Raw genomic sequence first — 288,358 nt, 5'->3', positions numbered from 1 at the left:
TGAAGAAACCAGTGTTGCAACCCATAACTCAGGGCATCCCAAAAGGCTATTTTTCATATATTGGCGCTGCTTACCCTATCTGTACGTACAATTATCACTCACAGCAGCAATTTCAAATATTACGAACGCATATATGCGGGAGGACATGAATTCAAATCTGGCCTCAGACACTTGACACTTACTCTAGCTGTGTGACCCTGGGCAAGTCACTTAATCCCTATTGCCTCCCCCCCCAAATTCATATATGTACATAATTCAACATATAGTACAAAAGTGTTCCTAAAAAAATTGGCTGCATGGCAAATGTTGGTAGAATATTTTCTCATTAATTTCTGTCAAATTGTTGGAGGATCAGAAAGTAGAAAGAGAACTTCCACTGAGTTGACCTGCAATCCACGGATGAACTGAATCTGATTCAAGTAGTATGCCCCTTCACTCTAGATTGAGGAAGAAAATGGAGCCAAAGAGGATTCCTATATTCCTGTGCTACAGAAAAGCAGCAGAATTCATGTCTCTGCACAATCTTAGAAGAAGTATACAGAAGCTGGTATTGGCAGAGCTCTGATGTCTAAGGCATTAAAACAGCGTATGATTATTGAAATGATTATGAGTGGGGGAACACATATTGAGAAATTATTGTGGTATCTTAAAAGGGCAAATACAAGTCATTAATTGGGAAGAATAAAAAAAGAAATATGTGCAATCACATCAGAAAAAACTCAAAAGCACCATTTTATACAGAATTTTTATAGTATTACACAAAGGTTCCTTAAAATTAGAGCAGGAAAGAGTTTGGGATGTTGATATACCAATTCAGTTAAGAATTGGTATATCAACATCCCAAATCCCAAAATTCCAAAGCCAGTCATCTATTCCAAACTGTATTCAAAGTATTAATACTATTGAATACTACTGATAGCATTTCCAACAGGGGCTATATATTGGTTTATGAATATAAATAAATATATACGTAATATGTACACACATATATGTGTATAGTTATTAGTAGACATATACAATACATATATGTATATAGTTATTTATAGATACATACATATAATACATATATGTATAATACATATATGTATAGTTATAGATGTGTATATATACATATGCATTATATATTATTATTATATTGCATAATAATTATTATATAATGATAATAATTATAATACAATATTAATATATTATCATATATTATGTATGCTAACATATAGGGTCTCCCTAGAGTTCTTCTGAATTTTCACAAATTTAATAATTTTTGGACTATATGATAATATATCTATTTGTGGCAATTAAAGGTATATTTATTGAAATTTAGGACAGTTGTATAATGTTCTAAAGAATACATATTCTTATTCCAAATCCTATGGTAAACAACAGATGCTATCATAGATGAGATGGCAGACCATATCCTGTGACTGTTAGAACGGAAGCCATATCAGATGTCAGAAGAAAAATTGAATGAATCTTTCAATACTATTTATAGATTGTTGCTATCATACTTATAAATTAGTCCAATTTAAAAGGCAAAAGTTTTAAAGTTCAAAAGTGGCACAATAACCAAATGAAGACTTTGTATCAGAACAAGCTTACTAATGTTCATTATACTCTAGTTAAGAATTTGATCTCACAATAAAGGGTAAAAAAAGAGAAAAGATCTGAATATACAAAGAAATTTGTTTGTACAAATAAAATAAACCTTTTAAAAATGAACTTCATAAACCTTGCTATTTGTCAAAGGGAACCAAAAAACAAACATTACGCAATCAAGTTCTTTCCTTACAAAGGTAAGAATTAAGTGGACAGAAGCCATCAAAAAGCACTTGCTTAGCTGGATTATTTGTTATATGTAATTTGTAAATACCCCTGAAACAAAACAATCTTCAAGGGTGACCCATTAGGATATAAAAAGTTTTACTATGCAAAACTCTTCTTTTTATAACAGTATTTATTGTAAGGATTATATGAGTCAATAAATATTTAGGCAGTTACTATATGCAGAGTACTGTGCTATTCACTGAATTTCCACTCCCCATAGAGGTTACCATCTAGCACCATCTGTAGCAGAAACCTCCCCCCAAAATCACATTCCAAAAACAGAATCATCTTCTGTTGTGGTTCCTTAGGTTAGCACCTCATGGCTGGTGCTTTGATTTCCTTGTAACTTGGTTGTGCTTTCATTGCACAGTCATTCCTCAGTATTTACTTTCTGCCACACAATTGTATGTGTGTGTATGTATACATACACAGAATTTTTCTTTTTCCTCTTGCTCTATTTGCTAATTTTTCTAGTTGTATGTCTTATTTCCCCAACTATACTACAAAATCCAAAGGGGCTATTTTCTTATATTTTGTCTAAAGTAAATAATCCTGAATGCATGAGAGGCATTGGCTATTTTTTGAATAATCTTAATTCCACTGCCTTCCCTCTTTTAATTATTTCCTATTAATCCTGCATATAGCTTGCTTTGTATATATTTGTTTGCATGTTGTCTCCTCGATTAGACTGGATACTTAGATTTAGATTAGTTTAGATTAACTAGAATGTCCCTTGAGGGAAGGGGCTGTCTTTTGCCTTTTTTGTATCTCCAATGCTTAGCAGAGTGCTTGGCACATAGTAGGCATTTATTAATGTTTGTTGCTTGATTGAGTGAATATCCAGTTTTCTAGACTATAAACTACCTTTTGCTCAAAATTCCAAAAAGGCACCTAAGCTCATTCTGTGTCTTATGAGCTGAGTACAATAGAGGAGGAATCATACTCCAACCTCAAATATCAGGGTCCACTTGTGTATACTTACATATGTTTGTATTTATGCAACCATGTTATTCCATGTATAAAAAAGAGCACCTTCCATGAATTTAAGAATTTGGTTATCTTCCAATGGGATGGTTTGATCTACTGTTTCACCAAGGTCTTTTCCCTGTCTTGACTTCAAGTACAGAGCAGGCTGAAATACCTAGGTTAGGAGCGATGAAAGGAGGGGCAGTGGAAATAATCAAGGAAATAGTTTAAAAAAAAAAAAAAACCAACCAATTTTCAGCCTCACCCTCCTTGGTAACAGGAAGGTTCATCATGGCCAACCCTGGGATACGAGGCCCCTGGCTCCCTTGACTTTGTCTTAATGATGCCTGGGATCAGGTGGAATTCAAGCAAACAACTTGTTAGTATAGTTGTTTTTGTTTTCCTTGATCTTGATAAACCCCAAATTCAGAATCCCCAGTGGAACCAAAAGCTCTGAGCTCTGTTTGCTTTTCCACCTCTGCATGACCTGGAAGAGGTTTGAGACTAACAAGGAGTTTGGTTCCTCATGTCAAATAAGAAATAGTAAAGGGAGGGGAGGGAAGGGCAGAACATCATCATATCTGAGACCAGGGAAGAAGAGGTTGCTAAATGCAAGCAAAGCAAAGGACATAAGCTGGATAAGAGTGAAAGGAATGTTCTCCTGCTTCTGGTCAACAGGGCTGTTAACACCCTGAAGAGACAGAGATGAAACATTCTATTGCTGCTGGCTGAGAAGAGGGCAACATTTGAAAAATCTGTGCACTGCTCTGGTCTATTTGCTCTTGACTAAGACTATATCCTATTTATCTATTGTAGCCCTCCTAGTGAGTAACATCTTACTCATCTTCAGCTTTGAAGTGGATTCAGAACTCAGATAAAATGTTCTTCAAAAAAGGGATGTGTATTCAGCATTACTTCTTGAAAAAAAAGGAAACTGCTCGTTTCTCCACCTTTGTGCACAACCGCATATTCTCTCTCATACCCACAACAGTTTGGGGACTAAGAAAACTGTGGGGTAGTATAGTTGCACATCAAATAATATACCTTAAAATTTGTACCTAACATGATTCTATCATGGTTGGGAAAAAAGTAAGCCAGCACTCTGAAGAGAGTTAAAATTAAATTAGATAGAATAAACAAAAGTCCTGCAATCTTTAAGTCAAAATTAAAATTTTTACTTGAAATATTCACAAACGCATAATTGTAAGATTCAGTTTTACCTCTCTCAATATCATCCATAGGAGATTCTGGCGACATTTTTTCTTTTGGTGGAGAATGTTTTACACTGTTTGATGTTTTAACTGCATTTCTCATTTGCTGTTGCTGTTGTTCGAGTCGAGACTGAATTTTACTGCTTCCTTCAGCTCTGCAAGTATATGGAAGTTTCCAAAAAGGAAGACATTAACAATTCCAATGTAATATGACTCTTATGATGCTAATATAATTAAACATTATGTTCTTCTCCTAGAGGTTTTGAATATAGCATTCAAATTAAGCATTAAAAGTTATAAATAATTAAAATTATAAAAATAAAAGGTGAAGAATTCTATCAAAATTCTTATTAAAATTAAGCTCCTTGGGTATTTGAGTACCTAGAAGACTAGGGAAGAGAGAAATACTAGATTGGGGGAGGGGGAGAGAACCTACTCCTAAAGGAATAAGCATTTATGAAGCACCTACTACATGCCTGGCACTGCACTAAGTACTTTTCCAAAGTTGGATTTGAACCCAGATCTTCCTGTCCAATGAGATAATATTTGTAAAGCGCTTAGCACATTACCTGGCACATAGGCACTATATAAATGGTTGTTCTCTTCCCCTTCCTTTCTCTGCTTCCTGATCCCAGACCCAGCATCCTATCCACAATATCACCTGGTTGTCAGCATCTTCCTTACTCGAAGAAGACTTGGTGAACTTCAGAGGGTCAAAGGATTTGGACATTCTAATCTAATCTAACCTGATCTAAAGCAGCATCCCTGGTACAGTACTGGTTGATTGCAGTGACTTCACTAGGAGCCAAAGACAAACTACACACACTGAGGAAAGGCAGCTTCAAAACTAAAAGGAGCCTAGCAGACAGCTCCAGCATGCCTAAGGGGAACTTCATATGTGCCTTCCCTAGGATAATTATTTCTAATTTATCCTTCACATGGCTTGGTTGAAAATCATTTTTTTCACATTTTCTCCTCTCTTAGACCATGAGTTCCTGGTGCATAGTAAGAGCTTGACAAATGCTGAGTGACTCCATGAAGAGGAGAAAAAGAATTCTAGTAACCAGAAGCTGTTAACCCTTTACCACATGTTCCCTTTAAGACTGAGGCCACTTTCCTCTAGACTCTATGAATGAATGTTATAAATGTAATGTGCTAGGGCATGACCTCGTGAGCTTAGAAAGACTAGAAGAGTCACTGGAGGTCCAAAAATCGGAGTCCATACCAGAAAACGCCGGCAGCTGAGCCCAGTGCTTCTGAAGAGGTCCTGAGGAGCAACCTGCTTGACCTAACCCAGCAGTGGATCAACCAGGAAGTTTAGGTGCTGTGCCCTACTAGGAATAGAGCAAATCCGCCCATAGCTTTGTTGAATTCCCAGATGACTTTGGTGGGGGCAAATGCTTCATAGTAGCATTCTCTTCAGGGACCAAGGTGGGAAAGGGGAGAATAGCCCTGGTTCAAAAGGATGCTATATCTTCTTAGTAAATATCCCTTCGTAAAGTCTAACTGATGTCAGTCGGTTAAATGATAATGGGACAAAAATCACTGGGGATTGATACTTGGGGGAACACACCACAGAGCTGAGAGCTTTCTTTCTAAAAGAAGACCCTCACAGTGGTACCCATAAGTCTTGCCTCAGGAAAGAGACACAGCCAGCCATGCATTAGAGACCTGACCTACTAATATTAAGTCCAGAGATTATTCTTGCGACACTTAATTATGATGTTTTTCCTGACAGAATGAAAGCTCTTAGATGGCAGAAATTGTTTTATATTTTGTCTTTATATCTGTAACATCTTGCACAGTGCCTGACACATTCTTGTCGACTAAGTAAAAAAAAAATTCAGTTATTTGTTGATCTTCCATCCAGATCTTTAAGTGAATCCATGTCTTTGGTGTATAAACAAAAGTGGTTAACAGAATCTGTTGAAGATTTTTAAGGACTGATGAAAGAGTTAATCTTGACTCTTTCCTTCTCTCAACTTACTAAATCTAGTCAATCACCAATTTCTTCCATTGTAGTACTCTCCCTCACATATTCATTCTTTTTCATTTCCATTGCTAATATTCTAATATAGCCTTTCATCATCTTGAAGCTTAGGTGGTCCAGTAGATAGAGCCCTGGGGTTCAAGCCAGGAAGACCTAAATTCAAATCTAGCCTCAGACACTTACTAGCTGTGTGACCCTAGGCAAATCATTTGACTTCCATTTGCCTCAGTTTTGTCATCTGTAAAATGAGAATAATAATAATAATAGCACCTATATTGTTGTGAGGATCAAATAAGATAATATTTATAAAGCACTTAGTACCTGGCACTGTCAGAGGAACAGGAACAAAGCTCAGCCCAAGTTCTACTTCCTACATGGGGTCTTTCCTATTATGCCCCTAGAGTGTATCCCCTGCAAAAAAGTAACTTTTTATTTACCTGACATTTTTATTCACTTCTGTGTGTACATGTTGTTTCCTGAATTGAGTGTTGCAAGTGCTATGTAAATGTGAACTATTACTCGTTATCATGGCTTGATAAACTGCCCTACCCAGTTTCCCTCCCACAAGCTACCTTACAAGCTATCATCTGATTAATCTTCTAGCATACTGCCTTGAATGTATTAGTCTATTCAGAAAGATTTAATAGTCCTTACTGAAGATGCTAAGACAATAATTTTAGAGCTGGAAAGGAACTCAGATGCCAACTAGTCCGACCTCCTCATTTTATAGATAAGGAAATTGGTCTAGAGAGGTTAAGCGACTTGCCCAAAGCTATCCAGATGGTAAGTGGCAGAGCTGGGATTCAAACCCAGGGCTTCTGAGGTCAAATTCAGAATTCTTTCTACTGCACTGTGCTCCTCACTACCTAAGGGATCAAATCCAAATTCCTTCAAGGTGCATTTAAGGGATTCCATAAAGTGTTCTCTCACTGAATGGAAGAAATATCCCAAGGAGAAAATACAGAAGAAAGATTGGAGAAATCACTCTCCTTCATCCTTCATCTCCCATCAGTTGCCAAGTGTTATCAATTTTATTATGACACCATCCCTTTTTCTCCACTCACATATCCGCCAGCCTAGTTCATGTCCTCATTATCTGTTGCCGGGACTATTTCAAAGCCTCCAAACTGGTCTTCTTGCCTCAAGTCACGCTCCTCTCTGATCTCCTCCACACAGCTAACAAATGGATATTTATAAAGCATAGACCTGATCAATCCACTTCCCTGTTCGATAAATTCCAAAGGATTCTAATTGCCTCCAGGAAAAACTATAAACTCCTTTACAATTTGGCTGTAGCCTATCTTTCCAGACTTATAATTCATTATTCCCCTTCATATACATGTCCATGCTGGACAACATGCTGTCTCTCACATGACCTTCCCTCTTTCATTTCTACGTTTTTTTGTACAGAGTATTCCCCATGCCTGGAACACACTCCCTCCTTAATTTTTTGCCCCTTTATATTCTAGTTTTCATCAAAGCTCGGCTCAAATGATACTTCTTATGTGGGGTCTTTACTATTATGCCCCCAGGTGCTAGTGACTCTCCCCTCCAAAAAAAGTAACTTTTTATTTACCTGTCATTTAATTTACTTCTGTATGTACATGTTTCCCAAATTGAACGTAAGCTGTTTGAGAGCAGAGACTGTTTTTGCTTTCATGTCTCCAAAGCACAGTGGCTGGCACATAGTAGCCATTTAATAAATGCTTGTTGATTGAACCACACTTAATTAATGCTTATTGAATAAATGACTGATTGAATCCAAACTAGTCAAGAGGTTCATTACATCCCAGAATTTGGAGTTCTAATGTAGCTTAGAGAGGATATAGTCCAACACCTGAAACATACAGATTAAGGAAACTAAAGGTTAAGTGAATTGCCGAAGGTTGCAAGGTAAGTGACTATCAGATTTGGGATTCAAACCCTGTTCTTCTGATTCAGAATCACTATTCTTTCTAGTACACTATGAAAGATGCAACACTGAAGAGGAAGAGAAAAAAATGGGCATGAGATCTTTTAAAGTGGAAGTGGTTTCCTATTTTCATAGGAGTCTAAAGGTGTCATTAGTAAATATATTAATTTTGGGATAGATATGAAAGATATAGTGTCATCTTTGACAACTCCTTACTGAAGTGTATGAAAGTGGCGTATGTTAACCTGACATGACCAATTAAGCACTATAGTGTCTTCCTTGGAAAATGTTAAGTCTATTGAGATTTGACAAACCCAGGGACAAGCACTACGCTTCTAGAGTTCATGGAGAAATGATTGATTCTACATGAAAGAACCTGGAAAGCATCTTTAAATACTATGAAATGCTGAGGGAGAAACAGAACCTGGTGTATAAGTAGTGTTTTCATTATTGCTAGTGTTTGAATAATTAGAGGAAAACCAAATGAAAAGTAAAGAGTTGGCTAAGAAGATTATGTCAGCATAGGACTTGGCTTTTTGGAAAATGAATTAATATAATAGACTCTATGCCCAAGTGTCCAATAAGATGCTGATCTAATGAAGAGGGCTTTAAACTAAAAATAGAAAAAACCAAATCAAAACAAAAACAAACAAAAAACTACTGCCCAGATATAACTGTTAAGCTAGATACCATAGAAAAAGAATTCTTAATCTTTTTTTGTGTGTCATAAACCCCTTTGCTGGACTGGTGAAGCCCTTCTCAGAATAACGTTTTTAAATTTATAAAATAAAACATGTAGGATTATAAAAAGAAATCAATTATATTTAAATACAGTTATCAAAGTATCATCAACCCCAAGTTAGGAATCTCTGTCATAGGGTATTGGAGAGAAAAGAAAATAGCAGAAGCCCAGTGACTCACAGGAGTTAATAACTAGGGTGAGGGGCGGAAACTATGTTTCTGGCCTCAGATGTCTCTATGCTAACGCACAGAGTATGAGTAGCCAGGTTGATCACAACTGCTGTGGGACTTATAAGTTTTCACAAAAGAGAAAGACAGGCTAGAAATGCTATAAAAGTTGAAGTCTTTATTCTAAGATATATCCTAATGGACACAAGAAAAGGCATTAGGCCTAACTTGAAACATTCAGTGACTGGGGCATAGGACAGTAGAGACAATTGAAAAGGGGTTCAGAGCCAAGGAGATATCCAGGCCTCAGTAACCCAAGGAAGTAAGAATGTAACTGAGTCTCAGCTGATGTGGAGAAGGATACAATTGAACCCAGGTTGAATATGATGATCTTTAGACTACAGCAGAAGGACAAATGGGGTTAATGATGGTTCTACTAAGTTCTCATTACTCCTAGTTCAATATGGGGATACGTGGGTTCCCTTCTCCATGCCAAGGCAGCTCGCGTGGACAAAGGCCATGGATTTTTAGTGGCAGAAAGATCTATAGTGGGTGTGTCTGATTGGTTTCTCATCTCTAATGCCACAGGCAGAGAGATGCTAAAGTGATGCAGCAGAAGTCATCTCCTGGCCATGGAGTCACAAAGCTTGGAAGCTCTGTGGAACTAGCATGGAACTTCCATTCCTCAGTAATGGAGGATTCCAGAAAAGGTGATAGAGCAGGGGTGCCAGACAAGAAAAGTGATGTGTAAAGCACAGTCGGCCTATCACAGAAGAAACGAGCCTTCCCCCGCCCCATCAAAAAAATATAACTAAGGCATTTTTTTTAGACTACAAAATGCATAAGAAAGTCAACTAGAAATGTTAACGTAAGGAAGTAAATATGGTCTCCTAAGTTGGTGGGATGCAACTCATGACAGGATGGGGTATGCCTTTAAACAGAATAGAATAGAATGATAATAGGAAGATTTACCTTGTTGAAAATAAAGATATTAAGTAAAAGGGACAGAGGAGTAGTGGCATCATATATCAAGAAGACATATACTTGTATGGAAATTCACAAACCTGAGTGGAAAAAGCATACAAGTGCAAAAGGAAGGAGACACTGAAGTGATACTGTGGTAAGAATATACTACAGATGGACCAGCCAAATGGAGGAAATAGATGATAAGATTTTTATAAATCTTATATCTTTATAAATATAATATATATTATTATAATTACATTATATTATTGTATCATATATTATAAATATAAAAAATAAATATTTATAAATACAAAATTTTTATAAAATATTTTACAAATTTTATATCTTAAAAATCTTATAAAATAAATAAATTTTTATTAGTGCTGTGGTTTTAAAAAAAAAAAAACCAACTCAGTTTTCATTCCAATCATGCCCCCTCCCTCCCCCCCCACATACAATAGAACCTTCCCTTATAACAAAGAAATAAAGTATAAAGAAAGATGACTAAACCTTTGGAGCTGTGAAATATGTATAAGGATTTTTCCCACAGAGGGAAAAACAGGTGGAGCCAATCCGCTAACTTTTAAAAAGGCAATTTCTGCTCCAAAGAATGATGAGAATCTACAACAAATTCCACGTGTCAGTGAGTCAGTCAATAAGTGTTTATTGGAGCCCTACTTTGTGTCAAACACTGTCCCAAGCACTGTAGATGCAAAGAAAGGCAAAAGCCAGTCCCTACTCTCAAGGAGGTTACAGTCTAATGTAGAGGTCACCTGATAATAATCAGAGGTCACCTGTATCTATCAGTAACATGACAAAGCACCTATCAAGTCTAACAACTACTACCACTTCTAGTGATTCACATAAGGAAAAAGGATCACCTAGAATGAATCTAGAATGCAATGCTGGGGGGGGGGGTGGTTCACGAAGTTGTAAACAAGAAACTAAAGACATTACTGTCATAGACAGTGGTAGCATCATTACTGTTGAATTAAAGTAAAGGCATCAGAAGAAAAAGAATAGTTTGGGAAAGTAAGCAACAGTTGAGAAGATGGTGTCTAAGAATGCAATTTGGATTTATGTTCCATGGTTTAAGATACTGGAATAATGGGTTCTTTGCCAGTGATGGAGCACATTAGACAAGAGCAGGTAAAAACATTTTTCATGGAAACAACAACAAACCCTGAATGCTCTGCAATCATAATGATTAAATTTGGTCTTAGAGATAAGAAAATGTACCTCCCTCCTTGCTTTTTGGGGGAAAGGAGGTGTGGAAAATACAAGTGTGGAATATTGTATATTGACTGTCAGAATCAGCCTCAGTTGATGGGTTGGTTAGTTTTGTTAAAATGTCTTTTTTTCTTCCTATCCAGGTCATTCTCTATCCTTCTTAAGGAGTTCAGTATCTGGGCTCATAGTCTTCCTCTCCACCACAATCCCAGCCCTTACACTAAAGGTCTTTAATTTATGTGTTACTGCCTCTTTAAATATCCTTGCATCCCAAAGTAAACAACATCAACTCCCATGATCTTATACCTTCACTCCACTTCAAATGCACAGAGGTCACACCCTTAAACCTGTCATCACTCACAAGTGTACTACCCAAGAATTCTGAAGTTTCTCTATCTAACTATAATCCCCTGTCACTCTTATCTCTTCCTATGTACCTCACACCTCCTAAACCCAATTTTTTTTTGTTTTCACCATGACCATGTTCCTCTGTCTCTGAGCGTTCCCTGAGACCATCACTTCTACTGGCTTCACTTTTCTCCCTTGCTAATGTTAACCCATGTCTAACAACAATGCTACTTGCAGCTACTGTGGCTGTGTAAGGCCAATAACACCAGCACAAAGGAGGGCTGCTAGCACAGGTTCTTTGATCTGCTTTTCTAAGGAAAGCAACTTTAGGGGGTTTACAATCTCACTTTAATTAAACATACATATATCATCCACTTAGTTCAGGGGAAAAAGTCAGCACCTTAAACTTCAGAGAAAACACAAACAGAAATTACAAGCAGAAATTATATAAACAGAGCAAATAACACAAGTCAGCAGACAGAGCTTCTTATATACGTAGTTACCGGGGAGAGAAGCACCAACATCTGGCTTTTCAAAGCCAGAGGTCTCCTTAACCCAAAGTCTCATCTGGTCAAATCACATGACACTCTTCCAGTGAGTGAGCCCCAAGCAAAATGCTAACCTCAGAGTATATATACACTTCTTCAGGGCCAGAGGGCATCATAACCATATGACTCAAACCTCTAAGATACCTTCTAACTCTACATCTATTATTTTAGGACCAAAAGCAGTACTATATGGTGCTTAGAATACTGGACTTGGAGTCAGAGGACACAAGTTGAAATCCTGCCTTATACACCAAGGTTAATCTCTTTAGGTCTCAGTTGTCTCATATGTAAAATGAGAAGGCTTGACTTGAATATCACAGAAGCCTTTCAAATCTAAATCTATGATCTATGGTTCCTTGCAATTTGACTTCAACCTCATCACTCAACTAAAATTGCTCTCTAAAGTCATCAAATATTTTTTGATTGCCAAATTGGTTGGATTCTCCTCAATCTTCATCTTTTTTGGCCACTTGCAACATCTGACACTGTTAACCATACTCTCCACCTAGATACTCTCTCTTCTATATTTTTGGACCCCCCTCCCCTTTTTAGTATCCTTTGCTCAATCATTAACAATGCCACATTCTCTGGGTGTTCTTATAAAGCTCTCTCCTAGCCCCCTCTTCTATTTTTAGCTTCTTTCAGCAACCTCAACAGTTACCATAGGCTTAATTATTATCGCTATGAAGATAAATCCAGCCCTGGCCCTTATCCTGAGCTCTCTCCCTGTAACACCAACTGTTTATTTGATATTTTGAACTTGATGATAGTCACCTCAAGCTTAACATGACCAAGACAGGATTCATTATGGTTCCCCTAAAATCCACCCCCTTCCAACTAAATGTGAATATCATTCAAGACTCAGTCCTTAATTTTTTTCACTTTATGCTCACTCCCTATAAACTCAAGTCTTTCTTCTGAATTCCTCTTTTTCTTGATACTTCTGGGCACCCAGGTTTGCTATCTCAGAGTCATACTTTACTCCTCACTCTCCATTATGAAATAAGTTGCCAAATTCTTGTCAATATTACTGTCACACTGTCTTTCATATCTCTCTCCATTAAATGTCTCTGGTTCTAGTTCAGGTCCTAATCACCTCCTAAAACACAAATCTCACCAGGTAACTAACTCCCCTGTTCAAGTTCCAGTGGCTCCCTATTGCCTCTACGAGCAAATAAAAACATCTCCAAAGCCTTTACTTTCTAGCTTCAGCCTATGTTTCCAGACCTATATTGTCATTTCTCTTTACATTTTATGTTCAAAACAAATTAGCTTATTTTCTGTTCTTCGCATGTGACATTTCATCTCTCATCTCTGTACCTTTGCCTGAAATAGACTCCTCACTCGTGTCACTTAGAATGTCTAGCCTCCTTCACCATTCAGCTCAAATGCCACTTTTTATATGAGGCCTTTCCTGATCCCCTGCCTCTCCTCCCTCCCCTGCCCCGCTCAGCAGCTAATCCTTTTTCCCTACCTCCAAGTTACCATTTTGTATCTATCAAGATACATTTTGTATCTACTCCTATGGGTACATGTTATCTCTCTGTATGGTAGGCAAACTCCATGAAGGCAAGGGACATTTTGTTTTTATCTTTGTATCCCTAGAAATAAATAATATTTGATAAATGTTTCTAAATTGATTGATAAAATGTTAATGGATAGGTGGCCATGAGTTAAACTTTAATTAACATTGTGATACATTTCAGTTGACTAATGAGACATTTTCACTGAGGGTGGGAGGTAAGAAGAGGTGAATGAAATTGAAATGAAGTTCTAGATGGATATTCAGGAGAATTGTAAAGGTATAACAGGATTTTCTGGGACCCTATTGGTCTCAAGGAATACAGCAACCCACCTGGTTGATTACACAGCCCTAAGTGTTAAACCACTGAGATTAACAGAAGGAAGCACAAAATTCAGGTGGCATATCCTCAGTTGGACCCCAACCTTCCAGGGAGGGTCTGGAAAGAATTAAAGAAACAGTAAAGAGAGAGACATAAAGGTCCACCACAGAAATATAATCAGACATACAATGGTGAAAAGAACTGAAAAAAAGTGCAGGATATTCCTTCTCCACCACTCTGCCTGCTACTCAACTACTTCAGTAAAAGATTAAGACACATCAAAAATCAACTACTACAGAAATTCAGTCAAATTTTTACTTAATCCAAAGGATTACTCATTTTACCTTTTTAAAATAATTAGAACATTCAATTCCCCTCCCTCCCGCCCCGCCAATATTTTTTACTCTCTCATGAGAGGACATCACAAAACTGAAATGTAATCATTTTAGCTTTACAAATGGTTTGTGACTTATATAATATAAGAAATTACTCCTAGGCCAGACACCAGAATTATATAGAAGAGACCATAAAACTAGAAAGCATGTCAAAACAGAGCTCTTTTGGCTCTAGGCTCATGTATTTAAGGGTTTCTTGCTCTCTCTTTTGGGTTTTTTTTTTTTATCATACTTCAATGTTTTGGTGGATCCAAGGCCAGGTTGGAGCTGTTTTAATTGCTGTGTCTTCTCATCTTTATCTTTTCTTATAATTTGGTGTGTTGATTTTGACTGTTGTTCTAAGTAGCTGATGGTCTGACCAGTCATAGATAACGATAACTAATTTGATACAGATTTTCCTCATCAATTACACATCTTTTCCTGTCTATGTATATAGTCAGTTTCATTTTTGGTGATGTTATTCAATTCTCACTATTACCATCTAATATCTTCTTACTCTCCTCTTAAAGAAAGTGTTTATGATATACATATTGTCTGTCCTTCATTCTTGAAGAGGACCATGACATCAGGGAGGACATACATGTATAATTTTGAGTAATCTACTAGCTCTTATGTTTTTAATACCAAATCATTTTCTTCAACTTTTTTTTGGCCATTCTACTTTGTTCACCTTCACTTTAAAGTCAACAGGTGTTGAGGTAATGTATTAATTTGATTTGGCGAATGTGAAATTTGTCATAGAATTTTTCCCATTTTGTGACACCTATTAGTACGTAAGCTGCAATTATCTTCATGGCAATCTTTATTGTGGCTGCCATAAGCATGAGATGAGATGACCAAACATCCCACAAAAAAATGAATTTAGAAAGAACAAAAGATGAAAACTACATAAAAATTAGAGCCTGGGAATAATTCTTCCATTTCATTGCAACATCCTTATGTGTTCTGGTTTAATTGATAGCAAAAATGTCAGTATTGATATGGTTCCTACTCTCCAGTAATATTTCAACTTGTTTTTTGTTGTTCAGTTGTTTCAATCATGTCTGACTCTTCATGACCCCTTTTGGGGTTTTCTTGGCAAAGATACTGGAGTGGATTGCCATTTCTTTCTCCAACTCATCTTATAGAAGAGGAAACTGAGACAACAGGGCTAAGTGACTTGTCCAGGGGCACGCAGTAAGTGTCTGAATCCAGATTTAAACTCAGATTTTCCTGACTCCAGGCCTGGCATTCTATCCACTGTGCCACCTAGCTGCCCCAATATTTCAACTTACTGTTTATAAACTATATTTGTTAACAAATTGATTACATATTGATAAGAAATAGCTAATCACTTGCGTGTGGAGTCATTTCTGAATCAGCTGAGTATAGTCAGATCACTCACTAGTTAAAGCACAGATTGACATGAACACAAAACTTGAAGAAAAGAGAAATAGGAGAAGGTAAGTTGAAGTTAGGGAAGGCCATGGAGGAAAAAATGAAACAGGATGAAAAATTATGTTTGGCTCACAATCTTCACCATGGGAAAATCACTGATCCACTAGAGTATTGAAAAAATATTCTTGAATTGCAGAACAGAGATAACTCTGGGCCCTGATGGGCAAACTTTGGAAGATCTACCAAGGCGGAAAGATGACTTATTTGTTGTCTAAGCAGCAACTTAGAGAAATTTGGAAGAACTCATCACCATTTTGATCATATGGTGAGATATTAATTGGTAAGGACAATTCTTGAAGCCCATCTTCTAAATTACAGTTGGACTGAGCTCTGCATTAATAGAGGGAATGGTCAATCCAATAAAATTACCAACTCCTGAGGCATCGATTAATCATTATACGTATTATTCCTATGTACTAGATCCATCCTTCACATTAAAGATCTTCTCTTGTACTTTTACCATGACCTATGATAAATCCCGGACTCTTGATGACTATGCCAGTAGAGGATAAGTTTAGAAAGATCCTAGCAAACTAGAAAGTATTTGAATATAAACTGTGTGCTTTTCATTCAATGTCCAGATTATAAATTTAGAAAGTTAAATCACCAGAGGGATGGACTCTAGGTGATGAATTTTCTGGCCCTGTAACTACCAGCCCAGTTGAGTACTTGGTGATGGAATGAATGCAAATTTTGCCCACTTAGCACACCACATTTCCTGCTGGTCCTACATACCCGATCATGCTTCATTTTCACATCACATAACATCTAGCTATCCTTCCAGTCCTGCCCCACTACCATATTTCTCCCTACCTAAACCTCTATAATCCAGGGCCTCAGTACCTGCCCTAGGAGGCAACCTAATTAACCGGTGACTATGAGAGTACAAAGTAGCTCACTAGCTGGCCTTACTCTCTGGAAGAGGATAAGGAATAACACTACTGCTAATCCTATACACCAGGCCATGCTTTGCTTTTACATCCAGCCATATAACCATCCACCCAGGCCCTCTTACTATTTATCTCCCTCCCATCCCAATCTTGTGCTCTGAACACAGTAATAAAACTGATAGCACCATTACTATTACTTCTAGAAAGGGTAGGTTAGTTAACTTGATGCATCAATTTGCCATCTCTGGGACTCATCAGACAAAAACTCCCTTTCCTGGCCACCATTCCCTTATGTGCAAAATCTTTTTTTTTTTACATTTTTATCTCCAACTCTTAGCACAATGGTTGGCACATAATAAGTAATTAATAAATATTTTTCTTATCCATTCATTCATCTATTATGATATCCAAAGAATGTGATTTGTATCAATGCAGGAAACTCACACCAATGAAATCTTGTATCTTGAAATAATAACATGAACTAGATAAATATGTTAGAGATATAAGGAGAACCTTGTATTTAAATTATTGGATGGTAATCATATTTTATAAACTAAAAATAAACACACATGGTCTTACAAAGGAGATTGGGGCTATTCCAGAAAATATGAGACAAATGGTCTCTGTAATTACTGGCTATTCTGCCAAGACATACTAATTACCGTAGTCAAATGATTCTGAGTTCAGAATGTTTCTCGAATATGTGAGAAAAAGTTATTTATGGAAGGAAAACTATTAATAAGATACATGAAAAATACACAAACATCAAGAAACAAACAGAAAAGATATGATAGGGAGATACAAAAAATAAAAACAAAAAAAACCTTTAGGTTCCAAAATTTGGAAATAAAACAAGAAACTTTTTCATAGAACAGATATATTAAAATATAACAATCCCATGATAATAAAAGACATCTATTTCTTTATTAAACCACTTACCTTGTTTTCTTTACAGTGATGTTGCTGCTCAGTTTTTCTAACCGACATTCTCCAGTATCATGGTTAATAATCAAAATACATTCTTTTAGGTAAGGTTTCTTTGAGCCTTTGAAAACAGATACTGGTGGTGTTGAACCCTATTTGAAAATTTTTAACTAGTTAATTAACATTTACTTAGGATTTATCATCTAATTTTAGAATTAGAAGTAATCGTTTCCTATTTATCTTGTATACAGCTTGTTTTGTATATATTTGTTTGCATGTTGTCTCCCCATTAAATTGTAAGCTCCTTGAAGACAAGAACTATCTTTTGCTTCTTTCTGTATCCTCAGCATTTAGCACAGTGCTTGGCACGGTAGGTGCTTAATGTTTATTGATTGATTGATTGATCATATCTAGCTCAATCCCTGAATTTTAGAGATGAAAAAATTCTCAACTCTAATGACTCAGAATCATCACTAAATTTAATTCTTTCATATATATGAACTTTTTATTTTTGCTGTTTTCCTAAAATCTAGAACCCCATGGTAAAAATCTATGATGTTCATATAATTTAAATTGCAGGTAACTCAAAGGATAATGGATAGATTACTGTAGATATTAATAGACTATAACACATTACCAACAATGACACTAAGAAGTTAGGTAAAAGAATCACCAAGGAAAAAGAGTGAAGAATAACATCTTGACAGCCTCAAAGTTCATTGGTACTCAAAGAATATTTAAAAACCTAAAAGGAAGATTTCCAGCGTTTTGGGTAAATCTTTGATGAAGGGTATATGGGAGGTCATGGAGTCTCATAGGATGAGAAAACATAGATAGGTTATGATCAGCACTGACAGAGAGACTACTCATATGGATAAGATCACTGATCCCACCATCCTACCAAGGGAGTTCATCAAATCGTAAAAGATACAGTATTTCACTTGCGTAGATGAATGGAAATGGATATGTCAAAATACACTTGCTACAAAGATAATGATTATTGGCAACTATAATAATACTATTAAAACCCAAGTTGGAGTTCCTTTACTGACAAAAATCAGAGGTCCTTGAAACATAAAACCCAAGTAGGAAAAAGAAACATGTACAAATTATGCTACTATGGGGTTGGGGAAGGAGATATATTAGTACAATGCCAATTATTACCAATAGGAAATAATATATTTATTTTAATTTCCTTTGGATTCTTAAGTAGAATGGAATGATTTAAGAAGACAGCACAAAAGATGCTTAATCTTATTCATAAAGACAAGATGAAGAAGCATTTACAAAACTTTATTTCCCTCTTGCACATTCCATGTGCTTCTTAAGATGAATTTGCTCTCTTCTCTAAATTTAGCACCATCCTAAATCTTGAACATTGGCTGCTGTCCATTTATTCTTTAAAGCAGCTGAATACAAATGAAGAAATTACCCAGAGAACTCCTCTTGAACACATGGAAGTCAGGCCATGACTCATCTCTAACTACAATATGGATTGTAGTCCTAGGACAGTGAGGACACTGCTCTAAAGCTTGTGTCAGGCAATAGTTACAATTTAAAAAAATGCATTGAATTCTCTGCCAAGCTATATCAAAGGGCAGCTGTAGCAAAGTGCTTTAATAAGTGGTGGACTAATGTTGTTTCAGCTGTGTCTGACTTTTTGTGAACCCATGTTTAGGGAAGTTTTCTTGGCAAAGATACTGGAGTGGTTTGAGATTTCCTTCTCTAGTATATGTTACAGATGAGGGAACTGAGGGAAACAGGGTTAAGTGACTCATCCAGGGTCACACAGCTAGTAAATATCTGAGGCCGGACTTGAACTCAGGTCTTCCTTACTCCAGACACTCTATCTAGTGCACCACCTAACTGTCCCAGGTGGACTAAATCTGCCTCCTTTTGAAGCGATAGTTAAAGAGTCAGCTGGCTTTTGCAGGGAGAGGTGGTGATAGTGGCAGGAGGCAGGATTTTCAAGAGCCCTTAATTAAAGGGGCTTTACAAGGCATGATATCTAATATACCAATGGTGCTTTATACCTTCCAACACTTTTATGCCCATTATCCAACTTGATTCTATTACCCTGGTGAGGCAGGCAGGGCAGCTATTACCAATAATAAAGCCAAGAGGTTACAACATGGGCTTATCCAAGATTACACAGCTTGAGTCAGAACTGGAACACCCAAGTTGCCTAATGTTTAATCCAGGGTATTTTCAATTATATCAATCATATGAAAAGGTTAACAATGATCTATTCATATTCTCTCACCTAGTATTCTCATTGTGATGAACAGTATCTATTCTGACTGGGATCAGTAGTCTGCAGCTGGGCCACACAGTGATACTTGCTGGCCCACGTAGGGATCAAACCTGTAGCATTTTTCTCATTAGCACAAAGCTACAACACAACAAACTACTGATGAGGCTGTAAATGTGGCAAAATGAACTATAGGAACATACTTGGAAGCACCAAATAGTATGTAATACTATACTAATGTAAGGTGATAATGTTTAGGATGATTAAGTTAGAAGCTTCTGGATATTGTGAAATTACCAGCTAATGGGGAAATGCTCATTTTTTCAGAAAGAATATCAATTCCTCACATTTTCCATGGTGACTGAGGACTTTGAAGAGAGTTTATTTGAAGAGGTACATTCATGATGGCGGGAAAATGCATAGCCTATTCAAGAATATACCTTCTGTCTTTATTTCTCATGATTGTCCTAGGACTATAAAAACCAAGGTGGATGATTAATAATTTACTAAGATGGCCTAGGCTACATATTCAAGAAGCAGAAACGTGAATAAGTCTCCAATGTCTTGCCTAACCCTCTGACAAGATTTGACTCTATACTGCATTGGCTCCTAGATGTCTACATTAGACCATAGTCTTGGAGCTTATATTAGAGGTTCCTACAGAGAAGTTTAAACAATGTTAATTCGTTTATCAAGTATTACAGTGAAGGTAGAACAGTAGGTGAAAGAAAGATGTATTAAGGGGAAAGGTTTTCCAGAATTATGCTCTTCCATTCTTCTGACTATTTCAACATACATATCATACAATATTATTCAAATGATGATTATTCAGGATTTCTCAAAGGAGCTTACCAAACTATTAGATTCTTGAAGGAAAGGATCATGTCTTAAATAAAGTCTATCTTCCCTAGCACTTAGTACACTGCTTAATAAATTTATGCTATAGCATATTTCTGGAGTTATTTTTTTATTTCCATTAAAAATTGGTATTTTTAAAGTGTGTCTTCATACACACACACACACAGATTTATACAGACACACCAGTCACATTAAACTCCCTATCTGAATATATCCTAGCTCAGGGCTGTCCAAAATGCACAGAAATTTACATAAATGCTTTAGTAAAGGAAGCCGAGCTATCGCGCTCACTAAAACGGCAAATCAAAATATATTGCCTATTGTTTCAATAAAAACCTAAGGTTGGACAGCCCTGTCCTAGCTTACAGAATCAAATACATTCAACAGTTTTAATGCATAGATTTTTTAAAATCCTCTTCTCTACCCTCTCCCATAGCTGACACCTTGTAGATGTAAATGAGAAAAAGAAAAAGGGATGAAGAGACAAAGGAGAGAAATGGAAAGAACTTCAAAAAGTCTAGGACAATAAAATTTTGTGTACATTTAAAGTGTGGTCATTGTTAATTAAGAGTCAGTTTTAACTGTGGAGCCAATGTGGCACAGTGGGAAAAGTGCTCTTTTTGGAGTCAGCCAAGATCTATGTGATTTTTGGCAAGTTACAACTTGTCCGAGACTCAATTTTCTCAACTGTAAACTGGGGATAAGAATATGCTTATAGTACCTCTATGATAGGGCTATTGTGAGGATTAAATGAGAATCATGTAAAGCACTTTGCAAACCTTAAAGCACTATATTAAATTATAAAACACAACAAAAATCATTAATGTCAGCTACTTAAGTAATTAAGTTTCTTCTAGATACTTATTCACATATTTTATTGAAAGTATTAAATTATTTTGGATGGATAAACTAGCATTGCTTATTATCATTAATCAATATGTCATAACCATACTGGAGAATTTAAAGTTATAAGTAAAAGGGAAAACCACCAGTGAGGTTTTTAATTCTTCCTCAGAAGTACAAATGATCTAATCTTTTACAACATGCTATAAAGTTTGTCTGGGCAAGTACGCTGATCTAGCTTTATCCCTCTAAGATGGAGGTTCTCCCAAAATGATAGTACCACTCCCCAGGGTAGTACTGGAAGTCAGGAAGATGTATCATTCTCTGGTGAAGTGGGATTTACCACAGCAATGGGCTGTTTGATGCCCTAGCAACCCTGAATGCTTTCCACTTGCAGGAGGCCTCAGTCCCAGGATGGCATGTTAGGTCTGGAGGACTATATAGATTCCTGAGAATGTAGGACTTAGTGGAGAAGGAGGGAGCTGTTTATAGTACCAGGCACAAATTCATTGTTGCTGCTGTTGTTGTTGAGTCAAATAAAGCATCTTCTGTATTCAATGTTTTATTAGCCTGAGAACCGAAGGTCTTTTACACCTTTCTCTTTTGTCACAGAGATGTAGATAGAGGCTAAATTCTAATGTTCTCAGGGGAAACTTCAGGTGAGTCAAAAAGGTTTATGATTAATAAGAATTCTTTGAAGACTAAATTTAGTCGGTACACAAAAATGTTCAGTTCTGGGCCATGGGTTAAACTGTGCTATAGCCGGGGCTCCTCAATAAATTAATCCATTAATTTTTTAAGTGTATTTCTGAGTAAGCAAGGAAAAAGCCTTTTCAGTATATGGAGAGAAGAGAGACACAAGAGGCTTTTACTGAACATTCTGAATAATAGGAAACGAAATAAATGCCAACTCCACTCTAGTGCTAGTAGCTCTTCTACTCTTCCCGCAGGCAGTGTCTAGAGCCTACTGGGTCAACAAGTGCTCAAAGTCTCATATGAAAAGGGCATAAAACATTCTCAGGGCACTTGGAGGAAAAAGGAAAAAACCTTGGAAACAACCTGTCTGGCTTCTCCTTGATCTTCATGGCTTTGCTAGGGACATTGAGTCTTAAGGAAAGTGAGAATACATCGAGTAGACAATTTACAAATATTTGCTGAATGGAATTTAGAGGAAATATCCTCAATAGAGGAATCCTTGTTCTTCTGGTGAGGACAGTAAGAGGCAATCATTTGATAAAACAATAATTAAATCTATGTCAAATCTCTCTCCCTTTTTCACACACATACACAGAATATGAAAGAATCATCCATTGTCAAGAATACAATTTGAGGCTGGTCTAGCATGGCGGTGGTTGTTACCAACTGGAGGCTTTTCAGTGACTGAAGAACTGGGTTGGTAGGTTCTGGACAATCTTTAACATATGAAATAAGATCACGATCTTTCCTACCTTGCAAAATAAGATCATGATTCCTTGCAAAGTGAACATAGCACTTTGCTTATGTATTTTTTATGTATTAGAGTTATCTGTGTCTCTGCCATGTCCCCTTATTAGGTTATATGCCAAATGAGGGTAGAACTGGGCAATCACAGTGGGCACTTAATAAATATTTGCTGAATTAAACTAAATTGAAATAAGTAGTGTCATGCTAAAATACAAATTTCAGCGTTATGTTTTCAATTTCTCCTTAGGACAACTCAGAAGGAAACACAAAGTATTTAAGACAAATATGAAACAACAACAAAGTCTTATTTTTCTTTTTTTTCCCACTAAGAAGTTGAAGTAGAAAAGGATCTAAGAACAGGGTGTCCCTCTCCCCACCAAAAAAAAAAAGAGAAAGAAGAAGAAAAAAAGGAAAAAGTGTCATTGAAGCAGTTTTTAATGCAAAGAAGAGGAGGCCAAAAGAAATCACAGACAAGCAAGACAGTTTTGAAAGTTACATGTTAAATTTATTATATACTTAAAAAGAAAAGCAAGATGTATATAATACAGAATTTCAAATACAATCCTTTTTTTCTGTTCTACTATGTATACTGATGCACATATTTTAATTGCTGTTAAATTCAGAATTTTGAAAAATAAAAAAAACCCTAAAATATAAGCAAACTACAGCCAATTCTTGGCTTTGCAGAATGGAACATTCTATCAAATAGCTATCAGATATTTTTCAGGAAAAGGTAAACCCGTTTCCAGAAGGATTTGCCTACAGTTCTACCTGGCAATAATTAAATGGATTAAACTTTTAAGGATTATTTTTAGACACAAGGTTATGTAATTTTTTCAGACTAATAGTATGTGCTGTGAAAAACTCAGAATATTAACTATTTCATATCATTAATTAGAAAGAGAACTAAAGTTTTCTGTGTGTTTGAAATTTTTCAACCTCTCAGACTCAAAATTTTAATTTTCTTTAAGCTCTAATTCAGACTATACTTCCCCACTTAGACATTCTTTTATTTTAAATGGATGATAATATTTACCTCTATATTTGGCAGTGTTATTGTCACCTGTTCACCTTTGCCAACTTCAAGATCTCCTTCACAAGAGGTGTCAATAGATGCAGGTTTAAAGTCATCTAAAAATAAACAATAACACTGATTTTGACAACTTATAAAAACAACTTACAATATGAAAAGTTGAACATGTTTCAGAAGTATTGAATAACATTTTAATAACCTCATGAACCCAAAAAACTTCAATCCAGCTTGTTTCTCTATATGTAGTTAAGAAAATATGTATGTGAGACACACTATTTTTAATATTTTAAATCATTTTATCTATTTAAAGTTCAAATTTATGGTTTTGCAGCTTCTAAAAAAACACAGGAAATAATTTTATAATGTTTCCATTGCTTAGAAAACTTGATATATGTAATACTTTATACACATTATAGGAAATCTGTAGCAAAGTTCCTATTTACAAATTGACAGATTAGTTCTTTTTAAACATATAGTACCCTTTTTTGTGCAAGGCCATTTTTCACTATCTGAGAAAATGTATTCTCTCAACTGGATTTTAAGCTCCTCTAAAGCAGAACCTGTATTCTTGACTTGCTTCTGTATTCTCATAGCACTCTACAAATATCAGGCATTGCAAACAATATTGGGACTATATAAAATGTTAAGATTGCTTTATGGGAGGGACTTTGATGTAATGTAAGAATGATTCATTCTAATACATATGGCCAAACAATTTTGGCAGTGCTTCTGAGAAATACACAATAGTAATATTCAGTGTTCCCTGCGAAATTAAAATGTGCTTCAAGAATGATCTTTAATTCCAGAGGCTATTCAACAAATATTTATTATGTAAATACTATAAATAAAATGAGTGAAAAAAATCTCTACTCTTTAGAAGCTCACATTCTAATATGGGAGACATCATGTGTATATATAATAAGTATATAGAGAATATAAAGAAAACAAAAATACAAAATATTTAAAGACAAGCATAGATTTAGTATGGATCTATGATTTCATTTACATAGTGAACTCCTGGAGAGGAAGCTCTACTAAAACAGATCTGAACTTGCCTTGCAACTTAACTTAGTCTTAGAGCCTTAGCCTGGGGCCCTGAGGGGTCATGTGATCTGCCCAGACTAATAGAGACGAGACTTGAACCCTGGTCTTCCTTCAAACCCAGCTTTCCACTGTGCAAAATTGCCTTTCTCTTTAACAATCATCAAATATTTGCTGAATATGCAGCATATATTCAATACTGCCTCTTCATAGCATGGAAGAGGTAGAAGAAGAAGGGACTGTGCTCTGAGATGGAGAATTTAAGTGTTTGGGATTTCATAAGAACAAGTTATGAGTGACGATGAGAGGTTGAAAACATGACTTAACATGTCAAAACATGACATGGAAGTGGAGGTCACTGAAAGGAAAAGGTAGGATTTTTCTTGATGGTAAGGACTGGAGAAAATATTTAGTCCTCTAGCTTGTTGGTCATGTGACCCCAATTTCATGGGAACTGGAAGAATAAGAAGGTGTGGGAATTTCTTAGGCAATGACTGAATCATATGCCCTTGAGAATACCAGGAATTCACAGTTATTTTTCAATTGTAAGGGCACAGGTACTGTTGGGCTCATGACTAAGGCACAGTTCCTGAGGAAGTCCAGGAATTAGAAGAAGCGATAATTAATACTTACTTTGTGACTATGGGTAAATCACTTGAAAGCTTTAGTTTCCCCGTATGTCGTATGGAGGAGACACATTACTTAGCTTATCAATATTCTGTAGAAACCTTAAAGCACCAAATAAGTATAACAGAATGTGGTTCTTCTATCATTCTTGCTTTTCATTTCTACTATAAGTACATCACACTGACGAAGTCACTTGCTCCTGCCCAGGCAGTTTCTCCTCCTAATGTGTGACAGAACAGTCTGCATCTTCACTCCTATTACCTGGTCCTTAAGCATCAAAAACTTTTCATGTTTTAATTTTTTTTTAGTATTACTATTATTTACTATGGAAGGGAAATAGCAAGTATGGAAAGACTGCCAAAATCCACTGCCTTCACTCTTACACAAGTGCTGCTGAATGAAACCATGGGTCCACTACAAAATTAGGTCACCTAACGTAACTGATCCCTCGCTGCTGCCAGGCAATTCTTTTACAACTCTGTAATTAACTCATTATCCCTCTCATCATAGTAGCTCTTCCAAGTTTTTTCATCTTTTCCCAAACATCCCTTGACCACTCCTACCTTCACTTAGCCAAGAGCCTTGCCTCATGTTTTCCTGAAAAAAAAAAAATGAGGCTGTTCACTGAGAACTCCTTTTTCCTCCTCATCTCACATCACCCAAATGATTTCTGCTACCATCTTTACTTTCACACCTGTCTCACATGAAGAAGTGGCTCTTCTCTTTGTTAAGGCAAACCCCTCTACCTGTACAAGCAATGTCATTCCATCCTATCTTCTCCAGCAGACAGTCCCCTTTATCATCCATACTCTCTCACTTACGTCAATCTTTCCATCTACTGGTTCCTTCCCTACTCCCTACAAACAAGCCCGTGTCTCCCCCATCCTCAGAAACCTCTCACTTGATCCATCCATCCCCTCTATCATCCCACATATCTCTTCCCTTTTTTGCCTTAACTCCTTGAAAATGCTGCCTGGTGTCTCTAATTCCTTTCTTCTCACTCTCTTCTTAATTCTCTATGGTCCGACCTCATCATTCTACAGAAACTCCTCTCTCCAAAGTTACTAACAATCTCTTAGCTGCCAAATCTAATGATCTATTCTCAAACCTCATCCTTCTTGACTTCTCTGCAGCCTTTGGCATAGCTGATCACCCTCCTTTCCTTGATACTTTTATCTATCTAAATTTTTAGGACATTACTCTCCTGATTCTCTTCCTACTCAGTTGACCTCTCTTCAGTTTGCTTTGCCAGATCTTCACATCTGTCAACTCTGGGTATTCCCACAGGGCTTTTCCTGGGCCCTCTTCTCTTATCCTTCTCATCTTAACTCAACTCCAGACATTTTCACTGGCTATATCCCATGCATGGAATGCTCTCCCTCCTTATTTCTGCTTCCTGGCTTCCTTCTCCAAGTCCCAGCTAAAATCCCTCCTTCTACAGGAAGTTTTTCCTGATCCCTCTTAATTCCAGTGCCTTCCTGATGTTGATTATTTCCAATTAATCCTGTACATAGCTTGTTTGTACATACTTATTTGCATGTTGTGTCTCCCATTAGATTGGGAACTTGAGAGTAAGGATTGCCTTTTACCTTTCTTTGCATCCCCAACACTTAACACAGTGCCTGGCACACAGTAGGTTCTTAATAAATGTTTATTTACTGACTGACTGATCTTTCTCTACCCTAGCAAGTACCTTCTCTCTTTTTCTTTATAAGTCCTAAGTAAGTAAGTTGCATATAAATGGTAATGTTACATCTTTAAGGAATGTTCATCTACATTTCAGATAAAACCAGAATCTATTCTAAATTATTTTATATACAGATGCCTAGGAAGTTCTGGAGGGAGGAATGCTGGGAGAAGATAAAAGAGAAGGAAACAGATGGGGGCTTAGGAAACAATGTTAGTACTAAGGGTGCCTCCTCCTTCTCTATGCCTAGGCCTAGCCCTGCAGAATCCACCACACAAGAATATTTAACAAGATGGGAAGCTAGGATGGGAGGACAGTAGAGTCAGTCATCTCAGATGGTTCTCTCATACTTCCTGTGACTATATTTATTATCTGAACTACCACAGCATCTAGTATAATTCTATAATCAGTTGATAAAATGTTGTGCAGACCTCATCTCTAATCGTTTCATACACTATTCCTCTAACAAGATTGTAATTTGAGCATAGGAACTACTTCTTCCTCCTTTTGTATCCTTCAAGCTGCTATGCTCACCATACGGACTCAGTAAGCATTTATCAACTAAGATGACAGACTGGAAAGGAACTATGGTTCATCAAGTTCACTACTGTTCTAATAATGGCTATGGGCCAATGTGAGAGAATACAACTGTTTTCCTGTGATGTCAATCTCAAAATGTCAGGGATGTAATAAAACATTGCTTGTCTTCCTTAATGCCCCATTCTAAGGTTATTAGAACCCCCAAAGAGACATGTGGATTCACAGGGATTTAATCAACTTAGAATTTTAAAGATACCTACAGAAGAAGGAAGGGCAGGTTATGTGACAATATTTTTGAGAAGAATGTCAGGAACACCAAAGTTTAGTGATAAATGCTAATGGAAAGCAAAACAATTCTTTTTAAAAAGCCATTTTGGAAGCAAGAGAAAGGTCAAAGTAGTGATAGGATCATTGTTAATGGTAAATGAGAAAACAGATGACAGTAAAGGAAGAAAAATTCTTTAATCTATTAAAGGGATGGTTTATGAGCATTTTGAGGGAAAAAAAGTAGCAACAACCAGGAGCCAGTATGACTTAAGAAAGAACAGGCCATGCCAAACTAATCATTTCCTTTTCTCCTAGGGTTTCTAGGATATCAATGACATAGTGTACCTATCGCATAAGGTGACAGTAGAATTATGTAAATACACAAGTAGTTGAATTACAGAGCCCAGAGAGAAGTCTTAATAAGTTGATATCAACTTGGAGAAGTATCTAGTGGATAGCCCCTTGGATTTGCCTTTGGCCTTGTGCTGTTCAACATTTCCATTAACGACACGGATGAACACATGGAGGTGACATAAGCTGGCAGAAAATAATTCACATGCTGGATAAAAGATTCAGCTCTTGACTGGGTAGAATGATGAGCTGAATCTAATAAGATGGCATTTGCTAGGGATAAATGTAAAGTGCTCTAATTGGGTTCAAAGAAAACGTATTTACAAAGATTACAGAATAGGAGAAGCATGCATGGTTAAACAACAGTTCGTGTGTGGGAAAAAAAAGCTAGGGATTTAGAAGATGGCAGGTCCAATATATGGCAGCCAAAAAAGCTAATGCAATTTTTGCCTGCATTAATAAATGTTGTAGATGATAATCCTGCTATTGCCTATCCTAGACAGGCCATATCTGGAACATTATGTCCATCACTAGCTGCCACATTTGACAGCTAACATTTATACAGTGCTTACTACATGTCAGGCACCCTATCAAGCACTTACAATTATCTCATTTGGTCATATATCTCATTTGATCCTCACAACAACCCTAAGAGGTAGGTGTTATTATCACTCCCATTTTACAGATGAGGAAACTGAGGCAAACAGAGTGACTTGCTCAAGGTCAAATAAGTAGTGTCTGAGGAAAGAGGAAGAACGCTAAAAAGTCGGAGTATACTCAGAGGAAAGCTGGTAGACTAGTGAGGAGACTGGAAACCAAGCCATAAAAAGAATCGATGGAAGAAACCATTGGATGTTTAGCACAGAGAACTTGTTCTCTTCCTATGGTGGAGAACAAGAACACATGACATTTTGAAGGACTGTCACGTCAAAGAGGAATTAGTTTTGTTTTGCTTGAACCTGGAATGCACAACTAGGAACAATAGATGGGTCTCCTTTGGAAAGGCAGATGACAGAAGTTCAGTGTAAGGAAAAAAAACAAACTCCCTAACAATTAGATCTTAGTATTTGTCCAGTAGCAGAATGGGCTGTGACTACCTCTTCATCGGTCTCCAAGGAGAGGCTCAGTAGCAATTGTCAGGGATATTCTAGACTGGATTCCTATTCAAGTATAGTTTGGATTAGGTGATCTTCCTAAAGGTGAGATTCCTTTGCATTCCAGATTCTGTGATTCTGTAACCTATAATAAACTCTTTGAACCCAACTAGCCTGTACTCTTCATCAACAACTTAGTACCTTCTTTCACTCTTGTACAAGGTATACTTTTTATTTGATCTAAAACCACCTGCTCAGGTCTACCCTTCCAACATGTTCATGCTTTTCTGAATCTCAATCACATCTCATGGTGAAACAGATATTTTCAGACTTCTACATTTCCAGGCTAAAATGTTCTTAGTCCTTCACCCTCAAACAGAAGCCCTATCATCCACTTCGTTGGTTTGGTATCTTCTTCGGCTCTATTCAATCTTTTCTTTCATTTTGGCAACCATAACGACACCTCCCTCTTTTTCAAATAAAAGGAAACCGAGCAAGAGGAAGAGAAAAAGAAAAGAAAGAAAAAGAGAAAGGAAAAGAAAACACCCAGTTTCTTGGGGGAGGCAAGAGTGCCACTCTAGTACCCAACAAGCATAAACCTGTTCATTAGTCTTTCCACCGCCTGTGTAGAAAGACTTTCAAAGAGGTTTTTTTTTTTTTCCATAGCAAATACTTTTGAATCAAGTTCCAAAATATGTGGACCTACTCTAGAATAGGTAGTGTTCATAAAAGTGATTTTTTTAAATTCCTGAAATTCAAATTTTTCTGAAAGTCCTCTCAAGAGCCATCTGGTGGGGGTGAGGGTGGGGGTGGGGGTGGCAGATGGAGTGAAAAGAAAACAAGGCATGGGCAAGAGGTCAAGAAATGCGGTTTCTTCCCCCCTCCCCCCCCCCCCCCCCCCCGCCACCAATCATACCAGCATGGCACCAGCTGCCTTGCAAACGGTTCCAGGTTGGCTTAATCTTTGATTTGTTCCCTTCCTTCTACATCAGAAGAACCCGTCTGTCCCTCATGCAAGGAGGCAGTAGCCTCCTTGCCACTAGGACAGCCCGGCGTCTCCGCCTGTCACTCACCTGAGTTCAGTCTGCCTGTCACCGCCTGTCACTCAACCCCTCCCCTCCCCCCCAGCTCCTCTTCTACGCCTCGGGCTTTTCAGCCACTAAACACCTCCGTCCCGCGCCAACCGTGGAGTGGACGCGGCAGAGAAGGCAGGGCTGAGGGTGCCCTTTCTCCATAGGAAAAGGGTGGGGGACATCTGTGAGAAAGATTCCGGGGAGCCTCTTGTGAGGAGAAACCACAACGGGCCGGTAGAGAAGGCGAGGTATAGCCCCTTCTTGCCCCACTCACAACGCACGGTGTGGAAGGCGCTGCGCGGATGCTTCTCGAAACTCTCTCCCAACTTCAGCACCCGCTCCCGGCTGTCAAAGTACGGAGCTCCTGTCGGCCCATTCATCCTCCTCCGCCTCAACCAGGCAGCACGCCACCTGCCACCTGGACCCAGAGCCGCAGCCTGCCGGTCTTTTGCTGCGAGCACCCACTTGCACGCCGGGTCGGAGCGCGGGGCGGAGCCCCGAAAGGGCCAATGGGGAGCCTTGGAGGCGCGGATTGGCTGTTGCTTGACAACCCGAGGGGGTTTGGGCGTGTGTCCGTGGGGGCTTTGAGTGGAGCCGCCGAATAGTTTTCGGTCTGCGAGCGCCCACTTTTGGTTTGCGCAGCCGCCATTTTCCGGTGAACCTGAGAGGGAGAGGTTCGTCATCCGGACGCTAAGTCTGGTGCCCCTAGCTCTGACGTGGGCGACCGCAGCCACAGCTAGGGCGAGGTAACGGTAGCCGCAAGCTCCAAAAGAGATGGGGCCGAGGGGGGGGGGGGGCGAAGGGGGCGTGGTGCGGAGGGATATGGAGAGCTATGTGACTTGACCAATCGGCGGAAGGATTTTCGGCTCCTGTCTGGTGAAGAAGCCGTTTCCGCCTCGTGGCACAGCTGCTGGCCTGAGGGGCCCGAGAGGTCCCTGACGCCAAACCGCGCAGGCGGAGCTTGGAGCCCGGAGAGGGCGAGAAGAGACTTCCTTGATCTTAATTACACAGCTGCTAAACAAGCGGTGGACCCCGGATTAGGACTCAGGTCTGGGCTAGACTTAGAGTGTCCTTTCCCACTCCAGCGCGAAACTCTCCCCCCCCCCCCCCCGTGTAGAGCAGATTCCCTGGGGCTTTTGGAGGAGAGGCGCCTCAGTTACCTGGGCAACGCTGATCCCAGAGCTTTGTGTGCTGAGAGCAAAAGTAAAGGGGGGCGGGAGAAACAAGCCTTTATTAAGCGCCAAATGTATGCCAGGCACTGTACCAAGCGCTGCGGGGTAGGTGCTGTTGTGCCCATTTGACAGTTGAGGAAACTGGTTGAGTTGTTAAATCACACAGGTGGTGTCCGAGGCCGTATTTGAACTCGGGTCTCTTGATTCCTGACCCTAGCGCTGTTTCTACTGTGTTACCATCAGACTAGCGTCCCGTAACTCCCTCTATTTTGTCTCCCCTTCACTCTTCCTTCTTCCTTTCCTCCTCTTTAGAAAACTGACAGGTTGAAACTGGTAAATTAGTTTCTTTGAACTGTGGGCTGTCTTACGCGCTTAAGTGAGGCAGTGATGATAGAATGCTGGACGTGGAGTCAGAAAGCCTTGCCTTCAAACCCAGCTCTAAATACTTAACTAGCTATGTGACTCAATGTCAGCTCTCGCTCAGCCTCAGTTTCCCCCTCTATAAAACAGGGATAATGATAATAGCACTTACCTCTCGTGGTTGTTGTGATAAAATGAAATATTTATAAAACACTCTGCAAACTTTAAAGCGCCACGTAAAGCGAACCGTAATTTTATGGAGGCTTTGTTTCCGTAAAAGATGAAGGTATCCATTTGAACGAATACTGGGTGCCAAGGGATGGTGGTAAAGTTCTTTAATCCTAAACAGATCAAAACTATATCCTTAGAGACAGATTTGCCCCTTTTGAAAACTTTTCCATCTGTGATGCTCAATTGTGCCAATAAGTCCTTTTTTGTTGCTTATAATGATTGGCCTTTTGGAAGCATGTATGATGGAGAGGGCACTAAACATGGAATCAGGAGACTCTAATTCTAGGCCCAGCTGCAGATAACTAGTAAGGTGACTGCCTGGGCAATTTCCTCTTGAGGGAGCTAGGTGGTATAGTGGATAGGGAGCTGGAGTTGTGACCCTGTAGGTTCAAATGTGGACTCGGATACCGAATTCTTTGACCCTAGCCAAATCACTTAACCGCTTTCTGCCTCAGTTTCTTTATCTATAAAATAATAGCATCTTACCTCCCTAGGTGGTTGTGAGGATAATATGAGATAATATTTGTAAAGTTCTTTGTAAACCTTAAAAGCCACATGTAAAGGTTAGCATTTATTGTCTGTTATACCCCCAGTGCCCTTATCAGTAAAATGAAAAGTTTGACTAGATTAGCCCTGTGGTTCCATCCAGCTGTAAATTTTTTTTTATTCTGTCATTTAGAACATATAAGTTCTTAACCTTCAGTGTTAAAATTATATACAAATCATATTTTTAGACCACTGCAGATTAGAAACTGTCAATTAGAGGAGATACTGCTGCTGCAAAATTTTGAGAAGCACCCTGACAGAAGTAAAAACTAACGATGAGGGAAGAAATAGACCACAAAAACTATAGTATTTCATTACAGTATAATACAACTGATGCTTATAATAACACTGAATCATAAATATTAGTTTTAATAATGTTTAGGGTTTTGTAGATGTTAAAATAAGTTTGGGGCACTTAAAAGGTGATCTGGAAAATGCACTTACATTGAATACTTCATTTCCCACTTTTAATGGTAGGAAACGAAGTGTTCCAGTAAATAAGAGTTATACCTGTGGCATAGTGGAGGTGGGGCATGGGGGAAATTGCAGCTATAGTAAGCTACTTAAAACGGGGAAAAGACTTTGTATCATACCCAACATCATATACCTGTAGGTATTAATATTGATGACTAGAAGAAAAATTTTAAATTATTCAAGATGTAGTTTCAGATATTAAATATTAATCATACATTTAACAGTTTCAAAGTTTACTTCGTGAAACAGTCAAATTCTCTTCAGATTTGTTTCAGAAAAAAGTCCTGGGACTTTTTTCACTTCCTGGTAAGTTATGTTACAGGTGATTTGAAGTAATTTGACCTCCTGAAAAGTGTGAATATTACTGTAGTTGGAGAAAAATGGAATCATATGAAACATTTTTATTTTATGTGATTATGTTAACTGTTTGGATTCTTTCAGGACTTTGTTTTTGTAACTGTGTTGCTTCCATGAACATTGGTGTTGTCAGATCCTAATAAAATATGAAGTGCTTAGTCTAATCATTTAGTTGTCTGAACTTTAAATCACAAGATCTGTGGTGGACTAGAACATGGAATCTCGCCTTAAGCTGCTAGTTAGTCCAAATATAGCTAGTTCTTATCTGTGGAAAGAAAAATGAAGTCTATGAAAGCATGACATTTAAATGCTATTTAAAATAACATAGAGAATCAGAAGAAATGGTAGATTTTATTAAATCTGATCAAGTTAAATTATAATTTTTATATCACTAAATTGCCATGAGCATGTTATAAATACTATGATAAATTATACCATATATATTATGTAACTTTATATGAGGAAAGGGAGAAAGGGAACAAGCACGATGGTCCAGACACTGTACTAATAAGTGCTTTACAAATATCTCATTTGATCTTCTCTAAATTCTGGTCAGCAATACTCAGTAATGATTTCCCCCACAAAACATATTGCCATTTGCCCAAACCTTAATATAGATGTTTACATGTGCATATATATATTTTTCACAATTCAGCAATAAATAACTTTGATTTTTGATAATAAAGTATCCAAAAGAATGATATTTTTTCCCTGGATTGATTTTGTAGTTTCATCAGAGAACTCAGTCATCAATTTTATTTGCTAAAGCTAGTTGAAATCAATGTTTGTTGGATCATCGAGAAGTGAAGCATCCCCAATTCAGCAGATTAATATTTGGTGGATATTTTGCTTTCTGAATTAGAACAAATTATCAGCCTCACAAACAACTAATGTTCTATTTGACAAAATTAGCATATATCAAAGTACCATAGACTTAGATCTAAAAGGATATTTAGAGTTAATTTAGTCTATCCTCATTTTTTTTAATAGACAAGGAAAGTGAGCCTCCTCTGAGGTGAAGTGACTTGCTTTTACTCTCCACCTATGCAAGGTAGTAAGTTGATGAGCTGGAATTAGAACCCAGGTCCTCTGGCTCCAAGCACTTTTTCCCTTTATAGGGTTTTTGTTTTTAGCATAAATTCTTTTATTCATTAGAATGTCCTCTCTGGATGAAGGCTTTTCCATTTTCATTACACAAGTTTCTTTCCTGTATGAATTTTCTCATGAAGAGTAAGTGTTTAGTTCTTGTTAAAGGCTTTCCCACGTTTGTTACATTCATAAAGCTTCTTCTCTGTATGAATTCTCTGATGATAAAAGATGTTCTATGTGTGGGGCTCTTCCACATTTCCAGAGATTAAGTGATATAGGCAATATGGGAGATTGGAAGTCTGAAGACTTTATACAGAAAAACAAGGTGAACATGCTGTGTCCCTCTTTTGGTCTTAATTATAGTTGTATCTGCTCTGAACTTGGCCAGTGGAACCATATGCAATACCTACTAAGCCATGTAATGACCACTGCCCAAACCTGGCCAAATGAACTATCTTATTCTTAACAACTAAGATGCTGAACTCTTCACTGGGCAGCTCTGGTTGCCCATCAACCAATTAGGGAGCCCTTGAACAATTACACGTAACCCATATATCACTCTCTAGTGCACATAACTAAGGGTAGGTAAATAAAAAAGAAGTTGACTGTAATGCTGAAAGTTTGACATATGTATGTTTTCTAATTCGCAGGGACTTAATGGGGGAGTCCCCTTACTAATGGAAACTTGAACTCTAGTTAGTTAGTCTTTATCACCTTTAATAAAGCTCTTTTTGCTACTATGTCATGGTTCTTGTCCAGGTACTTAAACAATTTCAAACCTATAGGCAGGTGACACCTTTGGTCATAGAGATAATAGAACTAAAAGGTGACAGAGCTCTGACTCCAGATCTGGTACTTTTTCTATAATGCTAGTCTACATAAGGATTTTTGAATTTTTAACTCTTGATGTTACAAATATGAAATGTTTTTAAACACCTATTATCCCTATTTAAAATGTTTTGATAATATAGTGTGATCTGTCTCTTAACTGACCTATATTATATACCTGTTTTTATTAAAAGATAACCAATGGGAAATGGAATCAATCATTGTGGATCCAAGGATATTGTCTCTAGCTGCTGAGGTTACAGAAAGCCCTGAACAGAATGTTCCTGTTATACTGTTGAAATTAAAAGGTAAGGGAACTTTTTTGTGGTCATTTTACAACATATATTTGAATAGTGAAACCATAGGATCAGCTTCCAAAGTTATTTTAGAAAGTTATATTCTAGTCATCTGATTCTGAATTGTAGATGTATAGCTTATACTGACAGTTGTTCCAGAGCATATTTGCATTTTCTTTCCAGTAAATACAAGGTACCAAACTATATATTTTTCTTTGAACCCTTATAATCTAGTCCTATAAAAACAGAGTTAAATATTGAATATCTTTGAACAAGTCATGATGCTTTCCAGTATATTTAACAGTTATTATTAAAAATTTTTTAAAAGCTATGGTAATTGTGGTGGAAATAACTAAATATAGCTTTGTTTCCTTTTGCCTCAGAAATTTTAAACAGTGCACCTTTGGGAAGCTTAGAATTAAAGAAGATTAAGCAGGACATATATTGCTATGACCTCATTCAATATCCTATTGGTCCTTAGAAAAGATGTCACCAAAATCCAAGGCAGTTGGATGACTATTTCCCAACTTGCACAGATATTAAGGTAAGGATGAAGAAATGAATTGAAAGTTCTTACTCTTCTTATTGCCCTTTTCATTCCAGAAACTCTATTATGTTCTTAAAAGAAAAACTTCATTAGCTGGTGTGTTGCAGAATGGGTTATTTGTACTGTGATTTTCCTTGTTTTCTCCTGGAAACTCATAAATGAATGAAAGAGTAGTGATTTAGACATGTAAATCAATATTGCTTATAAAAATTGTAGGAAATCAGAGATCTAGCTCCCCTCCATCCCAACCAAAATAGGATGAAATGTTGCATAAATAACTTCCTATCCTAACTCCAGCATTCTATTATCTTTCTTACTAAGTGGAAGATTTACGTAATAGGGAGTGTCAGAAATGTCAGTTTCTAGTACTTTCATTTTGGTCAAGTGCCAGCTAGGAGAGGGCTAGATTTTTTTGTTTATTTTATTGGGAGGGTTTGGAAAGCTGTAGCAATAAACCCATTTGTTAAAAGAGGCTGACAATTTATTTGTACAATGTCAAAAGAGGCCTACTGAAGCCCAAGGAGTTTATTGTATTTACTTTTCTTTGTTTTCATGAGCTGACTTATACTAGAAAAGGAATTACATGTCTTAAGTGCATGTAGGTCTTCATTATTTAAATGTAACTCTAAAGTAATGAGACTGATTTTCTCCTCCCCCACTTTTTTTTAAAGTAAACATCATAATTCATATATCCATATCAATGTTGTCCATTAAAGTAGTCACTTTGGAAGGCAATACATTTGTACTAATAGTGTCATTGCTAGCAACATCTTTAGAAATACTCTATAGGAGTTCCCTTTTGGGCGTGGTGGCTTTTTCTTAAAACAAATTTTTTGAGTATCTGCTATATGTAAAGTACAGTGCTAGGCAAGATGGAGCATAAAGTAAAAATAAGCTTTGGTTCAGGACCAGATGGAACATTTTTCATATTATTTAGCTTGAATAGGTACCATATTTTCTAATCTTGTTTTCAAATGGCATTTGGCTGTTTGCAGAAATAAAATCTACCCTTAAAAATAAAAGATTTACTACCATTAAGATTTATTTAGAAGAATGAGATATAGGTATTTGAGCACTGTTAACATCATTAGAGTGAACATATAGCCTAAGAGGACAAGACTCATTTGAATGTTTATGTTTTTTATGTTTGTTTAAAATAAAATCAGACTCATGGGCACACCTTGTATGAGAAACAAGTTCATTTGCATGGAAGAGAGAAGCATTATGTCAGGTAGGAAGGAGACTGGGAGGAGAAATCTGTTGGATTTTTTTTTTTTTTGGTGAGGAGAGGCAAGGGTTGAATATGAAAAAGGAATTGATCTTTCTAAAATAATAAAAAAATAGTATTTTACCAACAGCCTGTGGTCAACCACATCACAACCACCAGAAAACCTATCAGAAAGATATTGGCTTCTTTTTAAAAATATCCTTCCAGAATTAGTTTGGTCTGTGGGGCTTTTTTCCTCCCCCCAATTTTACTCTTTCTGTTATAATGAGGTATAGCTGTTTTATGCGGGGAAATCCCCAGCACTTTTGATGTTCTTGGTTAACAAATACTTTCCCCCTTGCATATGATAAAGCATATTTCTAGAATTCTCTAGACCACCTTTGTTCCAAAAAAAAATACAAGAATTGTGTTTTACCACCCATCACCCATCTTTATTCTAAGCCCTTTAAAATTTGCCTTTTCCAAATTTAGGATGCATGTCATACTATGTCTGACTTTCTTCTCTTCTGTCACAAACTTTATGAGGGAATGCTTGTGACTGTATACATTTAAGACAATAGGTTTTATGGCTGGCACTTTCATTGAATTTTTGTTTATGAACTTTTGTCCTGTGAACATCTGGGTGTCTTAGATGCTATTTCTTTCTTTACTGGAGTTATGGTCTGTTGTATCTAGCTTGGTGGATGTATGTAGGTATATTGTTAATGTATTTTTGCTTAATAGGAAGATCTTTTCCATCCATTAATAGGCCCACGTGTCCTGCTTAAATCACATGGAAGCCTAAGTCACATGGGCCTGGGTCACCAGGGTTGTGATGCTCTCTGACACTGAAGAAGTGTATATATACTGTGAGGTTAGCATTTTGCTTTGGGGCTCACTCATGGAAAGAGTGTTCGTGTGATGTAGCCAGATGAGATTGGCTTTGAAAAACCCAGATGTTGGTGCTTCTCTCCCTGGTAACTATGTATTTATTGCTTTTGGTCAGACAGTTGGAAGCCCTGTCTGTTGGTCTTTGCTGTTTATATTTGCTTTGTTTATATAATTTCTACTTGTAATTTCTGTTTATATTTTCTTTGAAGTTCAGGGTGCTGACTTTTCCCCTGAGCTAAAGGAATTGTGTGTGTGTGTGTGTGTGTATGATTAAAATAAGATTGTTGACACCTTTTAAGTTGCTTTCCTTTAGAAAAGCAGATCAAAGAATGTGCTAGTAGCTCTCCAGTGTGCTGGTGTTATTAGTCTAACATACCTACAGCAGCTGCAGGTAGCATTGTTGTTAACAGTAGGCAGTTGCCATCTTTCTCCATCCTTTTTGGTTTAAAGTCTTCTTGATTAGATCTGTAAGACATCCAGAAAATATATTCTTGCCAGCTTTTGGTAGCTGTATTCAATTTCTAACCTGGAGTTTGTAATTTCTGTATTTTAAGTCATGGTCTAGAAATCCAAACCCCATTCTCAGGTACCACCTTAGCCTAAGCAAATTTCACATCCCAAAGTAATTTTCTCTTCTGCATGGTTCTTGGTCTTCAAAATACAGCACTGAGAATAACAAAACCAGTTGCCCCATCATCTTTGTTTTATTTGTCTAAGACTTCATAATCATTTGGCAATAATACTTCTTAGGTACCTGGAGGGCAGGAGCTCTTTTGTTTTTGTCTTTGGATTTTGAGTGTCCAGAAGAGGACACTGAGACCTACTTCAGAAAATAGTGGGTTATTTTTCATTGGAGGTCTTTTGGCATCTATCTTACCTTCTCCAGCAGATTGCCCTCTCTATTTATCTCCTTCTCTGTCCCTTAAAGTCTCTCCCTGTTTTTTGGCTGCTTGCCTGCTCACTACAAATACTCCCATGTCTTTCCTACCCTCAAAAAATCCTGCCCTGGATCTGTCCATCCCTGCTAGCTATCATGCTATATCTCTTCTCCCTTTTCTGGCTAACCTACTTTTGAAAGCTGTTTACTATATGTGCTTCCACTTACTTTATTCTCACTCCCTTCTTAAACTCTTTGCAGTTTGGCTTCCAACCTCATTATTCAACTGAAACTACTCCTTACAGAGTTGCCAGTGATCTCTTAATTTGCAAATCTAATAACCTTTTTTTCATTCAAATTTCTCAACCTCTCTGCATCCTTTGACACTCTCAGTTGCCCTCTTCTTGATAACTTTTTCTCTTTAGGTTTTTGTGACATTACTCTCTTGATTTTCCTGCTACCTGTCTGACTGCTTCTTCTCAGTTTTCATCTCCGTATCTTCATCTGGGTCTTGTCCACTAACCCTGGGTATTCCCCAGTGCCCTATCCTAGTTCTTCTTCTCCCTCCATACTATTTAACTTGGTGATCTCACCACCTCTTAGGGTTTGAATTATCGTTTCTGTTCTGATGATTCTCAGATTTATTTGTCCAGCATCTTCGACTCTCCATTGGATATTTTGAATTAGATGTCTTGTAGCCATCTTAAACTCAATATATCCAAAATTAAACCCTTACCTTCCCAAAAAACCCTCCGTTTTCCTTACTTCCTTGTTACTGTAGAGGGCATCGCCATCCTTCCATTCACCCAGGCTCACAACGTAGGTGTCTTCCTCAGCTTTTCATTCTTAATGCCCCTTATCCTCTGTTGCCAAGGCTTGTCTATTTTACCTTTGTAACATCTCTCTCATGTACTCTCTTTTCTTTTCTGACACTTCTCCCACCTTGGTGCAGGCCCTCATCACCTCACCTTGGCTGTTACAATAGATAACCTCTGACTGTTCTCCCTGCCTCATGTCTCTCCCTACTCCATTCTATCCTTCACCCGCCTATCATATCGATCTTCCTAAAACTTAAGTCTGATCATGTCCCCACCACCATTCAGTAAGTTCCAGTGGTCCCTGTTACCTCCAGGATCAAATGTAAAATCCACTGTTTGGATTTTAAAGCCATTCATAACTTGGCCCCTTCCAACCTTTTCAGTCTTCTTAACCTTACTCCTCCCCTCCTCTTTCATCCCGCCCCCTACAAAGTATGCTCTGATTTAGTGATGGTGCCTTCCTTGCTGTTTCTTTAATTAGACACCCTTTCTTCAGACTTGGAACATTTTCACTTTCTGTCCTCTGTGCCCAAAACTCTCTCCCTCCTCATCTCTGCCTTCTGGACTTCCTAGCTTCATTCAGGTCTCAGCTAAAGTCTTACCTTCTGCAATTCTTGGTTCTCTTTAATCTTGGTGTCTTCCTTCTATAGATGATTTCTAGTTATCATTTGTGTGTGTGTGTTTGTGAGTGTGAGTGTGTGTGTATCTCTTATACATAATTGTTTGCATGTTGTCTCTCCAATTAAACTGTGAGCTTCTTTAGAGGAAGGACAGTCTTTTGCCTTTCTGTGTATCCCAGTGTTTAGCACAGTGCCTGGCACATAGTAGACACTTAAGAAATGCTTGTTGACTCACTGAAACTAGAAGACTACTGGTTGGGAATGTTCTAGAATGTATTTATGGTCAGATGTGCATTGGACTAAATTCTTCCCTTATCACAAATACAAATATATAAGGAATAATATTTTTAAGTGTATTAACACAGAACTCTTTTATTTTATGTTGTTTCCCCTTCAGACAAATGCAGGAATGAAAGCAGAAATTTTGGAGGTGTAAGCTCTATGGAAACATCAGTAGCCTAGATGGAATTAGAACTCTTATTTTCCTGATTTCCCTTTGAGTTTAACTTCTTTGTATTTTTCAGATACTAATTTTTTTTGAGAAGAATTAATGGACACAGATATCACATATGATGTATTTCCATTTTTGAGTGACTAAATGCTTCTCTTGGGTGTTCCTTCAAGTCAGCTAAACCTCACATAATTGCTAGGTGCTCAGGACACCTAAGTGCTAGATTTAACTATTGGTGTGATCTATAGCTTGTTTATTTTTCTTAAGTTAGTTTACTTTTTCTGAAAGTTACCAATCTAATTTTGGAGGAAGAGCCCTTTGTTTATCAGGCAGTTGTGATAGAAAAAGGATGCTAAGGAATTGTGGCTAAAAAGGTTCAGTATTTATGATAGTTTTAATGTTCAACTAACATTTGTAATAATAAGTGCAAACCAAATTACACACAAAACCATGTTCTTGTTTTAGCCAGTGCTGCGTGGGCTTGGAACCAACAGAAGATGCAGAAGAGTTTTACAACAAATTGCTTCCTTCAGCTGCAGAAAATTTCCTTGTGTTAGGGAGGCGATTGCAAAAATATTACATCAGTGCAGTTGAGGTATGTGCATACTTTCAGCCCTCTGAAGACATTTCTGCTGTCTAAGAAAGAATATTATTTTTTCAGTAGATATTTGATGGAAAATAAGAATAAAAAATAAAGTGGCAATTTGTAACTTTTTTTTTTGATGCAGCCAAAATGAAGAAGATGGGAAAAGATGACCTAAACTTGAAAGTTGCAAAATTATGGTTGGAATGGGATAAAAAGGAAACTATAACTGTATTTTAAGGATGCCTTCTCCCACTCGTCTTGATAACTGTCCAAAGAAATATTTGTTTCCAGTGTCTCCAACTCAGGACATAATCTCTTCTGGAAACATAGGAGGGAAGATTTGGATTTCTAAATCCAGTACTTTTAATAGCCCCCTCTAGGGATAAAGAATAAAAATAAGGTTTTTCTCTGTCTGCTAAATTGCAAGAAGAAAACTGGAAGTCATATAATCTCTCTGTACTTCACTGTCCTCTATGCCTTATAAACTTGTGTTAAAGTCTTAACATTTTCAAAACATAAATGTTTAGTATCTTATTTTCAAGTAAAAATAAATAATTACATTATTCATATTTGTAAAATGATTCTTTTAACAGCATTTTGGTATAAATTATTGCCATATAGACTTAGTCATAAAAGCTTAATGGGTATATAGAACTAGCCAGAGGATCATTGAGACTTCCTTGATCATGTATAAAAGGAATGAAACAGCAACAGCAGAGAAATTGAGCAAGTGAATTCTTGTCTTCTGACTACCAAGAAAGTTTAGAAGTTTCCAAAGTCTTCTTTTTCTTTGGAAATCAGTTAGTGAGAAAAATGCAGAGAGATCTTTTTGTAGACTTAAATAGCAAACTTACACGATGGGATGGCCTCCTCTTGGGAGGTTTTTTTAAATTTTTTAACATTTTTATTTAAAATTTTGAGTTCCAAATTCTATCCCTCTCTTTCCTCTCCTCTCCCTAAGGCAGTAAGCAGGTATGTGTTATATATGTGCGATTATATAAAACATTTCCATATTAGTCATTTTACACAAGAAAACTTGAAGAAAAAAAGTGAAAGAAAGAGTGAAAAATAGCATGCTTCAATCTGTATCCAGTCACTATCAGTTCTTTCTCTGGAGGCACACAGTATGCTTCATCATTAGTTCTTTGGGATTGTCTTGGATCATTGTGTTGCTGAGAATAGCTAAGTCATTCACAGTTCTTCATTGTACAGTGTTGCTATTACTGTGTACAATGTTCTTCTGGTTTTGCTCACTTCACTTTGCATCAGCTCATGGAACTCTTTCCAGGTTTTTCTGGAATCATCTCGCTTGTCATTTGTTATAGCACAGTAATAGATGGGCATCCCTTTGATTTCCAATTCTTAGCCACCACAAAAAGCACTACTTTAAATATTTTTGTATAAATAGGTCCTTTTCTCTTTTTTTGGATTTCTTTGGGATATAGACCTAGCAGTGGTATTTTTGGATCAAAGGTATGCCCAGTTTTATAACCCTTTGGGTGTAGTTCCAAATTGCTCTCCAGGATGGTTGGATTCATTCACAACTCCACCACCTGTGCATTAGTGTCCCAATTTTCCCACATCTCCAGCATTTATCATTTTCCTTTCTGTCATAGTAAATAATCTGATAGGTGTGAGGTGGTACCTCAGAGTTGTTTTAATTTGTGTTTATATGAGCAATAGTGATTTAGAGCATCTTTTTATATGACTATAGATAGCTTTGATTTCTTTGTTTGAAAACTTCCCATTCATATCCTTTGACCATCTATCAATTGGGGAATAACTTATATTTTATAAATTTGACTCAGTTCTCTATATATTTGAGAAATGAGGTCTTTATCAGAGATATTTGTTGCAAAATTTTTCCTCAGTTTTCTGTTTTCCATATAATTTTGGTTGCACTGGTTTTGTTGGTACAAAAACTTTTTAATTTCATGTAATCTAAATTATCTACTTTACATTTTGTAATGCTCTCTATGTCTTCTTGGATACTAAATTCTTCTCTATCCATAAATCTGACAAATAAACTAGTCCATGCTCTCTTAATTTGCTTATGGTATCACCCTTTATGTGTAAATTATCTACCCATTTTGACTTTATCTTGGTATACGGTATGAGATATTGGTCTATACCTAGTTTCTGCCATACTGTTTTCCAGTTTTCCCAGCAGTGTTTGTCAAATAATGAGTTTTTGTTTCAGAAGCTTAGATCTTTGAGTTTATCATATACTAGATTACTGTGTCATTTACTATAATGTAATTTGTAGCTAATCTGTTCATTTGGGAGTTTTTAAGGAACTTAAGGATGAGATAGAGGAAGTGTTACCTAAACTTTGATTATAGATGGCCACTGTACAGACATACTTCATCTTATTGTGCTTTGCTTTATTTTGCTTTGAAGATAATTGCTTTTTTCCCCCACAAATTGAAGGTTTGTGGCAACTCTGCATTGAGCAAGTCCGTTAGTGATATTTTTCCAACAGTATGTGCTCACATCATGTCCCTGTACCACATTTTGGTAATTCTCACAATATTTCAAACATTTTCATTATTATTTTATTTGTTATGATGATCTGCAATCAGTGATCTTTGATGCTACTATTGTAATTGTTTTGGGGTACCACAAACCAAGCCCATATAAGATGGGGAACTTAATAAATGTTGTGGTGTTCTGATTGCTCTGCTGACTTTTCCCCAGTCTCTCTCCCTCTCCTCAGGCCTCCCTATTCCCTGAGACACAACAGTATTGAAGTTTGGCCAATTAATAACTACAGCAAGTGTTCAAGTGAAAGGAAGAATCAATCAGTGGGCCAAACATCATTGTTGTCTTATTGTAAGAAATTGCCATAGCCACCCTAACCTTAAGCAGCCACCACCCTGATCAATCTATAGCCATCGGTATTGAGACAGGACACTCCACTAGCAAAAAGAGTATGACTCGATGAAGACTAAGATGATTTTAAACATTTTTTAGCAAGAAAGTATTATTTTATTAAGGTCTGTACATTTTTTTGACATACTTTTGCACACTAATAGACCACAGTATAGTGTAAACATCACTTTTATATGCACTGGGAAACAAAAAAATGTGTGCGACTTGCTTTATTGTGGTCTGGAACCAAACCTGAAGAATCTCTGAGGTATGCCTGTATTGGAGTTTTGTAGCAACCAGAATTAGTAAAGGGCATTGAGTTTATAACAAGTGATGATTACTTGAAAGAACTAAAGAAGAGAAGTCTAATAAGCCTAAAGAAGAGAACATACTGGGGGGACATAGCTTCAAGTATTATAAGGGCTATCATGTGGAAGAGGAATAAATTAGATTTATTCTGCATATCTCTAGATGTCAGACTTAAGAACAATTGGTAGAAGCAGAGACACAAATTTAAGATTCGATACAAAGAAAAACTTGCAAATACATAGAGAACTATGCAAAAATAGAAAAACCTTTTTCTTGTATAGTGTTGCTTCCCCCTCATTGGAGATCTTCAAGCAAAGTTTAGATGACCATTTATTGAGGATATTGTAAATGGGACTTTTACTGGGGTATGGGTTGGATTGGATAGGCTTATAGGTCTCTTTCAACTCTTATAAGCTCTGATTTCTGTGATCTTCTCAGTTCTCTTGTCTTTAAGGACAACATAATATAAAAAGTGTCATTTCCTTATCTGGTATAGCAGAAAGATCCAGAGATTTGGAGTCACAGAACCTGGGTTCAAATAGCTACTGTTGTCTCTTTGCCTCTGAAATTCTGTGTTTCTTTGAACAGCAGATTTTCAGTATCATCCTTATCTAGAAAAAGAATTCCAGAGGGTACCTTATTAATCAAAAACCAGTGAATCTCACTTACAGGAACATATTTCCAGGCTCTGTTGTAGGGGTTTGGCAAGTGCTGTAAGAGTGGAAAACAGCTACTTTGCAGAGAGTATTGTAGAAGGGGTTCTGGTCTGGATGCAGGTTGGACTAAATAATTAAGAGGTAATGTGGAGCAGTGGAAAGAATACTGACTCGGGTTAGGACTTGAGTCTAAATCTCACTTACTGCCTGTGTGACCTTGGGCAAGTCTCTTAATATCTCTGAGGGGATTGGCCCTTCCAACTTTACAGCTATTAAGATTTATGTTCCTATTTAATACTTTCAAATTTTGAGATTCTGTGATTCTGAAACCTTCTATTTTTCTGGCATTAGGAGGTTTTCACATCATTTTCATGTACATTATCTCTTTATCCTCTTAGCTACTACATGCTGGGTAGGTGGAATTAGCCCTATTTTAGTGAAAGAAGAAGCTAAGGCTCAAAAGTTTGGTTGCTTAAAGTCACATAGCTAGTAAATGGAATAGCTTGGAATAGAACTTACGTTCTCTGATTCCCAGGTAGAGCTATATTAAAGTTGCTATGTTTTCTTTACGTTAAGGATGAAGAAAAAGATGAATTCTTGTTGCATTTCCAGAGTGTGATAGACTCTCTTTGCTGGCTACTAGGAGGGCATATTAACCTCACTAAATATGGTAAGAGAAAATTAGGCAGGTAAGTACAAAGTAAAATAATAATTACATGGTCATTATAGATTTTAATGCCATTATTAGGAATCCAGATATTGTTTTTTTAATATACATATATATATACACACACGTATGTGTATTTTTTTTCTATAACTTAACAGATGCTTAGTAAAACAGCCTTGAAATAACATTACCAAGAGAAATATGTCAGTGTGGATTACTCTAGTGTTAAATTTTTATTTATAGAATGAATATGTTATGTTGGTTGGAGATGGTACCAAAATGAAATTTTCTTGTGTCTACATTTAGTCTGCCACTAAGCATTTATTAAGTGCTTACTGTGTGCCAAGTATTGTCCTAAGCACAAAAACAGCCCCTACCCTCAAGGAGTTAATGTTTAATCATCCAGTATTCTTAGAAATGATTATAGGTGGTTGTCTCAACTTCAGAAATTGGCTTGTCTTTCCTTTATAATTCTTTGATTCTGGCAGGCAAAGCATTGATGTTGGGACTAAGACATAAAAAGAGCTAGTAATAGTTGAATAGTAATATAAAATAGACCAACATAGAAGATCTAAGGTAGGGAGATTTAGACAGAATTTAAAAGTAGAAGTTTGTCTTTGGTGCCCTTATCTCCCTTTCTACTTGCACCAGTCCTTATAAACACAAAGTACCCTCTAGCTGCCCAAAATCTCCAGTGTAGTGTGACTTAGGTTGACCCTCCACATAAAATGTTTTCTGCTTAGAAATTTCCCTTTTCTCCTCTACTTACAATGTAAGTAATCTTGGATAAGTGTTTTGGAGAAATTTATTTGTTTAATTCACAATAAAATATGAATGATAAATAGCTAGTAAGTGCTGATTGGATTGGAATAGCTGCCTTAACCCTCCTATTTGCATTTTAATTTTAAGAGAGGAACTGTTTACTTGGTTCCCTAATTGGTGAAATTTTAGACATTATGGGAGAAAAAACACATAGTCTGAAAAGTTTGAAAAGGAAAAATATAATAACTGACATTTACATAGCACTTTAGTTTTCAACAGAATTTTACATATATTATCTCATTTGAGCTACATAACTACCATATGAGGGTTTTATTATCCCTTTTTTACAGATGAGAAAGCTTAGGGTGGAAACAAGATTATTTGTATATTTCTAGTCCTGTTGCCTACCTAAGGGAAGGGGATAGGGCTACTTGAAAATGACTTCTTCCCAATCAAAATTTCAGTTCCGTTAGTGCCATATTATCTCATTGAAGTGCTAGTAGATAAATAGTTTTCCTACTAGAGGCCAAATAACTGATATTGTCTTTCTATTCCCTTGGTTCCATTCTGTGCCCCCCACCACCAAAAAAAAGGTCTACCAAGTATATTTACATTTTAAAAGAGGCTTATTAAACCAAATGAATCTTTAATCCATGATTTGGGAGAGTTGTTTGGGGTCTGGGATCCTTTCTATTATCTATTAAAATAACTTGCTAAAGTTGCCTTCTAGAGGTAAGTCATGTCCTTGAGGAAGAAATGGAAAGCGTTTTCCTTTGGAAGAAGTAACTGTTTTCTTTGCATCATTGTTACAGCTAACGTCTCCATCCCAACCTTCCACTTTCCTCCTCACAGTGCTCTTCAGACGACCCCAGGTCTTCTGGGCCCATCTTCTAAAGCACCTCTGTTCCCTTTCCAGATTCAGCTCCTACCCTTTTCCTGGGTTATTTTGACTTCAGGTCTCTGCTTTCCAAGATGTAGACTGGGGTCTGGACCTTTGTTGTAAGAAAGGAAATTTGAAAGAGACTTTATGCAGAAATACAGGGTGAACTTAACTGATTGGTAACTGCATTCTGAATTTGGCCAACAACTATCAGCCATCTACCTTGGCAAGTAGCAACTACTTGAACCCAAGTTGACTCCAATTATCTGAGGACTGCTTGGTGGTGAATAGAACTCATTGTTATATACCCACATATAGTCTGGCTATAAAGGATTTACCCAAATGGCACTTGTAAGTCTCTATCCATGTTGAGCTGGTGACACTAGAAAGTTCAGAAAGAAAGGCTGCCATTCCATAGGATCTCTACTGGGGCTTCTCATGCTGTTGCCACCATTTTGGGATTCTTACTGACCTCTTGCTCCCATGATTTGAATCTAGGGTCTCCATGTCCTACAGCCTCCCCTGTGAATGCTTCCCTAGCAGAAGTGTCTTCAATGCCAAGCTTACCTAAGGCGAAGTGAACTCTGACAAAGAAGGGTATATTCCCAGTGTCTAGCAGTGCCTGGCACATGGTAGGCACCTAATAAATACTTTTTGATTGATTAGGAGATGGCGTGTGATCAAAAGATCTGGACTCAGCTTTCATTTTTTATTATTCATATAGTCTAGTAAAAAACAATACTACCCAGATAATATTAGCAATTTGGTGACAGTACCAATCAAATTACTAAAGAGATACTTTATGTGTAATCAGACAAAATAACAAAAATAAAAAGTAAATAATATTAAAGAATATTTTTTTTTGTTAATGTAGAAAGGGGAGCAAGAGGTTTGGTACTGGTTTTGAATAAAAAATAGAAAAGTGGATTGGTGGAACAGGCTAGATAAACTTGACCTAGAAACAAATGTGCACTGAAGTCTGATTAGCATTTTATACATTGTACCACAAAAACAGTGCTCATTAATTATAAAAAAGCATCACATGAAAAATTAGAGAATGGAAGATACCTTTCATAATTACATATAGTTGAAAAATTTATAACCAGACCAGTATAGAAATGAAGATAGATAATTTCATTGAATAAAATGCGGCCAGATTCCGAAGAAAATATAAAGAGATGGGGGGGGATCTTTCATTCAATTTTGAAAGTCTGATATTGAGATTATAGAGAGTTGATACAGTCTGTAAGATTATGAACTATTTCAAAGTAGACTAGTGATGAGAAGATACAAGAAATCCTAATTGTCAATAGTACTTGAAAAAAATGTTTAGAATGTCAACAAGAATATGGGCAGCTTGGTGGCACAGTGGATAAAGTGCCTGACATGAAGTCAGGAAGACTTATCTTCCTGAGTTCAAATCCAACCTCAGACACTGGCTGTGTGACCCTGGGCAAGTCACTAACCCTATTTGTTTCAGTTTCCTCATCTGTAAAATGAGCTGGAGAGGAAATGGCAAACTACTCCAGTATATTTGCCAAGAAAACCCCAAATGGGATCCAAAGAGTCAAACATGACTGAAACAACTAAACAACAACAATAATCAGAGAAATGCTCATTAAAACAATCCTTTGACTCACCTCCTGCCCATCAAAGTAGCAGAGATTCTTAGAGGGGCTATGGGCACACAGATGTACCAGTTAATTATTTGGTTTAGCTGTCAATTGCTTCATCCATTCTGGAAAACAATTTGAAATTATACAAGAAAAACAAATATTTTGGTACCCTTAGACCCAGAGAAGAGTCCCACTCCCATAACTAGAAAAAAATGTCCACAGAACCATGGGAAATGGTGGAACAAATTTTGATATAGGTGTAATACAATATTACTACACTCTATGTAATGGAAAATACAAAGAATTCAGAGAAACATTAGAAGACTCATAATGAAGTGACTTAGAGTGAAAGAAACCAAGCCAAAGAAACAGTATATACATACAATCTCTATAACCCTATAAAGACAACATGGAGAGGCAACAAAACCAATCAATTGCAGTAGTCAGTATCCTCAGTACCATAATGCCATACTATCAAAGTTAAAGGTATTTTGCACCTTTTTCTAACAATAAACTAACTTTTGGAATGAACTTTTTAAGAATTTTGTTTGGTGTTTGTTGGGTAGTCAATAATTCTTCAAAACAAAATATCAAATTTTAAAAAATTAAATATATATACTAAAATAATATTAACAATTGTACCAGCAACAACACAGTAAATTTCCAGATAGAGTAATAGATAATAAACACTCAGGGAATTAATAAAAATTAAATGTGCAAAAATGGCACAAATGGAATTAAAGTAGGGCACAACTAAAGAATTTTGGAATGAAATAATGAAAGTTTGGACATAGCATAGTAAATATAAAAACATCAATAGAAGCTGCTAAAAACAAAATATAATGGAAGATAAAATAAGTGAAGACAATTCAATTCAGGAAAATCTCAGAAGATTTCAACTGCAAAAGGGCTGGATAACAATTTCAGTAAAAGTAATGGAATTGAAAGACTAATTAAGAAGGAACCTCAGATTCATCAGGGTTTCTGGAAAAATAAATAGAATCTGAAGCCAGACATGGTGATCCATGTAGATAGTCTCAGCTGCTGGACAGGCTGAAACTAGTGGGTCACCTAAATTCTGAGTTTCAGGTTTAAAACCAATCAGATATCTACACTTAGTTTAGCATGAATATATTTATATGGACGTTTTCCTTGTTATAAGAGTGGGATGTTTCTGAATGTTAATAACTTCCTTGGGTTATAGTTCTAGTAATGGAATCTCTGGGCCTAAGAAAGAAAGTATTCATACCCCAAGAAGGTGAAAATAAAAATTCAACTTACATTCTATTAACAAGATTTAAAATTGCAACAAAGAAAAAAGCCTTCAAATCCGTCAGAAGAAAAAAAAATACCTCACTTACCAAAAGAGAGCCACTGAATCCCATAATAGTTTTATAATAACAATTAATGACAGAAGCAAAAATAACCTATACATAAAACTTTGAAACAGGCATGCTTCAACCTCAGAATCATTTTCCCAGGAAATCCAAGACTTTTTAAAAAAAAAAATATTATGAACTAGAAAATCAAACACAAATATTTCCATATATGAAGAAGATCAGAAAAAGGATTGCAAATAAAACTCTAAATCTATTACATGTGGCTGTTAAAATGATTTGTATTTATGATTATTGAAACTGTTGGCCTTTAGAAACTTTATCTTAGAACAGGCCCGCGCAACTTGTAAACTTCGGGTGATAAATAAGTTAGACTAGAGACAGAGTGATGATGGTTGGTTGCCACAGGACACATGACAAACAAGAGAGTGTTCTGTGGCAACCCTACATTTTTTGTAACCTACTTGAAATCCCTTTGGTGGGCCATAAGCAGCACGTATGTTGTGCAGGCCTATTATAGAGTATAAAGAGCAGGAAGTACTCTATTTTGACACTGATAAAGTTCTAATGCTGAGGTCTCACCTGAAGTTTGATATTTTCCTTCTCATTATTCACTTCTTTGATTTTTCCTTCTATTTCTACAGTACTACAAAGTGATCATTTTTTACATTTGTTGCTAACTGATAATGTTGAAACAGGATCTGCAGTCATGACTGTACTACAGAACATCTTACAAGTCAAAAGGTGACTTGGTTTGCATAATTTTTTTTTCTGAAGTAAGATGTATTTAATTTATATCAATTCTTGGGAAGCAAACTATTTTATATTCTCTGTGCCTGACACTTGAGAAATAATAACAATATTTGTCATAGAAAAAAATAAAAAGGCAAAATCATAGGGTGCTGAAAACAATATGCAAATGGAGCTCTTTTTTCTTTTAGAGCCCGGAAGTTCCGTAACTTAGTACTTCCCAAAACAGTTCAGAACAGTAGGTGCCCTTTTTCTCTCCCTACTATGTGGAGGATGCTCCGGAGGACTGTGTAAAATCCTGCATTATATGGTCCATTTAGTAAATATTAATTGAGCACGTGAAGTGCTCAACAAAATAGTACTAGTTACTGTGGAAGAATACAGAGGAAAAGAGGGCTCAGTCAGTTTGGTGGGTTGGTTGCAATTTAGTTGGAGACACTGAGCATATAAACATCAAGAAACTAACAAACAATTGCAAAGTGACATTTGAACACACATCGTGGAGTGAAGCCATTTAGACCCTTAGAGGTTATGATGATACCATGTGTATCACTTCTAATGGGGCATCAAGTAAAAGAGAAATCAAATTGTGGTGGAATTAGTCAGTGAAAATATTTTGGGGCAGTAAATTTTCAAACTGGATCATGAATGAAGTTATGAGCTTGAATTGAAGAGGGCCTCCTAATCAGAAAGAGAAAAGCTTTAGAAACTGGAAGACTTGGTGATTGGCCTAATCAGACGATTATCCCATAGTACTAGATTGCAAAAGATTAGGGATGGAGTGGGTGGGAAAAAGTGGTAATGGTTGTTTTAAATAGTCATACCATTGCCATGTCTATCAGGTTTGTTAAAGTTTTATATAGTCATTATCTGTACAGTTCATTTGGCAATTAATTGTGTGCCTTCTCAGGGGCACAATTTTCTCTCCCCCCCACCCTTCACTTTCGCATTCTCTTCTATCTCTTCCCCCAATCCCCTGGTCACTCAGACCCCATAGGGCAGCTGGTCAGGAAGAGACATTGGTCTTGGAAGAGATGAGAAACACCTCTTTAATAGTTTCAGTGAGATGAAGAACCACCAGGGCTTAGCATCAGCCTAGGGCCTTCTGGAGCTTACCATCTGCCATGCCTCTTTGCCCTTTAAACCCCTAAGCACTGTCATGCAACCTACTGATGTACCCTAAGGACTCCTGGGTCTTTCCATCAACGTTGTCACTGAATCCTTAGGACTTTAATCCACTCTATAGCTGAACTTTTATATGTTGTCTCCCCTAATTAGGGTGTGAGTTCTTGAAATTAGGGACTCTTCGTTTTTTTCTATTTGTATACCCTGTGGATTTAGCACAATGATAAATGCTTAATAAATGTTCATTTATTAACAGTGCTCTGTAACATTTTCCTCTATCCAAGACAATGTCACAAGATAATGCACAATTAATTATCTAGATGAACTATATAGATAATAACTGTAGGGCTTAAACATGTTTGATTAACATGGTAACAGTATAACTTGAATTGAGATGTCACAACGCAGTAAATAATTGCCAAATATTGTATCATCATTTAAATTTTTTCTTGTCTCCACCTAAATCAAAATCTCCTTGAAGGGGTAGACCTATATATATAGATATAGATATATTTTATCATTAGCAGTGCCTAACATAGTACTTTGCACATAGCAGTCAAAATACTTGTTGATAGGAGTTGATGTATCTCAGGACTGATAATCTTCATTGAATCAAACCACTGTTTTGTGGTTAGTTATCAGAGAAGTAGAACTTTTGTGAAATTAATTTTAACGTGTGCTTCAGCTGCTAATGTTCTTTGGGTTTCTTTTTGTTTTATTAGTGAAAACTTGCTCACAATAAAAGAAAAAGCCCTTCACTCAATTTTAGACGAACTTATTTTTAAGCTTTCATCTTCAACTAGTCTTGTCATTGGAAGTATTGCTATAAAACTGTTGCTGTTGATGGCCAAATCCCAACCAGAAATTGTGATGCTGCTAAGAAGTCGGTATACAGGTAATGTATACAATACTTTTTTGGTCTTGAGATAGGTAAAATAAAAGCATTTTAGTGATGGCGACTTGAATGGAAGTGCAGCTATTATGAAGAAAGAAAAAATTGAAGTGTATCAGTAAAATACTATTTTTGTCCTAACAGATGGCCTGCCTCTAGTGTTTTGCTGACATTATGGTGACAAATTATCCATATCATTATTTTCTTAAAAATGAGCCTAGAGTAATGTTAGAGGGCTGGCCTTGGAGTCAAGAAGATCCTTTTGGGTTTAAATCCTGCTTCTAATACACTCTAGATTAGTAATCCTGGGTCAGTCACTGAACCACATAGTGTTCCAATCAAATCCTTAAGACTTTAAGTTGCAGAGGAGTTGCAAGTTTGTTTTAGTAGAGGAAGTTTTTATGCCAGGATTTCTCTAGACAAATGAAATCACAAGTTGAGGTGCAGAGGGAAATTTTACTGGTATCTGATTTTGTGCTGTTGATACAACAGATAGATAAGGAGAATAACTGAGGTGTAGTTGAGCTTTTCATAATACTTTTATTCTTTCATCAAGTAGCCTTCATCTTTCTTTGCCAATCTGTTCCCTTCCCTCTCCTTTCCCCCCACCTCGGGGCACTGGGGGTGGGGGTGTAGCCGAGAGGAACAACTCTGAAATAACACACTAGATCAAGAAGCTAAGAGGAAAGGTTGAGAGAGTTTTTCTTTGCTTTTCCCCTTGGCCTTTTGACTTTTTCATTTGCCGCTTGTGACTGGTTATCAGTCCTGTTTCTTCTCCAATTTGCACAAATGAGAATAATATATTTAATCCAGTAAATTCTGTTACTTAATATTCTCAAAAATAGGGAGCTGGGGTTAATTATGCATTCTTAGGTAAAGCATAAATGTTCTTTTTCACTATTTTAAAAAAGAATTTTATTAATGTCTCTTGTTTTTATATCCCAAATCTTATCTCTTCCTTCACTTCTCTCCAGAAAGGCATCCCTTGTTACAAAGAATAAAGGAGAGGAAAAAAACAATTTAGTAAAATTAACCAACACAGTAACCAAAACTGATAATATATACTATTAAACCATAGATTTTGAAGGAATTGGAATACAGCATTTGTATTAGAATCCAAATATACTGAATATAATTTATCTTTAATGTGACTTCTGAGTCACTTAAGGAGCCTGGCACTAGAGTCGTTATTACGAACATCATTTAGCTTTGGATACCACAGAAATGGGGGCAGCTTGGTGGCACAGTAGACAGAGTGGTGCCAAGTCTGAAGTCAGGAAGACCTGAATTTCAAATTTGACCTCAGACACTAGCTGTGTGACCCTGGACAAATTACTTAACCCTGTTTGCCTCAGTTTCCTTATCTGTAAAATGAACCAGAGAAGGAAATGGCAAACCACTCTAATATCTTTGCTAAGAAAACCCCCCAAAAAGGGGGTCACAAAGAGTAGGACACAACTGAAAACTAAACAATTACAACTACAGGTGTGAGGTTTCTATAGGTCAGTGGGGATAGCTAGAATTTTTGGTTATAATGCTGGGGAGAAAATGCTTGTTTACTGTATGATTAAAAGTTCTCAAACTACAAAATGTAAATTGCTTAATGGAACTTATTATACTAGAATCTGACCATAATAATTTTTCTTGCTTTTTCTAACTAGTATCTGAGTAACATTAGTTGTATATCCCACCCAGGATTTTTGGAATAATTATCAATGTTGAGGACTTGTCCAACAAAGAGATTCTGAGGCTTAGGAAAGATTGTCTAGGTCAAAGGAAATGATACCAACATTAGGAAACTTGGCTTTACCAACTCTGCATGCTACAATACTAGAAAGCTACATTATCTTTTTCATCTATGAAAAATACTAACATGCATTGGGAATGTGTACTGAATACCTTATGCCTTATCTCTATTTTACTTCTTAGAGATGGAATTAGAGAATTTACATGGGTACTTTTCTCAGTTGAGAAAACGGAGTTATAGTCAATATTACAGTATCTCTTACCTACAATTTTAGATGTTGTCAAGGATCCTGTGGATTTGCTAAAAACCGCATAGGAGAATAACATCTTGACTTAACTTAGACCCTTCCTTTAGTACTAACTATATGTTAGTCACTCAGTACATTCTTCTTATTTCTGTGTGTCCTCAAGCAGAGAGACATATACCTGTTCGTCTGTAACTTTACCTAGTGGTTTCTCCTGTATTTGAGTTCACTGATAGACTGTATGGTAACCCTCAAGTCATTTATCTTGGCTTTTTATCAGGATAAGGATAGAAAAAATCTGGACACTTTAATTTTGACACTGAGAAAGGGAAAATACATAATGGGTTTTTAAAAAAATTTAAAACTCATAATTTTTATTATAAATGCCTTTCTGACAATTAGCTGAACAATCTGTTTTAATCTCAGAATGCCTTTGAAAATTAATTTCTAGGACTTAAAAGTATGCTAAATAAGCAGTGGTCTGGGAAAGAAATCGACCAAGAACTTAAACAGCTTCTCAGTCTGTTGTCTTCTGAAGTCTACCAGGAAGAAGATCAGGTATTGAATAATTAACACAATATGTTTGTTAATTGACTTGACTTTTTATGTTCTCTATTTCCCTTCTAATACTTTTAGTAGATGTGCTTCTCTTTGAGAAATGTTATCAGATTGGGGAAGTCTTTGTCCCTCAGATTAATACTCCCAGCCTACAAATACATATCATCCTATTTATAATTAACTCCAGACTGTTAGTATTTTGATTTCAAATTACTATAGACTGTTCAACTGTCTGCTGTATGGTCTGTATATGCTACTGTATCAGCTGTCACAATTTATACTAAAATATTATCTTATCAATGCCTTTCCCCCTTTCACTTAGGATAATTTCATTATCCTTTTTGCCTTTCAGTTTAATAGGCATTTTGCAAGTATGAATATTTGTTACATGTGTTTATTATAACTTGCGCTTTTTAAGATATATTTTTTTAAGTATTGAACTTAAGCATTTCCAAAGTTAAAGCAGAACAAATGAAAAGAAGACTGCATATGAAACCATGAATCTCTGTTTCATACCACTTTTTAAAAAAAGAACAATAAATTCCATACATTACTTTCAAAACTGACCTCCATGTCTTTACTTCCTTCTGAATTTCCTTTTGTTCCCTTCTGTTTATTTTTTTTTAAAGTTTCAATGGCCCTCTTTTTGGTGGGGGGATAAGACATCAGTATTGCTAACGCCTCTCCCCTCAAAACCCACAATAGTTTAAAAGATCTAGAGAAAGAAAAAATTCTTGTAACAAATAAGCACAGTCAAGCAAAAAGGATCGATACAGTGGTCTTGTATAGTATGTAGTGATCTTGACTAAGTTCCTTGGTATTTGAATTGCTTCTTTCCAAAAACTTGCAGTATTTTTTCATTGATGAGGAGGCTCTGGATTTTGGCTATGGCACTGTTAAGATTTTACTTTTGGGATTTCTGTCAGTAGGTGATTGAAAGATTCTCTCTATTTTTACTTTGCTTTCTCGTTCTAATGGGTCTGAGCAGTTTTTATTTGTGATTGCTTGAAATAATGTCCAGCTTTTTGAAAATACTCTTAGCTTTTGGGAAACATGGTGATTCTTAAATTATTTCTTCTTGAACTGTTTTCCAGGTCAGTTGTTTTTGATAACAGATATTTTACATTTTATTCTATTTTTTCAATCTTTTGATTTTATACTAGTATTTCTTGCTTTTTCATGGAGTCATTGACTTCTGTTTGGCCTATTCTGATTTTCAAAGAATCCATTTCTTGGGTAAAGCTTACCATTTTCTCTTCTAAGGCACTTATTCTCATTTTGGTTCATAAGAGCTCTTATTTCTTTTTTTAATTTCTTCTTCGTTTCTTCTATATCGTCTCTGGAAAATGCACTTTTTCCCTTTAGGTCTCTGCTTATAACTGTTAGGAAGTTGCTTAAATTCTTTTTGAGAATCTTTAGATTTTCTTTCATTTACTCATCACTCCAGCTTTTAGTGCCAAGTCCATGCTCCTCTCCCTACTAAAAGTTTCCTTGCTTGGCCTTGCATTGAGTTCCTGTGTTGGCCTGTATCTTTGAGGTCTAAGATACTTAATGTTCAGGGCCTTCTCTTGTGTTTCAGGACAGAGTGTTAGGGACCTCACAGTTCTTTTGTCTGAGGGCTGTGGCACTGTGCTGGTTGCTAGTTACTATGGTTCCCTGGGACTTAGAGATTCCCATTTTGAGGCATTCTGCTAGTTCCTGGAAGTCTCTAGACTCCTTGTGAGGCTCTGCTTGTTTGCCTGCACTGGTTTTGCTGATAGAGTGGGGGAAAGATGACTTTCCAATTGCCCATAGGTTTCTGGGTAACTTTTGTGCAGTTCTGGAATAGGAGAAATAACTTACTATGGCTTTTCACTGGATTTCTTTTTTTTGCCTCACTAGATTTCTTAATCATTTGCTGTAACATTGTTGGTTATGTTTTATGATTTCTTTGATGTCAGATTCTTAGAAACTCAGATTTTAGAAACATCAATCAGTAAACATTTATTAAACACTTAGGATGTGCTAGAAACTGTGCTGAGTGCTGGGGATACAAAAAGGATGCTCCTGGAACTTATAATTTGTCAAGATGTGTTAACTCCTTCCTTCTTTTTTTTAATAGCATATTTTTTAAAAAATTATTTTAGTTTTCAACATTCGTTTACACAAAATTTTGAGTTAAAAAATTTTCTCCCCATCTCCTTCCTTCTTTTAACATCAGAAAAGCATTACAAAAAATTCTTATGCTTTCTTAGGTTCCTGACAATGATAGGGTTCTGAAGAGACACATTGATCATCTTCCTATAGAATTGTGGGCAGCTGGGGGCTAGAATCAGGAAGACCTGAATTCATTTCTATATACCGCATTGCCTGTATGTCTTATTTCCCAGTTGCATTTAAAAACAATTTTTTTAACATTTGTTTTTAGAACTTTGAGTTCCAAATTCTCTCCCTTCTTCCCTCCTTATCCACCCTCCTTGAGAAGGCAAGCAATTCAATATAGGTCATACATGTATCGTTATGCAAAACGCTTCCATAATAGTCATGTTGTGAAAGACTAACTATATTTCCCTCCCTCTTATCCTGTCCCCTTTTATTCACTTTTCTCCTTTGACCCTGTCCCTTTTCAAAAGTGTTTGCTTTTGACTACCTCCTCCCCCAATCTGTCCGCCCTTCTATCAACACCCTCCCCAACCCTTTCCCCCGTACTTTCCTGTAGGGTGAGATACCCAGTTGAGTGTATACGTTTATTCACTCCTTAAGCCAAATCTGATGAGAGCACAATTCACTCATTCCCTTTCACCTACCCCCTCTTCCCTTCCATTACAACAGCTTTTTCTTGCCACTTTTATGTGAGACAATTTACCCCATTCTATTTCTCCTTCTCCCAATGTATTCTTCTCTCACCCCTTAATTTTGTTTTTTTAGATGTCATCCCTTCATATTCAACTCACCTGTGCCCTCTGCTTATAGATATATATATATTCCCTTCAACTACCCTAATACTTAGAAAAGGTATCATGAGTTACAAATATCATCTTTCCATGTAGGAATGTAAACGAAACGGTTCAACTTATGATTTTTCTCTTTCCTGCTTATCTTTTCATGCTTCTCTTGATTCTTGTATTTGAAAGTCACATTTTCTATTCAGCTCTCGTCTTTTCATTGAGAATGCTTGAAAACCCTCTGTTTCATTGAAAATCCACATTTTGCCCTGAAGTATTGTACTCAGTTTTGCTGGATAAGTGATTCTTGGTTTTAATCCTAGCTCCTTTGACCTCCAGAATATCATATTCCAAGCCCTTTGATCCCTTAAAGTAGAAGCTGCTGGATCTTGTGTTATCCTTATTATGTTTCCACAATACTCAAATTGTTTCTTTCTGGCTGCTTGCAATATTTTCTCCTTGATCTGGGAGCTCTGGAATTTGGCTACAATATTCCCAGGAGTTTTCTTTTTGGGATCTTTTTCAAGAGGCAACCAGTAGATTCTTTCAATTTCTATTTTACCCCCTGGTTCTAGAGTATCAGGGCAGTTCTCCTTCATAATTTCTTGAAAGATGATGTCTAGGCTCTTTTTTTGATCATGGCTTTCAGGTAGTCCAATAATTTTAAAATTATCTCTCCCGGATCTATTTTCCAGGTCAGTGGTTTTTCCAATGAGATATTTCACATTGTCTTCCATTTTTTCATTCTTTTGGTTCTGTTTTATAATTTCTTGATTTCTCATAAAGTCACTAACTTCCACTTGCTCCATTCTAATTTTTAATGTAGTATTTTCTTCAGTGGTCTTTTGGACCTCCTTTTCCATTTGGCTAATTCTGCCTTCCAAGGCATTCTTCTCCTTATTGGCTTTTTGGAGCTCTTTTGCCATTTGGGTTAGTCTATTTTTAAGGTGTTATTTTCTTCAGTAATTTTTTGGGTCTCCTTTAGCAAGTCATTGACTTGTTTTTCATGATTTTCTTTCATCACTCTCATTTCTCTTCCCAATTTTTCCTCTCCTTCTCTTACTTGCTTTTCCAAATCCTTTTTGAGCTCTTCCGTGGCCTGGGACCAATTTCTGTTTTTCGTGGAGGCTTTTGACGTAGGCTCTTTGACTTTGTTGTCTTCTTCTGGCTGTATGTTTTGATCTTCTTTGTCACCAAAGTAAGATTCTATAGTCTGAGTCCTTTTACACTGTCTGCTGATTTCCCCAACCATTTACTTGACTTTTGAGAGCTTTATCAAGGTATGACTCTGCTTCTAGAGTAGAGAGTGCTATATTCCAAGCGTCAGGGGTTTTGCACTGCTGTTTTCAGAGCTACGTCCATTCTGAGGTGGTATGATACTCTTCTCCTGGACTGTGCTCTGGTCTGTGAATGCAAGCACTCCTTTCTGCCATGTAACTACCAGGAGTACTCCCTCTCCACAGTTAACACAAGCTCTGCCACACCAGCACTCCTCCTCCCCCAAGGACCACCAACCAGGACTGTGACCCAGATCCAAGCAGCAGGGCAAAGGAAGAGAATCCTACCTCAGTGCCCACAAAGAGATCCCTGCAGTCCGCTCTGATCAGCTGCTTGATTCCTCCCACCATCTGTGGGCCTGGAGCTCTGGAAGGAGCTGCCACCGCTGCAGCCACCTCCACCATCCCGGGGCTGGGGCCAGACTGTGCACTTCTCTGACCTAGGTCCAACAGTTTTCCCACTGACCTGATAGGCTGTCTTTGGTGTTGGTGGGTTGAAAAGTCTGGAAACTTCCATAGCTCAGTGATTCAGTGCCCTGAGGCCTGCTATGCCTAGTCTACTCTGGCCTTTTCCAGTGTGGCCCACACTAAACTGCACTGTGCTCCCAGCAGGATGTGATAGACCCTTCCCAGCGACCATCCAGGCTGTCTTGGGATGGAGACTTGTTTCACTCTGTCATTTCACGGATTCTGTAGCTCTAGAATTTTAGAGTCATTTTTTACAGGTGTTTGGAGGGATCAGGAAGACCTGAATTCAAATTTGACCTCATAGACATACTAGCTCTGTGACCCTCCTGAGCAAGTCATGAACCGTTGTTTGCCTGTTTCCTCAGCTGAAAAATGGGAACAATAATAGCACTTTCCTTTAAGGGTTGTTGTGAGAATAAAATGAGGTAATATTTGTAAAAAGTACTTAGCATAGTGCCTGGCACATAGTAGGCACTCTGTAAAATGCTTTTCCCCTTCCCTTTTTCTTTCCCATGTTAGTCTATCAATAAGCATTTATTAAACTCCTACTATGTGCCAAGCACTATAGAATGTGATAAGTCTATCCTTGTTTAGTCACTTATGATTGCTTACTCATATTAACCTTTTTATGTTTCCCTTAATTCCTGTGTTTGAACTTTGCAGTTTTCACAAAGCCCTGATCTTTTCAGCACGAGTACTTGCAAGTTTACTGTTTCATTAAAGGCCCATTTTTTCCCCTGTAGCATTATACTCAATTTTGGTGGGTAGATTATTCTAGTTTGTAAATATTATATTCTTTGTCTTCTGGAATATCATTTTCTGAGCTCTTCCCTGCTTTATAGTATTGACTGCTAAATAATGAATGGTCTTGACTGTGGTTGCTTGATACTTTAATTCTTTCTTTCTGGCTGCTTGAGGTATTTTTTCTTTGATCTTGAAACTCTAGATTTTGACTATAATGTTCCTTAGAGTATTCATTTTGTAGTTTCATTCATGTAGTGACCAGTGAATACTTTCTATTTTTACTTTGCCTTCTGGTTCAAAAGGATCTAGGTAGTTTTCTCATATGATTTCTTTAAACATGATATCTTTTTTGGTTATGGTGTCAGGTAGTCCACGGATTCTTACTTTTTTTCTCCTTGAACAATTTTCTAGGTTAGTTGTTTTTTTATTAGGAAACACCTTACATTTTCTCCTATTTTATTCAGTCTTTTGATTTTGTTTTAATATTTCTTATCTCCTGGAATCATTAACTTCTGTTTGCTCCATTCTAGTTTTTAAGGAGTCTGATTCTTGGGTAAGATTTTATACCTCTAGATTCAAGCTACTAATCCTCTTTCTAATAATTTTTTACATAACTGTCTTTTATTTTCCATTTTTCCCCTCTAATGCACTCATTTAATTTACAAAATCATTTTAGGCTCTTTTTTTTAAGACTTTTTCATCCTTCCCAGAAATTCTAGTTGAACTTGTAGCCAAGCTGTTTTTCTTTGAGGCTTTGCTTATCATTCTCTTGGTTTATATCTTGAATGTCCCTATCACCATAATAGCTCATTATGGTGTAATTCTTTTTTTGTTTGTTTGTTTGCTCATTCTTTCAATGTTACTTTCTGACTTGGAACTTTTTGTTGGGCTCAGCCACAGAACTACTGCTTGCTTCTGTACTTGCAATACATAGCTGAAGGCCTGGAATCATTCCTTGCCCTGGAAAACCAGATTCCTCTCCTCCATCTTGATATGTGACCAATCCCTGAGGAGTAAGTGACAGAAGTCTCAGGGGCCACCTGTCCCTCCTTCTTGCACAAAATCAGGCCTCCTCTGAGCCAGGACTTGGGCCCTCTTTTTGCCCAGGGCATTGCTAGAAGCAAGCCCTTCTTCAGATGTTTCTGATGAGACCCCGCCCCCACTGTAGACAGATCTTTCTCTGTTTCTCTCTGTGATTATCTGGACTGGAAATAGCACTCACTGGAACTATTTTTCTTGGATTTCCTGATTAGAACTCAATCTGGTGTGTTGTCAAATCTTTGTGAAATAGTCGTACTTCATGGAGCGCTTAATTGGACTTCTTGTGCTACTCTGTCACCTTGACTGGTCTTCTGGATATTTTTTAAGACCAATTGTGGAACCTTCTTCTGCCTGTTGTTACTACTTCAGTGATTCCCTCTGTCAATATGAGACATAATACTGCTGCAAAAATTCTCAAATGATTTAAAGGCACAAAGAGTCAATTATTAGACAGCATTGAAATAAGCAGAGTAGTAAAATCCACTAGAGAGGACGATAGTATGTGGATGGTTAATCAAGAAAGACATTTTGGAGATAAATTTTGAAGTTGGCCTTTAGATTGCTGGTCATGCTGAATTAATCTCTTTAGATATTCTCTAGCTACTGTTTGCAGTACTTATTACAGCATAGGTTGAAGAGAGAAGCCTTCCTTTCTATGACTGCTCTGAGTATGAGCAGCAATGCTTAGTATAAAGCAGATGTTACCTCCCATCTTTCCTGTTTAAAATGAACACTTCTTGTTAAGGCTCATTTTTTCAAGAACTAAAATGAAAATAAAATCCTTAAAATTCTTTTTCTGGTATTAAATTTCAGAAGTTTTATCAAGCAGCTTGCAAGATCCAGGCTGCATGGAAAGGTTTCCAGACTAGAAAGAGAATGAAGAAACTTCCATATGCGGTGACTACTTTACAGAGGAATTTCAGGTAAAGGCATGTGAACAAGAATACTAATAATAGTAACAATAATAACTTACATTTATATAGCACCTTAAGGTTTGTAGAGTTCTTTTATATGTCTTTGAAAAGAGAAATGAAGGTCGATCAGTGAGTAGAGACAGCCCTGTCAAAGATATATAGATGAAACTGAAGTTTTGGTGATTTTTGAATCTCTTTGTTTTGTTTAACTGTTCCCATTAATTTCTGAGGTAACTTCTTCAGCTCAAGCGGATTTTCAAGTTGGGGCATAAGATGGCAGGGACTTGATGTTTCCCTGTATGAGACTAATGGAGTGGGCCTATATTTGTAGAGAGAACTGGATGGTGGATAATTCTCTGGCTGGTTCAGTCCTTACATCTATAATTATTTCTTTTTTCTAGTTAATTATGGTAAAAACAAGAGCAAGACTAGCATGCTAAAACTTGGGCAAATTTCTGGTTTTACTGTCTTTCTCCACTCCACCTCACCCCTGCTAGTGTACATACATAAATATATACATACACACATTCTTTGAAGCATTAGAAAAATAGTAAAAATAAGCTTTCCGGACACTTCTGTATTGGTGTTTAGATCTTACTTTATTTGGCATTGGAAACTTGCAGGTGAAACTTCCTCATCTGGAGCAGTTAACAAATTATACATCTGAAACTATTCTGTTTTCGGTAACTTAAATCCACCAGCTGCATTTCTCAGTTATGATAAGATTAAAGCAATAATGCTCCCTGGGGCTAGTCAGCAAGTCATGTCATGTTTAAAGCAAGGGATTGAAATAGTAAGCAAAAATCACCCTGGTGTAAAGCATGTGATTGTCAAATAAAATTATACAGAATCTCAAGGCAAGTTTAAAAACATAAAATATTTTTCCTCAAATCTCAAAGTATACTCTGAGGAAAAGGAGTTATGAAAAAATATGACAAAAAAAGTAAAGGAAAGGGGGAGTGTTAAAATATGGTATAAAGGGTTGGAGTTTATCCTTTGCAGAATATTTAATTGCTCCTACTCTGTTTTCATTACTTATTTTTCTTTCTTATCCATTGTTTTTACTATATAACTCACCTTCTCTTCTATTTCTATAATCTTTTGATTATATCTTTTACATAACATTGCATACACACTTCAGCATTTGTGATATGCCACAGCCCATTTACACCTAGTGCATATTTGGGTGACCCATGGTTTTGATTCCTTGTAGACTGTATTCTATGAATTATAACTATTACCAGAAAAAATATTGATGCCCAAAATTGTGAGACTTTCTTTCAGAGAGAAGCATGGGATCATTGATGGTGCTTCACAATTTCACAAATAAAATACAGCCTTCTCTCTTGCACAGCTTCCACTAGCAGGATGCAGAATGTCACTGATGCAGGCCTTACCAACTTTGTGGAGAGTAGCAAGATTAATGTTGTCCAGCTCCTAGTGGAAGATGGCTTAGCAATGGTAGATGTTTTAGTAGTTCCATTTTTATATATATTCTCCACAAAGTTCTCTGATGCCTTATTGTGTTCCTTTTTCCCTACTCCGTATAATTACCACCATAGTTCAGGTCTTCATCACCTCTCCCGTGGACTATTGCAGTAGCCTCTTAGTTTGTATCTGCTTCTAGCTTCTCACTTGTCCAATTCAGGCTTCAAATATTACCAGATAAATATTCCTGAAGCTCAGTTTTGACCGTGTTATTCCCTGTTCAAGAAGCTATTGCCTCTAAGATCAAATATAAACTCCTCTGTTTGGTATTTCTTTCCAAGCTCATTATACATTGCTCCCCTTATGCCCTCTAACATTCTAGCCAAATTGGCCCACTTGTTGTTCCTCCAATAAAACACTCCATTTTCCATTTCCAAGGCTTTCCCAACATACTTTCTCCCTTGCCTCTCCTTTGCCCTCTTCTGGATCTCTTTCCTCCTTCTGTCTGCTCCTTGGAGTCTCTGGCTCTTTTCAAGGCTCAGTTTAAGTGCCACCTCCTTCAGAAGACCTTTCCTGATTCCCCTAGTTGTTATTCTGTCCTCATTACTCTGTGCGTGTGCGCGTGCGCGTGCACGTGTGTGTGTGTGCGTGCGTGCGCGTGCACATTTAAGGAATAAAAAGGTCAACTTGGAACCAAGAAGACCTGTGTTCAAGTCCCATTTCCAACACATACTATCTTTGTGACCCTGGGCAAGTCACTTAATTAACCTCTCAGTGTTATAGGAATTAAGATGATAAGATGCAGATCTTCATTGGTAGAGGGAGTTTCCCCATCTAGGAGTTCCTTTTAATCAATCAAATCACAGATCAAGTCTTTATCCCTATGTATATTAATTGTCTATATACATGGGTTTTGTTTTTTTTTTTCCTCCCCAGGACCTAACATACTTGCTATTGTGTAATGGGTATTTAATAAATGCTTACTGAGTTATATATAGCATGATTTATAGTCCCCCCTCACCCTTCTGGTTCCTCCCTTTTTATACTCTTTAGCTTACAATGTGCTTCCTAAAATGTACCAAGAATTATACATAATACTCTAGATATAGTCTGACCAAGGCAGAGTATGATGGATACCATCTCTCTCTGAAATGCCCCCTAAAATCACATAAGCGGTTTTTTTTGTGGCTGCCATCTCATATCGTTGAGTAATAATGAGTTTGCAGGCTAGTAAAAAGAAACCCACATGTCTTGCACACAAATGGTTGTCTTATGTTTTTCCCCCATTCTGTTTTTGTGAAGGTAATTGTTAAACCCTATAGTTATCCATATTAAATTTTACCTCATTGGATTCAGCTTGATCCTCTTAGGATCTTTTTGAATCCCAAATCTGTCACTTAGTATTACTTATCCTTCTGAGTTTTGTGTCATTTTCAAATTTGACAACATTCTTCCTATACTTTCACTCAAGTCCTTGATAAAAATATTAAATACACAAGGGTCAAACATGGATCCTTGAAGCATTCCTCTAAGATCTTTCCAAATCAACATTGTGACTATTCATTAGTAATTCAACTGGCTCTCAGTCAGCCTAACTACTCTTTAATAGCCCACATCTTTCTATCTTGTTAACAAGGATAACATGAAGGATTTCATTAAGTGCTTTGCCTGCAACCCAAGGATACCAAAGCTATTAGATTTCTCTGAAGTATTAGTCTAATAACCCTATCAATAAAAGAAAACGAAGTGAGTTTGGTATAACCTGTTTTTTATGAAACTGTACTAGAGCTTAATGACCAGCGCTTTCTTTTATATTTCAATAAATTTTATTGCTTCCTTCTTGCTTTTTCATCATAGTCATTTCTGGATATAATTCCTACCCCTAAAATTAAACTGTCCCTTGTAACACAGAAGATATATATGTAAAAACAACTGATAAGATGACTTTATCTGCTGATGTTTGTAACATTATGTCCTGGTATTCTCCCGCCAGAGAGAAGGGAAATATATTTTATTAGTTGTTCTCTAAGACCAAGAGTTATTAGGATAAAACTGAATTCAGTTTCCTTTTAGTACTATTTTCATTATTGTAGTCACTGAATACACTGTTTTTCTTTCTCTTCTTATTTCATCCTGCATCAGTTAATATAAATATTTCCTTGTTTATTGGAATTATTTACATTTACTTACCATAGTTGGTGGACACCCACTTTGTTTCTTGCTCTTTGCTATCACTATTTCCTTTTCCACTCACCATCGTTTTGGTAGTATGTTCTAGAATTTAGCCAAGAATCAAAATCAAGCTCATGTTAGCCAATCTGATGGGTGAGAGGTGATACCTCAAAGTTGTTTTAATTTACATTTCTCTAATGATTTCTCTAGTGATTTAGAGCATTTTTATATGATTATTGATAGTTTTTATTTCTTCCTCTGAAAACGCCCTATATATCCAAGGATATACCCTTGGATCATTTATCAACTGAGGGATGGCTCTTACTCTTGTAAATTTTAAATTATCTTGATATATGGTGTGAAATGTTGGTCTATGTCTAGTTTCTACGAGATTGTTTTTCCAGGTTTTGTCAAATAGTGAGTTCTTTCCCCAATAGCTGGGATCTTTATTAACAAACACTAGGATTCTGTGCTCATTTTTTTTTTTTTGCATTGTGAACTTGATCTGTTCTGATGATCAACCTCTCCATTTTGCTCAGTATCAAATTGTTTTGCTGGTTACAGCTAGTACAGATCTGGTACCATTAGCCTCCAGCTTCCTTCCCCGTTTTTGTTCCATTGATTCCCTTGATATTCTTAACTTTTATTCTTTCAGAGTTTTTTTTCAGGGTATTTTTTTTCCTCACATAAAGTAAATTCATTGGTATTTTGGTTAGTATTGCACTGAATAAGTAAATTAGGCAATATTGTCATTTTTATTTTATTGGCTCAACCTTGTGAACAGTTAATATTTATTCACTTATTTAGATTTGTCTCTACTTGTGTAGAGTGTTTTGTAATTGTGTATATACAATTCCTGTGTGTGTCTTGGCAGGTAGACTCCAAAGTGTTTTGTACTTTTTGTAATTATTTTAAATGGAATTTCTCTTTCTATCTCTTCCTGCTGGGTTTGTCTGTTAATATAGAGAAATGCTGTTGATTTATGTGGGTTTATTTTATATCCTACAACTTTACTAAAGTTGTTAAATGTATCAATTAATTTTTTATTTTACTCTCTAGGGTTTTCTAAGTGAACCATCATGTCATCGTAAAAAGTAATAGTTTTTTTTCCCTTATTGCTTATACTTATTCCTTCAATTTCTTTTTCTTGTCTTATTGCTACAGCTAGCATTTCTAATATAATATTGAATAACAATGGTAATGGACATCCTTGCTTCACTCCAGTCTTATTGGAGAGGCTTTTAGCTTATCCCCATTACACAAAATACTTGCTCCTAGTTTTAAATAGATATTTATAATAAGGAAAGATGACCTTTTTTGCTTTCTAGTATTTTTAACAGGAATGAATGTTATATTTTGTCAAAAAGCGTTTTCTGCATCAATTGAAATTATCATATGATTTTTGGTGTTAATATGATCGATTATACTTCAGATTGTCCTGATATTGAACCAGCCTTGCATTCCTGGTATAAATCTGGCCATAATGAATGATCTTTGTGATATATTGCTATAATAACTAATATTTTATTTAAAATTTTTGCATTAATATTTAATAGGGAAATTGGTCTATAGTTTTCTTTCTCACTGCTTTAGGTATGCAGACTATATTTGTGGTATAGAAGGAATTTGTTAAGGCTCGCTTAACTATTGTTTCATTGTTATTTAAGTGTTCTGTAGAATTTGCTTGTCAATCCATTTGGTCCTGGGATTTTTTTCTTAATGAGTTCATTTGTGACTTGTTGAATTTCTTTTTCTAAGATAGGATTATTTTAAGTATTCTGTTTCCTAAGATAGGATTATTTTAAGTATTCTGTTTCCTATTCTGTTAATCTGGACAATTTATATTTTTGTAAATTTTCATCCATTTCATTCATATTGTCAGTTTTATTGGCATATAGTTGGGCAGATAGCTCCTATAAATTGCTTTGTTCACTATATCCACTCCTGCCTTTTTTATTTCAGCTGAAGTGTAATAGATTCTTGTCTAGCCCCTTATCTTTTTAAAAATTTATTTATTTATTTTTAGTTTTCAGCACTCACTTCCATTAAGATTTTGAGTTTTAAATTTTTTCCCCTCTCCTTCTCCTCCCCAAGATGGCATGCAGTCTGATATAGGCTCTACATATACATTCATATTAGTCATGTTGTAAAGAAAAATTAGAACTAATGGGAGGAACCATGAGAAAGGGAAACAAAACAACAAAAGAAAAGGAGAGCAAATAGTATGCTTCTATTTGCATTCGGACTCCATATCCATGCGGATAGCATTTGCCATCATGAGTCTTTTGGAGTTGTCTTAGATCCTTTCATTGCTGAGAAGAACTAAGTCTATCAAAGTTAAGTCATTGCAAAATGTGCCCAGTCCCTTATTTTAACTCTGTTTATTTTTCTTTTTCAAAGATGTTTCTTGTAAACAACATATTGCTGAAATCTGGTTTCTAATCCATTCTGTTATCTTCTTCTATTTTATATGGATGAATTCATCCCATTCATATTTATAGTTATGATTGCTAATTGTGTGTTTTTCTCCGTTCTATTTTCTTATATTTATCCTGCTCTTTTTTTTTTTACCCTTTCCCGTCTCTAAGAGCCTTTTCGCTTTTGACCACTGCCTCCCTTAATCTTTTCTCCTTCTTAATATCTCCACTCCTACCCTTTTTCTTAACCTATTTCCCTCCTGTTTCCCTGTTGGATGAGATGAGTTTCTATACCTAATTGTGTGTGTGTGGTTTTTTTCCTTCCTTCTTGAACCAGTTCAGCGAGAGTGAGGTTCAAGTGTTGTCTGCTTCCCTCAATGTCACCTCCATTTTATAAACTCTTCCTTGCACTCCTTTGTGTTTACGTGAGATAATTTTCCCTGTTCTCCCCCCTTTCGTATTGCTCTTCTCTTCCCCACCATCTATTCTTCTTTTGAAATCAAACGTAATAGAATCATACCCAGGCCTTCTGTCTAATTAGACTCCCTCTAAGACCCCTGGTGATGAAAAACTTCTGAGGCATTACATGTATCAACTCTCCATAGAAGAATGTAAATAGTTTTACCTTGTTTAGTACTTATGATTTCTCACTCATGTTTATCTTTTTAAGTTTCTCTTGAGTTCTGTTTTTGAATGTCAGATTTTCTATCCAACTCTGGTCTTTTCATCAGAAATGCTTCAAAGTCTTTTATTTCGTTGTATGTTTATTTTTCCCATTTTCTCTCCTTATGCTAAGTTTTGTTGGGTAGATTATTCTTTGTTATAATCCTAGATTCTTGGCCTTCTGGAATGTCACATTCTAAGCCTTCCTCTTTTCATAGTGATGGCTACTGAATTGTGTATGGTCCTGACTAGGGCTCCACAGTACTTGAATTCTTTATTTCTAATTGCTTGCAGTATTTTATCTTTGAACTACTTCTGAATTTTGGCTATAGTTTTCCTAGGAATTTTTATTTTGGGGTTTCTTTTAAGAAGTGTCCCCTGGATTCTTTCAGTTTCTACTGTGCCTTCTGATTCTAAGATACCTGGGCAGTTTTCTTTTATAATATGAAATACGATGTCTTTGCTCTTTTTTCTTTTGTCTTGGCTCTTTTTTCTTTTGTCTTGGCTGTCAGTTCAATGATTCTTAAATTCTCTTTTTTCTTTTGTCTTGGCTGTCAGTTCAATGATTCTTAAATTCTCTACTTAATGTATTTTCAAGTCATTTGTTTTTCCTGTGAGAACACTTTTTTAAAAATGTTTTTTAGCCTTTTGTCTTGGCTGTGTTGTTTTTTGATGTCTTATGGAGTCATTAACTTCCATTTGGCTAATTCTAGTTTTCAAGGAGTTAGTTTCTTCAGTGAGGTTTTGTACCTCCTTTACTAAACTGTTAATTCTCTTTTCATATCTTTCTTCCATAGCTCTGATTTGGTTTTTTAAAATCATTTTCAGGTCCTTCATTAATGCTTCTATTTTTCTAGAAATTCTTGTTGGACTTGTGGCCAATCTTCATTTTTCTTTAGGGCTTTGCTTGTGCAAGGAATATAGCCATCAGTGAAGTTTTAACTCTTCCTACATGATATAATTTGAGAGGTTCCTAATAGTTTGCTTGGAACAAAATTTCTCACTTACCTACATGTACCCTTTTAGCAGGAATGTGTACATTAGTCCTTCCTTGTGGGGTAGCTAGACGGCACAGTGGATAGAGCACTGGGTCTGGAGTCAGGAAGACTCATTTTTTTAAGTTCAAATCTGGCCTTGGACACTTACTAGCTATGTGATCCTGGGCAAGTCACTTAGCCCTGTGTGCCTCAGTTCCTCATCTGTAAAATAAGCTAGAGAAGGAAATGGTGAAAATTCCAAATGGGGTCGCAAAAAGTTGGACATGACTGAAATGATTCAACAACAACAAAATCTTCCTTTGTGCTAAGGTATTTTTAAGTCCCTATTCAAATGAGACTGGGAAAGGGATACATTAAACTGTTAATATTTTAACACAAATTACTTCATCAAATTAATTCATTATTCATCTAACAAGGCTCCCTCTGAGGAAATGGGGAAAAGGAGAGGTAATTATAATTGAGAAATGATTAGAAAAACACGACTGTAGGGCAAGCCACTGTGCAACTCTGCAGTAGAGGGCTTCGGATATTGCAAACACCCTGTGAGGTGAGGTGCCAAACGGGAAGAAGGAGGCCACCAAAAAGCTAAAAATATACCTGGAAATTCAAGGATGGTTTCAGCATTATTTTACTCCCAGTGGGTTTTTTTTTTGGAGGGGGGAAGGCAGGGCAGTTGGGGTTAAGTGACTTGCCCAAGGTCACACAGCTAGTAAATGTGTCAAGTGTCTGAGACTGGAGTTGAAGTCAGGTCCTCCTGACTCCAGGGCTGGTGCTCTATTCACTGCGCCACCTAGCTGCCCTTTTTCTTTCTTCTTTTTTTCCCAGTGTTTTTTTAAAAGAAAAAAAAATATGAATCTTGTATAGTCATACAATTTCAGAGCTGGGAGGACCTTTAAAGATCATCTTGTTTAATCCTAGTGCTCAACCTCCTCCCCCCAAAGGGTCCAAACTCCATAGTCTACAAAAGAAAAAAACAGGACCCAAAGAGGACTTGATCCAGTTCACTCAGTGAAACTACGTTCCTTAGACCCTGGACTGTAACTTCTTTTTGTTTACTGCTAGTCCTCTGCTCTTGCTACAACCCTAATGAATTTGAAATAAAGTGGTGGTGAGCTGGGGGTGGTGGGAAGGGAAACTATCTCAAAGAACATAGTCTCTTCTACAACTCCCAGCCTTAGTTGCCTGAGGCCCTGAATGGCTAAGTGACAGTATCCCGCAAGTCTGGTCATTGATGATGAGATTATAGCCTGGCCATCCCTATTCATTTGGTGAAGGGATGTCCTAACTTCAAGCAGTGTGCCAAGAAAACAAACAGCATTTTGAATGTTAGACAAATGTCTCTCTCTAAAGTGATGACTTTACATATCCTAGTTCTCTTTGCTAGGGATGTCAGAGGTGATAGGAGTAGGAGTGACTGAAGAATGCCAGATATTTTTATGAATGTTGGCTAAGACAATGCAGATTTGGTTACTGAATGACATTTTTATGGCCATATGATTTTTTAATACTATTTTTAAGTCTCGGTTAATACTTCCATCTACAAGAAATAAAAGAGAACAACAGCTGCTGAAACTTAAGAAGCAGAAGGAAGAAGAGGACCTCAGGTTACAATTGCAACTTCAGAGACAAAGAGCCATGAGAATATCCCGGGAACACCGGCTAAATTTGCTGGAAATAGTTCATCCAGGTAAGTGGTGATAGTATCAGTTGTGTAGGAGGAAGAGGTTACCATGTAGTTGCCTGTTACTGAAAAAAAAAAACTATTTTTTCAATTTTTTTTAACCAGATTTATTCAGTCATTCGCATTTGTTCCTTTCTCAAATGTTTAAAGACTTTTAGGTCCTACCCTTTCCTGTAATTAAGATAAATTAGTTAACTTAACCAAACTAGGAAAAACCAAAAGTCCATGTTTAAGCAGGCCAACACAGATAGTAAAAACCTGATTTTAAGACTCCCACTAGTGATAGGACAGCAAAGGGAAGCAGGGCTGAACATGAGCATGTACTATTCAGCTTTGATAGTTTCTTGTATATCCAGGAAATAGATATAAGATTTGTTCATTCAGAAGCCTCAAGGGGTTCCAGGTAAGCAATTCTGTATTGAATTGGTCATTCTCTTTTATTTTCATTCTCTCACGTTTTACTAGCTCCTTTCCTGCTCCCTACAAGACCTGCCCATGTCTTCTCAACAATTAAAAGACCTTTATTTCTACCTTCATTCTACCATCCTTGCTAGCTATATCTGTCTTCCCTTTCATAGCTAAATTCTATGAGAAAGCCGTCTGTACTCAGTACTTCCACTTGCTCTCCTCATCAACTGAATAGCTCTCTCTAGGATTACCAGTTATCTCTTAATTGGCAAATCTAATGACATTTTTTTCAAACCTTACTCTTCCTGACCTCTCTGTAGCACTGATAATGTTGGTCACTTTTCCTTTCATCTAGGTTTTTGAGACACAGTTCTGTCCTGATTCTCTTCTTACCTGTTCAGCTGTCCTCAGTCTCCTTGGCTGATTCATTATCCATGCCACGCCCATTAACTATAGATGTCCCACAAAGATTTGTCTTGGGGCCTCTTCTCTTTTCCCTTTATACTGTTACATTTGGTGATTGCATCATCTCTGGGGCTGAATTATCCCTATACAGATGATTCCCTAATCTGTATATCCAGCTCTAGTCTTTCTCCTAAGCTCCAGTTCTGCATTGCTCTTTAGACATCTCAGGCTGGAGGTCCTAGATTTATCTCAGACTCAACATGTCTAAAACAGAAATATTACTGTTCCCCACTCCTCTAAAAAAGTAGGAACTGTCTTTCTTTTTTTGTCTGTTTGTATCCTCAGTGCTTACCACAACTCCTGGCACATAGTAAGCATGCAATAAATGCTTGATTCTTCCCAAGTTCTTTGTTATTGTGATGGGCATAACTGTCCTCCTAGTCACCCATCCTCAAAGCCTCAGTATCATCTGGTCTGTCGTCAAACCCTGTCAGTTCTACCTTTGCCATATCCCTTGTATATGTCCTCTTTTCTTCATTGACACAGCCACCACCCTTGTTTGGTCCTTTATTATCACTTCTTTCCTAACCTGTTGAAATACCATAAAAATTTTTTTATAAGCCCAGAATCACATGGATTTACAAGTGAATTCTACCAAACATTTAAAGACCAGTCAATCCCAATACTACATAAACTATTTGGGAAAATAGGCAAAGAACCCAAATTCCTTTAACAACACAAATATAGTGCTGATACCTAAACCAGGAAGAGCAAAAACAGAGGAAGGAAACTATAGACCAGTTTTCCTATTGAATATTGATGCAAAAATTTTAAAATACTAGCAAAGAAATTACAGCAATATATCACAAGGCTCATATGCTATGACCAGGTGGGATTTATACCAGAAATGCAGGGCTAGATAAGTATTAGGAAAGTTAGCAGAATAATTTGACCATATCAATAGCAAAAATCATATGATTATCTCAATAGATGCAGAAAAAGCTTTTGATAAAATATATCACCTATTGAAAACATAGGAATAAATGTTGCTTTTCTTAGAAGGGTAGACAGTATTTTTCTAAAACTAAGATCAGGTATTATCTGTAATGGGGATAAAGTAGAAACCTTCCCATTAAGATTAGAGATTGAACAAGGATATCCATTATCACCCAATATTATACTAGAAAAACTAGCTGTAGCATTAAGACAAGAAAAAGAAATTGGAGGAATAAAAATAAGCAATTAATAAACAAAACTATCTCTCTGCACGTTATATGATAGTATACTTAGAGAACCTGAGAGAATCACCTGAAAACTAGTTGAAACAATTAACAACATTTAGCACAGTTACAGGATATAAAATAAAACTATATAAATCATCAACATTTCCATATTGCCAGCAAAATGCAGCAGGAAGAGATAGGGAAATTTCATTTAAAATAACTGCATATAATATAAAATACTTGAGAGTCTTCCTGCCAGGATATCCACAGGAACTATATGAACACAACTACAAAAACCTCTTCACAAAAATACAGATCCAAACAATTGGAGGGCAGCTAGGTGGAGCAGTGGATAGAGTGCCAGTACTGGCGTCAGTAAGATTCGTCTTTGTGAGTTCAAATCTGGCCTCACACACTTACTAGCTATGTGACCCTGGGCAAGTAACTTAGTCCTGTGTGCCTCAGTTTCCTCATCTGTAAAGTGATTTGGAGAAGGAAAGGCAAACCCCTCCAGTCTGTTTGCCAAAAAAAAAAAAAAACTTCAAATGGGGTCACAGAGAGTTGGACATGACTGAAACAACTGAACAGCAACAAACAATTAGAGAAATATTAATTGACCATGGATAGGTTGAACCAATATAATAAAAATGATGATACAGGGTGTCCCTAAAGTCTGGACACATAGAAATCTCATTAACATCTCATTAACTGTTTCACCTAAGACTCTGTGTTGTTCAGCGACTTCTTTTTCTGGGGTATGTTAAAGGAGAAGGTGAATGAAAATGAAAATGAAAATCACAGATGCAGCACACCTGATTGAATGCATAAAGAGTGAATGTGCTAAAATTGACAGCAGTGTGGAGTTATTGCATCGAGTTCATGTGAATCTTGCAAAGTACATCAACCTTTGCATCACAAATGATGGAAATCATATTGAAGATGTTATTTGATAATATTCCAATCAAATAAAATGTTATTGAAAATGTCATTCCTTTTATTTCTTGAAAATATGCATTTTTTGCCTGTGTCCAGACTTTAGGAACACCCTGTATTTCCTAAATCATTTTACTTATTCAGTGCTATGCTTCTAAATAATTATTTTATAGACCTAGAAAAAATAGTAACAGAACTCATCTGGAAAAACAAAAAGTCAGTAATATCAAGGGAATCTTTTTTTTTTTTTAAGTAGAGGAAGGGGGCCTAGCAGTACCAGAATTCAAGCTATACTACACAGCAATAATAGTCAAAACAATCTAGTAGTGGATAAGAAATAGAGTGATTGATCAGTGAAATAGATTAGGTACACAATGTATAGAAGTAAATGATCACCCACAGTAATCTAATGTTTGATAAATCCAAAAAGCCAACATTTTGGGGCAAGAACTCACTATTTGACAAAAACTGTTGGGAAAACTGGGAAGCAGTCTGGCAGAAACTAGGCAGAGACCAACATCTCGCACCATATACAAGATAAGCTTAAAATGGGTACACAATTTAGACATAAAGGATGATACAAGCAAATTAGGGAAGTGTGGAAAAATGACCAAACGAGACGAAGAGAACCACAGGCAATTTAATAGATATCTTGATTATATTAAAAAGGTTCTGCACAAATAAAGCCAATGTATCCAAAATTAGAAGGAGAGCAGGAAACTAATTGGGAGGAAATTTTACAGCAAGTTTTTCTAGTAAAGGCCTCACTTCCCAAATATATAGGGAACTAAGCCATTAAAATAATAAGAGCCATTCCCCAATTGACAAAATGTCAAAGGACATGAACAGCAGTTTTCAGAAAAATGAAGCTATCAATAGTGAAAAAATGCTCTAAATCACTAATGATTAGAGAAATGCAAATTAAAAGAACTGTGACATACTTCCTCACATCTGTCAGATTGGCTAACATGACAGAAAAGAAAAACGACAAACGCTGGAGGGGATGTGGAAAAATTGGGACATTAATGCCTATACAATCCCACGACCAGATGGTCTTTGTGCATGTTATCACCTCTCCTTGGAATGCGTCCCCTACTCTTCTCTTCAGCAATCTTTTCTTCACTTGGTGGGAAATATAATAGAAATTACACCTTTTGGAAAAATACTGAGTGCCAAGCAATTGGAAGAGACCAGTGTGGCTACACAAGGAACTGATCAGCCAACCTAGATTTTTAAAAAAAAAATTTACAGAAGATGAAAGGGCAGATAACTGAGGGGCACAGTCCTATGAGTTTGTAATGTAAAGTACAACAAAAGCAAATTTTTTAAAATTGTTGAGGTCAAGCAGACTTCCTCAGAAAGTATTATATGATAATCACAGAAGACAAAAATACTGAACTCTTTTCTTCTTGTTTTATCTGCCAATAAGAATGAACTTTGGACTGTGGACTGTTCTTTCCCCAGCCCTCACCTTTGTATTGGCAAAACTACCTCTTTAGAATTTACAAACTACTCGCTGTGGGGTCTTTGTCGTCATTGTTGTTTCTGTTATACATCAAATGACTCTGAAATAACACCTTACCAATAAGAATAAGAATAAATATAATATCCATCTTTAAGTATCACAGAATATTATTGCTGTGACATAAGCCATATATGTATGTTGTATACAGCTTTGGGATGCTCATCAAATCCTAAGGTCCTCACCTCCTTTCACATTTATTTAGCATATGTTCCTGTTTAATGGTAGGGAATGAAACACCCCATATACTTGCAATGCTTCATTGCTAATAACACCAATAATTGGTCTGTTTCGGGGATGTTCTTTTATGCATTAACTCACTTCAAAAATAAAAAAGCAGGGAATTGAAACCCCCAAATAAGTGAAGGGATGTAAGAGAACAACTTAGCCATCCTTCAGAGGGTTTAAGTTACCAGGCTCAAACAAAATGACAATCCAAGATGTGAAGACAATAGCAATGAATACTGACATTTTATAGATGTAAGATTTGCAGAGCCTTTTATATACATCTTTATGATTTGATCCTCAGAACAGTATTTTGAGTTAGATGTTATAAGTATTATAATCTCCATTTTATGGATGAGAAACTGAGACATAGAGAAGTAAAAGCAACTTCGTACATGGTCACCAAGTGTTGGAAGCAGTTTTGAAGTTAGATTTTCCCAACTTGAAATCCAGCACTGTATCCATTATGACACATCTGGTGAATATGATTGCTGCTCAGCTTTTCATGATAATCTCTGAAAAGGTATCCAGACAGGGAGCCATGTCACAGAATTTGAGATGGACAAATCTCAAGTTTGCAGAACGGGAAAGAATTTAGATTTTCTGAAGTGTAAGCTTATAAGCCTGACCTCTCTTCCTGGCAAAAATCATTAATAAGAAGATTTAAGAACAGTTGACAAGGAAAGCAGTGATCACTGTGAGCCAGCATGGGTTAATCATGAACAGGTAATGCTGTTCCTTGTATCCTTTCTTTACAAGGTTGCTAGACTAGTAGATTAGGAAGATGCCTTGGACATAATAAGTATGGATTTTAGTAAAGCTTTTTACAGCTTTATGATAAACATGAGATAGTTGTGAGCTAAATGATTGCTATTGGGGGATGTCCTCAAAAATGAGTAATTAGGAGAACATACATTCTTTGAAGGCAGAAAATGTCTGTCTCACTGAATTTTATACCCAGAGTCACAGATTATAACACAGTACGAGAAAATGCTTACTAACAAAAAGGTGTCCAAAGCAAGAATTAATTATCTTGAGGGGTAGTAGGTTTTCCAGTATGTAGGTCTTCAAGGGATGTCTCGATGACCAGGTGGTGTGGACGTACCATAGGAATTTGTGCTAAGATACAAGTTGAACTAAACTCCCTGAGGCTAGCTAGGTAGTATGAGTAGTTATGAGATAAGGAAATTGAAACTAAGAGACATTCAGTGATTTATCCATGATCACGCAGCTAGTAGCCAGGCCAGGGCTCGTAGGAACATAGGATCATAGATTTAGAGCGGGAAGGGAACTCAGAAGCCATTTAGATTAATTAGCCCCTTTGTTTCATATATGATGAGACTAAACCCCTGGAAAGTTGAGTTACTTGCCTTAGGTCACATAAGCTGTACACATCAAGGTGGGATTTGAACCCTGGTTCTCCAACTCCAGAGATAATTTTCTCTTACTATATCACGCTGTCATACTCAAACCCAAGTCTTAGGACTGAGTCAGAAATCCTGCTTTTAAACAATGGAAGTGATGGCAGCATGGCTTTTCTTTATCACTGTCTTTTAGTCATCAGCAGCCTGATGTCTATGGGACACACTTCTAAACTATAGCTATTCTTTCCCACAATGAAAGAAGAATAATTTTCACCAGGCAATAAATACATCGAAAGAGAATCTCATGAGTAACTAGGAAAGGCTCCCGCTGTTTTACTCTATAGGCTTCTAGGCACTCAGGAAGCAGCAGAAGAGAGCAAATGGCTGTGGTTTCAAAGTGTGTCCCATACACATCAGGCTGTGTCTGGAGTCAGGAAGACTCATCTTCCTTGAGTTCAAATCTGGCCTCAGACACTTAGTAGCTATGTGATCCTGAACAAGTCACTTAACCCTGTTTGCCTCAGTTTTCTCATCCTTAAAATGGGCTGGAGAAGGAAATGGCAAACCATTCCAGTATGCTTGCCAAGAAAACCCCAAAAGGGGATATAAAGAGTCAGACATGACTGAAAACAACTGAAAAACAACAACAAAGAGGACTTTGGATATGAAATGTGTTAGACTCTATGGCCAGTTGTCCTGTCAGTTGGTTTGGCTTAGGTTCCACTGGCAAGTGGGGTTAGGGAAGTAGATGAAGAAGAAATGACAATTGTGTAAAAACAAAAGATAAGACTTTTGTGAGGGGAGGGGTTGAGGGGGTGATTCAGATGTGTGATTTCATAGGTATAGGGATGTTCTCAGTGAGGAAACTTGCTCTACCAATTCAGCTTTATAGCTGTGGCTTTATAGCTGTAATGGTTCACTTGGGACACCGACTGACAGTATCATGTGGCCAGAATGTGTCAGAGGCACAACTTGAACCCAGATCTTCCTACCTCTGAAGCTGGTTTTTTTTTCCACTATGCCATGATGCTGCTCAGTAATAACTTAAAAAAGAAAAAAAAGAAGAGTGAAGAATAAGAGCTAAAGAAATTATTTGCTACACTTCTGTTACCAAAATTTGGGAGCGGTAGAATTGAGTGTGTTTTAATGTATTCTGTGTTTTTTTTTGTAGGTCAGGTGGGAAAACATATCCAAGAAATGGAGGAAAAATCAGCACTGATTATCCAGAAACACTGGAGGGGATACAGAGAGAGGAAGAACTTTCATCACCAAAAGCAGTCTCTAAAGGAGTATAAAGCAGCAATCATCCTTCAAAGAGCAGTGAGTTATTAAATTAAGCCTTATGTTTAACTGATTTTCATTTCATGCAGAGATGATACTCGTGGCATAATTTCTACCCTATAGTGATTGTGAATTTCTTAAATTAAAATTTTATTTTTTGTTGTGAATTTAATAAACATGAATATTTCAGCATACAAAAAACAGAAAAGGAGGATTATACATGAAACTGTGAGCTTCTGAAATACATAATAAAGTTAATGCAGTAGTAGCAAAACTGCCCTACTTGTCTTTCCTTTTCTGAGCTTCCTCCTTCTTTACTGTGTATTTTTAAAAATGTTCCTGTTTTGGTAGGGGATCACTGTCACTGTCTACAAACTACCAACTCTCCCTTGGAACAAATATACAAATAAAAGAAATCTGCATACCGGATATCTCATTCTTTACCCATAGTACATCCCTCTCTGCCAAGAGATGCCAAATGCGTTTCATTATCATTTTATGAAGTCATAATAAGTCACTGTATCACCAGCATTCTTCTTTAAAGTCATTTTCCTTCACATTACCATAGTCTTTGTATAAATTGTTCTCCTGGTTCAATTCACTCTGTATCAATTCATATAAGCCTTCTTAGATGTCTCTTAATCTATCTCTTTCAACATTTCTTATAGCACAATAATATTTAATTACATTCACATTGCAAAACTTGTTCAGTCATTCTCCAGTTGATGGGCATACCCCTTCTTTAGTTTCTAGTTCTTTATGAAAATGAAAAGTGCTACTACAAATATGTTTCTACACATGGATTATTTTCCTTTGTCTTCGAACTCTTTGGAGTAAGACGAGTAGGAGTATTTCTGAGTCAAAGAATATACATAGTTTTGTACTCTTTTGGATATAGTTCCAAGTTGCTTTCTTTTTTAAAACTTATGGTGTTTTTTTTTCAATCAACAAATTCTGCCTTTAATATTTCCCAACCCAGCCTTCCTCTCCCTACCCCCAACCTCCAGCTGAGGACTAAAGGAAAACAAAACTCTGTCACAAACATGTATAGTCAAGGAAAATAAATTTCTACATTGGCCACATCCAAAACAATATATATCTAATTCTTTTCTCTGAGTCCTTTACCTCTATATTAGGAAATTAGCATGTTTCATCATTTGTCTTCTGTAATACAGCAGAACATCTTGAGTTTTTTATCTCATTAGACTTCCTCTGTGACCTCTGTTTATGATAGTTGAATTTAAGTAGTTTATCCTTTTTTAGTGCCTTTATATTGTTTGTGTTTGCTTTTTTGTTTCTTATAACTCCGATAAAATTCAGAGTTTTTACATAGCTCTGGTCTTTTCATCAATAATACTCAGAAGTCTTCTACTTCATTAAAGATCAATTTTTTCCCCTGAAGCATCATAAGATTCTCTATGTAAATTCAACTCCCCAGTGGGTGACTCCAGTTAAAGAGTCTTGGGAGACCAGGCACTGAAGATGCTCTAGATGTGGGCAGCCCTGACAGGGGATAGGGTGGTTTGCAGAACAGTCCACTTACATTAATCAAGAACTGGTAGTACTCACTTTTGCTGGGTAAATTATTCCTCACTGTAATCCTATATTCTTTGCCTTCTGAAATACTGCATTCCAAGCTCTCCCCTGCTTTTTAATGTTGACTGCTGAATTACATATGGTTGCTTGGTACTTGCATTTCTTCTTTTGTAGAATTGGTTTGCAGAATTTTTTTTAAAACCTGGAAGCTCTGAATTTTGACTGCAATGTTCTTTGGAGTATTCATCTTGGGGTTTCAATCGTGAGGTGACGAGTGAATTATTTCAGTTTACACTTTGCCTTCTGGTTCATAGAGATCTAGACAGTTTTTCTTTAAGATTTCTTGAAATTGGATACCTAGGCTTATATTTTGGTCATGGCATTCAGGTAGTCCAGTGATTCTTAAATTTTTTTCTCCTTGATCTGTTTTCCAGGTCAGTTGTATTTACTATGAGATACTCTAAATTGTCTTATCTTTTCACTATTTTGATTTAGTTTTAATGTTTCTTGTTGCCTTATAGAGTCATCATCTTCTGTTTGGTCCATTCTAATTTTCTGGGAGTTTGTTGTTTGGGCAAGGCTTTATCTCTCTTAATTCACCTTCCAATTCTTTCTTCCATAGGTCTCATTTCTTTTCCTGTTCTTTCCGTCAGCTCTATAATTTCATTTATTAAAACATTTTAAACTTTTTAAAAAAAAAACTCATTTACCTCTTCCAGGAATTCTAGTTGGATTTGTGCCCAAGCTGTGTTTTTCTCTGATAGTTTGTCTTATAAGTGTTTTGGAATCACTGTAATCTTCTGGGTTTGTGTCTTGAACTCCTTATCACCACAATAGCTTTTTATGACAGGATTCTTTTTTTATTTGCTCAAAATCCAGCTTACTTCCTGACTTGATGTTAGGGTCAGGCTTGGAATACTTGTGAAGGGAAAGTCTCATCTGGTTCTATTGCTGCTTTCTTGGGATGTTGAGTATTGTGTTATTACAGGATCTCAAGAGTGGTTCATACTTGGGACCTGCAAGCTTTCAACGTTCCCACAGTAGTGTGATCCAGAGCAAAGGCTGATCACTGCCTTTTCTCATACAAACTCTGCAATTCCTGACCTGGATTTGAGCCTTGAACAACAGTAGAATGATGCTAGATTCAGTCCCTATCATGTACCTGGAAAGTTCTGCTGGTTCAGAGTGATAGACCTGCAGGCTCCACTTGATCTGGTATACCTGCCCTAATTAATTTTCTGCAGACTTTATGCTCAACTAGAAACTAGAACTGAGATCCCTGTCACTCCTAGGGTTTGAGCTATACCACTGCTGCTGGCTTTTGAACTTACTTTTTTCTCAGTACTCAGTCCAGGGCCTTCTACTGCTTCTTACCAGAGAATGCTACTCCTGGGTACAGCTCCCCTCTATCTACTTTATCCCTGCCTAGGACTGAGTAGTGGTCAATAAAGTTGCCAGTTTGTACCTTTTCCTATCAGAGAGCCCTGGTATGGGTCTGGAACCTTCTCTTTCCCTGGTAAACATTGGTGCTGGAGTGCTCTGTGGCTATGCTCCTGGCCAGACCTTGTCCCCAGTTTCCACAAACTTCTCAGTCTTCCTATGATGACCTGAGCTAGAAAAATGATACACTGTGACTTTTTCTTCGCTTTTCCCATCAGAATTCAATCTGGTACATTTTCTAGATCTGTTTGGAGGTACTTTGGGTGGGAACTGGCTGTACTCATTCCTGCTACTCTGCCATCTTGGTTCCACCTGACTCCCAAATTGCTTTCTAGGAAGCTTAGACCAATTTATATCTCTACCAAAAGTTCATTAGTGTGCCTATCTCTCCATATCCCCTCCAATAACTGCCATCTTACTTTTTTTCATATTTCACAATCTGATGGGTATAAGGTAAGACTCAGTTGTTTTCAGTGTTCATTTATCTTACTAGTGATTTGTAGCATTTTTAAAAATATAGTTAATGATAGCTTTCATTTCTCCTTTTGAGAACTGCCCGTACATATCCTTTGACTACTTATTTATTGGGGAATGGCTCTTCTTATATATTCAACCAATTCCCTATATATCTTGGATAATAAACCTTTATCAGTGAAATTTGTTGTGAACATTTCCCCCCAGTTGACTGTTTCCCTTCTAGTTCTAACTGCATGTTTTTGTTTACATGAATAAGCTCCAAATGTATATATAACTCAAATACAAAAGAGCATGTGAACAAATGAGAAAAGATAAAAGAGTTACCTTTCACCACTATAGTAGGACAATTCTTGACCAAACAAGGAATGGAGATGACTGTAAGATTAGCAAACTCTTGCACAAATCATACCATGTCTTGAATATTATCTTCAATTCGAGGTACCACATTTTAAGAAGGACATCAGTATATTGTAGTACATCCAGATAAGGGTAACAGCATGATGAAGCACCTTGAGATCATGCCATATAAGGATGCATAGGAGTGGTCAGTAAGTATGTTTTATGGCCCAGAAGTAAAGTTGCCCTGGATGGCACACCATTAAGACTAAAATAAAGAAGGATCTCTGGCAAACCCTACATCTCCTCTGCCCGGAATTTCCTTAGCCCCCAAAAGTAACCTGAATCACTGTTTCACCTGTTGGGGAAAGAGTAGAAAACTGACAAGTTGCATGTATACCTTCTGCCACCCACTGCTCAGGAGTTGTTATAAGGCAGCCAGCTGTTACTACCGTCCTATACTATTTTAGAAGAGAAAAGAAAATGGATTAATTAGTCATAGAATTCACAATTTGAATGGACACCAGAGGGTATCTACATGCCCTCTACATCATCCCCAGAAATAGACATAAGCCTCCAAGGGCTTGCTAAGATAGGCAAATCATAATCCTCTTGGCCGCAGCCACAGAGGCAGAAGGAAAAGGAAAGAAAAAAAAGAGAAGATATAGGGAGGAAGTGGCAAAAGACAAAGGTACAAGGAGTTTACAGATAAAAGGCTGGAAGGAAGAAGAAGGCTGGGCAGCATGGAGCAATGTATAGAGTACTCAACTCAAAGACAGGAAGATCTGACTTCAGATGCCTTGGATATGTCACATAACTTCTCTGTTCTTCAGTAGAATAAGAGGGTTGAACTCAATGGCATAAGATCCTTTCTAGCTCTAAATCTATGATCCTATGTTAAAATGGTGGCCAGGTGGCCACTAAAGGATATTTTGTCATCATTTTGAAATATTCTGTTCTCAGGAACACAAGTTGTTTCATTGGCAGGCATAGCTCTCTTTGAAACTGAACATCCAGTTGATACTCAGAAGCAGTCTAATTCATTTTTTAATTCAGCATTTATTGAGCACCTATTGTATTCAAAGTACAGCTTATCAAGAGTTGAATGGAGAGTAAGAACAGGACTAGTACCCTCCTGAGCTCTAGTTTTGGCTCTGAACTTTCTAGGCATATTACTTTAGGGTATTTTGTCTGTTTTTACCAATTTTGTTGTTTCTCAAGAAGAGGAGTGTTGATTCCCCTCCCCCCTCCATTAAAGAATTAGATATTTCTCTTGGCATAGCTTAAAGTTAATAAATTTCACCCAATCCAAGCTCATCAGTTTAAAGCCACATATCTTTAACTTTAAAGATAAACAAAAACTGAGGCAGCTAGGTGGCATAGTGAGTAGAGCACCAGTCCTGGAGCCAGGAAGCCTGAGTTCAAATCTGGTCTTAGACACTTAACACACTTACTAGCTATGTGACCTTGAGCAAGTCACTTAACCCCAAATGCCCTGCCTTTCCCCCTCCAAAAAAAAAAAAACCAAAAAACAAAGATAAGCAAAAACTGTGCTTCTATGAAGTGGGGAAGTTTGAAATGATTAGCTTTCCAATTGACTTTCTTTTTTTTGTTGTTTTAATAGTATTCCCCTCCCCCAGTTACTTGTCAGGAAAATTTTTAGCATTCATTTTTACAAGATTTTGAGTTCCAAATTTTTCTCCCTCCCCTCCTCTCTTCTGAAAATGATAGGCAGTTTGGTATAGTTTATACATGTGCTATCATGTAAGAAATATTTCCATATTAGTCACAGTTGTGAAAGAAGAAACATTAAAAAAATACAAAACAGAATAAAATAAGTGAAAAAAATACACTTCAATCTGCATTCAAGAGTCCATTGATTCTTTATCTGGATATGGGTAGCATTTTCCTGACTGCTTTTTTAATTCCTTCTTTTTCTCTGTTGCTTTTGTTCACATTTAAGAAGAGAAATACAGAGGAGAGGTTGTATCTGGTTTGTCAGCTCCATGACGATGAGCAGTAGTGCCTTTATCACTGTTTGTGTAAAGCTAGTGCCACCAACATGGCCTATAGCCTCCCAAAAACAAGTAACATGAGAGAAGACTAAAGAAAAATGAAATGGAAAGGAGAAAAAGGAAGTGAGAGAGAAATGTTCATGTATGTTCTCCAGTTCTACCTGGACACAGATTTAATGTCTTCTCTGTCCTATTCTTCTTCCCCCACCAATAGTCACAGTCAGTCCCAGACCACACAACCCGAGGCCTTTCTTTGAGTCTTACTTAAACTGAACTAAAAAGGATACAAAGAACAAAAATAGGAGGAAGAAGCGAAGAAGATAGGAGAAACAAAAAAAAAGTTAAAGGAGAGAACAGAAAAGTCAGGTTGAAGGAGAGAGGGGAGAACAAAGGATACCAAACAAGGCAAAAATAGCAGGATCTCTTTTACCTTCATTATTATTTGTTAATAATGGGGTCCTGCCTGGCCTTGTGAAGAAGCGCAAGTTATTTAACTTCTCAGAATCCTGGGCAACACTCTAATATAAAGTTGCTAAGAAAAGACTGCAATCTGCTTTGATAGTTTATTACCAAGAGTTTCTTGCACCAATGAAAGCACAGGCCTGATAAAAGAAAAATTGTGTGCTATGTTTGTGTTTATATCATGTCATGGTCAGTTGTGCCCCCTTAAAGAAAATGGGACAGAACATTCAGAAAATAATGTTGCTTATCATCATCATCATCATCATTATAATATTAGATTTATATAGTGCTTTTCAATTTACAAAATGCTTTTACCTACATTATCTCATTTGGTTAATAGTTGTAAACCTTTAAATTCTATGTGAGTGTTATCTGCTGTTAGTGCTGTTGATCCTAGCAACAACATTGTATAGTAGACAGACAGGCAGTTATTATTTCCATCTTACAAATGAAGAAACAGAGGTTCCTAAGATTTCCTGGCTCATGACGGTGGAGCCAGGACTAGTTAATTTCCTACTCCAATGTTTTTTTTTCCTAACCATTCTTTGTTGTCTCACCTGTAAGAAGGAAATACAGAACTTTTGTGGATCAAGAAAGATAGTTTATTGGGATATATCAACCTTTTTGAAAGCTTCATAAGTAACTGTCACAAGGAAAAGAGAAAACTATAGACTTTCCCTTTGTTCACTTTTAGGCTCTTAAATTCTTAAGAAAATGCCAAAAGAAAAAGAAATTGTCTTATTCTTGGCGAGACCTCCCAGAGCTTACTGATGTACGTAGAATGGAACTGAAGCAACATGTGGACAATTACATCAAACGGCACTCAGTAAGTAGGTTCCTGTAGTGGAAAGTCTTATTTATATTATTACTTTATGTCATAGACAATAATGAAAAGACCATACATACAGTGTTTTGCAGTTATAAGAATAAAAGAGAGGCACATACATGGCATAATTAAAAAATATATTTATGTGTTTCTTGTGAATGTGGATTGCATTTTGTTACTTTATGATCGCCTTCTGTGTGGATGTAATATCCTCTTAATATTGCTTCACCAGTGGAGGCAAGCTTTAATTCCAGTAATTTAAAACCATTATTAATGGTCATCTTGTCTATTCCAATTCCAACATGTTCCCATTCCCTATGACATGAAAAATTGCTAAATAAAGCAGGACTACTGTTGTAAACCAAATAGAGGATGCAGAAGCTGGGTAAAAAGAATCTGTTGCAAAAACTATCCTTCATTCACTAAAGATCCTTTCCTGGGGATGACTGTCCCCAGGCAAAGTTACTAGTCCTCTTCTGGATGCAGCTTCTTTGGGAGAATTTGACCTGAAAGTATGTCTGATCTCCCTTCCAGCTGAGTTTCAGCAATCAAGGAATATAGGTAAATTGTGATTTGGGTACACACAGAAAGTCAACCAGTGCAAAAATTGTGTGTATTACGGACCATATGTAGAAATGTCTATTTGAGGAGGCATACCTATCAGCCTTCACTTCTCAGTTTATTAAATTCAGTATCCTCTTGAGGGGCGGAGCCAAGATGGCAGCTGGAAAGCAGGGACCAGCCTGAGCTCCCTGCCGAGCCCCTCCAAAAACCTATAAAAAATGGCTCTGAACCAATTCTAGAACGGCAGAACTCACAGAACAGCAGAGGGAAGCAGGGCTCCAGCCCAGGATAGCCTGGATGGTCTCTGGGTGAGGTCTATCCCACACGGAGCTGGGAGCTGGGAGCTGGGAACGGAGTGGAGCAGAGCCCAGCCTGAGCGACTTGGACCATCCAGACCAGAAGCCGGGCGGAGGGGGCCCTAGCGCCCTGATTCAGTGAGCTGCGGCAGTTACGAGACTTCTCAACCCGCAAACACCAAAGACTGCTGAGAAGGTTAGTGGGAAAAGCTGCGGGAGTGGAAGGAGTTCGCGGTTCGGCTTCCAGCCCCGGGGGCAGCGGAGGTGGGGCAGCTAGGGCTGCTGCTGCTTCCGGCTCCAGGCCCACCTGGTGGGAGGAATTAAGTGGCGGATCAGAGCAGGGGTGCACAGCCTGCCGAAGATCTGAGCCCAGTTCGGGTTGGGGGTCCTTGGGGAAGGAGCAGTGCTGGTGCGGCAGAGCTGGCACCTCCCCCCTAAACGTGGAACATAGAACTCTGTAGTCTACAAGCAGTCATACCCCACTGAAAAACTCAAAGGTCAAGTTAGTTGGCTGGGATTATGGCCAGGCAGCGAAAACGCACCGAGATTCAGTCTCAGACTCTGCATTCTTTCTTTGCTGACAAAGAAGACCAAAACATACAGACAGAAGAAATTAATAAAGTCAAAGAGCCTACAACAGAAACCTCCAAGAAAAACAGGAACTGGTCCCAGGCCATGGAAGAGCTCAAAAAGGATTTGGAAAAGCAAGTTAGAGAAGTAGAGGAAAAATTGGGAAGAGAAATGAGAAGGATGCGAGAAAACCATGAAAAACAAGTCAATGACTTGCTAAAGGAGACCCAAAAAAATACTGAAAAATACACTGGAGAAAACAACACCTTAAAAAACAGATTAACTCAAATGGCAAAAGAGCTCCAAAAAGCTAATGAGGAGAATGCCTTGAAAGGCAGAATTAGCCAAATGGAAAAGGAGGTCCAAAAGACCACTGAAGAAAATACTACTTTAAAAATTAGATTGGAGCAAGTGGAAGCTAGTGACTTTATGAGAAACCAGGATATTATAAAACAGAACCAAAGGAATGAAAAAATGGAAGACAATGTGAAATATCTCCTTGGAAAAACCACTGACCTGGAAAATAGATCCAGGAGAGATAATTTAAAAATTATTGGACTACCTGAAAGCCATGATCAAAAAAAGAGCCTAGATATCATCTTTCAAGAAATTATGAAGGAGAACTGCCCTGATATTCTAGAGCCACGGGGCAAAATAGAAATTGAAAGAATCCATCGATCGCCTCCTCAAATAGATCCAAAAAAGAAATCTCCTAGGAATATTGTCGCCAAATTCCAGAGCTCCCAGATCAAGGAGAAAATACTGCAAGCAGCCAGAAAGAAACAATTTGAGTATTGTGGAAACCCAATCAGAATAACCCAGGATCTGGCAGCTTCTACATTAAGAGATCGAAGGGCTTGGAATGCGATATTCCGGAGGTCAATGGAGCTAGGATTAAAACCTCGAATCACCTACCCAGCAAAACTGAGTATCATGCTCCAAGGCAAAATATGGATTTTCAATAAAATAGAGGACTTTCAAGCTTTCTCAGTGAAAAGACCAGAACTGAATAGAAAATTTGACTTTCAAACATAAGAATCAAGAGAAGCATGAAAAGGTAATCAAGAAACAGAAATTGCAAGGGACTTACTAAAGTTGAACTGTTTTGTTTACATTCCTACATGGAAAGAGGACATGGATGATTCATGAGACCTCAGTATTAGGGTAGCTGAAGGGAATATGCATATATATATATATGTTTAGGTATATATATATAAGTGAATGTGTATGTATGTATATATCTTTGTGTATATATATGTGTGACACAGGGTGAGTTGAAGATGAAGGGAAGATATCTAAAAGAAATAAAATGAAATTAAGGGATGAGAGAGCATCATACTGAGAGAGGGAGATAGGGAGAGATAGAATGGGGTGGACTATCTCACATAAAGGTGGCAAGAGGAAGCAGTTCTATGGGAGGAGGGGAGAGGGCAGGTGAGGGGGGAATGAGTGAACCTTGCGCTCATCAGATTTGGCCTGAGGAGGGAATACCATACATACTCAGTTGTGTATCTTACCCCACAGGAAAGAAGAGGGAGGAAGAAAAAAAAATAAAAGGGGGGGATGATGGAGGGGAGGGCAGATGGGGGTGAAGGTAATCAAAAACAAACACTTTGGAAAGGGGACAGGGTCAAGGGAGAAAATTCAATAAAGCGGGATGGGTTGGGAAGGAGCAAAATGTAGTTAGTCTTTCACAACATGAGTATTATGGAAGGATTATACATAATGATACACATGTGGCCTAGGTTGAATTGCTCGACTTCTTAGGGAGGGTGGGTGGGAAGGGAAGAGGGGAGAGAATTTGGAATTCAAAGTTTTAAAATCAGATGTTCAAAAACGAACAAAAAAAAGTTTTTGCATGCAACTAGAAAATAAGATACGCAGGCAATGGGGCGTAGAAATTTATCTTGCCCTACAAGAAAGGAAGGGAAAAGGAGATGAGAGGGGAGGGGGGTGATAGAGGGAAGGGCTGACTGGGGAACAGGGCAATCAGAATATACGCCATCTTGGAGGGGGGGGGTAGAAATGGGGAGAAAATTTGTAATTCAAACTATTGTGAAAATCAATGCTGAAAACTAAATATGTCAAATAAATAAATTTAAATTAAATTCAGTATCCTCTGTGTAAGAAAGCAATTGGATATATAGGTATATTTTAAACATTTCCATTTGAAAATCTGGATAAAATTTTAAAAGTTCTGACCCTTTAAGGATTACCCCTCAGATAATTGGAAAACTAAGCTATCCAAAATAATTTACTGGTCAAGGATTCTAAATAGCTATGGTTTTACTGTACTGCTGTGAACAACCAATCCCCAAGTTGTGCTGATAATTACATGGGAAATAATAACTAAAGTATTGTTTTTCTGAAAGGCATATACAGATGTTATAGTAAAAGCTGTGTTATCTAGCACTTTCTCAATGGTAATAAGTATTGGGTCTGTTACTGTTAATCTAGATCTCTTATGATTTTTGTTCTCCTTCAACTTCATCTCCTTACTTTCCTGCTATGCTACCTATAAACTCCCCTTACTTTAGTTCAAATTTTCATCTTTTTTTAGATTTTAGGAAACTGTGGGTAAGCTTCTTAGAAAAGCAAGAATTAGGACGTTGAATTTGCAGATATTAGAGAAGAACAGGTGTTCTCTGGCCTTTAAAGTTAGATGAGAGAGAAATGAGTACATATACCCTCATAGTAACTAATTTTTTAAATCTTTCTCCAGGGCTCTGAAATGTCAGATGTGGCCAGCAGGGAACTCCACACCCAGGCTCAAGAGCGGCTGGGGCACTACTTCTTAGGGAGGGCCCTAGAAGAGCGAGCCCAGCAGCGAAGGGAGGCTTTGCAAGCTCAGATCAGCACCAATATTGAGCAGCTAATGAGTAAGTGTATTTTCTGTAGTCAAGAAATTTGACTTGTCAGGTCAAAAATCATAGAGAAGGACCATTTACTAACTACCTATCTAGTCCAGCCACCTGTTTCAAGAACAGTTTTACTTAGAACAGTACCTTCAGGAAGGAAGGTTCCATACCCTTAATCCCTGTCTATTCCCTGTCTCCTGTCATTTAAGCATATCACAGTTCTTTCTGCTTTAGAATACTGAAGCCTATTTTCCTTTTTAGTATAGCCTTTTTGTTATTTCTAAGTAGTGAATAATGTTAATAATAACATCATCTTAAATTTATTAGCACTTTATGGCTTTCAAGCCACATTTACATGTATCTTCTCATTTGATCATGACAGCCCTGTTAGAGTACACAGTGCAAATGAGCTATTTGGTGTGATCCAAACCATGAGCTACAATGTTTTAACCTGACTTTAGGGACCTTGCTTTTAGTACGTATGATGGAAAGGTCCATCGTCTACTGCTTAATGTCTCTTGCTTGTTGTTTTGACATATTGGGTTTGAGGTTACCACAAGATAGGTTGTGTTTTCCTTTTTAGTGGTTACTGTTCTCAAAAGAAATTAATTTTTAAAAAAAATTTACACAGTTCTATAATCCTTCTTAAAAGGGCCTATGTCATTCAAGTTCTTTTTTCAAAGTGATAGCATGAAACCGTAATATATATCTCTTCCGAACAAGCAGATATCACCCATAGGTGAGAGTGGTAGTTACTTGGTAGATTGTTATAGTCTGCATAGAATTCAGACCATTGTTCTCCCAAGTTCTTAGTTGATGGGAACAGGATTCTTGGAGATGCATAGATTTGAAGCCGAAAGGTACATTAGAGTCCATATAGTCCAACCCTTACCCCATTTCCCCATTTTGCAGATAAGGAAATTGAGGTTTAGGGAGTGGGGTAAGTGACTTGCCCAGGGACAAACACAGAAAGAGTATACAAAAGGCAGTATTTGAATCCAGGTCATCTTGGTTCCAATTCCAAGGCCTTAACTGCTATAACATGTGCCTCTTTTCTTTTATTACAGGTGCACCATGTCTGAGGGAGACTACAGGACAGGAGCCTGAACTTTTCATAAGCAGGTCTCGTCCTGTGGCCGCCAGAGCCAAGCAAGCCCATCTTGCTACACTAATAGAGAGACAAGCACCTTGGTGGAAGAAACTTGGGGATGAGCTTGGGGATGAAGAAGTTATCCCAAAGGAGGCTCTAAATATAGACTTTGGAACATTATTTATTGGTGGAAGCAAATCTTCTTAGGAACTTGGCCTGGGCACCAGTCTTAGAAGTGTCACATTATAAGGATGGTATGCTAGTTAGGGCTATCAGTCATCACTACTGGATATGCCAAGAGATTTGGTTAATCCATGGGCTTCCATGGCCTCACTTTCCCTACTCCTCCTCAAATGAGGCTGGTTCTGTATTTTAGGAGGTAGTTAATTTCTACCTCTAGACCCCTTTATCTTCTCCCTTTTCATTTCATTTCTACATCATGAATACCAAGATGACTTGGAACTTTTGCTGTGGAATTAAACACAGATTGATACTATATTATGTGTGGGGCAGGGCAATGGATTTTTTAGGATTATACTTTTTTAGTAATTGTTGTGAAAGATTTGACATGTCAGTCATTGTTCAGTTCTGTTATTTGAAATTCTTAGTTTTTCATTAAAGATAGACATTTAGGAAACAAAATAGTTCTCTAAATTTTTGTAGGATAGCCACATATTTTTTACATTTCTCATTTTTTCAAATGATTGCTTTTTTATACTTAACAGAGTTAAGTTACATACAGAGATAATCACATGGTAGATTCTCAGACTAGGCTTTGATTGATGATATAGCTAGTGCAACAAGCAGTTATTTTCTCAATCACACCCACAGTCTATATACATTTGAGAATGTGCTCAGGGAGACAGTTTGGCTTTCAGAGAAGGAGAGAGAGAGAGAGAGAGAGAGAGTGTGTGTGTGTGTGTGTGTGTGTGTGTATGTGTCCTGGTGACATCATTTATTAGATGTATTAGTAAAATACTATACCCTTTTTTTTAACCTGTGAGTTTCAGAAATCATGTTTCTACAGTTTAAACATGTTTGCCACTAGATAACTTTGCATCTTTTTGGAAACTAGAATTTATTCTACTAGAATAGATTGAGAATGAGATAAATTTTTCTAAGGAAAAAAACTATTTTTAAAATATGTAACTTAACATAATTACTCCCTAAGTGATACCCCAGTAGAAATAAATTTAGGGCAGTGATAGCAATCTCAAGTAGAAACAGATCCCTGCAGGCCACATACTGACTTCAAAATCAAGTAAACATTATGTTGGCACTGTATTTTTATTTAAACATTTCCCAATTACATGTTAATCTGGTTCTGGCTAGACTTGGGTGTTTTGCATGCAAAGCAGCCTGGTGGCCATGAGTTTGACATCTCTGATATAGAGTAGTTCATTCATTCATTCAGATGTCTACTAATTCTGTTAAAAGCTCTGAGATACAAAGATAGATAAGATATGATTCCTGCCCTCAAAAAACTTAAACTCAAATATAATATCCCAAACAAATGTAAGATCTATGCTCAAAATAAGAGCATTTAGTTTTTCCAACCATTTTACCTAAAATTCTCTGCAATCCTCTTGAAGATATATTATATCTTACTTTAAAACTGCTTCCCTTCATCAAAAAATCTTTTAAGAACATCTATTTTGTCAGGAAAGACTGGCCTGGATCTTTCTGTGCCTCAAGTTATCACAGCTTACATTAGAGCTAAGTAAAGAATTTACTAAGAAGGGTTAAGTAGACACTTGTAGCTATGTTAGAAGGAAACCATAGAATCCAAGTAAAGCATCCCATAGGCTTTAATAATACCAACATAACTAAAAGTCTTGGAGAGTAGTTTTAGGATTCTGACTCCCAAAATTGAAGGTGAGTTAAAAGGTGGTAATTATTGAAAGGAGATTAAGTTAATTGGTGATCCATAACAGCTAAGGATCAATAAGAAAGATCTGGGATTTGTTTTCTTTAAAATCCTACTCTTATGGGGTTTTTTTTTTTTTACCCTTTAATAAAGAATTTTATTTTTGATAATAAAAACAATTCAGTGAGCATTCCACACCAGTAGGAAGCTTGGCTGTCATGACCATCATGCCGTAATCAAGACACCACTGCTCATCTTGAGACAGTGAATTTCAGTCAAAATAACAAAGAAAATAAATTGTTAGGCACTGAGCTTCTAAATGTAAATATTAACATGACAATGCAGCTAATTAATACTTTATGTTCCTCTTACTTCAAAAGTTCAAATTCAGGTGTAACTAGAAACTACACACATCAGACCTGGCTGTGCCCTTCACGGAATTTGCCAGACCTGAATTTGCCAAAACTGAAATGTGTTCCCAAAGATGAAAGATGGAAGAAAGCAAGATGTGTAATAAAGAGAAAGTATTCATTAGAAGGAGATGGTAGAAGCATCGTACAGAATTATACTATAATGCTTATTGAATATGGCTGTATATTCTTCAAATTCCCTTGTTCCCACATCCAGATGTTTTGCTACAATAACTTTTCTCAGGTGGAGAAAAATAGTCAAATCAGATAATTAGAATCCACGTAATCTCAGATGCTTTCATGTGCTAATGTTAATTGCTATTGAGAACATTTCTTGTACTTCTAAGGATTTTAATTCTGTATGTTTTTGCTCAATCTCTCCATATGAAATCTAATTCCTTGCTGCTTGTGATTATGGTGTCCACTGGTTTTACTGAACTGCTTTTGTTATTGTTACAACTGGAAGGGGAAGGCACAGAGATAATATTTAATAACGCTTGTAAAACACTTAGCACAATTTGGGGCACGTAATAGGTGCTTCATAAGTGCTTGTTCTCGTCCCTCAAATTCTGGGCTGAAGCAAGGATTTTCATTATCACTATAATTATTTGACAGTTCTAAAAATGCTATCTTTAGCAATAATAAAAGAAGACAAAAAGGAACAAGCATTGACAAAAAGGAGGCAAAAGTATTTCTGTGAATGACATGAGTGAGTTACTTAAAAAACCCAGAAAAGCAGAAAAAAATAAGATTATAAATAGCATCTTCAAACAAAATCCTCAAAAATCATCACCAATATGATAAAAAAAGAAAAGTGAAGAGAAATAATTTAAAAGTAACAAAATACATCAAAAGAATTATTAGCCAAGATACATCCAAAACAAATTACAAAACAATTTTTATGGAAATAAAAATAAGAATAATTGGAGAGATAATCAGTGATTATGGCTGAACATGCCAATTCACACAAAATACTTAATCTGCAAATTTTACACTATATTCTTCAGGAATACCACTGGACTATTTTGTAGGCAAAGTAACAATATTCATATGGGAAAAAAGGTGGAAGATTTTAAGGGAAACTGAAAAAATGTAGGAAGCAGGCATGACATTCCAGATAGAAAATTAAACCGCAAAGCAGTAATTATTAAAATTATCTAGTGCTGGATAAAAAAAAATGATTAGACAGTTCCTCTAGGACTCATCAATTCACAAAATTCAACAAAATAAGAATTCATGAGATCAAGTAATTTGCAACTCTATCAGCCAAGACATAAAGGAGTCTGACAAGGTAACAATCTGATGAATTAACAGCATAGAAGGTTAATCCCTAATTTGCTGATTCAATACTCCTTGCCCCATTATCTCCCATTGCTTTGGCAGGACAGCAAAACCTGACCCACAAGTTTGTGCTCTGGGATTCTCTTAGCAATTTACTTTCTACTTCTGCAGTCTCCGCCAACACACCCTGACTCTACCCTCACTCCACCGTTCTGTGGCAACAAGCAGAAGACCTCGACACTGCCCATCTGGGAAGTAAAGCATTTCTGCCCAGGATGGCCCAATTCTATAGTACTACTCAGCCAGAAAACTCAAAACATTAACAACCAAAATGGAACTGGAGCAGAGTGCCAGTTTGTATATGGCACTGTACCAGAAAAGGAGACTGGTATCCTTCTGGGGCCAGCTCTGCTCTCCCAGAAGTCATTTGAGGCAATAACTAAGGCTGATTAAAAGTGGCTCCCTATTGCCTCTGGTAGCATATACAATCTGCTCTGTTTGGCACTCAAAGCCTAATAATAACCTAGTCCCCTCCTACCTTTCCAGTCTTCTAACACCCTGATCCCTGACACATACTTTTCACTTCCTCCTGGCTGTTCCACAAACAAGACACTGCATCTCTCAGGTCTCTGCTATATTCCATGCTTGGAACACTCCTCTGCCCTGACTATTGACTTCCTTGGCTTCCTTAAAGTCCCAACTAAAATCCCTCCTTCTGCAGGAAGCCTAACCCATACCCTCTTAATTCTAGTGCCTCCATCTGTCAATTATTTCCTATTTATCCTATATAAAGTTTGCTTTGCATATATTTGTTTGTATGTTGTCTCCCCGATTATACTGTAAGTTCCTTGAGGACAGGGATTGTTTTTTACCTCTTTTCGTATCCCTAGCACTTAGCTCTGTACCTGGCACTTAGTAGGTGCTTGATGTTTATTGATTGAATTCCCCAATGTGGGAGGAAGCTGATACACCTTTAAGGTATAGCACTTGGAAGGAGGATCCACCATCAAAGTGGGAGTCAACAGAATATAAGGAAGTGAGAAATTGGAGAATACAAGTTAATGAGCAAAAGGTGAATGAATAGAAGGGAAAAGGACAAAAAAAATCACAGGAGGAAGGAAACAGTTAAAAATTTTGAGCAGAAGCAGATAAATCAGTAGAGAAGATATTATGGGAAGATGGCCATCAGGTATCTAAAATGAGTTCAAACAGTTGTAAGTAAATTACAAGACAAAGAAAATTGAACCAACACCTGATGAAACAGAAGACCGTGTGCCCAACAGTGCATGGATCCACATTAGAGTGTTCCTGAATGGCCCAAGAGAAAAATAAGAATTGGGAAAGCAGATTTTGTAGCTTGCACAGCAGAAATAATTAGCAGAATAGAAAAACTTGAATCCACAGCGGTTAGTTTCTCCAAAGAAGTGAAAGAACAATGTACTTAGAATACAAATTACAGAAGTGAAGGACAGTCTGGAAGAAGGGAAGCAAAAGATAATGTTAAAAGAACACAATCCCTATACAAACGAAACATTAAATCTTGAAGACAAGATGCTTAGAGACATCTGGAGCACCACAATGCAAGAAACAATACAAGAAAATTGCCCAGTTTCTGAATAAGTACCAACCAAAGGAATCTATAGATCATCCCAGGAGGGAAAAAAACCCGTAGTGCAAATTGCCAACACACATAGTAATTAGATGCAGCAATTTCAATGACAAGCATATTTTTCAAGTGACCAGGAGAAAGACATTCAAATATAAAGGAAAAGAAATTTGTATAGCAAGACTATTATACACCCCCAGAAACCACAGAAGGGGAATGGAACAATATATTCCAAAAAGCAAAAGAACTCAAGATGCAACCTAAAGTAACACTTTGCAAAGCTGAGCCTAATCAATGAAAAATGATTAAGTTCCATGAATGAGAGGCATTTGAAATATTTCTACAAAAAAGATTTAATTCTATTTTCAAACATCTCAGACAACAGAAACACAAGAAAATAAATACAGCTACTAAGGAAAGCATAAGCAAAAATAATAAGATATGCCATCTTTAGAGACTATTAAAAAACTAAATAGAAATACATGGGGTTAGAAAAACATAACTGAAGGCTGATTGAGACATTTCAAAAAGTACAAAATTATATAAAGATAAAAGTAGAACTTAAATAGAAGTTATGGTAGACAAACAGATCTAAAACACCATGGACTTCATCTCCTTCCTCCACCTCACCCCTTTCACCCCTCAAGTGAATCAATGTTTTTGGTTTGGGGGGCTTTGGGGGGGGACCTAAACTGCAAGAATGGGAGGGTTGATAAGGGATGGGAGTTAGAAAAGAGGAATGAGTGACCAACTCCTAACCAAGTAAATAAGTAAAAAAGGGAAAAGAATTAGTCTTTCAGAAAGAAGAGTTACAAGAAAATGGGTGAAGTAACAAAGGGAAGGATTGAAATGAGGAAAGAGGAAATCTTCAATGGTGGGAGCAGGTCTATCTAATAAGTACTCCCAGGAAGGAAGAGATATATTCTGTATTAGGACAAGGGAACTTTACAGTGGAATTAATCTGCAGAAATGTGGTGCTCAGAGAAATCACTGAACTGTTTCTGGAAAAGTGTACCTTCCATGGACAGCATCCTATCTCAGGATAAAGGAACCAGCATCCACAAAGGTGAGGGCATGTACCCAGAGAAGAGACTTCATGGCAAATGGGGAATTGGAGAATGCTGGTGTCCTTTACTAATAGGAAGCTGGGAATTGGTTTGAAAGTCAATACCTAAACACTGCCTGTGGATGAAATGAGAAAGGAAGGGAACTACTTCCTACCTGTCTGCTTCACAGCCTCCTTTTGTAGGATTACTGTCCAGGTCTTACTCCTAAGCATGCAGTGTATCCACTGGTTCTATCTGGGCCTTCTTGACACTCTCAGGAATGCCATTAGCTTTTATGACTCAACCATCATCTCTGTTTTGATGACTCAAATCTACATGTCCAAACTTCATTTCCCTTCCGAGCAACAATCCCTCATAAAAAGTAGATAAAGATAAAAGAACTTAAATAGAAGTGATGGTAGATTTGTTGTGGAGTCATTTTTCAGTCATGTCTGACTTCATGACACCATTTGGGGTTTTCTTGGCAAAGGTACTGGAGTGGTTTACCATTTCCTTCTCCAGCCCACTTTACAGTTGAGGAAACTGAGGCAAGCAGAATTAAGTGACTTGCCCGGGGTCACCCAGCTAGTAAGTGTCTGAGGCCAGATTTGAACTCAGGAAGATGAGTTTCTGACTTCAGACCCAGCAATTTATCCACTGAGCCACCTAGACACCTGTGGTGAACAGATCTGAAACACCATGGACTAAATCTCCTTCCTCTCCTCTGCTCACCCCAGCCAGGTGGCACCGTGGGTGGTTCTGGAGTCAGAAGACCTGAGTTCAAATCTATTCTCAGACACTAACTGACCTTGGGTGAGTCAACTAACCCCTATTTGCCTCAGTTACTTCATCTGTAAAATGGGGATAGTAATAGCATCTACTTCCCAGGGTTGTTATGAAGATCAAGTAAGGTAATAATGGTAAAGTGCTTAGCACACTACCTGGTACAAAGCAGGTGCTGTATAAATGTTAGCTAATGTTATCATTACCCTTCAAGTTTGTTTTTGTGGCACTGAACTGCAAGAATGGGAGGGGGACATTGCCCTTGCTGGACATCTTCGGACCCTCTCACCTATGTATCTCACAGGCTTCTCAAACTCAACATGTCCAAAACAAAACTCCTTGTCTTTCTTCCTAAACTCTACTTTTTTTTAAATAACTTCCTTATTTCTGTCAAGGGTGCCACCATCCTTTCAGTTATCCCGATTCATGAACTCTGTCATCTTCACCACTTTCATATCCAAGCAAATGCCAAGTTTTGTCTGCTTTAACTCCACATCTCTTTTCTGTCCCTTTCCTTCTGTTCTTAAGGCTAGCTGCCCTAATTCGTCATGTCTCTCCTGAGTCATAATATCCTCCTAATTGGCTTCCCTGCATCCAGCCTCTTCCCTCTCCAAACCAAGCTCCACCCAGCTGCCAAACTGATTTCTCTAATGCATAGGAATAACTATGTCACCCTCAAGAAACTTCAGGGGACCCCAATTGCCCATAAGAAAAAATACAAAATCCTGTTGGTCATTCAAAGCCCTTTGCAGTCTGGTTCCAATCTATTTGTTCAGACTAACTTCCCCCTTTGTGTACTCTACACTCTTGCCAAACAGGCATACTTGCTTCTCATTCATAACATTCCATCTCTTGCTGTCTCTCATGCCTGAAATGCTCTTTTTCCTCACTATTGCCTCTAGGAATTTACTAGTGCCAGTCAGCTCAAGGCCTAGCTCCCAGGGTCCTTCACAAAACATTTTGTGATTTCCCCAGTTCTTAGGTTGTTAGTGCTCTCTCTCCCCTAAAATTCCCTTGTGTTCCTTCCCGTGCATTTTGGACTCCATCATGTACACATTGTTCCTCTTCCTTCCCCCTCTTTATATTAGTGAGGCAAAATTCATGACCTCAGAGAGGACCATGGGCATGCCCGAATGGTTTGGAATCTCAAAGTATAAGGAATTCTCTAGGTAGAAGGCAGAGGAAGTATAACGTTTATTTAGATTCCAAAGGATCAGACTCAAGGACCAATTCCCCCAATTCGATATTGTGGCAATAACATTCCAAAACTGACAAGCCCACCTCACTATAGTAACAAGGAGATTATAACAAAATATAGCAGGAAACCAAACCATACTTGTGCTTCCCCTCTGTGCTAGGGCCATCCTTTAAGAAGGTCACTCACAAATCCTAACTCCCTGTTCAGCACTCTTTCCTGCAGCTCCGAGGACTCCAAGTTTGGAAATTCCCTCTTGTGTTCAGTACTCTCTGCTCTGCACACTCTGGGAGCTGGCCTTTGGCTGCTGAATCCTGCTATTCTCTGCCCCACTGCTTTGGGCTCGGTTGTGTCCAGTTCCACTCCCAGTCCTCAGTCCTCAGTTTCTCCTGTTTCTAAGTTCTGTTCTCTCTTTTTATACAATCCTTAACCATCATGTGATTGACTAGAACTCAGGCACATACCATTGGCTAAGACCAGAGTCTTAGCAACTCCCCTTAGGGCCCTGAGGGCTTCACTCCTCTCTCAAACTAGCAAACTAGTTTGCTAACTAGCCTGGGACCTCACCGTAATTAGTGAAAGGGTGTGGGCCAGTCTCTAGTCAGATCTCCCTTTGTTGGCTCCACCTGAAGCCCCACAGTAAGCCTATTCAATAGATGGGAAAGATCTTTTCACTTACTGATTGGCTTTACACTCCTGGCCCTAGTCACATATAAATTCCTTAAGAGAACAGATTGTTTTATTTTTGTCTTCATATTCTCACTGCCTACCACAGTGTCTGGTATATAATAAACCCTTAACACATGCTTGCTGAATTTAATTGAATTGAAAATAATTTAATCTATAATTACAAACAAGTCTACAGTAGAGTCATTCACAGAACCAGTCCCTTCCTGAGAATACAGAAAAAAATGTGTGGACATAGTACTGTGGGAAAAAAGGAAGATGGAATTCTAAGGGGTATATTGAGAATGATGGTGATAGGAGATGGTAGGAGAGGAGTAAGGCATGAAAATGGGTACCTAAGTTTCCTTTTCTATTCTCTATCCTCTGTGCTTCACTTCTCGTCTCTATCATTCTTTATGTTTCATTCCTCTCATATCAATTTCCCACCTTGTCTCATCATAAAATTGTATACCCTCTTCTTAACAGTCCATTATCCTCTTTCCTTTCTTGTGTACTCTCAAAGAAGAGACCAGTTAGAACTTAATAAGGGAAAAAAATATGGTCACTTTTTCAGAGAGGTCATATATATAGAGTAATTTGCATTTTTCAATCTTTTCAAAGTGTCTGCACATCTACTCTCTCATTTTAGGCACAAAACATCTCTGTGGAGTGAACAGGGCAAGGATCATGGGATCGCAGATTAATAGTTGGAAGGGACCTTAGAGATTATCTGAGCCAACATCCCTCTTTTTACATATGAGAAAACTGTGTCCCAGAGAGGTGGAAAAGGCTTGCTCAATAAACCTAGCAGATTATTATTTCTGAAAACTCAGGCATGAGGAGGTTGAGACTTTCAAGCCAGGGCTCACAAGATCTCATAATCTCTAAAACTACCTCCAAGTTTCAAGATTACTCTATCTCCTGGTTCCTATCTCTCCCTGTCTTTCCCATTCCTATTCACTATCTCTTCTTTCCACCTCCCTCCTCCAATTCGCCTCCTCCCTCTCCCTCTTGTCTCTAGTGATGCTCCTTTCCCGAGCACCCCATTCCCAGATGGACCCACTTCGTTGACTTCATGGTTCAGCACCTGCCAAGTTCTTTTGGCAGCCATCCTCCTCCCCACCCATCCCCTTCCATTCCAAAGTTTCTGGGGTGACGGGAAAACCAAGGGTTGCTTCAATGCCCAGGAAGGAGGAGGGAAGGGACTTGTTATTGTCTGTTACAAAAGGAGCAGACCTCCGTGCGAAGACATAAAGGGAGAGTATCAAACACACACAGTAGCAAAACGGAGAAGAGATGAGCTAGCAAAAAGAGACAGGTAAAGAGAGAACAGGAACAGAATGAGGTGGTTGGTGTAAGTATGAGGTGATACTAAGGAAGTTTGAATGGGGAGTCTGAGTGGAGTGAGGCGAGAATGGGGATGCATATTATCTTCTACCTCTAGCTTTTTTTTTTGTCACTGTTGATGTAGGACCTGATGGCACAAAACCTAGGATAAGATGTAATTTCCACAGAGGAACCAAGGTATGAACTATATCCCATCCCTAGCCTTCTGCTTCCAAAACTGGCATTCCCTCCACCCCATCCCTGTAGTTACCATGCTACCATCCCCATCCCCACCTCTCTCCTCCCTTCCTCCCTCCTGTATCATTAAAGCAATAATAACCATGTAGATGATAATTGTCAAAGTGCCCATGTACTTCTGTATCGCAAAGTACACAAGACTCTCCACATAGAAGGCAGAAGAAGTAAATCATTGATTCAGACACCAGAGAACCATATCCCACAAGCCATTTCTCCAGTCTATCGGAGCAGTAAAACATTCCACACACAATATCACAACCTGGAGCCTCACCGTCCCCTAACCTCTCTGACCCCCTGCTGGGGCCTTCCCCAAACAAACTCACAGTACAGCTAAGTGAGCCTGTTCAGTTCTAACTATCTAAAGGGCGGCCATTAGCAGCCATAATATCTTTCTCTTTCAGCATTTCCTGTGACACAACTTCCTTTTCCTGTCGGGAAGCTCCTCCCACCACACGTAACTTAGTCTTCCTGTGATGTAAGCACATCACATGGCCTATTACCGCGTGGGAAAGATCTTCAAATCCAAATTGCTACTACACCTTCCTCCCCTCTTTCTACACTCTTAAGAATTGGGAGTGAACATTGGGCGCTTCCCCTTGCCTCTTCTCCCCTCTAAGTTGGGTGCTCAAGCCTACTTGGTAGAAACTCAGGATGGGAAACTGGGCTGACATCTCTTGTATTGTTTTCATTTTGGTGGTTGTGCAGGGGGGTTACCGATAATCAACAAAAGCACCAATCCCTGAAGTGGGGCTAGGGACTTTGGAGCTTTTAACAGAGTAAGAAAGCCCAGAAGACAGATGAGGGGACCTCAGGAGCTTAGAGAGTAAACGTGGTTCAAGCTTCATGGGACAATTGCAAAAAGCAATGGAGAATAAGCACAAATTGCCTTTCTCCATTCTTATTCTCCTTTCCTTCTTGTTTCTGCTTTTCTTTCTCTATTTCTAGGAAGATGAGGGGTGCCCATTTAAGGGGATGGAGGTGGTTCTCCATGCTTTATATCAGGGGTTGTTAACCTTTTTTGTATCATGGTCCCCTTGGCAGTCTGGCAAAGCCTACGGACTCCTCAAAATAATGTTTTTAAATGCATAAATAAGACTACAAAGAAAATCAAGTATATTGAAATAATTGTCGAAAAAAAATTTTTTTAAGTTCACAGACCTCAGGTTAAGAACTCCTCTCTTGGGTGGTATGAGCCAGCTCCTGTGTGAGTTAGTAGGACTGAGCCTTCCTAAACTGAAAGACAAAGGCCCGATAAAGATCTCTGCCACCTCTATCCCTAGGGTCCCTTTGTTGTTGGGCGGATTGAAACCCAGGCATGATGGGATAAGGAAGATCCCTAAAGAACCAAGGAAAGGTAGCACTTAGAGGCTACATCAGCTACTTCCTCTTTATCATGCTGTGAACCAATAGGTGGTGACTGAGGGAAGCTCTTGGACAATGTTGTCTTAGTTCTTAAATTCTCCCTTTTACCAAGGGCAGATATAGAGAAAAGCACAGAGAGGGTTTGCAAATGGTCAGTGATTGTGTGTTCAACAGAGGCAAGGAGGAGGCCATCCCAATTTAATAATAAAGATCCCTCATGTTTGTCTAGCCCTTGTCAGTTTTCAGTGCTTACACATTCATCATTTCACCCCACCTTTATAATAGTTTTGTGAGGTAGGCAGGGCAAATAATATTACACTCATAATACAGATCAGGAGACTAAGGCTCAGAGAGGTATTTTAGGGATTAAGATCTGCTTGTTTTGCAATTGACAAAGGGCAAAGGATCTTTCTCAAAATTTGCATGTGCACAAAATATGTCTAAATATTTCACTTTAGAGAATGATTAGGCTTGGCACATGAACGACAGAAAATGACTTTTGAGAGCTATTAGTTCACTAACATATAATGATGTTACAATGGTAATATAATGACGTTATTTTCCAAAATGAAGAGGTTACTGGACCATATTACAGGAATATGACATATCAAAGCTGAGAAGCAATCTTCCATCTATACTCAGCATGTTAGATTCTATTTAAAGTATTGTGCTGTTCTATGAGTAATTTTAGTTACAAATTTTCTCCCCATCTCTACCCTCTGCCCCACCCCAAGATGGCATGTATTCTGAGTGTCCCTTTCCCCAGTCTGCCCTCCCTTCTATCACCCCGCTCCCTCCCCTGCAACACTCCCTTTCACGTTACTTTCTTGTAGGGCAAGCTAGATTTCTATCCCCCATTGCCTGTATATCTTATTTCCCATTTGCATGTAAAAACAATTTTTTAAAACTTTTTTTTATTTAATATATTTAGTTTTCACCATTGATTTTCACAAGAGTTTGAATTACAAATTTTCTCCCCATTTCTACCCTCTCCCCCCACTCCAAGCTGGCGTATATTCTGGTTGCCCTGTTCCCCAGTCAGCCCTCCCTTCTGTCACCCCACTCCCCTTCCATCCCCTTTTCCCTTCCTTTCTTGTAGGGTAAGATAAATTTCTACACCCCGTTGCCTGTGTATCTTATTTTCTAGTTGCATGCAGAAACTTTTTTTTTTGTTTTTGAACATCTGTTTTTAAAACTTTGAGTTCCAAATTCTCTCCCCTCTTCCCTTGCCACCCACCCTCCCTAAGAAGTCAAGCAATTCAACATAGGCCACATGCATATCATTATGTATAACCCTTCCACAATATTCATGTTGTGAAAGACTAACTATATTTTGCTCCTTCCTAACCTATCCCCCTTTATTGAATTTTCTCCCTTGACCCTGTCCCCTTTCGAAAGTGTTTGTTTTTGATTACCTCCACCCCCATCTGCCCTCCCTTCTATCATCCCCCCTTTTTATCTTCTTCCTCCTTTTTTCCTGTGGGGTAAGATACCCAATTGAGAATGTATGGTATTCCCTCCTCAGGTCAAATCTGATGAGAGCAAGATTCACTCATTCCCCCTCACCTGCCTTCTCTTCTCTTCCTACAGAACTGCTTTTTCTTGCCACTTTTATGCGAGATAATTTACCCCATTCTATCTCTCCCTATCTCCCTCTCTCAATATATTCCTCTCTCATCCCTTAATTTGATTTTATTTCTTTTAGATATCTTCCCTTCATCTTCAACTCACCCTGTGCCCGCTCTCTCTCTCTCTATATATATACATATATCTATATACACATACATATATACATACATACACACTCACATATACGTATATATACATAAACATACATATATATACATAAACATACATATATATACATAAACATATATATATATATATATATACACACACACACATATGCATATTCCCTTCAGCTACCCTAATACTGAGGTCTCATGAATCATACACATCATCTTTTCATGTAGGAATGTAAACAAAACAGTTCAACTTTAGTGAGTCCCTTACAATTTCTTTTTCTTGTTCTTTTTCTTGATTACCTTTACATGCTTCTCTTGATTCTTGTGTTTGAAAGTCAAATTTTCTATTTAGCTCTGGTCTTTTCACTGAGAAAGCTTGAAAGTCCTCTATTTTATTGAAAATCCCTATTTTGCCTCAGAGCATGATACTCAGTTTTGCTGGGTAGGTGATTCTTGGTTTTAATCCTAGCTCCATTGACCTCCGAAATATCGTACTCCAAGCCCTGTGATCTCTTAATGTAGAAGCTGCTAGATCTTGTGTTATTCTGATTGTGTTTCCACAATACTCAAATTGTTTCTTTCTGGCTGCTTGCAATATTTTCTCCTTGATCTGGGAGCTCTGGAATTTGGCGACAATATTCCTAGGAGATTTCTTTTGGGGATCTTTTTCAGGGGGTGATCAGTGGATTCTTTCCATTTTTATTTTACCCTCTGGTTCTAGAATATCAGGGCAGTTTTCCTTGATAATTTCTTGAAAGCTGATGTCTAAGCTCTTTTTTTGGTCATGGCTTTCAGGTAGTCCAATAATTTTTAAATTATCTCTCCTGGATCTATTTTCCAGGTCAGTGGTTTTTCCAATGTGATATTTCACATGGTCTTCCATTTTTTTCATTCTTTTGGTTCTGTTTTATAATTTTTTGACTTCTCATAAAGTCACTTACTTCTACTTGCTCCATTCTAATTTTTAAGGTAGTATTTTCCTCAGTCATCTTTTGGACCTCCTTTTCCATTTGACTAATTCTGCCTTTTAAGGCATTCTTCTCCTCATTGACTTTTTGTAGCTCTTTTGCCATTTGGGTTAGTCTATTTTTAAGGTGTTATTTTCTTCAGTATTTTTTTGGGTCTCCTTTAGCAAGTCATTGACTTGTTTTTCATGATTTTCTTGTATCACTCTCCTTTCTCTTCCCAATTTTTCCTCTACTTCTCTAACTTGCTTTTCCAAATCCTTTTTGAGCTCTTCCATGGCCTGAGACCAATTCATATTTTTCTTGGAGGCTTTTGATGTAGGCTCTTTGACTTTGTTGACTTCTTCTGGCTGTATGTTTTGATCTTCTTTGTCACCAAAAAAAAAGATTCAATAGTCTGAGTCCTTTTACACCATCTGCTAATTTACCCAGCCAATTAACTTGACTTTTGAGCTCTTTGTCAGGGTATGACTGCTCCCAGAGTAGAGAGTGCTCTGTCCCAAGCTTCAGGGGTTTTGTGCTGCTGTATTCAGAGCTATTTCCATTCTGAGGTGGTATGATACTCCTCTCCTGGCCTGTGCTCTGGTCTGTGAGTGCAAGCACTCCTTTCTGCCATGTAACTACCAGGAGGACTCCCTCTCCACAGTCACCACAAGCTCTGCCACACCAGCACTCCTCCCCCGTCCCCCCAGGACCACCTACCACGTACCTATCTGTGACCCAGATCCAAGCAGAGCAAAGCAAGAGAACACTGCCTCAGCACCAGCAAAGAGATTCCTGCACTCCCACTCTGATCAGACACTTAATTCCCCCCACCATCTGTGCCCCTGGAGCTCCAGAAGCAGCCACCACAGTTGCAGCCACTTCCGCCTCCCTGGGGCTGGGGCCAGACTACTCCCTTCTCTCACTGACCTGATAAGTTGTCTTTGGCGTTTGTCGGTTGAGAAGTCTGCAAGCTGCCACAGCACATTGATTCAGGGCTGTGAGGCCTGCTCGGCCTGGTCTATTCCAGTCTGGTCTGTCCTGGTGTGGCCCGTGCTGGGATGCACTCCACTCTCAGCATGGTGTGACAGAACCCTTTCCAGTGACCATCCAGGTTAACTTGCCCTGGAGACTTGTTTCACTCTGTCATTTCGTGGATTCTGTAGCTCTAGAATTTGTTTAGAGTCATTTTTAGAGGTGTTTGGAGGGATTTGGGGGAGAGCTCAAGCTCTGTTTTCATGCTGCCATCTTGGCTCTGCCCCTCTGTTAGTAATTTTAAAGAGCATATGGAAAAACTAGAGAGGATCCAGAGAACAGGAAATCAGAAATGATGAAAAGATTGACAAATCATGTCATATGAGAAAAGGCTCAAGGAACTAAGATTATTTTAACCTGAACAAAAGAAAGGGAACTTAGTAAGAAAATAAATGAGGGAATTACCAAGTGGTATGGGACAATTAAGTGGTGAAGTGGATAAAGTGCTGGGCCTGGAGTCAGGAAGACTCCTCTTCCTGAGTTCAAATCTGGCCTTAGACACTTAGTAGCTGTGTGACCCTGGACAAGTCACTTAACCCTGTTTGCCTCAGTTTCCTCATCTGTCACATGAGCTGGAGAAGGAAATGACAAAGCACTCCAGTATCTTTGCCAAGAAAACCCCAAATGGAGTCATGAAGAATTGGGTAGGATTGAAATGACTGAACAACAATTTGGTAAATTGATAAGGGAATAATCTATTGGTAAGTATAATATCTGAAGAATTATCATAAAGAGGACACTGACCAGTTAGTTGTCTTTCCAAACCAGAAGAATAGCAGCATTTTTCCTTGAACCCAGGTCTTCTGGTTCCAAATCTTTCCTTGTTCCATCGCACCACACTACACTGCTTTAAATTAGACATAAGCATTTCCCTAACTCTAAGAATGAATCAATACTGAAAGATGCTACCTGGAGTACCTCTGTGATTCCTGTCCTCTGAAGATAGAGTAGACAGCTATCTCTTTTGGATAGTTTAAACAGTCCCTTGCTTGTAGGCAGGGACCTAGGCCAAGAGTTCTTATGAAGTCCAGTTCATCTCAATGATTCTTAGTCTCCACCACCAGCTGTGTGGCCCTGAATATAAATGTAATGTGCATTATAATGAAGAGTGTCTTGGGTGATATTTATGTTCGTGGAGAAAGAAAAAAAATAGCTAGCAAGGCTTATCTCTCTCTAGACTATTCTTCATTATTTTTTATATGTCCCACACAAACCTGAGCCATATTAAGTTAATAAACTCTAAATTTATTTACTAATAAGTAAATATATACCTTAAAGGGTTTAGTCAAAATAGGAATTCTATATAAATGTAATGTATTTTGAAGTCTCTGCTAACACAGCAAATACTCCTCATCAATTTAGTGGGACCTATTCAAGCAAATTTTAACTTCTAGGTTGATTTTCTGAGGTCTTCAGGATGCTAAATCTGGTGTGAGGCTGTTTGAGCAGTAGTATCTGATAATAATATTTGGCTTTAGTTCTAAAAGGGTGCTTGTCCTTGAATTTCACAGAAATTCAAATGTTAGTGCTATTAAGAACCTTAGCTATCAACTAGCCTAACCTGTTCATATGAACTAAAGGGAGTTAGACTCACTAGACTGTGAGTTCCTTGAGGGCAGGGACTATCTTTTGCCTTTCTTTGTATCCCTGGCACTTAGCACAATGCCTGGCACACAGCAGATGTTTAATAAATGTTTCTTGACTGTGCTTACAGCCAGTAAGTGGGTTTGTTTGAACGCACTTCAGTTGCTTCTAACAAAATACTTCAATTATTGTACTTTTCTTAAATTATCATCCTATATTCTCAAATGCTCAGCAGTCCAACTCCCTTCGCTGTTTGGTTTACAGTCTTTTTCTCTACTCCAAACCCCACTGATGAATATTCAAACATTTCAGCCTCCCAGTTCATCAACCTCTTCAATTTCCATAACTGATAATTCCACACTACTTAACCACCTTCAGGGCTGTCATACCTTATATTTCATTATAATTTCAAACGTACCACTTCTATGATCTTGAATAGCAAGATTTCATTCTCTCAACATAATCTCTCAGTCTCTCCCTCTGCCTAACTCCTTTGAATTCTGTTGTTCTGGTTTCAGTTCCTTATCCGTACTTGGTATTGCAGTCCTTCTGCTCCTTCCAGTTATTCCAGTCTATCACCTCTGCTCTATCACCTCCCTTTTCTCCCTTCACAGTCTCGACCATCCCTCTCTGTACTGTTCGCCACCCTTGAATCTCTCTTCCCCTCGTATTTCCCCTATTTATGTGCTGCCAGTCCTCAGCCCGGGATTACCTCCTCTGTCCGCTTTCTCCAGTAGTCTGGACAAGTGCTAAAGGAAATCACACGACAAGTCCAAATGGGTCTACTGTAAGTTTACATTATCTCGTCTCAGCTGGGCCATCACTGAGTGCAGGCACTTCACAAATATTATCTCATTTAATCCTCACAAGCACCCTGGGAAGTAGGTGCTGTTACTAGCCCCCTTTTTACAGTTGGAGAAACTAAGGCAGATAGGAATTAAGTGACTTGCCCAAGGTCACACAGCTTGAGTCTGAGAGCAGATTGGAACTTAGGATGACTGCTCCAGGTCCCGTTCTCTATCCATTATGCTCCCTAGATGCCTCCGATACAAGCATGTTACTCCTCTACGCAAAAACCTTCACTGGCTGCTTGTTCCCCCAAGATAAAATACAGATTTCTCAGCTTGGCATTTTAGAGCCTACCTACCACAGATTCCAGTTTACCTTTTTTTATTCATTTACTGTTTATTGTTATTTATTTATAGCCATTCTTATTTATTGTTATTTCTTATTATTGGTATTCTTATTTTTTATTTATTCTTACTTATCGTTACTTCCCCTTAAAATCTGGACCCGGAATCAGGAAGATTTGAATTCAAATCCTATCTCAGACCCTTACTATCTGTGTGCCCCTGGGCAAGTCTCTTAACCTCTGTCTGTCTCAGTTTCCTTCTCCGTAAAATAATGATGAGATAATAATGGCACCTACCTACCAGGGTTGTTGTGGGGACAAAATGAAATGTTTGTAAAGTGCCCTGCAAATCATGAAGCTACTGCAAATATTAGTTGTTATTAGTATCATTTGCTCTATGCTCCAGCCAAACCGTGCTGCTAGCCATTCCCTCTACTTAGCACACTCTCTCCTTCTTCTGTAAATTCACATAAGCACATGCTTGGAATACCTACCCTTCTCACCTCCACTTCTTAGAATCTCCATCTTTCTTCCTTGAGGTTCAGGTGCCATTTCCTCCATGAAAGGCTTCCCTGATTGCCCGAGTTTTCAGTGTTCACTCCCTTCTCAAATTACCTTCTATTTAATTGTGTGTGTAGATGTTTGTATCCTCTAGTAGACTATTACCTCCTTAAAGGCAAGAAGCTGTTTTTGTTCATTTACTCCCTGTGCTTTGCACAATGCTTTGCAAATAGTAGATAGTAAGAATGTTGTATTCACTTGAATCGGACAAGACAGAATCCTGTTCCTACCAAAAAAAATGCATGTTGAAAAACTTTGCTAAGATATGTACTCATAACATCATGCTGCCTCTTGTGCTACCTCCAGTTTGGCTGGAATATACAGTGCAAGAAAGAGAACAATGCCAAATAAGGTTAGAAATTGGAGCCATGGTTGGGCCAGGACAATTGCATAGAGTAGTGTTCACTGACACCCATAGCACCTGCCAAGGGGGGAGATTCAACGACAGACTTATGGCCAAGTGCATTTTCCTCATTTGTAAAGTGAGAGGACTGGACTAGATGAACCGTAGATTCCTTTCGTTGGACATGACTTTATCTTGCTGTGGGACTTTATCAGACTGTAAGCCCTAAAGAAGGGGAAGCAATATTTGTTCACTGAACCTCTATGCTTTTGATGACTACTCCATAAATGTATTGAGAATAGGGGTGGGGGAAATGTGATAAACTGAGGCCCTGGCTTTCCCTTATGACTGAAATTCACTCCTCCACTGCTCACCTTGACCTTTTATGGAGTCCCTGACTTCCTTCAAAAATCAGCTCAAACGACACTTTCTGCAGGAGGCTTTCCGTGGTGGCTCCAGCCACTCCGGACTTCACACCTTGTATCTGCTCATCATATGTATTGTGCACACTTGTCATCTCCATTGTAAGGCGAGCTTCTTGAGAGTAAAGTTGTTTTCACTTTTTGGAAGGCATCCCTAATGGTTGGCACAAGTTCCTGGCATATGTTAAGTGTATAATAAATACCTATTGATTGATTATTTGACTGAAGGGAAAGGCATATCACTGGACACATTAATCTACAACACCATCCTACATGTAATAGTAACTAACTAGATTATAAGCTCCTTAAAGGCAGTGACTGTGTTTTATTTCATCTTTAAGAACTATAGAGTCTATGAGTTGGAAGGGACCTCAGATATCATCTAGTCTAAATCATACCTGAATGAAAATCTCCTCTTTCACATGCTAACTGGTAGTCACCCAGGTTTTAGAGCAGCTCTATGGTTCAGTGAGTGGATTGGTGGCACAGAAAACTCATCTTTCTGAGTTCAAGTTTTGCCTCAGACACTTACTGATCCTGGGCAAATCATTTAACCCTGTTTTCCCCCATTTCCTCATCTGTCAAATGAGCTGGAGAAGGAAATGGCAAACCACTTTAGTATCTTTGCCAAGAAAACCCCGAATAGGATTATAAAGAGTCATACATAACTGAAAAATGGCAGAACCATAGTGAGGAATTTTTCCTTTTGTTGTTGTTCAGTCATTTCAGTCATATCTGACTCTTCATGAACCCATTTTGGGGGTATAATCATATACCAATTCAATGTGCTGCCCCTTGAACTCCACGTTGTAACCTGGGCAATATATGCTCTTTATCCATTTTGTTTTTTCAGCGTGGATGGCTAGGCTAATTACTTTTCAATAATTAGAGATTTCATGAGAGAGGCTTTGTAGTTCTACCAGAGAGAAAGGGTTCCTAATTAATGATAAGGAGCCCTTCCTATCACTGGAGACAGCATGACATTCACTGGTATTCATTAGTGGAAAGAGTGCAGAATCCAGTTTCAAATCCCAGCACTGCCATTTACCATCTATGTGACTGAGGCAGCTACATGATACTGTAGATAAGAGTGCTGGGCCTGGAGTCAGGGAGACTGACTCCAAATCCAGCCTCAGATACTTCGTAGCTGTGCGATCCTGGTAAGTCATTTAACCTCTGTTGGCCTTACTTATCTCAATTGTACAATGAGGACAAAAACAGAACTTACTTTGCAAGGTTGTTGTGAGTTAAAGCTCTTTGTAGAGTGCTTGGCACATAATAGGAGCATTTATAAATGCTTACCCTAGGGCACCTTAATCTCTGCAGGCCACAGTTTCCTCTTCTATAAAAGCACCAGATGACCTCTAAAATCCCTTTCAGCTCTAGATTTTTGATCCAAAGGTCCTTTTTGTATCAAAAGGCAGAAGCCCTGGATTCCTTCTGACCTTGTCAGTACTTTTATTGGGTTTGTATCTGTATAGGTAACTGTCATTCCATTTATAGGAAATGTGCCCCTTTGAGTCAGTGTCTGGCCTCTTCCCATGCTCTAGTTACCCAATGGTCCTTGCCACTAACATAAGCCTTCAGTCTCCCAACTCTTTTGTTCCTATTATCCACTCCTTTTCCCAGGCAAATTGCTTTCCCTTCAATTTACTTTTCAACTCTCATTCCAATTCAGCTTAGTGCCACCTTCTCACACCTGCTCTCCTTTCCCTCAGATAGCTCCTCTGCTGCTCCCTCCCCAAATAAATTATAAGTTCTGCTGTTTACTCATTAAAAAGTTTGCTACTTTAGAACCCCCATTGTCCTGTGGACAGACAACATTAAAATTTTTCCCCTCCCTCAACCTTCTCTGGAAAGAACACTGGACTTGGAGTGAGATTCCACTTCAACAGTGTCTGGTATTCAGGGATGTCCCCTTAATGACACAATGGATCAAAGTTAAAGTATGACTATAGTAAAGGCCCTTCCAAATAGGATAGAGAGGAAGCGACTGGGAGAAGGATCAGAGGAAAAAGAGGATGATGTGATGAAAGTGCTATGGGGTAAACCATACATATATTTTCAAATAGACCAGTCTTTTAGAGGAGGTGGCACATATTGTTTGATTGTCTTAATTACTTACGAGAAAGGACAAAAGTCTCTAAGGCAACTGAAGCTGGACACCTGTGCTCCCAGTTGTTTTATCTTAGGTATCTTGTTACTGTATCGACAGCAACAGGATATAAATAATGTACTCAGAGCCAGCTCCCTCATTGTAACAACAATTTGGCTAGCAGCAGCTGTTGAGATGTAAGACCCAACAAGACCAGCAACAAGAGCTGCCAGCACAGGTTCTTTGATCTCCTTTACTAAGGAAAGTAACCTTAACGAGTTAACAATCTCACTTTAATCAAGCATACATATAGAACTCACTTAGTTCAGGAGAAAAAGCCAGCACCCGGAACTTCAGAGCAAATACAAATAGAAATTACAAACATCAACAGACAGACCTTGTCTGATTCAAATCACAATTCATAGCTACCAGGGAAGCATCAATATCTGGGTTTACAAGGCAGGGGGGTGGGGCTCTTAACAACAGCTGCCCAGGGTCTCTTTAAGTCACACGACATTCTTCCAGTGAGCGAGAGCCCCAATGGAAAGATGCCAACCTCTGAGTTAATATACTCTCTTCAGGGTCAAAGGGTGTCACAACATGCAACTCAAACCCACATGAACTAAAAGCTTCTAGCATCACAAACATGCAACTCAAACCCATGTAAATTAGGCTTTCCCTTTAGGTAAGCGGGTCATCAAAGACCCCTGATTTAATCAAAGAAACAAAGGCCAGACTGTCAAGGGCACTTGATTAAATAAGTGCTCCAAAAGAGAAAACAGTAAAAAAAGTCCCACCTTAATTACTGATACCCTCATTAACATGAATAAGCCTTCATTTTCTTGAGTCAGTCAGTTTCATTAACACATGTATATATGAGGGGACTGGAGAGACTTAGTTGTGTAGATTCCTATGGGGTGCACAAAAGAGTCAAGGATATCATAAAGGCCAGGGCTGAACAGAATCTGGCAATCTGTAATGGTGTGGATGTTGACCTTTGATATTTCTTAGCTGAGAATAAGTTACATATACTCTATAGAAAGCATGAGCACATTCTTTTTCTTCTACCTCAAGGGCTACTATAGCTGCAAACTCTTACATACTAATCCCAAAGAGTTTCCCAATGCACATAGTCCACTCCCCAATTCCTGGCATATCCCTTTGAAAAGCGTCTCACTCACCTGGGAATAAAATTAAAGAAACTGTGGAGATGATGAGCTGGCAGGATCTTCCATGACCTCCCAAAGATGTCATGGAGAAAATGTGACAGACAGCTTGATATAGTGGGTCTTGGACTAAGTAGCATAAAGTTGGGGAAGTTCACCCAGGACAGTATGGCATATTAGAAAAGAACACTGGATTTGGAGTCAGAGGACCTTGGTTTGAGTCCTGTCTCTACTATTTGGTTTCTGTGTGATTTTGGGCAATTGTGGGTCTCAGTTTCCTCATCCATAAAAATTAGGTTAGATGACCTCTGAAGTCTCTTCCAACTCTAATATGTGATATTTTCCTAAAGTATTTGGTCTCACTATGAACATTGATCAAGTATAATGACAGTACCTTTGTTTTTTCACATCAGCAGTGGTGGTCTTAGTAACAGTAATCAGCAACTGATTTTGCTAGCAGCATGCAGAAGAATGCCCATGTTGACAATGTTAATGACCTTATTTCATCCATACAGGAGATGGAAAGTGGATCTGCAGTTTAAATGTGAGTGATATTGTTAAAACATAGTAGATATAATAGAAGGAGGAGTCAAGAGAGATTTGGGTTTTAGTTTGTCATGGAAATCTGCCATGGGAACCAGCGACCAGAGATATTGCCCAACACCAACAACAGAGGCCTAAGGAGTGAAGATCTTCCTTTCTGCAAGTATAGAGGGCAATAGGACTTTTTTAATATTCTTCTTTTGTTTATTGATCTCAAATCATTTTTTTCTGCCCTTCCCTTCCCTTATATTTGCATTTAAATCATAGGCTGTTATGGTATATGCTGACATATCCAGAAGTCTTTTGTCAAGATCTTCATAAAACTTCTTCATTGATTTACTCTCTCCAATTGATGTTGGTACACGGGCAACAATTATATTTCTGGTGGTCTGTTTACTCATGATTATCATGAACACTTTTCATGTTTCTCTTGATTCTTGTGTTTGAAAGTCAAATTTTCTATTCAGCTCTGGTCTTTTCACTGAGAAAGCTTGAAGGTCTGAGGGCAAGAGGATTTTTAAGCGACTGACCTAAAGTGTGTGATATCTGTCTTTCTGCCATGGCCACTGTTGCCTGAGATCAAAGTGCAAGTTGGCCTGCATGTTAGAGAAAATGGTGAAAGAGCAGTTGAAATAGCAGTCTGGCTGTTCAGGCTGTGTAGAGCCAAGATGGCGGCTGGAAAACAGAGACTCGCTTAAGCTCTCCCCCAAATTCCTCCAAACACCTGTAAAAAATTTCTCTGAACAAATTCTAGAGCTACAGAACCCAAGAAATAACAGAGGGAAGCAGGTCTCCAACCCAGGACAGCCTGGATAGTGGCTGGGAAGGGTCTATTGTACCATGCTGGGAGCAGAGCGCAGCCCAGGCTGGGCCACACCAGGACAGACCAGGCACTGAGGAGATTGGGTGGAGCAGGCTTGAGGGCCATGAATCACTGAGCTATAGCAGGCACCAGACTACTCAACCCACAAATGCCCTAGCCCTGTGGGGGTGGCGGAGGTGGTGTAGTGTGGTGGCAGTAACAGCAGGAAGCTCCTGTGGCTGCTTCCACAGCTCCAGCTGCAGTTGCTTTCAGCCCAGGCCCACCCAGTGGGAAGAATCAAGCAGCAAATCAGAGCACGAGCGCAGGGAGCACTTTGTAGGCACAGAGGCAGGGTTCTCTTGCTTTGCCCTGCTTGGATCTGGGTCACGGTCTTGGTCGGCAGTTCTTTGGGGAGGACGAGTGCTGGTGTGGCAGAGCTTGCTGTGTAGAAGTAGCTCTGAAAACAGCAGCACAAAATCCCTGAAGCTTGGGACAAAGCATTCTCCACTCTGGAAGCAGTCATACCCTGACAAAGAGCACAGAAGTCAAGTAGTTGGCTGGGAACATGAGCAAGCAGCGAAAGACTCAGACTATTGAATCTTTTTTTTGGTGACAAAGAAGATCAAAACATACAGCCAGAAGAAGTCAACAAAGTCAAAGAGCCTACATCAAAAGCCTCCAAAAAATATGAATTGGTCTCAGGCCATGGAAGAGTTCAAAAAGAATTTGGAGAGGCAAGTAAGAGAAGTAAAGGAAAAATTGGGAAGAGAAATGAGAGTGATGAAAGAAAATCATGAAAAACAAGTCAATGACTTGCTAAAGAAGACCCAAAAAATACTGAAGAAAATAACACCTTAAAAAATAGACTAACCCAAATGGCAAAAGGGCTCCAAAAAGTCAATGAGGAGAAGAATGCCTTAAAAGGCAGAATTAGTCAAATGGAAAAGGAGGTCCAAAAGACCACTGAGGAAAATACTACCTTAAAAATTAGAATGGAGCAAGTGGAAGTTAGTGAATTTATGAGAAGTCAAGAAATTATAAAACAGAACCAAAAGAATGAAAAAATGGAAGACTGTGAAATATCTCATTGGAAAGACCACTGACCTGGAAAATAGATCCAGGAGAGATAATTTAAAAATTATTGGACTACCTGAAAGCTATGATCATAAAAAGAGCCTTGACATCATCTTTCAAGAAATTGTCAAGGAAAACTGCCCTGACATTCTAGAACCAGAGGGTAAAATAGAAAATGGAAAGAATCCACCTATTGCCTCCTGAAAAAGATCCCAAAAAGCATACTCCTAGAAATACTGTAGCCAAATTCCGGAGTTCCCAGGTCAAGGAGAAAATAGTGCAACAGAAAGAAAGAAACAATTCAAGTATTGTGGAAACACAATCAGGATAACACAAGATCTAGCAGCTTCTATTTTAAGGGATCACAGGGCTTGGAATATGATATTCTGGAGGTCAAAGGAGCTAGGATTAAAACCAAGAATCACCTACCCAGCAAAACTGAGTATAATACTCCAGGACAAAATATGGATTTTCAATGAAATAGAGAATTTTCAAGCATTCTTGATGAAAAGACCAGAGCTGAATCGAAAATTGACTTTCAAATACAAGAATCAAGAGAAGCATGAAAAGGTAAACAGGAAAGAGAAATCATAAGGAACTTACTAAAGTTGAACTGTTTTGATTACATTCCTACATGGAAAGATGATATTTGTAACTCATGAACCCCAAGTATTAGGGTAGTTGAAGGGAATATACATATATATATGTGTGTGTGTATATATATATATATATATATATATATATATATATATATATATATATATATATATATATATATATAGACAAAGGGCACAGGGTGAATTGAATATGAAGGGATGATACCTAAAAATAAATAAATAAATATAAGTAAAGGGTAAGAGAGAAATATATTGGGAGAGGGGAAAGGGAGAGATAGAATGGACTAAATTGTGTCACATAAAAGTGGCAAGAAAAAGCAGCTCTATTGGAAAGGAAGAGGGGGTAGGTGAAAGGGAATAGGTGAATCTTGCTCTTATCAGATTTGACTTTAGGAGAGAATAACATACACATTCAACTGGGTATCTTACCCTACAGGAAAGTAGGAGGCAAAGGGATATGAGAGGGGGGATGATAGAAGGGAGCAGAGCAGGGGAGGAGGTAGTCAAAAGCAAACACTTTTGAAAGGGACAGGGTCAAGGGAAAAACTGAATAAAGGGGGACAGGATAGGATGGAGGGAAATATAGTTAGTCTTTCACAACATGACTGTTATGGAAGTGCTTTTCATAATGATACAGGTGCGGCCTATGGTAAATTGCTTGCCTTCTCAAGGAAGATGGGTGGGGAGGGAAGAAGGGAAAAAATTTGGAACTCAAAGTTCTCAAAACAAATGCTCAAAAAAAGTTGTTTTTTTACATGCAACTGGGAAATAAGATATACAAGCAATGGAGTATAGAACTCTATCTTGCCCTACAAGAAAGTAAGGGGAAAGGAGATAAGGGGCGGAGAATGGGGTGACAGAAGGGAGGGCAGACTGGAGAATGGGGCAATCAGAATATATGCCATCTTGGAGTCGGGGACGATAGAAATGGGGAAAATATTTGCAACTAAAAATCTTGTGGAAATCAATGTTGAAAACTAAAAATATTAAATAAAGAAATAATTATGTAAAAAAAATAGCAGTCTGCTTTACAGGTCATCAACAAGCATGGAGTGTGATGGAGAGTCACAGAATCTCAGCATGAAAGGTTGTCAGAGGCCATCTAAAACAAACAATTCTGAAATAAGAATGATCTTTACAATATCCTCAATAGATAGTCATCTGGCTTTTCCTGGAAGATCTCTAGCAAAGCAGAACCTACCACCTCCTGTGGCAGCATTTGAGTGAAGATTACCTGAAGAAAAATCAGAAGCCATGTTGTCCTTGGAAAAAGAGAGGAAATAAATCACAAACCTGGTGCAATGGCCTTATGCAGTATAGGAGGTGTGTATGTGAATCGTCTATTATCTGGATTTCTTCCAGAGACCTCTTTCTGCCTAAAGCAGATACTCTCAACCTACTTGCAAAAATCACAGCATTCTCTGTAAATAGAACTATCCAAACTTCTTTCTCAAAAGTTACCACTGATCTCAAGAGCTTAACCAATCATAAGATCATAGACTTAAAGCAGGAGTGATTCTTTTACATGACATCATCATTTTACAGATGAGGAAATTGAGGTACAGAAAGGTTAAATAATTGGCCCAGGGTCAAGTAGGTATTAAGTATCTGAGGTAGGATTTGAACTTAGGTCTTCCTGACTCCCAAATTCAGTGACCTCTCCACTGTGTCATGCTGCCGTATAAAACACCATGTGGCTTCATGATCCAAATCCAATAGGCTTTTTTTAGCCTTCACCCTTCTTGACTTTTGGGGGGCAGTTTTTGACACTACTGACCACCCCCTTCTCATATATACTTTTAGTATCCTTAGTACTGATTTTTTTCCAGCTTGGTGTAGTATAAAAAGCACTGGACTTGAAAGCAGAAGGACTGGGCTTCAATTTTACCTCAAATACTTAACCTAGCTAGGTGACCCTGGGAAAACCACTTAGACACTCAGTCTCAGTTGCCTTATCTACAAAATGGGAATAAAGATACTTATACTACCTACTTCCCAGGACTATTGTGAGGAAAGCACGTTGCTTACCTCAAAGTGCTATATGAAAGTTGAATTAAAATTAAGAGTAGAACATTTAATAAATTCTTGACTTACCTTAATAATATTATCCTTTAGGAGGCAGAGGAAGTGACAAGGGGAGCTGGTATTCTGAAGTGATTTTGATCAATGAGGAAGTAGTTACTGAAGTAGGAATGGTTACCTTGAGAAAATCTAATCTATCTATCTTTCTATCTATCTATCTATATCATATAGGCATATATGATATAGAACAAGAGAAAGTCTGGGTATAGTGTGACATGCACAAAAGATTTTGGCGGAACATATTTCAAAGGGCACTGAAAAAGATACATAATGTGAGCCATAGTCTGTTTTTTTTTTAAAAAAATATTATAAAGAGGTTTGAAGGACTTGGTATGGGCACATATTCCAATTTTCAAAAATGGAAATTGGTAGAGTCTGCAAACTATAGGCCAATGAGTTTGATTGTATTCCTGTAAAAATTCTTGAACATATTAAAGAAATGGTCAGTCAACATCTAGAAAAACAAATGGTCCTCATAAAGAGTCAACAAGATATCATTAAGAGCAGGACATGCCAGCCTAACCTCATATCCTCCTTTGACAAGGTAATGATATTTGTTGAGTAGGCAGTGTTATAAATATAGTTTACAAAGATTTCAACAAAGCATTTGGCAAAGCCCCTGTGCTATATTTGTGGCCAAAGGGAGAGATATTGGGTGGAGGATAGTGTGCTCAGGTGAATTTAGAATAGGTTGTTATGACCAGAACCAAGGAATAATCACTAATGCATCACTGTTGATGTCAGTGTGAAGGGAAGTCTTTATTGTAGCCTCCCAGAGATCTGTGCTCTTCAACACTGTTTTCAGTGATTTGAATGGAGATAGAGATGGCATGCTTGTCAAATGTTTGGATGACATAAAGTAGAATATAGCTGACACCCCAGAAGACAGAATTCACAGGATCAGTTCCTGAATTACTCAGGATCCACAACTTAAGGCGATTAATACTTCATAGGGAGTTAGGACAATCTAAGTTCCAGTCTGGCCGCAACTATTTATTTAGCTGTGTGATCCTGAGTAAGCCATTTAACTTCTGTCGATTTCCGTTTCCTCATCTGTAAAATGGGGATAATGATAGCGCCTACACCTCCTGAGGTTGTGAGGATAAAATGAGATAATGGTTGTAAAGTGCTGAGCATGGTACCTGGCACATAGTAGGCACTATATCAATGTCAGCAAGTAGCTATCATTCACCACACCTTCCTCCTAGATTCTCTCTCCTCTCTTGGATTCTGTGTCAATCTTTTCTTTTGGTTCTTCTTCTACCTATCTATTTCTTCTCAGTCTCTTTTAAAAGATCATTGTTCATCTCTCACTCCTTAAGTGTAAGCGTCTACTATGGTTCTGCCCTGGACTTTCTTCTTTTCTTTCTTCTTTTCCTCTCAGGGACCTCATCATCTCTCATGAGTTTAGTTTTCATCTCTATATAAATGGTGGTAAATTCATTAAAGGCAACCACCAAGTGTTTTACTCTCTTTTTATCTTCCACAATGCCAGACTCTCAGCAAAGTTGACTGACTTACTTATCTCCTCCAACTTATAGCCCCCACTTCCTCTCCAGACTCCATTCCTGACTCAGTACTTTGCCATATATCTTACAGACCTTGAATCCCGACTGCCATTGCTCCAGTTTGAACAATGCCCTGGAGAGCTCCAGGTCCCCCCAGGAGTGCCAACCTCAGCCTCATTTTAGTGACTTAACTCCAAAGACAACCAGCTAGAAAAAGCAACCGGACTTGAGGACTGCTGCCACCATTCACTAGCACACACGCAGATACCAGACCAAGAAAAACCCTGGTACTTAAACTCTCCCAATCATTATCTTTCCCTATTCCCAGTCCTGGAAGACAGACAAGTGACCATCACTAGCCCAGCCTATTGCCTCCTAGAGTCCACAACAGGAGCCTGGGAAGGAGGACTGGTTATGCTGATAGTTCAGGTTCATCCACTCTGCTGGATGGGATATGTCTTGCAGCCTCAGGATAATCAAGGAGCATGATGAGAAGTCTTTTTTTACCCTTGTTAACTGACTACTGGGTCTCTGGTCCTTTCTGTATCCTTCTGTGGCTCTACTGATGGAAGGATAAGGAAGGACGATAGTATTACTTCATACTCCAAAGAAAGGGATCTGATTCCTCAGAGACTACCACATACCTCAAATGGCACCGGGCAAGTCAATTAACCTCTCTGGGCCTCAGTTTCCTCATCTGTAAAATGAAGGGGTTGTACTAGATAGCATTTTAGGGTCTCTTCTAAATGTAGATCTATGATCTGTGACTCCTAGAGATCCTATGATCTCCCAGTCTTTATGAATGAGTGACGACAGAGGGAGCTACTAGTCTCTCTGTTAATACAATTGCAAAGATAACCCAGCCGAAGAATTCCTCTCAACTCCTCTCTCTCTCTCTCTCTCTCTCTCTCTCTCTCCCCCCCTCTCTCATTAAGCTGACCTTTGAGTAAGGGCAACAGATGCTCTGCATCAAGAGTCACATTTCTGGTAATAGTCCATCCCTCCCAAGAAATGTCCTTCACCAACAAATGTTCCTCTCCTAGTTGCCACTCCCTTTATGTCTTTTACATTCTTCTCATTCCTCTCCTGCGAAGTGTTGTAGTTACAGCTTCCCCTTGTCCCTGTAACAAGTAGGCAGCACATACTTAGCTATGACACTCAAAGCATGGAGACTTTTCCTCCCAAGAGGGTGTCTTTTGCCTCAAAATTCCACAGTCTTATATTTTCACTTTCTAAAGAAATTTCTCAGCTGGTCCTATCCAGTTTGAATGGCCCAAGGCTTTTGGAACAATTGCACATCTTTTAACACTATCCACATTTCTTAGATTGTATGCCCCTCCTCTCAACCTTATAGTCCATCATGATGGTGGACATCCCGTAGTCCTCTGCTCCCTCAACTGTGGATATATAGAATCACAAGGGTCACTCTGGGATTTGCATTGATTTTGCAGTGAAAGGGAAAAGTGTCCCTTGAAATTTCAACTCCTATTAGTGCAAAAGAGATAAAAAGATTTCTTTTTTCCTCTTCAAATCTGGAAACAGTTGCTGACTTCTGAGCATAGTTAAGCAGAGAAATAATCCTACTTTGTCTTATTGCTGTTAAAAAGTTCATTTGATCATTCACCTATCTCAAGACTAAATATTTCCTCCAAATTAAACATTTGCCTTCTTTTGTCACTTTCAAAATGTTGTGGTGTGGCAAAACAAGTTTACAAGGAATTTCTGATTATTTAGACAAAAATTGAGCTCTATCATCTATGAAAAATATAGACTATACTGCAGATATATTTAAACTACTAAAGAGAATAAAATGGCTTCACTCACATTAGAAGCAACTGTTTATATATTAATAGTTGAGATACTAATTTAGAAATAACACTTACTGTAGTAACAGTTATATCAGATATTGAAAAGTAACAAAATTTTAAAATAATATTCTCTAATTCTAACTTTCTATTAATTCAGGCTAGCATTTGTTATAATTAATACAAATTAGCAAAGTTTTACTGTATTTTTAACTGCTAAATTAATCTGAATTCCTCTAAACCTACCCCACATCATCATACCTCCTACAGTTGTGATCCTTAATCTGAAATTTTAAGCTGGGTGAAATTATGAAAGAAAGGAAGATTTTTTCCTTGACCTTTTTAAATTTAAAAAAATACTTATTTATTTTTAGTTTTCAACATTTGCTTTTACAATATTTTGAGTTCTAAATTTTCCCCCTTCCTCTCCTACCCCCTCCCCAAGATAGCATATAATCTGCTATAGGCTATACATGTATGGTCATATTAAACATATTTCCATATTAGTCACATTGTGAAAGAAGACTCAGAACAAGAAGGAAAAACCATGAGAAGGAAAAAACAAAAAACAACAAAAGAGAAAAATAGTCTGCTTTGATCTGCATTCAGACTCCATACTTCTTTCTCTGGATGTAAATAGTGTAGAAAGGAAGTTTTGAGGGGGAGAAGATGAGTGAGGTTTAGATTTAAGATATTAGTTAGATAAGAGGTGGTGGTGGGAGGCACCCAGGGGTGGACAGTGTGATATAATGGCAAGAACATTCTGTTCTAGTCCTTGATTTACCATTAATTAGTTATGATCTTGTATATACCACTTAACTTCTGAGCCTCCCTTTCCTTGCCTGTAAAATAAGAGAGTTGATTTAGATAATTACTGAGTTCCATTTCGTTCATGAAATTCACATTCAATGAATTCCTAGACCTTATGTTATTGCCTCTTAGTCCAATCCAATGCTACACTTCCCTTTTGCCTAAATTTTCCGTCTCTGATTTGCAAAGAAATTGGGTTTTGGATGGGGGGGAGTGGGAGGTATTCTTGGATTTTTTTCTCATATGGATCATCTTCTCTTCAGCTTTTCATGGAACAGAGCTTCCAGCTGTCTCTTATGGCTGGAACTTGGATGAGAACAACTCTTCCCCATCTGCCACACAGCATTGGAATAACATAGGGTGCCTTTGCATGGACAATGGGGTGACAGGTTTGACTGAGGAGCAGGATGAGAATAAGCCTTGTGGAAACCAGAAGCCAGGGCAAGACCTGAGGGCTGGGGCAGCTGAGGTAGAGCATGTGGACACTGGCCTTGAGCCAGCCCTGCCTAGAAATTGGCACAACTAGGCATCCACAGTGTCGAAGTTCCCAGAGGTACATTGTACAGACTGTGGGGAGAGGAAAGAATCCTTGAGCCTAGGGCACAGGAACCTTTGTGGACAGTGTACCAAGCTACACTGGGAATGAAAACAGGCAGTGCTAAAGTTCATTCATACAGAGGCCAGCTATGGGAAGGACCTGCGCATTATCAAGGAACAGTTTCATTTGCCTATGCAGTCTGCTAGACTGCTGAGTCCTGGACAGCTGCGAGTTGTGTTCAGCAACATCCAGGAGCTCATTGATCTCAATGAAAGATTTCTGGAAAGTCTGCAGGAAGAGATTGCCCAAGCACTGTCACAGGTATGGGGTCTTAGAGGGGCTGCCCTTTTCTTCCAGCAGTTATGTAAGTCTACTCATGGGTAATGTTTTCAAGGACCTTAGGTATGAGGTGCTATCAACACCTAGTGAAAGAATTATCATACCTAGGACTAGCTCCAGCTAGCTCCTCAGTCTCTTCACAGTCTCTTCTTTTTCAGTACATTCCACTACTAGGAATCTCAGTTCTCTTTCTTTTCTTGTGCACTTGTGGCTACATACATTTGGACTAAGCCTGCCAGTGCTTAGAAGGAACCGATATTAAAAATGATGAAAGATCCATTGTGATCCAACATTCATATCCAAACAAGGGTTTTTTTTCTTCTAATTGTGAGTTGCAGAAAGACATGAAGAACTTGGAAAGAATTCAGAAGAGAGCATACTAGAATGATGAAAGGGTTAGGAAGTTTGATGACCAGGGAAGAAGATTATTTAACTTGGAAAAGAAAAGCCTGGGAGAAGTGGCCTCCAAAAATTATTTCAGATTATGATAGAGAAGAGTAACAAGCTACTTTCCATCTCCAGTAGGGAAAGTACAAAAAGAACAGACTGAAGATGAAGTAGTGAACAGGGCACAGAATATGTAGCTAAGAAGACTGGGGTTCAAATCTTGTCTGATCAGCTTATTAGCCAGATGACCCAGGGCAAGTCACTGACCTTTTCTATGGTTCAGTTTCCTCACCTATAAAGTTAAGAGGTTGGACTCAAAACAGCCTGTAAGGTCCATTCTAGCTCTAAATTTGTGATTCTATTGTGAAATCTCGATAGATCGGTGCATTGTTGATGCCTGTATAATTTTTACCTTGGAAACACCATTTTCAAAGTTAGAAATGGCCCTGGGACCCTTTCCTAGAGAAGGAAGAACTGAGCAGCCACACTGTTTTCTTTTTCTTCCCTGATAAAACCTTGGTTGGTGAGTAGTTGGGGTGTCTGCCTCACGTTGACAAGGTGATGATGACCTGATGACAGTGTGCATTGGTGAGATCTTCCTGGAGTATGTCAACATGTTGCCTGCTTTCCAGACTTACTGTCTTTAGCAGGCATCCTCCATAAACATGCTCAACACCCTGGAGAAGGAAAAGGAACTACTTCGGGATGGAATGGAGCAGGACTACTGAGTGGTGAGGGTGGAGATCATATGGATTGAGGTATGCGGGCACCGGGACTCTGGAGCCTTTAAAAAGAACTATAAGTTAAAAAACAAAATGAAAGAAATGGAGGCCCATCATTTGGCCATATTTACCCCATCATTATCCATTCTGAATAAACCATAAATAGCACAACAGGTAACAGGGGACATCCTGGGCCCCAGGTGTGAATTCTAATTTTCACCCTGGACATGATGAGAGAAGCTAACGTTCCCTGATGTTTGACTTCGTCCCTCTGGTAGAAATAATTATATTGAGTCCAAGTTAGACTAGTCCAACCTGTATCTGAATAGGAATTCCCTCTATAGAATCCCAGAGAAGTGGTCATACAACCTCTGCTCAAATGCTACCAGTGATAAGGCACTTTCACTACTTCCCAAGGCATCAGTCTGTTCCCCTTTCGTACAGTTCTAATGTAAGGAATTCCCCCCAAATTTGCTACTCAAGAAAATTGCTCGGACCAAATAGAACAAGTGTAGTTTTTTGCTCTCTTTACCTCCTCTACGCCATCACAGCTATAGTATTAACAGTGATGGAAACAGATGAGTAATGGGAAGAGTTTTATAATAGTTGGTAAACAGGAATCAAAGGGTTAAAAATTGATGTTAACAATCAAATACTATTCACCAGTGGCTAATTAAAAAGTCAATGTCTCCAGTTGCATTTTAAAAATATTTTAGTTTTTCTCGTTCTGAGACCAAACCTTTTGCAGTTAGGCCTTTTCTCTTTAAAGGTCACCTGAATGCTTGTTGTCAAATTAACACATTGTAAACGTTTCCCTTATGGTTATGTTTTTCCTTTTGATTAAAAATTACATTATGATTATGAAAAAAAGTTTCCCTTCTGAGTTTCAGACCTATATATGGGTATATAACCAGGCACATGTGCAATCACATACCATGTTGCTCTCTCCCAAGACAAGGCCAACTCAATATTAAGTAAACAAAAACAATTTCAGATGCCTCTACTCTGGTTTGAAAATTTAACTGAACTTTTGGGTAAACCTCCTAATACCCATAGTCTCTTATTAGAGCTGCTTATGATTATGGATTTTTCCTACTGCTCCATCAGCAGGGATGCTTTCAAAGTAGGTTAGGCAGGATCACTTCTACATCATGAATGTCATTAGTACCTGCTGCTGCTAAGGCCAGGAGACCAAAGCATAAGTCTAGTTTCCCAGGCAAGCAAAGTGGGAGAGCAATGGGGGAGGGGTCAGGAGAAGATGTATGAGGAAAGTTAGATGTGATTAGATGTGTTATTCTTTACTGAGTGCTTCTTTGTGGAGAATATGGAGGAAGGGAGAAACAAGACTCCTTGATCTTGGGGTCTATCATATACTCCCAAATGTTTGCCTTACAGAAGTACCTCTTTCGGGGTATCTGTAGCTGTGATGCTAAGGTTTCTTGAATATAGGTTCCAACCTGGAATTTTTGGTCAATCAATGTCAGCGATGTGTTATTAAGGAATACTGTATCACAAGTGATACAGAGTGATGCTTCTGCCTACAAATCATAGAAAATTCAATCTCTGAAGAATCCAAATTGCAGGCATGTCAACAATAAACATGATGTGTTTAAATGGCATATTATTAATAGTAACTTACATATGAGAAATCATGTAAAAGATATCAAGACCATGTTATAACTAGAAAAGTCATGTATTGATCATGAGGTATAAGTGAGTATAATAACAGTATAATGGAAAGGGTGCTGTTTGAAGATTGAGGGCCTGGGTTCAAACTCCACCTCTGCTATTTACTACTTGTGTGACCTAGTTTTCTTATCTATAAAATCAGGTCAGATAGCCTCTGGGGTTCCTTTCGGTGCTAAATCTAGGACTCTATAATGATTGCAAATCTCTTTCTTAGGTTGTATGTTGGTGCACTGATAAGAAAGAATAATCTTATCCTTGTTTTCTCTTTTAATCCCTTATGTCCAGCTTTTTCCTCCATGCCTCACAAATTAACAATGGGGCACTGAGGTGAATGCACCTGCACCTATTCCTGATGGCACCATTGTAGCATATCACCAAATATTCACTTTTGTTAAGCCAAATCACACAGGCCACAGCTACCTTCCACCCTGACTATAGCTGCCTATGTGAGGCCACAAGCCACCTAGCCTCTTACCTGGAGCACATCAATAGGAAGACAAGACAGGAAAGTAGCTTGCCCTGGGCCCTGTGCCCCATCTGCTAGAATATCTGGCACCTTCATGAGCCACTGATCGTCAAGAGCTGGCACTGAAGATGCTAGGCTGCCCTTGGGAAGAGACTCGTCTTGCGACGGAGGGAGGACTTCTGCTGGCTCAGCCCCTTGATGGCTCCTGGACTAGAAGGGACAGTCGAACCCTGAAGTTCCAGACTCTGCAGGTGATACCAATGACTAGGTTACAGAGACCAGCTGAAGGTGGCTCAAGACATGGGGGCCCAGGTCAGGGGCCGGTGACAGATGCTGCATTAGTGCTAATTTTTGGTAAGAATCATGGTAAACTGAGCTTGCTGAGGAGCCCAAATTGGTTGGGCCAGTGTGTGGTATCAGCTGACCCTATTTGCAAAACCTTTGAGCTACTAAAGATACAGCAGGGCGCCTTTATCCTACATGATGATGACTATGTCCATACTCAGCGTTGGCTACATCACATCCGTGGTTATGCCCACCAGCTAGGGTCCTGGAAGAGGCATAGCAATGCACTACCCAATATCATGATCAGTATTCCCAGCCATCCCTGATCCTAGGAATGTCCCCAATTAGGGGTAAAAGAGATTTTAAAAATGATCTCAATTGCATTAAATCCCTACAACGTATCTCTCTAGGAAAGATCTAGGTATGTGTCAGGGCCCCTACCCTCCTTTCTGAGCTAGGGACCCTAGACCCTTCAGCTGGAGTATACCTATTTCCTATTGGGGATGGAGGAGGGGCCTCATTACTTCCAGTAGGACTTAGCTTCTCTCTTCTATTAGTCTTGGTTGCTAATCTATCCCCCTGGCAAGTTCTTGGGAACTGAAGTAAAGCCCTATTCAGCCCAGGGACCATGCAGTTGTTGTTATAGATGATCAGGAAGCAGATTCTACGTCTTTCTTCAGATCCTTAGAACCAAAACTTGAGAGTGACAATGGTGTAAACACAGTCCTTTTTTTTTTTTTTAAGCCAGATTGGACTATTTTGGAACTATGTTTATACTTTATTCCTCTTACCCAACCCCCAAACAAATACAGAGATACTGCTGCTTTGTCTGCTATCTTTAATCCATGGGGATTTCTGGGTTATGGCTGTAGTGAGGAACTGGCCATTTGAGCATGATAATGGAGAAAAAAAGGAAAGGTAAAGTAGCTGGAAAAGGAAGATTCAGGAGTGCTACAGAGGAGAGGGGCTTAGAAGGAGAAAGGCACTGGGTGTGGGGTGAGTATTGCCCGCTTTCTCCTGTTTCCTAGGGTCGGCTCTGAGTTGGGGGGAGGGTCACCAATCATTACAATAGGGATCATTCTTCGTGAATAACTACCCTACTTATTCATTTACTTATCCAAAAAAGTATATATTGACTGTGTACTTTCTGCAAGGCACTGGGGTCAGAGACCTGAAGCAGAAACTAAGATGAATGGTCTCTGCCCCCAAAGGGCTAACAATATAAGTAATCCCTTCCTGCATGTTAGGGTTCTTTATTTTACCATTCCTCCTGATTCCTTTAATCCACTTTTGGACTCACTCACAGATTGAGTCATTCAATAAATATTGTGTAAGGTACGTTGGGAGATGCAAAGCTGAATAAGACACTGTGTTTGCTTGCTTTTATAGAGTTCATAGTCTAGTAAGAGGGTTATTACAGGCATATAAATAATTATAATGTATAATGTGAAACTACAATAAGGGATATAAAATCTTCTATTACTTCTGAAGAGGGAGAGATTCCTTCTGGCTGAAGGTAGAAAATATGGCTTTTGGGAGAAGATAGCACTTGAGCTGGGCCATGAAGGTTAGGCAGAGCAGAAGGGTAAGGGATTCCAGCTAAAAGGGATAATGCTATGGAGTTGTGGAACCAAAAAGTATGTTTGGGAAACACATAGTCCAGTCTGGATAAGGCATGGGGTCTGTGGAAGGAAAAAGTAAGAGATAAACCTAGAAAGATTAGAGAGAAAATTGGGGAGGGCCTTGTCAGATGGAATTTGGAGTTTATTTAGCTGGTAATGGGTAGCCACTGAAGGTTTCTGAACAAGGGAACAACATGAGAAAAATTATACTTTAGCAAGATTAATATGGCAGCAGTGCGTTGAATGGATTAGAGAGGGGAGGTTGAAGAAAGGCAGAGATTAGTTTATTTAAGAAAAAGCTTCCAAACCATTTGAAGCTGTCCCAAAGTGGAATGTGCCTCTTCATTGGAGGTCTTCAAGCAAAGATAAGATGATCTCTCATCAGGGATGCTGTAGAGGGGTTTTGATTCAGGTATAGGTTGGGCTAGATGGCCTCTGAGGTCCCTTCTAAATATGAAATTCTTTGCTTCTGGGGAAAGTCTGAAGATCTGGGTGACCAGTTAGAAGGCTATTGCAAATCGTCTAATTCAGCTCCCAAGAGTTCCTTGTACTTTCTAAAAGTCTCCCAGGTATGGAGAGCACATACAATTCCTCCAAAGATTTGAAACAATTAAAAGAGAGAAAAAAGCCTTCTAGATTCAAGTTGCGCACTTTGATATATTTACATTCCTAGCTGCTGGCCTGGGTTTCTTGCTATTATTAGTCAGATTGCTGGACTAGGGCTATTAGGTTAGGGAGAACAGAAGGGGGTCCATTCTCCCAGAGGAGCCATTATGAATGGTATAACTAGAAATGTGATACTCTAAAAAAAAAAATTCAGATTTTTTTTGTTTACTCCTGAATTTGTCCCCTTTCCCTTCCTTTTTCACCTCTTTCTACCCTCCTTCTCCAGCTTCTTTGTCTAGGAAGGCAGATTTAGTCTGTAGAATAAAAGCAGAGGTGGAGGCAGCAGGAGAACTAGGGTTAAACACAGAAATTGCTGGACACCATATGAAATAGTTGAAGGGGAGAGAAAAATGGAGGAGAAAGGAAGAGAAGATAGTCATAATGGGAGAGACAGAAAAGATAAAGAAGAGAAAAAAAGGAATAAGGGAGAAAAAAGGGATGAAAAGAAACCACTATATATTTGTTTTTAAAACTACACTATTTATTATTTTCTGTTCATGTTTTAACATTTTAGGGGAAAAAATCAAGGACAGTTTGTGCATAATTGTGTTTGGTTTACTATAAAGTAATGTTTACACTAAACCATTTACAAAGGTCAATAGGGTGGAAGGAGTTAGTTAAAATGACATACAAGCTAACTCTCAGACAGTCTTGATTGGAAAGAGGCAATCATGAGGTTTTATATGTATCCTGACAGAAGACAAAGTCTCCGGCTTATGAATCTGTGAAAATGGAGGCACAAAATCTTGCTTCTGCTGGTGGAAAGGAATTTTTTTTAGAGCAAGTTTCAAGGAGCAGAAAACGAACTACTCCAAGGGGGCTCTCTACTGAGCTCACTGAAAAGTGCTTAAGAAGTCAAATTTTTACCTTCTTTGCCTTCTTTCTCAAGAGCCAGAGCTGAGTAAGTTACTAGGCCTGCTAAAAAAAAAAAAAAACATGTGTAAGTTTTAAGGCTTTTTGCTAGTCAAAACTTTGTGGGCAAGAGAAAATTAAAGATTCTCCTTAACACAAAAAAAGAAAACCAAGAGTTACCAAGCAATGATTTTAAAAGTTAAATTTTAAAGTGAAAATGGTACAACATGGTATAAGGCATATCTTTTTAAATGATTCTCTGTATTTTATTTTAAAAGGCACATACATACTAGCAACTAACTGTTTATGCTGGTAAATTTAATGAAGAGTTATGTTTTAATAAAATAAACATAACTGACTTTATCATTTGCATATCCATGGTCTCTTGGTCATCCACACCTGGGCAAAGTTTGGCCTCGTGGTCCATTAATCCAGCAGGTGGCATGCCCCAACAATAGACTAGAACCAGATTAAAATGTAATTGGGAAATATTTAACAAAACAAAAATACAATAAAATGTATAATATTATATTTAAAACTAAGTCATTATGCAACCTTTAGAGATTCTTAGGTTTGCATTAATGGCCTTGTTTCTATTTGAGTTTGACACCACTGGATTAAACCAAGGCACCATCTGGTATAGATCCTGTGTCCAGTAAGACACAATCAGTTTTTCTATAAGGCATGATGCCTTAAGGATATAGATTCTGAGCTGAGTGAAGCTTTAAGAGCCATCTCATTTTACAGGTGAGGATACTGAGGCCCAGAGATGCTAAATGACTTGCCTAAGGTCATACAGATAGTGTCAGAATCAGGATTTGAACCTGGATCCTCTGACTTCACATTTGGTTTTCTTTTCACTGTACCACATACAAATGTCAAAAGAATAATAGTAAACCTCACAAGGGAAAGAAAATAGTCAAGTGAAGGAAACTGTAAGCAAGCTATTATCTTTAGCTTATTTCCATTATGGTTATTATAAAAGGAATATATAAAAAAATGAAGAATGCTCAAGTGTTCTCAGGTGATCAGGAGATGATCCTGATGTATGTAAGGTGGATTTCAGTGTGTGTAGGGTAGATTTTAGTTATTCTTTCTTACGGTTTGGCTTTCTAGGATCCATGGCCATAACAATCTCTAGTTCCCAGGCTCATGACTTGTAAACATCTCCACCATGCCTGCACAGTGTTACGTAATGATAAATAAAATAAACATTTGTGCTTAAAATTGTACACATCCACTGCAACTGTGCAGTGAGATATAATGGTGAGATAATGTAAACTTGTGAGGCTGTTACTGGAAAATTGCCTTCTTTGTCTGTTGCCCTATAAATCAAGTGGGTGCTGGTCAGTAAGTGGGAAACCCATGGGGATTTGGGATTTGGGTAATGCATAAAGGAATGCATGTACCTGCCTCAACCAGCCCTCATTAAGGCTTGGGGACATTTAGGGGAGTGCACAAGTTGGAATGCTGTGCCTGTCTCGACCGACCCCATCGAGATGTAGGGGTAGTTGCACCCCTTTCTTGCCTACCCGAGAGAAGGGTGGTTAGGGGAAGCTGTAGGAGTTGGTGCTCCCATTATTAGCAAACTCCCCTTGAGAAGACTAGACTAGAATAAAGTAAGCTAGCTTATTTAACCCCTTATTATGACTCTGATCCTGTCTTCCTGTCTGCCTGAATCAAGAGTGAACCTGTGCTAGTGCCTCCACCTGTCTTACATTGGTGTAGTCGGTGTTACCTGTATATTACCTGTGAAACACCTGCTAAGGTCTCTTTATTCCCCTAATCCTGTAACCCACAGCCACCAGGAGCCCATAGCCATGGCGTACCATGTGAGTGTCACGTTTTCAGTTTCAAGCTCATCGAAACATCTCTAAGTTATCTTCTTTTGCAAAAATGAGGGAAATAACAGGTATCAAGGTTAGTAGCCCAAATAATAAGGGAAGGTGCCTAAGAACTTAATAGAAAACTTCAGAAAATTCTGAACCCTTAAATAGGATGAATGGTCAGATGTGTGCCACACATAAAAATCAAATAAGAAACTAGAAAAATTGCATTTTTTTCTTATTCTCCTGTAGAAAAAAAATCCAAACCTTTGATACCTCTGAGTTTTTTTTAAAGATGAATGCTGTTCTTGGGGTTTTTGTATGTTTTAAAAATAAAGTTTTTTCTTACATGTGTTTTTTCCAATGTTAAATTTCTCGCCCCAGAAGATGACTATACACATGAATGGATGTTTCCCCTCTACTGCCAAAACCTTCTTATCTTCCTTACACCTTTTCACACCCATTCTGTTTTCCATCTTTACTCCAATTTCCCCTGGCTTCTTGGAGACACAAGACTCCCTGCCTAGTCTAGTCTCCAGGTAGCTGTTTGATTGCTACCCTTGGCAGTACTCATTAACTTCTGAATTTTCTGCTTTGCTCATTGTTGTTACCCAGATCTTCTCACCCTATGCAGTTCCGGTCCTGTATGATTTTCTTGCCCAAGTCAATCAATATTTAATTATTAAGCACCTCTAAGAATCTCCTAAGTTGCAGAGAAGATGCCAACCTGCCTTTCCTCATCTGAGCATTACCTATAAAATCACAGGTTGCATCCCACTACCATGCTAAGTGTTGGGGATACAAAGAGAAAAAGAAAAAAAAATCAGTACTTACCCTCAAGAGTCTTACATTGTACTGGGGATAGATGATATAGCATATACAAAGTTAAGTACAGTAGATAGAAGATATATACAAAATGACATGGTGGTTTGTAAGATGGGACTAACAAAAGGAGGAAATCAGGAGAAGCCTCATTCAGGAGCTGGCAGATGAGCAGTCAGGAAAAGAGTTAGGGATTTCAAGAGGTAGAGGGGAGGAAAGATACAATTCTAGGCATGGGAGACAGCTTGCGAAAAGGCATGGAGAGAGGAGATGAAATGTCATAGTCCAGTTAATTGGGATACAAAGTGTGTGAACAGTAATGTATAATCAATCATCCTGGAAAAGAGTCCGGGATCAGATAGCTAATGGCTGTAAATACCAAAAAAAGGAATTTGTATTTTGTCCTGATGGCAGTAAGGAATAAGACGGTCAGACCTATTGGTTCGGCAGTTTTATGGACAATGGATGGAGGGGGAGGGGCTGTGGGAAATGATGAGGGTCTTAACTAAGGCATTGGCTATGTAATCAGAGGGAAAGGGGTGCATGTGAAAGTTATTGGGGAAGTAGAATCAACAGGATTAGGCAACTGATTGGATATGGGAAAGTGGAGTGAGAGGGAAAATTCAAAGATGATTCCTGGGTTGCAAATCCAGGTGACTTGGAAGAATGGAAGTGCCCTTCACAGAAATAGGGGAATTAGGGAGGAGTGGTGGGGTTAAGAGAAAAAAATCACTTTTGTTTTGGACATGTTGACTTTGAAATTCCCATAAGACATCTAGGAAGAAATGTCTAATAGGCAGTTGAGATGGGATTGAAGTTCAGGAAAGAGATGAAAGATACGTGGAATTGGGAATCATCAGCATGAGTCCATTGAAGAGAATAAGACCATTAGTAGAGAGGGCTCAATATAGATGCTTGGGGGACACCTACACAGAGTTGGGGTTCAGGGATGATGTTCCTGCAAAGGAGACTGAAAAGGATCAAGCAGTGGTTTCTCTGTTCATTCTCAAAGAATATCAGTCACTATTGAGACAAGTCACTTAACCTGTGAACCTCAGTTTTTCTACTTCACAGGACTATGATTTACGAAACCTAGGGATCATCCTCCATTCCTCATTCTCACACCCCATATCCACTCAGTTGCCAAGTCCTCCTAATTCTACCTTCACAACATCTCTGCTATGCAACCCTTTCCCCTCCTCCAACACCTTGGAGAGTCCCTGATCACCTAATGACTCAGAGAGATAGCCCTCTGGTTGGTGTCCTTGCCTTAGTCTCTTCTTACTTCTCCAAGCAGCTAACACGGGGAGTCTGTGCCAGTCTGTCCTCACATCCCCCATTGAACAAACTGCCGTGGTTCCCTATTAACTCCAGGATCAAATACAAAATCTTCTGTTTGGCTTTTAAAGCCCTCCATTACCTGGCCCTTTCCTGCCTTGCCAGTTCTCTTACCCTTTGCCCCACTCCATATACTCTACGATCCGGTGACACTGGCCTTCTTTTTGTTCCTCCCACGAGAAGCTCCATCTTTAGATTTTCGTGTATTTTTCACTGGCTGTATCCCATGACTGGAATGCTTCCCCCAGATCTCCACCCCCTGACTTCTTCAGGAAAACTTTCCTCTTTCCCTTAATGTTAGTGACTTTCCTCCGAAATTACTTCGAATTTATCCTGTACATATTTTGCTTATGCATAGTTGTTTGCATGTCGTCTCTGCCCTTAGACTCCAGACTATTTTTCTAGTATGACTGATTACATATTGCCCCTCAGGCATTTTGCATTTCAACTTAACCCTCTGAGGGCGGGACCCTGTTTGCCTTTCTTTGTACACCCAGTGCTTAGCAGGGTCTGGCACATAGTAAGCCCTTGATAAATGCTCGTTGATTCGTTGTTGTAAGGATCAAATAATAAATGTAAAGGCTTTGCAAACTTTAGAGCCTCATGTAAATATTGTATAAGCCAGCTCTCCCATTCTACGGATGAAAACTCAGGAGGGCGCGGTCAGCCTTGTCAAACACTATTGGATTTAGCAGTAAAGAGAAAAGTGGTGACTTTAGCGACCAATTTCATGTAAGGGGTGGGACAGAAACCAGATTGCAAAAGACAGAAAGAGCACCGGTCTGAAGTGCGGTCTCTGGTCTTGGTTCTGCGACTTTGTGCAAGTCACAACTTTGGGCCACTTTCCTTATTCATAAAATAAGAGATTTAGTTTAGATGATGACATTTGCATGGGGCTTTAAAGTTTGGCAAAGCGCTTTTATTTCATTTGACCTTCACAATAATACTGTGTAGTTAACTACAGATCAGAAAACCTTCAGCTCAGGACATGTAGTGATTTGCCTTACGGATCGAGGGCAAGTACAGGGAATCCAGAGGTGTGTGTCCCCAGATTGGGTCGGTAATTCCCTGGACCAACCCCATTTAAAAGCACATTCACTTTTCTCAAAGAAGCCAACTCCAGCAATGGCGTGGCTGAGCAGGGGAGACGTGAGTTCCCAGTCTCCTAGGAAACCAAACAGTAGACAAAACCGGAAGTTCCGGTTCTGGCAATTTCCCCGACAAATCACAGTGTTGAGACGCTTTAAGAAGCCGCTGGGCAGCCTATCGGCGTAAACTTGACACGCTAGGCCTAGCCACCCAAAACACCTCCCACTCCACCTTCTTTTTGGTCTGTTTTCGTCCCTCACATCCGTTTCCGGGTCTTTCTTCTCCCGGGACACCCCTCTCCCTACTCACCCCTCCTCTACCCCCCGCCCCGCGTCCTCCAGACCCCACCCATTTCCGTTCGGCAAGATTTCTTGGCTGTTCTTTTGAGGAAGCCAAGCCACACGTCCCTGATTGGTTCGAATCTTTGTTGTTGGGCGTTACATAATTAAAGAAACGGAGGATAGGGGGAGTGTCCGGTTTCCTTGGTAACGCCAAAGGGCCGGTTGTTCTGATTGGTTCTCTCCCCCTTCGTCTCTTTGTCTCCATTCCAATTGGCGAATATTTTTTCTGGGAGGAGGAGAAAGGCGGTGCCTCTGGCCGAGTTCCGGGACTGACGTGGCTAGTTGCGGGAGTCAGGGGTAGGGGGGCTGGAGGCTTCACCTGCAGCCGCTTCCAGGTGAGTGCTACAGACTCTCCGGGAGCCAGCGGACTTCAACGGTTGCCCCCGCGTTCTCTCCCCTGCCCCTTCCCTGGGAACTGTGGTCTCCGGGGCAACGGGGAGGTGAGAGCGATTGCGTCCCGGCTCTGGGCGCACGACTGAGTCCGGGCGGTGCGTGGGACCCCGCCCCCTCCAGCTCCCGCTTCTCCTCCCTGGGGGCTGCTCTGCTAGATCTCCGCCCCGCGCGCTAGCGCTAGTTCTTCTCAGGCCTCGGGCCCGACGTGGGGGTGTGTGTGGGGGTTTAGGATGCGGCTCCCCTCCCCCACTGCCCTGTCCTCAGGTCTGACCCCGAGAGCGCCGGCTTCCATGGCTCGCCACCACCTCCCATTCCCCATGTCCGTCTTCCTGGACCTTGGGACTTTTGGCTCCGCGCCGGGAGAGGGAAAGACCTCCTCTCCCTCCCCCCCACAACCCATCGGGGGTGTCAGAGTGAAAACTGGAAAATAAGACGAAGGGCCCGGCCGTATAATATCACACTGCAGTCGGGGCGGCCTAGACTTGGGTGATAGGAAGGATGCCCAGGCCACTCAGACCCATCTCGAGGTCCTGGCGGGAGGCCAGACAGTGGACAGAGATGAGTGACCTTCAGGACTATTGGAGCTGGTGGAGAACCGGAATATCCGCCCCCTCCCCTCCTTACAGGAAAAGAAAGCTAAAAGTGATTTTGGTCCCTACGTAGGGCAGGCATAAATGGACAGAGCAAGAATAAATCTTACTGCTCAGCCATCTTCATTCTGAGAAATTTATGAATTAACTAGAAGAAGAACCTGAGAGAGAATTTACTTTTCTTCCCCCCCCCCCCCGCCCAAAAGGTGGCGGGGTGGGGGGTGGGGGGAAGGTTGCTCTGTTTGCCTGTAACTCTGAGGATTACGTCAGAAACTCAGCCTTCATTATGGCGCTGGCTGTCCTAAGTCTGGGAGACTAGCACAACAAATGCAAAGGCAGAATGTAAAGCACAGTGGCAAATATAAATCGGTTATTGCTTTCTTATTAGCCCTTTAATAGAAGGTTATTAATAATAATAAGCGGTTGTTAACCCCTTTTAATTTCAGTACTTTCTCTTTTCATCATTTCCTGTTTATCCTGTATTTAGCTGTCTTTGAATGTATTTATTTGCATGTTGATTTCTCCAGTAGATTGTAAATTCCTTGAGGGCAGAGACTTTGCCTCTTCTTGTTTCCCTAGCACTTAGCACAGTGCCTGGCACATAGTAGGCACTTAATAAATGTTTATTGGATGAATGAATGGATGAATGATGGCACTGGCTGTCCAAGTCAAGGCTACTAGCAAAACAAATGCAAAGGCAAAGGAGTGGAAAGCCGAGAACCAAATCCCTGGCTTCCTTCCCTAACTCCTCCTAATGCCAGTCCTATCCTGTATATAGCTTACTTTGTACATATTTGTTTGCAAGTTGTCTTTGCCATTAGATTGTGTGTTTCTTGAGGGCAGGGACTTTCTTATGGTCCTTTTTTGTATCCTCAGTACTGAGCACATAGTTGATGCTTAATAAATGTTTATGAATGAATGAGTCTGTTATTGTTCAACAGTTATGCCAGTGTTAATGGATAGCTTAAGGTATCTTAGGAGTATCTTAGCCTGCCCAGGCTTAATGCATCACCTTTGGATAGAGTTTCTTTTTTCATATACTTTGTTCCATTTGAACCTCACAACAGCCTGTGAGATAGGCAGATCAAGCATGTCCATTTTATAGATGAGGAATTTGAAATCCAGACAGATTATGTGACTTACTCAAGGTGCCACAACCGTGGATGCTGAGGTTAGATTTCTAGATGTGATTTCTGAGTTCCATATGTGAGGCCTCTCAACAGGAAAGGAGACTTGAGCAGAGTTTAGGCGGAGGCAAATAACATGTTGGTGGTTGGAAAGGGGGTGTAATGTTTTGTCTGACTTCCTTGTTAATATTTGTTTTCTATCTTGTCTTTGTATTCCCCAGCATCTAGAGCAGTGCTTTGTTTGTAGTGGACATTTAATATATGCTTGAATTGGTTGGGGTGGAGCATATGATAACACAGATTATAAAGGAAAGCAGATGTGATGAAAAGGAAGTTGACCATTGGTCAATAAAGCTTTAAAAATCAATGATTTTTTAAAAAGTGCTTATTATAGGCTTTAAAAATGTCAACAAGAAGAAATAGTTCACTAAACTTAAAAGCATGAGGTAAAATTTTAACTCAAATCCCTAGCCCTTTAATAGGGCGGGACCAAACCAATTAGCAAATAACAAGTACATAAAATGCTTTTGTTCTCTTTTTCCTTCCAGGCCTGCCTAAAGTCCCATGAAGAACTTTAATTTGGTTGTGAAAGTACTTGGCAGCCATTATAACTTTCTGAATCGGTGAGTGATATGACCAAAACAAACTTATGGAAAATTATATCTCTTTGTAATATGACTTCAGGGTAGAAATAGAATGGAGGCTAATAATTATAGTAAGGTATGTAGCAGGTAGGCTGAGGGCAAGTCACTCAGTCTATCTGGGCCTCAGATTCCTAATCTGAAATAAGGGCATTATACTAGGTGATGACTTCTATGATCCCTTCCAGTTCTAAGTTCTATGATTGTGACCTAGACCTGGTAGGATAATCATTGTGATGGGGAAAAAATGCAGGACTTGTTACCATGGAAGAAACTTGCAGTATTTGGTGATGCCATGCCATATATATATATATATATATATATATATATATGTATATGAATGAATGAAGCTAAGCCCGGAAGCTAATTCTAAGCTTGTAAGCCTGTAACTGACAGTAGAGTATACCTTGAGTCCAGGCTTCCTTGTTAATATTTTTACTTGTTAATAGTTTCTGTTGCCTAAAATTTTATCTCCTTTACTTTCTGCCAACCTGGCTGTGTGATAGAAGTTATAGCTTACATTACATGCATACATACATGTACACACACATACATACACACATCACTTTAAGGTTTACAAAAGACTTTATCATATATGTTATATTATTTGATACAAGAATTCTATGAGGTAAATACTACAATATTAATTCTCATTTTACAGAAGAGGAAACTGAAGAATGAAGAGTCTAAGTGATTGTCATAAATGATTGATGGGTGATAAGTGGCACTACCAGAATTCAAACCTAGGTCTCCTGACTCCCAAGTCCATTACTCTTTTCACTATACCAAGCTGCTATAGATGTATAAGTACAAGTATACATATAGTAGTGTGTTTACTAGTCATATATATCTGTATATGTGTTCTTTTACAACAAGATTTTAAGCACTTTATGGACAAGGCCAATCTCTTTTGCTTTTTGTACACTCTAATACAGTGCTAGGTATAAAAGTTTAATTGATAACAATGGGGAATGTGGGGGTGATAAGGAAGAAGACTCTACTTAGAGTGTAGCAAATTGGCTCTCTTCCATACTAAGAGTCTGCTTCCTTTGTGGAAGATTTCTCATATTGATCTGAGAAGGGCCTCCTACCCTGACCCTTTTAGCATAGAGCTTAAATATTTGTGATCTTAGCTTTCCATCCTAGGTTACTTTTGCTTTGCTCTTGTAAAGTGTATCTATTCTTGACCTTGACAATTCATCAAATCTGTGATGTTAACATTATGGATATTCCCTTCCCCAGGACAGATTAGAAGCCATCCATTCCTCTTTACTCTGTGTAGTTCTTGTTGATATTTTTATCCTATGTGGAGTTTCTATCCAGTGCACTGGCTGCCTTCCTCTAGTTCCTTTCCTATTTCATGGATACCAATACAACTCTCAGGTTATCTCTAAGTCTACTACTTCCACCATATGATTGGCCCAACTCCTTTTCTTCTTCTTATATCTTAGAAACACCTTTGGTGAGATTATATTTCCTTGCTTTATGGATCAGTCAGTGTTGATATTCAGTAGATCATTGACCAAAGCTATCTTTATGGCTGCATCTGTTAAGGAATCCTATCACCTGAACATATGCATGAGAGATTTTCCTTGTTGGAGCAGAGCCCTTATAGCTGTTTTAGCTTTAGAGAATTAATTACTTTTTTGGTGATCAAGAAATAATAAAAAGCACTTGGATCTTATCTTTTCCATGACTTTAAATTAAAAGCCTGTTTTCTTCTTATTTGCATCTAGGATATTTTCCATATATGCAGAGACTATTTTGATAAAGATTTTATAGAAATAATGAGAAAGGACATTGGCCCCCTCCAGATGATACTCTGGGGGAAGTTGTGAAATCTTTATAATTGCTTTTTCCTTTTTTCTTGCAATAATGCCATGTATGATCTTTTTTATTCTTTTGGAATCTTTTTCACTTTAAGAGATCTTGAAAATCAATCTTGGGATGCCTTTAGAATTTTGTCACTTTCCCAGATAGATTTCTTCAGTATATATTGGTCAGGTCCGTGTGCTCTTCTTGATTTCATTTTAAAGGCTATTTCTACTTAATCATGTAGCAGTGGGGTTGCTAAAGTAGATAGCTCAAATGTTGTGGTTCTGCTTTCATAAATAATGGGAATAAATTTCTGAAGAAATGTTGGTCTCTTCCATTTTATTTCTATATGTTTGCCTTCTTCTAGTTTCATCTCTAAATTCTTGGGATGATTTGGTAGCAGGTCCCTTTCTCATTCCTGCTTTATGCTGTTTTACAAGGTAATTGTACTAATAATCTTAAATCATTTTTTAAATGTGAACTTATGCTTTAAACTGGTGTTGTCCTGGGCTGCAATGCTACTGCTTAGCAGGAGGGCAAATGTTTTCTGGCTGAGACAGTTTCTAACTCTGCCTTCCCTGTTGTGGCATTTTTAAAAAATCATTTAAACTTATTTAAGAAAGAATGAGTATCAGACCCAATATCTACTCTCATCACCTCACCTAGATTATTGTAATAGCCTCCTAACTGGTCTATCAGTTTGTAATCTCTCCCATCTCCCATTTATGTTCCACAAAGCTATTGAGCTAGCTTCCTAAGGCATAGGTTTGACCATATCACTCTTATGCTTCAATATTATTGGTGGTTCCTTGTTGCTTTTAGGATAAAATATATAAATGCCTCAGTTTGGTGTTTAAGACCTTCTATAATCTGGCTCGCTTTATCCTCTTAAAGAACTCTGTATTCTCGCCAAACTAGATTGCTGTGTTCTCTAAATTCAGCAGTTTTTTCTCCACCTTCATGCATCAACACAAGCTTGGAATACATTCTTTTCTCAACTCTGGCTTTTGGAATCCTTCATTCAAGGCCTCTTTTAGGAAATAAGCTCCTTTGTGAAGCTTTCTCTCATTCCCCCAGTGGTTAGTGCTGTCTTTGTTCCCAAATTATCTTGTATTTATTTTTCTTTGTACATATTTAAAAGGCAAGAGGTAGTAAAAAGAATACAAGACTTGGAGTCGGCAGAAATTTGGTTTGAATCCTGCCTCTGACATTTTCCAGGTATGTGACTATAGACAAATCACTTAACCTAGCTCAGTTTTTTCATCTGTAAACTGAGAATAACAAAAACCATAGTACTTTCTGCATGGGGCTGTTCTGAGGAGTAAACAAGATAATACATGGAAAACACTTGGAAGTTACCATAAGTATGTGATGATGATGATGATTTTTATCCTCTCTATAGAATGTTAGGTCCTTGAGGAAAGGAGCTGTTACTTTTTTTCTTTTTCTTTTTATTCTGAAATTAAGAAATTGAACAAGCATTTCCATAAAAAAGTAGACTAGTAAAAAAGAGAATTACATATGAAACTGCAAATCTATTATGTACACCTTAACTTTTCCTTTTAAATATGTAATAAGGTTATCATGTAACTTTGTTTTTTTTATTCTCACCCCTCCACATCACCCCATGGTTACTATTAGACACAAATGTGTGTGTGTGTGTGTGTATGTATGTATGTAAATCCATACTATACATTACTTCTATTTATCAGTTCTTTTTCTGGATGCAGATAGCATCTTCTTTCATAGGTCCTTTGTAGTTAATTTGGGTATTTATGATAGTCAACATGACTTGGTCACTCAAAGTTGTTCACAAAACAGTATTACTGTTACTGTATACAACATTTTCTTGGTTCTGCTTACTTTGCTCTTCATTATTTCATGCAAATCTTTCCATGTTTTTCTAAAGTCATAGAGCTCATCATTTCTTACAGCGCAGTAGTATTCCATCATGACCATATGCCACAACTTGTTTAGTCATTTACCACTTGACGGACATCCAGGAACTGATACTTTTCATCTTCGTATCACTAGTTTGTTAAAGTAGGTGCACAAAATAGGTGCTTAATAAAAGTGTGTTGAATTCAACTGCATTTCCATTTTTTAGAGTCAACAGCTTTAAATGTTTAAATATGTTGCTCTAGAGCTGTTGTAATTTTTTTTATTTTCATAATTTTGTGTTTATTTTGCTCTTGGCTATAACCAGTTTATCTGATTGGATGTACAACTGATTCTGAAATGATTCCTGTGCCATTTGTTTCATGTCTGTTGTGATATGGTCAGATTTTTTTTGTTAAGTACTTGCCATCAAGTACCTTTCACTTGATTTCTTGAAAAAAGTATTCATATTATATAGGTTTGAGATTTCTGATATTTCTCTTTTATTTCTTCGTCTCAGCTTTACTTCCCAACATATTTTTTGCTATCTTTCTCTGTGGCTAATTTTGTATTGTAGTACCTAAGGTCAAGTTCAAGAGGGAGGACTCTAGACTCTAGAGAGACAACCTTGGAGTCAGGGATACCTAGGTTCAAGTTCTATCTTTGACACACACTGACAGTGACTTTGGGAGAGTCCCTTAGCCCTCTGTGCTCCAGGCAAATCTCTGTAGGTTGCAAAGGTGGTGTTCATCAGCATTAATAGAAGGAAGTTTTCTCACTGGGCGTTGCTTATTTCAATGAAGTCACAGATCCAATCTAAAAAAATATCAAGGTATGTAATGACTTGGTTTGCAGCATTGTGTCCTCAGCAAATGTACTTGTACTTATGGACATTTCAAGTGTCCACGTTCTTGGTGAATAAATGTTTTATATTGTCCTTGAACTTAAGGTAAAATAAACTTTGTCAACTCCTTTTTATACTTCTATGTTACTGGGGCTGTACTGAAGGTATTTCTGGTTTAGAAGACCCTGTCAAAGCTTGTGCTTCCATGGCATAGCTTCAGACAGCCAAGGCTTGCCAGCATGCCACATGGTTGCATAAAAATAGTTCTTAGTGAAAAGTATAAAATATTATTCCCTTCTGGCCCTCTCAGATATAAGTAGCTGATCTGGTTGAGAGACTTGATGAAAAAAGTTTGCATTTAGTAAAGTTGCAAAGAAAGAAGTACTGAACTTGGCATTTGACTGTATATGGAGTTGAAATAATAGTTAACATTTGTATAAACTTTTCTGAGGTTCACAAAGCACTTCATATACAGTATCTCTGATGTTCAGAACAACTCTATGAAATAGATTACAGATGAGGTTATTATCATTTTACAGATGATGAAAATGAGCCTTAGAAAGGTTAATACTTTGACTTACCTTTGATCACAGGTGCTAGTCAGTGTCATTCAGGATTTGAACCCAGGTGTCTACTAACACCAAGACCAGGGCACTTAACACTATACCATCCTACTTCTCATAGCATGCTACATTAATGCTTACCCTTATCATTAAAACGTATATAATAACACGTGTACTATCTCCTTTATAGGATGATCATGAGAAGTAAATTAGATGATGTATGCAAAAGCTCTTTTGTAACTGTATTGAGTCATTGTAACTGTAAATCAAGCTGTTTTTATACAGTGTGTCCCAGAAGTCTTTGTATAGTTTTAAGTTAACAAAACTTAAGACTGTACTGACTTTTGGGATGCCCTGTAATAAATACTTGACCAGTATTTATTATTATCTTTAAAATGAGAACCCACCCCCAATCCCTTTCTAAATTTCCTGGAAAATTTTGAGATTTAGTAGGTATGGCATTGATTGATAAGATTCTTTTATCTTCTTTGGACAGTGGTATATACAATCAGGTACATAATAAGGAGGTTCTTGACCATAATCTAATTGTACAATTTGAATCAGGTAGGGATGTTGCTCACCGCTGTCCTCACTGGTGATGGCTTCTTTTGCCAGTTCTCTCCAATATGTGTGTCTAATGTGACCTAGATTAGAAAGGAAAAGGTCCCAGATATTAGATATAAAAGTTTAGGATTCTTGAAAAATTTAATTTGTTTTGTCCATTTTAGAGACAAAGATCACAAAATCAGAGCAGTGTGTTTGAAGATTTTCATGGCAGTGTCATATTTTTTTTCAATAGCAAGTAGCCTAAAATGTCCAATAATGATTAAATTGTGTTACATTAGTTATAGTAGTATAATGAAATATACAATTAAGAACATAAAATATGAAGAATACAAAGAAGTCTGGAAAGACTTTTATGAAATGATGCAAAGTGAAAAAAAGTAGAACCAAGTAGTGGTATTGATGTTTAATATTTCTAATAAAGCATTTAATTAAAAAAACCCATAAGATTCAGAGTTAAAAGGGACATTAGAGATCATGGACTTAGAGCTTGAAGAGATCTCAGAAGTTGTCTAGTCCAATCCCCTCATTTTACAGATGAGTCAAGTGACTTGCCCCAAAGTCTTACAAATAGTAAGAATCAAAGCTGGGATTTAAATCCAGTTCCTTTAACTCCACAGCCACTGTCCACTAGTCTCCACTGTCCAGAGAAATACGCGATTTCTCTGAAAAGAAGAGGATCCAAGATAATTGGTTTAGAGCTGGAAGAGACCTTAGAGGTCATTGAGTCTAATCCCTTCCCCACCCACTCCTTTTTATAAGTGAGAAAATTGAGGTACAGAAAAGTTAAGTAACAGGCCTAGGGTTCCAACAGATAAGGAACAGTTGATATTATGGGAGTGAGATTCAATGTAGTAGCTAATGAATGTTTTCTGATCCAAAGAAAATATTTCCTATAATCTAGTTAGCAAAATGCGTAAAACTTAGGTATTAAACCCTTCCACAGGTTTGGCTTGTACATAGTCTATTCTCATAATGAATAGTGTGAATGCATTTTTGCTATGAAAAAATTTATATGTTAAAAACTAAGAAAAGACTAGTACAGTTAATATGACTGTGAAGGATCAAAACCATCATTTTAAGAGTAAATTGAGGAGACATATGGGATCAGAAATTGTGCTGGAAGGTTAGCGGGTTGGTGGAATTATTATAGAAAAACTTTTTGGAAGATTTACATTTTAAAGGAAAAGATAGTAGTCTGTTGGAATAGTTACTCCATGTATTTTTAAGGGAATCTTTACCATATAATTTCTTTTAAGCAAGTAATGTCTAGCCCTCCAAGGAACCTAACTTGTAGCCACAAGGACGTGTTATGCTCTTTCTGACCCTTCCTCATGTGAGTAGACCATAGCTCAGTTAAAATTAACAGCACAAAAAGAAAGTAGCTAGATTTAGCAGCTGACCACGAACGTGGGTTGTTTGTATATAAGGGTATATAAAATAAAGACGCATTAAACCTCACTCTTTGAGCATATTATGTCCCACATAATTAGATGAAATTTTGAAGAGGATTTTGCTTATGGTGACTCAAATCCTTGTGTGTGGTTAGAAATGCCAATATGAATTTGAATTTCTTTCTTTGTAGCAGCTTTTTGAAGACATAATTGAAAAAGAAAGAAAGAAAAGAAACCTCCTTAATATTAGCACAGATTCCATCTGATGAATATGAGCTTGGTATTTTATTATACCCCCCTGTGTATGAAGTAAGCTGTATCAGTAAAAAGAAGCCTATCTCCTTTTGAAGGTGCCTTAATTTTGACGCTGCTCTTTTGTTGCAGAAATGCTGAGCCGTCTGTCAGGAATAGCGAACACTGTTCTGCAGGAATTATCAGGGGATGGCACTGATGGTGATATGATGGGGCCTCCAAATCCAGTAAGTAGTTTTTCTTATTGTGAGCTAATAAGATTCATTCTCTTTGCTTTTTTGGGGAAAAAGAATATAATAGATAAGGGGGATTTCTTACCTTTAGTTTAAGAACTTCTTTCCCTAGATTAATACTTTAATGAACATCTAGATTAGCGGCAAGGTGAATTTTAAAAAATAATTTTTCTCCCTGTCAGTGCTTTTACAGGACAGGATAGAATTTATACATGTGTGGTTAAAGAATGTGAGAAAGGCACCACTGGACAAAAACTAAATTCTGGATAGGGATTAGGAGATCATTCTAGCTGTGTGGTCCCCCTCTGTTTTTTTTTAAAAACAGCACTAATGTAACTTCCCTTATACCTTTCACTGTATTTCAGAGGAAAGATTTGGAAGAAGTGGAGAAATTAATTGCTATGTTCCTAATACCCTTTTGCATTTACTGTTGCACTTAATTGTTTATTCTGGTGTTTTATGTAACGTGTCTACTGGATGATATTGAAGGAATCTTTTTATGTTAATGAAGTCTGAGAAGAAATGTATTGAGATGGGAAGAAGATAAGGGTATTGGAGTTTGTTTTTTTTTTTTAATTAAAAGGAAACTTAAGTAGAGCAAAAAAAAAAAGGAATGAAGGAACTTATATTGCAAATTAAAAGTGTGTTGTCCTACTATTTTTTGATGGCATTTTTTCTTTTTGGTCCCAATTCTAGGAACTAACACAAGAGCCTGACGTGGCATTTAACAATGGAACGAATGAGGATATTCTGGAACGATTGGCCCACACGGAGCAGCTGGTGGTACAGCTGAAGGATGTTATTCGAGAGAAGGATACTCAGTTACAGCAAAAGGATGTTATTTTAGAGGTACTATTTTTTTTCTTTCAGAGTATTTGATAAAAGGTCTATAATTCATTTTGGCTCTTCTCTGTGTGCATTAAAGACAAATATTATATTTTATTCCTACCAGGGGTAAGGAACCTGTGGCCTTGAGGTCACATGTGGCCCTCTAGGCTCTCAAATGTGGTCCTTTGACTGATTCCAAACCTCACAGAACAAATCCCCTTAATAAAAGGATTTGTTCTATAAAACTTGGACTCAGTCAAAAGGCCTGACCCAGGTTCCCTACCCTGGTTCTAGCATATAGATGGTGCCTACTAAAATTCACTGTCATTAAGTACAAATTAATTGGTGGGTAAATAAACATCTTTTCATTTAGCATTGATATTCTCTGGTAGGAAGAAAGAAAAGCTGCGGACATGAAAATGACAAAATTAAAGCTTCAAGCCAAGGCCCGATTAGCCTCCCTGAATAAACGTATGGAAGAAATGAAGGCACAAGGAGGGATGGGGTTATCTCAAGAACCCCAGTCAGAGAAACTGCAGTTCCCTAGCAAGGTATGGGTGAATTGAGTATAATAAATACTTTCAGTGCCGTCTTCTGCGGTATCAAAATGTATATCTTAAGCTCCAGATGTTAAATCATCACAAAAGGAAGCATATAATTTCAGGCAAGATATCAAAACGCAGGAAGAGTAGAAGTCTTATAGAAAACAGAGACATAAAATACCTACTAAATTGATCGCCTTTTTCAGATAATAGAAAAGTCTTACCTAGCACAAGCTAAAGGGAAGGGGAAGGATATGAAGAAAGGAGAGGGACATTACATGATTGTTGTTGCAAATGAAAAGCAAGCCTTGCTGTGACCTGGTCATGTTTTGATAGATTTATCTTTAGATTCCTTGTTCTGAGTCTTTTATGGTAGTTGACCTTTTAGACTCTGGTTTGCCATTGAACTTGCCCACTGATACTACCCAGGGTTTAAAAGAAAGCCTAAGGAGGGAAGAGAGTGTCACCCTTGGAGACCATTTTTAGAAACCCAGGTCACTACCCCTTGTGTCAGATTTATACAAAAAGCTATTATAGGCTTGGGCTACATTAAGAGGTCAGAATTTCCAGTAATGAGGTAATAATTCCTCTGTACTTTTTCCTCCTCACATTTCATCTGGAGTATTGTGTTCAGTTCTGGATGCCACGGACATTGATAGACTGGAGAGTGTCCAGAGAAGGGCAGTTAGAATGGTGGGCCTTGAGTCCATGCCATATGAGGACCAGTTGAAGGACCTGGAGATATTTAGCATAGTGAAGTGAAGACCCAGTGGGTGCATGATAACCAGGTTCAGACACTTGATGGGCTCTTGTTTGGAAGAAGGATTGGGGGTGGAAGTTGCAGAGAGGAAAGTTTAGGTTTGCTGTCAAGAAAAATTTCCTAACAGTTTAAGCTGGCCAAAATTGGAAGAGAAGTTCAAGAGAAGTTGTTATACTTTTTTTTGGTAGATCTTTAAGCAGAGGCTGGAGCACCATTTATTAGATATGTTATGGTGGAAATTCTTTTTACGTAAGGGTTTTATTCTAGATGGCTGCTGAAGACCCTTTCCACTCTCAATTCTACAATTATGGATGTCATTTAGGAAGTTATGAGAGAGAGAGAAACAGAGAGAGACAGAGAAAGAGAGAGAAGTTATGGCTGCTAATGGCCACCCTCATGATAGTTAGAACTGAACAGACTGACTTAGCTGTACTATGAGTTTGTTTTGGGAAGATCCCAACAGGGGATCAGTGAGGTTTTGAGATGGAGAGGCTCCATGTTGTGATATTATGTATGGAATATTTTACTGCTCTGATAGATTGGATAAATGGCTTGTGGGATATGGTTCTCTGGTGTCTGAATAAATGGTTTACTTCTTCTACCTTCTTTGTGGGGAGTCTTGTATACTTTACGATACAGAACTGCATAGACATTTTGACAATCGTTGTCTACATGGTTATTATTTCCTTACTGATACACCACTCTAAGATTGAATTTCTTGAGGGCAAAGAGATGTGCTATAATTATTTTTTTATTACCCCTGGAGTGTGTACCACAGTGACTTACACATAATAGACACTTTAATAAAAGGTTATTTGTTTGAGTAAATAATCAGTCACCATTGAGAGTAATTAAGGTGAGACAGAAATGTCAACACAAGCATAAGTTACTAATTTAATTTAGATGTTATAAATATATATAGAATTAAGAGGTTATCAAAGCGACTTGGAACTTTTGTAGCTATGTTTGGGAAAGCTTTATAGAAGTTTTATGAATCTTGAACAGATTTTTTTTCCAGGACAAGTTAGATTTATTAGAGATATGAATTATCCTTTGAATATCTGAAGAAAAATAGAACAGAAGGGAGAAGAAAAGACAAAGGATTTTTGTAATTTCTAACTGTTGGCTAAAAGTGGGGAAGAAGAATCTAGCAAATGAGCAGAGTTGGAGTAGTTTTTTCTAAATTTAGAATAAAGATCATTGTCCTTTTAAAAATATTATTTATTATTTTATTTTCCCCCAGTTACATGTAAAAACAATTTTTAATGTTCATTTTTAAAACTTTGAGTTCCAAATTCTCTCCCTTCCTACCTATTCTCATTGAGAAGGCAAGCAATTAGATATAAGCTATACAGGTGTAGTCACACAAAAAATTTCCGTAATAGTCATGTTGTGAAAGAAAACATAAACCCCCCCCCCAAAAAAAAAACTACAAGAAAAATAAAGCATAAAAGAAGGTATGCTTCAGTCAGTATTCAGAGACGATCAGTTCTTTCTCTGGGGATGGGGTAGTGTTTTTCATTGTAAGTCCTTCAGAGTTGACTTAGATCATTGTATTGTTGAGAATAGCTAAGTCATTCATAGGTGATCATCTTACAATATTGCTGTTACTTTTACATAGTACATTTAACTTTTCATCAGTTTATGTAAGTCTAGGCTTTTCGGAGAGCATCCTGCTTATCATTTCTTATAGTACAATAGTATTCCATCATAATCACATACCACAGTTTGTTCAGCCATTCCCCAATTGTTGGGCATGCCCTCAACTTCCATTTCTTTGGCACCAGAAGAGAGCTGCTCTAGACATTTTTGTCCATATAGGTCCTTTTCCTTTTTGTTTTCTATCTGTTTTGGGATACAGACCTAGTAGTGGTATTGCTAGGTCAAATGTTATGCATGGTTTTATGGCCCTTTGGGCATAGTTCCAAATTGTCCTACAGAATGGTTGAATCAGTTCACAACACCAGCAGTGCATTAATGTCTCATTTTTCACTTGCTCCAATCTAATTTTTAAGGTAGTATTTTCTTCAGTGGTCTTTGGACCTCCTTTTCCATTTGGCTAATTCTGCCTTTCAAGGCATTCCTCTCCTCATTGGCTTTTTGGAGCTCTTTTGCCATTTGAGTTAGTCTATTTTTTAAGGTGTTGTTCTCTTCAGTATATTTTTCAGTACTTTTTTGGGTCTCCTTTAGCAAGTCATTGACTTATTTTTCATGGTTTTCTCGCATCCTTCTCATTTCTCTTCCCAATTTTTCCTCTACTTCTCTAACTTGCTTTTCCAAATCCTTTTTGAGCTCTTCCATGGCCTGAGACCAGTTCATGTTTTTCTTGGAGGCTTTTGTTGTAGGCTCTTTGACTTTGTTGACTTCTTCTGGCTGTATATTTTGGTCTTCTTTGTCACCAAAGAAGGATTCCAAAGTGTGAGACTGAATCTGGGTGTGTTTTCACTGCCTGGCCATGTTCCCAGCCAACTTACTTGACTCTTGAGTTTTTTAGCAGGGTATGACTGCTTGTAGAGTAAAGAGTTCTATGTTCCAAGCTTGGGTGGATGCGCTGCCACACCAGCACTCCTCCTTTCCCAAGAACCCCCAACCCGGACTGGACTTAGATCTTCAGCAGGCTCTGCACTTCTCCTCTGATCTGCCACTTAATTCCTCCCACCAGGTGGGCCTGGGGCCAAAAGCAGCTGCAGCTCTAGTTCTGTGGCTGCACCTCCCTCCACTGCTCCCCGGGTGGTGGCTGAACTGTGAACTCTTTTCACTCTGTCCCCTGCAGCTTTTCCCACTAACCTTCTCTGTTGTCTTTGGTATTTGTGGGTTGAGAGGTCTGGTAACTGCTGCAGCTCACTGATTCAGGGTGCTAGGGCACGCTCTGCTTGGCTCCTGGTCCGGATGGTCAGCGCCGCCCACGCTGGGCTCTGCTCCACTCCGCTCCGCTCCCCTCCCAGCTCCATGTGGGATAGACCTTACCCCGAGACCATCCAGGCTGTCCTGGGCTGGAGCCCTGCTTCCCTCCGCTATTTCGTGGGTTCTGCAGTTCTAGAATTGGTTTAGAGCCATTTTTTTATAGGTTTTTGGAGGGACTTGGTGGGGAGCTCACGCTAGTCCCTGCTTTCCAGCTACCATCTTGGCTCCCGAAAACCAGAATTTTTTTCTCATGTACCCATTTGTAAGGGAAAGCAAAGAGGGACTTTTTACTCCAATGTTTCATTTTTCACACAGCCCCTCCACCATTTGTCATTTCCTTTTCTGTTCTGTTAGCCAGTCTAATAGATATGAGGTAGTACCTCAGAATTGTTTTAGTTTGCATTTCCTCACAATAGTGAGTTAGAGTATTTTTTTCATAGAGCTGTAGATAGCTTTGATTACTTTGATTACAGAGAGCTAGAGCCTAGCAAGGAATCAAAGTGCTGTGTTTCAGATATGAAATGATTAGTTCTGAGGAGGGTATCAGAATGAAGAGAAAAGGGTGGATTCAAGAGGGAGAAATTGATAGGTCTTTGAGAAAGCCTAGCAGTGCCTAGTACATAACAATAGGTGCTTAATAAATGCTTATTGATTGGTTGGTCAATAGAATAGATTTAGAGCAAATAGTAAAGAGCCAAAGAAGTTGTTTTGTTTAAATCAGTTATTTTATGCCTTTGGTTTCTTCAGTGTGACACATCCCCTAAAGAAGATCAGATGGAAGGATTTGAAATGCTGAAACAAAAACTCCAGGAGAAGGAGGAACTAATTAGCAGCTTACAAACCCAACTTAGTCAAGTACAAGCAGAGAAAGCAGCACAGGTAGGAATTAAAGTTACCTTGTAACCATCATGTTAAAGGGCCAAAGTTCAGTAACCTATGGTATGGCAAGCAAATTTAGACAGTAAGTTTCTAGAACTACAAGATTTGATATTCCTATTTGTGCTATACTTGTGATTGTACCTGAATTATTCAGTTTTAATCCATCAGCATAGTGATTTATTTAACAATTAAACGTGCATTGTGGGAATATATAAAGAAGTATCAGACATTGTCCTCATTGTTCCTTTGTTGGGAAGGCAAAACAGAGACACATGAATTGGGGTTCAATGAATGGTCTAGACTAGAGGTGTCAAATTCACTGCAAGAGGCTACAAAATTCCCAGTACAGTCCAAAATAGATTAAAATATTATCGGGAAATGTTTAACAAAATAAATAAAAATATAATATAATACAATGATGTTAATTTGTGTTTTTTTAAGTTAGTATGCTGTATTTCTGTTTGAGTTTTGATACCACTGATCCAGATAAATGTTTTTGAAGTCCAAAAGGAGAGATCATTAGGATAGATATGACTGATTTCATGGAGTAAGAAGAGGCATCTGTTCTGAGCCTTGAAGGATGGGGAATAGATTTTAGAACAAATAGTAAAGGGCTAAAGAAGTTGTTTTGTTTAAATCAATTATTCTATGTCTTTGGTTTCTTCAGTGTGATGCACCTCCTAAAGAAGAACAGATGGAAGGATTTGAAATGCTGAAACAAAAACTCCAGGAGAAGGAGGAACTAATTAGCAGCTTACAAACCCAACTCAGTCAAGTGCAAGCAGAGAATGCAGCACAGGTAGGAATTAAAATTTTGAAAAGCAGAGAGGAGGGTTATATTTCTATTGAATTGAACTGAATGACTGATTCCTATGTTAGTAGGTCAGAGAAACTGGTTGAAATTTTTGGGACTATGGAAGTAGAGCATGCATGAAAGATGAAGGTCAGAGGACCAATTTGATAAGCAAATAAAAATCAAAAGGACACAGATAATAGTGGTCAGATCAAGGTGGCAGACCCAGAATTTATGCACATAACAGCTAAAAGATTTGTAGGAGTTGAAGACCAAACTGTCTATTAACAGAAGCTCTATAGATTCTATAAACAGAGGCTCTATAGATACTGAGAGAGCAAGGGCAGATGACCTGTGAAGGCCAACAGATGACACAGAAGAAGTTTATATGAGAAAACTGCAAAGGATCCTTGAAAGTACCCTGATAAAAAGGCTGCCTGTCCTAGCCCCAGCTCTCTTTCTCCCTCATGCTTTGGTGAGAGTCCTGGTTTGGAAGCTTGCAGGTGATAAGGAAAATAGCTTCTAGTAAGTTCAGGGATAGATAGCAGTTGCAGTTCTTTTGCAAGGGCATTCTCCTGACAATGAGGCTGGAAAGGTAGCTTAGAGCCAGATTATGTATTGTCTTAAATGCATGCCTTAGGAGTTGGGATGTTATTCTAGACAGTAAGAAATAATATCAGGTTTTTAAGTAGGGGAATTATAGAGTAGTTTTGAATTTAATAGATTAGTCTAGTTGCACTTAAAAAATTTAATGTTCTAGACTCTGAGAATTTTTAAAATGCATCATGAACTTTTAATATCCTTATTTAAAATTCATTTAAAAAAGAATCTTTGTTCAGACTGACTTCTTTAGTTATAGAGCTTTTGTCATATTTGGATATTATATTTAAGCATCCTCATTCTTGGCATCCAAAATAGCCTATTTAGAACAGGAATAATAAGTGGTAAAGCCATGTAGCTCTTTGTAGCTACTTGATAATTCTAACTTCCTGCTATTTTTTTCTTTTTTCTAAAATCTCTGAGCATATTGGGAATTTCATGTTTGTTTTTATAAAAGATTGGGAATGTAACTTGGATAGTCTTTCTGGTTGTGTCTTAAGTTGAGTTCCATGCAGGAGGTGGTCCGGGAGAAAGATGCCCGCTTTGAATCACAAGTTCGTCTTCATGAAGATGAACTTCTTCAATTAGTAACCCAGAAGGAGATGGAGACAGAGATGCAGCAGGTATGTGACTAAAATTTTTTTGTAAAGGTTTTGATTTTACTTATTTAATGAAGTATGTATGACAGGTTAACTGCCCCACCCCCCTTCACCTTATTACTTGTTAATCTTTATTTACTATTCACATAGTCTTAGTGTGTTCCTTAACTGATATCCTTGGGTGTGATCTTATTCCAACTCTTGCTTTGATTGTATTTTTCTTTGGAATTTTCCATTCTCCTACCCCGTAATCAGGGGCTCGATATTAGGAAGTTGGCTGTATTTTGTATTAATGCCAACATTCAGAAATAAGCTCAATTGCAGGTCAGACTAGCCTGATGGCCAACTTTCTGACCAGGTAAACTCATTCCTTTTTCCTATTCTTTCTTCTTCTTTCCTTATTGTATAGATACACTTTTTCCCAAGGTTTATTTCTCCTTCCCCTCCAGCAACCTTTGTTTGAAACTACTTTTGCCTCTACGAGTTTCAGGTTTTCAATTGTACTTTGTTCTGGGCCACCACAATACCCACTACCTGACTAAGGGGAAGGAGTTAAGTGAAACAATTCTCTTTCTCTGGAGGCTAACTGGAAAGAGAACCTTTTTTTACTTAATTCCTAATCTTAGAACCACAGACTGCCAGAGTTGGAAAGGACATTAAAGATCATCTAGAGTGACCCCTCTTACAGATGAGGAAACTGAATGAAATTCAGAGAGGTTACTTGCCCAGGGTGACAGCTAGTTAGTAACAGCACCAAGATTATAACCCAGGTCTACTGACTTCTGATCTCAGACTTTTTCCCTATATGGCATCTCTTTTTTCTTTCCCATACATAGTATATTCACTTGGTTAGAAGACCTCTATCAATCCTCCTGGTTCCTTCTTATTCATTATTCAAGATAAGAGAAAGAGATTAATTAGCTAAAAGAATTAAGGAATCTCTGCTTCCTTTTTCGTTATATGATGGAACTTCTAAGGAATTTAGCTTTTGGGGTATGGTGAATAAAATGTTCACCTACTGTCAGATACAGACTGATAGAAGAACAGAGTGCCACTGAAGTAATGGGATACATACTCAGGCATCAATATTAAACATTTTAAAAACTTTTGTTATTTTTTGTTTTAGCTTTACCTGCTTTTTCCAATGTCAATATTTAAGATTGGATAAGAAATAATTTTAATGTTTATTTTATTGTTTCTGTTTTAATTATTAATATCACAAATGTTCTTTTCCCTTCTGTTTTTAATTGTACATATACAGCTAAACTGTAGGTTAAATAGGTTCTTATGGACTAGTTTGGTAATATAACTAACTACTGCTTATCTCATTGTGCAAAAGAGACATGAGGAAGTGTGATCCAAGTTGTAGGCAAATAACTTGTAGACTTTTAGAGTACAGTCTGTAAATTTGGACACTGACTACATATACATATATATGTGTATATATACATATATATACACACACATACATACACATACATATGTATGTGTGTATCTTTTGTTGGTTGTTTATAGAATCTTGAGGTGAAATATGTAACATCACTAACTTTCTCTTTCTAATTATGATGGAAGGTCCCCTTATTTTGGGATCTTGTCTGTCTCAGAGTTCAGTTGTTGAGACCCTTTACTTTGTTACTGCCTTGAAGAAAATTATTTCTTCTACTAAATGGGAACTGTGATAGTATTAAATACTCATGCAGCATTATGAAAGGTAAGCAAATAATGATATTGGCTTTCCAGGACTTTCCAGGCTAATGCATTCTTTTTCTTCCTAGAACCTAAGGACTCTGCACAGGAAGCTAGAGGAACAGGAGGAGGCCTTATTAGGGCGTGCCCAGGTGGTAGACTTACTCCAGCAGGAGCTATCTGCTGCAGAACAGAAAAATCAGGTACCTCCTTTTATTAGGTACTTTTCTATACTTAACATGGTATTTATGTTCCTTTTTTCCTGCTGGATCTAATTTTTAGATAGTGGACATACATTCTTATTTATTTAAGTCCTTAGAAGGTGGGCATTATATATTTTTCTTTATTTAGAAGGTCTCTCTTTTGACCATCCTGGGTCTAGAGTTTTAGTGTACAGTTATCCCTTCCACGTCGCTACTTTTCCCATTGGTTTCAATCTATCATGAGTCGGCATAAAAAATTAAATGGGAATTTTGGGGAGTTTTGTGGAAGCTGCAGATGATACGTGAAGGCCAACAGATGACACAGAAAAAGTTTAGAAACTTAGAAATGCATAAAATATATGTATAGTATCATATAATATCAGTCCAGATTTTACAATAGGATACTACTGTAAACACCCCATAAGTAAAAAGAAAAAATTCAAACTCTCTAGTATGAAGGGAGAGCCAAAAAGAAAATTTTTTTTCAAGTATGAGACAACTTTCTTTTTTTTATATACAAATGAAATGCTAAAAAATGCAAAAAACAGCAACACACATTGATAAAACTTAAAGAATTGGCAACTTACGGCCCCTGTTACAATCTGCTAGGAAATTGAGTCATAAACCTAGGAACATGAAACAATTTATAGGACATTAGGCATTTTACATTTTACTTCTGCTATCATTGTCTTCCTCAAAGTCTGTTTTCTAGTAAACCAGACCAGAGATTGACCTCATTTTCTAGGTAGTGAACACCCTCTCCAGGTTGCTAGAGTAGTTGCTGTGAACTCTTTCTGAAATATATAGTCATCATGGAGTGAGGGGCCATGATTCCCAATTCTCTTAAATTCACAACACTGGCCTCCAATCCTGTGTACACATCCATTGCAAAAATCAATATTTATTCACCTAGGATCAGGAAAGACAAAAAACAGAAGAGGCAACTCCAAACCCAAGATCAGGCTCACTTGGGCAGGGCACATGCTCATGGCTACCTGGTATCTGTGGTGGAGGATAGGGTGAGCTACTATTCTCACTATACTTCATGGGAAGCAACTTAGAGTAATTCTGACATTATTCACAGAAAAAGAAGAGAAAAAGAACCATGGTTGGAGTTATTCCCTTTTTAAAAGTTCTCTGAATTATAGATTCTTCCTGTTCAATCAATAATCAGTAAACATTTATTAAGCACCTACTATTAGGTGCCAGGCACTATGCTAACCTTTAAGGATACAAAAAGAGGCAAAAGACAGACCTTGCCCTTAAGGAGCTTACAATCTAATGGAGGAGACAACCTGCAAACAAATACATATAAAGCAAACTATGTGCAGGATCAATAGGGAATAATTAACAGAGGGAAGGCACTAGAATTAAGAGAGGTTGGTAAAGGATTCCAGCAAAAGAAGGAATTTTAGTTGGTACTTAAAGGAAGCTAGTAGGGTCAGAAAGTGGGGCAGAAGAGGGAGAGTGTTCTAGCATGGGGGAGTGGAAGAGAAAATGCTCGGAGACCAGAAATGGAGTGTCTTGTTTGTGGAACAACCAGGAAGCCAGTGCCACTGGATAGGAGAGTATGTGTTGGGGAATAATGTGTAAGAATACTAATAGGAGGAGACTAGGTTATGAAGAGTGCTTTGTATTTGCTCCTGGAAGCAATAGGGAGCCATTGGAGTTTGTTGAGTAGAAGTGTGGCTTAATTGGACCTGGATTTTAGGAAAATTACTTTAGTGGCCAAATGGAAGATGAATTGCGTTGGGGAGAGACTTGAGGCAGGCAGACCCACCAGCAAGCTATTTCAATAGTGCAACTCTGAGGTAATGAGATTCTGTCCTGGAGTAGTAACAGTGTGAGAGGAGAAAAGAGGGGCATAGTCTAGAGATGTTGCAAAGATGAAATTGACAGGCCTTGGCAATGTCTTGGATTATGGGGGTTGAGGATAGTGAAGAATCCAGGATGACTCCTAAGTTGTGAGCCTGAGAAACTGGGAAGCTAGTGTTGTACTCTCCAGTAATAGAGAAGGTAGGAGGGAGGGGAGAGTTTAGAAGGAAAGAAAATGAGTTCTGTTTTAGACATGTTGAGTTTAAGATGTCTACTGGTACATCTAGTTTGAGGTGTCTGAAATGCAGTTGGAGGTGGCAAGATCAGAGGTCAGCTGAGAGTTTGAGGCAGGAAAGATAGAATTCAGGGTCATTAATGTAGCGATGGTAATTAAATCCATAGGAGGTGATGAGATCACCAAGTGAAGTAGTGTAGAGGGAGAAGAGAAGAGGACTCAGGATAGAATCCTAAGGGGTACCCAAGAGATTGTGTTTTAGAAGAGGATTCAGAAAAGGAGCAGAGAAGTCAGATAGGTAGGAGGAGAATCAGGAGAGAATGGTGTCCCAAAAATCTAGAGAGAAGAGAATATCCCACAGGAGAGAGTGATCAATAGTGTCAGAGGCTGCAGAGAGGTCAAGAAGAATGAGGACTGAGAGAAGGCCATTGGATTTGATCATTAGTAACTTTGAAGAGAGCATTGGTGAGCCAAAAAATTTTATGTGGATTTTCCAGATGGCGGAGGCATTGTGCCCTTGACCCCCAATATGTAGAAGGGATAGCTGTATATGCTGTTATTCCCCCCTGGAGAATTTCTGTTACGTCATTTTATGTCTTCTTCATCTTAAATAGCTTCCCTCTTTGACTTCCTAGATTTATAATATCTTAACATTTCTATTAACAACTTTCAGGTTTTCATACCACTTTATATATCTATCACTTGAGCTTTAAAACATTCCTGTGAGGTCAGAGCCATAGCTGTTGTCTCTACTTTTCAGATGAATGCTGATGAATGAGAGAGGTTAAGTAATTTACCCAGGGTTACGCCGCTGGTAGATATCCAAGGTGGGATTTGAACTCAGATCTTATTGACTCCAAGTCGTGCTATAGCTACCATACCACCTTGCTGTCCGATGGCTACCTTTCTCCATCAATTTGTGTCAGATACCTCTGCGTTAGATTAAACCAATCCCACTGTGCAGCATCTTTTATAAATTGTTTGAGGTTTTGTTATGAGTCTTCTTTCTTTTTTTCTTAGGTTCTCTCTGAACAGTTGCAGCAATTGGAAGCTGAGCAAAATACGTTAAAGACTATACTGGAAACAGAGAGACAGGAATCCAAAAGTCTGATTGAAAAAATGGAGCTTGAAGTGGCAGAAAGAAAACTATCTTTACACAGCTTAGAAGAAGAAATGCGTTGTCTTTTGGAGCAGTTAGAACAGGCAGGCCACATGCGGGCTGAATTAGAGTCTCAATGTAGTGCTTTGGAGCAGCAGCATAAAATAGCGGGAGAAGAGAAGGACTGTCAAATATTGCATCTTCAGAAGAGTGAAAAAGAGCTACAGGCTGCTTGTGAGGCCTTAAAGATTCAAAATGAAAATCTTCTTCAGGATATCAGTCACCAGGCAGTTCAGTCAGCTCAGACCATTCAGCAGCTAGAAGGTCAGCAACAACTTGCTTTTATAATGCATTTCTCAGAGTGCTGGTCACCTAATTAACTTCTAAAACCCATTGAATCAAAAGAAGGCTTAAAAAAGGGGTGGTGGGCATCTAGGTGGTGCAGTGAGTAGGGCACCGGCCTTGGAATCAGGAGGACCTGAGTTCAGATGTGGCCTGAGACACTTGATGCACTTACTAGCTGTGTGCCCTACCCCAATTGCCCTGCCTTCCCCCCTCCAAAAAAAAAAAGAAGGCTTAAAAGGAAGACCTTCCTAAATTACAAGAGAAACCCTTAGTTTCATATCTCCTGCTTTTGTTAGAAATTAGGTTTATAATTTAATGCTTATTATTATCGTTATAACAATACCAGACAGTAATGACAATTTCATCAGGGACTTATGAAAGACCTTGTTAAGTATGATCCTCCTGCGATGTGGTAGAGGATTTGAATAGCTTCTGTCAAAGTTTAGGGCCTGGAATGCAAAATTGCATTTTGTCAGTCCTGTAGATAATCTGAGTTGTCCTTGACTGATAGAAATATAGCTCAGAAAGATTTCTTTGGAGATCTGAACTTTATAAAGAGGTATATATTTGGAAAAGGGTTAAAAGACTGTTAAACTCTAAGAAAGAACAAGCACATCTTTTATAAAGTAATTGAATCAGAGAAGAATAGGAGATATGTTGAACAGAGAACCACATATTACAAACACGTGTTTTGAATTTAAACATTTTTAATCAGTACTGTTTTGTGGGAATAAGGTAGGCCTTACTGTGTAAAACTGATTGGTAAAAAAAGACACCACCATTTTTGAAAGGGATGAAGGGAAGAGGAAGATCTTTTGATCTTTAATTTAGTTATATTTTGCTATAAATGCTTTATTCATGCATCTTGAAGAACATTTAAAGAGTTAAAATGAAGCACTGTCACTGAAGTTGGACTAAGATAAGTAGAAGCTAGCAATTCTTTACAAGTTTATGAAGACTGCTGCCCCATAAAGTTTCAGTTCTGTGACATCATTTTGATGTATTTATTTTCTTTAGATGAACTCCACCAAAAATCCAAAGAAATCAACCAATTTCTGGTTGAACCAGTGTTGCAGAAATCAGAAATGGCCTCTCAGACCTCCAGCCCAGATGAGAATAGCCAGGCTGTCAAGGTAACAAAATTCGACTGTCTTAGTGCTTTTGCATCTTTAGTACCTAGTGGTATATCGTTTCATGGGATACTTGATCATATCACTAGTAATTCTCATGATGAGCATAAATAAGAGTGTAAACGAGGGGTTCTTAACCTTTTTTGTGTTGTGGACACCTTTGACAGTGTAGCAAAGTCTTTGGATCCTTCAGAACAATATTTTTAAATGCATAAAATAAAATACATAGGGTTATAAAAGAAATCTGTTATATTGAAATAGTTATCAAAATACTTTTCAAAAAACAAGTCCACAAAACCTTGTTTAAGGTCTGTGTTCTAAATGCTTTTATCCCATGCAGTTGTACCCTATGTGTCATAAATATTTTTTTCAAGAAGGGAATTAGAAGATTCTGGATGTATTAATCACTGAACAACATCACAAAAAGTGAAAGTTACTGTATCTTATCAGGAAACAACTGGTTACTAATGAGGGAGTAATTTCTAAATTAGCTTAACTAAGAAAAGATCAAAGTCAATATCAGATTAGAAGAAAGTATAAAGGTGAAAAGATATAGTTTGTAATCACAACAGCTCCAACCTGATCTATTCAAACAAGCTATTAACCTTAAAAAATAGGAACTGGAATAAGCAAAAGAAATTATTATGAACTTCATATGGAAATTTAAACAGTGTGAAATGATGAGAAAGTCAAAAGGTCCCAGAAATTGCCTCATCCAGCAAGCACTTAATATTTTAGTCAAATGGAAAGATATGGCAGTCAAAGATAACACTGGTTTAGAATAGAAACAAAGTTACAAAACCAGTAGAGGAAGGTGGTGGAAAATTATAAGCAGAAATTACCTTGTAAAGCACCAAGAATCATTGAAAGGAAAAACAGTTTGTTGAAAGTTTGGCATGAAATCCAGTTAAGTCATATCATCCCAAGAGCATTTCTAAATGAAACTAGATGTGAGACAACAGACAAATGAAACCTATCTGTCAGCATGTTGATAAAACACTATTTTCTTCATCAGTGACAGTAGAACTACCACATTTGAACTCTTAACATCTCAGCCCTTGATATGCTAAATAAGGGAGAAATGACATTAAAGAGGATACAGGTAGAAGAGCAGCTAGATGAGACCATTTTATACATAATGGAAACCTTTTTTAGTGACAACACAATTGGTCATTGAGGGAGTGATTTTCAAGATATCTAAAAGAGGGGAAGATACCAAGTAAGTGAAACAAGTCACAGATGATAATAATTGCCAAAAAAAGCAACAGAGAAGAATCAAATGCGTAAAAAAGATAACAAGCAACAAACACAGCAGGATCTTACATTCTCTAAATTTTCAGTATGTTGTCTGCAAATAAGAACATCTAGAGGACCCCAGAACCTATAAAGAATCTTTCTTCCATTTGGACTCTGTGCTGGCCTTTCTTCATGATAGTGGTGAACTGCTTTGAGGAGCATGTATTTCTGTATTTTAATGTTTCCCCTGATGTTGAGGATTGTGCTCATTGTCCCAAGCCCCTAAATCCTACACACTTTCAAAATGAGATCCAAATACAAGTTTGGCCTAATAGTCTATATGAGGAAAACAAGGAAAAATTAAGTGGATGAAGAATGCCTATTGTCCAAACTATGATACGCAGGTGGAGGGACGTCCCCTTTAGTTGATGCAGCAGAGCATAAGTCTTGGATAGGTATTGTAGATAGACAGTGAGCTGGGCCTAGGATAGGAGAAAGAATGTGGACTAAATGGGTTTTGGAAATTTGTGTGATGCTTTCATTATTTCCATGCTCCTCTCTGAAACTAAAACCCATCTTTTAAAAAATTCTTCCAGGAATGCTTTATGGTTGCAAGTCACAGAATATAATACTCTCTAAAGAATCAAAATTGCAGTTGGCACAAAGGGCAGAGACACATAATGAGTATAAAGAGATTGCATTCTATTACCAACTGTGCCTTGCTCCCAAGAAATGGTATAAAAAATGACATGTGAAAGATGTATGTCACAAAAGAAAGTGGTGCCGTTCATATCATGAGGATAAGACATACTTGGGGGAAAGCCAATTAAAAGACCTAGAACAGGCCTGCATATCCTATGGGCTTCTTACAAGGGCCGCTTGCAGCATGCCAAAGGATTTTCTTTACATACAAAGGATGTTTTCCTCTACATTTTTCTTGGGCTGCCTGAAATCCTTTGGCCCAGGGCCGCAAGCTGCCTGGAAGCCATAGGTTATCCAGGCCTGACAGAGGAAGACCAACTTCTAGCAGTTTGGGTAGATTCTCCATAAAGAATTTATAGGAGGATGTGTGTAATAGTCACACAGGATAAGGTGTGTATAGGTTGTGATTTGTACTGTTAGAAGGAATACTCACATCAGAGTTTTCATGGATCCATTGGAGTCTATTTGAATCTGTAAACACATATTTATCCCTTTTACTTAAAGATAGGTTCTAGATCATTGTAGAGAGACTAACAGTTACTAATAACTTGGACAGGACAGATTTGTATGAAGAATGCTTATGAATATCATGTGATAGTTCTCTGTAGTTTACATAATATTTTAGTAAATACAGTAGTTACTTGGCAGAGTATACAGAAAAATGTTACATAGAAGTCAGTCCTGCCTGAGTCAAAGGCTATTTAGAATTTCTCTTCAAAGATGTAGATGACAGACAAAAAAAAGCATGTTTAATAGGTTTCCAGATAATACCAAATTAGTGGTGGTAGGACAGTAATAGTGTCTTTAGTGGGATTAGGATTCATCATTGATACATTAATTAAAAAAGTATTTATCAAGTATTATGTATGTATCATTAAGTTAGGAGCTTTAGGAAATAGCAAATTGTATAATAATAGTCCATATCCTTAAGGATCTAATAATGTGTTTGGGCAAATAATGTACATGCATGAATAGTTTAACAGGAAAATAAGGTGAGAGCCAAATGAATGATAAAGACCAATGGTGTCAAGCTCAATTATAAACAGATCCCTGTGGGCTACATATTAACTTAGAATACCAGAAGCTGACATTGCTTATGTTATAGATTGTATTTTCATTTATCTTTAAAACATTTCCCAATTACACTTTAACCTGTTTTGGGTTGCACACTGGAGCTTTGCTGGCCGCCGGTTTGACGCCTCTGGTACAGACAGTAAGTACTAGAGGACGACAGGCTGTCATTGCCAGACAGACCTTGTTAATTTAGGAAAATAGGAACTGCCCCATAACTAATAAGAGTTAGACCTGGTTTTTAGCCCTTGTTGTATCTTAAGCTAGCTATTTTACTTTGAAAAAATCCTTTAATCTCTCTGAGACATAATGTTCCTTATCTGTAGAATGATGGATTTGGATTGGATCCTCTCCAAAACCCCTACTAGTGGTAAAATAATACAATTCTTTGACAAGTAATGAAGTCGTCGTGTACTAAAGACAAACTACAGGGACACAAGATGAAAAAGAATTAAATATTTGCAGTTCATTAAGAGAACTAAACATTTGTGTACTAAATAAAATTATAAGCTGCAATAGCCCCAGTGTTAGATGGTAAATGGGATTTTAAGCTTAGAGTCAAGAATAGCATTACTCTCTCTCTTCATTGAGGATATATATTATTTTGCAATCATCCTTTTGGAATTTCTATTCAGCCCCTTACTTATCCCAGGGAGGTCCCTTTATTTTATGAGGGTTGTAAACAAATTTCTCATCGCTGATTGCTGAGAGAGATATATTTCCCCATATAAATGATTTTGGATGAATGTCTGTAGTTTAGCCTTGAAACTCTAGAATAGATTTGCAACTCTGAATCTAATGAAATCCTTCAGCTGCCACTTCCCCTCAGTGATCATTGGCATTCTTTCTCTCCCTGTAAATGGGAATACCTTTGAGTTAGTCCAGGGAGAGCAGGGTTATTTCCTGTTTTTAAAATTTTCCAGTGAAAGAGATGTTGAAGAAGACTAAATATAAATGCTAGAGAATATTTGGGCATTAGCTGGGGAGTCTTCCCTCAGCTCATTTGCCCTTTTTCTTCATTTCAGGTAGACTTAGAAGAGAACATTGCCTCTTTGCAGAAGAGAGTAGCAGAACTGGAAGAGGAAAAATGCACTTTGCTTCTCTCTACTGTGGAACTGGAGGAGCTGAAAGTTGAGAATGGTATGTATGGTGTTACTGAATACTAGCTGAAAATATTTTCTATGGCTTGTGCAGAAGAGTGTGTATGTTGTTATAGTTGTTGACTGTATGTAATATGAAGGCCATATACTATAATGGGTGACCTCTGTGTTTCCTACAGATCAAAGATCATAGATTTGTAAGAGACCTAGAAGTTACTCAATTTTAAGATGAGAAAATTGAGACCGTGAATGATTAAGTAACGTATCTGCAGTGATAAGAGTAGTTAGAAGCAGAGCCAGGACAAGAACCCAGTTCTCCTAAATTCTAGTCAAATGTTTTTTCTGTAGGTACCTATTTTTTAAGGTACCCATTTCAATGTAAATCAGTGTAAAATTCCATGTTCACCGCGACAGTAAAGGACTTTTGTCTAAGAAGGTTAAGTTTCTCTTCTCTAAGAATTTAAGATTTTACCTAAGGTTGGCAGTGTGATGTAGTTAAAAAAGATGATACTAGTTTGTCTAAGTAGTCAGGCCAGCTCAGCAAGCATTTCTTAAGTGCTTACTCTGTATTAGGCACTTTAATAAAGCACTAGGGATTAAAAAAAAAGGTAAAACGAGTTCCTGTTCTCCAGGAGTTCACAATCTAACAATATGCAAACATCTCAGAGGGAAGGTACATGAGTACCTTAGGAAGGACCAAGAAAGACTTCTTGTAGAAGATGGAATTTTAGCTGGGACTTTAAGGAAACCAGGGAAGCCAAGAGGCAAAGACAAGGAAAGAGAACATTCCAGGGGTGGAGGGGAGTGGGGGCGTGCTGCAACAACCAGTGAAAATGGAATCAGGAAATGGAGTGTTTCATTCTAGGAATAGTAAGGAGGCTAGTGTCACTAGATTATAGAGTACATAAAGGGATTGGAAAGGTAGGAAGGGCCAGGTTATGAAGGACTTTAAAAGCCAAATGGAGTATTTTATATTTGATCTTGGAGGCAACTTGGAGCCACTGAAGTTTATTGAATAAGGGGTGACATGATCAGACCTGTGCTTTAGGACCATCACTTTGGCAGCTGAATGGTGGATGAATTGGGGTGGGGAGAGATTTGAGGCAGAGTGGCCAACTAGAAGGCTGTTTTAGTAGACTCTAGTGTAAATGTTTGGAAGGTGATTAGGAAGGCTTTATACATGCATCATTAAGTGGAAGAAATCGGAGGAAGATAAAATAACAGGAAAGAGAAGAGTGCTCATAGAAAAATGTAAGAACAGGATGATGTGTGGTCTTGGGAGACAGGGAAGGGGAAAGTTTCAAGAAGGGAGTATTGTGTTACAGAACAATGATGAGAAACTCAGATAAGAAGCAAGAGTTACTCCTTATGGCAGCATGTTGACTTAGAAAACAACACATGGACACTATATATGTTCTATTATGTTTTTATTTTTTTAAATATTTCCCAATTGCATTTTAATATGATTTAGGTGACATTATTCTTTGCCACAATGGATGCTTGACACCTCTGTTGTAGAGGCCTAAAGGGTAAATGAAACAGAAAGAAAGGCCATTGGAGTTAGTAAAATGGGGGTTATTTATCACCTTAAGGGTCAATGGTTTCACAAGAATAGGTAAAGAAGCAATGAAGACAAATGATATTCTACACTAGAGTTTAACCAAGAAGAAAGAAATTATTAGCACTATAGAAGGGACAGAAACCTTCGAAGAAAATTACTTTTATCTTGAAATACATAAATGAAGGAAAAGAAACACTAAACATTGTCAGATATATATTGTAGAAAAATACATTTTTAAGAATTCAAAGAAAAGAGCTAGAGAATCTAATATAGAATGTTAGTCATTATTTTTTTTAAGGATCAGAACAAACTTTGCTAGCCAAAGGTTGGACAGAAGTAAAATAACATAAAACAAAACAAGATGTTGAGATCTTAGGGCTACCATGTTGACATACAACAGTATTTCTCCTATGAATCAACATTGTAGTATCCATCTCTCTCCCTTTTTTTATTCTTTCCTTAAATCTCACCGTTGTAAAACTTTATCCTATGGTTGTCTCCCTCTCCCTTCTTAAAATACTTAATTTTAACTCATTGATGTATTTTTCAGCTTATTTTATTTCACCCTTCTAATTTCAAGTTTCTCACCTTCCTTGCTTTTTCGTGTGCCTGCAACTGCCTCATTCATATCATTCCTCCAAATCTTTCCAAATCCCATTTAATGCAGAAATAGTTTTTTTAACGTATCTACACACTTGATCATGCCATCAGCCATAAGTATTCCACTTCCATGTTCATAAACCTTGATTATTAGATGTAGTCCACTGTAGTCTTTTTACACTTTCCTAATCTGTTTGCTTTCCCATCGACCACAGTGGTTCCAGACCTTTTCATTCCTCCTTAAGCCTCCCAAAGTACCCTCCTTACTCTGACCCTCAGCTAATGATTTTGCCTCATTCTTCTGGAAGAACTGGAGAATTTTCCTAAGAACTCCCTCTTCTCTACTTTTCCGCATCTCCTATCATTTAGACATCATCCCCTATTAGATTGTTCTTCACCAGAATTCCCATAAAGGAGCAGTCCTTCTCCATTCCAAGACAAACTTCTCAGCATGTGCCTTTGATTCCATCCCCTTCTCATCTTCTCCAGCAGATTGCCCCTTCTATCATTCCCACCCTGTCTTTAATCTTCAGTCTCTCCCTGTTTATTGGCATCTTCCCAGCTGCCTACAAACACTGCTACATCTCTCCCATCCTTAAAAAAAAACCTACTCTTTATCTGACTATCCTCTCTAGTTAACATCCTCAACTTCTCCTGTCTTTTAAAATTCTTAAATTCCTTGAGAAAGCCATCTATAATTGATGCCTGAACTGAAACTGCTTTCACCACTCTAATGACCTTTCTCAATCCTATTGTTCTTGATCTCTCTACAACCTTCAGTACCATTTCTGCTAGATATTCTCTCCTCTGGGTTTTTGTCACACTATTCTTTTCTGATTTTCTTATTTGGCTGACCACCCTTTCTCAATCTCTGTTGGTAGATCTTCATCCAGATCATACCTACTAACCGTGAGTGCCCACCAAGGTTCTGTCCTGGACCCTCTTCTTTTCCCTGATTATACCATGTTACTTGGTAATCTCATCAGCTCCTGTGGGTTCAGTTATTATGCAGATGACTCCTAGATCTATATATTTGTCCTTAACTTTGTTCTCCTGGTCCAGCTCTGCATTTCAAACTAGATGTTCCCTAGGCATCTCAAACTCAGGATGTGTAAAACAGGACTTGTTATCTTTCCCCCAAAAAACCTTCCCCTCTTCTTCACTTTCCTACTATTCTTGAAGGTTTCACCATCTTCTCATCATCCAGACTCACAACTTGCTGTCATCCTTGACTCTTCCTCCCACTCAGCCCCACATATTCAATCTGTTGTTAAATCTTGTCATTTTTACCTTCACAACACATTTCTTCTATGTCCCTTGTGCCCCACTCACACACCTGCCACCCTAGCTCTCTGCCATAAGTCTCTCCCTACCTCAGTTCATTCTCTGCTCACCTGACAAAGTTATCTTCCTGAAGCAAGGGTCTGACCATGTCATCTTTCTATTCTGTCAGCCCCAATGACCTTCTGTTACCCCCAGGATCAAATGTAAAATGCTCTGTTTAGCACATACACAAACTGGCCTCTCCCTAAATTTCCAGACTTTTTACAATTTACCTCCTTTCCCCCCCTCAACACATCCCTTCGTCACCGTGATCCAGTGACAGTGGACTTCCTGTTGTCCTTGAACACAACACTCCCATCTCCTGACCCCTTATCTGTATTGGTTAACCCCTTTGACTATCATTCTCTCCATCTTCACCTCTACCTCCTGGCTCTGCTGACTTCCTTTAAGACTCAGCTCAAATCCCACATTCAGGAGGAGGTCTTTCCCAGTCCTGCCACTTCTTGTATCTTCCCTCTAACATTGTCTTCCATTTATGTTGTATGTCTTTTGTATATACCTAATTATTTGAATGATGTCTACTTCATTAAAATATGGACCCCTTAAGGGCAGGGAACATGCTTTGCTTTTCTTTTGTGTCCCCACTGCTTAGCATAGTGACTGACACAGTAAGTGCTTAATGAATACTTGTAGGCTAATTGCTCTATCTGGAAAGTCGTTCATCTGTTTGCAAACTGCCTTAAAAGTGCACATATGAAAATTCCTAATTGGAGATTAAAAATTAAATGAGTAATCCATATGTTAGTGTTACATCGGGTAACTGTATATGAATTTTCACTATAAATTAAGGCAATTGGTTCTAGAAGCCACATGCAGAATTTGTCTCATTACTTAGTAGTAGTCACATCTTGTGTGAAGGTTGTATCACATCTATCGAAAATGTAAACAGCTCAGGAAGATGAGGGTGGTAGTAGTTAGTGCTTTTTTGGCATTAGTGTTCTAGAGTACTGAGCTTACTGCGAGAATCTAACAAAATTATTCAAAAGTAATTATAAATATCCAAACACAAGTTATGTCTATATTCTTTTCTTAATTTCTTAATGCCTTTGTGTTTCTCCCACTTCCAAAATCAAGTCGATAATTTTTGTTCCTCCCAACCCACCTAAAATTAATGAAAAACAGTGGAATGGGTGAAGGAGAGAAGCTATAGACTCTCTTTTCTTAGACTTTTCTAAAGACAAAATAGTGTCCCATCTTTCTGGGTTATATTAGTCTTTCCAAATGGCAAGAGAATGAATGGGATGATCTCTAAAGCAGAGGTTCTTAACTTTTTTTATGGTATGGACTCCTTTAGCAATCTGCTGAAGCCTATGGACAGACTCCTTCCAAGAACAGTATTTTTAAATGCATAAAACAAAATACATATGATTAGAGAAGAAACCAATTGTATTGTGATACCATTATCAAAATATTTACAATATAAGGTCACAGACCCCAGTTTAAGATTTGAGATAACCTAAAGGTATCTTTGTCATGGAGTCTGAGCTTCTCAAAGAAGCTTCAGAGAGCAACAGGACTTTGATAACATCTGTAGGTTTGGGAAGCATTTTGTTTTTCACAAATAGAACACTATTGTTATACTTTTGGTCCAAACCCATGTTGTACTGGGGCTTTTTATTTCCCACTTTTGAGTTCCTCACCTGTTACTGTTATGGTAGTGACTGAATTCTAGATGATATTTTGATGGAAGTTCATTACCCAGACTAACGTTTCTTTTAAAAAAAAATTAGTAGGGGCAGCTAGGTGGCACAGTGAGTAGAGCACTGGCCTTGGAGTCAGGAGGACCTGAGTTCAAAAACGGCCTCAGACACTTGACGCACTTACTAGCTGTGTGACCTTGGGCAAGTCACTTAACCCAATTGCCCTGCCTTCCCCCCTCCAAGAAAAAAAATTAGTAGCTTTTTTCTTAGGTCTTTCACACCCTAATTTCTTGAAAGTATTTTATCTTTGAGTTTTAGCTCAGTTCTTTTGTGATTTCGCACCCTCATCATCTTTAACATTTAAAAACTTTTCAGTGTAATACCAAATAAAATAAGCATTTCCATTTATAAAGTACAACAGAAAAGAGTATTGTATGTGAAAGTGCAAATCTCTTTATTATGCAGTGTTTGCTTTTTTCCTAAACATAATAAATTCAGCCTATAACTTTCAAAGTTGTCCTATTTTCCTGCATCTCTTCCTGCTTCCTTTTGTTCTCTTATGTGCACTTCAAAAAAATGTTTTAATGATCCTTTCTTTTCTTTCTTTTTCCACTTTTTTGCAACCCTACCACTAGCTCCACTCTCCTTCCCGTTTCCTCCCAAAAATTGAAAAAGAAGAAGAAAGAAAAACCCTTGTAATAAATATACATAATAAAGCAAAACAAATTTCCATGTTGCCTGTTTCAGAAAATGTATGCTTCATTCTTGATCTTAAGTCTGTCAACATTTGCGTCACTAGGTTTCCCAGCCTGCATCGTTCTTAAAAATCTAGTCTCACTTTCCTGGAGTGACTAAGATTGTTCCATGAAAGTATGAGATGACTGGGATTTCATTTTTTTTCTTTGAAGCTAAAACTATGGTCTGTCATCATTTCAGAAAGACTACATTCTCAGATTACTCTCCTAGAGGCTCAGCGTGGATCTGAGATGGCTGGTGGAGAAGTGACAGGACAGGTAAGTGATTAAACTCTCAAAATTAAAAAAAAAAGAATGGACTAGAGTAAAGGGAAAGATCGTAGGTTTACAGTTGGAAGAGACCCTAGAGGTCATCTTGGTCCAACCCCCCCCCCCATTTTATAGATAAGGAAACTGAGGCTCAGAGAGGATAAGTCACTTGCCCAGGTCACATGGGTAGTAAGACTCAGAACTGGGGTCTGAACCTAAGTTCTGTGATTCTCAGGCAAGCAGTCTTTATATCATACCATTGCATTATCTTTCCAAGTTGACTTTAAATCTGAACATTTATGGGAGACATATACTTTATTTATTACTTACACTTTATTTACATTTGTATCTAGATATCTTGAATCCTTCCTTTACTCTGAAATAACTATAGCTCTACATAGCTCATCCTGTCATTAGTTTATTTCACTCTTTGCTAGCACAGCTCTATATCTCTATGCCTATTAGAGGGCAAGCTGTATGTAATCACAATATCTTAATTTTAGATATGGAAGGGACTTTAATGGTCATCTAGCCCAACTCTTTCACTTTGAAGATTAGGAAACTTAGAGAGGTTAAGAAACTTACCCAAATCACGCAGCTCATAAATGGCAAAGTCAGGACTTGAACCCAGGTTATGTGAATCCAGGTCCATAGATCTTTTCACTATACCATGTTGCTTTAATCATTTCTTTTGGTCCCACATGGCAAGTATTTGAGTTGTGCTCAGACTCTGAGGGCTGGCTAGGTAGCTTTAGTTATTAAAAAGGATGTTTTGACATTGCGGTTATTCTTCTTGAAAACTCTTATATAAAAGCATGGTGCCTTAATGTCTTCTCTCTTGTAGAGAGGGAATTTGGATTTTGGTGTTATTTTATCTAAATCTAGAATGTCAGTTGGATTTAGAATACCCTATACATTCATGACTCTTTGGTCTAGTACCTCCAACCTATCTTTTTCCAGGATTAATTTTAGAGTAATAATCACTCTAATTTCTGTCTTGATAAGGAAGCAAATTCTTCAGTCTCTCTGCTGCCTTATAATGCTGACATTTTCACTCTTTTTTATTTTTTTTATTTGGCTACAGATCACCATTGATGAAATCACCAAAAGTAGTACCAACAAATCTTCTACTGAGGAAAGTAGACAAGAAGACAACTTGGAGATCATTGTTTCACAGAAACATAAGTTGTCAGTTTTACTGTTGGAAATGAAAGAAGCCCAAGAGGAGATTGCATTCCTTAAAGGGCAGCTCCAGATTACAAAGCCCGATACAAACTTGATTTCAGAGACATTTGAACAAGGGGAAATCAAGCAGGCAGCAGGTGAAGGAATGATACACGAAGGCACAGAACAGAGTTTTCCTTTAATGCAAAGTGAAGCATGCAACCCTATTGTTATTGATGTGGAAGGTCCAGAAAACACCATACCTCAGAATCAGGGCAGCACACTACCAGAGATTCCTGTAGTTCACGTTGCCAACACTGGAGTGGAAATGGAGTCAGTAGAAGAGAGTGGAAAAGACTCTCTTTCTGTAGCTCAAGATCTTATTTTGCCTCAGCAAGATGAATTGAAAAGATTAGAAGGACAAATATTGGAACTTGAATCAAGTCTTCAGAAAGCAGAGGAATCATATGAGAAAAGTTTAGGGGAGAAAGCTGAGGAAATCAGTAAGCTAGCGCAGCTAGTAGAGAACTTTAAGAAAAATGAGGAAAAGAATAAGAGTACACTCAGTGCTCTGTGTGATGAGAGAGATCAACTTTTGGTTCAGGTAAAAGAACTTTGCGTCATTACAGAGCTAAAGGCACAAGTAAAACAGCTTCAAGAAAACCTTGCAGAGTCAGAAAAACAAAGAATATCTGACTTTGAAAATAAAACCACCCAGGAAAGCCTGCTAACTGAACAAATCAGGAGTCTCAGCACAGAATCAAAATCAAAGGATTTGAAAATTGAAACTTTGCAGAAGGAATTGGATGAAGTACATCTCCAGCTTTCTGACCAGAGCACACTAGTCAGAAATCTGAAAAGTGAGCTGCAAAAGAAAGAAAGTAAAATGTTTGATTTGGAGGAGCATATAAGGGATACCTCAAACAAGATGGAAGAGCTTTCCCAGACTCTCTCCGAGAAGGAACTTGAGACAGCAAGAATAGATCAACTTTTATTAGAGAAAACCAGGGTCATAGAGACCCTTCAACAAGCCATTGAAGAGAAGGATCAACAGGTGACTGAGATAAGTGTACGTATGTCTGAGAAAATGGTCCAGCTCAATGAAGAGAAGTTTTCTCTTGGGGTTGAAGTCAAAGCACTTAGAGAAAAGCTTAGTGTACTGTCCATTCCTGAAGGCAAAAAGGAGAAGGAAACAGAAGAGAAAAAGGAAGAATGTTCAGGTGTACAACATGATCAGGATGGTAAAGTAGTTTCAGCTCCACTGATAAAGAATGAGGAACTTCAGAGTGAATTGAATCTTCTGAAGAAACAAAGTGACCAGATAAAGAGAAAGCTGCAGGCTGCTCTCATTAACCGGAAGGAACTAATGAAGAAAGTCACTCAGCTAGAGAAAGAATTGGCAGAAGTGAAAAATGAGTCTAAGGAAAAGACTCTATTCTGTGAGGGGGATGGTATGGAAGCAACTCAGCAGGGTAAAGATGGGGAAAAAAATACAGAAGAATCTGTTACTTCTGAAAGTCAGGAAACTGAAATATCTTTAAATCAGAAGATGTCTGAGAAAGAACTAGAGCTACAGAATGTAAAGAGAGATTTGGAAGAAAAAGTAGCAGCTGAAGAACAGCTACAGGCATTGATCAAAGAGATGAAACAGAGCTTGCAGGATAAATTAAACCTCATAGATGTGCTTAAAGCTGAAATAACTGAAAACCAGACAGTCATCCAAAAATTAACCACTTCTAACAAGGACTCTGGAGATGGAGACTCAGCAATACCCATAAAAGAGACAATAGTAATTACCACAGCTGGTGCAGAAAGTGGAGAACACTGGAAACTAGAACTAGAAGACAGAATTTTGAATCTTGAACAAGAAAAGGAACAACTTCAAAAGAAATTACAAGAAGTGCTAGCTTCCCGCAAGGTGACTTTAAAAAAAGCACAGGAGAAAGACAGACACCATAGGGAACAGCTAAAACAGCAGAAAGATGATTATAATCTCTTACAGGAACGTTTTGATGAACAGAGCAAGGAGAATGAGAGCATACGAGACCAGTTACGGGAACTTGAAATACGAGTAAGAGAGTCTACAGACAGTGGCTTAGTTGTGGACAGTAACACACAGGAATTAGACATACCTTCTCAGAGTATGATTGGACCTACTTCCAAAGCCAAAGAACAGTGGCCCCCACAAATGACTTCAGAATCTGGCTGGCACCCAGATTGGGTAGAGCGTTCAGGAGGCAGAAATGAACTGCCCGAAGAGGACAGTTCAGTAGAACTGCTTAGAGATCAGCTGAAAGAGCTACAGATCCAGAAAGAAGAACTAGAATTCAGAGTCAGCTCTACCATAAATGACCTTTCTCAAAAATCAGAAGAGGCAATTAAGTTACAAGAACAGATAACAAAGCTGCTTTTAGAGGCAGAAGGTCTTAAAGTAGCTGCTCATGAGGCTGAAGCTCAGGTAACCAGTATGAAACTAGAATTGGAAAGCAGACAAACAGAAATCACAAAATTAGAACATTTTAGGGAATTACAACCTGAACTAGATGAATTGAAAAGTCTCATGAACAAAAAAAATGAAGAAGTTGATGTCCTTCATGTGCAAGTAAAAGAAAAAAATGAGATCCTTGTTAAAGTGCAGACAGAGATTGTAGAGCAAGAGGACTTGATTAGGGCTTTGCATGCACAGTTGGAAATGCAAGCCAAAGAATATGAAGAAAAAATTAAACAGCTTCAGACGGAGCTTTCTGAAATTCAACGGAAACCGGAGGAGGTGGAAGAAGAAGCTAAATCTAAGCAGCAAATTCAGAGGAAACTCCAAGCTGCACTTATCTCCAGAAAAGAGACCTTGAAAGAGAGCAAATGTCTTAAAGAAGAATTGTCCTTGGCCAAAAATAATATTGAAACTCTCACAAAGACTCTGGCAGATGTAGAAAACCAAGTTTCTGCTCACTGTAAAGAAAGGGATGTATTATTAGACAGGTTGACTGTTCTTCAGGAAGAGAAAGAGAGACTTATTACAGAAGTGGACAGATCTTTATTGGAAAGTCAGAATCTCAGTAGCTCTTGTGAAAGTCTGAAGCTAGCTCTAGAAGGTCTTACAGAAGACAAGGAGAAACTAGTGAAGGAAATAGAATCTTTAAAATGTGCCCATGTTGCTGAAAACACTGAGTGGCAGGAAAAGCACAAGGAACTGCAAAAGGAGTATGAAATTCTTCTTCAGTCATATGAGAATGTCAGTAATGAGGCAGAACGTATTCAGCATGTTGTAGAAACTGTGAGACAAGAGAAACAAGAACTGTATGGCAAGTTAAAAAACACAGAAGCAAAGAAGAAAGACACAGAAAAGCAGCTTCAGGAAGCAGAACAGGAAATGGAAGAAATGAAGGAGAAGATGAGAAAATTTGCAAAATCCAAACAGCAGAAAATCCTTGAGCTGGAAGAAGAGAATGACCGCCTTAGAGCAGAGGTCCACCCAGCAGGCAGTGAATCCACAGAACCTGCAGAAATGCTTTATTCCAGCCCCAGTGTGAAGGAGGAACTGGAGGATACTAAGCTAAAGTATGAATCTCTTTCTAAAGAGTTTGAAACATTAATGACTTTGAAGTACTCTTTAAGTGAAGAGATTCAGAATTTAAAGCAGCACTTGGAGGAAACAGAATCCAAATTGAGAGAGAGTATAGAAGGCCCTAAGAAGCATGAGCTCCAAATGGATAGTATAGAAGTGGCACAGCAAGCTACGTCTGTGTCTGTAGCTGTACCTGTGCCAGGTAAGGTTGAAGAGCAAGTCTCTTTGAGGACAAGTGCAAGTTCAGAATATTCATCATCCATCCCAGTGGAGGGCAATGCCATGGCAGATGTCAGTGCAAATGATGGTATAAGTTCACATGATGAAATTAATACCTACATACAGCAAATTGATCAGCTTGCAGAAAGAATTAAAGAACTAGAGGAGGAGAAGAAGATGAGGGAAGAAGTAGACTCTTCTTTAGAAGACAGGAAAGATGCCTTACTGAACCAATTAGAAGCAAAGGATGGTGAACTGAAAACTCTTCGTGAAGAAGTTACCAAGATAAACCTATTAAATGAGAAAATCCAACATGAGCTTGTCAGAGTCACAAAGATGAAGGAAATGGTGGAGGTAGAAAAAGATGATCTGGAAGAGAGACTTATGAATCAGTTAGCTGAACTTAATGGCAGCATTGGAAATTATCAGCAAGATGTCACAGATGCCCAAATGCGAAATGAGTTATTAGAATCTGAAATTCAGAACCTTCAAAAATGTGTGAGTGAACTAGAAGAAGAAAAGCGGCAAGTAGTTAAAGAGAAGAACAGGATTGAGTCAGAGATCCAGAAGGAATATTTGGAGAAGCTACAGAGTGCTCAGAAAGGAGGACAGGGCAGTAAAACTCATACAAAAGAGCTTCAGGAATTGTTGAAAGAGAAGCAGCAAGAGGTAAAGCAGTTGCAGAAGGACTGCATCAGGTATCAAGAGAAGATAAGTGGTCTGGAGAGAACTGTGAAAGCTCTGGAATTTGTACAAAATGAGTCACAGAAGGAATTGGAGATGGTCAAAGAAAACCTAGCTCAAGTGGAAGAAGATCGTAAGAAAGCCCAGGAAGAACTGGACTACTGCAAAGTGTTGCTAGATGACACTCAGAGTGAAGCAGCAAGGGTCTTAGCAGACAGTCTCAAGGTGAAAAAGGAACTTCAATCAAATAAAGAACTTGTTAAAAGCCAAATGAAGCAAAAGGATGAAGATCTTGAAAGAAAACTGGAACAAGCAGAAGATAAGCACATGAAGGAGGTCAAGAACATGCAAGAAAAGCTGGATGCTTTACATAGAGAAAAGGTCCACTTGGAAGAGACTTTTGGAGAAGTTCAGGTTACCTTGAACAAAAAAGACCAAGAAGTCAAGCAGCTTCAGGAAAACTTAAACAGCACTTTGGCCCAGCTTGCAGCCTTCACCAAAAGCATGTCTTCTCTCCAGGATGACCGAGATCGAGTGATAGATGAGGCTAAAAAATGGGAAAGGAAATTCAGTGATGCTATTCAAACAAAGGAAGAAGAAATCCGGGCTAAAGAAGAGAATTGTAGCGTTTTAAAAGACCACCTAAGACAGATGTCCATCCACATGGAGGAGCTTCAAATTAATATATCCAGGTAAACCTATTATAATTTCTGTAATCTTTACTTTCATACAACAATAGGCAAAGGACTTTCTCCTTATTTGTATAATTTTTATTTCCTTTAAATATGCTACTTCGTGTTCTTGTACTCCCTTCCCTTTTAAAATTTTAAACTAATCTAGGTATTTGCAAGGTTAAGCATCTGCTGTGTGGTCATAGCAGTATGAGAGTAGTGTAAGAAATGATTTTTGCTCTCAAGAAGCTAGTACTCTGAAGCCTTGGAGAATAAAACCAAGAGGCGAGTAAGTGCTGAATGAGCAAAATGGGAACAATGTTATAAACTTAGGAGGACATCATGTTTGGAAAAGGTCACTAGAACAAGTAATTATTCCTTGTACCTGTGAGATAAATGTACTGACATCTGAGGTGTCATTGTATATAGAACATTTACAAGAACGATCTGGTAGCCATTTATAGATGAATACATCAGAGATAAATATTAAGTAATACGAACATTGATAAAAGTATAAATTTGATCAGAGGGAAATTTTAAGTGTCATAGCTGTTAAAGTTTTGTGGTTGGAAAAAACAAATTCTCAGTCTTTTCCCTTCCACTGACTAAATGGCGAAAACATGCCATTAAATGAACTCCAGAGGAAGATGTTGCCCTAAAGCTGACATTTAGCTAGTCTCAAAATTGCCCCTGAATTTTGTCTTCTTCCTTTTGACCCTATACTTTTTAGATGGAGAAGAAGAATATGTGAGCAGGAGGAATGGGTCCACTTTGTTGGCATTAAGTTAGTCCTCTGGGGGGCAGTCAAGAGATAAGCCCTTCAGTTTTTTCTTCTAGTGCTCTATAGGGACTCTGACATTTCCTGCCTTACCTAAGGTGAGATAAAAACAAGCTGCACTGTGAACCTGGCATAATGGTACTCTTCCACTTCCATTGTGGTGGTGACAAGCCTCTACAGAATGGCGTCCTCTCCAGGTCTCCACTTGTCATAGCTTTTTGGCAGAGCAACACAAATAGCAAAGTACAGATATTGCTTATGAGCATGTCTTGCTTTAGCAGGATCTCTCTCCAATTAACAGCTATATTTTGTTTGGCTTTAGGTACTTTTATCTCCTAAGTCCTCGGCCCATTTCTTTCCAATATCATACTAGCTTTCCTTTATTGTTTCTTAGAGGTTATTGTTTACCTTAAGAATGAATACTTCCATGCTCCTATCCCTGCCAAAAAAAAATCAACACCAGATACTGGTTATAGATTTAACCAGCACCTTTCATGTAAAGCTGTTGGAGGGTGTAATAGTTTTTATTCTTTTCTGGAAGAATAGATTTGGTTTGGGGTCAAGAGCTTAATGCACACACCAAAGAATGATGCTCACGGAATATTTATATATTGTATCCATTCCTTGGGCTCATTCACTTTCTCTCCACATATGTATGTGCATGCGTGTGTGCGCGCGTGTATATATGTGTGTATATACACATACATGCATATATGTGTATACACATATGTATGTATATATTTGGCCACAGGTTGCTTATCTGAAAAATAAGAACCCATGTTTAATAGATGTTGGTAGGTAACAGAAATAGCAACCTGATATGTCTCATTACTCTTAGCACCTAATAGATCTAGAGAGTGCATTCTAGGCATAAGAGTTAGTATGAAGGTAAGGAATGAGGAGACGGAGCCTTGTGTGTGAAGAACAGCAAGAAGGCCAGTGTAGCTGGATTGTACAGTGTAGAGAGAGGAGTGAAGTATAAAAAGACTGGTAAGACAGGAAGGCATCAGGTTGTGAAGGAATCTTGGGATCCTTAAATTATGGGGCTTTGTGATTAGTCATTTTCTTTTTCTTTTCAGACTTGAGCATGACAAACAGACCTGGGAGTCCAAAGCCCAAACAGAGGTCCAGTTTCAACAGAAGGTCTCTGAAAACCTGCAGGGAGAAAATAAAGGACTTATGTCTCAGCTAGAAGAATCTAAACAGATGTATTCTAATTCTCAGAATGAGTTAGCTAAATTGGATGTAGAAGTTAAGTCTCTGAGAGACCAGTTGACTGAAGCAAATAATTCTTTTGCAAACTGTAAGGAGGCCAAGGAAAAATTGGAGGGAATTGTAAAGCAACAGGAGACTGACCTCCAAAATTGCAAGTTCAACTGTGAACAGTTAGAGGCTGATCTGCAAGCCTCTAGAGACCTGACCGGTAAACTGCATGAAGAAATTAGCACTAAAGAGCAAAAGATTATCACTCTACTTTCTGCTAAAGAAGAGGCAGTCTTGTTAGCTATCTCTGAATTGCAACAACAACATGGCAAAGAAGTTAAAGAGTTGGAAAGCCAACTGGCCCAGAAGGAAGAGGAGAAAGCTGCCTTAGAAGATGAGAAGAAGAAAGCTGTAGACAAAACCACTCAGCTCATGGAAACAATGAAAACTGTCAGAAAAGACAGCAAACAGCAGAAGGCTCAGTTGGATTCCTTCACTAAATCCATGTCTTCTCTGCAGGATGACCGAGATCGCATTCTGGGAGACTACAGACAGCTAGAAGAGCGACATCTCTCGGCGATCTTGGAGAAAGACCAGCTCATCCAAGAGGCTGCTACTGAGAACAATAAGCTAAAGGAAGAAATCCGGTGCCTTCGGGGCCAGATGGATGATCTCAATTCTGAAAATGCCAAGCTAACTGCAGAACAGTACCAGAGGATAACAAAGGACTATCAACAAAGGCAGCTTCTTGAAATTCGGCTTCAGCGGAGTCAAGAACTAGAAAATGAAAAGATCGAATTAGAAAGAAAGCTAAAAGCGTCTGAAGCATCAAGGGAAGATCTAAAAAGATCTTCTGATGCCCTAGAAGAAGAGAAACAAATCTTGAGTAAGGAAATTGAGAGCTTGAAAACTTCTGTCTCACAGCTAAAATGCCAAGTGGCAGCTTTGCAAGAAGGGGAGTCTTTAGGAGATTTTCAGGCCCAGTTGAAAGGTGGGGAAGAAGAGGTACAGAGGTTAGGCATTACCCTCTCCCTCTCTCAGAAGAAAGTCACAGAACTAGAGGAAGAATTAGTACGAGTACAAAAGGAGGCAGCTAAGAAGGTGGGAGAAATTGAAGAAAAGCTAAAAAAAGAATTGAAGCATCTTCGTCATGATGCAGGGATAATGCGCAATGAAACTGAAACAGCTGAAGAGAGGGTAGCTGAGCTGGCAAGTGATTTGGTGGAGATGGAACAAAGCCTGCTCAAGGTCACTGAAGAAAATAAAGACCTCAAGGCTCAGATTCAGGCTTTTGGGAAATCTATGAGTTCCTTGCAAGATAGTCGAGACCATGCTAATGAAGAGTTACAGGAGCTAAAAAAGCAGCACGCTGCTAGCCTTGAGGAGCAACAGTGTCATATAGATGCTTTAAAGAAAGAGATGACTCAACTGAGAGAGGAGCAGATTCTGTTAAGTAGAGAGAGAGATGATCTTGTTTCTAAAGTTGCTTCTCTGGAGAGCCATGCTGAAGATGATAGTTCACTACCTCACCTTGAAAAGCTTAACCAACAGCTTAGATCTAAAGATGAGGAGTTATTTCACCTGTCTTCACAGTTGGAGGGTTCCTCCAACCAAATACAGTCCTTTTCTAAGGCCATGGCCAGTTTACAGGCTGAAAGAGATCATCTCTTGAGTGAACTGGACAAAATGCGAAAGTCAGAAGAAGGGAAGCAGTGGTCATCATCCCAACCCTTTACCAGCCCATCTGAAGTACAGAGCTTAAAGAAAGCAATGTCTTCACTGCAAAATGACAGAGATAGATTGGTGAGTCCATGCTTCTCTCCCCTTTTCAGGTTAACTGAGAGTCATTGAAACATAATACTATTAATCTTTCTGGAACATGGGTAGAGTAGGGCTCCAATTTAGAAAGCAGTCATGGAAAGGCTCACTGCATTAATATCAATAATAGTTTACCAGAACCTTACAGTAATATGGTCTTCAAAGTCCATCATACTTAGACAAATTCTGATAGTGGTATGATGGGATAAAATTACTCCATTTTCTTGGGATGCTCCCTAAGTTTTGATAAGACTAAGTCTAGAACAGGTGGTTGGGGGTGGGGTGGAACCAATTAGGGGGTCTCTCCAGTAGTCTAAGTGAGAGCTTATGAAAGCTTGAAATGAAGGTGGTATGAATGGAAAGAAAGTAAAAGATGTGAAAGATATTAGGGAGATGGAATTTAAAAAGACTTGGGAACTGAGAGGATATTGGAACTGAGGAAGAAGTAGTCAAGGATGACTCTAAGGTTATAAACCTAGGTAACTGATAGAATAGTGGTGCCATCAACAGAAATAGGGAATTTGAAGGGAAGGATTGGTTTGGAGGGAAACATAATAAATTAAAGTCCCACCTCATTTTTGTTCAGTGAAAAACCCATAGAATCCAATAGGAAAATAACTTTTTAAGCAGTTTATCTGAAGATTTAGCAATAAGCAAAATGGTATAGTAGGAAGGCAGATATAAAATTGGGAGAGCTCATTGGAACTTCATATGTGTATCTGAGGCTGAGGGAAAGCACCCATAGAATTCATAGGAATCTAGAGCTGAAATGTTTTTCAGGAGCCATCTAGTTCATTTTACAGCAGAATCCGAATCTTGTTAGGTTTGAAAATTATTTTCAGTTTTTTACAGAAAAGAAGGAACCACTCTTTGCATTTATTCCCCTAGACGCTACAAAAGACCACGTATGATGCAATTCTGTTTTCATTTCAGATAACAAAAAATTATAATGCAGTTTTCATATTATAGAATCTGAAAATTAGAAGGCACCTTAGAGACCATCTAAATTCAGTCCTAATCAGAGATTATCTAGTCTCTCCTTGAAGACCTCTGGTTGGGAGTGGGGGGTGGGGGAGCAGACTACCTTCTCAGATGGTCCACTCCACTTTTGGATCGCTCTTATTATTAGGAAGTTTTGCTTTACATCAAGTGTAAATCTTGCTCTCAACAACTTCTAATTTTTCCTAGTTCTGCCCTATGAGGCCAAGCAGAGCAAGTTCTTCTCTATGACAACACTTTAAATACTTGAGTACAGCTATGTACTTACTAACCTTTTCCTCTTCAGGCTAAACATTCTCATTTTCCTCAACCAATTCTTGTATTGTTTTATCTCAGGATCCTTCAGCAGCCTTGTCCATTCTCTCTTATGGATTCACTAGTTAATTCTGTCAGACATTCAAAGAGCAATTCATTTTAAGTTATACCAATTGTAAAAGTAGCAAGAGTAGGAATCCTATCAAATTCCTTTATGACTTAAATAAGGTCTTGAAATCTAAACCAGGAAGAGTCAAAACAGAGAAAGAAAACTATAGAGTTATCTACCTAATGAACATTGATAAAAAAAGTTTTTTAAACTATTAACAAAGAGGCTGTGGCAATATATCACAAAGATTATACAGTGTGACTGAGTTGAATTTATACTAGGAATGCAGGGCTGGTTTAATATCAAGAAAACTCTAAACATAATTGACCATATTGGTAATAAGAACAAAAAGAATTACATTAATAGCAGCAGAAAAAACTTGACAAAAATACAACATCAATTTCTATCAAAAATACAGGAAAATCCAGGAATAAATAGACCTTAATGTGGTAAATAGCATATATCTAAAACCAAGAGCCAGTGTTACATAGTAGGATAAGCTAGAGTGCTTTCCAGTATCATTGTGAAACAAGGATATCCATTGTCTAGATCTCAAACTCTGCTGCGAAACAACAATTATCAAAACAGTTTGGTACTTGTTAAAAAATAGATCAATCAGTGGAACAGATTAGGTACACAGCATATAGAAGCAAATGGACCTAGTAGCCTTATTGTTTAGTAAATTCAAAGACCCCACGTACTGGATCACTATTTGATGAAAATTGGGATGGCAGTATTGCAGAAATTAGATTTTGACCAACAGCTTCCACCTTATGCAAGATAAGCACCAGAGGTTTATATAACCTACATAGAAAAGGTCTCATCACAACCAAATTAGGAAAACAATGAAGAAATTACCTTTCATGTTTGTTGCCAAGGGAAAAGTTCATCACTAAATAAGGGATAGAGAGGATCACAGAAGATGGATAATTTTGATCATTTAAAAATTAAAATCTTTTTGCACAAACAAATTCAACACAGGTAAAATTAGAAAGGAAACAGCTGGGGGAAAAATATCTTTGCAGTAAGTTTTTCTGATTAAAGTTTCATTTCCATGATATATAGAGGGTCCCCAAAGTCTTAGTTCAGTTTTAAGCTTGCTTAAAGTATTAAATAAGCTTAAAGCTCAGACAACTTTTAAATTTAAGCAAACTTAAAACTACTCTAAAACTTTGGGGACACCCTGTATATGGAGCTGATTCAAATTTGTAAGAATAATTTCAGCCATTCTTTAATTGATAAGTACGTAAACAGAGTATGTAAACAGGCAGTTTTCAAAGGAAGAAACTCAGACTATTGAGAGCCATATGAAAAAATGTTTCAAATCCTTAATAATTAGAGAAATAGAAATTAAAGCAGCTCTGACGTTCCACCCCACAGTATCAAATTGGGAAAGCTGACAAGAAAAGAAAAATAACAAAAGTTTCAAAGGCTATCTGAAAACAGGCACATTGATGTACAGCTGGTAGAGTTGTGAATTGGAATTGGTCTAACCATTTTGGAAAGCAGTTTGCAATTAAGCCCCCAAAGTTACTGAACTGTATACCTTTTAATCTAGTGATTATTAGAAGTAACTCCCCCATCAAAAAAAAAGATGAACTTAAAAAAAAAGAATTTTATTTGCTGTACTAGATTTCATGTGTTATGAAAAGTGAATATTGTTTGAAATCAATGTTTTTTATTGAGATGTTAACACAAAAGGTCACAGAATTCTAGGGAATTACTAGAAAGAAAAAATGTTTTGCATGTTAGCAATTTTATTTTGTGTACTGCATTTTATGGGTTACAGGCATACCTTGGAGATATTATGGGTTTAGTTCCAGTGCAATAAAGTGAATATATCACAAAAAAAGAAGTAAACCCCAAAGAGCTTTAAAAAAAAGAGGAAAAGGTCCTATACAAAAAATTATCTTTATTTTTCTTAAAACATAGTGCCGAGACGTTAAGATAGTATTTCAGATATTGACTCTGATGAGGATAGAGTATTAGAGAACTGTTTTATTCCTTTTTCTAGGTAGATATTATGCCTCTCAGTGCAGTTTAATTTTTTTTTTGATTACTGTATGTATTAGGAGGGCAGAGTTTATAATCTCAAAGAGGATCATAAACATGTCTGAAAGGTTCGGAACCGCCGGATATAAGAAACTCTCAAAGTAGAAGGCAGAAGAATCAAAACATTTATTTAGGCTCCACAGTAACCAACCCATGAACCAGCAACCCCATTTTGATATATTGATCAAAAGCTTCCAGGCCCAATAAGTACGCCTTGAAAGAGTAACCAGGAGGCTACAGAGAAGCATGATTGCGTAAAGCAAAATCATGTTTCCCCCTCTATGGTAATAAGATTACCCACTGGACTGAAGTCTTTGTTCAGCTTCCTCCCGTAGGTCAGCTCTGCTACTGGCAGCTCCTGCTTCAGCTGTGGCTGTGGCTGTAACTGTAGCTGTAACTGTCGCTGTAACTGTCGCTGTAACTGTCGCTGTAACTGTCTCTGGCTCCAACCGGAAAAGGAAAAGAGGATCTTCAAGCTGTCCTCTCCCCTCTTATAGAGTTTTTTGACATCATCAAGCACCGCCTGAACGACCAGGGCCGATTGGTTCTTGACTTGGCCCCTCCCCCTAGCATAGCCGTTAACACCTCCCCTCAGCCAGCCCCATGACTCATCACACAGGAAGTTGTCTGCTTCCTGGAATGCTCTTTGGGCTTCCTGCCCCGGAAGAGCAAGCCACAGTGTCCAGAGGCTCAATGAGGTAAGCTGAGTCATTCAAAGAAAACAAAGGCCATTCTGGCTACACTCCACCCCTTGTTATAGGATACATAATCTAATCAGCCATGTATCCTAGAACATACATTGTGATCCAATTACAAAGGAAACTAAAACATATCATTCATTATAAAGCAAAACATATCATTTGGTGACATTCCTAAATATTGGTTTACGATTCAAATGTGATCCACCCCTAGGTCCCAGCAAGATAATCTCTTCAATCAATCATCCCCAAAATAATTATTAATAATTCAAATGTCCACCCCTAAATCCTTGTATCCATTACATAGGATCAATAATATCATAACAATAAAACAACACAGCAAGGATAACACAAAATAAGTAAACAGAACACTATCATCATTTCCACCCCCCTTGAACGATTGGGGCTCAAAATCTTGGGGTGAGGGGTGAAGGTCTCATTTTCCATAGCTTCTTCATGCTGAAATTGGATGTAGAGATGGCCCTGCCCCCAAAAAGTCCCATTCCAGAGGTCATTTCTTTAACGAGCTGGCAGGAATTCCAAGAATGCTACATGCTTAGGCAGTCACCGGAAAGTGCAGGGTGCTTAAGCCTGAAGGAAACAAAACTAGCAACAAGGTTAGCCAAAACAAAGGACAAAAAGAATAGACAAGTATGGACTATAATTCTTCAAATAAAATCATCTCAAGTTTGGTTGAGATTTCAGTTATGCAAAGATCCAACATCAGAGCCAACTCAGGTGGGAAATGTTTCTTTTCAAAAGGAACATAATGAGGAAGCCAAGAGGATCCCACCCTAGATAGAGACTAAGATTGTCCTCCCAGCCTTTCCCCAAATGTACAAGTTTTCATCCGTTAATCACACAAAGTTACCTTTCCTCTGAGTGGCTTATGGCATTTACCAGCATCAGCCATACCTGTGGAGTCTGTGAATCTATTATTATAACCTATTCACGGTAAAATATATGGTTCAGGGGTACGATTTGGTAATTATTTTCCCCTGAATAGACAACTGTTACAGTGTTGTCCTTCCCATGGGCTATAACTTCTGCAGCCTTTGGAATATCATCTGGCTTCCGTTTTACCCATACCTTAGCTCCTGACTTTATTCTATCAATGGAGCAAGACCCTTTTGCCCCTCTAGTAGTTATTTTGGGAGGAGGGTCAGTTTTCACAAAGGGTATTTTTTCACAGGGGATAATAATGACTTGAACCATCCTATCATTTCTACAAAATTGTACAGGTTTTTTACCCATATTCTGGAGTGTCACAACAATTTCTTTTTGATAATTAGAATCTATCACTCCAGCCAATACATGTATTCCTTGAGCCGCTAATCCTGGTTTAGGTAATATCCGTCCAAGATGATTCTTGGGGATTCTCATACATACTCCAGTAGGGGTTTTTCTTATCTCTTTCCTATTTAACCTAAAATTCTCTATACAATGTAAATCATATCCTGCTGAACCAGGTGTTCCTGGACTTGGTAGTGGGACATCTTCCCTCACAGTCCAAAATTCAATGTTTTGGATCTCACATGTTTGCTGTTCTCTGATCTGCAGATTTGGGGTCATCATTCTGGCTAGAGGTGTACTCCCCCCTAAGGGCCTATTATTCAAATTACGTAAGGCAATAGACAAATTATCCTTCCAATGTCGATATGAATTATTTGAGCTTAATTTTCTCAGCTGTTCTTTCAACAATCCATTCATTCTTTCAATTAGCCCAGATGCTTGTGGGTAATATGGAATATGATATATCCATTCTATATTATTCAACACACAATATCTTTTCACTTCTTTGCCCTTGAAATGTGACCCATTGTCACTTTGAATCTGCATTGGGGTTCCATAATATAAACTTACAATATCTAAAGTTTTACAGGTGTTTTTCTGAGTTGCGTCTTTATAAGGACAAGCCACTAGTACACCTGAATAGGTGTCAACACACGTACATACATATTTACATCCTTTATCCTGGGGTAGTGGGCCAATATAATCTATCTGCCAAATTTGGGCTGGAACTTTTCCCCTTGCTATTTCTCCAGTAACTATCCTAGGAAGAGTTCGTTCTTTTTCTAATTGGCATATACAACACTCCTCTGTTATTTGTTTTAACAACGCATGAGAAATACTGATACCTCGATCCTGTGCCCATCGATGGGTGGCCTGGACCCCTAAATGGCCAGCAGTCTGGTGGACCCATCTTGCTAAGGCTGGGTCATCAGTTGGAGTCGGAGTAGGGACAATACATTCAGTAGCAATCTTTGCTAGTCGATCCGCATGTGCATTGTACTCACGTTCTGGTGTGGTCAGGGTTGCATGAGCATCAACATGAAAAACTGACAGATCTGTAACCAAAGACATGTCCCATATATTTTCCCATAACTCTTTACCCCAAACTTGTTTGCCATGAATCTCCCAATTCTGATTCCTCCATATAGGCATCCACGTAGCTAATCCATTAGCTACCGCCCACGAGTCAGTAAATATATGACACTGTCCTCCTTTCTCTGCTCTGATGGCCTGATGCACTGCCATCAGTTCAGCATATTGGCTACTTCCACCTATCCCAGAACTTTCCAGAGTTCTCCTTGTACAGGGGTTATAGGCTACTGCTTTCCAATGTCTCTTCTGTCCTAAATATTTTGCTGTCCCATCAGTAAACCAAGCATGTTTCTTCTGTTCTTCATTTAGTCCGTCATATCCATTATTCCATTTCACTAAGGATGGTACCATCTGTTGCTTAGATTCAAGGGGCTTTTCATTGCTCTCAGTATCAATGTTCGCCACAGATTCATGTAGAGCAGAAACTCCATTTTTGCCTGCTCTGGACCTATTCTGAATATACCACTTCCATTTGATTATGCTTGCCTCTTGTGCATGTCCAATTCTGTGAGAAGCTGGGGTACTCATTACCCAAGTCATAATTGGAATTCCAGGCCTTAATACCACTTCATGACCCAGAGTTAGTTGCTCAGTTTCTACTAAAGCCCAATATGCAGCTAACAGCTGCTTCTCAAAAGGTGTATATTGCACTCCAGATGAGGGCAGTTTCCTTGACCAAAAGCCTAAAGGTACACTTCGGCTTTGTTGTTTTTGCCACAGACTCCAATTTGCATAGTCATCTTGTACAGTCACTTGTAACTCCACTGGCCCATTTTGCATAGGCCATAAGTCTAGAGCTAATTGAATAGCAGCCTTTGCTTCCTCAAAAGCTCTACTTTGTTCAAGTCCCCAGTCAAATTCATATTTCTTTCTGGTGACTTTATACAAGGGTTTTAAAATCTGTCCCAAATGTGGGATGTGGTGTCTCCAATAACCAAACAGCCCTATGAACTTTTGGGCCTCTTTCTTATTGGTAGGGGTGGGAAAATCCTGGATTTTTTGTCGAGCTTGTGGGAGAATTTCTCGCAGTCCTCTATTCCACTGTATCCCCAAGAATTTTACAGTTTGAGCTGGCCCTTGAACCTTTGCGGGGTTGATTTCCCATCCTTTGCTTTTCATATGGTCAATTAATAATGCTAAACTCTCCTCCACCTCCTTTATATTCTTTCCCTGTATCATGATGTCATCTATGTAATGTGTAAGCTGTACACCAGGTAACTTTAATTCATCCAAATGTTCAGCTACAATCCTGTGGCAAATAGTTGGGCTATGAATATATCCTTGCGGCAGGCGTGTAAATGTATACTGTCGGCCTTGCCAAGTAAAAGCAAACTGATTCCATTGCTTGGGGTCTATTGGGATTGTAAAGAAGGCATTGGCCAAATCAATAACTGCATACCAAGTCCCTTCACGTTTTTGTATTCTCTCTATTAAAGTAACCGTGTCTGGGACAGCAGCATACAAGGGAGGAGTCACTTTGTTCAGCTGTCTATAATCTACTGTCATCCTCCATGTTCCATCTGATTTTCGGACTGGCCAGACAGGGTTGTTCCATTGAGTAGTTGTAGGGACTAACACTCCTGCCTCAACACATTCTCTTATAGTGTTGGCAATTTCATCTTGCCCACCTGGCACATGATATTGCCTCAAAGTAATTATTTCAGAAGGTTCGGGCAAAGTGATTGGATCCATCTTGATTTTCCCCACTAAGACTGCATTAATGCCTATTTTCCTCACAGCAAATTGGTATTTCCCTTCAGGTAAATTTAAGGTCATACCCTTCAAAATGTCTATTCCAATGATGTATTCAGGAATAGGCACAATAACCACACTATATTCTTTCTTGGGCAACTGTCCAATTTTCATCATCAATTTAACTTGTCTGGCTGATATTTCAGTCCCTCCTAGTCCTGTGATGGTAATAGGAGTTCCATGGCTGAACTTGTCTGGATTTCCATAAATAAGGGTGGCCTCGGCCCCAGTATCTATTAATGCCTCAGTTACCGTACTTGACCCATTTTTCCAATATATGGTCAAGTTAATGTGAGGTCTGCAATCCAGCTTACGTATTTCCTTAATTTGGGCTGGGGCCTGGCCTGTTCCCTAGTATTCCCTTTCATGTGATTCACTTGGGTATGAAGGTTCAACATCTGTAGCATTTGCAGGAGCAGTTCTGATTTCCCTATCTCTCCTGTTATCAAGGCCTTTATCTCTGTACATTCTATATAATTCATTGGTTGGAATTCCATCTATCATTTCAAAACCTACCCCTGCTCTCAATAAAGCAGTAAACATTTCTTTCCTTGTTACTCTCCTTTGGCGCCAAGTTTGCTGGTTATTCACCCTTCTCTCTCGAGGAGATCTATCCCTTCCCCAGTCACCTAAGTCATGTAACTGTAAAATCTTATTTATCACTGTTGTAAGACGGCTCCCTACTTCTCCAAGTAATAAATTCAAAATTAGTTGTTTATAAGCAGGGGGAGCTGTCCTAATTATTAAGTTCCTATGAGGCAGTTCCATTGGATCATTGTAATATTTGTCTGCAGTTCCTATCATAATGGCAGTCTTCATTACCTCCTCCTTTAGTCTCATGATACAATCTCTAAGTGAATACCAGGGTCTGTGCTCAGTGGGCCACATAGAATCAGTAGCATATCTCTTATTGCATCCCACAGCGGCTAATGCCAACAGAGTAGTCCTGCTATCACCATCTCCTTGCTGATGATGTTCCCTAAAAGCTTGTTGAACTAGAGGATCATGGCTGATACCTATGAATCTCATGCAGTCTGTCCTATCTACTGATATTCCACTGGCCCCTTGATCACTGAGTCTTACCATCCAAGATATCAATGGTTCTCCTATTCTTTGGCTGAATCTACTCAAAATATCTGTGACCTCTTGCGGTGAGAAATCTTCCTGAATTTCCCTTGTAACTGAATCTTCACCTCGGGTTTCTGTCTTCCTCCTTTGTATGGGTCGAGCCCTTGTTTGATCATTTAACCATCTCCTATGCTCTGTGTGAGGCACATCCTGAACCCCAGTAGTGTTTTGTGCCTCAGCCCCTAACATTGTCTCATTCTCTCCCCACTCACTTCCTCTGCCACCATGGCTAGGACGAAGCAGGCAGTCAGGCTCTTTCTGGGCTGGGTTGAAATGCACTCTGGGCTTTTTTGGTCTCCTGTTGCTCTTAGCCACATTAATAGAAAAGTTCTCATTTGAGTCAGTTTGGTCTCCTGCTATCTGAGATTCCCCTTCTTCCTGTGGGGTAGGAGTGCCCCCATGTCTTTCACTTAATCTCAATCTTTCGTATACTAGCCGGTAGGCTGATAACACTATCCAGCTTTGCCTAGATAGTGATGCCCCTGACTGAATCCCAACTTCTCGTAAACACTTTTCCAAATCCCTAGGATCTCCTCTCCGTAGCCTTGGTTCCCAGTTTTCACAGGGTCCAGCTTTTTTAGCCAATTCTTTTGCTAGGGAGGAATAAAATGGATCCTCCCATCCTGGGATATTCATCTCTTCCTCTGGAATTGTTCTGCTTCTAAATAGAGATCTTATACCTAGCGATCCCATCCTCGTCGCCAAATGTATTAGGAGGGCAGAGTTTATAATCTCAAAGAGCATCATAAACATGTCTGAAAGGTTCGGAACCGCCGGATATAAGAAACTCTCAAAGTAGAAGGCAGAAGAATCAAAACATTTATTTAGGCTCCACAGTAACCAACCCATGAACCAGCAACCCCATTTTGATATATTGATCAAAAGCTTCCAGGCCCAATAAGTACGCCTTGAAAGAGTAACCAGGAGGCTACAGAGAAGCATGATTGCGTAAAGCAAAATCATGTTTCCCCCTCTATGGTAATAAGATTACCCACTGGACTGAAGTCTTTGTTCAGCTTCCTCCCGTAGGTCAGCTCTGCTACTGGCAGCTCCTGCTTCAGCTGTGGCTGTGGCTGTAACTGTAGCTGTAACTGTCACTGTAACTGTCGCTGTAACTGTCTCTGGCTCCAACCGGAAAAGGAAAAGAGGATCTTCAAGCTGTCCTCTCCCCTCTTATAGAGTTTTTTGACATCATCAAGCACCGCCTGAACGACCAGGGCCGATTGGTTCTTGACTTGGCCCCTCCCCCTAGCATAGCCGTTAACACCTCCCCTCAGCCAGCCCCATGACTCATTACACAGGAAGTTGTCTGCTTCCTGGAATGCTCTTTGGGCTTCCTGCCCCGGAAGAGCAAGCCACAGTGTCCAGAGGCTCAATGAGGTAAGCTGAGTCATTCAAAGAAAACAAAGGCCATTCTGGCTACACTGTATCACTTTGTTGATTCTTACTGAGTTTGCATTACAGTAAAAACCCCAGATCTTTTTCACAGGAACTATTGTCTAGCCATGCATACCTCCCTTCAACTTAGTTTTGAAGTTGATTTTCTTAAATCTAATTATAGGAGTTTACATTTATCTCTGTTGATTTTATCTTATTCCATTTTCCTCGTTGTTCTAGACTGTTGAGATCTTTTTGGATCCCGATTCTGTCTTACAGCATGTTAGCTGCCTTTCCAGCTTTGTATGGTCTTTAAATTTGACAAGTATGGCTTTGTCCAAGTCTTATAAAAACATTAAACAGTACAGCACTAAGGATAGATGCCTGGGGACTCCATTAGATACTTCCCTCCATTTTGACATCGATCTTATAATGAATACTCTTTGAGTCCAATCATTTAACCAATTCTGATTCCACTTAACTATACATATCATTTAGCCTGTCTCTCTCCATATTGTCCACGGGGATGACAGAAAACACTGTCAAATGTTTGAAATCTTAGAATCCTGTCTGTGATAATAATATTAATATGCCACTTTAAGATTTGCAAAGTGCTTTATATATCTCATTTGATTGTCTATAGCAAAGGTGTCAAATATTGCCCTATATCCCCTATTGCAGCCCAAATCAGGATTACGTGTAATTGAGAATTATTTTTAAAAGTAAATTAAAATACCAACGAAACATAGATAATGTTAATATGTGGTTTTCTCAGTCAGTATGTGATCCTATTTTAATTTGAGTTTGACGCTGCTGATCTACAACGTGACTTTGTCAAAAGGGTCCTGCCAGATTATTTTTTTTTTTGAAAAGTCAGTTTCCTTGCATCATGAATTTTTAAATGAAGTGGTTACTTTTTTCCAAGGTTTCCATCATTTCTTCTCCTTGTTAATCAGAATTGAGTATGAAATTGTTTTCTCCTCCTTTCAAAGAGTTAAACTGCCATTAAGGCAAACCACAAAATTGATCAGTTCTGCTTTTGGAAGAATGAGCCCTTCACCAGACATTTGGATATTTGGAATCCCCTGTCAGTAATACCATACTTCCATGTCAGGTTTGTGATCTGCTTCCCAGATTCCTCATCTGTTTCCTCCTGCCAGTCTGGTAGCTTCATGACAATGTCACTTCTCTTTCTTCCTTTTTTGATCCTCTGCTGCTTCATCATGTTTTTCCTATCAGGTTCCTGAATTTCTTCATGTGAAAGTATCTTCTTAATAAATAATATTAACTTAGCAAACATTTTTAAAATCTGTTCTGTTTGTTTTAAATAAGTTATTTCCTTCCAGAACAATATTCCAGTTATGAGTCTTAATAATCCTGTCAAGTCTGTGAGAGTAAATTTGTCTCCCTATTTATGTATCATATTTTGCATATTTGAAGATAGCTATCTCTGGTTATTGATTTTATTGCTGGTTTTTTTTCTGGAGTATCATGTCCTGTGAATGAATTAGAGATTTGTTGTGGTATTTTTCTTCCTATGTTGCTACTGTCTATGGTACTAGGCCTATCAGATTTCTCTTACCTTGTCTCTTTTCCTCTTAAAGCCCTTTTCATTAGATTTTCAGGATGCTAAGAAAATATATTTTTTAAGTAGACCTTGTTAAGTAAACTCAATTCCTGTTCATGATACTATCATCCCTATATTTTAAACTGTGGTTCAGAAATCCAAATCCTGCTTCCCAAATCGGCTTTTTCCCCTGCCTTCAATTGGCAGTAATGATGAAAGTATCACCTTGTCCTCTGAGGTCATAAGTATTTTTCCTACACTTCCATAATTCTTGGTGATGCTTTCTAGTTTCCTTCTGGTGTCATCATTTGTCCTTGTATGTATCACCAGAAGTAGGTGGTGGTCATAACATATTTGATAGGCAGCTGTAGGCACTGTCTGCTGTGTTTTTAATACATGATTCATGAAGACAGTAGCTCTTTCTGCTGTTGGTATCAGCATAAGCTTATGATGAATAGCTACCTCAATATCCCTCATTGCCAAATAGTTTTACTTTGTATTATTCTGACCATTACTGGATGCTCTCTCCCATTATGTCATCTTTTTATCCATATCCTCATTCCTTGGAGTGGAAGAAAATTCTTGCCCCATCCCTCCCTTTACAGGAATGAAAACGAAAAAGCATTTATTAAGTATGTACTATATGTAAAGCATTGTGCTTAGCACTTGGGATGCAGATATAAAAATGAGATGGTCTCTTCTCTCAAAATGCTCTTTTTCTAATGGGGAGAGACAACGCTTATAGAAGGTTTCAACTTCAAGTCAGAAAGGTTAGGATTCATTGGCAAAGCAGATACATCTTGAATATCATTTCTGTCGATTAGACCAGGGCTGTCCAAAATACGGCCCATGGGCCGCATGCAGCGTGCAGTGCGATTTTCTGCAGCCTGCCTGTGAGTTTTAGTTTTCACGAGCAGAAAAAATAAAATAATCATTTGCATGGAATGCATATTCTATTTTTTAATTCCATCACTAATAAACAGTTTCGATGTTAATTTTCTTTGGTATTTTTAAGTAGTATTATGGATGGAATTTTCAATCCATCTGTGGGATGTGTCCTGTCTATGTGATGCAGACTAGTCAGTATGCACCTACCTTTGTACCGGTGTGTTGTTGCTTTGTTGTTTTGTGTTTGCTTTTGCGCTTCATGCCTTCACCTGTTGTATTGATGATGCGCGTTCCCCCACTTTCTGTTAGTGTACTGTATTTTTTATTCTGGGTGCAGCCTTTGAATAATTATTTTATTTTAATGCGGCCCTAAGATAACTTAAAGTTGGACAGCCCTGGATTAAACAATGTGTCTTTCGATATTGAACCATTTTAGAATGTCAAGGATTTAGTCCTATTAACCCAATTGTAAGAATTTACATTTATCCTTACTAAATTCCATATACTAGATTTTGCCCAGTGAGATGTACTCTTTTGCAATCATGTTGGATGCTGACTCTGCTACCAGCTTACTGTGATGTGTGCATTTCATAAATATGCCATGAAAGGTCTCTCCCCCCTCCCCCCACCCAGTTCTGTATATATTTTAGGAATGAAACCTTTATCAGAAACACTGGCTGTAAAAGTTGTTCCCCAACTTTCTGCTTTCCTTCTAATCTTGGTTGCATTGGTGTTGTTTGTGCAAAACCTTTTTAATTTAATGCAATCAAAATTATCCATTTTGCATTTCTTAATGTTCTCTGTCTCTTGTTTGATCATAAATTCTTCCCTTCTCCATAGATCTGACAGGTAAACTATTCCTTGCTCTCCTAATTTGCTTGTTGTATCACCCTTTATGTCTCAATCACGTACCCATTTTGACCTCATCTTGGTATAGAGTGTGAGATGTTGGTCTATGCCTACTTTCTGAAAAGGCCTTTTTGTTTCGAAGGGTTGGGCAGGGATTAGGACAGAAAGAGGGTAGGATAGAGATGCAGAAAAGAAAAGAGTGATGAGAACATTAATGAAACATTTTAAAATGCACAGAAGAGAGCAGAAAGACGTTCAGAGGGAAACAGACAAGTAGGACAGCTTTGGAATTAATGTTTTGGATTTATTAGGTAATTTTTAAAAACCCGTATTGTTCATAATGGAGATTTGTGGTCTCATGTTCAATCCTCTTTTTAGTTCTTTGTTTATGCTTGTGTTGGTGTTTGCAAGGAACAGAATAATTAAAAATTTTTTAAATTAAATATATTAGTAAATTGGCCAGGCCAGGACTGCAAAAGAGTGTTATAACATTTACAGTGTTGCTAGAAAGCTATGTGTTTTAGAGGGATTTAAGTTCTAGAAGTTGTGTTGTCAAGTGTTCTAAGTGAAGTTGGCTCCACTGAGGGGAAAAATAACAGTTTAACCTCTTTGTTGCTTTCGAATCTTGATTGAGATTCGGAAAGTTTTTTAATAAAGCAGTAAGTGAAAAGAATATGATCTAAGAAAGAAGTTGGCACATTTGATCTCACAGATACTTCTTGGCATATCTGTTGGCTGCATATATCTTAAGTGTCTCAAGAAATTCTTGGCAGGTGCTGTAGTCCAGGGATTTGTTATTTGAATGGCTATTCAGATAAAATTGTTGTCAAAATTATAAGTAACATATGGCACTGCAAGACTTAACATACTGGAGAGAGCAGAAAGCTCAAAACACTGTGTTTTTTTCTTTTAGTTAATTGTAAGGTAGAGTCATATTATTAGATTGTAAGCTTTTGGTGGGTAGGGCTTGTATCTTATTATTCTCCTCGGCACTTGGTGTGGTACTTCAATAAATGTTTGATGATTTCAAAACAAAACCCAAATCTCTCTGAGTAATATTGGCCATATCTAAATCATTTTTTAAAAATGTTGAACAACTTAGTAACCAGGGACAGATGCCTAGGAAGAAACCCCACTAGGGACCTTCTAAGTTGATAATGACCCATCAATAACTAATCTTTGGGTCAAACCATTCATTTGCTCTTGAAAATTCAACCTATTTATACCATCTAGGCCACATTTCTCCATCTTTTCTGTAAAGACAGAGTTAGAGACCTTGTGAAATTCTTATATCCTCTAAACTCTTATTACAGGTATAAATAGACCCTCTTTGCTTCTTTATATTCTTTTTCATCTTCCTTTTCTCCTTGAAATACCTTTTTCATTCTTTCAAAGAGTGTTTTTTTGCCCATTTTCCTTTGTATCCTGCAGAACGGAAATATGGTTCTTCAGCTTTTTCACTTTCTCTTCTGGGATGAGGATGCAAGTCTGGGATGACTTGCATTTGTGCCAGTATAGATGCCCATATAGATGACAATAACATAAATATGTTCTCTGTAGGTCATTCAGAATTCTCCTTGCCCTCTGTATCGCTTGAAGCAAGATGCATATTCTTTTTGCCAGTTCTTTTAGCTGATTGTTATGTGGCTAATACTGGGACAAATCCTTGGATACTCACTTATTAGTTGCTAGGAGGGCCCCTGAGCAATGCATAACTTATTTCAGGATGCTTTCTCTCTTTTCTGAAGATGGGACACACTGTGCTCAGATATCTTTAATTGTCAGTATATTCCTGCCATGCTGTAATGCAGACAAAAGCAAACAAAAACCAATTTACAAAGAGAAATCCAATTATATATTTAGATTGGTCCCCCTTCCCTTTTTTTTTATTTTTACCTTTGACCTTCAGCTACCTTCTCGTAGTTCTCTGTGTTCTAGGCCCCACTTGGAAGAAAAGACTAAATGTATTTATTAGAGAGCAAATATAAGATGGAAGCAACATGCAATTAACATATAAATTTGTTGAATTGAAGGTACAAAAGATAAACATATATGAACAGAGAATTTGATCCATATGTAGAAATCTGGTTATTTAATTATAGCCACCCATTTTATTTTCACTTCTCTCCTGATCTCCCCATGTTTCCTTCTATTTCTATATCTGCTAAGCTAGCTGATTGAGCTTTAACAAATCACAGATACCCTTGGCACAGATTTTCTCCTTTCTGATGCTGCACAAAATAGTATAGTTTATAAAAAAGCTGTTACACAGAGAGCTAACTGGACAAATTTAGGCAGAATTCATTTTAGGATAAATAAAAATAGAAGAGTAGGAATAACTTCATGTCTGTTTTAGCTGCTGTTCAGCATGAATAGTAAGTCAGTTGTTCAGAGGGACGGCTTTGTATCCAAATGTGTCAGCTCCAATTTGGGCATGATTTTTTTTTAAACTTTAAAAAGGTTAACTTATATGCCTTCTTATAATGTATAGGAAATATCTGCTTTCTGGCCAGGTCACTCATCCATATTTTTTAGTGTCTCTTTTTAATTTCTTAAAAAGGAGAGAGTGAAAAGAGTTTCTGAAATTATGCTGCTTTCAGTAAGAGCCAAGATCCAAAACCAGGGCAGCTTTTAAAAGCCCTTCCAGGTCACTGTAACATGAGAATGAAAGACAGGATTAAACCAGCATAACAGGTCCTTGTCTGTGATTGTATTTTCTTTACTTTCATGGCACTACATATTATAGCTCTGTGCAGGCTCAATATCTTTGTCAGGCTAGACCAAGTCCAAATTGAGTTTGGCATTAGAGAAGTAAGATTTTGAATCTGAATTAAAATGTGACACATGCCCCAAGCTTGAAAATTTTACTTGCCAGGTTGATCCTGGTGAAAAAGAGTATTTCCCTGTTTTGTAGTTTCTTTTCTTTATCATCAGCAGCATATGTCTAATGTCTAATGTGTCACCACAGTCAGCATAAGGTTCACTTTTAGTTAATTTTTTTGTATATTCATAGATTGCATGGAGGTGTTTTAGGATATCTATATATCCTCTTCCTCTCTAAGTAGGTTTCAACCCAATTATATCTTACATATATCCTCAGTCAAAACTTTAATATGTGAAGTTTCTTCAGTAATAAATAACAGACATTTGTTGAGTATTTACTGTATATTCAGCTGCGTATCGTTGGGCATACAAAGGTAAATGGGATATAGCCCCTATCTTCAGAGAGTTTAAAACATAATGAGGAAGATAAGAAATATACATAAATAACAGTAATAGACGTTAGAACATGAAAAGTGCATAGGTGAGAGAAAAATAAAAGCCATGAGAGTTCATAGTTTTTCAGAATTTCTTCATTTGCTAGAGCATGGTGGGCTCTAAAGCCTTGATTCTGTATTTGTATTATTTCTTGCATCCGTCCTTTTCCTGCTGCCAGTGCTCCTACCCTAGTATACTCCTCTTATCCCCTAATACTCAAACTAGTACAGTAACCTCTCCTAACAAATCTTTCTGAATCTAGTATCTTTCCTCTGTAATCTATCCTTTATACCAAACTATATTAGTCTGTATAGAATACCACTTTTGTCATGCCATTTACCTTCTCATAAAACTTTTGTTAACTTTTTACTTCCTAAAAGATGCAGTTTCATATTCCTTAGCCCTATAGTCAAGCCTTGCAGTTTTGTCCCTGCCTTGTCTCTCCTTATCAGACATACTGGTCTTCTCAGTCAGTCATTTTTCAGTTGTCAGTGACCCCATATGAGGTTTTCTCAGCAAAGATACTGGAGTGCTTTGCCATTTCCTTCTCCAGCTCATTTTGCAGATGAGGAGACTGAGGCAAACATGGTGGCGTGGAGATTTAGGTTCTCAGTGACAATGCCAGTGGAGCCAAGCTCCTGCTATTCTACCAAGTTGTAAAGGTTTCAAGTATAGTACTTGTAATATCCTGAGTGTGCTATCTGATGACTAGCCTAAGTAAGTGTGGAGAGGCTCATCACCAGTGGGTTGACCACAAGCCGATGAATTCTTTGACTCTGGTAACCCATAAAAGTATAGTTCTTTGCTTCCACAGTGACCGTAGAGAGTGGCAGAAAAGAATTTGGATCAAATATAAACATTAGCATAACTCTTGGTTTTCTAAACATAAGATCCTTATCCAACCACCAAGTCAACATGCTACTGGAAGGAAGAGCTGCATGATATGAATACTGACATCCTAACGAGATGAAACTAGAGGACATAAATATATTTCAACAAAATCAAAGGATGGCTTAGAGGTTTGTTTGGAGAAGCAGATAAAGTTAGTTGAGTTGATTTCACTGTGTACACAAAGGCAACTAGGAACATCATTTCGTGGGGGAGTTGGTCATCTTGTCTTAAAGTACTTATAATGAATATAAGCAAAAAGCCCACTATTGAAAATAATTATAGTTATGTACTAAGATCTGTTGCAAAGGATGAAGAATAGAAAAAATTCTTTGAAGACAAAACCCTCCAAGCTAAATCAACATATATTTTGATATTTGATGACCTCCATTTGAAGGTGGGCCCAGAGGAGAGTGATTAAAAATATTTTGGAAAATGTGATTTAGGATTAAGAAACAAAAATAGCCAAAGCCATTTAGATTACACAAACATCTTATGCCTGTATATCTGGAATACTATCTTCACAGAGAGTTGAAAGGCACTGGTCATGAAATCACCAAGCAACATCACACAAAATATGAAACTAATTAAATCTTTTTCACACTGTCTTTTTTCTTTTTCTTTATAATTAATTTATTTATTTTTAGTTTTCAACATCTACTTTCATAAGATTTTGAGTTTTGAATTCCCCCCCCTCCTGTCCCGAAGACGGCATGCAGTCTTATATAGGCTCTACTTACACATTCATATTAAACATACTTTCATATTAGTCATGATGTAAAGAAGAATCAGAACTAATGGGAGCAACCACAGGAAAGACGAGACAAAACAAAACAACAGAAGAAAAGGAGGGCAAATAGTATGCTTCCATCTGCATTCAGACTCCTAAGTTCTTTGTCTGGATGTAGATAGCATTTTCCAGAAGCTGATTAAATCTTAACAAGAAATGACTGGTTACTAGTATAAGAAGTCATTTCAGAGTCATCTGTCTGTGAGCAGTCCTGCTCTTGGTTATTAGAACTAAGATAAAAATCAATGCTAAATGAGAGAAAAATATAAAGATGAGAAGAAATTGTGTATAGTTGCCCAAGTTCCAACCCATGCTATTCAGATGAACTGTTGATGCCCAAAAAATGGGAAATGAATAAAGGAAAAATTATTATAGATCACATTGATATAGTGCTTTAAGGTAACCAAAGCATTTTAAGAATATTATTACCTTTGATCCTTATAGCAACCAAAAGATAGGTATACTTGTTAGCCCCTTTTTACAGATGAGAAAACCAAGCCTCATGGAAGGTGTTAATTCGCCTATAATCACATAACCAGTATAAATGCCTCAGACAGGATTTTATTAACGCTTCCAAGTCCAGCTTTCCTTCCACTATGCCATACTGTCTCTCCATGGCAAGGACAACACTTGTTTAGAACAATGATCATCACTGTTCATATAAATAAATTATACTGATGTAAAGGATTGACCACAAACAATAGACCAAGAGACTCCAGCAATTTTCCTAGTTAGCAAATACCAGATCTCCTTGCTTAAGCTGATAGACAGGAAGCCAAGGCCAATGCTGATCTTTATTCTGGCTTTTTTTTTCTGGGATAAAGAAATCACTGGGAGGGGGATGGCTATGGCAAAATCCTTGTTTAGGTCTGGATACTTCACACTCCTCAGTGGTTTGCAGTGCTTTGGTGAAGCCCCTAGAGTCAATTCACTGCTTTAGTGGCAATCTGAATTTGCTTGAAATACTTTTTCTTGAGCTATCCAAGTTGGAAAATAACAAAAGGTCAGTTAGGACCCTTGCCATTTCTCTCAACCTCAGAATAAACCGCTGGGGGTGCCTTTATGGCTCCTACATCTGACTAGCTCAAAACTATGCCTCCAGAGTCATTTCAGGATTTGGGTCCCTAGAGAGTTTGTGAGGAGCAGGTCCAGGAAGAGTTAGATAATAGAGGGTGAGATGTAGTACATGGGAAACTGGCCCATAATACTTATTGGCTGTGACAGCAAACCGTATGTGATAGCCTAACTTCATTTATTTCATTGCGGCTTATGAAGCAATGAAATCTGTTAGATGACCTCTTTTTGACTCTCCTCTTTAACTTAGCCAGAAGGATACATCTGGGCTGTTAATTGTTAGTGGTTTGCGTTGGGAGTGGTAAATTGATGCCTGACTCTATTACATTTCCTTTGTTTAAGCTGAAGGAGTTAAAGAATCTACAGCAGCAATACCTGCAGATTAACCAGGAGAACACTGAACTCCGTCCACTGAAAGTTCAACTTGAGGAGTATCAGGAACAGACAAATAAGTATCAGTCTCTCCAGGAGCAACTGAAGCAGGAGAACCTCTCTTGTCAACAGGAGCTACAGCACCTCAGGTAGGTAATTTTTCTCTTAAAGAGAAGGGTTATTTTTATGCTCCTCCATATACACCCCAACAACCTTTCTTTGTAATAAATCCATTAGTGATTGTTTGGTGTTATGCGCATGGCAGAAAAAAGGGATATTTCCCCACTAGTCCTTTGTGATTTCTTTATCTCATTTCTAACAAATGCCATCAGAACAAAAGAGAAATCCAGAAAAAAAAATGACCCCATCAAAACACCTTGTGAAAATTATTCTTGTTGGCACAGCATTTTTGTTGGGCACTCACACATTTAGTTTGAGATGATGAACATATCATGGAAGGGATGCTTCTGGATAGACTTTAGGCAAACTTTACAAAGTGAATGTTTTCTGATGTGAATTTTTACCAGGAGATATTTTATTCCAAGAAACACACCTATTTGTACAAACCTCTGGAGTTTCCTTAGATAACTGAAAGATGCAAGTCCAGAGTTAAGATTCAGATCAAGATCAGCATGAAGAGTTGCACTTAAAATGGCAGAGGGAGTTCTTCCTGGGAACCTGCCTTTCTTTGGCCTGCTGTTTTAGAGTCTGAATTTTAGTGACTCCCATATAGCTGCATTGTGACTGTATTTTCTTTTTTCCCCAACTGGATGATTTTTGTCCATTGAGATCTGCTTATTTTCTTACCAGGATCTGTGTGGTTGCTTTAAGAGATTAGACTGTTCTCAGGATAGTCTTTCATGTCAAGCCCCGAATTTCTTGGCCTCCACAGATCATAGTAGAGAATAGTATGGGAATCATATCAAGTCATTCATTTGTTGTCTCCCCAGTTACCTTCAGTGCACCTTCAACTAGAGCAGGGCTTCTTAAACTTTTTCTGCTCTTGACTCCTTTTTGCCTGAGAAATTTTCACAGACCCCAAGTATATAAGTATATAAAATAGATATACAAATCAAACATTTACTGATTCTCATAAATAAATTTATTTTAAAACAATTCTTTGGTATACATATAATTTTATAATTTATTAAAGACTAAAGTAAATTTGCATACTCAAGAGATGGATGTGCTTGTTTATTTTTACATGAAGAATTAAATCTTGGCAGAATGTTTGGTACTGCAGGATGTATAGCATCTTCAGTGTTTTTCAGAGTTGATCAATATTTTGATTTTATAATCGTCCATGCTTAGAACACTACTTCACATATATATGTAGTGCAAAATGGCGTAAGAATGTTTAGAGCTATTTCAGAAATTGTTGGAAATTCTGTTCTAATACCAAGCCAAAATTCATTTAATGATTTTGTATGTACAGTAAAAACACTGCAATTCATAATTTACAGTAGTCTTGAATCTGAGCCATAGTGTTTCTGGCAGCATCCTTTGCTGTTGCGTGGCATGATAACATGTGTGGTGCAAAGTACACATGTTGTGTGTTCAAAGCTTCAGTGAAGTCGCGTGATGAAGCATTGGCAAGTGCTGCCAGAAACACCTTGGATTCATTAAGCATTTGATTTTGAATTAATATTTGGGCATTACATGTTCAGAAACCTTTATTGTTGCCAGATTTTTTATGACTCTCATGTTCAGTCACATGATCCCATATATGTTTGTGACCCATAATTTAAGAAGCACTGAACTAGATAACTTCAGGGTTGGGCCAGCTAGGGCTTTTTTTCTTTCTCTTCTTTGATCTCTTCCTGGGCACCATCTCATCCAGGTCTTCAGACTTTGGGGCTAAATGGAATAGCTTTCTAGTTGTATGCTTCCAAAAATTCTTCTTTCTCTCCACCAAAATGACTTTCAAGTTATTTTTTTTTCAATTCAGAGAAGTTAGAGCTGCTTATTCCATCAGCCTTCTGATCCCCTTCCCAAGGGCACCTGTGGGAAGAGTACTAGATTTGGAGTCAGAGGACTTGAGGTGAAGTCCCTTCTGCAATTTATTAGCTGTGTGACTTTGGACAAGTCACTTAATCTCTCTGGTCTTCAGTTTCCTCCAGTTATAATGGCAGGAACATTGGCTCTAGAATTAGAAGACCTGGGTTCAAATTCTGTCTCTGCCACTTAGTAATTGTGTGAACATGGGTAAATCACTTAACCTCCCTGGTCCTCACGTTTTCTCCTCCATGAAAGGAACAATTTGGGTATTTGATCCCATGATCTGTCAAATGAGGGGTTTGGGCTAGAAGAGCTTTTCAGTCCTTTCATTTCCCTTATCCTGATTCTGTGAATCCATCACCAGCCTCTCATCATTGGTTATGGCTAATGATTTACCTGATTTTCTTTCATTAGGTTCTATGTTCTTTCTATCTTTAGCAGAGAGAAGCAGGATGGCATTTTGGATAGAGAGAGCCAGGCTCAGAATAAAGATAATGTAGGTTTAAGTCTTGCCTCAACACATACTGGTGTTGTGACCCTAGGCAAGAATCTTAACCCTCAGTGTCCTGGGCAAGTAACTAAAAGACTGTGAGTTGCAGAACAGTGGCTTATCTGCATTGATAGAAAAAAATTTCCTCATTCAGTAGCTCCCTGTGCCAATGAAATTATAGGGACAAACTCATGAAATTAGTTGATAAGTGAGGCAGTCCTTCCCCGAGGCAGGAATCCAATTTGTCCTTTGGTACATCTAGTCTTCATTGAGGGTGTCATTCTCTGCCACAACCATTTCACCAATGCTATCACCTGAACTAAAATGGCTAAACTAAAAAATGGCATCTAGTGTTTTTTTTTCTCCCCTCCCCTCCTCTCTGAGTAATTACATACACAAACCCCTTGTAGATTAGCTGTTAGAAGGTGCTTTTTTTGTTGTTGTCGTGTCATGACATTAGTTAAAACCCTGTTTGATTTCACTTCTAAATTTTTCTTACCTCTGTCTTTAAAGCTGTTCAGTTTTAATTTAAGGTGTCCCCAAAGTTAAGTAACCAGTAAGTGCTTGTGTGTTAAGAAGGGTAGTTTAGAAGAGCTGTTGTGCTAAACTTGTAGAGGAAAGAAAAAGATAAAGACAAAAATAATTCAAGAAGAGCCTCCCATGAATGGCTGCTAGGTGGCGTAGTGGATAGAATGCTGGTCCTGGAGTCAGGAAGACCTGAGTTTAATTGTAGCCTCTGATATTTATTAGCTGTATGTACTAGCTGGTCAAGTCATTTGGACACTATCTGCCTCAGTTTCCTAAGCTATAAAATGGGGATAATAATATGCCCTACCTCTCAGAATTGTAGTGAGCATCAAGTGAGATAACATTTAGAAAGTATTTAGCATAGTACCTAGCACATAACTATATAAATGTTAGCTATTATTATTGTTATTATCATTATTATAAGATTTTATACTCTTGAAAATGAAGGGAATGCTGGTTTTATTTGGCATGGATTTTTTCATAGTATAAGATTTAGGGCTGGAGAAATATGGCAAAGAGGCAGAGTTAGAGAGCTAGAGCATTGATTAAGCAGTTACTGTATGTCAGGCAATATGCTAAGCACTAGGGCTACAAATATAAGCAAGCAAGACAGTCCCTGCTCTCGAATAGCTTGTGTTCTTTTTTTATTAAAAATTTTTTTAATTTTCTGAGCATTTTTTCTCTATCCCCCACCCAATTGAACTAGTAAAAAAGAAAAAGAAACCCTGCATAACAAATATGCATAGTCTAGCAAAACAAATTCTCACCTTGGCCGTATTCAGAAACATATGTCTCATTCTGCTTTTGAAGTCCATCACCTCTTTGGCAGGAGGTGGGTAGTGTACTTCATCTTCAGTCATGGTTATTATTGCATTGGTCAGACTTCTAAAGTCTTTTACAGTTTTTTAATTTCATTTTTCATCATATGAAATGTTCTCCTAGTTCTGCTTTGTTTGCTCTTTGTTCATAGAAGTCTCTAGTTTACTCTGAAACTAACCATCTCGTCATTTTATGTGGTGCAGTAATACTTCATTATATTCATATACTGTAATTTGTTTAGCCATTTCTCAATAGGTAGGAAGCCTGTTGACTTCTGGGTTTTTGTTTTTTTTTTTGGTTTGTTTGGGGTTTTTTTTTGGCCACCACAAAAAGAGCTGCTATGAATATTTTTGTATACGTGGGTTCTTTTCCTTTTTATTTGATCTCTTTGGGGTACTGTAGTGGTATTGCTGGGTAGAGGATGTAGATAGTTAGTGACTTTGGGTATGTATTTCCAAATTGCTTTCCAGAATGGCTGGACCACTTTACAGTTCCACCAGCTGTGCATTAGTGTGCTTACAGCCCCTCCAGCATTTGTAATTTTCCTCTTTGCCAATCTGATAGATGGGAGGTGGAACCTCAAAGTTGCTTTAATTTGCATTTCTCTAAGATCGGTGAAAACTTACCTATCAGAGTGGGGGGATCGAAGAGCATAGTCTTAAGATTCCTGTGGGAGAAAGGAGGAAGATGAGGGGCACATGTAGAATTGTGAGGAAACCAGAGTGGCAAAGAGAAGCCTTCTACGCATCGTGACCAGGAAGTAGTTAATGAGAAAACTGTCAGTTATGTAATTTGAAAGTCAGCGGCAGAGAGAAGCTGTTGACACTGCTGTCTTCTGAATCTTTTCCTAATTGTCTGCCCACTCACTCAGTTGCTTAGTTGGTTAATCATCTTTCTGTTGCTATGCTGTAGACAGCAATAGGCCCTACCTGCCTACCTGGCCCCCTTCTTTTCTTTCTTTTTTGGTGATCTCATCCAACTTGTTTGAGTTCAGTCATCATTTCTATGCAGATAACTCCTAAATTTATTTATTTAGCCCCAATCTCTCCTGAAAATACTTTATTTCCACCTGCCTAATGGATAGTTCTACCTGGATATTGCACCAGCATTTCAAACTGCACATGTCCAAACTGAATTCATTCTCTCCCCTAAATCTTCTCCATCATCCTTGTTTTTATTGATGACACTACTGTCCTGCCAGTCACCTGGGCTCTGAAGCTTGTCATATTCTTTGAGTCTTTTCTTTACCTCACCTCTCCACCTACAGCATCACCAAGTCCTGTTAGTTCTACCTCCACAACATCTCTTACATCCATTTCCTTCTCTTCACTAGCATAGCTACCACCTTAATTCAAGCCCACAACCCCTCTTTTGTATGATCATAAAAACCTTCTAACCAGTCTACTTCCAGTCTCTGCATTTTCTAGTTCCTCTTTCCCTCATTTGCCAAAATAATCTTCCTAGTGCACAGGTCTATGTCACACCTCTACTCAGAAACTATCTGTGGCAGCCTAACACTTGTAGAGAGGTAGCTCCCAACCTTTTAAAAAAAGACTACAAGGGCCACTTTTAACACTAAAAAAATTTTACAGATTGGCTTTTCTCTAGGACTATTGCAGGTGGGGACCTGACACTGCCTGGCCCCCTTTGTCCTCCCACTGTCTGGCCTTTTGGAGTGCTGGGGCCATTCCTTTTGTGACAGCTGAGGAGTCAGGCACACTTGGAGCAACAAGTTCACAACTATCAATCTTGAGGCCTCCAGCTGGTGAGGTACCACTTGAGGGCCTCACTGGCCCTGCTGTCCACACTCTGGTTTTTTGTTGTTAAAGTGTTTGATCTATTGACTCACAACCAGATCTGCTTCTGGTCCTTTTCATTTGCATCGACTCAGCCTATTTACTGTATCTTTATATTAAATCTCAGTAATATTAAAAAAATCTCATATAACAGGAATTTTATCTATTGATTGAGAAACTAGTGACAAAAAGATATGCTTTGATCCATAGGTTGGAAACTCCTAGCCCATGGGATAAAATATGAAATGTCCTGAGGGCATTCTTTAGGATGTAAGCTGTAAGTTGCAGAACAATTGTTGATGTTGATTGTTAAAGGGAGTTTCCTCACTAGGAGTCCTCTGGACTAATGAAATTACAGCTCAGAATTCCCACAAATTGTTCTCCTGGATTCAGCTGCACCAATCCGCATATTGCCAACTCAGTCCAATAACCTTCCAAAATATGTCCCAAGTATTTTCCTAGATAGAGCAACCTATGTACTTTGAAAAAAATCCTTGGCAACTTGCAGTTTCTTTCTCTTCTACTTTCCTTGATCTGCTGGTTTATTGTTTGTCTCTTTGTCTTTAATATAGAAAAGATCAGTCTTGTGTTCCATGCAACCTTTTTCGAATTAGGTGATACTGGCATCTTTTATACATGAAGAGAAATGCTATATATGTACAAGTCACTGCTAATGGAGCTCATATTAATGAGAGAATAGTGAATGAGCCAGTTGTGCTTTGACCTTCCCACTGAAGAATTATAAACTATGATCTTATCAGAAATTGGGCAGCCAGGAGAACTTAGCAAATTAAACTTAGTAAACATGTATTAAGCACGTACTGTGTGCAGTGTATTTTGCTTGGCAGTGGGGATATAAAGAAGGAACAAGATGCTGCCCCTGCCCTCAAGAAGGTTGTATTCTAATGGACAGGGGTAAGAGACTTATATTTCAGGATAAGATTGTCTCTTTGTTGCATTCTGATGTAGGTAGAGTGTGATTCTTTTGTCTTGGATGAGCCACCTGCAGAGTGTGACCCAAGAGCTCTCTGCTACCAGAAGGAAGAATCTGCCAGGAGGGAAAATAAAAGTGGTTTCATAAGAATGCCTCTTTTAGTTCTCAGCTTTTCAGTCCAATTTAGCAAAAGACAAATGGAATTTGGAATATGGGAATAAGATTGGGGTTCCACTTAGTTAACAATTGATACTAAGATTTAGTGAAAAGGCACCAAGAATTTGGTAGAAGTGAGTGTGTGAGGTGGACCTTCCACTCTGATAATTTCCTATGCCTTCTAGAGTGGAGAAAAATACTTGGGAAGTCCAGGAGAAGCGTGTTAGAGAGCAGTACCTGATGGCTCTCTCTGACAAGGAGCAGCAGCTGAGCCACCTGCAGAGTCTGGTGCAAGAGCTGAGGTCTGCATCCCGACGGCCTTCTATTCTCTCAGAGCAATACCAAAGACAGGTAAGCTGAGTCCTGACTAATCCAAAGGGGTGGCTGGAACTTATGCCTGGCAGGCCTCCAAGGGAAAACCTATTGTACACTGGCCTCAGGGCTAGTGTAATGATCACTCCCTGGAATTGTCAGAGTTTGTCTACAGGAGATACAGCAGTCGGAGTGAGGATTCCCTAAGTGCTTCTCTTCCACCAGGCATCCGCAGAAGCAACAGCTTCCTCAGAGTCATCACGGGTCCTGGATTCTGAGATCGGGCTTCTCAAAGCCCAGCTTAATGACAGCTTGAAAGAAGTTCATCAGAAGGAGTTGAGAATTCAGCAGCTGAATAGCAAGGTGAGTTTCTCGTCAGGCCTATGTTAGAGTTGAAAGACAGAGAGTGAGCAGCAGTAGGTTGGGTTGAGATTCTAACTTTTAAGTTTCTCTTTGGGGTAGGCAGAGAATCTTCTCTGAACCTAGGATTGCAAAATTATAGCACTAGAAATTCACACTTTTTTTTCCACACCGGAGACTTCTTAGGAAAGATAGGAAAGATATTGGATGTGGAGAGCCTCCCCACTGGCTTCGTATAGATAACTTCCATCAAAGCCTCACGGTTACCAGTATTCCCAGTAAGTTGCATATACTCAAAAATATTTCTCCACATTCCTTCTGTTAATCTGGTGCCCATTCCTTCAGGTTCCTTTCTGCTTCCAGCAAGAGAATAACCCAGAACTGGGAAGGGGGAGCTTGTCGAGGAGAATCAGAAAGCTAGAAAGTGGAAAGTTTTTTTCCTCTCCACTAAGTGGCCTCACCCCACAAGAAACTGATGTCTCAAAACTAGGGAATGTTGCGTTTTTGGCCCTGGGGGCATTTTGCCAGATACCATACCATGCTGAGTGTAGCAGATTCCCCGTCTGCCCCTTGCAAGACTCTGCATACCTAGCATGTCTGGTTCTGGGATGGTATCCCCTCTGCGTCTATCCCTCATCTGGCCTACTACTGCCAGGCTTTTCAGGGCAGATTGATTATTCTGGCAGGGTCATATGGCTTCTTGGGTCCTGTTGCCTGAAGGGAATATTTGCTTCCCACCTATTTTCTGGGAGAAAGAGAGGAGGCAGGGCCAGCCCTGGGCAAAGAGGAAAGAGGAGTTTTGTCTTTGGTGCCTTCCTATTGATTTTTCTCTCTTTTGCCTCTTCTGGATCCAGCTGTGAAAGATGTATCTCCAGCCTTGATCCAGGGCATTTGACCTCTAAGCTGGAATGTTAGCTTTGATAGGCTTGATTGATGTGGCTCTAGAGAGCAGAACCAATGGGTAGAAATTACTAGGATTGCAGCTCAGTAGAAGAGAGAATTTTATAATGACGAGAGCTGCCTGAAAATGGAATGGGCTAACTTGGGATGTAGTAAATAGCCTTCAAGGAAGGTCCTTTCTAATTCTCTGGTCTGTATTCCTTATATTTATGCAATATACATGTTAGTGTTTGTCTTCTTTGTTAGATTATGTGGCTCCCTATTTTCTATTTCCTTTGCATAACAATAGTATAGGGTCTTGCGCAAAAATATCATTGTTAGTTTTAGGTGACAGCTCCTTGTCCGGCTATGTGGAGCTAAGAGATCCAAAGCAGTATCTTCTTCCTGACCTTCATTTAGTGCGCCATGATAAGCGATCTTGTAGAGTTTTCCGTCAAAAGTGTTGGATACTCATGATCTCAGATCACCAAGAAGAGACAATCTGATGTCTGCATGTTGAGGAATTCTCTGTGGGCTGGTGCTAACCTGATTTTCTTTGTTCCAGCTCTCTCAGATCTTTGAAGAAAAAAGTTCCCTTTCCATTCAGCTTCGTGATAGCAGTCATAGTCTCCGTGAAAGCCATCAGCGCTATAATGACCTTCTGAATCACTGCACAGGCTTAAAGAAACAGATTCAGGAGATGCAGCTCCTAAGCAAAGAAACGGTGAGCCACAGAGGAATAAATAAGGGTGATGAAGCTTAAGTTTCTTTTGGTCTAAAGATAAGAATTAAAGACAAGTGCTATGTCTATATACACTAAGGACTGATAGAGACAGATTGAAGAGAAGAGAAGAAAAGAGGTGGAATTTGAGACGTAGACAACAGATCTAAACTGGTACATAAGGGAAGGGCTTAGAGAAGATGGGATGTCTAAGATGATGAAAGTTGCTGCAAAAAGCAGGTAAAAGAATAAAAGTAAAAAGCTGAGGCTTTGAAGATTCAGATACTAAGGTAAAGGGCACTTGGCCAAGCCACAGGAAAGCAGCTAGAGGACCAGAGCACCTGTCCCCTCAGGAAAGCCATGAAGCATCACTTTAGGAAAGAGCTCAGCAGTAAACTGAAAAGAGATGAGAAAGTGGGCTCCTGGGGGTGACTAAATCAGGGTGAGAGTGTCAACCACATCAGTAGCTGGGCCAACTGTACTAGATAAGAGGAGTCTCTGCTTTGTTTTTGGAGAGAATTATGAGAAGAGAAATATCCTCTTCAGCTACCAAAAGGCGAATAAATGCCTCATTCCTGCTGATGTTTTCCACTAATTCTCCTCATTTTTCCTAGTAGTTCTGTATTATAGGTCCTCTATCATCTTTGTTCTTCTAGGGGACTCCCACAACAGATGCTGCTCCTGGGGCTCCTCAGGAAAAGAATGAACCCCAGAGAGAGAGTGACCCCATGGAGCTGAGAGAACTGCAGCTCAGGTAAGGCTTCTCAGTCAGGCTTCAGCATCTACTCTCCATACCCATCTTAGAGCCTGGAAAGCACACAGATGGGAATTGATGCACAAGCATGCCTTTGTGTTCATTGTGGCTCCCCTCCTGCCTGTCTAGCTTACTTTAGTGCTTTGTGTCAGCTTCTTGTGTCAGCCTTACAGAGAGACATAATTGGCCTCTTCCAGCAGAGAGCCAAGAAGGTAACTAAAAGTGAGAAGGGACCTGATATACTGGAGGACAGAACTCAGATTTACAATGATCTCAACGACTAATATGAGGATATTTAATAGAGACAAATATAACATCCTGCTTTGCATTTGCGTTCATAAAGCTAATTGTACTAGTATAGTATGGTGGGGTGGGAAAGCTTGAAAGCAGTTTGTGTAAGAAGACCTAAAAGTTTAGTGGATTGCAGGTTTAATATGAGTCAGCGATGTAATGTGACAGCCTAAAAACTAATCCAATCTCAGATTTCATTAACAAAAGAAGAAGGCCCATATTGATGATGGTGATACTCTGTATTCTTCCCTGTCATATTTGGTGTCCATTTCTGGGCACTACATTTTACGAGCCATGTTGATAAGCTGGAGTTCATTCAGAAGAATGTGACTGGGATAGCAAGGAGTTGTGAAAAATGTAATTCAAAAATTGTTTGAAGGATTTAGGGATGTTTAGTCCGGAGGCTTAAAGGAGGCCTGCTGAATGGACGTAGCTACCTTTTTCTTCCTAGCCTTCCTTCTACGCCCTGTCTTCAACTGTCTTCAGATATTTGAAGAGCTTTCTTGTTCAGAAAGCATACAACTTCTTCTCCTTGGCCTCAAAGGATAATACTAGGACCAGTAGGTCTGCAGGAAAGCAGATTTTGATTCAATTTAAGAGAAAATCTCCTATGCCTTTGAAAGTACTTTGAGAGCAAGGTATTCAGTCGTCCCCTAACACATTCTTTCTATATCTAGCAGCATATAATATTTGGTGTCTCTATCTTTTTCTTTATAAAATGGGAAGGGCTGGCTCAGAAGGTAGTGGATTCCCTATCATTAGAGGTCTTATACCTTGGGTAAAAGTTGAAATAAATAACTGACTTTGGTCCAGAAGGAGAGGTGTGTAGCCCAACTCAGAAAGCAAGACTTTTTCAGGGACTGGCCTGCCAGAGTGGGAGGAGGAGGCTTCAGCAGAGAGAAGGTCTTCTGCCTTGCTTGCTTTGTTTCTCCCCTCATGCAGCAAAAGATCAAAAGGATATAAAAGGGCAGTCTAATATTTTAAAATTTAGAATAATAGCACAAATCTACCCCTCTTGCCACAACTTTAACTGAAGTTGTTGGTTTGGTGGGGCTTTGGCGGTTCTACTATGTCTAGAATGCCCTTCCTCCTCACTTTCTTAGAGTCCCTGGCTTCTTTCAAGGCTCATCATAGATGGCGTCTCTGCCAGTTCAATTCAGTAAACACTAATTAAGCACCTACTGTGTGCCAGACTTTGTGCTACTAGGGACACAAAGACAAAAAGAAAACACTTACTGCCCCCGGAGAATTTACTTGCTAGTGGGGGAAAAAAAACATGTGCAGATCAGTAAATTTTTAAAAATATATGAAATAATTTCTAGGGGGAGAAGATTTTCAATCTTCCGTGAAGAGGGGCCCTCTAAGTTGAGCCTCACCAGGTGCTTCTCCTAAGTAATTCCATCCAAACGCCACAGATCCCGATCATGATAGACAACATAGATGGAAAAATATTTTCTCATTTCTCTTCTGTTTGCTGTACAAGGCTAATCCAGGGCTCATACCTTCAGGTTCCTCTCTATTTCCTGCCAGCTCAGCAGTTGAATCACACAGAATTGCAAAGGGGGAGTTTCTCAAGGAGAGTCAGAAAGCTGGAAAGAGGACAGTGTCTGTTAACTGTTCACCTGCTGGGCCTATACATAACATGCCGATGTCCCGGCTGGCTTCTCTCCTCAGTTTGACCCACTGTTGCCAGGCCTTCCAGAGCATGGTGATTGGGGGAAAAGGGAAGGAGAGTCACCCAGTTTCTTAGAAATATGGATTCATTGCTTTCCCTGATTCTTCTAGGTGTTAGCATGCTTTCCTTCCTCCACTTATTTGTATGCATGTTGTATCCCTCCAATGGAATATAAGTTCGCTGAAGTCAAGACTATTTCATTTTTAGTTTTGTGTCTCCCTATTTATGAAAGTGTATACTACCACAGTCCTTTCCAAATAGTAGGTGTTTAGTTAGATGTTTGGCGAATTGAATTTTGAACGTGGAGCATTCTCACATTGCTAGAATGAATAGTTTTCCTATAACATGCTTTTAAACTGTAGGAATGACATAATGATTTTCCAAAAGACAGCTAGGTGACAGAGTGGGTAAAGTGCCAGGTCTGGAGTCAGTCAGGAAGACTCCTCTTCCTGAGTTGAAATATGGCCTCAGTCTCACTTACTAACTGTGTGACCCTGGGCAAGTCATTTAGCCCTGTTTGCCTCAATTTCCTCATCCATAAAATGATCTAGAGAGGAAAATGGCAAACTAGTCCAGTATAACCTCAGATGGGGTCACAAAGAGTCAGACACGACTAAAATGACTCAGTAACAACAGTGTAGTAGTATGGATTGAGTATGGCATTTGGCTTAATAATTTTTGGGCTTCAAATTTGTTGTAAGGATTAAGTAAAATAATACTTATGAATAAACAAGAGGCAGCTATATGGGTCAATGGACAGAGTACTGGGCCTGGAGTTAGGAAGACCTGAATTCAAATCTGGCCTTAGACACATACTAGCTGTGTTCCCCTGGACAAGTCACTTAACCCTGTTTGCGTTAATCCACCGGAGAAGAAACTGGCAAACTACTGTAGTACCTTTGCTGAGAAAACCCCATGGACAGTATGGTCTATGAGGTCACGAAGAATTAGATACAACTGAATATCTGATCAACAACATTGAATAAATGTCATATATGAAAATGCTTTGAGAGTGTAACAGCAACCACCCTGACATACCCAGGATGGCCTGCTAGCACAGGTTCTTTGATCTGCTTTTCTAAAAGGAAAGACAACTTTTAAAGGTGTCAACAATCTTCTTTTAATGATATTCCCTAGTTCAGGGGAAAGGTCAGTACCCTGAACATGGAGAAAATACAAGCAGAGAAATTAGCACAGAGATTCAACAGATAGGGCTCCAACTTTCTGAACAAAGTAATACAACCACCTACATGCACCACCAGATTGGAGGAGCATTTACATCTGAGTAGTTGGGTTTTTTTTTTTTTTTGGATTTGAATCTCAATTTTTTTTTTACCTATTTATTTAATTTATTTAATATATTTAATTTTCAGCATTGATTTTCACAAGAGTTTGAATTACGAATTTTCTCCCCATTTCTACCCTGCCCCACTCCAAGATGGCGTATATTCTGGTTGCCCCATTCCCTAGTCAGCCCTCCCTTTTGTCACCCCACTCCCCTCCCATCCCCTTTTCCCTTCCTTTCTTGTAGGGCAAGATAAATTTCTGCACCCCATTGCCTGTGTATCTTATTTTCTAGTTGCATGCAAAAACTTTTTTTTTTGTTTTTGAACATCTGTTTTTAAAACTTTGAGTTCCAAATTCTCTCTCCCCTCATCCCTTCCCACCCACCCTCCCTAAGAAGTCAAGCAATTCAACATAGGCCACATGTGTATCATTATGTAAAACCCTTCCATAATACTCATGTTGTGAAAGACTAACTATATTTTGCTCCTTCCTAACCTGTCCCCCTTTATTGAATTTTCTCCCTTGACCCTGTCCCTTTTTGAAAGTGTTTGTTTTTGATTACCTCTTCCCTCATCTGCCCTCCCTTCTTTCATCCCCCCTTTTTTATCTTCTTCCTCCTTCTTTCCTGTGGGGTAAGATACCCAATTGAGTGTGTATGGTATTCCCTCCTCAGGTCAAATCTGATGAGAGCAAGATTCACTCATTCCCCCTCACCTGCCGCCTCTTCCCTTCCTATAGAACTGCTTTTTCTTGCCACTTTTATATGAGATAATTTACCCCATTCTACCTCTCCCTTTCTCCCTCTCTCCCTCTCTCAATATATTCCTCTCTCATCCCTTAATTTGATTTTTTTTTTAGATATCATCCCTTCATATTCAACTCGCCCTGTGCCCTCTCTCTCTCTCTCTCTCTCTCTCTCTCTGTATATGTGTGTGTGTGTGTGTGTGTGTGTGTGTGTGTGTGTATACACACACACATAACACATACACACACACACATATGCATATTCCTTTAAGCTACCCTAATACTGAGGTCTCATGATTCATACACATCATCTTTCCATGTAGGGATGTAAACAAAACAGTTCAACTTCAGTTAGTCCCTTGCAATTTCTTTTTCTTGTTCTTTTTCTTGATTACCTTTACATGCTTCTCTTGATTCTTGTATTTGAAAGTCAAATTTTCTATTCAGCTCTTGTCTTTTCACTGAGAAAGCTTGAAAGTCCTTTCTTTTATTGAAAATCCATATTTTGCCTTGGAGCATAATACTCAGTTTTGCTGGGTAAGTGATTCTTGGTTTTAATCCTGGCTCCACTGAGGGCTTATTCCAAGCCCTTTGATCTCTTAATGTGGAAGCTGCTAGATCTTGTGTTATTCTGACTGTGTTTCCACAATACTCAAATTGTTTCTTTCTGGCTGCTTGCAGTATTTTCTCCTTGATCTGGGAACTCTGGAATTTGGCAACAATATTCCTAGGAGTTTTCTTTTTGGGATCTATTTGAGGAGGGGATCTGTGGATTCTTTCAATTTCTATTTTACCCTCTGGCTCTAGAATATCAGGGAAGTTGTCCTTGATAATTTCTTGAAAGATGATATCTAGGCTCATTTTTTGATCATGGCTTTCAGGTAGTCTAATAATTTTTAAATTATCTCTCCTGGATCTATTTTCCAGGTCAGTGGTTTTTCCAGTGAGATAGTTCACATTGTCTTCCACTTTTTCATTCCTTTGGTTCTGTTTTATAATATCTTGATTTCTCATAAAGTCACTAGCTTCCACTTGCTCCAATCTAATTTTTAAAGTAGTATTTTCTTCAGTGTCCTTTTGGACCTCCTTTTCCATTTGGGTAATTCTGCCTTTCAAGGCATTCTTCTCCTCATTGGCTTTTTGGAGCTCTTTTGCCATTTGAGTTAGTCTATTTTTTAAGGTGTTGTTTTCTTCAATATTTTTTTCAGTATTTTTTTGGGTCAGTCAGGGGCTTTTAACAAATGGCTTCTCAGAGTTCTGTCCAGGGAACCAAAAGTCCTTCTCATGAGCAAGCCCCCAAAGCAAAATCTCACCTCAGAACATATATATAAGGCATCACAACCCTCAACTCAGTGCCTAATTAGCTTAGTACCAAAAAGTGTGAAAGCCTTCCTACAAGCAAGCCTCCCCTAAGCAAGCTTCCCTTTAGGCAAGCTCCTACCCCAATGGTCTCTGTGTAACTCAGGATGTATCACAGCTGTGATTGAATGCATGTGGTCACATAGGCCTATTAATGGGATGGGGAAGATATTCCTATTGCATTAACGTTACAGAGAGCATTATATGAATGCAAGGAATTCAACAATTCTTTTACACACTTTATATAGTTAACATTACACAGTCTGACTAGTGTTTATATTTTTGTGTGTATTCATATGTTTGTTCCATCTCCCCTGTATTAATGTTTCAGGGCCTCCATCTACTTGCATGTCCTTATCTCCCAAAGCACATTGTACAGGGCTCTGTGCATAATGACCATTCAGACATTAATTACTTCATTTTACCTCATGCTGCAGATTTTCTGAGGCCCAACAAGAGCAATGCAACACTAGACAAGAGGTGAGCCACTTAAAGAAATTGCTAGAAGAGGAACGGGATCACCGGCTGGCTGCTGAGGAAGCCCTCTCTGCTGCTCAGGAGGAGATTAGGAGGTAAAGTGTTGACATTTCTGGTTCATTTCTGGAAGCCAGGAAGAGTTGGTGCTCAGCGTGCCCCTAGAGGGAATCCCTGCTTTTAGGCACAAAGCCTCCCTGCATTCTGAATCCCCAAGCCACCTTTTGCCTCATTGTGGAGTTCTGACTGTACCTATACAGTGATAACCCGCCCACGTAGATATTTTCACCATCAGCAGGGGAAACCATCAAATTCTGAATCTTTGGTCGGCAGAAAAATAGGCTAAAAGTGCCAATATTTTCAAAGAGCTTCACAGAAGTCTCTTCTTAGTTGCTTCTGCCTATTTGTTAAATTAGACCACTTTGTAGGCAGCTGGGTGGTGCAGTGGATAGAGCAGTGGGCCTAGAGTCAAGAAGAACTAAGTTCAAATCTGGACTCGGACACTTACTAGCTGTGTGATCTTGGACAAATATGTTTGCCTCAGGTTTCTCAGCCGTAAAATGGGGATCATAATAGGACCTCCCTTCCAGGATGAAATTGTATGTTTAAAGCACTCAGCACAGTCCCCAGCATATAGTAGGCACTTTATAAAAGCTTTTTCCTTCCTTCCTTTTCTGCTTGCTACTGCAGAGGAAGCTTTGGGCTCCTCATTCTTGGCAGCAGCTCTAGAGGTTATACAAGATGCAGTAAAATGTCTCAGTTGCTTTGCTTGTTTAGCTTCACTTGTTTCACATTCTGAACCAAACATCAAGGAGTTTTGTGGTGTGTGTGTGTTTCTATAACCCAGGATGGAGCTGAATGAGTGGCCCCCTGCCCAGAATTCTGGCATCAGTGACTGTGGCCTACATGAACAGGCGATATTAATAGAACCCGTGAACAGTTCCTTCCGAAGGGTAAGATGGGTAGGAGGGAACAGGGTGGGAAGAAATTTGAGTGGGAAGGAAGACAATAGAAAGAGAGCAGTTTTAAGAAGGGGTATAAGCACTACCCTCCTCATGGGAGGAAGAATTCTGTCGGAGGGTTCATGGGCAATTTATCTGAATATAGGACTTGGGAATATTGATGAGCATTGATGAGCTGGTGAAATTGAGGGCTGACATCTCTAAGGAAAGGTTTTCTTGCAGAAATCCTTTTTTGAAATATTGAGATCATTGAAGTCTAAACTTGGGGCTAGAGACACTTTCCTAATATTCAGGATAGAACTGTCTCTGACCTTTCCATCTTTCTTTTTCTAGACCAGGAGTAATGTTGGATGGAGGCGAATCCTGCGTTCACTCTGCTATTCCCGGACCCGGGTGCCCCTGCTGGCTGCTGTTTATATTCTTGTGCTCCACATCCTGGTTCTTCTCTGTTTCACTGGTCATCTGTGAACTTAGCTCCCACCTGTCAGATTTCTCTCCTTAGAGCCACAATCTTGTATTCTCTAACCCCTAGTCCCTGGACCAAATGCCCTTGTGGGTAGCCCTTCTTATCTAAGCTCATCCCTTCCTTGAGGGATAATTCCTGCAAAATTCAGAGACACATCTGGGCTCTTTGGCATAAAAAGAATTGTAGTTACTAGAAAGTCTTGCTTTTTTCCACTGTCTCTGCTCCATGTTTAGGCACAGTTATCATCGTGTGTAAACACAAATATTTTTTAAGTATAGTGCCTATTCCTACCCCACAGAGCAGATTCTGGGAAGTGACCCTCTAGTTCCATTGCTAATTCCAGTAAGCTCAAGGAGCCAAGGTTTTTCCTAGGACCAGAGATACTTGGAATTGTAGTGATCTTGGTTCATTTGCTTCAATGTTATCTCCTGCATAATATGGATAGGACCTGCCATAAGGTGCATAGCCTCATGAAGCATGTGATAGGGCCTATTCTGGACATTGTGGGAACTGAGGAGCTCCTTCCCTGTTGCCAGGCTTCTGGTCACTAATAGCATCTTGGGGCAAGAAGAGGCCTCACTTCCAGTCACCTTTCCCTGATCTTGAGACAGCCACTGGGGTGAGAATGTGTGCCATTAGGCTATGAGGCTGAGGTCTGTGGTCCCTATTCCCTGGTATGAGTGTGGTCTATGAGAAGCTTTTAACATAGATACTTAAATAAAATGGTCAGCACTTGCCTTTCCCCCCAGACTCTGAAGGAAGTGTCTGGTTAAGGTAGTTGTTTCCTTGCCCACTCATGTTATCTGTCCATCCTGAGGCTCAGAGACAGTGAGCCAGCATCAGGTGAATTTAAGTTTCTTGAGACTGAGAAAGAAGAATAGAGTGACACTCTGTCCCTCAGTTTGTCTTCATTAGTGTCCATATTCATTCCCTTTTCCTCTCCCTTATCCCTAGTAAATAACCAAAAAAAAATCAAACTCAGATATTGATCTCAGGGATGCTAGTTTTTCAGCCTCCTAGTCACCTGCCTGCTTATTGTAAGGGACTGGGACAAGTAGAGAAAGCTGTAGGGAAGGGATGATGAAATCAAGCCTTGAGGACTAATGCCTAAACTGAAATCCATTTGCCACCTCACCCTCTGCCAAATTGAAATGGTCCTGGCCATTTCCTCCGTCACTACCACCATCCACCTTTCCTGTCTCCTGCTCATTGTCACTGCTCCGGAGAAATGAGGGGAGGGTCAGCCAACTGCTGTGCTCTGAATCCTTTACCCTGCAGTGACCAAATTCTTAGTCACAGCTCCCCCTGAAACTTCCCTGGACACTTGTAAAAAATAAAATAAAATTATTTTCAGATTTGAAGAAGTGTGGGATCTTACTGGGGAGAGAAAGTGAGGATGCAAGTGCCAGGGCAAAGAATACTTTCTCAGCCTCGAAGGTGCTGTTCAGGAACAAGCAACATCTTCACAATTTCTGGATGACATCGGTGAGAGGTTTGTGATAATGCTGTGGATCTCCATCATTAGAGCCTGGGATTGCGAAGTGAGAAACAAGTTTTCAGCATACTTTGTTACCCAACAACAACAAAAAACACAACCATAAAATAGAACCTAGTGACTTACAGCTGTGCAGTTTGGGGTCCCACAAAGAAAAGAAACAGCAGATGGAAGGTTCATATAGCTGCTCGGGCAAATTATGCCCTGAGAGATGATTTTGGAAGAGAATGAGTGGAGTGTGGCCAATGGGTCCCCATAGCAGGCATTAACCTAAGCTGTTTGGGAGGGACACATGCTAATACTGCATGGGGTTAGGTGTACAGTCTGATTGGGGGCTTCTGCTGAGATGGATGGGTTCATGGGCAAGTGCCATGTAATCACAGGATAGCGTGATTCTAGGTGAAATGAAAAGCGATGTTGCCCAGGAGATGGGGGCTTATGGAATGTGAATGCAATGGAGTATTTCTACACTGTGAGAAATGCTGAACGTGAGGAATAAAGAGAAGCATAAGAAGACATAAAGTGTAAAATGAAGTAAGCAGAATTAGGAAAACTGACTGCACGCATGGTTAAATGATGTAAATGGAAAGAACCAAACATTAAACACCGCTCCCCCCCCCCCCCCCCATCGATCACTGTATAATTATAATGGTCAGGTTTAGCACCTCTCTACCTTCTTTGCAGAGGTGAAGGGACTATGGTGTGGAACATTGCATGTATGGTTAGATGATGTATAGATTAGTTTTGAACTGCTTCCCCCTCCTGTTTTGTATGAGATGCTTCTCTGAGGAGGGAAGGGGAGTGATGTATTCTAAAGGAAGGTGACATAAAAGCAAAAGATAATACTTTTCAAATCATTACTCCTAAAAGTGATTGACAAAAATATAGAATCTTAAGAGTTGGAAAGATGCTTAGAAGTCATCTACTACAAATTTCTTCACAGTGTTTTTTTTTGGGGGGGTGTTACCTTTGGGTGCATGATGAAATTATGAATTATGAAGGACTGTGAGCAGCCCTTCCATTTACTTATAGCTTCTATGACTTCTGGTATAATTTATGACAAGAATGTCAACAGTGATGTAGTTCAAGCCATCTATTAGTGTATTAACCTATTGACCTTTGGGCAGAGATCACACACTTAAAGTACCAACAGTTAAATTAACGTTTATAAATGAAAGATACTTTAACTCCTGTGACCTCTTCCTCTTGGTGAGTTCATCCTGGAACTTTAATTTCCCTTTTTCCTTTAAATTTATTTATTTTTAGTTTACAATATTCAGTTCCACAAATTTTTGAAATTTAAATTTTCTCCCTCTCCCCTCTGCCCTCCTCAAGATGGCATGCAGTCTGGTATACATTCATATTAAACATATTTTCACATTAGTCATGTTGTAAAGAAGAATTATAACCAACGGAATGAACCATAAGAAAGGATAAACAAAAAAGAGCAAATAGTATACTTTGATCTGCATTCAGACTTTGTAATTCTTTCTCTGGATGTGGACAGCATTTTCCATCATGAGACTTCTGGAGTCGTCTTAGAATCTTGCATTGCTGAGAACAGCCAGATCTGTCAAAGTTAGTCATCGTACAATGTGGCTGTAACTATATACAATGTTTTGGTTCTGCTCCCCTCACTCAGCATCAGTTCATAGAAGTCTTTCCAGGTTTTTCTGAAGTCTGCCTGCTCATCATTTCTTACAGCACAATAGTATTCCATTACATTTATATACCACAACTTGTTCAGCCATTCCCCAGTTGATGGGCATCACTTCAATTTCTAATTCTTTGCCACCACAAAAAGAGCTGCTATAAATACTTTTGTACATATGGTTCTCTTTCCCACTTGTGTCATCTCTTTGGGATATAACCCTAGAAGTGGTATTGCAGGGTCAGAGGGTATGCCCATTTTTATAGCCCTTTGGGCATAGTGGAACTTTGATTTTCAATAAGTGTCCAGACCAACAGTGCTCACTCCACACCTCTCCCAGCTCTGTTCCTGACTCTAAGTGCTTTTTCCCCCTCGTACCCTAGCTCTCTGGCTTTCTTTTTTTATACATTGTCCTCTACTATCAGTATGTAAACGCCATGAGAACAGGAACTACCTTTTTGCTTGCTTTTGTATTCCCAGAGCCTAACTCCCACAGCACCATCTTCCCTGCCTTTCAGCCGAGGCTATTCATATTTTCCTGAGAAAATTAGGGCTATTTGTCATGAACTTCTTCTCACAATCCTTTGACATCACCTCCCACTATTTTCCCCTCTACTCAATTCTCTGATGAAGAGGTGCCTTTTCTTGCCATGGTCAATCCTTGATGCTAGCCAACCTTCCTCTCTCCTGCAGATTTTTTCCACTATCATCCCCACTCTTTCTAATATTCAATAGTTCCCTATCTACTGATTCCTTCCCTGCCGTGTACAAACATGCCCAGGACTCCCCCATTCAAAAAAAAGTCCCTTACTAGATCCTGATATCCCTGCTGACTATTTGTCTCCTATTTCTCCCCACTTCTCAGCTAAACTTGAAAAAGTTACCTATGCTCAGTGCCTCTATTTCCATTCCTCTCATTCTTTATCCCCTCTGAAATGTGGATTCAGATTTCATCACCTAGTTAAAACTGCTCTCTCCAAAATTAACGGTGACCTCTCAATAGACAAATCTAATAGCATCACTGCAGTACTCATCCTTCTTGATCTGTATGGAATTTGACACTGATCACACTCTCTCCTCCTAGACACTCTTGTCTCTGGGTTTTTGTGACATTGGCCTCGCTTTTTTCTCCTCTTTGTCTGATTGCTCCTCAGTTTCCTTTGCTGGATCTTCATATCATGGCCACTGTGGGTGTCTGCTAAGGCTCTGTCCTGAACCCTCTTTTCCTATACTCTCTGGCTTGGTGATATCATCACCTCGCATGTGTGCCAATGCCAATGACTCCCAGGTCTGCCTATCTAGCCCTAGTCTCTCCTATGCTCCAGTCCTACGTCACCATTTCAAACTTGATCTCCTGCAGCCATCACAAACTCGACACACCCAAAAAAGAACTAATCTTTTCTGTTCTTGTACAAAACACTTCCATGTCTACCATTTTATTTAATTTTCACTAACTCTATGAGGTGGCTATGTCAGGTGCTATCCTTTTACTAATGAGGAAAATGATGAATAGAGAGCTTGTGACTGATTCTATTGCCAGAAATAGCCGCTAAATGTTAAAGCTGGAGTTAGAAACCTTACTTAACTCCCTTTAACTACCCAGTCCTGATGTGTTTTGTTGTTTCTATTTCTAGTGCTTTACACACAAGGACCATCTGGTCTCTCCATCTTGTTTTTTGGTCATTTCAGTCGTGTCCAGCTCTTTGTGGCCCCATTTGGTGTTTTCTTGGCAGATACTGCAATATTTTGCCATTTCCTTCTCCAGCTTATTTTACAGTTTCCTCATGAGGAAACTGAGGCAAACAGCGTTAGGTGAGTTGTCCAGGATTCCACTGCTAGTAAGTTTCTGAGGCCAGATTTGAACTCATGAAGATGAGTCTTCCTCACTTTAGGCCCAGCATACTATGTAAATGTTACTACCAACCATTAATCATCAAATTATTTGGTATTGGGTACGAAAATAGAAAAGTAGAGCAGTGGAACAAATTAGATACATAATAGCCTGACAAAGGACAAAACCTGAAACAAGGGGTGCCATCTACAGAAAGGTTTCTGGTACTCTACCTCATGAGTCTGCTGGTATGTTTCCCATTGATTGACTGCCAGACAACTTATAGAAATGGTATTTATTAAGCAGATATTGAGAGGAAAGAGGTTACCACCCCCCAGCCAAATTCTCCCAAACAGGGGTATGTTCTCCTTTTGTACACACAAAGTCCCTGGGGAGGGTAGGCTCTAGTTCAAAGCCCCAGAGGAGTGGCAAAGAACATGTGGCAAAGGAGCAAATTATAGCTCCTGATCCTCCTTTTTCCTTTGTAGGATTGTCAAAAAATTCCCTTTAGGCTGTGAGGGTCAATGCCTTTGTAATTTCCATAACCTGCCCTTCTCTCAGCCCAAAGGGATCAAGCTCCCTGAGGCTTCCTTTCCTCAGTTTTACCGGTGTATCCTCAACAAATCTCTTAAATTCTGAAGCAGGGTACTGCTGTCCGCTACTGCTGCTCCAGGGACACTGTTAATCAGTGATGGGAAGGCCAACTCTTCCTACCTTTTGAAGTTCACAAAGTCATTACCTGGTCAATGGGAACGGAAGAAAGAAAACTGCCATACACCCTCCCCCTCAACCCCTACCCACAAGGGCAATTCCCTTCCAAGAGTCTCTCACTGATGAACTCTACCACTGCTTGACTGACTAGCTCTGAACTATTTTGCTGTTTTTCATTCATGACATAGGGCATTACTGGTTTTCTTCAGCCAATCGCAGGATATTTCCTATATATAGAGTATGGTGTGTTCAGGACTAGCACCTCTGGTGTGAAGGCTTGCTGAGCCCTTTTCAGGGTGGCTCATCCACTTTTCGTGTCCACCTTTCACCCAGTTCTCACTTGTGGTTCTAAGAAGCTGTAGTTAGATGGGTAAGTTAGGGGGATGTCTATCCCAAGCATGTGAAAACTTTCCCTGATAGAATGGGTTGATAAGAACAATCTGTTCCAATGGCCATGAAGGTGGCTGAAGCAGGAACTGTGGAACATTTAGAGCTTGGTCAAGCACTGAAGACGCCAAGGTCATCCACTGCATTCCAAGCCATCAACACTTGTCTTGATTTTTGTCCTTGTCACTGGACTTTGGTCACTCTGGAAAAGAGAGAATAAGGCTGATGACTTTGCCCAACTCCACCTCACTTTAATACAATTCATGCACAAGTCGAGACTTCACCCATCATCCACTGTTTTACTGAAACATTGTGATGTCATTGGTCCTCTTCAAAAAGGAAGGATGAACAACTTCCTATGTCCATTTTCCACTTTAAGCCAAAGACCTAACCCCCCTATGATCCTTTCAAATTGATTAAAGACCTATTCCCACTTACGGACCTGTAGTTCATCTTTTGATTGATTAATTCCAGATGTCTGGACCTTCTGTGACTAGTTGGGAGGGGGTGGAGCCCATCTGTCATCTGTCATACATTTGTCTTATGGTTGCCATCTGGGCTTTATGTCATTCACAAATTTGATTATCATGCCACCTGTCTTCATCAAAGTAATTGGTAAATATGTTGAATAGAGCAAAGATAATCATAATTCCATAACACCATGACATTAGACAGCGCCTTCCAAATTTACTTTAATCTATTTATCCCTTCCTTCCTCCCGGCCAAAAATGTTATTATAATTCAGAGGTTTATAATTTCTCACTTTGTTTATTAGAGTAGTTTCCTAATTGATCTTCCCCAACTTCCAGCTCCCCTTTCTCCAATTCATATCACACACTAAGCCAAATTATTCATATGTCAAACTTCTGCTTTTGTCATATCACTGTCCAGGTCAGGAAACTAAAATGGCTCCTTAATACCTATTATGTCAGTTCTAAGCTCCTCAACCTAGCATTCAAGACCCTCCATCATGTGACTTTCTCTTCTCTCATCCAATGTTATCTCCTCCTACTCCCTAGCATAACTGCTTGAGTAGGTCAGTCTCTTTCCTGCCTGGGAATATGCTGTATTCTTCCTATTCTGCTCTTGCTATTTGCTACTCACACATCCTTATTCTCACACTAGTGATTTCTAACCTTTCTTTTCTTTTCCTTCCTTCCTTGCCCTCTCTCCCTCTGCACTAGTCTTTAGGAGAGATGCAAAAATGAATATTTATCCAATATCTTTCAAGACCCAGAGCATCTCACCAACTTAAAAAAACCCACAAACTTTTTTTTTCTATTACAGCTCATACTCATTTCCCACTTCTTTGAATATTTTTCAGAAGAGCAGTCATTTCATTGCTGTCTGTACTTCCTCTGCTGAGGCAAATCTTGACTCCTCCATTGGTTAGTCACCAAATATCATAACCTGAATTGGAAAGGGCCTCAGGAAGTCATCTTATCCACCCTGTACTTAGAGAAGTCTCCTCTACAATATCCCTGACAAGTGGTTGGTCATCAAGTCTCTTCTTGAAGACTTCCTTTGAGGAGAAACTCATTACCTATTATGGTGGCCCATTGCTCTCCTATGGAGAGCAATACACTTCCTCAAATGTAGAAGCCAGGACCCAACATGACAGTAATGGCTTGGCAAGGGCAGGATGCAAGTTGATTATTGCCTCATTTGTTCTGGACATTACTCTGTTCTTAATTCAGTATAAAATCATTTTAGCTTTTTGGGCAGCCATGTCATACATGTGGAACTTGTAGTTCCCTCAGACCCCCAGATCATTTTTCACGTGATCTGTTATCTAACCATACCTTCCTGCCTTGTACTTGTGCACTTATTTTTTGAATCCAAGTGTAGGACTTTATTCTGATCCCTACTGAATTTCATCTTACTATATTTAGCCCAATTATCTAGCCCAAGGTCACTTAACATTTTTTTATGGTACCATAATCTAATGAAACCTATGGACCCCTTCTCAGAAGATTGTTTTTAAATGAATTAAATAAAATATGTAAGATTGCAATGAAATCCAATTAAATTGAAATACAGCAATCAAAATATTAAAAAATATGGATAGCAGGTTTAGAACCTCTGGTCTAGGCTGTTGAGATCTATTTTGTGTTGTCTGATTGTCCAATATTTTAACTACCCCTTCCAGTCTGTTGTCCAACATTTTAACTACTCCTCCCAGTTTCCTGTCATCTACAGATTTGATCAACATGCCATCTATGCCTTTATCCAACTAAAGGCTAAAAATGTTAGAGAATATAGGGCCTAGTACAGATTTGGGGAGTCATTTTACTACAAATATCATTCTTCATTAATCACTAGTCTATTGCATCCAGCCAATAAACAAGTTTCTATTTTTTTGTGAGCTACTCTTTCAAAAAAAAAATCATTACTGACCAATTTCTGTTGGCATCCCACTCTGGATTTTCCTGTTGCTGAGTTGTTGCTTTGATAAACAGCCAGCCCATATGTTAATCTCATCCAAGCCCCAGAAATAGTTATGGGGCATGGCAAAATCAGTGCCTGGTTGAGCTGTTGATCAGCATCAAGCCAGCTAATGATAGTTTTAATTGATTGTTATACTTAATATGCTTATATGATTGATTGACCACTCCAATAGTCAAAAAAAGGAACAGCAGCAACACTGCAGACACATCCTGTATTGCTACCCTACAGACACACTCCACACTAAGAGGTACAAGACAGTAGCCTGAGAATGCAAAGCATCTGCTACCATGGCAGAAATGCTGGCATAACACCAGACACTGCTGAATCCTTGGACTACTGCTTAATGCCAAATTTCACACCTTGTAAAGTAACTTCAGAGGGAACAGTTTTCAGCCCTTCCCCAGGCATCCCCAGATACTACACTTGGTAATAGCCTTATGCCTCTAAGAAGATGGTCAGTTATTTGACGGCCAGGATCTGATTTCTATATCAAGTACGTTAATGCTGGACACACAGAAAAAGCTCAATAAATTGCTTTTGATTTAACTGAACTGGAATCCCCTAAGCTGACTCAGACTTCAGGAAGTTGCCCTATGGACTAGGGCAGCAGGAAATGAAAACAACCTGAAACAGGAACTTAAGTAGTAAGCACTTTCTTACTCTGGAGCGGCAGCAGTAGCAGCAGCTAGAGAGGGAGCAGAACCTGCAGGAAGAATCAAACAGTGATTCCCTGAGGAAAGACACATCACTGGAGGTAGGAGATTTGAGCCGTGGTGGGAGTTGGAAAACAGAGTGACAAGGATGAAAGGAGAAGAACCTCCTAGGTCCTGTCAGTCTCCAGGGCCCCTGGGGTGGGAGGATCTGAATGAAAGATTCGGGCCTTGAATGACAAGAGATTGGGGTGAGAGAGACCTGAGGAGGGGAACAGAAATGGAAGGGATGGAGCTCTTGAGAAGTGTTCAGGAGTGATTTAGGACAAAACTCAAGCAGAGAAGGGGACTCTGTAGGTTTCCCTCTGTTGTTATGGTTGTTTAAAGGGGAAAAAAAGCACATTTGTTAGATATCTGATGAACTTTACGCACCATACTAGGAAGAAGAATACAAAAGAAGTCAGAAAGTCTCTGCCTTGAGGAGCTTATAGTCGAACCCGAGAGACAGAACGCACACACACGAAGCATTGTAACATGCCAGGAAGTACAAATGGTTGTACAATAGAGCAGAGTAGCAAATTCTGGGATGATAAATAAACAATAAAGCAAGGTTAACTGGTTTCCAAGATCCTATGAGCTGATTGAGAAATGGACACTAGGCCTTTTAGTTAGAATCCAGTTGCTAGCTCTGAATCTCAGGATGTTGGCTTTTGCCTTACCTATGCCTAGCCACCACATCAAGGCTTCCTCTGCTGGTCATCTCCCTTCAAAGAGATACAGTGGGATGGAGTTTGTGGAACAGGATGGATGGAAAAGCATGGGAAGGAGTGGGCAGAGGAGATCCCTCACAGACCAGTTTAAACAGACACTAAAATTTCAGAGACTTCCTCTTTCCGGGTTCTTGTACTGAGCCTCCCGTGTTATGAGGGAGTCCTAGGAGATCTGGCATGATGGAATATTTGAGGGTAGGAACACAGGTCTTGTATTGGCCATTGAAACTTCTAGGAGGGAATGTTGGGATGGAGGGAATGTTTAGTGGACTGACTGGTGCATGTGGCCCCAGGATGGTTTGGATGACTTAAACTGTTCCAATAACCATTCAAGAGTATCGATCTCCCAACGCTTACCTTTTTAGTGACCCCTGAAGAGATCTGGGGAAGTTTTGCCATCATCTCTCCTTCAAAACATTGTGAAGGGTGGTCTCCCAGGCCACTGTGTAAAGAAGATGGAGAAGGAAGGGGAGTGGTTTCTCAAGAGGAAGTTTGTGTGAGAACACCTTTTTAAAAATATATAGATTATTTCTATTAATATCTCTCATTTTTACACCTTCATTTATATTTATATTCCTCCCCTCAACCCCACACAATTTTTTTTAAAAAGAGGAAATAAAACAACCATGTCTGTCAGTATATATATTACATATCCATCTTCCACCTTTGCAAAGAAAGGGGATGGGAGGAAATGCACTATCTCAACTCCTCTCCAAAACCAATCTTGGTCATTGTAATTATACAACATTTAATTTTGGTTTTTATTTGTTTATTGCAGGGTGGTAGAGGGCATTATTAAAAGTTATTTGGAGTGCAAGGGCCCAAGAACCTGTTTGAGGACCTGAGGATGGTCATTGGGGTACTACGTAAGGTCCCAACTGGCATGCCAGGGGAAATACCCTAAAGAGTTTCATTTAAGAATTCTTTGAGGAGCTATTGGTTAGTAGAAAGGGAAGGGAGGTTTGTTGATGTGTTATTGGCTATTGCCTTCCTATAAGGCATAAGAGGTTACAGGAACTCTGTGTATCATTTCCAATGGACCACATGGAGAAGGCTTTAACCAAGGTTCTATTGAGGTTTAAGGCTCCCTAGAAGTGCTTAGCACTGTGCCTGGAATGTAGTTGGTGTTTAATAAATGTGTTTTGACTTGACTAGTTAGTGGATAATGGTCAGGAGAAGATTGGTGGTTGTGGTGGGAGGATTCCTATATATTACTGGTATCAGATACATCTGATCTCTGTAATCACAAGAGGTAATGTGTGTTCTGTCTGCATCATCCCTAGATGTGGAAGTCAGTGGTGGGGCATGATGTGTCTGTTTCTGTGGAGACACAAGGTGACGACTGGGACACAGATCCTGACTTTGTAGTGAGTATGGAAGTACTATGGGCCCAAATAGTTAGTGCGGGGTTCTTTGGCCTCAGGAAAAGGCTACTGGGGGTCCTAACAAATCTCCCATGGTGGGGCTGATTACAAGATATCAACTGGCATGAGTGAGGCATGAAAACTCCTCATCCATCATTGAGAGAAAAGAGTAAGGGCACAGAGAAAGAGTAGTCGAATATCTTGAGAAAAAAAGAAAGAGATCGGGTCCTCTTGGGGATCTAAGGATGGGCTGGGGCTGGAGGAGAGGAAAGGAAATGGAAGAGGGAAAGAAGACATCAAGTTATGGAACTTCTCTTGGTCTCTTTATCCTCATCTATGAAATGAAGGAGTTGGACTATATGGCCTCTAAGGTCTCTTTGGGTGCAGTATCTATGGTCCTATAAATGTGGGAGATGAGAGTCTTCCTCTATTGATAGTCATTGATTAGACTTTAAACTGGAGATGGGTGGGGTTAGAGCAGATGAGAGGTCTCCAAAGAATCCCCCCAGCAGCCAGGGACCATAAGGGGAAGTATACAGATCCCACTGATATGTTCCTGAGGTCCTGGTGGTCCCCTCCTTCTTTCTGAACGCTTATTGCCAAATGTTTTCTTTTACAGAATGACATCTCTGAGAAGGAGCAGCGGTGGGGAGCCAAGACCATTGAGGGTTCTGGAAGAAAAGAACACATTGAGTAAGTGTGGAAAGGACAGAGTATATGAAGGATGGATGGGGAGCACCAGAGAAGCTTTGGGTCTCATGGGAGGGTGGGGATAAAAAGGAAAAGAGGATGCCTTTGTGCCTTTTGTCTTTAGAGTCCTGTAGTAATGTATAGTATGAGGTGTCCCAAAGGTCTTGCTACAGCTTTAAGTTTTAAGAGCTTATGTGGTGAGTCCAGGTAGCTGGTGGACATTCGGTGGGTTTAGGAAAAGGCAACTAGGATCCTAATCAGTCTCCCCTGGTGGGGCTTACTGGAAAGATATCCAGCTGTCATGAGTGGGGCTTTAATACCTGAAAGTTAACTAAAACTTTTGGTATACATTGTACATGTTGTTTTTTTACTTTGTAAGTTCATTGATTATTTGAGCATCTTTCCCTGAATCTCTAAACATGTTACTATCTTCATGCCTTCCTGGTTGTTTCTTGCTTTTCCTTAAATATAGATCTGACCCTGTCATTCACCTGCTCTAATTACAGTGACTTCCTGTTAACCCTACAGCCAAATATAAACTCCATTTAGCCTTTAAAGCCCTTCACAACCTTATTTTTTTTCTAATTGGAGGAAAAAGTTTTTATTTCAATAATCAGAAGAATACAATAAAAGAACAATTAATCTAAGTATGCCCCTCTATCTGAAACTATACCTAGATGGGATTGTGACTGGTTAAACATTTACAAAATTCAGGCATATCTTTCAGTTCCCTAGTACCCCGAAATTCAGGGCAAGGCAAATCTCGTTACAAGAATGGCAAGGGAAGAGAAACAACAAGTTCACTAGGTAATTAAGCTATCTGAAGGTCTCTAGCCTTCTGAGCATTGCCTGCTGAGACCTAACACATATGGGTATTTCCTGGGCCATCGACAGTTGTCTTGACCTATGTCTTGCCACTAGACTCAGATGATTCTGGGGGAAAGAGTGAGGCTGATACCAGTGCAGCTCTGCCTCACTTAAATCAAATCCACTCTCAAGTCAAGACATCACTCTCATGATGACATTGGTTCTCTTTGAGAAGGAAGGATGAACATTTGGTCCTCCTCAATATAATCTATCTCTAATTTCTAGCAGCCCCATAAAGTGGTCCCTGCATGACATTCTATCTCTTTCTACTTTGATGTATGTGGGATTCTTAAAGAGGAAATGACCCTTCATAAGGGTTGGAGTAGATGTGAGTTAATGAAAATATGGTGTTTTCAGAGTAGGTTGCAACTTTGTCATATTATCTCATCTCTGAATGAATTCTCACTACTTAGCACAGTGATTTGTCATTAATAATATGTGATCAGTAAATATTTTTGAAAGGATGTACGAATGAATGGAATAGAACAATATGAGAATACATAAGTGGAGTGAATAAGGACTTATGTATCTATTTTTATCTCTATACCTATGTCTATACAATCTGTATCTCCACCTCTTTGTTCTCTACATCTACTTTTCTACCTTCATTTATATCTGTAGATGTGGATATATATCTAACATGTATGTATGTAAAGATAATTTTTAATCAGATCTGTGCTCTGATCCAGTCTTCTTACACTTTGCTAACACATACTCTTCCATCCAGTAACACTGGACTCCTGGCTGTTTCATGAACAAGATACTCCATTTCTGGACTCCAGGCATTATCTCTGGCTGTTCCCCATGCCTGGAATACTCTTCTTCCTCCACTTCAACTATCGACCTCTGTGGCTTCCTTTAAGTTCTAACTAAAATCCTGCCTCCTATAGGAAGCCTTCTCCAGCCCCTCTTAATTCTTTCCCTCTATTAGTTATTTCCTATTCATCCTGCATGTAGCTTACTTTGTATATATTTGTTTGCATGCTGTCCCTCCCACCACCCCCACCCCCTGCTGTAAGCTCCTTAAAGGCAGGGATTGTCCTTTGCCTCTTATTGTATCCCCAGAGCTTAGCACAGTGCCTGGCACATAGTAGGTGATTAATAAGTCTTTACTGAATTTAATTGAATAAGGAACTCCCAAGTGAGAAAACTCTATCAATACAAGTCAATAACTACGCTGCAACTTAGTCTTGCCCTAGAGCACTGAAAAGTTAAGTGATTTTTCTGTGATAACCCAATCAGTGTGTGTATATGTCAAAGGCACCACTTGAACACAGGTCTTCCTGGCTCTCTTATCTACTACAGCATGCTCTCTTTTGAGAATTTTTAACAAATAATGATATGCAAGAGAGGTTGGTGATACAAGGGCACAAAGTTTCAGGGAAACATTGGACTTTTAGAAAAGCTATGGGTCAAGAATACAGCAGAAATCATAATATTTTACTGGGGTTAGATAAACATCTATTTTAGCTCCCCCTCCTCCCACTTTTAAAGATTAAAAAAGCAAGCCACAGAAAGGCTCAATGACTTACCCAAGGTCACCCTCAGATCCCCTTGTTCCTTCACTACACCATTCTAGAAGAACCTGATGAAAATATGTCTTTGAGATCAGTGAGGATTCATAGGTTGAGCATGAGTCTGTATACCCAGAGCAGAAGTCAAGTTAGGTCAAGGGATCTCTGCAGGGAAGAGTCCAAGGAATTCTTTAAAGAGAGTAGCTGAAAATTGAAACTGAGTGTGGATCTGGGAGAAGTCGATCTGGGGCCCAGACAGAATTTTGCAGAGACGAAGAGAGCACAGAAAGAGAGAGAGAAAGTGAGAGAGAGGGAGAGAGAGAGAGAGAGAGAGAGAGAGAGAGAGAGAGAGAGAGAGAGAAAGAGAGAGAGAGTACACTCTGGTTCCAGGATTGAATGAAGAGTGGAGGTAGAATTAGTGAGGAATGACAAAATGATCCCCAAAGATGTCACTAGAGAAGGAGCCAACCAACTTGGAGGATATCTGTGACCTTTGCCATCACTTTAAAATTCAGGTTTTCTTTTTTTTAATGTGCTGGGCATTGTGCTTTAATATTTTAATGCGCATATTATTTAATATAATCATTTAAAATATGTTTCATATTGTTTAATTTTTGAATCAATGTTATTAGGGATTTGGTCTATAGTTTTCTTTTTCTGCTCTGTCTCTCCATGGTTTAGATATGGAGACCATTTTTTTTATGATAAAAAGGCATGGAAGTTTCCCTTATTTATCAATTTATCAGTCAATTTATCAGTTGAGCATAGACAAATTTATCAATATCAATTTCCCTCATTTACCAGTTTTTAGGGCAGTGAGGTGGCATAGTGAGTAGAGTACCAGCCTTGGAGTCGGGAGAACCTGAGTTCAAATCCAGCCTCAGTCACTTGACACACTTACTGGCTGTGTGACCTTAGGCAAATCTAAGTGACCCCAATTGCCTTGCCTTACCCCCTCAAAAATACCTGAATTGATATATTTTCCCTTACAATTTGATTACCTTTTCCTTTAAGTATTTAGATACTGTGTCATTCAGTACATAAATATTAAGTAATGATATTGACGCCTTATCTGTATTACTTTTAGGCATGATGTAAGTTCCTTGTTACTCTCTTTTTATCGTATTTTTGCTCTTTTCTTATCTGAAATCAGGATGTTCCTTGGCACTATGCCTTTAGTTGTCACTAAATGATGATGTCTGGAGGTCAGCCTCTGCTGAACTTTTTTTTTTGAAGTATAAACTTTATTGCATGCTTTAGCATCTACATTGATTATATGAGAAGCTAAACTCTTTGCTTCTGTTATTCTGTCCAGGAGGAACAGAAAGGGCTGGTCTGCTGAAGGAAGTAGCCAAAATGAAACTCTTCCTCAGAGTCTAGGGTAGTAGTCTGGTTCCCAGGCTCAGAAACACAGGCTATTTTCCTCCCAGAGCTATTTGTCCTTCTGCCTTTGGTATGATGGACACAGGGTAGAAGCTTTAGTCTTTTTCTCTCCACCCTCCTTTCACTCCAACAAGTTACCATTGTTCTGAGTGAAGCATCTCATCCACTGAGTAATCAACACAAACCTGAGTGATGAGAGACAAGGGGAAGGAAGAAGAGAGTCCTAAGTACATGGTGGAACCCTTAGGGGAGGAGTTGACTCTACAAGACTGAAGGAAATTGCTCCATTTCAAAGAGGTTTTTGGATCTAAGCTGTGCTTCCTGTATGGCTAAGTTCTGGGTTTGAGTCCTTCTCTGGGTTTATGTTGCTGGGGAGATCCACGACCTGGCCTTAGTATCTGGGTTACAAAATCATATTGCGGAGAGATTGCTTTCCCGGGTGTGAATAAATGAGAGAGTTTTAGTAGTCTAAGCACACAATCCAGACATTAAGGCTTTTTCTTAAGAAGCAAACCATAACTCCTGGTTAAAATATGCAGTATAAATCTTTACCTCAAATAGCTATGCATCAACAAAGACAGACAACTTAGAGCAAGAATTAAAGAACTGCAAAGTCAAAGATTTGTAGTATAGAGGGCCAGAAATTCACAAGAAATGAAATCCAAGAAAGAAGTCAATGAAAATACCCTTGCCCTGAGATGTCCAAATAATAATGTACAAAATATATGTAACTTATAAGATGGAGCAGAGTTCCTAATGCAAGCTGGGAAAATTATCCTTGTATGTATAATTGAGATTGATGTGAGGGGACCTATGACTGGGATATGGCTCTGGAACCATATACTGTAAGATTTACTTATAAAGAATTTCAGGAACTAGAGAGTGGAGTGGGCAAGGGTGATGTATTTTGATGATTTTTAAAAATATATTTTTGTGAAGATCAACAAAAGAAATGTTGTCATGCAAATATACTATATGCTAAAGACCCCCTGGACAGAAAGAGGAAATGGTTGAAGAATCAGAGAAACACATCACTAGTTACACATAGAATGTTAGGAAACTAAGTAAGTGGACTTTTGCATATATACTCTCTCCCTAGAGCAGAGCAAGCTAAAATTTTCTTGACTCACTTTAATGATAACTGAGTATTGAAAAAAGTGAAGGAACCAATTCTGGAGAACTTCTATTCCAGGGTGGAAATCATGGGAAACTCAGGCAAGAAGTTACCACTCCACCTTAGAATCTGTGATAGAAGAGAGGAAAGTTGAGCATAGATAGACAAATCCTCTAGGTTTGAGGAGAGCAGATTTCAAAGGTTTTAGAATTTTTTGTGTCATGGACCCCTTTGGTGGTCTGGTGGACCTTGCGGATGGACCCCTTCTCAAAATAATGTTTTTAAACCCATAAAGTAAAATACATCCGATTATAAAGGAAACCAATCATATTGAAACATAGTTATCAAAATATTTTTGAAATACAATTTTATAGACCCTAAGTTAAGCACCTCTGATTTATAGAAAGACTAGTTGGCAAACTCTCAAGAATGAAATTCTGAAAAGAAGCAATTTTCATGATAAGAAAAAGGAGCTGTCAAAAGAGACACAAGTATACTTAGTGAACTCATTGGCCCAATTAGATTTTAAAATTATTTGTTTAGAAGATGGAAGCAAAGGCAGGTAATGGAGGATGTATGCAAAATTAAGGCATAATCTTTTAAGAGTAGTGTCAGGACTGCTAAGGCTCCAAAAGAACAAAGCCTGGCAAGGAAAGCTAGGGGAGGAAAAAGATTATTGTTATCTCAATTGAGGAAAAGAGGATGCTCAAAGGAGGGATAGGGTTACTGATGACATAAATGAGATTATGATGAAGGATGAACAAAAGAAATCAGAGCTACTCAACTATTCATTTTGCTGCTATTTTCCTTTCTAAGGAGAATGATCTGTGGATTGGAAAGGGCAATTTGGAAAAATGTCTGAGAAGCAGCTGAAACCCCAGAGAAGTAGAGAAATAGTACAAGAGAGTGTAGCTGCTTCTGATTAGTTCAAGTCACAAGGCTTGGGTCCTCAGTAGCTGACGGCTGAGATACTACCAGCAATATTTGAAAGTATATAAAAAAGCAACATATGGAAGGCAGCATGGCATAGTGGAGAGACAGTTAGCCTCAAAATCAAGAAGATCTGGGTTCAAGCATTGACTCTGACATGTACTGGCTGTGTAACCGTGGGCAAGTCATAACCTTCCAGTGTTCTGAGCAGCTCTTAAGACTGTGAGTTGCAGAGAAGGTGCTGACCTGAATTGACAGAGGAAACTTCATCACTAAGGAGTTCACTCTATCAAGGAAATCACAGCCACAGTTTCCTATAAATAACAGGAAAGGTGCTGCACAATAAGGGAAGTATAAATGTCCAAATGAGAGAGGCAGAGACAGAGAAAGACAGAGAGGCAGTGACAGAGAGAGACAGAGACAGACAGAGAGAGAGCAGGCTGTGGTCTTGACTTCTATTCCTCACAAAATTACAGAATTTATCATTAAATGTATGGTGAATGAAAATCTAGAAAATGAAGCAATGATCACAAAGTCTACATTCCTTCATGGAGAACTGGTCACACCAAACTGACCTCATCTCCTCATATTACAGGATTTCTTGGCTAGTAAACCCTCCGGAGGAATCCTGTACCTTAAATTTTAGCAAAATATTTGACAAAATTTTCTCATGTGGACGAAATGGAGAAATGTGGGAAAAATGATAGTCAATTTAGATGGGTTGGGAGCTAGCTGAATGGTTGAATTCAAAGAATAGTTATTAATGACTAGAATTTAACTTGCTAGGCACAAAGCTAGGAGGTATAAATACATACATTTGGTGCCAGTCAGGATCTTGCCTCATGCCCACACCTACCCCCCAAATATTAACTGCATAAAGCATTAGGCTATATCTGTTAAGATGAAATTTAATAGTGACAAATGTAAAGTCTTATGCTTTTTAAAATTTAATTTAATAAATTTAGGATGGGAACACCAGGGCTAGACTACAGTTCGTCTGAAAAGATATATCTATCCATCTGTCTGTCTATCTATCCATCTGTCTGTCTATCTATCTATCTCTCTAAACTATATGTCATATGATGAAGATACAAAGATAAAATGAAATGGCCTCTATCCTCAAGGAATTTTCCTGATCCTAGGGAGAAACAACATGTACATAGAGAAGTATATATACAGTTATTTTTTTAGTGGTAGGAAGCACTAACAACTTGGGGAGTCAGGAAAGGCCTCTTGTAGGAGGTAGTGCTGGAACAGAAGGGACATAGAGATTGCAAAGGCCAATGTGAGGAGATAGAATATGGGGGGGCAGCCTGTGCAGAGGTAGCAAATGGGCTGTTATCTCTAGGGAAGAGCAAGGTGGCCAGCCTGGCTGCAATGTAGAGTTTGTGAGGGATAATAATATGAAATCAATCTAGAGGGATGAATTAGATAGTGAAGGACTTCAAATATGGAGTGGAATGGGGAATTGGCACATGTGCAGAATGTCTTTAATGCTGTTCCCTGTGGTGGAAGAGGCTAGGCAGAGCACCTCCAGATGAATGTTGACATGTAATGGAAGTACCTTGGGAGTACACGGGAGAATAGGGAGAGATTCTATAAGTGATGCTCATACCAGTCTCTTGATACAAAAGCATAAGAGTTTGTTTATAGGGAACCTCTGACCCCTCTTGAGCAGGGGAATTACATGGTTAGACCTCTGCTTTAGGAATATCGATGTGGTAGCTGTGTGGAGCACAGGCATCAAACATGAAGCTTAAGGGCAGCACTGCAGTAGGTAACACTCTCCAGTGAGGCCAGAACCAGATGAAAACCCCACCTTAGTTGCTGAAAGAAGACTAAGACGCTGGGAAGAAGCCAACAAAAGAGGAGCTGGCCGTCTCCACTATGTCCTTATTTCCATCTTGCTACAATAGAGACTTTAAGAAACTTTCCCTTGGGTCAGATCTAGGACTCTCTCTCTCTCTCGATTGAACTGGGTTACCTCTCTCTCAAATGGGAGAGATCCTTCACTCTGTATTATCTGGTATGTGTTCTCCTATGCATCCTTTCTTTGATTTCTGTTTGGCTGTTGAACTGGATAAAAGGATTTCTTTGCTTAAAAAATATAATTGGGAAATATTTAACAAAATAATTAAAAATACAGTAGAACATAGATAATGTTAATATGTGGTTTTCTAAGGAAGAGATCCTTATGTATGGTTTAGTGTCCCTGTTTCTATTTGAGTTTAACATCACTAGTGTGGAGGATATGTTGAAGAAAGAAAATACTAGAGACAAAGAGACCAGTAATGAAGCTATTATAGTAGTTTAGGGGAGAGGAGATGGGTCTAAACCAGGGTGGTGGCTAAAAAGAAGAGGAGTGATATGAAAATAGAACAGCAAAACAAAAGCAAAAACACTTAGTAGAGGGAGTGAAGTTTTTTTTTATATAAGGTGAGGGTATAGGGTAGATGATTTCCAAGTTCCTTTCCTTCTCTAAAATCCTATGATCTTTTTTTGTCCAAGTAGACTCCTCTGAATGCGAAAAACATTTTTTCTGGATATCTCTTTAGCCTTTATCTCACTCTTCCTTGTGTCATAGTTATATGTATCCTTGTCCTTTTCTCCATCGGAGTCAAAAGTCCTTGAGAGCAAGGTTTATTTCATATCTACTTTTATAGTCTAGTGCTGAGTATATAATATCTTATACACAGTATACAATATAAATTTGTTGGAATAAATTGAATTGAGTGGCAGGGAAATTAAAACCAGAATAGCCTAAAGTAAAAATAAATGCTTATATACATATCAATAGAAAGATTAACCCATTACTTAATATTTCTAAGGTACTAGGATTTGGGATGCCCACACACTAACAACTTCCCTCCACCATAGCACCCATTTTTACTCATCTGTAGATTAATCTCTCCTTAACCTGATTTCTCTCCATAGAGCAGACTACCTTTTCCTCTAGTACCCCCACAAATAATTATGAAGACACGGCTTGGATGAGAAAGAATGAAAAACAGTTAAGACTTTTCACCATTCTAGAGTTTCTCCAGTAACTCCATACCTCCCATTCCCATCCCATGGTCCAACTGTGGATTTGAGTCATATTCTCTCTGTGTGGCAGCTGGTAAAGGCTACAGTGCTGATCTTAGCAGTTGTCATCTTAAGAACCACACAGTAAGGGAAGTTCTGATGGGAGTGGGGGATGGGGAGCAGTAACTCACAATGCCTTAATGACTCAGAGCAGGAAAAGGAAGTGGTAGTCTTTTCTTTTAACCCTCCCCCGCCACAGGACTTGCTTTCTTTCTTGACTAAATTTAGTCATTGTTTAGTGAGTTTGCGGTTAAAGATGAACTGCGAACAACTCAACAACTCATCCCTCTGTCAATCTGTCTACACATTCTCTGCTATTTGTCCAATTTATCAAAGAGAGTAGGTTTGCCATGATTGGCCCACATGGGCCATCTGGGCCCCAGATGATTTATCTTTTGTGGGGAGACCATAGGATTATAGATTTAGAGCTGGAGAGGACCTCAGAGGCCATCTACCTCCTTCATTTTTGTTTCCTTTTGCTTCCCTCCCATTGACTAGTTAAAGCAGACTTTAATAGACTGACCTAGGAAATCCTTTAGGAATCCCATCCATTTTTTGGGCTGGATCTACACTGCAGTGTAATATGGGAAACCTGAACGAGCTGACTTCTCCCCCTTTGCAATGATAGCTGCATCTTATAATACATAGAAAGAGAGTCCTAGACCAGTTCTCCAACCACTTTGTCAAGGTCAGGATGCCTTAGGATCAAATACCACCTGATACATCCTGCTGTATGACCCTGGCCCAATCTCTTGATCTCTCAGTGTCCAGGTGGCAACTTTCCAAGACTTTAAATTGTAGAACAGTTGCTAACCTATATTGGTAGAGGAAGTCTCCTTATCAGGGAGCTTCCTGTACCAAAGAAATCATAGGACTGGACCATTATTAGAAAGGCAGCTAGATGGTGCAGTGGCTAGAGTGTTGGACTTGGAGTCAGGAAGATTTGAGTTCAAATCCACCCTCATATACTTAATAGCTGTATGACGCTAGGCGAATCACTTAACCTCTGTCTGCCTCAGTGTTTTTATCTGTAAAACAGGGAAAATACCTCCCAGGTTTATTGTAAGGATGAGATAAAGTATTTACTAAAGCACTTTGCAAACCTTGAAGCACCATATACATGCTGGCTATTACCATTATGTAGCCAAAGAAAGTTTGGATTTGAAGTTAGTAAAATTGGATTCTGGTCCTACCTTCACTACTGACTTGTTATTTGATCCTTGGGCAAGACTTCATTTCCCATTTCCCATTCTGTCTTACTTGGCTTAGTGGGTATGGTGAGGATTAAAAATCAAATATATGAAAGCACTTTGAAAAATATTAAATGCTGTAAGAGATTAATCATTATGTAACATTTCAAATTCCAGATTTAGCTTTAGGTTTAAGACCTAATTTCCTGGTCAATATGATCAGCTCACTATATAGGACAGAACCTAACAGCTCAGGGGCCTTAAAGGCTATCCAGTCCAACTTATATTGTGGTCAATTCTGGTAAATGTTTAACAACCAACTCTCTGAAAAAAAAGCAGGGCACACTTTTAAGTTTAATGTGCATTTATATTTTCTCCATCACTTTAAGTCTAAACAATCAACAAAACAATAAATCAAGACTTGATTTGTAGCATTTGCTAATTTCTGAAGTATAACGGCTCACACTAAAAATTTAACAGTCGGCTCTTTTGAACTGGCTCTAGCATACTTCTGCCCATATCTGAATAAGAATCCCCCAGGTTTTCATATGCCCAATAAATGATCATTCAGCATCCAGTCTCTGCTTAACAGATAGAGAATCTGGGACCTCCAGAGGCAAATCATTCCATTTTGGGATAGCTTTCATTGTTAGAAAGTTTTTCTTTACATTAAGCCCAAATCTGCCTCTCTCTCTGACTTCTGTCCCTCATACTTAGTTCTGCTCTCTGTGGCAAGGTCACAGTTCCTCCAAATACTTGGAGACAGTCACCGCTTCTATACTACCTCCTCTTCTCTTGTTCCTTCAATAGCTCCACATATGACTAGTTCTTGAACCCCTTCACAATCCTGGTTGCTTTCTTCTGGATACTCTTCAGCTTATGGATGAACTTCAAAAAAATGTGTTACCCAGTTCTGAATGTAATACTGTAGGTGGTTGACCAAACAGGGAAACAAGACCATATTACCTCCTTAGTCTTATATTCCATGTGTCTTTTGAGGTTGTTGTTGTTGCTTGGTCATTTCAATCATGTCAGACTCTTTATGACCCCATTTTTGGGGATTTTCTTGGCAAAGATACTGGATTGATTTGCCATTTCCTTCTCCAACTCGTTTTACAGATGAAGAAACTAAGGCAAAAGGTGACTTGGCCAGGGTCACATGGTTAATAAGTATCTGAGGCCACATTCGAACTCATGAAGATGAGTCTTCCTGATTACAAGCCCAGTGCTCTATCCTCTCTACTACCTAGCTGCCCCATCTTTTGATGTAGCCTCGGTTATTGTTAGCTTTGGGGGTTTGCCAGGGTTTCTTCCTTTTAACTGGAAATTGAATGCTTTTGATGGACTGATAGCGCTGAGCTACAGACATTTTCTCCAAGGCCATTATTCTTTTTATGATATCTTTCCTGATGACTTAGGCATAATAAAGCACTGTGTGTTGTGTTCATGAGCAGATATTTTAAAGGGTTGAAAATATTTGCTGTAGTGCACATCACCAAACGTGGTACATTCTGGCAGAATTGCTAAAAGCTCTGGGAGCATTGTATGCTTTAACTTCAAGGCTAAAACCAATTGTGAATTGAGAAAATTAAAAGAAAGATGGATTAGAGAGGAGAAAGACTGGAAGCAGAAATACCAATAAAAGAAGTTATTATAATAGTAGGTTAGAGGTGGTGAAGGCATGACCTAAGTTGCTAGCCATGGAAAAGAATGGTTTGAATATTAGAGATGTTGGAAGACTTAGAATATGAGATGTTAGAAGATGTACAAGTCACAAGACTTGGCAACTGATTGAATTAGGGAGTGAAGTACAGGGAAAAGCCAAGAAACCCTTGGGGATATGAACTTAGATGATTGGGAGGATGGAGATTCTCTTGACAGAAATGGGGAAGTTTGGAGCAGGGAAGGATTTAGGAGCAAGGCAGCTCATTCTGTGTCTTATAAATAGCACCCTTCCCCCTTCTGGGATAAATTGAAGGAACTAGGAATAGCTAGCTAAGAGAAAGTAGAGGTGGGGTGGTGACATGATATTGAATATTGGAATATTTGACAGATTTTAATGTGGAAGTATTAGGCTTGTTCTGTTCTTCCCCAGAAAGAAGAACTAGGACTGGAGGGGTAGAAGTTATGGGAAGGGGGATTTCAGCCAGTATAAGGAAAAAACTTTCTAACAATTAGAGCTGTCCAGAAATAAGATAGACAGTTTTGGGAGCTTGTAAGTGCCCTGTTGCTGGAAGCTTTTAAGGAGAATCTGGACATCCTGTTGTCAAGATGCTACAAGGGGGATTCATGCTTCAGGTCAGAGGGAACCTGATTAAATTACCTCTGTTACCATTCTTTGATGTAAATTACACATCTGAAGTTCAATTTCACATTTTACCTAGTGGTGGGTTATAATTAAGAGGAGTAAAATAATGCATTTTTTCTTCTCTCATTTCCCAAGGTAATTTAAAAGAAATTATTTTTAAAACCAATGATTTCTTATTTTTTTTAAAAAAAATTCCAGCATCAAATTACCACAAATAGATTTTTAAAAAACCATGTGTATGTTTATAAGCCTGAAACTCTTTAAGTCATAAGGAGTCTATTTCTGAATTTGTTTTGCATTTAGATTTTTGGGTAGGATAAAAAAAACCAATATAGTGCTCACAAGCTATTTTAGTGCAAGATGCTATCCAAATCCATTTCTAAGCCCAGGTAAATGCTATAGCAGTGAACTGAAAAGCAGGGTCAGAATTGTACCTGCTGTATTTTCTTTCTGATATGTCAGCATGACCTTTATAAATGATACACCTGTACCATCTCAGTCTTCAATTTGTTCTATTTCTTAGCCAAATCTCATCTTTGAAATCCTGAAATTTTCCCTTTGCTCTTGAAAGACCTTCTTTATCAGGTCAGTCTCAGACTGAAAGAGTTTGAGACTGAGGTTGTTCAAACATAAATAAGCTAGAGCCTTGCTAATACTAGGTGGCACCATAGTGCATGGAGTGCTGGGCTGGGAGTCAGGAAGACTCATCTTTCTGAGTTCAAACCCAGCCTCAGACACTTACTAGTTGTGTGACCCTGGGCAAGTCACTTGACCCTGTTTGCCTCAGTTTCCTCACTCCAGTATCTCTGCCAAGAACACCCCAAATGGGGTCATGAAGAGTCAGGCACAACTGAAAAATGACTAAACAACAGCAAACTGTACAATCTGTCATTGTGTGGGTCTACGTGGACCCCAATATTTTCACTTAATTTTTGCCTTTTGGTGCAGTTAAGTCTTGCCTCTCCTTTGCATAGTTTGGGAGGTAGGTATCCTTGAGTCACTTTCTAAACACCTATAATCAGGATCACAGGATAGGATCTTAGAAAGCATTTAAACCCCCAAACCCATGTTATAGATGAAGAACTCAAAATCAAGACAAGTTCAATGATTTTGCCTGAAGTTACACAGCTAGTTAATTACAGAACTGGGGCTAGAATTCAGGGCCCCTGACTCCCAAACCAGTGTTTTTTCCATATTTCTGGTTCTGGGCTGTGCTGGAATTGGGTATCATGAGCCAGAAAGACCATTATAGAGCAGAGGTTCCTAACTTGTGGTTCATGAATTTGTTTAAAAAATTTTTTCACATACATACATACATATATAGATAGATAGATAGATAACTGTATTTTAATAAGTTCCATTTGTAATCCTATGTGTTTTATTTTATGCGTTTAAAAACATTATGCTAAGTAGGGGTCCATAGGGTTGACTAGACTAACAAAGGGCTCTGGGGCACACACAAAAAAGGCTAACTACCTCTGTCCTAGAGAGTTGTCCAGGGGCACCGAGCAAGTGACTTGCCCACTGCCATGCTACTAATGTATGCATTTTATTATAAACTGTATCTATGAAGATAAGCTCCAGGAGAAGTCCAGGGCTTTATATTCCTTGCTATTAGGTGGCATTCCCACTGGTTTAATCCATTGTTTCACTCTGTCAAAATCTTTTTGTTAGGTAGGAATGGAAGACTGGACCTGAATCCAGGCCTTCCTGACTTGGAAGTCAGCCCTCACTGAGGCAGGTTAAGCTATACTGCCGGGCTAGGTAGTCTCACAGATTTCAGTTTTGTTGTTGTTGTTCAGTCATTTATGGCCTTGTCTGACTCTTCATGACCCTATTTGGGTGTTTTTGGCAAAGATACTGGAGTGGTTTGCCATTTCCTGCTCCAGCTCATTTTACAGATGAGGAAACGGAGGCAAACAGGGTGAAGTGACTTGCCCAGGGTCACACAGCTAATACGTGTCTGATACTGGATTTGAACTCAGGAAGATGAGTCTTCCTGGCTCCAGGACCACACTCGATCCACTGGGCTGCTCCAAATTTCAGTTTAAGTTTCTTAAAATTAAACAAGGTTTGAAAAGGTTGTTAGCAGCAATATACAAAATGACCACATGATGGTGGTGTGGCTCCATGAAATAGAACCCTTTTTTTCTGTAGCTTATAGACAACGCCCTTTATGAAAGTGATAATACCATTGAATTCATCATCTTGGCAGTGTGAGAGTTGCTAGCAGGAGATGCAGTTACTCATGCACTTGACGGGAAGAAAAAACATTCCTTCTTTGGGGAGATATTAGATCTTCCTCTTTCACCACACTTGGAAGGACAAGAATGATGTAGAACAGAAAGAGTTCTTCATTTTTCAGTGCTCCAAGCATCTCTCTAAGGATAAAAATTGCTAAGAAGGTCCTGATCTGTAATAATAGAGGAAATTTCCTCATCCTGGGGGTGCTCTATACCAATGGAATCATAGGTTAGTCAGTCCCTATTTTTATTCTAGGATAATTTGTGTCAAAGATTTAAAAAAAAAACAGACATTGGTTAATATAGGAGGAAAAAAAAACCTGTAGGACTAGGAATATATAAACCTGGATTTTAGTCTCAGCTCTGCTACTAGGTAGCTGTGTCACTGGGGCTTCATTTTCCTTATCTGCAAAATGAGGACACTGATTCTTGAAGTCCTTCTATCTCTTACATTCTAGGGTTCCATAAAAGGAACAAAACAAAACAGAATACACCTGAGAATATGAAAGTGGAAAAGCAAAGAGGGCATCACATAGATGGGGAGATGAAAAAGAATGAGAAAGGGAACAGGGGCCAGACAAAGTGTGATCAGGTACAAATAGGAAATTAAAATAATAGTTTGAAGAACATCTCTAAGGTACTGTAGAAGGAGTGATAGATTGTTTAGATGCATCAGATACAACAAGAGAAGAAGCCAAGTAGGAAAGATTACCTGACAGGGGGCAGAATGGTGGTATGATGTAAGAAGCTTTGCTTCTTACTACAAGATGCCCTAAATGAATTTGGACAAGTCACTGACCTCTATGAGACTCTGTTTCTTAATTTGTGAAATGAGGGAATTGGATGAGATGACTGCTGAAGTCAAGCCCATTTCAGCTTCAGCTATGATCCTACTGTGGTGGCTCATAGGTTTCCCTTAGTAATGAAACAGATGTAGTATGTGGTGGTTTTACCTACATATGTCAAGTGCTTTCCTATCTCACTGTGCTCCCTATATGTAGGATTTTCCTTGTATCTTCGATTTGAAGTCCTATTCTTCTTTCCAAGGCCAGCTCAAATGAAATCTTCACTGATCTTCCCAGGTGGCTCTTTCCTTCCTCTGACTTGACCTCTGGTACTCCTCATTTTTTAAAATTGTGTACTTGTTGTATCATATTGGGCAGGGATGGAATTATCTGAGAAAGTGAGGGAGGAAGAAAGGGTAATAAAGATTGAACCTTCTTCAGTAGAGGCTGACAGCCATGCTAATGTAAGGATCATTTTTTTCCCACTCTCTTTTCCTCTGTTGCTGCCCTCTTACCATCTCTTTCCCCAGTATATAAATAAATGAATGAAAGAAAATGTATTTATTAAGCACCTACTATGTACCAGGCATAGAACTGAGTACCAGGGGTGCCAAAACGAAAGCAAACACAGTCTAACCCCAAGCAGTTCACAGGGAAACGACATGTGTAAGGGGGTAGTGGCCAGGGAAGTATATTTTGTTTTGGGAAGTTAATAGAGGGGAATAGATTGCTACACCTTTTCCAGGAGTAATTACGGTATTGATTTGGTTGTAATTCTTTATGGTTCCAGAACTGGAAGCAAGGGTGGGGAAGGAATTGGAGATTCCAGCATGGTGGGAACATGGTCGGTAGGAGGATGACTGGGGAGCAGAATAAAACTCACCAATCAGACCAGGGGGTTCCCAGGGAGTGTGTTCTGGGGACAAAATTGCTAAGAATTCAGGGCACGGTTTCCAGTCCTGGCTGGTAAGAAGATGACTCTTTTCTTTTGATATCTCTCACTCTTTTAAGTGACCGTAATAACAAGCTCTATAGTGTGTCATTTTCTTGTTCATTTGAAAAGATTTTGTTCTTGTCAGTCTTAACTTTTAAATGGAGTACTTTGAACTTTTGCTACTTCTCTTTTATAAACTACCTGTTGCCCCCTCCCTTCAGGCTGATGCAATTGCTTTCGATTCATATGTGGCCTTTAATTAATGTTCTATTAAGGGCAGTGCTTAGGACAAATAGAAAACATCCCTTATCCCGAGCTTAAGAATTTTTCCTATAAGAACTACGTTTGTACTGAGCATTAAGGTTTACAGCTACAGTCTTGGGAGTCTAGCTTTTCCCCTTGTTTCCTAAAACCCTCCTTGGAGGAAGTTATCAGTGTTGAAATGCAGCCCTGCTCAACGTACTGGACAGGAGAACGAAATATTCCAGACAGTTTTCCGATGCCAGCAAAACTGCTTAACTCCAGAGCACCAGGACATTATGAGCTATATGTCAAATGCATTTGGCCCATCTCATATCAGTGCACCTTAGGAAGTCCAGGGTCTGTATAGCTTTGACCAATCGAATTGGACTATTTCCTTTCTAATATCCTTTCTGAGAAGTGTATCACTACTACTAGTTCCATTTTGCTTTGACTCTTAGACCAGATTAAGCTTCTCTCTTCTGGGTCCCTAAGAAGTATGTCTTTCATTTTTGGTTCTGAACTCCTCCCAAACTTTTCTCTTTCTTTAACTATGCCCTACCCTCCTGCCTGGGTTCTATTCTGAACTCTCATTTTTCATATTTCTTCCTTCCTTCCTTCCTTCCTTCCTTCCTTCCTTCCTTCCTTCCTTCCTTCTTCCTTCCTTCCTTCCTTTCTTTCTTTGTTTCTTTGTTTCTCTTTCTTTCTTCCTTTCTTTCTTCCTTCCTTCCTTCCTTCTTTCTATCCTTCCTTCCTTCCTCCTTTCTTTCTTTCTTTCTTTCTTTCTTTCTTTCTTTCTTTCTTCTTTCCTTTCTTTCTTTGTTTCTTTGTTTCTTTTTCTTCCTTCCTTCCTTTCTTTCTTTCTTCCTTCCTTTCTTTCTTTCTTTCTTTCTTTCTTTCTTTCTTTCTTTCTTTCTTTCTTTCTTTCTTTCCTCCTTCCTTCCTTCCTTCCTTCATTCCTTCCTTTCCTTTCTTCCTTTTTGTTTTAAGGGTCAAAAGCAGAGAAGTTTCTCTTGCTTACAAATTTAAAAAAATAAAATCTTCTTACCCACTGGCACATGAAATAAGGGAAAGGAAGAGGGAGTGACCTCCAACACTCTGAGATGTTTAATTGTTTCTGAAACACTTCATTGGACCTATGATATCTCCAGCAATTTTTCTGCAGCCTGGAATGCTAGATGGAACAGAACCCTGGAAAAAAAATCCTAAAGAGTTAGAACCCTCTTAGGACTTCTTCACCTACCTTAGCCGGCACCTTCTCCCTAGGGAGCATCCCTTCCATGCTTGTTATTGTCCATTTGAGGACATGTTCAAGGCTCTTTCTCAAGCAGCATGGCCCTGGGTCCTTGCCAGCAAGCTGTCTCCCAGATCAGGGCTGTCAGATTTCCACCACAAGGAGGTCTCCTATTCTTTCCTTTTCCTGGATCCCTGACAAGTAATTTGTTGCATCAGAGGATCATGGATTTACGGCTGGAAGAAGCCTTAGGGGTCATCTAATCCTAACCCCTTCGTTTTATAGATGAAGAAACTGAGACTCAGAGGGGATAAGTGAAGTTTGCATTTTCTTCCTAGTTTCACTCTCTTTCTACTCAAGATCCCCATCTTACAGATAAGGAAATTGAGACACAGAGAGTCTCATATGAAGTCTGTATTTTCTGTTTAGTTCCAATTTCCCTCTACTCCTGGTTCAGGTCAAGTCCCTCTGTCCTGGCAGCTAGAGATAGCTGTTTACCTGTCTGCTTTCTCCTTCCCACTTTTTCCCCTAGCCTGGCTCCCATACTTAGAAGCACTGCTTTTTTTCCATCCTAAGATGAGGTGTGGGCACCCCACACAGGGCCCCATCTATAGACATCATTACTATTGGGCTAATCTGACCCTACCTAAACCTCTTAGCACAAGGAGAAATTTAGGCATTGTGGAGTTACAGTGACAATGGTCTCTGAAGCATTAGCATTTCATCCACTTGGTCTCAGAAGACAGGGCCACTTTGATCTTGTCATCTCTGCTTCCTATTTTGAGCAGGAGTCAGAGATGGCCTCCCCTCTACCACGGTCTTCTTATAGCATTCTTTTGTTCCCCTTCCTAATGCCTGAGCTGCTGTGCTGGCCTCTGGAGTGGTATTAGCAGAAATTCTGCACCTAAGTCAGCCCCTCTGTCCTGACAAACAACTGCTGCCCAGGTACCTCTTTGCTGTGAGGTTTAAGGAAAACCCAAACGACTTAAAGATTTCTGTTAGGGCTCTGACATAGGTTCCTAAAGCAGAAATGGCTTAGAAGGCTTTGTCAAAAGTACACTTGTCATTGGTCTTGTGACTAAGTCATCACTTAGCTTTTCAGTATTCTCTGTGCGTTAGACCTTGGGCAGTTTATAGCACAGCCTGGCACATAAGACTAGTCAACAGGCAATCACAACTTCACGAAACTTCTGTGAAAACTAGGTTTATTATGAGAGAAATGAACATGCACATGGAACCCAAAGAGTTCACAATCCATACAGAAGTTTGCATTTTTATAACAGCAGGACAAAGGAAGGAAGAGATACCAGGAATCTCCACCTAAAGGGACATGTCATGAGAAGGGGAAAGGTGCAGTATAGGTGGGAAAAGGACAAAAACTTTCCTGGTGGGGAGGAGCAAAGTGATGGCAAAAAAATACATTCTTTTCTCTTGGGAATTGCTAGACCAGGGGTGGGGGACCTGCAGCCTCTAGGCTACACATGGCCCTCTAGGTCCTCAAGTGTGGACCTTTGACTGAATCCAAAATTCACAGAACAAATTGCCTTAATAAAAGGATCTGTTCTATAAAACTTGGACTTAGTCAAAAGACCGTTCCCAAGGACCTAGAAGGTTACATGTGGCCTTGAGGACATAGGTTCCCCACCCATGTGCAAGACATGAAGATAGGATGGTCTGTTTATTTATGTGGTGACCAGCTGCATAATCCTAGTGCAGACTGTCTGGAGCTGTTCTTGACTCCCAAAGACACACATGGAGTCTAGCTTGGGATGCAAACAACACACAATATCAGCTCAAGTGGTGGTGGTGGTGGTGGTGGTGGTGGTGGCGGCTTTGTCCTTGACACATTCAGGGCCTCCTGCATACTCTGGGTCCAATGTTTCTGGAAAATATGGCAACTCTAAAAGACAAGTTCAGGGGGCCCTTTAACAATCCTTAACAGACTTCTCTAGGGATACATATAACACAAGGAAGCCCAGATATACAGGTAAGGCTACCTAGGAGCAAGGCACCTCTACCTCCTCAATCATGTTTCACCTCAAACAGAGCTTAACTAGCATCGCACAGTTCCATCCTTTAGAGTTCTAAGAGAATTAGCTTTGGAGTGGATCAGCTTTACAAATATTGGATCAGAAGCTTTGCTTCTCCTTACTTTTGTCTTCTGCTGGTAGGCATCCCCAGGGAAAGAGAGACACTGGTATGTTTATCCCAGGGCTATTGCCCATAGCTGCTACTCTAACACCCCTCAGACATACCCCAGCTGCTCTGCTTTCTTTAGTGTGATAAGCCAGGGTTCTTGACTCCCAGGCCAATGGTCTTTCTTCTACATTGCACTGCCTTCCTAGAATGATCCCTGAATCTGTGTGATTTGGTCCCTTCCAGCATCCACCAACTTCGGAACAAAGTGTCAGAAGAACATGACGTCCTCAAGAAAAAGGAACTGGAAGCGGGGCCCAAAGCATCCCATGGGTACGGAGGCAGGTTTGGGGTGGAAAGAGACAGGATGGACAAGGTGAGTAGGAGAGAAAAGGCCTGCTGGACAGATAGGCTGATTAAGAATTGATTATTGGCTTAAGGAGGGAATAACATACATACTCAATTGGGTATCTTATCCCACAGGAAAGTAGGAGGAAGGGGATAAGAGAGGGGAGATGATAGAAGGGAGGGAGATCAGGGGAGGAGGTAATCGAAAGCAAACACTTTTGAAAAGGGGCAGGGTCAAAGGAGAAAACTGAACAAAAGGGGACAGGATAAGATGGAGGGAAATATAGTCTTTCCCAACATGACTGTTATGGCAGTGCTTTGCATAATGATACATGTATAACCTATGTCGAATTGCTTGCCTTCTCAAGGAGGATGGGTGGGGAGGGAAAAAGGGAGAGAATTTGGAACTCAAAGTCCTAAAAACAAATGCTCAAAAAAATTGTTTTTACATGCAACTGGGAAATAAGATATAGAGGCAATGGGGTACAGAAATCTGTCTTGCCCTACAAGAAAGTAAGGGGGAAAGGGATGGGGGTAGGGAGTGGGGTGACAGAAGGGAGGGCAGACTGGGAAATGGGGCAATCAGAATATAGGCCATCTTGGAATGGGGGGGAGGGTAGAAATGGGGAGAAAATTTGTAACTCAAAATCTTGTGGAAATCAATGTTGAAAACTAAAAATATTAAATAATAAAAATATGAAAAATATGCTTCAAAAAGAAAAAGGAATTGATCATTGGAGTATTAGGAATGAAAACCATGCTGCAAGAGACACAAGCAATAAGAGGTCTGAGTCGACTGTGATAGGCACTGTCTTATTCTCCTGCAACTCTAGGTGGCGCCATAGCGCACAGGGCATGGGGAACCTGGAGTCAGGTAGCTGAGTTCAAATGTGTCCTCAGACACTTGCTAGCTCTGTGACCCTGGCAAGTCCCTTAACTTCTGCCTGCCTCAGTTTTTTCATCTGTAAAATGGGGATGATAATAGTACCTCCCTCCCAGGGTTGTTGTGCAGATCAAATGAAATGATATTTGTAAAACACTCTGCAAACCTTAAAGCACTATATAAATGCTAGCTATCGTTATGCTACTCATTTGTTTACCCTTCTTACTTTACTTACTATTCTGCGGACTTTGGAAAGTCATCTTTGTTGTTCAGTCATATTTCAGTCATGTCTGATTCTTCATGACCCCATTTGGGGTTCTCTTGGCAGAGATACTGGAGTGGTCTGTCATTTCCTTCCAAAAGGCCCCACACAAGGACCTAGAAGGTCACATGTGCCCTTTAGGCTGCAGGTTCCCCGCCCCTACACTAGGCCTTATCTTGAATATCTACTCTAGCTCCTAAAGACAAAGAGGGAAAGAGGTATTTGGGACCAAAGTCTTAGGAATGCTAACTTCTTATTGATCTAGCCAGTATAACATTGAAATTTGATTTGTGAGGAAAAATTATTTTCTTATTTATTATTTTTAATGTTTTCAGTGTTTCTTGTCTGCTTTGCTTTTTATGCTTTCTATGATTTTTTAATATTCTTAATTGGATATGTATTATAAAAACAAAACCATTAAAATACTTTTAGCAACCCAAGGTTATTGTGAAAAACCTAGGCTTTACTAGCTTTCATGTTATATCAGACTTAACTTTTGCCTTCCCTTGAAACTTTGCAGAGAGCTCATCCAATTACAGGATCATGGGATTCTGGGCTGGAAGAGATGTTAGAGATCATCTAGTGTAAGAGTTATTAATGTTTTTTCATGGCCCCCTTTGGCAGTCTGGAGCAGCCTATGCACCCTTCTCAGAATGGTTCTAAAAACAAAATACCCAGGATTGCAAAGGAAACTAGTTACATGAAACACAGTTATCAGGATATTTTTTTTAATTTCATATATATGGTACTACCTATTTGATTTATTAAAAAGTTTAATAAACAAAATAATCAAACTAGAGCTCCAAACTTACACTTTTCTCTTGGAAGACACTACAATAAAAGACACAGTAGAAACTGCCTTATAACAAAAAAATACAAATACTGGCTGTAAAGATGGGAGAAATAAAAGGACAAATCTAGTTGTCTAAAAGACAATTCACTGTACACATTTTATTTACAGTTTTGCACATTGTCTTAATATGAATGGGACCGCTTTTCTATTTGAGCCATTTTTTAACCAAAGCAAAATATAACCTAAGTAATACAAAATGTTAAAATACAGCATAAGATACAAAAACAGACATACTATATCTAGTTAGGAATGTAATTATGATGTTACATTTTTTAAAATCCACAATTATGTTTAGGAAATCACACAAACATAGATCACTGATTTGACTGAAATGAATAAATTTGTAGCAAAGCTCTAATGTTACAAAAAAACAAAAAAAATTACCAAAGAATGCACAAAATTAATGTTTATTCCACCTTTATGTCATATACCCAGATCCTTCACCAATGTTACATGAGCAAAAATAAAATAAAATAAAATAAAATAAAATAAACCAAACCAAAACCAAACCAAACCAAAACAAAAAAAAAAACCAAATGAAATCAGAATCACTAATGTTATCATGTAGGGAAACAAATAAATTAAATCTAGCAGCCATCAGCTTAGATTACAGCAAAAAAAATAATTTCTGTAAAAAAGAAACAAAGAAAATTGCTAGAAAATAGTATGCATCATACTCTTCCAAACCAGTAAAATACGTTACTTCTTAGAATGCAACGTACAACAGAATTCTCTGTAAGGTAAAGAAATGCAAGTTCTTTTCTGAATATTGTGGGTAGACAAATGTTTTTGTAATAGTAATGCTTCTACTAAAAGCTATTACAGAGTGGGCCAGGAACACATTTATGGATTCTGAGGATGATGTGTGCTGTAAATTCTTTGATTGGGATAATAGTTACTCTACTCAAAATAGAAAAAAATTTGAACACAGAAGTACAAGACAAAGGCGAATGAGACTTCTCATATATCTTAGCAACATTTAGATGGAAATCAAATTTAAATGCAGTCCACTCTGCTTTTGAAGAGGCTTTGGTTCAGCTCCCACATCTCGATTGCTTGACGCAGTCTCCTATGAAAGAATACTCAGAAGGTGTCTTCTTAAACAACAAACCTATTTTTAGTGGTGAAACCACTCCTAGTAGCCATGTCTGCATGGGACTGATAACCAATCACTATCTTTGGAGGAAGTCCTAACCTTTCCTTGTACACCTCCCCTACATGTGTAACAGCATCTCTGTTTTCACACTCAGTAGTCCATATTGCTATCTTATCGCCTTTAGCTCTAACTAACAACAGCTCCACACACATCATCATTGTAGTCATCAAATGACTCCCCAGTAAGGCACAGCAGTGTCTCTAGTCAAAAGCGATCAAGGTCACTTCGTCTCTGCTGTTTGTTTAATGTAATTAGCCATCGTCCTCCTCGTTTGTTTTTTTCATCTTCCCACATAGGCTCGATCCCATCCTTAAAAAGTGAGCAGTCACAGACAGGCATTAAATTACTAGACAGCTGGATATGGTTGTATAAAGCCCAGAAGTCCTCAACAGTATCAAACTTAGAGATCAGACGAAGGTTTGCTTGCCAAGTTTTGCTCTTATCATTTTAAAAAAACCCGAGTGCCCATCTGTTCTGTAGTGGATGTTTAATGTAGTATTCAGGGTTGGCAACCTCCTGATTGGTTTCAGTTTTTTCTTCTTCTGCAGGTGGAGGGTTAGTAGTGGTGGTGGTTTCCGGTTCCACAGTTGCCATCTTAGATCAATCTCTATCAGGATATTTTTTAAAAAGCAAGTTCAAACTCTAGATTAAGAACCCCTGTAGTCCAAACTCTTCATTTTATACATGTGGAAACTGAGGCCCAGAGAGTTAAGGGACCTGCGCAGATAACACAAGTAGTAAACAGCAGAACTGAGCCCAGACTTAAGAAGGAAAAAAAGACACCTGGCCTCCCTCTGAAGAAGCAATAACAATCATGCTGAGGAATTTTTGAGTTTCTCTTCAAGGGAAATTCTGCTGTTTTTCATCATACATTTAATTCTCTGCCATAATCCTAGGGCAGAAATGGCCACAGGTTTGAGAGTGGGTTGGAAATCATGTCAAATGAATGGCTCATCATCTATTTAACAAGCAAAGTAAATTTTGTTCTCTGCACCATGATAAATAAATGCCATAAAACAAGCTCATCTTTACTTGCTGCTTTTGTTTATCCTGGGAAGTGTTATTGTTTATCCTCAGCATGGAGTGGGGAGAAGAGACCAGCAAAGAGATAAAAAGAAACCAAAAAGCTTAAAGACTCTTTCTTATTCAGTTATTTTTTTTCCCTTGTAGCTTCATTTTGTATTATGAATTCCCAGAACATTAGGTACATCTATATGCAAACATAAGAAGGGAAGTGCATTTCAAAGTCAAAGAGAAATGATTTAGATGTCTGCCATTTTGCCTTAGCCCCATCTCTGGTGCCCTACCTAGAGTGTGGATAATGGAGAGTGAACTGGAGTTGTATGTTTTCCATAGCTTTCTCCAGCTTACTCACAGAGGCTCAGCATGGCCTTACTTCTGAATCTTAATGATTCAGCTACAGATGTCTTAGTTTTTTATTTTTATCAGAGTTCTTCACCTAGGGTCTGTGGATAGATTTCAGGCGGTCTGTGAACTTGGATGGGGAAAATTGCATCTTATTTTCACTAGCCTCTAACTCAGGGGTTCTTAACTTCGGATCTGTGAACTGGTTTCTTTAAAGTATTCTGATAACTTTGTAATTTACGTTTTTATTTTACCCACTTAAAAACATTATTGTGAGAGGCTTTCACCCTAGACTGCCAAAGGGACCCGCAGCACAAATTAGTTGGCATCTACATGGTGTTCTAATGTTCACAAAGCACTTTACGGATATAGTCTCATTTAATCTTCACAACAACCCTGTAAGGTATGTGTTACTATTATCTCCATTTTACAAATGAGGAAACTGAGTCTGAGAAAGGTCGAAGGACTTGCTCAGGGTCACATAAGCATTGGAGGCAGGTCTTGAACTCAGGTCTTCCTAACTGCGAATCCAGCGCTCTGTATCCATTCAGCATACTAGAAATTTAGCATTTCCTCTGATTATGAATAAGGTTACAAAACATGACTCTGAGAAGGGGTCTGCAGGACTCTCACCTGACTGCCAAAGGAGTCTATAATGTGAAAAAAGATGCCCTGCTCTATATCTACTACCTATTATATGGCACACGTAGCACAGGTCAGTGTTTGCCTCCCCTCTGGTTTAAGTAACAGTCTGCCCATTCAGTCTTTGCCCTCTCTGTCTGTTTCAGTCTACTCTATAGAAGGATCGTGGGCAATTAATTCATAATCATACAAAAATGAGTTTCCAAATCACATTTGTATTCCTCACTTCTGAGGACAATGTCCTTCATTGCTTTTATCATTCCTTCTTTGTGATTTAAAGAGAGCTTTCACAAAAAAATCACACCAAATATGAAGAACCTGTATCAGATTACATGCCATCTTGGAGGGGTAGGGGGAGGAGAGGAGAGGGAGGGAGAGAAAATTGGGAACTCGAAAGCTTGTGGAACTGAGTGTTGTAAACTAAAAATAAAAAAGAAATAAAAAACAAATCACACCAAGCAATAGGTTCTTTCTTCAAGCTAGATCTGTGATTTTCATAAGTATAAGGTATATTCCTAATATAGGGTATAAGGGTATTCCTGATAAGATAGGGTATAAGGAATTCCCGATAAGGAACTCCCTCAATCAACACAAACTGATATTCTCTTCCATTTATGGTCTTGGGTTGCTCTGAGCAGCTAGTGCAGAGATGGTCAGACCTGAACTCAGGAAGACCTGAGTTCAAATCCTAACTTAGATACTTAGTAGTCATGTGATCTTGGGCAAGTTGCTTTACCTTTCAGTCTCAGTTTTCTCATCTGAAAAATGGGAATAATGATAATGACACCTACCTCCCAGGGTTGTTGTGAGGATCAAATAAGTTATCACATGCAAAGTGCTTTTTCAGATCTTTAGGTGAGATGTAAAGGCTAGCTATTATCAGAGAGTTGTCTGGAGGCTGAGAAGTGACTGGACCAAGGTCACACAGTCTATGCAGAGGTGGGACTCCAACACTCAGGTCTTCCTGATTCTCCACTAATACCACCCTGCCACCTCTTCAGATGGTAAATAGATAAATCTATTGTCCGTTTAATTCTCATGAAGGGTGGCTTGGGACACCTAGGGGCAGGACAGCAAGGAAAGGAGACAGCCAGGGTAATCTCAATCCTCACACATTAGTGTCAGTGATTAGGACGGTATCCTGACACCTCCAAACCAGGGCAGGGAAGTGATGCTACGTGAAATGTATGCTGATCTTCAAGTCTGCACAGGAGGGAGGGGAGTCATCGATGACCTTGCAAAGTGGCTTCCCTGGACCTGATTTTGAAAGCTGTCAGTCACTCCTTCTATTAGATTGGGAGGAGGAAACTCCTGGGTCCTCCATCCTCTCCACACCAGAGAAACTTGAAGAGGTAACCAAGGGCCATGAGCTTTATTGCAAGGGCCAATTTCTTGCTCAGGTGTCACAAGATGGGAGACGCTAGGGATTGGTCAGTGAGGTTCCATCTTTACAAGAACGAAGCAAGGTTGTTTACAGGCAATAGGGTTAGGGGGGTATTCCAGGAAAGGTCGAGGGGTGAGGAAGGATTAGATCAAGCAAGAAAAAGGGATGCACCCAAAGCAATGGGATCCTCCTGCAAGAGAGGCTTCCCCTCCACTCTTTCCTACATGGAGCATGAGTCTGACACAGGCAGGAATTTTGGTGCATGTTTCTACATTTCATTTTTGCCAGTCCTGTCTCTGCCTGTCTGTTCCTTGCCCTATATCTTCCTATTTGTTTCTGTCCCTGTTTATGTTGATCCTGACTCTCTTCTTGGCCTTTGCAGAGTGCGCTGGGCCATGAGTATGTTGCCAATGTGGAGAAGCACTCATCTCAGACAGATGCTGCTAAAGGGTTTGGGGGCAAATATGGAGTTGAGAGAGACCGGGCAGACAAGGTAAGGGACCCCCTTTGCTTCCCTAGGAGGCACATAAAACACATGATTGGATACAGGGACCTCTGTCTAACTACTGAACCATACGGTCTAGATCTGGAAAAGGATCCTGAGTATGCAGGTGAGGGGAGAGGGAGGAAGTTCCAGGAGGCACCTGAGGATAATGGTTCAATAGATACAGAAATCATTTATTAAGCACTATTATGTGCCATCTTATCACTGTGCCAAGTGCTGAGGAGAGAAAGAATAAAACTAACATATCCCTGCCTTTAAGGAGCTTACATTCTAATGAGGGAGACAACAGCTACAAAACTAGGTATATACAAAGGTATGTACAGAGTAGATGGAAGGTGGCCATAGGGTGGAAGGTACATAGGGAGGCTGGAAGAGGCTGGTGTTTGAGCTGACCTAGAAGGAAGCTAGGGATTCTAAAAGATGGAGGTAAATAGAGAGAGCATCCCAGGTATAGGGGAGAGCCAGAGCAAAAGCCTGGAGATGGGAGACGGATGGTTGTATGTGACGGACAATGAGTAGGGTAGTAAGGCAGTACTGCTAAATTCATGGAGCTTAGTCATGTAAAATAAGCCTGCATGTGAAGGATAGGAAGGGACCAGATTGTGAGCTTTAAATGCCAACTAGAGGAACTTTTATTTCATCCTAGAAATAAGAGTAGGTTATTGCAGTTTAAGTTGAGTAATGACATGGTCATATCTCTGTGCTTCAGGAAAATCACTTTGGCTGCTGTGTAAGGGATATGACTGAGGGGTTATAATTCTCCTTGCCTAAATACAGCCAAATCAAATTTCCTAGCACATAAATCAAGTGTATGAGAGCGCAAAGCAAGCATCACAAAATATTGGAAGACATCATTGGTGGGAATCAGAAAGGGCTTCATGGAGGTAGAATGTAAAGTGGACCTTGAAATAAAAGAATGTTGGTAGTCAGAGACATGAGGGAAGTTCATTCTGAGCCTGGGAAATAGGGTGCAGAAATATAAAAGGGTGAACAGTCCAATTTGGCAGGAGTGAAGGGTGCATGAAAGGGAGTTGTATGAAATAAGTCTAGAAAGGAATTTAGAACTAGGTTAGGGTGGACCTTGAATGACAGAGTAAGGAATTTGAGATGTGTGACATTATTTCTCTGTGATGCTGATTTTGTAAAAACTTGAGTCTATAGATAGGGTAGGTCAGTGCCTGCAGCTCAGGGAACCCTCCTCTCCCCTAGTAAACCCTCATTTGTTCTTGGAACCTCTTGCAGCCCAATCTTTGGCAGGGAGTGGAATGAGAAAGTGGGAGAAAGAAAATGTATGTGTTTAACAGCTGATGTTTTGATTAAATCTCCCTTCTTCTTTCCCAGTCAGCAGTCGGGTTTGATTACAAAGGAGAAGTGGAGAAACACACATCTCAGAAAGGCAAGGACCCTTCCCTATCAGTCCTGTACCTCTTCTTTTTGGTTTACTCTTCCCTGACTTGCCAGCTCCCTTCTCGTCTCAGCTTTCAGGTGTCCAGCCCATCTATGCTTTTACTGTATCATCATTCAATAAGCATTTATTAAGTGCTTGTTGTTTGCCAGACACTTTGCTAGGCCTTGGGGATAGGTTAGGGATGGAGCTGGACCTGTGATTTCATTGGCATAGGCAATTTTCAAATAAGGAATATTGTTCACCAGTGTAGGTTGGTCATTTTTCAGTTATAAATTCACTGAGAAATTAAGTGACTTGCCCAGGGTCAGATATCCAGCATGTGTTAGGTCTTACTGTCTCAAAGGTCAGGTCTCCATCCATTTTTCCATGCTGACTTTCTAGACTTTGGGGATAAAAAGACAAAAGTGAAATTGCTCCTGCCCTCAAAAAACTAACTATTTCTATGCCCTGTGCCCTGACTTGTCCCTAGATTTCCAAACACTGTTGAGGGTGGGGAGTAGGGAAATTATTCAGGTAGTTCCTCTAAATGTGTTTGGGAGTAGGGAAGAGACAGGAGGAACAAAAGGAAAGGGCAGAGGAAGAAGGGTGGAAAGGATGCTTTGCACTAAATTAGATGTGAGGCAGCTGAATTCAAACTGATAGAAGAAATCTGGGTAGTATTAGGGTAGTTGAAGGGAATATACATACATACATATATACATATATACATATACATATATATGTATATATATGTATGTATAGACAGAGGGCACAGGGTGAGTTCAATATGAAGGGATGATATCTAAAAAAATAAAATTAAGGGATGAGAGAGACATATATTGAGAAAGGGGGAAAGGAAGAGATGGAATGGGGTAAATTATCTCACATAAAAGTGGAAAGAAAAAGCAGTTCATTGGAAGGGAAGAAGGGGCAGGTGAGGGGGAATGAGTGAATCTTGCTCTCATTGGATTTGACTTGAGGAGGGAATAACATACACACTCAATTGGGTATCTTACCCCACAGGAAAGTAGGGGGAAGAGGATAGGGAAGGGGGGATGATAGAAGGGAGAGCAGATGGGGGAAGAAGTAATCAAAAGCAAACACTTTTGAAAAGGGACAGGGTCAAGGGAGAAAATTGAATAAAGAGGGACAGGATATGATGGAAGGAAATATAGTTAGTCTTTCACAACATGACTGTTTATGGGAGTGTTTTGCATAATGATACATGTGTGGCCTATGTTGAATTGCTTGCCTTCTTAGGGAGAGTGAGTGGGGAGGGAAGAGGGGAGAGAATTTGGAATTCAAAGTTTTAAAAGAAGATGCTCAAAAAAAAGCTGTTTTTTGCATGCAACTGGGAAATAAGATATACAGGCAATGGGGCATAGAAATCTATCTTGCCCTACAAGAAAGTAAAGGGAAAAGGGATGGGATGGGGGAAGAGGAGTGGGGTGACAGAAGGGAGGGCTGACTGGGGAATGAGGCAATCAGACATCTTGGAGTGGGGGGAGGATAGAAATGGAGAGAAAATTTGTAACTCAAAATCTTGTGGAAACCAATGATGAAAACTAAAAGAATATTAAATAATAAAGATTGTATACAGAAAAAAAGAAACCTGGCCATGTCCTCCACACTCCCTCCTCCACTTGGAAAATGCTCTGTTCCATAAGCACTCTGTTAGTTCATTCTCTCTTCCGTTTCCCCTGGGCCCATTCCTACTTTCCTCTCTCAGGCTGAGAAGAGCTGACAGGTCTGACATCTCCCTCTTATTCAACAGATTACTCCCGGGGCTTTGGTGGTCGTTATGGGGTAGAGAAGGATAAACTGGACAAGGCAGCTGTTGGCTATGACTACAAGGGGGAGACAGAAAAGCATGAGTCCCAGCGAGGTGAGTTGGGCACATTGAAAGGCCACAAGGAGCTGAAAGGAGGAGGTGGGCTAGAGCAGAGTTTGGGGAGGACTGTTGGGACTTGAGGGGCTGATCCAGATGGGACAGAATCCCTCTGCTCCTAAAGCTTCCCGAGTGGGTATCCTAGAAGCAGAGGAGGACTTCCATGTTGGAAATGTTAGAGATGGGAGTGCTGAGGGGAGGGTATGATGTGAGAGGGTTAATAGGAATGGGTGGAGTGGGAGAGTAGAAGAGAAATGATGTGGGCAGGGAGGCTGGGGAAGACCTAGGAGGGAGGGGAAAATAAGGGAAAGAATCAGAAAGGAATGATGACAGATGAGAGAGTAGTCCTGAAGAGCAACAAAGTGGGAATAAGGAGATTAGGGAGCAAGGGACAGAATGACAAGCTGACACTCTCTGTCTCACCTCTCCCTCTGCTCTCCATCCTACCTGGAATTATAACGCACAAGTAATTTAAAGCAAGAAATTTCAAATCCACTTCTTACTTTGTGATGTGAAAAAAAATGTTTTTGAGGATCAGGACCTGTGATTTTGTTGGTACAAAGCCATTGTGGTGAGGAAACCCCTCTACCAATGCAGATTACTATGTTATCTGCCACTTCTGGGCTTAGAAAGTTACCCGGGGCACTGACTTAATACTATTGCTGCTGCTACGGCTGCTACCACTGCTAATACTAGCCAGCTAGCATTTATATCATAATTTAATGTTTGCAAAGTGCTTTGTATGAGTTATCTCATTTGATCTTCACAACAACGGTGAGGCAGGTGCTATTATTATCCCCATTTTAGAAATGAGGAAACTGAGGCCGAGAAAGGTTAAATGACTTGCCTAGGGTCAGACAGGCAGCAAGCATTTGAGTAAGGATTTGAACTCAGGTCTTCCTGACTCCAAGTCCAACACTATTCACTGGGCCACCACCTACCTGCCTACTCAGGGTGGGAAAGCCAGTATGTGTCTGGAGTAGGACTGGAACCAAAGTCTTCCTGACTCTAGCTAGATTCTCTGTCCCCTTATACCTCACTGCTTTTGCCTCTCATGGAAATAATAAAAACAGTTAAGGCAATTAACCTTTCATTGCTCCTACCAATTGCTGATTTGTATCAGTGGAGAGAGTTTCTTACTACCTTAGGTAGGTTACTGAGAGTATCCAACATTCATGTAATCCAATATCTGAACTGTACCCTGCTCTCCCAACAAAAATATCAAGAAAAATACAGCTGAGTGGAGAGGTGATGTTGGGCCACCAGCCCCCACTTGAGGGGAGTTTACTACATTGACATCATAGGGAAGACTCTGAGACAGCAGTGTGCAACAGCACACTGGGGAGGCTTCTTGTGGTGGGGGTGAGCAGGGTGGGCCTGGGCCAGGGCCAGGGAGGAGCTCTCCTCCCTATACTTAACTCTCTGTATCTTTCTGCCTATCCCCATCTGACCGGTTTTTTGGCCCCCATTTCTTTCTCCCAATCTCATCTCTTCATCTGTACATCCTTCTCTCTAAGCCCAAGTCTCTCATGGTTGTGCCCTGTTTGTCTCTTCCTATCCTCCATATTCCTTTCTCTCTCTCCATCTCTCTTCCCCATTCTTTGGTTTTGTCTTGCGGATCTCACTCCTGGACCTTTCTGTTCTTCAGATTATGCTAAAGGCTTTGGTGGTCAATATGGTGTACAAAAGGACCGAGTAGACAAGGTAAGACACCCCCATACTCTGAGGGCATTTCCCCTTAATTATATCAAGAGTGTTGTTGGAGATGGTGCTAGGGAGGGAGAACAGGAGAGAGTGCTTATTACTGGCCTCCTGTGTTTGTCACTAGTTGTTCAGTCCAATGGCAGGATATCCTCTCTGTTCTGGACCCCTTTCTGCTCCTTCATTTGCTCTCCTTGTATCTGGCTTCTGGTAGCTTGGTCAGAAGTTCTGGCTTTGAGCGGAGTGGACATGGAGGAGTGAGGGAGATGTAACCTCCAGCGGCAGGTGTGGGAAGGTTGTGTCCCACTACACCATAGTCTCTTGCCTTGGGTTGTCTAATCTAACCCCAGTCTCCATCACACCTATGCCTGTGGCTATGAGAATAGCCTCTTTGACCCCAGATCAGCTGGCCATACTAACCTCTTCCTCCTTATTACCCATCAATGCCTCTCACTTCATGTGAAGTTGCCTCACTGTGAAAGTGTGAGATTCAGGCTGAACTGAGCTACACAGTCTCATATATGCAAATATAAGGATGCATACAATGTGGATGAAATGTAACCTTAGAAGGGAAAGCACTATTAGATATGGAAACTGGGAAAAGCCTCCTATGTAAAGTGTAATTTGAGTTAAATCTTGAAGAAAACCAGAGATCCTAAGAGATAGAAGTTTGGAGGCAGAGTACTCCAGACTTGGGGACAACTAGGGCAAAGATACATAGATAAGAAATTGAGCAGTACCAAGTGTGAGGAAAAGCAAGTAGGGCTGGTTGACCAGACTGGTGGGATTGTAGAAGGCAGTAACATAGAAGAAGGCTGGAAAGATTGGAAAGGGGCAGATTGTGAAGAGCTTTAAATGGTATACAAGGTAGTTTGGTTTCTAATCCCAAAGGTAAGAGGGAAACATTGGAGTTCATTGAGTCGGGAGATGACATAGTCAGGACTATGAACATTATTCAGTTGTGTGGACAACGGATGGGACCTTGGCTAAAGAATATAGAACCATATCCATGTATCTTCTAACTATGCACATAAACTAAGCATTATTAATAAATATCTATAATTGACTGTGGTAGTTCCTGCTTCACCTTTTTAAGGGATGCCTAGACATTGAGCTAGCTGGGGATACCCCTCAATTTTACCCAATCATTGACCAAGCCTTCACCTAGAATCTCTCCATCATTTCAATCCCATGAAGTTCCTCAAGGAAACCCATTAGCATTTCCACTGACAACTAACAAAGGGAAGAAGTCAAAAGACATTTTGGACAGAAGGAACCTCAAAATCAGAAAAGACAGGCACTGTATTGAGTCAATTCTGATCAAATCAGTTCAACAAATATTTGTTTATTAATTTCATATTTTGTGCAAAGCACTTGGGATAAGTGGATAAAAAATGACTATCTGGTCTCAAAGACTTTAGAAGCTACCAAGGAGAATACGATTGACACAAATAGCTACACTAGAAGCTGGAATATAATTAAGTGCATGAGAGGTCACACTAAGGGTTCCAAGAGATTTCAAGAATGAGGAATTACTTCTAGCTGGTGGGAATCAGGGAAGGCTCCATGGAGGAGATGCTGTGTCAAGTGGACCTTGAGACAGAAGAATATCTCTAGGAAGAGAGAAGGAAGCCTGTTCAGGGCTTGGGGAGCAGGGTATGAAAATATATTTTGATGGGAAAGGACAACGCAACTCTGTAAACTGGTAACAGTTCAGTTTTGTGGGAGCGTAGAATGTGTGAAAGGGAGTTGTATGAAATAAAGTTGGAAAGGATGATAGAACCAGATGATGCGGGGTCTTGGATCACAGATTAAGGAATTTGAGATGTGGGTTATTAGATTACCTGCAAACCACTCCATGATGATGACCTTGTAAGAACTTGAGTCTGGTGATGTGAGGGTGTATGTCCACAATAACCATCCTAAACCTCCCCCATGCTTGAACCCCTCACAGTGTAATCTAATGCTTGGCAAGGAGCAGGACTAGAAGGTGGGAGACAGAGAATGTGTGTGTGTGTGTGTGTGTGTGTGTGTGTGTGTGTGTATTTTTGTGTGTTTGTGTGTGTTTGGCAGATGATGCTTTGATCATGTCTCTCTCATTCCTCCCCAGTCAGCAGTCGGGTTTGATTACAAAGGAGAAGTGGAGAAACACGCATCTCAGAAAGGCAAGAACCCTTCCCCATATGTCCTACACCTCTTTCTACCCCAATCTGTCTTCCCCCTTCCCACCTCAGCTTTCAGGTGTCTATGTCATTGATGGCTTCACTGCATCAAATGCCTGTACACTACTATGAACCATAATAGGCTTTGGGGATACAAAAATAAATGAACCCATCCCTTTCCTCAAGGAGTTTACTATGCCCATGACTGTGTTGTGACTTATCTCTAGATTTCAGAACCTTGTGGGGGGCTGGGGAGAGAAATTAATTAGAATGGTTTCCCCACCATGTGTTCAGAAAAAGGGGAGAGGAAAAAGGAATGAAAGAAAAGGGCAGAGGAAGAAGGGGTGGAAAGGATGCTTTGCACTAAATTAGATGTGAGGCAGCAGAATTCAAACTGATAGAAGAAGACTGGCCATGTCCTCCACACTCCCTCCTCCACTTGGAAAATGCTCTGTCCCATAAGCACTCCCTTAGTTCATTCTCTCTTCCGTTTCCCCTGGGCCCATTCCTACTTTCCTCTCTCAGGCTGAGATGGGCTGACAGATCTGACATCTCCCTCTTATTCAACAGATTACTCCCGGGGCTTTGGTGGTCGTTATGGGGTAGAGAAGGATAAACTGGACAAGGCAGCTGTTGGCTATGACTACAAGGGGGAGACAGAAAAGCATGAGTCCCAGCGAGGTGAGTTGGGCACATTGAAAGGCCACAAGGAGCTGAAAGGAGGAGGTGGGCTAGAGCAGAGTTTGGGGAGGACTGTTGGGACTTGAGGGACTGATCCAGATGGGACAGAATCCCTCTGCTCCTAAAGCTTCCCGAGTGGGTATCCTAGAAGCAGAGGAGGACTTCCATGTTGGAAATGTTAGAGATGGGAGTGCTGAGGGGAGGGTATGATGTGAGAGGGTTAATAGGAATGGGTGGAGTGGGAGAGTAGAAGAGAAATGATGTGGGCAGGGAGGCTGGGAAAGACCTAGGAGGGAGGGGAAAATAAGGGAAAGAATCAGAAAGGAATGATGACAGATGAGAGAGTAGTCCTGAAGAGCAACAAAGTGGGAATAAGGAGATTAGGGAGCAAGGGACAGAATGACAAGCTGACACTCTCTGTCTCACCTCTCCCTCACTCTCTCCCTCTGCTCTCCATCCTACCTGGAATTATAACGCACAAGTAATTTAAAGCAAGAAATTTCAAATCCACTTCTTACTTTGTGATGTGAAAAAAAATGTTTTTGAGGATCAGGACCTGTGATTTTGTTGGTACAAAGCCATTGTGGTGAGGAAACCCCTCTACCAATGCAGATTACTATGTTATCTGCCACTTCTGGGCTTAGAAAGTTACCCGGGGCACTGACTTAACACTATTACTGCTGCTACGGCTGCTACCACTGCTAATACTAGCCAGCTAGCATTTATATCATAATTTAATGTTTGCAAAGTGCTTTGTATAAGTTATCTCATTTGATCTTCACAACAACGGTGAGGCAGGTGCTATTATTATCCCCATTTTAGAAATGAGGAAACTGAGGCCGAGAAAGGTTAAATGACTTGCCTAGGGTCAGACAGGCAGCAAGCATTTGAGTAAGGATTTGAACTCAGGTCTTCCTGACTCCAAGTCCAACACTATTCACTGGGCCACCACCTACCTGCCTACTCAGGGTGGGAAAGCCAGTATGTGTCTGGAGTAGGACTGGAACCAAAGTCTTCCTGACTCTAGCTAGATTCTCTGTCCCCTTATACCTCACTGCTTTTGCCTCTCATGGAAATAATAAAAACAGTTAAGGCAATTAACCTTTCATTGCTCCTACCAATTGCTGATTTGTATCAGTGGAGAGAGTTTCTTACTACCTTAGGTAGGTTACTGAGAGTATCCAACATTCATGTAATCCAATATCTGAACTGTACCCTGCCCCCAACAAAAATATCAAGAAAAATACAGCTGAGTGGAGAGGTGATGTTGGGCCACCAGCCCCCACTTGAGGGGAGTTTACTACATTGACATCATAGGGAAGACTCTGAGACAGCAGTGTGCAACAGCACACTGGGGAGGCTTCTTGTGGTGGGGGTGAGCAGGGTGGGCCTGGGCCAGGGCCAGGGAGGAGCTCTCCTCCCTATACTTAACTCTCTGTATCTTTCTGCCTATCCCCATCTGACCGGTTTTTTGGCCCCCATTTCTTTCTCCCAATCTCATCTCTTCATCTGTACATCCTTCTCTCTAAGCCCAAGTCTCTCATGGTTGTGCCCTGTTTGTCTCTTCCTATCCTCCATATTCCTTTCTCTCTCTCCATCTCTCTTCCCCATTCTTTGGTTTTGTCTTGCGGATCTCACTCCTGGACCTTTCTGTTCTTCAGATTATGCTAAAGGCTTTGGTGGTCAATATGGTGTACAAAAGGACCGAGTAGACAAGGTAAGACACCCCCGTACTCTGAGGGCATTTCCCCTTAATTATATCAAGAGTGTTGTTGGAGATGGTGCTAGGGAGGGAGAACAGGAGAGAGTGCTTATTACTGGCCTCCTGTGTTTGTCACTAGTTGTTCAGTCCAATGGCAGGATACCCTCTCTGTTCTGGACCCCTTTCTGCTCCTTCATTTGCTCTCCTTGTATCTGGCTTCTGGTAGCTTGGTCAGAAGTTCTGGCTTTGAGGGGAGTGGACGTGGAGGAGTGAGGGAGATGTAACCTCCAGCGGCAGGTGTGGGAAGGTTGTGTCCCACTACACCATAGTCTCTTGCCTTGGGTTGTCTAATCTAACCCCAGTCTCCATCACACCTATGCCTGTGGCTATGAGAATAGCCTCTTTGACCCCAGCTCAGCTGGGCCATCCTGACCTCTTCCTCCTTATCACCCATCAGTGCCTCTCACTTCATGTGAGGTTGCCTCACTGTGAAGGTGTGAGATTCAGGCTAAACTGAGCTACACAGTCTCTGTCCTACATTCTAGTAGGGGAGATAACATGCATATATAAGGATGCTTACCATGTGGATGAAATGTAACCTTAGAAGGGAAAGCACTATTAGATATGGAAACTGGGAAAGGCCTCCTATGGAAAGTGTAATTTGAGTTAATGTTTCAACAATCCGGCTAGCAGCTTCTGTGGGGGTGTGAGATCCACCCACAGCCAGCACCCAGAAAGCTGCCGGCACACCAGGAAAGCACAGGTTCTTTTGATCTGCCTTAATAAGGAAAGCAAGGTTAAAGGGATTGACAAGCTTACTTTAATTTAGCACACAAATATCATTCACTTAGTTCAGGGGAAAAGGCCAGCACCCTGAACTTCAGAGCAAATTACAAACAAAGTACAAATATCAACAGACAGACCCAATACAGATTCACAGTTACCAACATCTAGGTTCATCCCGGGAGCTCAGAACAAGGGCTGGCCCAGAGTCACGTGCCACCACTGCTGCGGCAAAGAGCTCCCACAACAAGCTTACTTTAATTTAGCATACAAATATCATTCACTTAGTTCAGGGGAAAAAGCCAGCACCCTGAACTTCAGAATAAAATACAAATTACAAACATCAACAGACCCAATACAATTCATAGTTACCAACATCTAGGTTCAGCCCGGGAGCTCAGAACAAGGGCTGGCCCAGAGTCACGCGCCACCACTGCTGCTGCAAAGAGCTCCAACAGAAAAGGATCTTCAAGCTGTCTTCTCTCCTATTATAGAGTTTTTGACATCATCAAGCGTCATCTGAATGACCAGAGCCCCATTGGTTCTTGAGTTGGACCCTCCCCTTAGGACCCTGGGAGGTTCACATCCACATAGATTAGGTTAACACCCAATCAGGCATGGCTCTGGAGTTAACACCTCCCCTTAGCCAGCCCCATCTTGGGCCCCACCCTAGTCACCAATCCGCACCCACATAGGTTCCACACCTAATAAGGCTCTGGGCCTGGGGGCCAGCACCTAGCAAGGCTCAATGAAATACACTGAGTTACTCAAAGAAAACAAAGGCCTTTTTGCTTACCAACACAGTTAAATCTTGAAGAAAACCAGAGATCCTAAGAGATAGAAGTTTGGAGGCAGAGTAATCCAGATTTGGGGACAACCAGGGCAAAGTCACATAGATAAGAGATTGAGCAGTACCAAGTGTGAGGAAAAGCAAATAGGGCTGGTTGACTAGATTGGTGAGATTGTAGAAGGCAGTAACATAGAGGAAGCCTGGAAAGATTGCAACAGGGCAGGATGTAAAGAGCTTTAAATGATATACAAGGTAGTTTACTTTTTAATCCCAAAGGTAAGATGGAATCATTGGAGTTCATCGAGTAGGGAGATGACATAGGACTATGCATGGGAAACATCATTCAGCTGTGTGGACAATGGATAGGATGTTGCTTAAAGAATTGTAATGCCAATCATGGCAGCACACCTGAAGACTGCTGCTGTGAATAATTTTAAGGGTCTAATTGCACAGTATAATGAACTCTCTATTCAGAACTAAACATTATTCAATGAACTAAAACATAACATTCATAGCAACATAACAACTTAATTACTAAGTGGCCACATAGTCTTAAACAAAACATATCATTCAGTATATCTTATAACATTCCTCAGAATACTCACACAGCATATATCATACAGCATATATCATTGTATCCCCAAAATACTTGTTTACATAAGCAGGGGGTTCCAGGCCAGGGTCTTCCCTAGCACAACATCTCATCTGTAAGGGGTATCAGAAAATACAAACATCATCCGCCCCTATGTCACAGTAAGTTACAATCTCCTCAGTCAATGCAGAGTGTCCAAGTAAAGTCCTCTTTCATCTTAACTCAAGGTTGATTTCCAAGTTCCATGGCTCCTCCTCTGTGGGCTGACCACTCCCAGGTCACACACCAGGCAGCTCTCTGCTTCTGCTCCTCTTCTCAGCTCAGGGGGACTGCTCAACTCCAAGTTCTTCCTGCTCCTGCCTGACTGCAGGCTCTAGGGACTCCTGCCCACAGCTTTTGTTTCTGGGAAAACAAAGCTTCACAGGGCTACAACAATATTTACACACATTGCCAGCACCATCATCTCAATTCATTTTAACAGCTGTTTAAAGGGACTTAAGCTAAGCCTCTTTCAAGTGGGTAGGTCTCTGCCCTTCAGCTCAATTCACTTATAAAGACCAACATAAAGGGCTTCTGTCTGAGAAATTAACGCAGATCAACAGAGGAAGTTGCCTCCATCTCATTCTTTCTGTTAGGCCTCACCACAAGCAAGTTCCCCAAGGAAAATTCCTCCCTCTGCCCATTCACACTAGCTTCTCTCTCTCAGCTCTGCCTCACCCTCACTTCCCACTCTTTTTCTCTTGTTTTTGACAAACTCCTCCCCCAATGGGATCCACATGACTCAGGCTCCATGTGACTCAGGATGCACCACAGCTTTGAGCTGGGCCAGAGGTCAAAGCAGGTCCTATTCTGTTAACATTCCATTCCATTAGCATTACATTAGGCACTTAAAGTGTTACAGAAACTTAACTCCAAGAGAAAAAACAGCAAAAAATCCCACTTTGCTTGCCATTACAAGAATCCAGAACCATATCCATGTATCTTATAACTATGCACATAAGCCAGCCATCATTAAATATCTATGATTGACTGAGGCAGTTCCTGCCAGACCTTGCTAAGGGACCCCTAGGCATTGAGCTAGCTGGGGATAGTGCAGTTTACATCCCACAATTTTACCCAATCATGGACTAAGCCTTCACCTAGAACCTCTCCACCAACACTCTCAGTCTATCACTCCCATCCCAGGGAGATCCTCAAAGAAATTATTAATATTTCCACTGGCAACTAACAAGGGGAAGAAGTCAAAAAACATTTTGGACAATGAGAACCTCAAAGTCAGAAAGGGCAGGCACTGCATTGAGTCAATTCTGATCAAATCAGTTCAACAAATATTTATTAATTTCATATTCCATGCAAAGCACTTGAGATAAGTGGATAAAAAAGTCTGGTCCCAAGGACTTTACAAGTTACCAGGGAGAATAAGATTGGCACAAATAGCTACACTACAAGTTAGAATATAATTAAGTGCACGAGAGTTCACACTAAGGGTTCCAAGAGATTTCAAGAATGAGGAATTACTTCTAGCTGGTGGGAAACAGGGAAGGCTCCATGGAGGAGATGTTGTATCAAGTGGACCTGGAGACAGAAGAAGAATATCTATAGGAAGAGAGAAGGAAGTCTGTTCAGGGCTTGGGGAAACAGGGTATGAAAATATATTGTGATGGGAAAGGACAAAGCAACTTTGTAAACTGCTAACAGTTCAGTTTAGTGGGAGTGTAGAGTGTGTGAAAGGGAGTTGTATGAAATAAGGTTGGAAAGGATGATAGAACCAGATGATGGGGGGCCTTGGATGACAGATTAAGGAATTCGAGATGTGGATAGAGTACCCACACACCACTCCATGATGATGACCTTGTAAGAACTTGAGTCTGGTGATGTGAGGGAGTATGTCCACAAAAACCATCCTAAACCTCCCCCATGCTTGAACCCCTCACAGTGTAATCTAACGCTTGGCAAGGAGTAAGACCAGAAGATGGGAGGGAGAGAATGTGTGTGTGTGTGTGTGTGTGTGTGTGTGTGTGTGGCAGATGATGCTTTGATCATGTCTCTCTCATTCCTCCCCAGTCAGCAGTCGGGTTTGATTACAAAGGAGAAGTGGAGAAACACACATCTCAGAAAGGCAAGAACCCTTCCCCGTATGTCCCACACCCCTTCCTACCCCAATGTGCCTTCCCCTTTCCCATCTTAGCTTTCAGGTGTCTATACCACTGATGGCTTCACTGCATCAGATGCCTGTACCCTACCAGCAACTGTACTAGGCTTTGGGGATAGAAAAATGAATGAACCTATTCCTTCCCTCAAGAAGCTTACTATGTAAGCCCATGACTGTTACTGTGTTGTGACTTATCTCTAGATTTCAGAACCTTGTGGATGGGCTGGGGAGAGATAATAATTAGAATAGTTTCCGTACCATGTGTTCAGAAAAAAGAGTCAAGAAAAACACAAGGAAAAGGCAGACGAAGAAGAGGGTGGAAAGAATGCTTTGCAGCAAATTACAAGTGAGGCAGTTGAATGGGGCATAATTCCAAACTATATTACAGAATGACTGGACCTATTCACAGCCCCACCAATAATGTACCAGTGTGCCCTCTTCCCACTTCTCTTCCATCAATTGTCATTTTTCTTTTTATCATCTTTGCCAATCTGATAGATTGAGTTTAAGAGTTGTTTTAATTTCCATTTAGCTAATTATTAATGATTTGACATCTTTTTTCATATGGTTGTTGATAGCTTGGACTGCTTTCTTTGAGAACTTTGTATTCTTATCTCTTGACCATTTAGCTATTGGGAATACCTGTCATTCATATATATTTGAATCACTTCCTTATATATCCTACACATTAGACTTTTATCAGAGAAACTTGCAAAGATTTTTTTTCTCCCAGTTAACTGAAAACCCTCTCTACCAATGCCTATAGGCAACACTGAAAATTATAGTATTAAGAGAGTTGCCTTGGATACTAAGAGGTTAAATGATTTTCTCAGAGACACACTATCAGTGCGTATCAGAAGTGGGACTTCTGTGTAGTCTTCTTGACTACAGATGAATTGTCTATCCACTGTATCATACTACCTCTGCCTCTCAGGGGAATGATAGAAGTAATTAAGACAATTAACTTCTCATTGCCCCAGATTTACCTCTAAGGCTATAAAGTTCAGACAAGTTACTGATTGGCATCAGTGAAGAGAATGATTACATGGAGAGTACCCTATAGTCATAAAATCAAAGGTCTAAACCACTCCTTTCCCCTTCCCCAAACAAATCAAAACAAAGGCAGTAAGACAAATACAATTAAGCAAGAAGGGAAATACTGGTCCACCAGGCCTCATTTGGAGGAGTCCATTATAGTGGTTCCATGAGGGAGACACTGAGAAGCTGCTGCTGCGGAAGGCGGGAGTAGGCAGGGTGGGCCAGGTCCAGGGATGTGTGCCCTTTCCTATCCTCACCTCTGTTCTTATCCTTTATCTCTTTCTTCCTGTCCCCATCTAACTTTCTTTGGCCCCCATTTCCTTTTCCCAATCCATGTTCCAATCTCTTCACCCATGCCTTCTCTCTAGTCCTAAGCCTCTGATGGTCATGCCCTATCTATCTCTTACTGTTCTTCATATTTCTCCCTCTCTCTCCACTTCTCCTCCCCATTCTTCTGCTTTGTCTCTTGGGTCTGACTCCTGGACTCCTTTTTTTCTGCAGATTATGCCAAAGGCTTTGGTGGTCAATATGGGGTACAGAAGGACCGAGTGGACAAGGTAAGATACTCCTTGTATTGAGGGGGTTCCCTCCAAACTATGATGACAGGGATAATGCTATGGAGAGGGGACAGGGGAAAGTGTTGATGGTTGCACTTCTGTGTCTATCACCCTATGCTCAGTGAAGGCTCAAGATCTCCACACCTGGACTCCTTTTTGATCCTTTTTTTTACTCCTTGACTCCGGGCTCTGGTGGGTTGGTCAGAAGCCCTGGTTTTGACTGGGGTTGGGACAGTGGGCTTGGAGGAGTGAGGGAGACAACACCCAGGGAAAGGTGGGGGAAGATTATATCACACTCACACTATGATTTGTTACTTTGCGTTGTCTAAAATAACCCCAGTCTCCCATCATTTCTGCAATCTCCAACCCTATGAACATCCTCCCTCACCTCAGCTCAGATGATTCTATTGATCTCCTCCTCCTTACCACCTACTAGTGTCTTTCACTTAATTTGAGGTTGCTTCTCTTTAAAGATGTGAGATTTGGAGAGGAAGGGAGGGAGGGAGAGAGAGAGAGAGAGAGAGAGAGAGAGAGAGAGAGAGAGAGAGAGAGAGAGAGAGAATGTGTGTGGGTATGTATGTGTGCGCGCGCTAGCTAGGGCTGAGGTCAGGAGTGTCCAGCAGTTCAGAACTGCACCACACTTCTCTGGAAATTTGGGGCATCTGCCCTGCCCCACCTTTGGAACTTCATCCATCCAGGGATTTCACCTGAGAAGGTCCTAAATGTTCCCAGCTTTGGACCACATGCCTCCTGGGGCAGCTCTTCTTCCCTTCCCCCTTTTCCTCCCACAGAGTGCAGCCAGCTTCAGTGAGATGGAAGCTCCAACTACAGCTTATACGAAGACCACACCCATAGAAGCTGGTGAGTTTTAGAACTAAGTTCTTCCTCCACACCCAATGGAATATCCTTTCAACCTCCTCCTCGCCTTTGCCCCACGGATCTAGCAACTTTTCCACCCCCTGCTCACCCTTAACCTCCCATCCAAATCAGGTTAGGTAGCCTCACCCTTCATTTGGAAGAGAGATTATATTTGTTACCCTTTATTCTAGTAGACAGAACTAAGACTAATAGGTAGAAGGTACAGAGAATCCAATTTCAATTGTGCATAAGAAAGAATGTTCTAATATCATTGTCCAAAAATAAAAGAAGGAGCTCCCCATCACTTCAAGTCTTTAAGTAGAGTCAGGTACTATTTCGCTCTTAATCTTTGTATAATAATATTTAATATTTTAATAACTTAAAATTCTAATAAGTAATTAATTTAAATAAACAAAATATCTTTAAATAAATCTTATAAAATTAAATATTTTATATTTGTATGACAATGTAAGTGTTATAGTATTTAAATTATATATGATATTATGTACATTACTATACAGTATTATTGTATTTGTATTATATTATATAATAATATTTAATATTCAATCTTTGTAGAATAATAGCAATAACGGCACTTTAAATTTAGCAAAGAGTTTTACCAATATTGTCTCATTTTATCCTCCCAACAACCCGGGAGGTAGGTGCTATTTATTATTAGCCCCATTATACAGAGAAGGAAGTGGAGGTGGACAGAAATTAAGTGACTTTCTGAGCTAGATTTGAGCTCAAGTCTTCCTGACTCCGGTTCCTGAATTCTGTGCACTGTACCACCTAACTGTCTTGTGCGTACTAGCCACTTTATAAATATTTGTGTTTAATTTGTAAATGTTTAATTTTTATAAATGTTGAATTGAATTGAAAGATATTATAGGACTGATTCCTATTTGGGTTAGGAAGGTTAGCCTAGAAGTACATTCTGTCTCAGATTTTATTATTATCACCTCCCAGCCCCTGGTTTCTTCTCACTGGGCTAGCCAGATCGATGATATTGAAAGAGATTTGCAGGAGGAGGTGAGAGATGGAAAGAATGGGGCCAGGGAAGAGTGAACTGGAAGGGAAGGGGATTTGACTGGCAAGACAAGGATGGAATTGTAGCTTAGGAGGGTGCCAGTGAGGCATGATGATTTGAAGAGTGGGGACAATGAGGGATAGGAGCTTTAGAGCGACTGAGAAAAGGGATTTGGGGGAGAGAGGAAAGAGGTCTGGGCAAGAAAAGGATGGATGGAACTTTAAGGTTTGCAGAGAGACTGGAAGGGGGCACACGTTTAGGGCTCCTTGTGGCTCTAAGGAGAAGGTCTTGGGGTCCACACCTTTACATTCTCCTTTTGAATCCACTTCCAGTTGGCAGACTCCTCTTCATCCTTTCCATTCTATCTATCTCGTTGGTCACCATCCCTTGGTATTTCCCCATTCTGACTTTCTTTCACCCCTAACGCCACTTGCCCTTTTTGATAGCTTCCAGTGGGGCCCGTGGACTGAAGGCAAAATTTGAATCCATGGCAGAAGAGAACAGGAAGCAGGCAGAAGAGAAACCACAGGAACGAAAGTTGGTGTCCAGGAAGCCTGCAGTGCCTACTCCAGTCCCCAAGAGAATCCCCTCGGAGGTAAGCTTTCCCAGCATCTAGATCTCCTTACCCAGGGCACACTGGAATAAAATATTTGTTGTCGTTTAGTCATTTTTCAGTCATGTCTGACTCTTTGGGGTTTTCTTAGCAAAGATTCTGGAGTGGTTTGCCATTTCCTTCTCCAGATCATTTTACAGATGAGGAAACTGAGGCAAACAGAGTTAGGTGACTTGCCCACAGTCACACATCTGGTAAATGTCTGAGGCCAGATTTTAACCCCGGTGTTCTGGACTCCAGGCCTGGTACTCTATCCACTGCACCTATTATCTACAAGGCACAGGTGAACAGGGAAGGTTCATGCCCTCAAAGAGTTTATAGTTTAGATGAAGAGATAATAGATAGCATTTATGTAGCACTTTGGGATTTGCAAAGCGCTTTACTTACATTATTTTGTTTGATTACCACAACAACCTGGGAGGTAGGTGCTATTACTTTCTCCATTTAACGGTTGAGTAAATTGAGGCAAACTGAGCTTCACTGATTTGGGTTTACACAGCTGGTAAGTGTCTGATGCAGGACTTGAATTCTGACTCCAGGTTCATCCCTCTTTAGACCCATAAAAGTTAAATAACAATTCAAGGTATAAATGACAGTACAGTATTAATAATAACAACAGCTCACATTTCCATAGTGCTTACTGTGTGCCCAACACTGTGCTAAGCTCTACAATTTTTGTCTCATCTGATGCTCACAACAATCCTGGGAGGGAGGGGCTATTATCATTCCCATTTTACAGATTAATAAACTGAGGCAAACAGAGGTTAAGTGACTTGCCCAGGGTCACGTAGCTAGTAAGTGTCTGAAGCTGGATTTGAACTCAGGAGAACCCCTGGCAGATAGCAATAGAAGAGGCTCTTCATAATTAAGTGTATCATAGGACCATAAATGTTGAGCTGGAGGAGACCTCAGAACCTAACTAGTCTGAACTTCTCATTTTACGGATGAAACACACACACACACACACACACACACACACACACACACACCAAGGTACAGGAAAGTTAGGTGGCTTGTTTAAAGTCACACAGGTAGTAAATATCAAAAACAAGATTTGAACCCAGCACCTGAGTCTGTACCGTTTCTATTGTACTGCTTGTCAAATTCTCTAGCTATTAAATACTATTTCAGTTCCCAAATCACTGGGGCTGGCATCATCAGGGAAGACAGGATTTGAGCTGGATCTTTGAAAAGGGGAGAAAGAAAAGAGGAAGAGGACATTCCAGGTGAGGAGATGGAGACAAAAAGCTCAAGGCATGAATTTGGGTGGGAGAGCAAATAAACCAGAATAATTCTCTATGCTCCTCAGGAAACGTCTCAGGCAGAGAGCTGCCTGCCACCCAAGATAGCACCCACAGCAACACACAAAGAGCTTCCTCCAGTGCCAACCCTGCTCTCAAAGAGGGCTCCCCCAGAGGTGAGTGGAGTCTTGTTTTTATTGGTAGTATTAGCAGCTCTTTTCCTCAGCACAATTGTTTATAATCCCTGATTTATCTCTAGAGGCTGAATAAGTTTCCTCTTCTCCCCTCTCCCCCATCCCACTTCTCTAAGTCTGCTCCGGGTGGATATACACATAGTTGGGAATGAGGGGTTGGATTAGCAGGGAAAGACAATTTTAGGATTATGGGGGAAAATGGTAGAGCTGTGGGTTAAGTTTATTCTGATCTCTGAGGTGCAGGGCAGGAGCTTTCTCTGCATTTTTTTTCTCTCAGGACAATGAGTGCCCAGATAATGAGAAGCCCCCAGCTCTGCCCCCCAGGACTCCTGATAGGTTCCAGACCCTGGAGGAGCCAAACTATCAACCAACGCCAGAGCCGGAGCCCCAACCCGAGCTGGAGCCTGAGAATGACTATGAGGATGTGATGGACTTGGAAAAATCAGACTTAGGTGAAGATCAAGAGAATGAGTATGAGGATGTAGAGCAACGGGGTGAGGAAGAGGCAGAAGGTGACTACGAGGATGTCCTGGACCCTCCCCATGCCGCTGGTGAGTTTGGGAGCCTGGGATTTCTCCCTCCACAACACATCTCACATCTTTCCCTTCTTTGTGCTCTCTCAGCTACCACCTCAGTTCAGGCACTCACCACCTCACCTCAGTAATTCCAACAACCTTCTAATGGGTCTCCCTGCCTCTGGTCTCTCACCTCTCTCCTTGATCCCACACACTACTATCAAAATGATTTTTCTTAAGTGTCAGTCTGAACATATGACTCCCCTATTTAATCAACTCCAATGATCTCCTCTTGCTTCTAGGATAAAATCCTCTCTTTAGCTTTTAAAGCCCTATATCACCTGACCCCAACCTGTATTTCCTACCTCGCTGGACATTATTCCTTTCTCTCACTCTGTGATCCAGGCAAACTGACCTCATCTTTTCTCACTCATAACATCTCTAGTCTTCAGGTCTTTGCACTGGCTGAACCACAAACCTGGGATGCACTTCCCCTTACTACTTTGTAGAGTCCCTCTCTTCCTTTGAGATGTAGATAGCTTAGGCACCATCATCTGCAGGAATCCTTGCTTCATCCAGGAGTTGGCTCTTCTTAAATTTTCAGTGTAAGCATTCACACCTTGGAAATCAGCAAATACTAGAAATCAGAGCTTGGCTTATATTGCTTTGCTGATTATCTAGACTTAAGAAGATGCTAATATTTAGATTAAACTTAAAATTGGATCGTGCTTAGACCCCTGCCCCAAGAACTGGTTGTTAAACATTTACCAGCACACTACTGCCTGATCTCCTCAATCAGTAGCACTCTCCTTTACCCTCCCTCCCAGACTACTTTGTATTTAACTCTTTTGTATATCTGTACTTATCAGCATTATATTTATGCTCTCTATCTCTGTATATGTGTGTATATATGTTATTTGTATACATATTATATATATGTATTTTGTGTATGTATATGTATATATGTATATATATATATATATGTATATGTCTTCTCCTTTAGAATATATATCATTGGAAGTATGGTTTCTTTCATTCTTTGTCCTCATGCCCAGTAGTTAACAGGTCCTCAGTAAATACTTGTTGATTAATTAGGAACACCTTGGGAGGTTCAGTTACCAGTCCTTCCTCACCCTTTCCTCTCTAAAGCCATACCTTTTGCCTGACAAGCATTGATAATGCCCAATTTGTTTTTCTTATTGTGTAGGAACTGCCAGCATTGCATCTAAGGCTGAATCAACAGGGATCTCAGCCATCGCCCTGTATGATTACCAAGGAGGTGGGTCACTTGTGGGGATGAACTGCCCTGGGGTTGGGGCCTGTGAGCAGCTATATGGTACCTGAGATTAACTTTCCCAAGGCTTGGTTTGGGGGAGAAGGCTAGACTCATTTTCCTTGTGGAGTAGGTTGGGGAGAGCAGAGGGGAAAGGAAAGTCCCCTTCTCAACTGGGACTGAGGATTCTTTCAATTTCTTCCACAGAGGGCAGTGATGAGATATCCTTTGATCCAGATGACACCATCACTGACATCGAGATGATAGATGAGGGCTGGTGGCGGGGACGTTGCCATGGTCACTTTGGCCTCTTCCCAGCAAATTACGTCCAGCTCCTTTAGTGACCCTCTCTGCCATTATCCTACAATCTGTCTCAATCACTCATTTGCCCCCTAGACCCTTTTCCTTTGCCTCACCCTGGTCCGACCAGGGACTTGTACCCCTGCCCTGTGCTCTGCCTTGCACTATCAAATTAATAAGCATTTATTAAGTGCCTACTATGTGCCAGGTACTGTGCTAGGCACTGAGGATACAGAGGAAGAAGTGAAACTCCCTCAAGGGGTTTACATTGTATCAGAGAGGGGAGGGGAGCCAGAATATACATATATAGTTATATACAAGATGGGTTATAGATACGAGGTGATTTTTGTGGGGTGGCATGTCCTGCGGGAGGAAGGCAGGGAAATAAGAAGGCAGTCTTCTCTGATTCTCAAGCCACTGAGTAGAGTAAGCAGATACAGAACCATCATTTAATGTTGCCTGGCCTTCCCACCTCTTCCTCCAACTTTAGGCTGTCTCTTCTTTCCCAGGGACTCCTTTAGCCCAATCGCAAGACTTTGTGAGTCCCCAACCCCAAACTTTGGGCTCCTGGCTCAGGGGTCCTGATGTGGCAGTTGCTAATGTGTCCCTTCCATGGTTTGCTAATGGAACCTGCTGCTTGGAATTGGAAATAAAGTGGCCCTGTGGTTTTTTTGTTGATATATTTGTTATTCGTCTGCGCTGAGACAATTGACCTCCCAAGAGCCTTGGCTCTCCCTCAGTTTTGTGCCACCGCTGCCATCTCCAGGGGACTTTCTTGCAGTGGGTTAGAAGTCGGAAAGCATGAGTTTTAGTTTTAATTCTTTCTCTTACTAGTCATATATCCATGGCCCTGAGCAAATAGTTTACCCTCGTTGTTGTTTGGTTGTGCCTGACTCTTCATGACTCCATCTGGGTTTTTCTTGGCAAAGATACTGGAGTGGTTTGCCATTTTCTTCTCCAGCTTATTTTACAGATGAGGAAACTGAGGCCAACAGGGTGAAATGACTTGCCCAGGGTCACGCAGCTAGGACGTATTGAAGGTCAGATCTGAACACAGGAAGATAAGTTTTCCTAACTCCAGACCCTGTGCTCTATCCACTGCTCTACCTAGCTGCCCAATTTCATCATCCATAAAATAAAATGGGATTGGATTCTTTAGTACTAATTTAATACTAATCACCCATACTTAAAAAAATAGTACTTTTTTAGCTCTGAGCGCTGATAATCTGTGGTTCTATGTTTATTATAGCCTCATCCAAAACTGCTCCATGCCAACCCCCCCCCCTTATATCAAAGAAGGCAGGAAATCACCAGTTATCATAAGCTATGTTTATGTCTTAACCTGCTATTTAAACTCTGACCAGAGCTGTTCTTCCTGACATAATGGGCTGTAGGGGTGGGGGGATAGGAGACCATGTGGTTTCTTGGGGGAGGGATGTGGCAAAGGATGACATATACATGGAAGTTATTGTGTCTCTTTCTCTTGTCTAATTTCATTGATTCTCTAATTTGTGTGTGAGGAAAAAAGAGAGGGAAAGAAAGTGGGGGAAGTAGGAGGGAAAAGAGAAGTAGTAAAAGCCACATGACCCATGTGCCTCCATTTATTTTTCAGTCATTTCAGTTATGTCTGACTCTTCATGACCCCGTTTGGGGTTTTCTTGGTGTTGACTGGACAGAACTGGCCTCTAGCCTGTGGGTGGCCAGAGCCGAACCGAACCAAGTAGGCCAGAGACAGAGAATTAGAAATCAAACAGATGTTTAATTTCAGAGTGAGGGAAACAGCTTGCAAGCAAGGACACATGTGCCAGAGCCCCACCCCTAGTGGGTGGAGGGAATCTGCTTTAGCATGGGGAGATCTCAATACTTATACCAGACCTTCACAACTTGGCAGTTGGTAGGGACCATAGTTAAAACAGGCTAAACTTCTTCAAGCTGAAGACAGAATTTTAGTGGCTCACTTTCCAAGTAAAGGTATAATTAATGATTAAATTATTTTGCAAATAAGCCATATTTTTAAGAAAGAGAAATTTCAATTAATATCAATTAATTACACTTATTACTTAAGATTTTTACTTATCATGAAACCACACCAATGTTAAAAGAATTACTTTGCTAAGTGGTACAAGCTTTAATACATTTTTCAGATTTTCTTCCTGTTTACATTTAGTTAATGGGGCATATTATACTTCTTGTCAGCAATCAGTTTGTCATCAGCGACTCTTCGCTGAACGGTCATATGGGAGCATATCAGGTCATATTCTCAAAAACACCTTTTTTTATTGGGACATAATCCAGAAACTGCAATTGGCAAACACTTCTTTGTGGAGTCACCTTCAGTAAAACACTTCCCAGCAGCAGCAATTTCTTTGGAAATCTGAAAACTAACTTTAGTAGCCACCTCATTTTCTGAGTTTACTTTCTTGAAAAACCATTGTTCCCCACTGACATTTTTCAGCAGTTTAGATGCTTTAATTTGTTTTTCATTGGTATCCAATTTGCTTAAGTCAGGATGTTTTGATTTGAAATGGCGATGAAGATTGTATTCCTCATGTAACTTGGAGGGCAGCCGCGCAGAGGGAGGGGAAGAAGCACTCAAATTGTTGCTGCTCGTCGATTATTAGGAGTCAGCTGTGTTAGTGTGTGGCTGCACTCACCTTGTCTCTGTTCAATGCCAGTAATGACCCATCCACCAAGTTACCTGAAGGGCACAATGTTAACTAGTGGAAGACGGGTTAAGCAGGGCATGGACAAAGCACTTGTGGCATCTTTATTTTCTTTTAATCCTCCACATTTTTTGCAGGCTGCCCAAAATCCTTTGGCAGCCTGCAAGTGGCCTATGGGCCGTATGTTGTGCAGACCTGACTTATACCAGTGGCTGCGGCAGTGAGCTATAACCCTGACAATGAGGGGTAACAGCAACAGTGTCACATATTTGATTCAGAGCAGGGCTTTGTGACCAGAAACAATTCTAGGATTTTACTGGGTTTGAGATTGTACAGAGGGTGAGTGCAAAGGATCGTTATTATGCCAAGCTCAGGGCACAGCTTGCTTGCTGGGCCTTAGCTCTGGAAAACAGGGTGTCTCCTAGTATCTTGACACTGGCAAAGATACTGGAGTGGCTTGCCATTTCCTTCTCTGGCCCATTTGACAGAGGTGGAAACTGAGGCAAACACGGTTAAGTGACTTATCCAGGGTCACACAGCTAGTAAGTGTCTGAGGCCAGATTTGAACTCAGTTCTTCCTGATCGTAGGCTGGGCACTCTATCCATGTGTCACCTAGCTACCTTGTGCCTCCACTTACCACTGTCAAAAACCCTCAACTGGAATTAAGAAGAGCTCCATTTTTGGTGAAACAACAATACTTGTTTTCTAGTATCTGTGGGTAGAAGAATCTGTACTATTCAGAACCAGGACAAAAAGGTAGAAGTTATAGGAGATTTCTCTGGCAAATCTCAACTCAATATCAAGAATAACTTTCTAATAATTAGAGCTGTCCAAAAATGTAATTAGCATAGTGAGCCGCTCATCACAGGAGGCTAGATGACCAGCTGCCAGGATGTGGGCATGATTCGTTCACACATTGGGTGAGAGGTTGGGTAACTGACTCCTAAAGTCCTTTTCAGCACTAAGATTCCAAGATCACTGAAGAACATATAGTGTCAAAACCAGAAGGTTTCTTAGAGATGATTTAGTTCGACCTTTTCCTTTTACATGTACTGTGCAGCCTCGAGAAAGTCAGCTACCCTCTCTGGGCCTCAGTTCCCTTGTCTGTAAAAGGAAGAGACTAAGTGACCTCTAAGAGACAATTCCAGCTCTGATAGTCTATGGTTCTGTGTCTTTGCTGAGTTGTTTTTTCATGAATTGGATTTAATTTGGGGAGTTTCTATCAAATAACTTTTTAGCTCATCCCTCTAGCCAGGCTATCTCACAATTTGGCTCATGGCTCTATAAAAAAGGTAAAAGAGCCCTTAGCACTATCTGCTACCCTCCCTTACTTCCATGTAAACACTCAGGCTAACTTTATTTATAATATAGGATAGCCTTTAATTTACCCCACATAGGATGTAAAACATAAATGACATAACAGTTTGGGCGGAAGGGGAATGACCTAATGGCCTAAAAATAAGAAGCTAAAACTTCTATGTCTGTATCCCAAAGAGATCATAAAAATGGGAAAAGGACCCACATGTACAAAAATATTTATAGCAGCTCTTTTTATGGTGGCCAAGAACTGGAAATTGAGGGGATGCCCATCAAGTGGGGAGTGGCTGAAAAAGTTATGTATATGAATATAATGGAATACTATTATGTTATAAGAAATGATAAACAGGCAGACCTCAGAAAAACCTGGAAAGACTCATATGAACTGATGCTGAATGAAGTGAGCAGAACCAGGAAAACATTGTATACAGTAATAGCCACAGTGTTCTATGACTGACTTTAACAGACTGAGCTCTTCTCAGCAATGCAAGGACCTAAAACAATTCCAAAAGACTCATGATGGAAAATGCCATCCATATCTAGAAAAAGAAATGTGGAGTCTGAATGCAGATCAAAATAGACTATTTTCTTTTTTTTGTTTTATGTTTTTCTTTCTCATGGTTACTTCCATTCTTTCTAATTCTTTTATACAATATGACTAATGTGAAAATAAGTTTAATAGGAATGTATATGTAGAGCCTGTATTGGATTGCATGCCATCTTGGGGAGGGAGAGGGGAAAGAGGGGGAGAAAATTTAAAACTTAAGGGAGCGAATGTTGAAAACTAAAAATAAATAAACATTTAAAAAAAGAAAGGCAAAAAAGGATGAGGCAAACTGAAAGCAAAGAGATTTTTTTTTTAGCATGCCAAGAAATCTGTTGTCATTGAAAGCCATTCAGACTGCTGGGGTACAGATTTGTACTTTTCAGGCCCTCTTAGAGTACCAAGCCAATTAGCAGCATTCTGTGGCAACTTAGGTTAGAAAAGTATAGCATTTCACGGAGAAAGGGGTGGGGTAGAGAAAGAGGAGAATTAGTTAAGGGAGAAAAGGGGAGTATTTGGAATTCAAATAGAAACATTTATTATCAGAATGATAAAACACTCCCTGTTCAAGGGAAGTATAAAAGGAGAAGAGACCAAATATTTTTGCAATTGTGAAAGTCATCTTTTTAGGCAAAACAATAGAGTCTCTTACTCAAGGACAGCAAATAATTGTTACATCAGTGAATGAGGTAGGTGACACAATCTGCTTTACTATGTTCTTGCATAGGGGTTGGGGCCTTTCTACTATTAGGCCATCAGGTGGTTAGGAGACTCCTACATTGTCAGACCAGCAAGGTGTTGTAAGATGGTTGTAGTTCCTATTTCTTTTCTTTTTTTCTTCATAAGTTGGCATTTATATTATTTAAATGAAAAACAGGTTATGAAGGGAGTGGGAGGGGGCCTAGGGGACAGGGAAGAAGGGAGGAGACAAGGAGATGAGAGCCTCTCATCTGTCTGCTCTAGACTGGGTTGATCCTGATTTCTGAGCCTTGGTCCAGGGCACACAATGAGGCACATGATAAGATGAGGTTCCAGGGGGTACAGGTTTAGGAAAACATTAGGGGTGGCCAGAATTACATATCCAACCAGAGGAGGGGGCTGGGATTCTCCTTGGATCAGTACCTCGCTTCTTTTTAGGAATTGAAGCATAGTGATAAGTTCCATCCCACTTATTTCAGCTCTTATAAAACATTCTTGTAGTTAAAGTCTTTGTGGTAAAGAATTTTTTCATTGCCTCTCTAACTTCTTGTACTTTGCTTCTAGTTTCTTTGAATACGCATCCAACTTGTGAGCTGCCAGGTCAAGAGCTGCTGCTTTCCCCTCAATTCAAGTGATCTGATCCACATAAGGCTGAAGTGCTGCCTATTTCTGGTTGAAGTCTTTTAGGTTTCTACTTATGTTTACTGCAATATTCTAGATACTTCAAGCTAGTCAGTTTGTTCATATTTTCCAGAAGTTTATAGTCTTCACTGGTAGCTGGAAGCTTACCTGTCAGGTACATGACTATTTTGGAGAACATGTCCTGGCACTGCCCTTGATGTCTGCCTTGGCCATCTCCACCATGGCATCGTCTAGGGCGGGGAAGTGTGAAAGGAAAAAGCATGGAGGGAAGGATGGGAGTGAGGGAGGAGGAGGAAAGGGAGGGGGAAGGAGGGGAAGGGAGAGGGGAGAGGAAGGAAAGGGAGGGGAGGGGAGAAAAGGGGAAGGGTGAAGAGTTGGAGATGGAGATAAGGGGGAGAGCCTAGTTCCTATTTCTGCCCCACTCACCCTGGTACCTATGCCCATAGTCAAAAGAACTCTCCTTTACTCTTCCCATTTTCCCCAGTGATACATGGTACTCCAGACTTTTTCAGTGTCCTGTGGTTGCCCTTCCAAAAAGGATATTTACCCATGTCAGAAACAAAAAGGAAGTTGGGAATATGAGTTTTCTTTCTTTCTTTCTTTTTTTCTTCCTTCCTTCCTTCCTTCCTTCCTTCCTTCCTTCCTTCCTTCCTTCCTTCCTTCCTTCCTTCCTTCCTTCCTTCCTCTCTCCCTCCCTCTCTTCCTTCCTTCCTTTCTTCCTTTCTTTCTCTTTCTTTCTTTCTTTCTTTCTTTCTTTCTTTCTTTCTTTCTTTCTTTCTTTCTTTCTTTCTTTCTTTCTTTCTTTCTTTCTTCCCCCACCCCCCTCTCTCTTCAAATTAGTTGGAGTTTATACATGTTGAATTTGAAGTAATGATGGCATATCCAAATAGAAATCTTCAGTAGGCAGTTGAAGAGATGGGACTGGAGCTCAACTGACAGTTCAGGGCTTTTGCTACAGATTTGGGAATTATCCACATAGTAGTGATAGCTGAAATCAAGGGACTGAGGGTGGAGGAGGAGAAGGAGGAGGAGGGGGAAGAGGACAGGGGAGGAGGAGGGAGTAGACTGAGGTTTACACTCTGGCCTTCTCCTATTGGAACTCAGAGACCTGCCTTGGGCTCTCATTGGTCAGCTTTTACCTTATTTAGCCCAATCTGCACTTCCTGGCCTTCTCCTCCTCCTATTAGAATTTGACTCCTCTGGGGCCTTATTCTCTCATTGGGGGACTTTTACTTTATTTAACCTGTTTCCCCACCGCCTACTTTTCTACCATCCCATAGCCATGC

General features: G+C 39.1%; 4 protein-coding genes and 1 pseudogene across 8 annotated transcripts in view; 3 read left to right on the top strand and 2 right to left on the bottom strand.

Moving 5' to 3' along the window:
- Positions 1-31,047, bottom strand: part of EAF2 (ELL associated factor 2) — a 50,625-nt gene extending 19,578 nt beyond the window's left edge. Inside the window, exons 1-4 of the mRNA XM_036745438.1 lie at positions 30,774-31,047; positions 23,823-23,917; positions 17,407-17,543; positions 4,008-4,153 (exon numbers count right to left, since the gene is read on the bottom strand). Coding sequence (XP_036601333.1) covers positions 4,008-4,153; positions 17,407-17,543; positions 23,823-23,917; positions 30,774-30,879 — 484 coding nt within the window. The 5' untranslated portion in view covers positions 30,880-31,047. The remainder of the gene's footprint in view (positions 1-4,007; positions 4,154-17,406; positions 17,544-23,822; positions 23,918-30,773) is intronic.
- Positions 31,048-31,160: 113 nt separating this feature from the next.
- IQCB1 (IQ motif containing B1) lies at positions 31,161-95,570 on the top strand. Its single transcript, XM_036745437.1, is given in 15 exon segments — positions 31,161-31,245; positions 35,751-35,864; positions 36,236-36,317; positions 36,319-36,396; positions 41,729-41,858; positions 46,262-46,355; positions 51,592-51,691; positions 53,545-53,717; positions 56,157-56,263; positions 63,531-63,640; positions 72,854-72,996; positions 80,242-80,390; positions 87,312-87,443; positions 91,596-91,752; positions 92,799-95,570. Coding segments are annotated over 14 exon segments (1,785 nt in total). The 5' UTR covers positions 31,161-31,245; positions 35,751-35,764; the 3' UTR covers positions 93,029-95,570.
- Positions 95,571-138,077: 42,507 nt separating this feature from the next.
- Positions 138,078-221,753, top strand: GOLGB1 (golgin B1). 4 transcript variants are annotated; one of them, XM_036744913.1, is made up of 23 exons: positions 138,078-138,209; positions 140,533-140,607; positions 148,068-148,162; positions 148,865-149,017; positions 149,389-149,547; positions 153,950-154,081; positions 154,749-154,880; positions 155,990-156,097; positions 157,849-157,962; positions 161,033-161,435; positions 162,474-162,589; positions 166,621-166,735; positions 172,777-172,853; positions 173,929-179,168; positions 181,005-182,931; positions 203,358-203,536; positions 210,294-210,459; positions 210,646-210,783; positions 212,225-212,383; positions 213,037-213,134; positions 218,928-219,062; positions 219,812-219,917; positions 220,260-221,753. In XM_036744913.1, exons 3-23 carry the CDS (start codon positions 148,070-148,072, stop codon positions 220,392-220,394), a joined length of 9,885 nt encoding a protein of 3,294 aa, XP_036600808.1. In that variant the 5' UTR covers positions 138,078-138,209; positions 140,533-140,607; positions 148,068-148,069; the 3' UTR covers positions 220,395-221,753. The 4 variants fall into 4 exon arrangements, with proteins under 4 accessions (XP_036600808.1, XP_036600806.1, XP_036600809.1 ...); XM_036744911.1 differs by having other exon boundaries at positions 138,090-138,209; positions 155,975-156,097; XM_036744914.1 differs by having other exon boundaries at positions 138,208-138,314.
- A 7,830-nt stretch (positions 221,754-229,583) lies between these two features.
- Positions 229,584-281,869, top strand: HCLS1 (hematopoietic cell-specific Lyn substrate 1). Of its 2 annotated transcripts, none has more exons than XM_036746799.1 (19): positions 229,584-229,669; positions 231,619-231,702; positions 232,319-232,392; positions 252,598-252,727; positions 259,627-259,737; positions 261,091-261,145; positions 262,911-263,021; positions 264,673-264,728; positions 266,836-266,890; positions 267,458-267,568; positions 269,230-269,285; positions 273,500-273,554; positions 275,127-275,182; positions 275,974-276,043; positions 277,517-277,665; positions 278,993-279,100; positions 279,396-279,669; positions 280,841-280,912; positions 281,114-281,869. In XM_036746799.1, exons 2-19 carry the CDS (start codon positions 231,619-231,621, stop codon positions 281,245-281,247), a joined length of 1,761 nt encoding a protein of 586 aa, XP_036602694.1. In that variant the 5' UTR covers positions 229,584-229,669; the 3' UTR covers positions 281,248-281,869. The 2 variants fall into 2 exon arrangements, with proteins under 2 accessions (XP_036602694.1, XP_036602695.1); XM_036746800.1 differs by lacking the exon at positions 229,584-229,669 and adding an exon at positions 230,758-230,831.
- Positions 255,796-256,447, bottom strand: LOC118839340 (annotated as a pseudogene).
- Positions 281,870-288,358: the final 6,489 nt, after the last annotated feature.

Source organism: Trichosurus vulpecula, chromosome 2 (genome assembly GCF_011100635.1).
Source record: "Trichosurus vulpecula isolate mTriVul1 chromosome 2, mTriVul1.pri, whole genome shotgun sequence".
NCBI classification, from domain to species: domain Eukaryota; kingdom Metazoa; phylum Chordata; class Mammalia; order Diprotodontia; family Phalangeridae; genus Trichosurus; species Trichosurus vulpecula.
Note: the sequence above shows the minus strand (reverse complement) of the source record. Positions and strands in the feature narration are given on the sequence as shown.

What these genes read in the sequence shown, in the direction of transcription:
- HCLS1 (XM_036746799.1), top strand. Translation starts at nt 231,619, where the DNA reads ATGTGGAAGTCAGTGGTGGGGCATGATGTGTCTGTTTCTGTGGAGACA. An exon ending in GGAAGAAAAGAACACATTGA is followed by an intron (nt 232,393 to 252,597) that starts GTAAGTGTGGAA and finishes GGTCCCTTCCAG; the next exon opens with CATCCACCAACTTCGGAACA. An exon ending in GACCACACCCATAGAAGCTG is followed by an intron (nt 276,044 to 277,516) that starts GTGAGTTTTAGA and finishes CCTTTTTGATAG; the next exon opens with CTTCCAGTGGGGCCCGTGGA.
- GOLGB1 (XM_036744911.1), top strand. Translation starts at nt 148,070, where the DNA reads ATGCTGAGCCGTCTGTCAGGAATAGCGAACACTGTTCTGCAGGAATTA. An exon ending in AAAAGGATGTTATTTTAGAG is followed by an intron (nt 149,018 to 149,388) that starts GTACTATTTTTT and finishes ATTCTCTGGTAG; the next exon opens with GAAGAAAGAAAAGCTGCGGA. An exon ending in AGCTCCTAAGCAAAGAAACG is followed by an intron (nt 212,384 to 213,036) that starts GTGAGCCACAGA and finishes TTGTTCTTCTAG; the next exon opens with GGGACTCCCACAACAGATGC.